This window comes from Lissotriton vulgaris, chromosome 9, assembly GCF_964263255.1.
Source record: "Lissotriton vulgaris chromosome 9, aLisVul1.2, whole genome shotgun sequence".
NCBI classification, from domain to species: Eukaryota; Metazoa; Chordata; class Amphibia; order Caudata; family Salamandridae; genus Lissotriton; species Lissotriton vulgaris.
The window spans coordinates 203,164,186-203,452,543 of record NC_141697.1 but is presented as its reverse complement, the minus strand read 5'-3'; positions in this window follow the sequence as shown (position 1 = coordinate 203,452,543).

Here is a 288,358-nt window from a genome sequence, read left to right as displayed (position 1 = left end):
GGATCGAATTTAGACGATCCTGATGTGTTTAAACACTTAGATGTTGAATTGGCAACATGGCCTAGTCCACTTCTCCTCTGTGGAGATATAAACATTAATATATCAAGCGACTTTGATCTTGCCAGTGCTTATAATTATGTGGGGAGAAAACCAAAAGTGTTTAGAGTCCTTCAGGCTCTTCTTCAGGAGCATGGTCTTGCAGATTTATGGTATCTCCATAAGAATACAGAGGATGGTTTTACGTTCTATTCTATACCTCATAAGAAAAATGTTAGGCTGGATTTCTTTTTCTTGTCCAAACAGGTGGCAGCTGTTAGAACTATTTTTTGTTTACCACGGCCCCTTTCCGACCATAATCCATAAATCGCTGAATGTCCTTGGCCACGAATTAGGAAACCACCCAGAGACTGGACGTTTGAGAGGAAGTTATTATCCGATGAGGGGTACTGCTCATACATAAAAAAATGGGTGGTTATATTTTTGAATATTAATAGGGGCTCTGCCACAGATCAAGTGGCCTGGGACTCGTTTAAAGCTGTATTACGGGGCGATACTAAAAGTTTCTCTTCTTACAGGTGGAATTTAGAACAGGAGCGGATGCGCAATAGGGTTAAAGAGCTTCGGGAGGCTGAAATTGCATTGACTTTAAATATCAAGGAAGGGAATGATATAGACTCTTGTCTACAAAAGGTGGCGATTCTTAAGGCTGGGCTTTTGGAGTTTATTGGACAGGATCATGCGTTAAAGTATTTACAATATCGCACAGAAATGTTTGAGTTCGGGGAGAATTCGGGTAGGGTCCTCGCCAAGAGACTCCGTCAGCGAAGTGTTCAGAGTCAGGTGTTAAAAATTCAAGATGAACGTGGAATAATATATGATATGCAGGAAAAGGTCAATGAAGTTTTCCTGGAATTTTATTCCCGCCTATATCGAGAAGATACGTCATACCTTAATGTAGAAAGCGCAGCAGAAGATTTCTTAGCAGTTCTTGAGACTGCTACTATCTCCCCTGAACAGGCTGAACTCCTGGCCACCCCCATTCAATGGGAGGAGGTCGTGACTGCATTTGTGTTCTCTTCCCCTGACGTCTGCCCGTATTAGTTGCAGGGGGCCCCTCTGATTATTGGCGTGACTGCAGTAAAATCTTTGGCTAATGGCAAGGCCAGTGGTCCTGATGCAGTCCCATTGGAATTTTATAAGGGGTTTTTACCTGAAATCAGCCAGATCTTTCTTGAGATATTAAGAGTTGCCCAGAGGGGTATAGTGCCGGAATCATGGCAAAATACAACCATAGTTTTGTTTAAAAAAAGGGTAAACCTGAGTTGTTACCATCATCATTCAGGCCGATTTCTCTAATTAACAGTGATTCTAAAATCTACTCAAAAATAATGGCAGGCCGACTTGTGCAGGTGATTACCCCTCTGGTTTCTCGGTATCAGTATGGATTCATTCTGGGCCGGGATACAGCAGACCATGTTAGACGTTCTATCGCATTACTAGACTGGGACCATGTTACGAACTCCCCCCTCGGGTTGATGTGGGTGAGGAGTCTATAGTACAAACATGTAGTTCGGAATTTCTCCAAGTTAGTGCATGAATGTTAGACAGAACAAATCGGAAACCAAGAGAGGCAATCCCTGCTCACTGGTTATGACTTGCTCTACTTTAAATTGGAGCTTACTGGAATATTTGAGCCAAGCACAAATGTTTGACTTTGGCTAACTTGTGTGTTTATCTATTTGTATTGTGGAGTTTTCACTTGAAGATGCTCTTCTCCACCTCCTCTCTGTTTGCTAGCAAAGCAAATGCATTATGAAATCTACACACTTAGGGCCTCATTAGGATCGCGGATGGACTTGTGTCCGTCCGCAACCCCAGAACAGGAGGGAACCTTCGCATGGCATGCGGAGTTCCCTCCTGTGCAATTAGGATGTGACCGCCACCCTGGCGGTCACATCCTCTATTTTTTACATTGCGGCGGGTGCAGCTTCAAGCTGCACCCGTGGCAATGTTAAAAATGCAGGTGTTGCATTTGGATGCAGAAAGAGGCAGGTACCCCCCATGTGCACCCCCCACCCCCCCTTCACCTAGGGGGCCCGCAACGGGCCCCCGCAGTGAAGTTACACATGCTTTTCCACGGCGGAAAAGCCGCCGCGGAAAAGCATGTTTCAAATCCCATCCTAATATGGCTGACGGTGTCTGAGAGACACCGTCACCAGATTAGAGCTTTTCCGCCGCGGTTGTAAGCCAACCGCGGCAGAAAAGCTGCGGACGGAAACCAGGACCCACCAGCCATCCTAACGTGGCGGTGGGTCTTTGGTGGGCCCGCTGCGGATTTTCCGCATCCTCTGGGCCGGCGGTGGCTTCCGCCGGCCCAGAGGATGCGGAAAATCCGCAATCCTAATAACCCCCTTAGTGCTGGCCAAAGTCACAAAAGGTGATACAAGCCAGACCAAAGTGTTGATCTGAATTTGCTTCAAGACAAAACTTCATTTGCACAGGGAAGTTGCCAAAAAGTAATACCAATTAGTGTGTAATGTGCTGCTTTGCGTCAATAAAACCTCCATGGGTGATACATGGGTGTTCCCATGCTACCATCCATAGCTTTTGACTTAAAGCCCTAGCTACTGCTAATGTTAGCAAAGCTGTCCTTTGATATTCGCTCAAACTTCTGGGTGCACAGCATAAAATGGCACAGTGAGTATACTCTAGTTAGTTGATCAGACCAAGCAAGACACTGAGGTAGAGAATGCTCTACCACCCCCATATAAAAACACACAATAGATACATTTGGTTTATTAGGAGGAAGTTTAAAGAGTATTTTCCTCCAAAAGCTGCTTATTAGGAAAACTGACAAATCTGCAAACTACTTGAAAAAGCCTTTATTACAAGAAAAGTATTTACAAGATTGTAATGCACCCTTTTCCAAAGGGACTCGCTTCCACATAGTGTACCCACCACAAGTTCATGTACAACTCCCCTTGAGGGAGATAAGGTGGGTGTACCCCTTATCCCCCATGGTGACCGGTCTTCACGACCCCACAGCCTGTGTAGGGAGGCATGGTAGGTTGCTGTTATTCCAGGCTGTCCTTGCCTCTAAAACATCAGGACTTCCTTGAGATCAAACCAGGAAATATACTTATCTATTCAGTTTTGAATGGCATGTTGTTAGTTGTACAAAAACGAACACATTAAAACAGTGCTGTCTAATGTTTAGTTTCTGTAGAAGAAGGAAATATCCTTCACAACATTCAGCATTTTTCAGCTTCTGAAAATAATGCACATTTCAGATGGGATGACTTTTGAGTTTATTGCCTGGACAGTCATATAACATGAGAAAATTAATTTCTCCACACTTCCATGAAACACATTCTGCAAATTCCACCGTTATGTAACATCCATTCATTGTTTTAGTATTTACTAAAGTTTTTATTTGAATGCCTATTGAAACCCACAACATTGATAATAGCAACCTACAGCCTGTGCTATCTTCTCCTACATCACTATCATGATCACATGATTGGGAAATATGTCAGCTGAGGTCCTGTCAAGAACATTTGTACCAGACATTTCCTACATGCTTTATTCTGCTCTCTTCTACCGGAGATGGCCTTGCACCCAAAACAAACTACAAACTGCATTTTTTAATACACATCCATGTGCGTTAGGCAAGAAACCCTATCGTTGGATACACACATTGTTCTTACTTATAATGTCCAACAGTATGCAGTCAAATATGTGTGTACAATTCTTTTTGTACTTTTAAAATATACTAACAATATCTCACTAAAACCACAGTAAGTCAACAGCTACTCACCCATGCCATCTGATATTCAGCACCCTTCTGATGAGATAGAAACCCCAGAAGGGTGGTTGAACATATGATACTTTCTCCTTTTCAGATATAGGCACACAAGAAATGTTTGGCCTCACCTTCTGGACTTGTGGAACATACAATCTAGTTAATCATACCTACATAGTGTATTGCTAGTAAGTAGACTACCTGGAAAATTCACTATAGGTTGAGTTGTGTTTATTCAGCAATCTTACACCACAAATGGTAAAACAAAAATCTCTGCATACAGAAAGTCATTTTGGCTATGCATAGCCATATACAACCTAACTAAAATAGATGTATGTCATTACAAAGACTATCTTTAAAACCAGAATCTTAATGACAGAGATCACTACGGAAATCTATTCTTGCAAGAAAATAGATTCATAGAGACAATCCTACAAAGAGTCTTCAACAAAAATGTATTTAATGAAAATTGGGAATCCCAAATTAAACTGGTGCAATAATTGTGTTCAAAACAAATAGATAACATATCCAAAAAAACTTACCATAAACCTAACCCTATTCTATCAATAACTCTAAATAAACATTTGTACTGATAATGATCAGAGAAGGTGAATCTTGTCCTATATCTTTACTGTTACCCAAATTCTAACTATAACCCTAATATTAACACTGATCACTAAAATTAAAGATTATACGATAAAAAATTATTGTATATTTACCCTCAAGCTATACCTTTGAAAGCCGTTGGACTCCTTTATTTGAGTGCCTATTTTGAACAAATCTGAAAATATCTTTTTAATAGAATTAATTGTTCTTTGTAATATATTTCCTCAATGATAGTTTCTTTATAGCATTGATTTTTTTGATTTGTTTGGGATAGACTTTTCTCTGCAGCGATCAGAGTAAATGAGTTATGATCTTAAAACTCCAGTGCCGATATTTTTAAATAAAGTTAGCTACCTGTGGATTTCCGGGGCAAGGGGCTCAAAGCATGCTGCTTTTGCCATGAGTAAAGACACATGTACAAGTGTAGGCTGAGCCACAAAGATTGTTGTCAAACTTATCATCTCATCTACACACAGAAAGCTTTTTGTCAGAGGACACCCAGCCTAGATTATTTATGGCATTACCAATGATGATGCTAATGTCCTATAATTCATTTAGATTCTCTCCTTTCCTTTTGGATAAAATGTATGATTTGTAATCCTGTCACTATTGTACACTTTATGTTTAAAACTGTATTAAAATAATGTTTGATATGCACATGGTATAAGGGTCAAAGTCCCTGTCTTGTACACATTTTCTGGGTTTAGAATTATGATCCAATATAAAAATTTGAAAAGGGTCAATACAGCACTATCCAGAACATAATAATAGGAATGAAGTATTGGTCTCAAAATTCCTTAAACAGTACAGTCAAATTACATACGTAATATATCAAAACAATCTTCTTAGGACAAGATGATCAAATCTAAGGCTTTGTGCATGGGATTTTATTTTTATTCGTATATTTAAATTCAAAACGTCAAAAGCAGCCAGCCAACAGGTGTCTCTCAAGGCAATAATTGTGTAGCTCGAACAAGCCGCTTGATAATGTGGTATGATAACCTCAAAAGATTTGTCAGTCACTGCAGGATGTGTATATAGTAGCAACCAGGAAAATGTTTATGTCAGACAAGACCCAGTTTGAAATATGATGCTGGAGCAAAGTTCTTAGATGTTGTTTGAGGGATTGGCTCACTTTGAAATGGCCGACTTTTGTCCTCAAGGGATGTCTCTGCTAATTGTGGAAATGAAGGTGTAGTGGGGACCAGGGCACTGGCATCTGTAGTCCCGTGCGATAGCGTCCTGCCCGTCTGAGGACATGGATTACGAATCGCTTGCTACTTGTGGTAAGGAAGTTAGGTCAGTATATGAACACCAACAACCGTAATTCTGAGTGATAGCGTCCTGCATGCCTGAAAACGCGACTATGCGTTATCAGGCGTGCAGGACACTATCACTCAGTCTGTTTGTGGGAAGAAAATCTCAGGGAGGTAATGCAATTACATTTTTGAAAGATTCACCATATCGGATCTGTTAACATGTTAGGCAGGAGTAGTGCAGGCAGAACCATCATTTATGCTTATATAATACTGGGCCTCATGTTTGATAACAATGTACTCTTGATTACACAATCGCATTATTATTGGTAATTCCGCATTAAAGAGAAACTCATTATCGAAGGTACTCCTATTACTCAGGCATAATTACAGTTACTCTGAGAATTAGTTAACTATCTAGCAAGTGGGCCTCCTTCCTGTTCTAATATACTTTCTGTCGATATAGTGTCATTGAAAGATGACGTTGTCATGCAGATGTTTATGTTATCATTATGTCAAAACTTAATAAAAATTATTTAAAAAAGAAATGTCTAGCAAGTGACTTATTATAGCCTTATTGCCCGCCATAGAGGACTTTACCGGCCATTAAGTGCGGGCTCCAGCATTAAAGGCCGGAGGCCAGGGCCTTTTACAAGGGAGCAGATCTTTAATGGTCGGAATAACCCAACTACAAAGGGCTATAAGGCTATTAAAACATTCTGCCACTTGAGGGCAGAATTTTCTAACAAATAAAACAAAGGCCTCACGGAGCCTGAGGGGATTGAAGTGCCCTTGGGGTCCGTAAGACCTTTGTTCACAGCAACCGCTGTGAACTACAACTTTAGAATGTTGGAGCTCCGGGCTTCGATCTGCCATTAGAATCCAGGAGGACTCATTTTTTTCAATGGAGCTCCCAACATTCCATTGTTCTTTTTTTTTTTATATATTTTTTATTTTTTCCCCAGTACACACATTGTATTACATATATTATACATTTACCAAATAACTTTAGATTTATGATTTACCGTATCTGGTTTGATGACACTGCTCACACTTTACATGGCTCCCACAAAACAAAAGAGTAAAGTACTAAATAAAAAAATATGAAGTACATTTCCGCAGCATATACATAAACTTATGGTTACTAGTACCTATAATTCCTATTACATTTCACATAAACATAAATTGCCCTACAGTGCCATAATCTCCTTCCATTTCGCTATTGGCTCCCATATTTTTAAACCTAACCTTCTTCCCCTTTTTCCCTTATGTGCATAAATTGCCTTCTCAAGATTATACATGGCTAATAAATTTGACAGCCAAGTTTGCATTACCGGGGGGGTCTTATCCAACCACGCTCTTGCTATTGTCAGCCTCAATACTGCGGTGGCAATAAACATAAATTCCTTAAAAACAAGATCTCCCCCGTGTCCCTCCCCAACAAGATTAACATAAGTGTCAGCTGTGCTCGTAATCTTAAAGTGCAGAAAATCTTCTACATTTTTAATCAAAGTGTGTAGCTGGGGCAGGCAGCAAACATATGAACGATATCTGGATCTGCTGCATTGCATCGGGGGCAGGTGGTACCGGTGGAATTTGAATTTAAAAACATTTACTAAGCGCACATACACCTGGCGGTTTCTTGGCACTGAGGAACGTTGGGGCCTGGATGGAGACTGTGGGAAAAGTTTAAACTGAGAAGGCTTGCAGAAAAAGATGGGTTTTTAGGGCCTTACGGAAATCGGGTTAGGACAGAATGGATCTGAGGGCAAAGGGGAGAGAATTCCAAAAAATTGGACAGTGGACAGCAAATTTTACCCCCCCCCATCCTCTTCTTTCTAAAACGGGGGACTGAGAGGAGGGACTGGGTGGATGAGCGCAGCTCTCTTACCGGAGTGTAGCTTGAGATTGCCGAATTTATGAACGCTGGGGCGGTTCCAGCTTGGGCCTGAAACGCGGTACAGCCAAGTTTAAAGAGGGTCCGCTCCCTAATGGGCAACCAGTGTAAGTTCTTCAATACAGGGGTGACGTGATGTAATTTAGGGAGACCTTGAATAAGGCGGGCCACTTGGTTCTGAACCAGATGTAGATGTCGGAGGGCATAAGCCGGGGCGCCATTATACAAGATATTACCATAATCCAGCCGTGATAATACCATTGCCATCATGATGAGTTTGAGAGCAGAGGGAGAGAAGAATCTGGAAATTTTCTGGATGGTGCGGAGAGTGAAAAAATAAGAGGTTACCACCATACTGATCTGGGAGTGCAGGGTAAGATTTTGATTTAACGTGATCCCAAGTGTTTTATCTGAGTGGGAAGGTGAGGGAGGGGGACCGAGTGAAGGGGGCCAAAACGTGGGGGTCCAGGGACTGGATGTTCCACCCGTCAAAATCAACTTTTTTTTATCTAGGTTAAGTTTAAGGTGGTTAAAGTTCATCCAGTCCCTGATAAAAATCATAATAGATTGGAAGTTGTGGATGGATTCAGGAGAGTGGGAAAGGTTAAAGATTAACTGGAGGTCATCTGCATAGTTGAAGACAGTGACCTCCAGTTGCTGTAAAGCAAAAATGAGGGGGAGAATGTACAGGTTGAATAAAAGGGGGGAAAGGGAGGAATCTTGAGGGACACCACACTGTACCTTACATGGAGGAGCAGAAAACCCTTCTAGGTGAAAAGCCTGGGTACGGTCCCTCAGGAAGGAAGTCAGCCAAGCCATCGGAGGCCTGCCGATGCCGGCTGCCCTGACACGGCCGAGAAGGATGGAGTGATCGACTGTGTCAAAGGCAGCGGACATATCTAGAAGGACCAAAGCCTGGGGGCGGTCCTTGTCCATCCCCTCCCTGAGGCTGTCTAAGACTGAAACCACGACCTTCTCAGTAGAATGACGAGGGGGGAATCCAGCCTGGCAGGGGCCAGATAGCCGCTGTCCTCCACAAAAGAGCTGAGGACAGAGCAGATATGGCATTCCAAGATTTTACCTAGGTAAGGGATAAGGGAGATTGGGCGATAATTAGTGAGGAAGGAAGGCTCTGCACCAGGTTTTTTCAGTACGGGAATGATTATAGCTGTTTTATGGAGATCAGGGACCGCACCGTCCCTGAGGGAGTCATTAAGGAATACCAAGGGAGGGGTGGGGCAGGCTTGAAAGATTTCTCTCAGAACGGGAGCTGGGCAGACATCAGAGGGGGAGCCTGATTTGACACGGACCGCCAGAGAAGGTAGCGTTTCTCTGGTCAGCAGAGGTATATAACCTAAATGAAACCTGTTAGGGGGGGTTCGGGAGCCGGAGGGAAAGGGGGAGGAGGGGGTATGTTGGCCAAAATAGCTGCAATTTTCTCAATGAAGAAAGTATTTAAGGAGTCACAGAGGGCTTGGGAAGGGGAAGGTTTAAGGGAGGTTCTATCTGACAAGGCCAGCTCGTGGACAGTAGAGAAAATTTCTCTAGGCTGATTTTCAGCTGAGAGTATTTTGTCAGAGTAATAGTTAGTCTTGGCTAAAAGGATTGAGCTTTTATGTTCATTAAGCATGGATGAATAATGAGTTTTCAATATTGGGCAGTAGGTGCGCCTCCGTGCACTTTCTGCCAGACGGGCTGCTAACTTCTTTCCCTTGAGCTCGTCATTGAACCATTTGTTGGCATTACGAACACGTTTCACTGCGACAAGTTTCAAGGGGGCCACTTGACTGCATGACCTACATAGCCAGGCGTTGATAGTGGCTACCTGGGAGGAGGAAGGGAGTGCTTCTAAAGCCGGGTAGGAGTCTTGGAGGGAAAGGCAGAGGGCAGGGATGTCAACCTTATTCCAGTTGCGGGCCCAGACATTGATAGGAAGGGTGGGGCACTTGGACCAATGGAAATCTAAAGAGAACGAAATCAAAAAGTGATCCGACCAGAGGCAGGGGGTGATGGTAGTAGGAGTGATCAGGATGTTCAGAGACCAAATTTGGTCTAAGATGTGACCCTTAATGTGAGTAGGGACAGACACATGTGAGGTGAAATTTAGACTATGTAAAAGGTCTGTGAAGTCTCTAGATGCAGTGTCTTCTGCGGGGTCAAGTGCAGAAATTAAAATCACCCAGAACTAGCACAGAAGAGTGGTTAACTGCTAGTGTGGCAAGTAGTTCCTGGAACTCGGTCACAAAGGAGGGGGTATGGTGAGGTGGGCGGTAGACAAGGACACAGTTGATAGGGGTTTGAAAAGAAGCAGATCGCATCACTAAACACTCAGCTCCCTGGATGATCGGAGAGGAGATAGTTTGAAAGTGGAGGTCCGACCGGACAATCAGAGCGACGCCTCCTCCTGCCTTGCCCAACGGTCGATCAGCCCGCAGGACATAGTAAGAAGAGGGTAGTGATGCGAGGATATTGGGGAGGGAGTTTGGACAGAACCAAGTTTCTGTCAAGAATAAAAGATCAGGTTTGTGGGAGTCCAGAAACACAAAAGTTCAAGGTGGTGTTTCACTGCTGATCTGGTATTCAGGAGAAAAGCTGAGATGGTAGACACTGGCCTCGAGAGCAGACAAGGTTCTAATGAAGGGGAGGGCAGGGGTGAACGGGAAGGCAAGGTGCGTACAGAGGGGAGAACAGGAAGGGGCAGGGCAAGGCCGAAGTTGGAAATAATGGACGCTGAAGTGGGGCTAAGGGTTCCATGGTTTTGATAACAGTAGAGTACCTCTGGGGAGTAAGTTCAAACTTGGGCATAGTGAGGTGCCCCTTGCCGCGGACGGGCGCAGACAATCTTGCCTTTGGCGCGCCCTTGGGGTGGCTTTTGTAGCCTAGGTGCGCGGTGACTAGAGCGCTACCCTAGGGAATGCTCTGCCCCTCCAAAGATGGTGGCTGAAACCCCGTCAGCCCTCCGGATCAAGCGGCACTCAGCCATGCCGGACCGGGGCTAGGGGAGCGGTAGTTGGAGCGAGGGAGCAGCAGCGACCAGGTAGGAGACCAGCAAGAGTGAAGGTTAAAATTAGCAACAAAATAAAATTACAGAGCGAGCCCACAAGCACCGCAGCAGCCGCGAACCAGCTGCCGCCAGGTTCTAACATGTCCACTGCGCGTGCGCATGGGGGGTGGTTTTTGTAGCCTAGGTGCACGGTGACAAGAGCGCTACCCTAGGGAATGCTCTGCCCCTCCAAAGATGGCGGCTGCAACCCCGTCAGCACTCCGGATCAAGCGGCACTCAGCCATGCCGAACCGGGGCTAGGGGAGCCTACCCACTTAGCTATTCCGGCTGGAGTGTGGTACAATGAGAACAAAGTCTTATAATGCTGAGATTGCAGGGGACCCGAGCGTAAGATGGTAAGACCCAAGTCCAGAGATTCCTGGTAGCTTCCAGGCTCCCCCCCAACTTTTCAGCCCACTTGTTACTAACTTTATTCATATCATCGATCTTGCCTTTTGCAAGATTTGCATAGAAGGATCTGATCGTACAATCCCCTCCTAATTTTATCTTCTCCAATATTTCATTACGGTCAAAACCCGCGGCCCCACCACGCTTGTTACTAAGAAAGCTCCTTACCTGCAAGAATTTAAAAATATCCCTTGTTTCGATACCATACTTAAGGGTAAGATCTGCAAACTAAACAATCCCCTCATCATCCATTAGATCCCCAATCTGTATTATCCCTTTTTGTGCCCAACCATCCATTGTTGAATCAGCAAAGACTTCCGCAGGGAAGGATTTATTCTTATATAGCCGGACATACCTATTGTATCTTCCTAAGTTCGCCTTTTTCAAAAGAGCATTCCATATCTTAACTGCTGCCACTACAGTCTTGAATCTTGTCCTTTTGTAGTACCCAAACTCTACTCTATTTAAATAATTATTTTCTGCCTCCGCCCCCAATACTGCAGAATAGACTTCCGTGGACATGGTCGTAACTCTTTGCTCGAGTCCCCCAGCCCCAATTAATCCCTGCATATACTGTAATGCTGCAGCCATTTGATAGAACCTAAAATCAGGGGCCCCCCAGCCCCCTCTCTCTCTCTCGGAAGAGACATATATCGGTAAGCCAGCCGGGTCTTCCCGTGTGCCCAAATAAACCTATTCAGTACATTCTCCAACAAATTAAACCATTTAACTTCAAAAACCAAGGGGATAGATCTAAAAAAATAAAGAAATTTGGGCAGAATCAAAATTTTTATCACATTAGTGCAGCCCATCAGAGAGAGATGGAGATTGTTCATCCTCTCCAAATCACTCTTTACCTTAGAGATTAATGGAGTCAGATAACTCTTAACCACCACATCCAAATCCGCCGATAGTGAGACCCCTAAATATACTGCAGAACTAACCACCCTGTTGTCATCACACCTAGCCTATATGGGGTGACCCACTTGTGGGACACCCCCGCGCCGCACGGCCACCAGCTGCTGCGCGTGCCCCATTGCCTTGCCCTCTGCCTCGCTGCCTGCCTCGCTGCCGGCTGACGCCGCTATCGTCTGTTTTGTTTTTGTTTTGTTTGGTAAATCATTTGTGCTTGTTTAACCAGATTTTTTTTCTCCCGTGTTAGCGTTTTTGTTTTCCATTTGTGCCTGTTATTTTTGGTCAGTTTCTGCCCGTCTTAGCGTTCTCCTTCCTGTCTGCCCGCCTACCTCGCCGCCCTCCGCCTTCCCTCCCCGCTCCCCGCTTCCCGCCACCACCGCTGACCCGCCCCTTTTTCCCTTCTGGTCCCTCCCCGCTCCCGCCTCCCAGCTGCCCCGCGCACTTCGCCTTATATGGCGACCGTGCGAACGCGCAGCGGTCACGCGCAGCGGGCGCGCCGATTGTGCGCCGAAGGCGTGCCAAAGGTAAGCCCGTCTACGCCCGTCCGCGCCTGGACCGCGCCCAGGGCCAGGACCCCTGGCCCTCGAAGACCCCGACCGACCCGCCGGACGTACTCAGCCGCCACCCTCAGCGCACTCAACACCGGCCGACGCCCAGAGTGCCACCAAGCCACACCACGACGCACCCACGGACCCTTCAGCTGCCACGCCTGCAAATTCACCTGCATCCGGACCTGCCTCGCACCAACACCCGCCAAGTCGAACACCAGCAGCACCCACCTAAAGTGCATCCTGCTCAACACCCGCTCCGTCCACAGACACGCCATCGAACTCTGGAACCTCCTAGACACCACTGCCCCTGACGTTGCCTTCCTCACAGAGACCTGGATGAACGCCTCTTCAGCTCCCGACATCGCCATCGCTATCCCAGAGGGCTACAAGATCGTCCAGAGGGACCGCAACGCCAACCAGATGGGAGGAGGCATCGCCATCATCCACAGGAACACCATCCATCTCACGACCAGCACCGACAACACCCTGACCACCGCCGAACACCTGCATTTCCAGATCCACACCGACCCGAAGACCACCCTCAGCCCTCCCCTCCGCTGACTACATCCTCCTGGGGGACCTCAACTTCCACCTGGAGAACAACAACGACCGCAACACCAGCACCCTGCTCGACAACCTCGCCAATCTTGGACTCAAGCAGCTGGTGTCCACCCCCACCCACCTCGCTGGACACACACTCGACGCAGTCTTCTCTTCCAGCACAGACATCGACTTCAGCCACGCCACAGAGCTTCAATGGACGGACCACAGCTGCATCCACTTCACCTTCAAGAGAACGACGACCCACCACCACCAGCAACAGAAGCTGGAGCAAGATCACAGCAGACCAGCTCGCCACCTCCCTGAGCCAGCACCCTCCTGCCAGCTCAGCGAACCCCAGCCAGGCCGCCGACAACCTCACGAAGTGGATCAGCAACTGTGCGGACGAGCTCGCCCCGCTGAGGACCCCGCCCAGCAGACCCAGCAGCAAGAAAGCCCCATGGTTCACCGACGAACTCAAGAGCTCCAAGAAGAACTGCCGAGCCCTCGAGAAAGTCTGGAGAAGGGAACCTACACCGGACAACAGGACCTCCTTCAAGCTTGCCACCCGGAAGCACCACCAGCTGATCCGCGCCGCCAAGAAAACTGCATTCAAGGACCGGCTGGACAACAACGCACACAACTGCAAGGAACTCTTCAACATCGTGAAAGAGCTATCCAACCCCAGCGCAGGAAACAACGACATCACCCCATCGCAAGACCTCTGCAACTCCCTCACTTCATACTTCCACAACAAGATCGCGGACATACACAACAGCTTCAACAACCAACCAACGCACACCAAGACCGAACAACCACCCCCCACCACCACCCTCCACGCCTGGTCCCCGATCAGCACCGAAGACACCATCCGCACGATGAACTCCATCCACTCCGGAACACCGACCGACCCCTGCCCTCACCACGTCTTCAACAAGGCTGACGCTGTCATCACACCCCACCTGAGAGACATCATTAACACATCCTTCAACACCGCCACCTTCCCTGAGAGCTGGAAGCACGCCGAACTCAGCGCTCTACTCAAGAAACCCACAGCGGACCCCACCGAACTCAAGAATTACCGCCCCATCTCGCTCCTCCCGTTTCCAGCCAAAGTCATCGAGAAGACCGTCAACAAGCAGATGGCCGCCTTCCTCGAGACGAATGGATCCCTCGACCCCTCACAGTCCGGCTTCCGAGCCAATCACAGCACCGAGACCGCCCTCATCGCCGCCACCGATGACATCCGAGCCCTGATGGACAACGGAGAAACAGCGGCCCTCATCCTCCTAGACCTCTCCGCGGCATTTGACACTGTCTGCCAACGCACCCTAGTACAGCGCCTCAGCAACGTCGGAATCCAGGAGAGGGCACTGGAATGGATCATCTCCTTCCTCGACGGAAGAACACAGAGAGTCCGCCTACCACCGTACAAGTTAGAGGCCTCCGAAGTCATCTGCGGCGTCCCTCAAGGATCATCTCTGAGCCCCACCCTCTTCAACGTCTACATGAGCCCCCTCGCGGCCATCGCACGCCAGCACAACCTCAACATAATCTCCTACGCCGACGGCACCCAGCTGATCCTCTCCCTGACCAACGACCCTGCCGCCGCCAGAGCCAACCTGCACAAAGGGATGAAAGAGGTAGCCGAGTGGATGACGACCAGCCGCCTGAAACTGAACTCGGACAAGACGGAGGTCCTCATCCTGGGCTCCTCACCCTCCGCCTGGGACGACTCCTGGTGGCCTCCCGCCCTGGGCACCGCACCCAAACCGACAGACCATGCACGCAACCTGGGCTTCATCCTGGACTCCTCCCTCTCCATGACCATGCAAGTCAAAAACGTCTCCTCGGCGTGCTTCAACATCCTACGCATGCTACGGAAGATCTTCTGGTGGATCCCCACCGAGACCAGGAAGACCGTCACCCAGGCCCTCGTCACCAGCCGACTGGACTACGGCAACGCCCTCTACGCCGGTACCACCGCCAAGCTCCAGAAGAGACTCCAGCGGATCCAGAACGCCTCAGCCAGACTCATCCTCGACATCCCACGAACCAGCCACATCTCCGGACATCTGAGAGACCTTCACTGGCTCCCCGTCAACAAAAGAATCACCTTCCGCCTCCTCACCCAAGCACACAAAGCCCTACACGACCAAGGCCCGAGCTACCTCAACAGCCGAGTCAACTTCTACGCTCCCAAACGCCACCTCCGATCAGCCAACCACGCCCTCGCGGCCGTCCCCCGCATCCGAAGAGCGACTACAGGAGGAAGGTCCTTCTCCTACCTGGCCGCCAAGACCCTCCCTCCCGACCTGCGCCTGACCCAAGACCACCTCTCCTTCAGGAAGAAGCTGAAGACCTGGCTGTTCGAGCAGTAGCGGCACCCCCCCCACCCCCAGCGCCTTGAGACCCTACGGGTATGTAGCGCGCTCTATAAATGTCATTGATTGATTGATTGATTCTTTATGATCTGTGTTTTGGATCTATTCAAACTATAGCCGGATATCTGTTCAAACAACAGGGCCTCTGCTTCTACCTCTTTTATAGCTAAAGTAGGGTTCGAGATTAGTATCGCTACATCGTCTGCGTAAGCTAGAGTCTTCACGATATAGTTATTTACCCTCATTGGTGGTATCTTAGGGTTAGTTTCAAATCGCCGCAATAGCGGTTCAAGATATAGTGCAAAAAGAAGGGGCGAGGAGGGACACCCCTCCTAGTCCCCCTACCGATTTTTACTGCAGCTGACAGCCCTCCATTAACTTTAATTCTGGCGGTTGGGGTGCTATAAAGGCCTGTATAGCTTTTGTAAACGTCTCCCCTATCCCACACCACCTCATACCGTACCAGAGATAGCCCCAGGAGACCCTGTCAAACGCTTTCTCAGCATCTAGGAAAAGTGCTGCGACAGGGTCCCCTAGGACACCTGCAGAGTCGAAGATGGTGACTACAGTCCTAACGTGTTGTGTTGTCCCTTTACTGGGTATAAACCCGTGCTGTGTAGGGGTTACCAGTTGCTCAATAATCCCTGACAATCTTTTTGCCAGGATTTTAGAGTAAATTTTGACATCTGAGTTCATCAGTGTAATTGGTCTATAGGATCCTGGTGCTTCTGGTGTTTTCCCTTTTTTTTAAATTATGATAATGTCGGCCCCGCCCCAGGAGTCCGGAGTGGATTCCCCTGATTGCGCTTGCAGCATTATGAAGAACATATCTGCCAGAAGCACATCCCTAAATACTTGTTAGAATTTGAGCTGGATTTGATCCGGCCCTGCTGCTTTCCCTGCTGATACGCTTCCAAGGGCACCCTTTAGTTCATCCAGCTGAAAAGGTCCCTCCAATATCTCCCTATCTTCTTCAGGCTGTGTCGGCGGTGAAATATTCCTAAGGTAGTTTTCAATGTCTACTAGGCTCCCTTCATCCTCTGGGGTGTAGAAGTCTGAATAAAACCTCCTAAAGACTTCCCTTATTAAATTAGGATCCACAACCAAATTTCCCTGTCCATCTCTTATTTCTTTTATTGCAGCTGTTCTCTGCCTATTTCTAATTGCCAGTACTTGCCCTACTCTCTCGCTAAATTCATACGTTCTTTCCTTTTTCGTTAAATAATTATCTGCTGCTTTCCTAGCCAGACTTTCAACGGCTTCGGCTTTCAATGCTATAATTTTAAATAAATATTCTTCTAGGGGTAGATTTTGTGCAATTGCCCTACTCAAATTATCTTCCTCTCTTAATAATTTTTGTGCTATCTGCTCTCTCTTATCCCTTTCCCTCTTCTGCCTTGCTAAGACAAAACTGATTGGGCCTTATTTATGAAGGCCTTGCGCCACCGTTGCGTCACTTTTTCCCATGTTAAAAGTGATGCACCGGTGGCGCAAGGCCTTCAAAAATAAGGCCCATTGTTTCTCCCCTTACTCCGGCCTTAAAGGTGTCCCAGACCACCCCTGGAGATGCTGTCCCTCTATTGATATCCCAGAAATATTGGATCCATGATGTCATATGCTCCCTATATGCAAAATCTTTTAGCAAACCTCTCTCGAAAAACCATTGCGAGGGTGTTCTTTGTGCTTGAGTAATTTTAAACCTAAGAATCAGCGGGCTATGGATCGAAATAACCCGAGGGCGTTTCTCCATATGTGACCCAGGAATCAAGGAGCTAGAGGTTAAAAAATAATCAAGTCTGACCATTACTTTGCTTCGGGCGGAGAAAAAAGTACTCCCATCCAGATGCAGGTGTATCTTTACCCATGGATCAACCAAGGTATTATGAGAGACCATAGCAGCTAATTCCTTGTACACCTTCTTCTTCCTTCCCTGATATATCCCACCTGGCTGTGTAAATGAATTCTCTGGGTCATGTAAATTAAAATCCCTACAACACACTATGGGCTCGGGCCACTGAGCTAACTCAATATCGAGGAATTGGAACACGTCTGGGTCATCTTCTGTGGATCCATAGATTGTAGTGAGAGTTAATTTCTGACCCCTAAAGTTAAGTTCCAATATCACCCACCTGCCCCATTTATCTTCCTTCTTCCTCTCTATAGTCACATCCCTACGCTTACCCAGAACTGCTACCCCTCTAGTTCTGGTCCCCTGTTTAGTACTTACTAAAACAGTGAACCCTAGTTGCTCCAGGAGATACATCCTACTCCCTTCTATATGGGTCTCTTGGAGACATATTAAATCTAAGCGCAGGGTTTTTAGATATGTCGCCACTTTCATCCTCTTATTTATATCTTTGAGACCACATACATTAATTGATGCTATCCTGCACGCCATAGCAGCATCGTTGGTGAGTGTGGCCAATTAGACAAATACTTTTTAAAGTCATCAACCAGTTTATAACCATACCATATGTTCTAGATGAATACCAATGTGTTAAAACATATAGTGACAAAGAAAACATTAGTGCTATTTTTCCCCTCCCACCTCCCCTGAGCCCCTCCCCCCTTCCCCAGATCTACCCTCTCCCTCCCCCCCTCCCCCCTCCCTCTTACAGGCAAATAGGTCAGAAGACCTATGTGTGTCCGCGTTAGGTTGCGCTAGTCGCATCCCTCTCCCGCTTCTACATTAAATGTGTTGTGCTGCCCATTACCCTTTAACCTTATGCCTGGATTCTACAGATAGCGTTTTGTGTAAGCACCCATGCCACTCTCAGTTAGCCATCCTTCTGCTTCTTCATTTCTCCCAAGAATAACTGAGCTTTGATTTCGGAAGAAAAACATCCAGGGATTCCCGCTCACGACTACCTTGAGCCTAGTAGGGAATAGAAGATATGCCGCCATGCCCAGGGCCTGGAAAGGAGCAATCATCTGCCTTAACTTCCATCTCCTCTCTATGGTGACGTAACAGAAGTCAGGCCTGGCGAAGAAGGTAATGCCTTCAAATGACCTCCTATTATCTGGCCTTGCTTTGCTGATGATCTCTTCTCTAAGCAGAAATTTCCCTACATTCACTAATATCGCCCTTGAGTGATTCCCCTGGCCATCACTCCCTGTACGCCCTGTGCCACGGGCTTTCTTCAGTATGAAGGGGAACCTATGTGCTCTCTGTATCTCCTTTTCCCACTGCCAATGAGACTCTGGGAAGGCCCCCTTCAACAGATTAAGCACAAACTGCCTGGCGTCCTGCCTTTCTGACCCTTCTGCCACACCCAGCAGCCTGACATTATTTCTCCTCTGTCTGTTTTCAAAATCCTCCATTTTCCAACGCATATCCTCCGCCAGCTTCTCCTGCTGTGATTTAAATGTTTGCCAGCTCCCGACGTCGTCCTCCAGCCTTCCAGTATGCTCCTCCACCTCTGTTACCCGGTCCGCAATTTCCTCATACAGCTTATTAACTTTCCTCAAAGTGTTCTGGATTTTCTTTGAGGCCTGTCTTGCTCTGCGACTTTCCGCCCTTGCTTCCCCTTGCATCTGTTTGAGATTAGTAAATAAAGTGTCAAAGGGGTCCCGTTCTGAAGGCGGAGCTCCACCTGAGGCGCTCCCAGCAACCCCAGCAGTAGCACTAGCGTTATCATCCTCCTGATATATCTGCGAGGTCGCAGAGTAGTCCCATAGTAATCGCTTCTCAGTATGCGCGGGAGATCGGGATGTCTGTCTCCTTGATTTCCTGCGTCTTTTCTTTGTCGTTGATTCTTTTCCTGAGGTACTGGAGCCTGACCCAGTTACTCCCTCTCCGTCCTCCTCTGAGCTGATATCAGAAGATAGTGCTGGTTCAGAGTCCTCATTTACCGAATAAAACTCCGCTTCTACAGAAGCACAATCTCCTCCACCCAAAGTGTGCCTGCTCATGCCTGCTTCCGGATTATCCTTATCTGCTAGGCTGACCCTACTGCCCCAGATGCCGTCCAACTGCCTTGAGGCATTCATGTCTTCCTCGACTAACAGTAAGGCCCCCAGCATGTCAGAGGTCACATCCCCCGTGCCTGTGCCTATGGTTGGAGGCCTCCCGAGTCCCCCTCTGCTTCCATCTTTAGTCCCGTTCAGTGGCTCACCTCTCTCGTATGCTTCACCTGCTGCTTGTGCCTCTGTGATGGTGCTCTGATCCTGGTTCCGCGCTGGAGCTGGCCGTTGCTTAGCAACCAGGCTCTCTGTGTTTCCAGCGTCTGTTGCGTCCTCAAGGACGTTTCCTGGAGTCGGAGCTGCTGAGACGTTTGTTTCCTGTAGAGGATCGGGCTGCTCAGGGATTTTTGCTGCAAGGACCTCTACCAGGGTAGGTTGCCTCATACCTCAGTCTCGATTCTAGTTGTTGCCATCCCCTTTCCCCGGGTTACCCCTGATTGAGCTGGGATCCTCCGCTGATTGCCCATTGATATTTTTTACAGCCGTGATTGGTTTCCCCCGCGTCTCTCCTCTCTTTCCTTTCTCCAACGGAGGGGGGGGAGTGTTTTCCTTATCGCCCTGGTGCTCTTCCCAGGGGGGGTTCCACTTTTGAATTAGCAGCCGCTCCTGTTTTCACTGCTGGGGATCTGGCGCTTTTTTGCCTTTCTCGCTCCCCTTCTCCTGATTTGCGGCCCGGGAGGGTACCTTCGGTGCCATGGTCCGCCTGTTGAGAAAACTCGCAGCCCTGCCCTTGACCCAGACCCAACATTCCAATGTTCTAATTAAATATTAAAGCAGTAGACCTATATTTTATGGTTATGAAAAGCTTTGTTAAAAGTACTAAGCTTACCTTTTTCATTGCTAAGTACATCAATATGCTTGATTCAATGTTGTTTCTGACTAGTCTAACTGGGATCCTTCTAATCAGGAACCCAGTCTCTCTGCTTTCTTCCCTAAATTCTTATGGTAAGTACTTAAGTACATCTCAGAGTGAATAATGGGATACCCTTATCAGTCCCCAGTATATGACCCTAAGGTACCCAGTGCATAGGTGCCCCAGAACTGTGATATTGGTGTCCAGACTGATTCCAGACATCCCTACCGGGTATGTTTGCCTATATACCTCGCTACCTCACAGTGCCACTGTAAACTCCTCTCACCAAGGAGAATAAAGTTCCTGGCAACAATCAAACATGAAAACCCTGTCCCACCAGGGATCGTGGCAAGAGTACAGTACTTACTTTTTGCTCAGTCACTGGTGCTCACTTTGTCTCGGAAAAATACACAGAATAAAAGGATGGGATGTTTTCAATAAGCATTTTTTTTTACCAGAGTCATTCTAGAGTAAAATAGGTGTGCTGATACAGCTATAAGGCAGAAACAGATATAAATGATTATAATCACCAACAGAGTAAATGTATGGTAGATTTCTACCATAGTGCTAAATCAGTGAGAATACGCAGGTATATAAATACATGACAATAATAAAGAGTACTTCTACAATGCAACTCTAACTAGATGTACCTAAGTGTACCTAGCATGTATGTAGGTGTAGGTCCAAGAATTCCTTTAGGATAGAGCCAACCCCATTACCTGGTGTTTGATAATGAAGGCCCTGTCTTGTTCTCGAGATGGACAACCCGCAAGGGAAGTCAGACCACTGCGTGCTGGAGTGTCTGCTTGCAGGAATCTCAGTGTATCAAGTCAATGTGTCAGCATGGAAGTCTTTCTCCTCTGCCTGCCCCAGCAAACATATAGTGTATATATACCTAAAACGTACCTTCAGGGGTTGTACCTTGCTGTGTCATTTTGGCCGAGGATGGCAGAAGGGATGACTCTTATACATAGTTATTATACAGAAGATGGTATCTTACTCTTTAGTGGACCAAGAGGACCAAACAGGCCCATCTGAAGTGGGTCACAGAGCCACAAAGGGCTGCTCCTCATCAGGGATAGGACGACCAAAGGGATACATTTGGAATATTTCAAGGGCAACTTATGTGTGTCACAAGGGAAAAACATTTCACAGGCTAGAGCCACTATTGCAACAACAGTACCAGGGGGGCAAATGTCATCCAATGTCCTTCATAGCATCGGTGGTAGACTCCGATTGTTCATCAACGATGGTGCTTTGAAGCACTCTCACGGGGGAGCTGCGCGATTGCAACCCTTGTTGAAAAACAAACCCTCCTCTTTCAGGATAGGGCATCCTCCCTCCTGGGCAACTACCCTCAACTATCCCGTCAAGTCTCCAGGGCAGTGCATCAGTGTAGTTCATTCTAGTCTAATACAGAGACCTGAGACACAGCACCTGCGCCCTAAGCTCAAGTCCTTCCCTAACTCCTAGACTGTTCATCTGGTGCACCGCCCTTCTTTCTGGGCAGCAGGTTATACTTTGTTACTCAAAGCACTTTTTCATTAAGAAAAAGAGGCAGAAACTCGGGGTCAGGTGGGCTTCAAGACTCAGATTCTGGTGTATTAGTAACAGTGTTATCCGGGCAGCCCTTACCTTTGGTGGGTTTTTGCCTCAAATAGGGCTGCGTCACTTTCGTTGTGCGTCTGCGCCCACCTCAATCTGGTATCATAGAAGGGAACGAAGCATGGCAACCTCTCTCCTTCCTGATCAGTGATGCCTTCGTTGACCCAGCGGTGATACGGGAGTAGCAGAGGTATTCGTTTAACATGTAAAACCTGGATCCAGTGCTTTCTGCTGTCCACTTTCACAGCTGTGCGGGTGGCAAGAAGAACGAGTAGGGGTCCCTTCTATCTTGGCTCCTAACAATTTCTCTGCTGAAAGTTCTGATATGCATAAAATCACCAGGCTGTATGTGGTGCCCGGGCCCGTCTGGTACTGGCTACAACATGGTGTGCATCTGTTGGTGAAGAGAATGAAGATCTTTAGACAACTCGTACAGATAGTCTGCAAACAAGGGGTACTCTATCTTTGAAAAGCACTTGGGTCTTGGAATGCCCCAGACATTAGGGGGTCACCCGAAGAACACTTTGTATGGGGACAACGTTGTTCTAGAATGTGCTGTGACTCTGGTAGATAACAAGGTTAATGGTAACGCATCTGGTCATCGCAATCCTGTCCTTTCTCGAATCTTTGCTAGCTTCAGCTTGATAGTACCATTGTACTTCCCAACCAGGCCTGCTGACTGGGGTGATTCACTGCATGTAACGTCTGCTTAATATACAAGCTGTTACACAAAAATCCAATGACTTTTGAATTGAAGTGACTTCCGTTGTCACTCCAAATCACAAGTGGCAATCCATAGTTCGGGAACAACTCTTTTAAAAGTGCCTTTGACGTTGCCATAGATGTATTCTCTTTAGTCGGGCAAGCCTCAATCCATTTAATGAATGCACAAATTACTACTGAAGCACATACTTCAAGTTATTTACTCATTCCATTTCGATGAAATCCATCTGGAGAACTTTGAAAGGGAAGGAAGGTGGTGCAAAGTTACCAGCAGGTGTAGGAGTACCTTTCCCAAGGTTATGCTTCAAACAAATGATACAGTGCCTCACTAGGTGTGCGGCTACCTTAGCGATATTATCATTCTGCCATACTGGGACCAGTAGCTTACATATTCCTTTGGCACTAATATGCGTGGGGCCATGGGACATGGTAACAACAGGGAACACATATGAATTAAGCAGAAACTATTGCTGTTTCCCAGACAAGTCAGTCCAACACCCATTCTCATCCAAAAAACCTGTTCTCTACTCCCACATTGCCAATTCCTCTAGAATTGCCTCACCCTGAATTTTCCTGACATTCTTCAATGTGTCCTTGAACATTCCATTGTCTGGAACCCACCTGGTGGGACCCGCCCCATACATCTTTCTCATCTTTGATCAAGCTGTCTCCTTTGCTGACTGGTCTGCGAACGCATTTCCCCTCCCAGCATAATATATAATGGCTTTATGAGTGCTACATTTCACTATTGCTAACTTATCGGGAAGTGTCAATGTGCACAACAATCTATGTATCAATGGGTCATTCTGTATTCACAGTCCTTGCAAAGTTACGAACCCTCTCTCTGGCCAGAGGTGCCCAAAATTAAGGGCAACCCCAAAGGTGTACTGGTTGTCAGTGTAGATATTAACTGCCAGTCATTCACTCAACTCTCAAGCCCTGAAGAGGGCAACCAACTCCGCCGTTTGGGCCGATTGGTGTGGAATATGGGATGACTCAACTACAGGGTGTAACATTGTGATTGCATAGGCTGCAGTGGTGGTGCCATCTGGTAGTTTGAAACAAGAAACATCCACGTATAGTTCCGCTTGGGGGTCAGATAAGGGAACTTTAGTCAGGTTTACCCATTCTTTTGTTTCTTCCTCATTTTGAAATAAACAATCATGGACATAATTGTCCTTTTCTTCCGAAGGGAGGGGAAGGAACGAGGCTGGGTTCACAGTGGCACATCTTTTGATGGTAATGTGGGAGCAAACAAGGTCAGCTCATATCCAGTCAGACATGTACTAGTAAGGTGCTGTGTCTTTGTCTTATTCAAGAGCGTATCCACAGCATGAGGTACCATTACCGTGAGATCAGTATCAAGGATGAACCCTGCTGATTGCCCGATAGAAACGGCCATTGCTGCAGCAGCTTTCAGACAGCTCAGCAGAGCTTTTGTGATGTTGTCGAGCATAGCAGACAGTAAGCGCAAGGTCTCTGCTTACCATCAAAACTGTGTGTTAGAACAGTAAGCGTGCAACAGTCCGCCTCATGCTGCGTAGAGCAAAAAAGGCTTCTGGTAATCAGGAGTACCGAGCACAGGAGCAGAGCAAAGCGCAACCTTTTATTGCTCAAAAGCTTGCTGGTATGCAGGTGTCCAAGGCAGGGGTTCATGCACATCTTTGGTGGTCAGGTGAAGAAGGAGTTTTGTTAGTAGGGAATAGTCAGGGATCCAGTGCTGACAATACAGTTATCCCAATGAACACACATTGGTTCTTAGGAAAAGGCTTATCAGTAGTAGCTGCTATGCGTTCAGGTATTAGTCTGGGACCCTCCTTCGACAGTAGGTGACCTAAATAGGTGACCTCCTGTCGACAATATTGACATTTCTAGAGTGACACGTTGTGTCCATGATGTGCCAAATGCAACAATAATTTAACTGTGGCATCTTTGCAACCATCCTCAGTGTCCAAAGCCACAAGGAGGTAATCAACATACTGCATCAGCACATTGCCAGAGGGAAGTTCCAAAGAATTCAATTGGGCTTTCAAGGCTTGGCTATAAATACTAGGACTTCCTGTATAGCCTTGCAGAGCACTACAGAATCTAAAGCTCTGTCCAGCTATTGCAAATCCAAACAGATATCTGCTATCTGTATGGATTGGTATGCTGAAGAAAGCATTGTTTAAGTCCATTACAGAAATAATTTTGCTGATGGAAGAATCATTGTCTAACAACTGGCACACCTGAGAAAGGCACCGAAACATTAATTTGGCCAGACAAAGCTGCCCCCGGGACCAGTGAATGGCAAACAGAGCTATTAATAGCCCCGGCATCAACTAGAAATGTTTCTGTGGTGCCCTGTAAATCAGCAGTGATGTAGGATCCACGCTGATCTATAGGCACTGGAACTGGTCCCTTGCCCTGTCCCTGGCTTTTCTAGCTGTCATGCAACGCCGTCACCACATCCATGTCATAGTCCTCGTGATAGTACTGGGGTCATCAAAATAGTTTCCGCTCTGCCTATTATACGATGCATCCTCTGACTGCGTCCCTCCTCAGCTTCCTTCTCCTCTTCCATGTTCTCTAAACCCTAGCCCTCTCGGGCCTCTCCTTTCTGAAACAACTTCATTCCACCAATGTCCCTCCTGCTTACAATTTGCACATTGGTTAAGCCCCAGGGGCGCACTTGAAGCACAACCCTGTTAGACCTGGGTAACAGCTGAGGCGAATCCGAATCTCTGCCTCTCCCCCTCGCAACCTGCTGCATTAACACCCTTGTCTTCAGATCCTTTAACTTTTTCTCCATCTTCTCTTTGTCCTCATTCTCTCTATGCTTGTAGTACTCTGCCATACTCAATGGGAAAGAGGTCGTCCAAGTAATTTCCTAAGCATGCAACCTGGTTGAAATCTCGGAAAGCAAATTAGTGATAAATCTGTTAACAAACAACCAAACACCACCCTCCTGTGACAGGTCCTGACCACTAAAATCTAAAAACACCCCTTCAAATCTAGTAAAGAAATCTGTCACATGTGCATCCTTCTTCTGACGAAATGCAGTCAAATTATCCCAATCCACCCTCTTCAGCGGGATAAGGGAGTGCATGTAAGTGATAATATGCCCCAGTAAAGCTAGGAGCTCCACTTTCAGCTTATTGCCGGGCTTATGCTCCTTATCCCATGCCGTGATCTCATCCCATGTGCCACCTATCTCTAATGCATGATCCGGCGTATGTACCTACCTCCATATGTCTGCTGGTTCCAGCAGACCAAATAACAACTCAATGCCAGCTAACGTCATCACTGTGGAGGAGGCCGCCTCCGTCAATTCTTTATAATATGCCGTTGGGTTTTTCCCAGGCTCTGGCGGTTGAATCTTTAGGGATAGGAACTCACTCCTTGTTAAAGGAGTATAGATCCATTGTTCCTGGAACCGAGCATTGACACGTGGTCTAATTACAGTGTCCATGGAGTCATGGAGTTCTGGTATTTCAGGATGATAAATGGGATGGAACTCAAGGGGTGCTGTGTCCCTATCCTGGGAACCTTTTGAAACAATCTGCCTCGGTAACCCACCAGTGTCATTACATTGCTAAAACCCTCATTGGGAGCCACACCCATAGCATATACCCTGCCCCGTATGTAATAGATGATCTCTGGGGCAACACCCTGGAAACACTGTTCCCACAGTCCTATTAGCGTGACAATATGTGCTTAAGAGCATACTGCTGTATGAATGGCTCATACTTTTTCATCACACTCCACACATCCTCCACAGTATAGATCGAATTTCGAGCCCACTGAGCTGCTTGATTCACCTCCAGTTGCTTTTCCTCATCACTCACCGCAGAACGTACCAACACTCTCTCCATGCAGTCTCGTGCTGCTGCCCAATTCGCCTCATGTACCCCACGCGCAGGCATTTCAACATTCAACAGTCCTTGGGGAACCACACTCACAGGGGAAAGAGCAGATGCAGAGACAGGTATCATCATGTAGGGGGACAGGGTTGTAGGGAGTGAAAGGGGGAGTAGCAGTCAATACAGAACCGACATACAGAGCAGAAAAGTTAACAGCACCCACCCCTGTGACTGGCATGGGTAGAGGAGAAGGGAGTGGGTCCGGGGCTGAGGCAGAAGCGCTAGAAACAGAAACACTGGAGAGTGCAGCACTAGGGGCCGAAGACTGGGATGTCAGAACTGTTGGGTCTATCCATTCAGGGGCATAAGGAGGTGGGGGCGAGAATCTAATAGTTCTTCAGCAAAATTGTCCCCTTCTTCTCTAGTAACATATTATTTATCAGTCTGTCTGCACATTCTATGCCTTTCTCTATCTTTTCCCTCTCATAGGCCACTGCCTTCTTTTTTATAGTTTGCGACTGTCTTTTCCTAGCCTCTTTCTCTGCTCTCACACGCCGTTGATTTGCTTCTTTCTGCCACACTCTTAGAGAATCAAACATTGACTGCCTGCTCTTTTTAGAAAACAGTTTATCCTGCAAGAAATTCACTTTTTGTTTATAGAGCGAACCTGTAAGTGGACATTGCAGCACAGCATTGTCCCTCGTGTATTTATGCCACAACGGTGAATCCTCCAGAGGTGCAGGCTGGCTCTCTTCCAATTGAACATTAGTAGAACACCATTGACATCCAAAACATCCAAACTTACTTAAACAAGGCATCTTAATATAAGACACATACACAGTCCCCAATAAACAAATACAACATCAACAAAAATAATAAAAGGAAAATAAACAAGAGAACAATTGTCCAAGAACCAAAACGAAATGGTCCGCAAACCGCCCACTGCAGTTGGTAGACTGTACCAAGTTCAAGAAGAAAGGCTCTAGCTCCAGACCTTTTGCGAGGAAAAAACAAATTACCATTTGGTCTGGCAGATTGTTCACATACACTCTGTATCTTTTAAAAGGGTCCGCAAACCCACAAAGTTCGAACCAAACCAGCCCACAAGACCATACCAAAACACTGCCCGTCAGCTTGTGTGTTTCAAGCAAGGCACTCTAAGAACTGAACCGAGGAAGTCAAGAGACTGTATCAGGACAGAGCCCGCAGGCTCATTCCGTTCAAGAATGGTGCCATTTTCCAAGAATTAAATCACTCACCTAGTGCACTTATGTCGAGTCAAACTATTCTCCACTTTTGACTCTTCGGACTGAACGGTCAACTCCAAGGTTTTGCCTTGTCAGGACCCCAGCTGGTGACCACCAGACAAAGAGTCGCCCAATAATATGGTTGGGGCATCTGTGAGAACCAAGCTCGATCGTGTGGGGTAACCCGATCAGCCTGACTGACCAAATGCACCCCGACCCTGCAAATCACCTTGCGGGGTCCCTGTTTGGACGCCAACTGCAGAGAGTGGCCCTTAAGGGCCACCCGGGTTACTTACAACCACCTGCTATGACTTCCCAAGAATGAAGAGTTTGTCAGACAGTAGAGAATACAAACCTACATATTTATTAGCAATACTCTGCAGAGGAGTCCATCATGACCTGCACCCTAAGATGTCTGCAGAGGGACTGCCCTCCAACAGTCTACAGTGGATAATCAATCCCCCAAGAAGCCTCCAACCACACCCACAATAGAAAACTACTGGCCTGGGCTGAACATGAACAAAGAGGCAAAGTAGGATGAGCTAACACCTGCCAGATGGGTACATGTTATCAGGGTTCCAAGGCCATGGTGCTGGGTCTCAGCTTCACCTAACGTGGGAGCAGAAAAGACACATTCGGATAGGTATGCGAGACAGAAAGGCCTACTCATTAGTAAGTCGAGAAACAGCCTTGAACAGAGGAGAAAATAATAACGAAATATAGTATTCTGCTGAGGCGAACAATACGAGTAATAGGACCTAGTTCAGACAAAGTCCAAACAACCTATTAGGGATTACAAAATGCAAAATGGAGTCACACTCACTAACTGAAGCTTGCACATTACGGGGATAACTCAGTAGGTTGGATAACGTCGTTACAAATAGCATCCATTCAACCACACACTGATAACCTAATATAGCATGAAAAGAGTGCATTGCAGGGATAGGAATTTCAAACCTAACAACAGTAAAATGAATTGTACAATATAAGTATGTGGAATTCCTGATCTGTTTGTATTAGTGCTAGTAATAGTGCTTTTAGTTCTGCCAGCTGTGCCATAAGGTCTATCAGAGACTGCATCTTCGTAATGCTAGGATTGAACTTGCTTTCCTGCATACGTATTTTTACAAATAAACAAGCTACGCTGTATTGTTGTTTAATACCTATGGAAGGCTGAGCAGGACCATTAGTGTAAATAATGTATTCATACTGATCTACAAGCATTATTTAATTTGGGAGAGGATGTTCTTGTTCGTACTGTTGAAATCCTTGAGTTTTTAATGTAGAATTATATTTGTAGTTCAAATCTGCCGTAGTAAGAGATTTAGTCCATTGTACCATAGTGATGTACAGCTTTAGAATTCAGAATCCTTGCCTTTGTAACAGCCTTTAAGTCCGTTATTGGAGTTACAACAATTATTTGTTTCCCCTGTGCCAGTGCTCTTTCTCTCACTACATCAGTCTGTACTGCTGTTAGAATCTTTTCAGTGGATGTGAAGTGCACCTCTGCCTTTGCGTATAAATAGGATTTCTATGCTATGGGTACTGGTTCTCCTTCATTGATGGTCTAGTACATGTACCCAGATTGACCTGTGATTACACGGATCATCAGATTTGTGGAATTTACGAATATGTGTAGGTGTTTGAAAACTATCATGTCAGCTTGTATAGAACGTAGGATATCCATGTGTTCTTGTGTCGAATATCTCACTGAAAAATCAGGTCTGATTAGATCATAGAAAGGTTTTACTTTTTCTGCGTAATCCAAAATATATGTTCTGCCAGAATTTCGGAATCCCAGTATGGATTGTACATTTTTCAGAGTTTTTAGAGGTTGTAGCAGTGTGAATGTTTCCCAAAAATGTAGCTGCTAGGTTTTTCTCTTCACTTGATAATTTGTATCCCAAAATAGGACATTGAGGTGGACTATTTACGATTTCTTAAAGTAGAATTTGTAGCCCTGAGAGGCAATCACCCAAATTATGTTGCTTACCCTGGCCAAATCATCATCCTTCAGATAAATATCGTCCACATAGGACAATGCCTCCTCATCAAAATTTTGAAGTAACTCTGTGACCCTAGCTGAGAACAACTCGGGCTATTCTTATACCATTGGGGCAGTCAACAGAATTCATTCTGAAAGCCTAAGGCTGAGAATGCTGTCAAATATCTACTTTTAGGTGCTATATTTTGGCAGACAAAATCAATTTGAGACATCTAGAATTGTTTTTTATTTTTCCACACAATGTTGTTCATTTTTGTGGCACTGTGTGCATTCTGTACTGCAATTGTCTTCATGCATGTGTTCAGATGTCTCTAGTCTGAAACTAGACTATGAATTGCAGGCTTCATCACAGGAAATAAAGGATTATTCATTGGTATTCAAGTTGATCTAAGTTCTCCGTGACTTATATTTTAGCTTCTTGTTTTATTGGGTACTGTCTCTTTGGAGTTGGAGTTGTTTTTCCTGGGGTTACATGGGCAAGTGACTCAGTGTCCCTCCCTACATGGTTGCGATATAATGCTGGAGCAAGTGCTAAGGCCCACTCCATGCACATATTAATGTTTTAGGGGCACTAGAACAATGTCAGAAAAAGTCAGTTAGATTTCTGTTTCTGCCTTCTGGCACTCCATAACAATCTCAGGCGGTCATTCGTTGCCAGCTAAAAGCATGTCATAGCCATAAGTCAGGTTCTCCCAAAAGATATCTTTAATTTTCCTGGGTTTGTCCTCCTTCATATAAAGGGTGTGGGACACTTAGCCTAGTATCAGGTGTCTCTACCGTAATATGTTCATGCAAGGCAGGTGTCACCAGAAATTCCATCAGGTTCTGATGAGCTATTGTTACTTCTGCTGTGCTGTCTAGCATCGCTAGAGCCCATATTCTGTTCAGAAGTTGAGTCCTCGGTATCCTTGGCATTTCTTACTTTGAGGCCATCTACCTTCTTCTTTTTAAATTGAGGTTCTGATTTTTGCTTATCGTCTTTCTTGATATTATAGTCCAAAGTACATTGTGTAACTCTGGACTGTGTTCTTTCTTCTTGTCTGTGTTCTGACTGACCTTCCCTCTCAGAGTTTTTTGATGAACCCTGAAAGGAACGAGAGGAAAGCGTATCAGTATTCTGATACATGTCAGGTTCTTTTATTTGATCACGATTTCTAGGGTTGCACCTCCTTTCGGAGGGCTCCTGTTGAGACCCACCCCTTGATTATAATATATTCTCTTTTGTTTATTACTGTCCCATTTCTTCTTAGAAGAATCAGGTGCTTGCTTGGTGTTATACTTTTCAGGACCACCCATGAGTTAAAATTTTGTTGCTCTAGCTCCCAAATTATCTCTACCTAATTCGGCATATGTGTCTTCGATACATTTTTGTAATTCAATCTCCTGTTTTATAGGAGTGAAAACCCTCAGGCAGTGGCTTATGCACGGTTTGCTGCCACCACTTTTATGTTTGATAACATAATTGTGGATACCTGGGCAACATTTTATCCCTAAGTTCAGAGCAGGTTCTACTCAATTGTTTGCCCAACCCAACAATGAGACCACCAATATCCTACCCTCCCTGGACCATCACAAAATCAGGACCATCTATGACAACTTCGACGACAACTACCTCCACGGTGAAACCACACCCAGCACTTCTGACAACACACAGCCGCAAATGGACAGCTGGACCACCCTCAGCATCGCAGATACCCTAAAGATTATGAAGAACACCCACTCTGTGGCCCCCACGAACCCCTGCCCCACCACAACTATGACAGAACACAGGCATCATAGCCCTTGAGCTAAAAAGAATCATCAACTGCTCCTTCGAGACCACCTCCTTCCCCGAGGACTGGAAACACGCCGAGACCAACCCTCTCCTGAAAAAACCCTCTGCACAACCCATTGACCTCAATAACTTCAGACCAATCTCCTTAATCCCCTACCCGGTGAAAGTCATCCAAAAAGCTGTCAACAGCCAACTCGCCTCCTTCATCGAAGAGCACAACATTCTCTACTCCTCCCAATCAGGCTTCAGGAAGAACCACAGCAACAAAACCACCCTCATCCCTGCAACAGATGGCATCTACTCCTTTCTGGACCTCTCAGAGGCCTTCGAAACAGTCTCACACTGCACCCTAGCCTGCAGACTCCATGATGAAGGAATCCGGAACAAAGCCCCTGACTGGAACCTCTCATTCCTCTCTGGCAAAACGCAGCGTGTCAGACTCCCTCCTTTCTACTCGGAACCCACTGCGACCACCTACGGAGTCCCCCAAGGAGCCTCCATCAGCCCCACTCTGTTCAACGTCTACAGGGCCCCACTCGAAACCATCGTCAGATCACACAGACTCAACATCGTATCATACGCAGATGACACTCAGCTCATCCTTTCCCTGACCAACGGACCAGACACCTCGAAACACAACTATCAAGATGGAATGGAAGCTGTCGCCGGGTGGATGAAGAACATCTGCCTAAAACTGAACACAGACTAAACTAAAGTACTCATCATAGGCCCACATCCCAAAGCCTGGAATAATACCTGGTGGCACCCCGCCCTGACGAACCCATCCCCACCCAGGGACCACGCACGCAACAGAATCATCCTGGGCTCTGAACACAAAATGGACCACCAGATCAATGCAGTCACCTCTTCCTGTTTTCACGCCCTTCGACTCCTAATAAAAACTTAAAACTGGATTCCCCTTGAACACACGAAACCGTCAACCACGCCCTCATCAGCAGCAGACTGGAATATTGCAATGAACTCTACGCTGGGATCAACAAAAACGTCAACTGCAAACTCAAGAGCATCCAGAATGCCGCTGTCAGACTAGTCCTTAACCTACTGCGCTACTGCAACTTCACCCAACACCTGCGGGCCCATCATTTGCTCCCCGTCTAGAAGAGGATCACTTTCAAGCTTCTCACCCACGCCCACAATGCCCTCTGCAACACCGGGCCCGCCTACATGAACCAGTACCTCTCATTCCACGCACCCAAAGACCCCTCCAGTCAGAGCAGCTTTCTCTCGCGACAGTGCCATGCTTCAAGAAGGCCAGAACAGGAGGCCGCTCCTTCTCCCTCCTCGCGGCCAGGGCATGGAACACCCACCTTCTCCACCTCCACCCAACATCAACTCTCTCCAAGTTCCTGAAAGACCTCAAGACCTGGCTCTTCGCCAGATCACCATGAGCGTCCAGCAATTGCCCAAACCTTGGTGGGCCCTGGAAGACATGGCAGGCCCGGGAAGACCTCAGGACCTACCTGGCCTCTCAACAGTACTCTGTAAGCACGTAGGAGCAGCAAGCACCACCCCAGTGCCTTGAAATCCTCCCAGGTGAGTAGTTTCACTTAACAAACCTTTGATTGATTGATTGATTGATTGATTGATTGATTCTGTATCTGTCTCAAAACATCTGTTATTACTGCTATTGAAGGGATACCATGAGTTCTGGTATAGTTGGCCGCAAAAACCATACCCCAAGAGGTACAATCCTCTATCTAGGGAGCTATCCCATTGGCAAGCATATTGTTAGCATTTTATGTTTTCTTGAGAGCTTGTGTGTCTACACACTGCCTCTCACTCTGTTATTTTCTGAGCTATCCAGAATGGCATTTGCTCGTCTTTAGTTGGCATTTTACCCATAACTGCATTTAGTGTTTGTGGAGTTATTATAGTTGCAGACCCCTATATTTGTCCTTATGGTGTAGCCCTTGTTGGCTGAAGTGTGAGTGTTCTCATAACAAACTGTTTCAAATTTCTGTAAAGTTTTATTTTTTCTTTCTGTAATGGATGCAAGTCTGCTACGGTCATTGTGTCAATGTCTATATGCGGTATGTAAGCCGCTAGGACCGGCCAAGTGGCTCCATCTCTTCCGAGCGGACTGAATGTCACTTTATCTATTATGTGTGGGAGGGCGCCTTTAAACCAGTCATGTGCTTCTGGTAGGTTAGCGGAACTTCAATGTCCTTGTATGGACAATATTCCTCTGGTATTTAATCTTCAATGTAAGAATGAAATGTATTTGTGCGTGCATCTGCTGGTGGGAATTTGCAAAGTAAGGGCAGTTTTGACATTTTCTAAAATGTTTATATTACCTTCTTGTTCTCCTTCCCCATCTCTATTCACGTGTAGCGCCACAGTGTTCTCTTCTTCAGTCATTGTTGAAAAAGTTTCAAGGAAACAGAAATAAGGTTTTATGTACAATAGGAACTATTTGTCCTTCAAGCTTGAATAAAGCTACAGCCAATACATAGGATATGCCTACTCAGCTGTGGCGTATTTTCCTTTTCCCACTCTAGACATCTCTGGGTAAATTTGACCAGGGGTCCCTGCGAAAACCATGAGTGAACTACTCAGATTTAACCGGTAAATGGAACCAAACCAACATTGGTGGTGCAATGCCCTGTGATCCATATAGGATCTGCGCTTTTAGACAACATAAACTGTGCGATTGGTGGCCAGACTGATTCCAGACACCCCTGCCTGGTATGTTTGCCTGTATACCTCGCGAGCTCACAATGCCACTGTAAACTCCTTTTACAAGGAGAGAATAGTTCCTGGCAACTATCAAACATGACAACACTGTCCAATCAGGGATTGTGGAAACAGTTCAGTACTTTTTTGGCAGTGACTCTTGCTCACTTTGTCTCAAAGAGATCAACAGAATAAACGGTGGGGACATTTTCAATAAGCATTTATTGAGCCAGCATCATTCTAGCGTAAAATAGGTGTGCTGAAACAACCATAAGACACAAACAGATATAAATAACTATAAGCAACAACAGAGTAAATGGATGATAGATATCTACCATAGTGCTAAAACAATGAATATAAATACATGACAATAATAATAAGTAATCCTATGATGCAACTCTAGCTAGATGCACCTAAATGTAGCTAGCATTTATATAGGTGTAGAGCCAGGACTTCCCCTAGGATAGAGCCAACCCCACTACCTGGTGTGTGAGAATGAAGGACCCCTATCTTGATTAAGGGTGGGTGACGAAGTTTTGCAAACTCTACACTCTGCTTGTTGCATGTAGTTCTTCAAAGCTCTGCTACCCTCCGGTGGAGCGGATTTCACTGGCTCGCTCGCCAAGTCAGTGACTCACCAGTTGCCACTCACCCCTGCACGTGTGCCGCCAGTACGAGTTGGAGGAGGCCACTCTGCCCTGCGACATGGTGGAGCTGCTGGCCACCGCATGCGCACTTTGTGGCCCTCCTCATCCTGCACAGCTTGAGAGGCTTGAAGCTGAAGCAGCGGGAGAAGCTGTGGCAAGCCCTGGACAAAGATAGAAGGGCGCAGGGAGGTGGGGTGAGGCCTCTTCTGGTTCGGTACTGAATCTAACCAAGGTGTCAGTGACGTGGATCCTCTGTGTGCATCTTTATAGCGGGGGGTCTCAAATAAAAGAGCAGGATTACTGCTCATCAGCAGAGATGTTTATTTGAGGCCTGATGCTTGGAGTGGTCCTCTGCACCTTAATAATGAACGTCTGAGCCAGCGCATGTGAGGGACCAGCACCTGCCTACAAGATGGCTTGAAGGATGGGCCTGCAGCGCAAAGGTGTCTGGCAAAATGTATATATAGCAGTACTTTCTAGTGCTGCAAAGCATTTGTACACTAAACAAATAACAGAAGTGTAAAGTGGAATAGTAGGATTTCTTCTAATCACCAGTGGTAGAATTTATTAAAGGGGAGCTGTTGCACTGGAATGAGATACATTTCTCTGTTGTATGAGGGGTTACATTTGCTTGCCTGCAATCTGCCGCCCTCTCTGCAGCTGCTGGTGGGGAGGGGTGTGTGTTCTGTGCAGCAGGTTGGCCCTTCCTGTCTTGGAGGCGGAAGCATTGCCCAATACTGCTGCTGCCACAGGAAGTGCTTAGCCTCCGCCGCTGCTTGCTCCGTCTGAGACCTTACTGTGACCTAAGCTCCTCTGGCTGAATCCTGCTCTTGCAGAACAGGGCATGAGCATTGCACATTGTGGACCTATTTATTTGTTTATTTATTTATTTATAAACAGTTTTCTATAGCGCGAACTAGACCCTTGGGTATCAGAGAGCTTAACATCACGTGGCATAGGAAAAAACATCAATGTAGTTAGATAATAGAAGAAAAGGTATAGGATTGCTACAAAATTCCTAGACATGAATAGTACTGTTTTGAGGTAGTAGTTGAATGATTTCTCTTCTCTCCTGGATTGTCTCTTGTCTTCCACCCAGTGACCTGCAGCAGTGGGACCTGCATGAGCAAATGGCCTGCATGAGCAAATGGCGGCCTCACTAGTCACTGCATGGGGGGCCACAACCAGTTGGATCACCGGTAAGTAGGGTTCATCTTCATTCATGGATGGGATGGGAGGGTGTTGTGGGTGTGGGTAATGCAGGGGGACACCCTCCAGCCAGCTACTTGCACACCCCCATGTGCAGGCACAATTTTCATGAGTTGGTGCATTAATGCAGGGGTGTGTGCATCTAACGACTGCACAGCACCGCACCCATCAAATCTGCCAGGAACACATGCTCTCAATTTGGTGTGATTGACAACACATAATTTTTTGTGTGTTGACTTAATTTAACAGTGTTAGTGTGCGCTCCGCCAGCTCATCAGAACTACGCGGAAATAAACAAAGTATTTTATGCGACTCCGCTGAATTACGCGTAGTGCAGCTCTGCGAGCTCTGCCGACCCCATGTCTTGTTCTCCAGATTAACACCCCACGAGGTATGTCAGACCACTACGTGCTGGAGTGTCTGCATGTAGGAACCTCAGCGGCTCACGTCAATGTGTCAGCATGGAAGTCTGTCTTCTCCACCTGCCCCAGCAAAGATATGGTGTATATATACCTGAACAGTAAAATCAGGGGTTCAACCTGGCTGTGTCATGTCAGCTGAGGATTGCGGAAGGGATGACCCTTATAATCAGTTTTTATGCAGAAGATAATAATCCGGCTGTGATTCTGAGAATCCTCATGCGTAATAAATTAGGCTAGTTTTCTTGAAAAACAAAACAACAATAATGCAGCACCTTTACTAGGTAAGAGGTCAATACCAAAAACTGTTATGTAGTACAATGGCAGGGAAAAAGTAGGTTAACAGTTAGGCGAATGCCCAGGTCTATATTGGGGTAAAATACAAAACATAACACTCTGCTTCATGCACAAAATGAAAGCAGGTTGTGCCCTGAAATATCTACAATCCCTTGTTTGCCCCTACTCTCCTTCTCGCATTCTCTGCTCCTCCAAATTAGAGAAGTTTGTCATTCCTAAAATCAAGCTTTCGCGGATGGGAGGAAGATCTTTCTCCTATCTAGGCTGCTCCCTGTGGAATTCACTGCCTCTTTTATTAAGAAACGAGATAGATTACATAAAATTTCACAAAGCCTTAAAAACTTGGTTCGTTAACATCTAAACATTTACATCTACTTGTCCCTCTCTCTGCAAGTCTGCAAACTGCACAGGGAGACCCTTTTTGGGTAGCTGCCGCGCATCATAAGTGCAAATAATAATAATAATAACACTATTGAGGGTGACTTTTGAATCTGTTGGGCTCCCCTGATTGCTCAGGGCCTGCTCTGACTCCCCTGTTTGTGGTGAGTCTCCTGGACCTTGATGGTTCCGGCATTGCTCCTTGTTCAACTTCTACGTTGCTTGCAGTTTCCGACTCTTGTTGGTTCTCCTTCCATACACCGACCCCTCTACTCTCGACATTCGACGTAGGACAGCTCATGAATGGCATCTGGTCTTCCACATCATTGCCTGGTACACACAGCTGCAGTTTCAAGGTCACCGTCACCTCTCCTGCAACACCCGACATTGGTAGGCATTTGTTTTTCATGCCTCCTGGACACTTATGAGTGGCATAGACTCTGTCCCTCTACTTGCATGTTCTTCACATCTTGAATCCACCTTTGCCCTCCACCGGACACTTTCACCTTCTCCAGCAGCGGCATCTTTCTGAAGTCCTCCATCCCGGGTACAGGTAACCCTGTTCCTAGGTTATCCACAGGTGAGGTGGCTCTCCAACCTGTTGTCCTCCCCTAGGTTTCTTCAGGGTCAACTGGAAAGGGTCATCTTTCTTTAAAATTGCAACTGCGACGTACACATTGATTTGTACAGAGAACGCGGCTGTGTTCCTACAGTGTACACAACCTCCGTGGGGCTCCTAGATACTCACCTTGGGTGGTTCCTTTGGTCCCTGAAACTTCTACATCTTCTGAGTATTGTCTTGACTTGAGTCGTGTATCGCCTACCACTATTTTAGTAAATGGTTTGGTCTTCCCTGTGTATTCTGTCTTACTTATCTGTTTCTTTTGCAAAGTAGTGTGTGTTTTGTTTATACCTTCAGCTAGGATATATCTAAATGTATTGGTTAGTGTCTCACACTTTGTGGTTCTTTTTCACATAATCTTTATCAATAAGATTATGTTCTGGTAAAACAAGCTGCTTTACACTCCTTCTTGACTAAGCGTGAAGGCTTCTCTCCACAGTTATCACTTAGAGAGCTTTCTAAGGCTGTCTAAAACCACCAAAATCACCATAAAGGTTGTTTGGATGAGTGCAAGGTGTCAACTTATATAAGTGTATATTATATACTGAGCCAGCCACTCACAGTAGCTTTCTGTCTTTTGATAATAGAATGTGCTAAAAGTAATAGGCCTTTAGGAGAAAATAGTTGTTTAAATGTGGTGAGCAAATTGTCACATGTAAGGCTGATAAAAACCCAACTGTAACAGGTTTATTCAGCCTATCTGGCAAGTTTTAGAATTGCTTATTAGCACCTTGGTAATTCATGTGAGTCCAATTGGAAGGGGTTCCAAATTGTTTTACACAATGTAGTTGTGGAGATGTACATAATTTCACTTATAATTTTGCTTATACTGTCTGGTTATGTGCACATTAAAACACTTTTCCTTTCGAAAGTAAAACCACTTGCTGATTTATTATGGTGTACTATTGTGTATTGCTGAGCTTTAGGATTCAAGCACCCTCAAACCTCCCAGAGCTAGCGCTGCACTACTCCAATGCTATTGGAAAGGGGCGACCATTCGGTCCCCCCGAACGTATGGCGGAGTACCACGATCCCCCTGGGAAGCCATCTTGGGCGGGAGGCGAGTCTCGGCTGGTATGCCCGTAGCGGCGTAGCCGGGGCGCGCCTTTTTCCCGCCCTGGAGTGGGCTGGCCTAGACACTGACGCGGCCGGCCACGCCCTTGGGGCAGGCAGGGGCGGGTTTACGCCCGCCCTGAAGACGGATAAAAGGAGCAACAAGCCAAGAAAGCATCCTCTTGTTCCTGTGCTCTGAAGCTGCACCTCCTCGCTGCACGTGAGCTCGAGACGGAACGAAGAGCCAATTTTGAGCGTGGTAATCTTTCTTTTTGTCTTACAGATACGCGGTCTGAGAATGCCCAAGAAAGTCGGGAAGCGAGTCAGTACCGATCAGATGCTCCGCATGCTCATGAAAGAAGTAACCGATCTGAAGAAGCAGATGGCAGCTAAGGACGGGGAAGGGGGACCGAAACGACCTTTGTCGGGAGCAGCCCCTGGAGGGAGAGGCAAGAGGTCCAGAAGGGGGGCATCTGGGGGGGAAACCCCGGTTCCCGAGATCCCGCTTGAAGAGCCAACTCCAGTACCGAAGGAGGGGAATCCGATTCCCGTGGTGGTCACTCCCATGTCCGGGGAGGATATGCCTCCCGAGTTAGCAGCACAATTGGCAGCGTGGTTGGGGAAAGATAGCGAGGGCGCCACGGCTGACGACGCCCGGGTGTTAATGAGACAACTGCGTGAAACTAGGGAGGCGGTGAAGGCACCATCGTCAGTTACCCCGCTGTCTCCGGCGGTAGAAAAAGCAACAGGCCCAGGTCCGGCGGCAGATGCAGCTTCTGGTTCAGGTAAGCGGCCATTGCTGATTGCGAGGGAGGGGTCTGCACCTTCACGAAGGGAGAAGGTGGCTCAGCATGTTCCTCTGGCAATTAAGGAAAAGATTTGGGCGGATGAATATGTAAACATTTTTTCGTTGCTTACCGACCATTATGAGATGGAGCATGTTAAGAGCCAAAAGGAGCTCATGCATCCGAGTGTTTGGCGCGCAAAAATGGCCGCCTTTAAGGTCGACGAAAACATTGGCACTTGGGGCAGGGCATGGGGAATCTTTACCTCCATCATGGGCGAACGTAGGCCCGAGTTGTTGACCGAATTGCCTATTTATCAGTCACGGATCATGGAGTATTACGTATCATATGGGGGCAATCAGTGGTTCTGCTATGATAATATTTTTAGAAAAGCGAAAGAACACGACAAAAACTTGACTTGGGATTGTTACAACTCCGTTTCATGGTCAAAAATGGAGAGTACAGGAATGTTGAAAGTACCATTGGTAGGAAGTAGCGGGGGCGAGTCCTCCCGCCAATACGCTGGGACACCCTTTCGATCGGGTGCAGGTAACGACTACCACTCTAAGCCGAATGGCAACGCAGGTAAAAGGGGGATTTGTTGGAATTTTAACAGGGGTAAATGTACGAGGCCCCAGGGGTCGTGCAAGTTTAGACACGAATGTGGGGGGTGTGGGCAGCCATCCCATCCTGAGTCCATGTGCAGAGCCAAAACGGGTGATAACGGTGGTAGGGGAAGCGCCAAACAGGTCTGAAATAGTCCGAGGGGCGCCTTTACCTACTCCGATTGATACCATGGCGATGATTCCTTGGCTCAATGAATACCCGGATCATGCTTCCGCTGGGGTGTTGCGGAACGGGTTTTCATATGGTTTCCGCATCCCAGTGGGGGATTTTCAGGGTGTAGCAAAATGTAAGAACCAACTGTCGGTCTTGCAACATACGACCGTGGTACAGGAAAAAATTGGGAAGGAGGTTACTCGAGGTCGAGTCGCCGGTCCCTTTGATGTGCCACCGATGGCTAACTTTGTTTGTTCGCCTTTAGGGGTGGTCCCCAAGAAGGACCCGGGTGAGTTTCGACTGATACATAATTTATCAGCCCCACGTGGTCTTTCCGTGAATGATGCGATAGACCCGGAAGTGTGTTCGGTGCGGTACGCATCTTTCGATGAGGCCGTTGCCATGTTGAATCGCCTAGGGCCCGGTGCGCTGATGGCAAAGTCAGATATTGAGTCAGCGTTCCGGTTGCTCCCGGTACACCCAGACGATCAGCGTCTCCTTGGTTTCATGTTTCAGGGTCACTATTACATGGATAGATGTATGCCAATGGGATGCTCTATATCTTGTGCATATTTTGAGAAATTCAGTTGTTTTCTGCAATGGGTCTTCACAAAGAGGACGGGTTTTAAAAATGTTATGCATTATCTCGATGACTTTTTGTTTCTGGGGGCAGCCGGGGATCCAGAATGTGGGCAGGCTTTGAATGAATTTCGTGTCTTAATGAAACATTTTGGTGTGCCATTGGCACCAGGTAAGACTGTGGGTCCCTCGACTTGCCTCGAGTTTCTGGGGATCGAGCTCGACTCAGAGGAAGGTTGTTTTCGATTACCGAGAGAAAAAGTGTTAAGATTCAGGGCATCCCTGGAGACGTGTATTAATGAGTCTAAGGTCAAACTGCTTCAATTACAACAATTGGTGGGCCAGTTGAATTTTGCCCTGAGAGTAATGCCGATGGCCCGCCCCTTTTCCCGCTCGATCGCTCAAGCCATGGTCGGCCTGAAGGAGGGTCATCATCGCACGAGGCTGTCGGCAGAGGTTCGCAAGGACATGCGCATTTGGTTGGCATTTCTGGCGGATTTCAATGGTCGAATTGTCTGGAACAAACCGGCGGTGTCCTCCGAGGAGCTGGGGCTGTGGACAGATTCGGCAGGAAGCATTGGTTTTGGTGCCATATTCGGCACTCAATGGTCGGCTCAAAAATGGCCGACATGGTGGCACGAGTGCGGGCTGACAAGTAACATTGCTTTTCTTGAACTTTTCCCTATTCTGGTGGCCCTGAAGACTTGGCCCGAGGGGTTCAGAGATTACTCTGTGGTGTTCTGGTCTGATAACATGACCGTGGTTGAGTGTATCAATAGTCAGGCAGCACGATGCAAATGGATTCTGAGACTGCTCAAAGAAATTGTGTTATTGTGTATGCAATTGAATGTGCTATTTAAGGCAAGACATGTGCCGGGGGTAATGAACCAAGCGGCTGATGCGCTTTCTCGTTTCCGTATGCAGGCCTTATGGGGTTTTCTGCCCACAGCGGACCCGGTGGCGGCACCCTTTCCCGAAGCTCTCTGGTCTCTCGGTGCCCCGAACTACAAAACCTCGTGGGAGAGAGTTTAGCACCCAGGACGAGGAAGGCATATGAAGGGGCGTTCCGTTCCTATTGGGCCTTTTTGGGGACTGCTAGGGGGGAGCTTTGGGGCCAGGAAGAGTTTGTAGTAAAATTTCTGCTGTCTTTACATCGGGCAGGCAAATCAGTAGCTACGGCCCAGAGGCATCGGGCCGCCATTTCCTTTATGGCAAGGGCTCACGGGATCCAGGACCCAACAGCGTCTTTCGTTGTGCAAAAAGCGCTACGTGGGTGGCAACGCCTTGAGGGTCGCAGAGTAGATGAGAGGCACCCGATAGGTCTGGATAGGTTGGCCCTGTTATTATCCGTACTCCCTGCTACGTGTTCATCCCAGTATGAAACAGTGTTATTCCGAGCCGCTTTTGCACTGGCATTCCATGGGGCTATGCGGGTAAGCGAACTAGTGGCGAAGAACAAGCAGGATACGATGGGGGGACTGTGCCGAGAGCACATTCAGGTCAAGGGGGAGACGATGACTGTCTCGTTTGTCAGGTCCAAAACCGATCAGGGTGCGATTGGGGACTGCATAATCATACAGAGGATTCCCGGGTCTTCCATGTGCCCTGTGGTTTGCGTAGAGGAATATTTAGCGCAAAGGGTGGCATCATGGGGGGGGACCTTGTTGAGACACGCTGACGCCACCCCACTGACGAGGTTTCAGTTCCAGCGGGTGCTTGCGATGTCGATTTCGGCCGCGGGCTTGAACCCCGGCGAGTTTGGGACCCATTCCTTTCGGATAGGGGCTGCTACAGAGGCTACAGCCAGGGGTCTGAGTGTAGAAGAAATAAAACGTGTGGGGCGTTGGTCCTCGAACTGTTATAAAAGGTATGTGCGGTTGCACATGTTGTGAAGCTGTAATGATGTACTCACGCTTCTTGTTTTTGTTTGGTTTTCAGTTGCGCAAGCCTACGAGGCGGGGCGGACTGTGCAGTCGACCCGACACCTGGGGACCAGCGGTCAGACATCACCGGCTGTGAAAAAGGAGGTGTGGGTCGTGGGCCACTCATACGTGAGGCGTGCCGCGGACGTATTCAAAGCAGGTGACATGATTCACGTGGCTGGGGAATACGGGTACAGGGTGTCCTTCTATGGAAAGGGCGGGCTCTGTATTGACCAATTTCAATCATTTTTTGAGGGTTTGTTAGGGCGGACAAGGTCACCGCCGTCTATAATCATAGTCCATCTTGGGGGCAACGATTTGGTGGCCACTGGTAGACGACTTCTTCTTGAGGCAATGCTTTCCACAGTAAGTTGGTTGGCAAGAAGAGTTCCAGGGTGCACAATTGCATGGTCCCATATGATCCCACGAAAAGTGTGGCGGGGGTCTATTTCGGTTTCTGCTCTGAATCATTCAGTAAGAAAAATTATTAACAAAGTGAGTAGATTGTTTCGTTCAAGTACACTGCATTCTGTTTCGCATGGTTGTATTAAAGGGGACAGTATGTATTTGGGGGATGGTGTTCATTTGTCCCGGGTGGGGAACGAGTTACTCATAGGAGACCTCATAGCTTGGTTAAAGAGTTTATAGCATGACCTTTAGGCAGGAGTGTTGTGGGGGGTCCGGATAGCCGGTCAACTATCCGGCCTGTGGCGGTAAGGTCATGATCGGTGAGCAGTAATTGGAAGATCCCTATGGGTGGGCGTCACCCATTACGGATGGGAGCGCTCGAGGGAGGTGGCCATTGGCCCCTCAACGGGGAGGCGGTCCCTTCTAAGGATGGGCCGCCGAAAGGAAAGGAAAGGCGGTCAAGGCCCCTTCCTGGGTAGGAGGGGCTACAGCCCCCTCCTGGGGAATTTCCCGGGGCAAGGACATCTGCGACGGCAGATGTGGTAAGTTGTGTGGGGTTTGGGAGGGGGTTTACGCTACCTTCTAGACACCTCACACGAGTCCTCGGACGACCTTTAAATGGCGTCGAGTTTATTGGGGCCCCCGTCAAGTCAAGGGAAATTGGTAGATGCACGTGAGGTACACCTCTGTGCGGTCGCCCCTCACAAGTGAGGGGGATATTTCTGGTTTAGGGATCTGACACCGGTTACGACCTTGCCGTTGGCCCTTAAACGTTAGGATGTACAATTTCAAGTTAAATGTTTTTGTAGGATGTTAGTTCGGCTAGGTGAACCTTTGTATTAGAGAATATGTTAAGGTTAGCCAAACATCGCAATGTGGAAATGAAATTGTACATAATATGAAACTGTTATTTTAATGTTTTAATTTTGTTTCATATTTTAATAAATACGGCCGGGAGGGTCACTCCCTCCCGTCTTCCAAAAGTTCAGAACCGTTTCCGGTTTCCCATTCCTTGGGGATTGTGTTGAGAGGGGGTGGCGGGTATCTCAGCCATATGGAAAGGGGTGACCATTCGGTCCCCCCGAACGTATGGCGGAGTACCACGATCCCCCCGGGAAGCCATCTTGGGCGGGAGGCGAGTCTCGGCTGGTATGCCCGTAGCGGCGTAGCCGGGGCGCGCCTTTTTCCCGCCCTGGAGTGGGCTGGCCTAGACACTGACGCGGCCGGCCACGCCCTTGGGGCAGGCAGGGGCGGGTTTACGCCCGCCCTGAAGACGGATAAAAGGAGCAACAAGCCAAGAAAGCATCCTCTTGTTCCTGTGCTCTGAAGCTGCACCTCCTCGCTGCACGTGAGCTCGAGACGGAACGAAGAGCCAATTTTGACCCACCCACCAGCCCCTGAGGACAGCAAGTGGTTTTGAATAAAGTTTGATGTGGTGACTCTATTTTCTTACAGGTTGTGATGATTATCGTGATAACTTTGAATATGCAATAAAGAATGGTCAATTTGTAGTATGTGTTGCAAATAAAGTAATTCTGCACTAGTGTTGATCAGTAATCATGCTTTTAATAAGTTGTAATTATTACTGTCATTTAGTAATTTAGTCATTTCGTAATTTAGTTAGAATTGTCGTATTTATTTTGGTCGGGCGGTAAGGTCATGATCGGTGAGCAGTAATTGGAAGATCCCTATGGGTGGGCGTCACCCATTACGGATGGGAGCGCTCGAGGGAGGTGGCCATTGGCCCCTCAACGGGGAGGCGGTCCCTTCTAAGGATGGGCCGCCGAAAGGAAAGGAAAGGCGGTCAAGGCCCCTTCCTGGGTAGGAGGGGCTACAGCCCCCTCCTGGGGAATTTCCCGGGGCCAGGACATCTGCGACGGCAGATGTGGTAAGTTGTGTGGGGTTTGGGAGGGGGTTTACGCTACATTCTAGACACCTCACACGAGTCCTCGGACGACCTTTAAATGGCGTCGAGTTTATTGGGGCCCCCGTCAAGTCAAGGGAAATTGGTAGATGCACGTGAGGTACACCTCTGTGCGGTCGCCCCTCACAAGTGAGGGGGATATTTCTGGTTTAGGGATCTGACACCGGTTACGACCTTGCCGTTGGCCCTTAAACGTTAGGATGTACAATTTCAAGTTAAATGTTTTTGTAGGATGTTAGTTCGGCTAGGTGAACCTTTGTATTAGAGAATATGTTAAGGTTAGCCAAACATCGCAACGTGGAAATGAAATTGTACATAATATGAAACTGTTATTTTAATGTTTTAATTTTGTTTCATATTTTAATAAATACGGCCGGGAGGGTCACTCCCTCCCGTCTTCCAAAAGTTCAGAACCGTTTCCGGTTTCCCATTCCTTGGGGATTGTGTTGAGAGGGGGTGGCGGGTATCTCAGCCATATAGAAATACTTAATAATCAACTTGAGGATCTATGGTTCAAAGGCACCAGACACAAGAGGTGCATTTTAATAACTGATGTATTAAGTGCTCAATAACTGATTGCCCTATGACTTTGGCAATTATGTTTCTTGCTCCTATTTTTTTATCATCTAGGTTGATAAAAGCAGTACATTTAACTCTGTTTGACTGCATATTTATTCAACAAAGAGAAAGAGAAAAACACATCCTCCTTCCTTAGCATGTTAGTTGGTTGTACCTTAAGTTTTGATATGCTTATCACACAAAGGGATTGACCAAGAAAAGGCATTTCAGAAACTTATAATGGAATGTTATTGGCTTACCAATAAAAAGAAAATTCTAATCATGTGGTGGTATATAGTTATCAGTGATATACTTTAATTTGTGTTTGATATTTAAATATATGGAAACAAAGTGTTATTAATAAAATGTGTTTTCTCGCTATTCCTTCTGAAGATTTCAAGAAATTGTAAAAATTCTCTTTTCATTTCATATCTAATGTTGACATATTAAATCTCAAAACCATAAGGGTACTTATTAGCTTTTAAATTGCTTTACAACTGATTATGCATCGTTGCATAAGCTTCATTTACTTTAAATGATTGAATTACAGTTCTTTGCTCTTAGGGGTTCTCAGAATTTCTTCTCTGCTGTAATATGAAATGCTGATGAACGCAATACTAAATTTTCAACTCTTTTTAAAATTATATAAATTTTAAGCATTTGCATTTGTGGTTCGAGGCAAAACTTGAGAAAACAACTCACCACTTTTCTACATGCACCCGGCCTCCAAAGCGGGACCTCAGTGCAAAGTATAGGAGAACAGTAGGGAGGAAAAAGGATGGAAGGAGAAGGTAGAAAATATATAGAGAAGACCTCAGAATGCGCTCAAGCCGAAGTAGACATGAATCATCGCTGGTGCAGCCAAATAGAAAGGGCCATAGGACAGCCAATGTCAACGCCGAAGGTGAATCTCAACCGTCACTTAAAGCTCAATTATAAGCAAAGAAGAGGCCTAGACAGAAGTCCCCAGCCCCCACAGAGGGTGCATTAATCCCCGCGCTAACTCCATTTCAGAAAAATATATTTGCAACATGGCCCAGGATTCTGGAAATTCCTTTTAAATTTACTTTCATGAAAGATTAAGGTGTTGCGCTGTACCCTGCAAGGGAGACGGTATAAGGGGCTGCAACCCTCCTTAACACCCAGTCCTGCCAGCCACAAGAGACACTGCACAGGCCAGTGCGAAAAGGCCCTTAGCATGCAAAGCACCTCACCTGTACTATTTCCCTGCTTAAATTTCAGCATCATTCCTGCAATTCTGTCATTTAAATAGCAAATAGAAAGGCAGCCACAGACACAATTTACAAACTACAAACAAATTGATTCTGCAACATGAGCAGAGGAGCCCCAGTTGACTGACTGGTTCACATTGTTAACAAACTTCTGTAGGCACAACTCTATCAATCCAAAGTCATGGGTATGAAGTGCACACCATGTTTCTCATTCTTAGTTTGCTTACTCGCTTCAAAATGCGTGCATCCTGGAACTACGATCCGCCCTACGGCCGTGTAATTGTGAAAATCCAGTATAGTGAGAACCCAATAGCTTCCTCTCCAGAAGCACTGTTGCTTGGCACAAACCATTTGCCACACTTCTTAATCAGTTACATCATTTTATTCAAGATTGTCCAATATTTACAAAATTGCATCCATTTCATCACAAGTTATATGATGTCAGCAACACGTTTTTAGTATACATCTGAACTCGGGCGCAGGACGTAACATCGTAAGGGAGGGCGGAGCAAACACGCGCGATCATTGCTATGTAAAGAGCGGCAACGGTTACATTGGGAAAAAGGTCTTGGGTTCACTACAATAGAGCATCATGGGGTTTGTAGTACGAGAGGTACGAGGAAAGATGGGAGGGGTGAGTGAGCAAGTATAAATGCAACAGGTGAGAGCAAGCCCAAAGATGGCTTTTTTGGAGAAATTAGGATTATTAACTGGTCACGCACCACAGGTATGTGAGGGGGTCCCACCGGTTGTGTTTCAATGTAAGGCTAGTTGCGAATCCAAATAGCGGGGTTATACAGTTATAAGTAACGGTTTGCGTAGTCCAAGGGAGCAATGGTTGGGACAGCAGAGTTTTAATGTGCTCCTAATATGTTGGACATCTAGCGGGAAAGCGCTGAGGGAAACATGTTTTAAGATTCTGATTGAGTGAGCAGGTCGTAATTAGTAACATGTTGATTGTTGTTTGTTAAAATATTGTTGAAAAAGTTGAAACATTAAGATTAAAGTCATTGTTTATTTTGTAATTTACCCCTGACGAAGAGCGAAGATGACGCTCGAAATGCATTGGGAATTAATTATACTACTGAGGATGAAACATGTATTAGTCCTGCTGTCGGAAAAGGCCTGGATGGGCATACCTGCAGCATCAGACTGTTATACATTGAAAGGATTTCATGTGATGAAATGGATGAAATTTTGAAAATATTGGACAATCTTGAATAAAATGATGTAACTGATAAAGAAGTGTGGCTAATGGTTTAAGCCAAGCAACAGTGCTTTTGGAGAGGGAGCTATTGGGTTCTCACTATACTGGATTTCCACAACTCTATCAATGGCACACCGCAGGATTATCCTTCAACAACACAACAGCACAATTCGCTTGAAGAAGGATATTTTACATCTCAATTGGGAAATTATAAAGTTGTCGGAAAAGGGCACCTGGTATACCAAGAACAGGACACACCACCTAGCCTGTCGCCTATAATGATCCCTAAGTCCCCAGACATAAATGTGTTGGCATCAACTGATGATCTTGAACCCCAGCAGTCCCCTCAAGATCCGATCTCCTACCCCCAGCTACACAGGGGGACATGGTGGCAACTGTTTAATACATTAGATTCCACTTCTAAAGCACAGCAATGTAAATCAAACAAATTCGACATTCAAATATCCATGCTTAAAACCTTAGCTCAGTACATCACAACTATAGATTTGCATTTTGAAAGACTCAGCATAAGAACCCTGCTCCAAAGAAGCTCAAAAGTCACAGACGCATACAGGCTGCCCCTCCTCCTCTTCTAATGAAAATAACAAAGACTGTATGTGCTCCATCCTGATGGCAAACTGACCACACTTCCCTTAATAGTAGGTGATCTACTACAGGAAGTCAAAATGACCAGGAAGGCTCAAGCCCAGAATTAAAAAAATCACCAAATCAAAACAACTAAGGACGTTGCATACCATGGACACTCAAACACCGTCAGGGACAAAAAGTCATTATTATCCAAAAAATCACACCACCTGCACCAATGTAACCTTTTGAAATAATACTGCGGTAGTAAACACACAGGTCCATCCGGCACCTGGGAACATGGAACGTACAAATACAAACAGCAACGATCACACGAGACTAGAAGAAAAGAACATCTTGGATCTGAAAACAGTACTTAAATCCCCTGCCATCCTGGACATCTTGTGTCCACACCCAAAAGTCCAACTATCTAAGCGAAACAAGAAGTGGCTCAAGAAACAGAAAAAAAATCTGGTTAAATTACTGCGAGATACAAGACAGGCAACAACAATAGACACTTACTTTTGCACAAACAAGCAGAAAACCCCTACATACAAAACTTTAATGAAGACCTACCTGTGGCGCCCATAGAGCTCAGTGTCACTACCCAGTCTTTAGGAGTTTAACAAATACATCACCCAATAAACCGGCCAAGGAAAGGTTGATAACTGTGAAAACAGAACTAACAACATGAGTCAGCCCGAACACAGGCGCTCTGACGCCCCAAATAAATTGTCAATCAATCAAGATATTTGTATAGCGCGCTACTCACCCGGAGGGTCTCAAGGCGCTTGGGGGGGGGGTCCGCTACTGTTCGAACAGCCAGGTCTTGAGTTGCTTCCTGAAGGAGAGGTGGTCTTGGGTCAGATGGAGGTGGATGGGGAGGGAGTTCCAAGTCTTGGCTGCAAGGTAGGAGAAGGATCTTCCTCCCATGGTGGCTCATCGGATGCGCGGAACAGCGGTGAGGGCGTGGCTGGTTGATCAAAGCTGGCGGGTGGGAGTGTAGAAGGTCAGGCGGTTGTTGAGGTACCTGGGGCCCAGTTCGTGGAGGGCCTTGTGTGCGTGGGTGAGGAGTCGAAACGTGATTCTCTTGGTGACGGGGAGCCAGTGCAGGTCTCTCTGGTGTCCGGAGATGTGGCTGTGTCGGGGGATGTCCAGAATGAGTCGTGCGGAGGCATTCTGGATGCGGTGGAGCCTTTTTTGTAGTTTTGCTGTGGTTCCGGTGTAGAGGGTGTTTCCGTAGTCCAGTCGGCTGGTGACAAGTGCCTGGGTGACCGTCTTCCTGGTTTCGGTGGGGATCCATCTGAAGATCTTTCGGAGCATGCGTAGGATGTTGAAACATGATGATGAGACGGCGTTGACTTGTCTGATCATCGAAAGGGAGGAGTCCAGGATGAAGCCCAGGTTACGTGCGTGGTCTGTTGGTTTGGGTGCGCTGCCCAGGGAAGGGGGCCACCAGGAGTCGTCCCAGGCAGAGGGTGATGATCCAAGGATGAGGACTTCCGTCTTGTCTGAGTTCAGTTTCAGGGGGCTGTTCCTCATCCGCTCGGCTACGTCTTTCATTCCTTCGTGTAGGTTGGTTCTGGCGGTGGCTGGGTCGTTGGTGAGGGAGAGGATCAGCTGGGTGTCGTCGGCGTAGGAGATGATGTTGAGGTTGTGTTGGCATGCGATGGCTGCGAGGGGGCTCATGTAGACGTTGAAGAGGGTGGGGCTGAGCGATGATCCTTGTGGTACGCCGCAGGTGACTTTGGTGGCCTCGGATCTGAACGGGGAGAGGCGGTCTCTCTGGGTTCTTCCGGTGAGGAAAAAGATGATCCACTCTAGTGCCTTCTCTTGGATTCCGATGTGGCTGAGGCGCTGCACTAGGGTGCGGTGGCAGACAGTATTGAACGCCATGGAGAGGTCTAGGAATATGAGGGCCGCTGTTTCCCCGTTGTCGAGCAGGGCTCGGATGTCGTCAGTGGCTGCGATGAGGGCAGTCTCGGTGCTGTGGTTGGCTCGGAAACCGGACTGCGAGTGGTCGATGGATTCGTTTGTCTCGAGGAAGGCGGCAAGCTGTCTGTTGACGGTCTTCTCGATGACTTTGGCAGGAAAAGGGAGGAGCGAGATGGGGCGGTAGTTCTTGAGGTCGGTGGGGTCTGCTGTTTCTTCAGGAGGGCGCTGAGTTCGGTATGCTTTCAGCTCTCCGGAAAGGTGGCGGTGTTGAATGGAGCAGTTGATGATGTTCCGGAGTTGGGGTGCGATGACGGAGTCGGCCTTGTCGAAGACGTGGTAGGGGAATGGGTCGGTTGGTGATCCGGAGTGGATGGTGTTCATCGTGTGGATGGTGTCTTCGGTGCTGACCGAGGTCCAGGCGCGGAGGGTGGTGGTGGGGAGCATGGGGACAGCTCCCTGCAGCAAGCCCCATGCCTTCCTCTGGGTTGCAGGCAGCAAAGTAGCAGTAAAATATCAAATGTATTAGTACTCCGGAAAGAAAAATTAACAACAGAGAGCCCCAGGCCGCAATGCCTGAACTAGATCAAAAGGAGACTGCTTCAAGCATAACCATAACAACTCTTAACGACAAAATAACCTCTGGGACATCTCAATACACGTTTGAACAAGAAGCTTAGGCCCGGACTACTATATTTCACAAGGAAAGGGAAATATTTTGAATCGTGGCAATATAACAAAACTATTGGCTGCACATTCAAAGCTCTGCCATCTGAGACCAAAGATATTGCATCGAACAAATTCGTCCCCTCCGACATCTTAGTTAATAAAGAAGCAACAGCAGTCACACGGTCCTCCTGTGCAGCACCACATACCATCTGCGAAAAACAAAAGATACTCCAAGAATGGGGAATTTGGATGTCAGGTCCCAAAAACGTTTGCTATCCAGCAGTCTTTTCAAGCAAAGAACATAGCGCCGATTTCTGCACGATGTCAGGCAAACACGAAAATATCCACCAATGGCAAGATAGAGAAATTACCCAGAAATAGACATCAGTTCTAAGAAACACAACAGGCTCACTACGATCAATTTCACTAATGCATCAACAATCATTACACATCTCCAAGCAGAGAAGACAATACACGTTAGACATTCCACCAGCAGAAATACCTCGGGAGAACTGGGACTGGCGGACGTGTACACTGGCCAGCTAAAAAAATCAGTGGCATTCACTGTGCACTCAAAATAAAGCAAACGTAGGAAACAAAAGAAAGAGCTCAACAATATCTGTAATCACTTGGAATGTCGCAGGACTAGAAAACGTAACCGACCCAAAGACAATGACCTTTTTTAACCTCGCATGACATTATTTGCATCCAGGAATCGTGGCGAGAGAAGTAGACAATAATTGAAGGATAATGTAAGTTGCATTCCCCAGCAGCCGAAGCACATACATAGGATTATTCAATGGGAGGGGGGGTGGGGGCTTTCAATTTTTTCCCACGTGTATGGGAATTTTAAAATCAGGGAGCACGTCATAGGCCATAAATATCTACAATGTGTGAAAATCAAAATGTGGCAACATAAGCACATAATTTGCAATGTATTCCTTTATTCCTAATAAATACCTTATATACACCCAGCAGCAGCAGAGAAACAACATTGTGTGATAAAACTAGAACAGCTGATTGAGGATATTAAACATAAACACACACAGGTCCATTTTCTGATAACTGGAGACTTTAAATTAAATTTACTACAGATTCCTGGCCAAAGCATGGTAGGAAATACAGCGGACTTCGAGTGGCGGATTCCTGCACAAGTTCTACATCCGCCAAGAGTAGTCTCTCTGGGGTGTACCTCACTTGCAGCCTTAGAGGCGTTGTCAATGTGAGCACTGAATAGTCGCTTCACAGAACACCAACCCACCCACCCTACTCATTATGATCCAGGGAGGTCAGCAGTGCTGGATTACACCTTCATCTCGTTACCCTCCTCAGCTCCATTCAAACTTACTCCATTCAGTTGCGCTGTGGAAGCGATCACATGCCACAGGTGTGGGGATTATAAACCTCAAGCAATACTAACTCATCAATGATAGTGATTGGGCAAGAGAATCACAACATAACTGGATACGAATTAAATGGAGCATAGAACCGTTAGAAAGTACGATCATTGGAAAGCATCACTAGCTTACCAGAGGGGGCAACTAATTGATACTATCAGTGACTGGGAGAGGCTAGCACAAAAGTAACTCGCCTCTTCGGCCAGCAACCAGCAAGGCTCTGCTTCCTTAAATCTCACCGGCAAAAATGCCCAGGTAGACAAAAATACTGAGGATGTTAAAAAGAACACTGAATAAGAAAGGTTGATCTCTTATAATATAAGTAAGTTCCAACTTGCTCCCTGAGGTCGAATGCCTCTGCAGCCAGTCCAAAAAACTAATTTGGCAAGCCAAACGAGACCATAAGAAACAGCTTCAAACCAAATTATTGATGGCATGTCAGTACAAAAATGTGAGACGTTTCTGGATAATCATAAACAGGCTGAACAGTGGCTCATCTTCCATTGCTACAGAAAAATGGAAAAAGCATGTTACCACGCTATGCAAGCCACTCCTACATAGCCCAATGACGTGTCAGCGTTGAGCAAACCAAACGTTGCACAGCTCCCTTCAATGCCAACTGCTCCCACAAATCATCAATATGCAGTAAACTTTGATGCCAGCAGGATAGCATCACTGATTCAAAAAAGTAGAGGAGACCCGGCCCCAACGGTATCCCAGCATGAATATACAAGCATGAAATCGACTTCTGCTCAGGTATATTTGAAAATGTATTCAAGAAATGCATAGTTCAGCACACAATGTTACAATCCGGGCAAGGTTCGATTCTTCATCCTATTTTTTAAAAAAGGGTCTTTCTCACTTCCAGATAGTTACAGACATATAGCACTACAGGATATTGAGGCAAAATATTTTGCCTCATTACTACTTGTGGATTTACAAGATTGGGCAACAACAAACAACCTACTTGCCCTCAACCAAACTGGGTTTAAACCACAGGCTAGCACTATAGACAATCTGGCGGGCATAAGGATGTGCTTTTAAAATGGTGCAGCTCAGAGCAGCAAGATGGCTTGAGGCGCTGTGTTTCATCATTTCCTCTGAATGAGGCCCAGTATCTCTGCTGGAAAAATGGCTTACTGACAAACAGTGCATGATCTCCTTTTGCTAAGGGGATACGCTATAGAAGACCTGCACCATGAAAGGAAGCCAGGAAGAAGCATTGTATTGACTCATCATTCATCCAATGAATATATCTGAGTTTCTCAATTTTTCAGTACGTATCTCGGGAGGAAAAAATGCCGTAATAAAATCTACTGTTTTTCTCTTCATCTACCAACATTAGGTGAACGCATTTAGAATACTTCTAGCGTCAAATAATATCTGCCAGGGAAATTTCATTGTACATGCATGCACTGACCTCAAACATCTCTGTTCCTGACTCACTTCTGTGACAGGTTTGTCTCTAGCCCTTCTAATTGCCAAAACAAGCGTAATCAATAGTGAAAATCAAATTCCAGCAGAGTGGCCTGCTAACGTCCTAACACCCTTCACTCTTGTTATGTGTCAAATAAGAAAAAAAACAATTGCCTAATTTAGAAACTTCAAAGACATCAACAGGTTCATGCTGGAAAATAAGAGCTCTACAAAAATATTGAATGCCAAAATAGAACCTGGTGTATATAGACACTTAGAATTTAATCATGAAAGACATAGAAGTTAAACATTCCTCACTTAAAGAATAAGGTTGAATACCAACAATTCTTCCCAGTGGTTCTCAGGAGAATGGTATCAAGATCGGATGCCTCCAATAGTAAGTGAGAAAATATAGAAACAAATCCCTTATGCACCAAACCTATCAATTGTAAGAGCAAAGCCGAAATTTACAAATTATACAAATTTAAAGCAAATTAATCTTTTATGCTCTAAGATCTTAATATGGCCACAAATCCCACCAATAAAATCTCAAAACTGTTAAAAAGTTTACAAACCTATATCACTAATGATATCACAGATTACAAGGAGAAATGTGAAGATGTTGTGGTCTTCATCCACTATAAAACAGACTACAGTTCTGGAGGTCTTTGTTATTGCACATAGCAGGCAAGTGGGGCCTATAGGCATCATGTAATGTGTTTATACATTACCACAAAGAGTTATAAAGTCAAAACACAGGACAAGAGAAATCCCAAACCAATAAAGAAAAATAAAACAAATTTGAATAAAGAAACAGACACAAAAATAAGACAAATCTAACAATAGGAGGAACCAGAGATATGAATATTTTAAGTTTTAAATAAACATAGCACCAAAACTCGATAAATGCCAAATGTGGTCAACTGGCTGTGATAGACTGGAACCTAGATGTTATTTAAGGCCGACTATGATAGAGCATGAGTCCGACACAGCAACCCAGTTCCACTGAGTTGTAAGTTTTATATTTAGACATCGTCTCAAAAATTGAGTGTTTGCCCACTCAAGATTTCTTAGCTCACATATAGTCTCAAAAAGTTAAAAAGTTCCAGGTTTTCAGGGGTGGTAGAAGTCCATACAGATACAGTCAAGGGTTCGAGGATCTCAGAAACAGCAATTGGGGTTCAAGACTCATTCCAGCAGAGACCAACTGCAGGATGGGCCCAGTTGGAATTGGTCAGATAGGTCCCTGTAGCTTGTAGAGGAGGTCATCTCTACAACTCCCGGGGTCCACTTCTTTGTCCTGGGTGGAGAAAAAGGAGCAGGTCCAGTCCTTCTAGGCTATTTTAAGGTCATAGACAGCAGGTGTAGTCCTCTTCTGATCTTCCTCAGGTCCAGTAGTGTTCTGAGGCAGATTCTGGTATGCAATATTTATACCTGGCACCAGTTAATTGAGAGCATTCCCTATGTGCCCTCGTTAGACTTGGCCATTTCTGCACAGTCATCTCCCATTGCTTTGCTCTCGCCCTACTGTTTTCTGGACCTGTTTTTGTTGGCTATTAGTACTCTGCTAAAGTGTTTGCGATCTCTTCCTAAAACATGGAAAAATTGGCGTATACCCAGTTGGTATATTTAATTTACTTATATAATTTACTTATAAGTCCCTATTTAAGTGAAACTACATGTGCCCAGGCTCCTGTAAACAAAATGCTACCAGTAGGCCTGCAGCTATAATTGCGCCACCCACTTAAGTAGCACTTTAAACATGCCTTAGACCTGCCATTACAGTCTGTGTGTGCTGTCTTAAACTGTCATTTCAATCTGGCAAAAGAACCCTTTTGCTAGGCCCAAACCTTCCTTTTTAATGTGTATAAGCCAACCCTAGTGTAGACTTGGGGCAGCCCAAAGGGAAGGGTGCAATGTATTTAAAAAGTGAGACATTTAGTTTAAAATTTTACCTGTCCTAGTAGTATTGTTGTGTTGTTCCTATACACCTATATGGGTTCTGCGTGTTTGGATAACATAAACTGTGGGACTGGTGGCCGATGGATTCTGTGCACCCCACCGGGTATGTTAGCCTGTCTGTATCAGGTAGCTCACAGTGCCACTATAATTCCCTCTTACCAAGAAGAGAATAGATTCTGGCAACCTCAGAACATAACAACCCTGATCCCTCAGAATTGTGGAAACAATATACTACCTTTAGTTCAGTCACTCGTGCTCACTTAGTTTGTCTCATAGATATTCAAAATAAATATGCCTGGCGTTTTCAATGAGAATTTATTGAACAATTGTTATTCTAGTGTAGAATCGATGAGCTGCAACAACCATTAGACAGTAGCAGAGATATATGATTAGAAGTACTATACAAGTAAAGGGATGGTAAAGTTCTACCATCTTGTAATAATCATGAAAACATACAAGTATATAAAACACATGATTAAAAGTGTGTACTCCTATGATGCCTCCCTAACTAGATGTAACTATATGTACCTAACATCTGTGTAGGTGTTATACCAAGAATCCCTCTAGAATCTAGTAAACCCCATTACCTAAGAATGAGAGAATTTGGGACCTCATCCTGGTCTCGAGTTGGACACTCCGTGAGGGATGTTAGACCACAGCGAGCTAGAGCATCTGTGTGCAGGAACCTCAGCGTCTCTGGTCAATGTGTCAGTCGGGAAGTCTCGATCTCCTCTCTCCTTCTAAGCAAGATGTGATGTATATATTACTCATAGGTCTCCCCAGGTGTCCTTCCTTGCTGTGTTACTGTGTGGGTCTAAAGGACGACGGCGGGCCGGAACTATATACAGAGACATTATACAGGAGATGTTAGTCCTGCTGTGCTTCCAAGAAGCCTCATGCATAATGCTTGGGATTCAAACTAGGGAAAAACCTGCATTCTGAATGCAGTGTCGTATCTAGGTAAAAGGTCAGTCCCTAAGATCCGTTATGAATGTAATGTAGGGAAGAATATAGATGAAAGATTGCAATGTTACATGTGCCTATGTAGGGTACCTATATGGAATATAACAGTACAAATCTCATCAATTTGTTTTTCAGTACTGCAAGGCCTACCTCTCCCATTGGATAACTTTGGAGTTCCATTATTACACTTAATGACTGTCATTTCCAAATGGGAACATGTGCCAGTTCATGTTTGCTATCTTTGGAATGGTAATGACAAATCCTAACTTATGGTGAAGTGGGATTTTAAATTAGCCTTTTGAAACTGCCACCTTTAGAAATTTGTCATCTTCCTACCTTAACAATTTGGTGCCTGCAGCCTTTTGTGGGTCACATGACTTGGTAAAGTTGAATGTTGGACTTAGGGTTTTCCTCCTAGATAGCCACATACAATATGGAGCTTAGGTGTGCCTGGATGAGCCATCATTGGCAGGATGAGAGGGATGAGCTGGGTCCAGCCCACTTGCACTTGAATAGGCTGATTCCTACCTACAGACAAAGGGCTGGATACCCCTTGTTGGTAGTATGGAGCCAGGGCAGGAAGACAGGGCACCTGTGCACTCGAAAGGCTTGCCTATAGATGCTTCTCCCTACTTCAAAGACACAAATGGCTATAAATACTGGACCTAAGACACTATCTTTTTAGTACACTTCTGGATCTGTGGATACTCTGCCAGGAAGAAGTACTGTTCCTCTGCTGGGAGGACTACCACTCGGCTGGACTGCTCCTTTGAAGAACTGTTGCCCTGCTGTGCTGACCTGCTGTCTGCTGCCCTCTTGCCTGGGTAAGAAAGACTGAACCTGCATGTCTTGAACTCAGATTGATTCCAAGGGCTAATTGGCTGCCCACCTTATCAGATGCCTCAGGGACACAACAGGCTTCCAACAACTTTGCATCTGCACATGGACTCTGCCTTCGGTGACTCTTCTCCGCCAGGTGGTGACACCCTAGTCCTGGATGTGGGCCTAATGGGCTGGGAAAACCTCTGTGGATTCAGCAGAACCAACTCATCATCTCTGCTGCACAACGCAAACCAGAGCAGAGCTGATGCATCCAGAACTGATGCATCATCTCTGCTGTGTGGATTGAACCCATCGCAAAAGACCCGCATAGCATTGCAGATCATCAGAACTGCTGCTTTGCCACCAATCTTCAGCATAGGCCCTCACATCTATCATCAAAGGGATTCTCAATGCTGATGCAGAACCTTGCATCGCAGCCCTGCTGCATCTCGGAACCGATGCAGTGCTTCGGCTGCTCAACGTAACTTCATCGCAGATCTTTGTAACACCTAGCAAACCAGGATTTAGGGTACTTTGTTCAGCAGGCCTAACATGGTCTCTGTAACCAACCAGCGCTCCATTGTGGTTAGCCTGAACTTGTACCTTTATCATAGCCCGGTGGGGCCAGACAGCCACAGTCGGCACATTGTGCTTTTTGGTGCTTCACTGACATTCTTTTAACCTTCAATATCTCTGGTTCTACTGGTCAGATTTGTTTTGTGTTAGTCTTGGTTTTGTATTAAAGAACATTCTATTTTTCTAACTTGGTGTGGGATCCTTTTGTGTGGTATTTTCACATTATTACTGTTTAAAACTTTGCACAAATACTTTACACATTGCTTCTAAGTAAAGCCTTACTGCTCTGTGCCAAGCTACCAGAGGGTTGAGCACAGGTTAATTTATGGTTGGCTTATGCCTCACCCTGAAAAGGATTGTAGTTTCTGCCTGACTAAGTCTCACACCCAAGTCAACCAACAACCTCATTTCTCAAAGTCCTATTTCTAACAGTCTCACAGTGACCCTCTCTGCCGAATAAAATACGGTGAAAGCATTCTCCCTGTGTGCACAGCCTGTGTGCCCACCCCTGAGTTGTGGCCATGGTAATGAGCGACCACTCTGTGGTTACTTCAAACTATTTCTGCAGGTAGTACTCTCCATACTGAGATTGGAGCCAGCCTGACATTGGGGAACAAAGAAGAGGCTTGTACAGATGTCATCTGACATCTGTCCATGACGGGGAGCCCCTTTACATTTAATTAAGTTCCTGAGCACTGCTCATATTATCATCCTGACAGCGGAACATATACAACCCCATAGACCCAGTTCTTTGCTCTACTCTGGGAGATGTTTTTACACCCCATTCCAGCTTCAGCACACAAGAGTGCTGTAGAGGCAGGCAAATGCAAATTAGGCATGACCGACTTTAGCTAGGAAAAATATTACTCTCTGAAAGTAGCCTTTCCCTAATATGTATTAAAATCTGTATTCACCAGTGAATATGGCTTTTGATAAATATTATAAAGGGCCAAGTTTGGAATATCTAGTTGTTTCATAGCTGGGCACTTTATTATTAAATTCAATTGTGCATTTCAGTGTTTCTCTATGAAACAGTCAGCCTTGCTCCACTGAAAATAGCTATTGGGTGCTAGTCTGTAGGACATATTTAATATAAAATTATTACCTGTTCTCCCATTAAACACATTCACCATGGCCTAAGGGCTACAAGGCATACTGGGGGGTGGCCCTTTAGCATTCAAATGAAAAGTTTAAACCTGTTGAATCTGCTTCAGTCAAGCTAGAATGGTAATCCTGAAGCCATGTTTGCATAGTCCCTGTAGAGGATGGCACATTAGAAGCTGCAATCCACTACTGGCATTTAAATACAGGCCGCAGGACATTTTGTACCATGTATGTGTAACTTATAGGTAAGTTCCGTTTTCCAATTAGGGTTATGCCAATTCAATCATGTTTGAAAGAGGGGCACAGGCACTTTACCACTGGTAAGCACCGGTAAAGTGCAGACACTACTACAGCCAGCAAAAACAGATTGGGCAAAAACCTGGGAGGGTACACCATCCAAAGGATAGTCATTTCCCACACTCTGGAAAATGAAGAGAGGGTTCACAAATGAATAGCATGCAGTGTAGTGTAGCAAGCCAGGTTGATGCTCTGTAATGCACTGGAAGGAGAAAAAAGGAAAGCACCATGCCTACTACGATATGGTGCTGCTGCTCTCTTCACCAGTGCTACTGCACTTTCAGGCTTCCCAGTGCCACACGCAGATATTTGCACCAGTGTGCAAACATGTGTGAGTGATGGCTAGCATAGGTTTTGTACTGGAAGGATACCTTCCAATTCAATATCAAAACATTTCTCATTTTTAGCACCTGCCTTTGAGGAGGCATTATTTTTTGTTCAAACCCCTGTCTACCACTGATAGTAGATAGGGCTTTAAAACCAAAATCATGAGTGGTACTCGTGTGTGATCTGGGGGACACCCTTAGAAACAAAGTGATAAAAAGAATCATGTTGGATTGACTTGGTTGATGCACAAAGAGCCATATGGAATCTGGCAGAGCTGAGGTGTAGCAAGTCGAAAGTCAGGTAGGTTTTGGGCGAGAGAAATTCATATTGGCCAGTGGAGTTGGTTGAAATCATTCACATCATAGGTTGTCAGTGGTGGTAAAGAGACATGTCACATAACAGGTAAATTGGTCTGGGTGAATTAGCATGTTATCTCTACTTTGCAGAGTTTTCTTCTAGATTACAAACAGATCTTCGGCTACAGAATTCATAGTCTAAACTTTTTTTAAGCAGTCCTTCTACCTCAGAAACACTTCTAACAAACACTTCTGAAACTAGAACATATTTATTCTGGGTCTTTCAAGGAATAGTTTGCAGCTAACTTCAGGACAAATTCAAAATGCCCCAACTGGATTGGATATGCATTAGACTTAATGCATTGTTCCCTCTTCTTTACAGTCATTCCCAGAGATAAGTAACATCACTTTTTGATGTCCTTTTAAAAAAAAAAACCTGCACACCTAAATATTCTGATCAACATCAGGCCATAACTAATCTCATATTCACCACCATGCAAGTAAAACAGTGAGCATTTGGCAATTGCTTACCTTCTCCATGACTGTCAGTCTGGACTGAGGCTTGCTACTTTTCACTAAATTACCTTCAGTCAACATATTGAAGTGTTTTTCTTCTCACTGGATAAATATACAAATCTACTATGACTTTCAACTGAATACAGCTCTGTCAAACACATAACTCTGTTGATAAAAACTGGGAAGTGCATACCTAACCAGGCAGGCAGTGCATTGCTGTCTGTTTATACCAAAAGTACTTAATCATAGTAGAACCATGAATGCTGATGGTGATATGAGTCAATGCTTTCCAAACTTCTAAATGCAGAGCTACTGCGAAACGACCTAGTTGTATGCCAAATAAGCAAAATAACATTTGGTACAGCAACAAGAATTGGTGACATGAGCAGAACCTACGCACCTTTTTAATATGAAGCATCTTGTCTCCTGTGTAATGTTACAACACATAACCTGAAGTCATAGAATCCACCAGGTCCCTCTGGGCTGAGAAATACCATATTTGACAAGGGATTCATGCCACAACTCTATACCATTATTATAACAGCTTTCAAAAGTTAAACAGTCATCTGATCTAGGCGATTATCAAGGTGTGAGCTAATCAGGGAGTGGATAACACTTTTTTTCAGGCTACCAGCATGCTTGTGTGAGAATAAGGCACAAAGTGGTTGGTAGGTCACCACCAACACGTACATATTTCTATTAGGTCAACTCTACATCACTTGTCAATTGTCATCCCGCTTTTCAAGTTAAATGCATTATTCTAGATCACTTGTATTCACCCTTTCAGTGTAAGAATCTGAGGGAGAGAATGTGGTACCATAAATGCCTTCCTCAATTAGAAGAATCAATGAGTGAGATTCTAATCAGAAACAGAATACCTTTCCTCAATTAAATCCATTTTTTTCAAGAATGCAAATATACATGTAGAGCATGGAACATGATTGAATTCCAGCGGTGTAACTCGCGCCTCAGACCCTGTGGGCTGGTGTTCCTGAGCCCCAGGAAGCCCTCTCAGCACATTACACTGAGTTTAGGACCAAACTGGTTGATGGTGGGTTAGTGGGGGCCTCTTTGTTCTTTGCTGGGGGGACCCTCAAGTTTCATTGCGCCTCTGTCACATCCAGCTATAAAACTACCACCTAGGACCTTAATACATATATGGCACATTTTCTCTGTTTGTGCCACAGCGCACCTTCAAACAGGTGCAAAAACAGCAAAGTGCACCCTTATTTGTTGCGGCCCTGAGAGCATTTCTTTCAAGTGAAATTTGGAGCAACTTTAAAGCAGACAGTGTTTCACTGTGCAGGCAGCAACCCGCCTGCACTTTTAAGAGGGGAAGATATCCCTTAGCAGGCAGTTGTAGTGACTGATTGCACTTGCCTTAAATGGGATGTCTCCAGAGGGGTGCCATCAGGGGGCGCAATTACAGTGCAGCACCTTTTTGTGGCACACTGTCAGTGTGCCTCCTGAGAGCTTCTTTGCCTCTGTGCCTGCTTCTGTAATACACCACAGGTGCAGAGGCAAAGGGATTCCCTCTTTTGCATTGGGCCACATCCCCATGCAATTGAGGAAACACCCTGGTGAAGTAGCGCTGGAGAAACATGTGCACCAGCGATATCTGTATTACAGAAGGGGATGCTCAATCGTCTAATGAACTCGATGTCTGTGTACTTTATGCTGAAATAAATAAACCCCATATTTTGTTTTTATTGAAGTTTAAAACTGGCAGAAATCTATTACCTAAAAATGTGTTTTATGAAGAGCTGTTGGTGTAGAGTGTCCATGTAGGTGAACTCTATATTTTTCATCCATACAAAAAATATTGGGAAATTTGGCACAGGAATAACTTACCAACTGTTTTCCTGTGTTCCCATTTAACCAAGTGTTATTTCAGTGTGTTTGATTTGTGCTACTCTCGCATTAAAAGACATTCTGAAGGATAAAGTACTCCAAAAAACGTTCTTCAAATGGACTTCTCCTCTACAGGTGACCCCTATAAAGGGAGCCACACTCCCACTACTGCAAATAATCACATATTAGAAAGCAGGAAAGCAGAGACTGTCAGTAATAGTGTGAAGATGTTTTTGTGCCAGAGCATGTGTTCTTATTGCTAGATGTTACGCAGCATTTTCTGCTATTAATTCATGAACAGAACCCTGTATGCTAACTGTCAAAATTACTTCTACCACTTACTTGTTACTGAAGAAGTAAACTGACCATAGTTCCTGCCACAAATACTAGGTGCATCTCAGAAATTACTTCTGCCAACAAATGGGTACAGGACACTCCTTTGTGTTCCTGGGTACAAGAAATGCATTTGATCACCACCTCTCATTGATTACCAAGTGCAGGAGAGGATTGAATGCAGCTCTGAATTTAGAGCTGCACATCGCTTAATGTTGTGGATTGAATACCTAGGAAGCGAACCACTTACTGCAAGGCCTGCCTTATGCAGCATCCTCTATCAAACCAGTAGAATGTATCAGAAGCAGGAGGTTGCTAGTTGTACCAGGGTGATTATTTTACTTTAATTTTTATTATCAGACTGTGACATAGTATAGACCTACCAGAATGAGCAAGGCAGCACCTTACATAGACCATTTACGCAGTATCACTATCCCATTTCTAAAGCTCTGACTGAATATAGAACATTATGTGTGTACTGTTAAGATGAAACCTGATCAGAGGCATCAACATTTTATGAAAAAAGATCATGGGTGTGGACATGTAAATGATGAAAAAGGAGACAATAGGTTTTTTTTCTCCATATTTTGATACAATGTTTATTACCTTAGTTGTGAGGATATCCGAACACTCAGGGTGTGCTCCTGTTAGCTTTATGTTATGTTATGTTATGTTATCGGATTCTTCTATAGCGCAACGGCTACTCCAGTAGGAGTGTCCCGGCGCTTTGGCGAAGAAGTCCTTTAGGGCGAGGAGACATAACTGCAGAACATAAAGGAGCAATGAAGTTAACTGGAAAAAAGCCAGGTTTTCAAGGCTTTAGACATATCTATCTAGATTACTAAATCTCAGCCTCGTTCATAACAACTATGAGTTTACATTTGGGGCCAGATGTAGGTAAATATGAAATACTGCTTTCTTTATACCTTAATTTTACCGATTCAGTATTAAGAAATCGGAATTTCCGATGTAGGTAAAAATCGGTAATTTTTACAGATTCGGTAAAATTCATAACAATAAATACTGATTCCTTATTACGATCAGTATTAACGAATCTGTATTACCGAATCGGTAATTCAAAATCCCTGTAATTGAGGAATCAGCCACACCACCTCCCAACCAGGAAGTGGCCACACCCATTCAGCTGCACTGAATCAGAATCTGCTGAAAAGGCAGGGAGCGCAGAAGAGAACACAGGAGCAACTGAAATAACTTTTCCTGACACAAACTGCAAAATGGCCAACAAGGAGAGTGAAAATGAAGGTGCAGAAAGGAAAAGAAAACTCACATTTAGTGAAAGGAAGCTGGAGGTCCTGAATGAGGTGGTGGCAAGAGAACACACAAAGCTGTTTGGGAAACAGTCACTGCAAGTGCCAGAATCCCAGAAAATACAAATATGGACTGGAATACAGGAACATGTAAATGCCATTGGAGTGACCCACCGTGAAATAGACGTGCTCAAGAAAAGGTGGTACGACGTCAGGAGCCTGGCAAAGAAGAAGATGGCTGAAAGGAAAAAATAAGCCAGCCTGACAGGTGGAGGAAGAAATAGAGCACCTGCACTGACTGCATTGGAACTGCTGGTGGAGTCTACCATTGGGCCTGAGAGCGTCAGCATGATCGGGGATGCAGACAGGTCAGCCAGAGTTGGCTACAAACAAGGTAAGATGCATGCACACCAAGCTGCGCCCCCACTCCCTGACCCCATTCCCCAATGAGGCACTCCAGTACATGTTTTAGTAAAATCCAGCAATGCACTATGGGAGATGTAGTCAGTTTAACGCCGGGAAACCTCCGGTAGCGCCGGGAAACCTCCGGGTAGCTGTGCGCTTAATAAATGTAATAATAAATAAATAAATAAAAAATAACACCTATCATAACAGTCATCCTACTGAACACAAAGGCATGGGACACACATGAGTGAAAAGCAAGGAGAGGACAGTCAGATAGATTGGCAGACAAGAACATTTATTTTTTCAAAATGCTGCCAGACAAGTGAGCTAATGCACAATTTGTGTCCACAGGACAGGATAGGCACCCCGGAGGGAGAAAATGAGGAAGCCATTTCAACTGCAGGTCACACCACACCACCACCACCGGCATCACCTCCACCACCTGCAACAACACCACCACCGGCATCAACACCACCACTGGCATCAACACCACCACCTGCATCACCAGCAGCGTCACCACCGGCATTATCAAGACCCAGGAGGCATGCAGTTGCCACACTCCAAGAGATGGAGTTGTTAGTGGAAGACTGCAGAGGTGGAAAACAGTCAACGGTGCCAGTGGATGGCAATAAAGAAGGATCACAGACCCCCACAGAGCGATCACACACAGGTGCCAGACGCTGCAGGGCTAGGGAACCCAGTCCACCTTTGCAGGGTGAGTAGCATGGTGTGAAAGCAATCCAATCAGTTCAGCGGCAGATGAGACCCGTGACAGCAAACATGCAGAATATAGAGAAGGGCATCTGCTCAATGAACACAACACTGGCTGAGGGCATGAGGGACATTTCTGAGGGCATGAGGGACATGTCCCAGTCAGTGAGGCTGCTGTGCAGTAAGCTTGATGAGGACAAGATGGCACGGCACAGGGAGAGGCAGAAAATGGAGAATCATACAAAGGGGGTGAACCCCCTCTCCACTGCCACTTCTCTGCTCTGCAGGCGCTCTGTGGCCATGCAGGAAGGGATGGTACACTGTAGCCATGATGTGTCAAGGGGGCTTGAGAAAGTGACCACTGTACTTGAACTGCTCCTAATTTATCAGGCTGCCAATACTGGTGCAGGTGATGTGGGGGACCGTGAGGAGACAACAAGTTGCAGCAGTGTAACGCCCCCTGCAACTGAGTCCAGGAGGAGCAGCAGACGTCAAGCTGCTGGCACTGGATCAATTGCCAGTGACGAAAGTCTGCAAAGGGAATGCAGCAATGTTCCACGTGGCCGCAGATGGTATTGCAAGCCACACTTGGGGCCAGATGTAGGTCGGCAAATACCGGTCGGTAACGGACGATTTCGGCCGTTACCGACCGGTATTTGCAAATGGAGATATAGGGGCCTTCAAATATACAAAATCTGTAAATTTACCAATTCGGTAAATTTACCGATTCAGTAAATTTACCGATTCTGTAAAATACCGAATCGGTAAATATACCGAATCGGTAAATCCAGATGTAGGTGGCACGTGCGACGGGCCATTACTGATTCGTTATTTACCATGTAATTATATTGCATGGTAAATAACGAATACCTGTGTACATGCACATCTGTGCATGTACACCTGTGCCATGTGGCCCACATACATGCCCTAAGGGCATGTATGTTTGTCACATGGCACACAAGCCAAAATCAGGGGTGCAACAGGGTGTCAACATGACACCCTGTCACCCTTGCAAAATCGGTAATTTTACCGAATCGGTATTTACCAATTCGGTAATTGACATTGATTCCTATGGGCCTGTAGGCCCATAGGAATCAATGGCAATTACCGAATCGGTAAATACTGATTCAGTAATTACCGAACCATACAGATTCGGTAAAAATTACTGATTTTTTACGTACATCTGATTTACCGAATCTAGAATACCGAATCAGTAAAATTCGGTATTCTAGAGTCGGTAAATCAGATTTACCTACATCTGGGCCTTAGTCTTGCTGACTGGGTGACTTAACCCATGGCAGCTTTGTAGGGTGTTTACAAATAGGACTGCCATGTTGAGCCCGTCATGTGGTGGCGTAGTGCCAATATATTAAACTACGTCATTTAAATACAACAACGGACTGTGTCTCCTTGCTTACTCAAAGGTAGTTGCGTGTGATCTCAGCCCGTCTTTGTCTCTCATCTGGTGCTGGCACCACTTCTGCTCAGTTGGGTTCTGGCTGTGCAAATTCATCATCATCGTCCTCAGAGTCAGTTAATTCAACTGCTGTACCTTTCTTAGTAAAGTAAATAATAAAGGTTCTGTCGGACAGAAATACACAATGATATAGAATTCCAATATTATTTGTATACTTCGTCCCTACTCAGGATACAAAGACAGTGGTATATATACCAGTACAATCAACCACACTGACCACAAAGCAAAAATGAAAATGAATTTTTACTCATACACTTTCATATTCTCTGAATTTGAATCAAAGGTATTCAAGATGCTGTCCATAAAGCACACATAAAACATACAAAACACATACATTCTGTGCAAGACTGGTACACAATTAAAACAACAAGTAAAATTGTCAATTCATATGCTTATTGGCAACGACAACTATATATACAATAATCCAGTAGGTACATCAATGAATTCTTGGGTCCTAAAAGATTTTGGATAGTTGGTTCGTGCAAGAAGGGAATGCGTCGACGTATTGACCCTGGGGAGCGATGCGTTGATTTGGCGCATCAAAGACGAGTCTTCATCAGGACTGTACATATGTAGGACAGCCTATTAGATATAATGGACATGTGTCAGGGATTGGTCAGTGGTATACGGTATAGGAAGTGGGGACATAGTCATTGCTCACCTTTTGCACACCTTGCCTCACTCGGAGTCCTGTTTTTTTTCTGAAATGTACTGCTGGTCAGCCAACTCAGACAATATATTGAAGTTCCTTAGACCTACAATTAAGGATGTGATAATTATTCAAACCCCTTAGCCAATCATATCTTTGAGACTAAGTAGATTCCTTGCTATAATACATACCTCTCTAATAATTAATTATACAGGAGGTGGAATGAGGCGTTGTTTCCTTGATCTGAAATGAAGGGAGTGATGTATTCCATTAGTCAAGGGTTATAATGTAGAAGGTGGCTACATTCTACTATACGTGACCCTCACACCCCTAATGTGGATGAACATATTGTGGCCTTTGTATCCTGAGTAGGGACGAAGTATACAAATAATATTATTGAAAAATTATATCATTGTGTATTTCTGTCCGACAGAACCATTATTATTAACTTTATTACGCACCCAGGTTCTGAGGGTTACAGGGTCACCCCATTACATGTAATGGTGCCTTTCTTAGTGGCAAGTTATGCAGCATAGCACAAGTTGCGATGATCTTGAGCAGATGATGGGTGTGTACTGACGTGCGCCTCCGCTTTTGTGGAGGCAGCGGAACCAGCTTTTCAGTCCAAACGTGCGCTCCACAACGTTGAGTGTTGGTGATGGATTAAACCCGGGTCAGTTGACTGGGGGTGAGCATTTGATTTGCTCAAACGCTCCATCCATCATTCCCTTTTGTATCGCTTTGTTCGCTCTTAGTTGGCAGGGTATGCTTAGACGTGAGTCCCTTGCTCACTTGGCCACTGGATTCAAGATAGCCTGGCTGATGAGGATTATGAATCCGAAATCGGTTAAGGAGGATTGCCCTTTCCCCCCTCTCCCTTCCCACCTTGTTGTACTGACGAAGACCCTCGTCGCAAGGGGAACCTTCCCTACATCACATTTTGGGTCGAAACGTAGACATCTACCTCACTCCACCAGCTTCTACCGCTAGCATGATGTACACAGCTGTCTGAGAAAAATTGTGTTTTAAAACGTTTTTTGTATTGATTCATACATCGTGTGTGACCCTGAGATCAGGGGATCATCCATAAATTTTGCTAGGAACATAAAATAAATGCATTTATTGTTCTTTTTTCATTTAAGATTGTTTGTATATCCTCACTATACACTCTTACAGAACCCCCCCCCTCCTACCTCCCCTTTTCTTTACATATGGGCAATTATTTACAACAAATTGAAAAAAGTAATCTGTTTTAATATGTAGCCATTTAACATGGTTTTCAGTACATTGTGAATTAAAACATTGTACATCAGATTTGTCTTGATTCTTGTATGTATGTACAAATTTGTCCTTATTATTCGCTGTAATCTTTTTCCTCTTTCTCCCAGTCTGGGACCACTCTGTCTATAACGTTTAATTACCCAGGTCCCAGTGACATATATGGGTTAACCCTGTCTTTCATAACATACCTTTCTTAGTGGCATGGTTATGCAGCATAGCACAAGTTGTGATGATCTTGAGCAGATGAAGGGTGTGTACTGACGTGTGCCTCCGCTTTTTTGCAGGCAGCGGAACCAGCTTTTCAGTCCAAACGTGCGCTCCACAACGTTGCGTGTTGATTTTTGCGCCACATTGTATCGTCTCTCACTTGGTGTTGATGGGTTGAGGTAGGGAGTGAGGATGAATGACCGCTCAGCATAAGCGCAATCACCTAGGGGGGGAAGACAGTGCCATTAATAACAGTCACCAACACATTCATCTGCAGTATACATCTTGGTGTGTCATAGTGTTTTACCTAGCAGGTATCCTTCTCCAAATTCTCCCGCAGCCAGGCATGTGTAGATCCCACTGTTCTGCAAAATGTATGAGTCGTGGGTGTTCCCTGGAAATTAGGTCACAATGTCGGTGATTGAGTTGGCTGCATCGCAGATTACCTGGCCATTAATGGAGTGGGTGGATTTTCTCTTTCGGTAGATGTACTCAGTGGCTGCAGATTGGGCTGATTGGAATGTGTGTCCCATCAATGCACCCTATAACATGTGGAAACTGTGCCTTTTGGTAAAAGCCTGTCTTAGTTTTCTGCAGTTTTGCCTGTGTGGTTGAGACGCTTATGTAGTGATGCATTCTCTGCATCATGGAATCCAGGAACTTGTTAATGAAACGGGACACAAAACTTTGTGACACACCACCTACCACAACTATCACCCCCTGGTAACTGCCTGATACAAGTAGGTGTAGGCTACAGAGCACCTGCACATGTGGTGGTATAGCGTGCGCCCTTGGTATTGGATGCTCCAGGAGTGGGTACAGGTCCCTTATCAGGTCCAGGATGGTTTGGGGGTGTAGCCTGTACCTTTCATGGATCTCTGACTCAGTCAGTTGGAAGAGTGTGATGTGATGTCTGTAAACCCGCTCCTCCCGTCTCCAGATCCTCACTCCTGCTGCATGTAGCCGTAGCCGCCTTGCAATAACTTAGAGGGCCGCCATAGTGCATTTTGGAGCTGTTTGAATACAGTGCACCTGATAACCACCTGCTTTGAGTCAGTTGTAATTACTGCATCTTAAATACTGAATTTGTGAAAATTCGGCATTACCAAATTTTTCTACATCTCTTTTCTCGTTGTTCTCGTTTCTTATTTACCGATTGGGTATTTTGGTGTTCATAAATTCGGTAAATTGGGAATCGGTAATAAGGAATCGGAATTTACAGATTCCTTATTACCAATTCCTTTTCTACATTGGGGATTGCTAAGTACCGGCCGGTAACGTTAAAATCTACAGATTTTCGGTATTACCGACCGGTATTTAGCTACCTACATCTGGCCATTGGTGTGGAAAACACATCTAGAACTGTATTATATAACAATTCATACAGTAATGCAGATCTCTGCAATAATAAGTTTAAAGTTTAGCTGATGGAGAGGGATGGTCTTAGGGAAGTGGTAGTTTAGGCTAATTCACATGTATACGTACACCCACCCTGCCTGGCATAAACTGCACAGCCGATTTCCGCATTCAAGATTAGGCCTCATTTTCCGTTTGTATGCACATTCTCTGCTGACCTCGGCTCAGAGTCTGCCAAATCTAGAGTTGACCACAGGAATTGCTGAAACTACTGCCACAGACATAGCAAGAATAATTTGAAAACTGACAATTACAGGCCAGTATGTGTTGCCAAGGCAACATGATAGACTGTCCAGCATATTTTTTTTAATCATTCATGGGCAAACTTAAATTTGTTTGGGACAAAGAAACTTTAATGCCACTAAGATGCTAATAGTGTAACCTCAGCAATTACAGAACACTTAAATTTTTTTCCTGCCTGGCAATCCTGTGGTTTCTGCAAAGCAAAAAAAAATCAGGTAACAGAGCACCACAAGTCCCACAGTAAATTGTGTGATTCTTCTGGCACCAATTCATCTAGCTGCTAAGCAGCGCATTAAGGACAAAAACAATGATTATCGTTTTGGAGAAAAAATGAATCATAAGGTGTGAAGGCATGGAAGAAGCATTATTTAAAATCTATAATTTGATATGTCCATGTTTAATCTGTAGGATGTTTGTAAAATCACCTAAACCCAGAAATGTACAAAACCTTGGAAGTAATCTATTCTCTGAAGATCTATGACTCCCAAATTGTTATTTAGGCACAGACCTCAGTATGTATATCAACAATTCATGACCATTCTTTGACCACAGAGGGCTAAATTTTGAACACAATTACAAGTCAACTTTAGTATTAAAATATCCCTTCAAAACTAGATATTTACAAATGGAAAAACATATTTTATATAAGCTACAAACTTTTAGTTATATGTCCATACATTTTAAATGTGAAAATATATTCCAATTATTTTCAGTAAATGGTTCTGTACATTTTGTACATTTAACATACCCATCTTTCTTTATGTCTGCCATATCATTTTCCTTTTAACAAAAAGCTTATTCAGATTTAAAGAAAAAAATGAAATCATATTCGGTATCACTTCACTTAAGCAGACATTTATCTCCCTGAATGGTAGAAGTTGAAAAGTAAAATTATAGTCTATGCATACAAACATGCAATTATTGTAGAGTAGACAGCTGCACACTCCAAAATAATTTGGAAAAGCTCAATATAAATCAAAAACATCCATATTAATTACAAAATGTGAATGCAAATCAAAAAAGAAACAGGGAAAACCATATCTAAATGGAACTGTTTTTGAAGTAAAGTAAATTAGAATGAGCACAACAAAATAGAGTGAATATGGATTTATACTTCTTTTAGGCATTTTATGGATTGCTAATGATAGGGTTATATGAGTAACACTCATTTTCATTTGATATTTTACTGACGATGTTGATATTTTCGTGTACACTTTTCTGTTTTTGACTGTATTGTTTTGAAAATTCACTTAGAAAAAAGTAGAAAATAATTTTTCAGAGACTTCCTAAAGATGAGAAAATTGTTTTTTAGATTTCATCTGGGCTTTTCTGCAGTGGTAAGCGCTGCAATGCATTCTTTTTTTATACCTATTATATACATAGATACATTTTTAAAAAGGTTTTATAAAGTGCATGATTACCATTTGGATTAGCCTGCTGCTATGAAATAGAGACAAACTAACATATACAAAAAGGTGATGAGTGCACTTCTTAAATGAATTCCAGCCACTAGTAATTACTTCAGTTGCGGTTCCTGGAGGGAGTGCTGCGGGTTGGTTGGGGTGGGGAAGGGACAGGGTGGGGGGTAGTAAAGTTTGGATTAAGACTGAACGGAGTTCAGTAACTAAATAAACAAATAAATCGAATTACATTGCACGCGCAGCAACGCCAAACCGGTGATGCAGCGCGCAATATAATTTGTTTTATTGATATATTTAGTTACTTAACTCCGTTCGACCTTCATCCATACTTTTCTACCCCCCCCCACTACCCCTCCCCGCCCCGCAGCACTCCCTCCAGGAGCTGCTACTGAATTACTTGGGCCTTATCCTAATTGATCGTTATTTTGCACACCATGTGATGTCACCACAGTTTAGATTCAGCTATTAGCAAATCATTCTTGATCCTACTCCAATCGGAACAGTCGAGCCTGAACTGTCAAGCTAGGTCCTCCCTGAATCAGCACACAGGCAGCCCAGGACCGGATTTGCCCTAGTTATGGATTAATAAGCCAGGTACACCTTGGCTCCAGTGACACATTGGCATGGGACGCCACTTCCAGGCATACTCGTCTCACTTAGGGCGACCAACTAATGTATGTGAATCAGTCTTGACCCTGCCTCAATCGGAACAGTCCAGCCGAAAGTGCCAAGCTAGGTCCTTCCTGAACCAGAAGACTAGCATCCGGTTTCACCCTAGCTATGGGCTCATCAGTCATTTACAACTTGGTTCTAGTGACAGAATGTGCACAGGATCCACTTCTGGGCATACCCGTTACACTTAGGGCAACAAACTAAAGTATGCAAAAGTTGAGGGATGAAATTATTAAAATATTCCCAGCCACTGGTAAAATAGGTATGCAGTCAAAAGGGCAAATCCGCATTTTTTATATTTTGTCACACACAGTGATTAGTTTACTCCCTCATGAAAAGAGGGAGAACTTTCTAAAGTTTTCCCCCAGATAACAAACATGGGGGAGTATTGACTAATACGTCACACAGTGTAGCATTGCCACCAAAGTTGCTGAGCTGTATTGCCTGAAACTGAGAGAGCAGGACAGTGGCATACCTAAAACTATATGTTAGTTTCTCCCTCTCCCTCCACTTGTGCTCTTTGAGCCTGCCATGCATCACCAGGCACAATTATGCACCATGTTGCAAGGGTGTGTGTATCAAGTCTGGCTTTGGTTTACTGCTGGAAAGATATTCTTCCAGTACAAACTCCAATACTTAGACTAACTTTAAAACTTTCCCACTTTGGATGTGTACTTTACAGTAATATTGAAAAAAAACTTTTATCCTTTTTAACACCTGCTCTGATGTGGAGTTCTTTTTGGATGCAAAGCCCCGGTTACCATTGTTATTAGATTCAGCATAGGATCAATACCGATGGGTAGCTGCATAGGAACACCTATGTACCTCCAATAAAAACCCCCATAGACAAAAAGTAGCGCAGAGTAGTGCAAAGTGCTATTTGCATTACTTCTGACAACTGGAAAGTAAATAGTTTATCAAGTTATCCAGATGGATTGTGTCACTTTTTGTGATTTTCCAATGCTGCAACCCTTGATAAATCTGCCCTGTATGATTCATATAGGTAAGATTTATGGCTTTTATGAAACACCTAACCTCATCAGTGGAGGATCTCTTTGCTAGAGGGAACATAAATTACAAACAGCTACTTCAGCAAATGTCATCCTGAATTTAGTTTGGCCTAATGGCAGATGCGGAGACCTTCAGGAGGACATGCTCAACAAAAGGGGTACAGTGGAGCTTGACAATACTGCCCAAGTCATACCAGAACTGAGGAAGACCACAAAGCAAGTGAGCAACAGAGCTCTGGGGTCAGGCCACTGACTCATTGTTAGTAAAATTGCTCTCCCACCCTCGCAGCTCCACCATTAAGGGAGGGCTGCCCCTGCACTCTCGAGTGTTGGTGATTGAGTACCTCCTCCACCCGCAGGTTTACCTGCGCCTCATCCCTGGTGGTTAAATGGACCTCTGTCTCCTTCCTCTCACTCTGCTTTTTCACTCGTTTTTCTACCCTCTTTTATTTTTCACCTTTCTGCACTTTTCTGCATCTCTGCTCTTTTCTGCTTTATTTCTGCTTATTTTCCCTTTTGCTTTATTCCTTATTTCCTCCCTTTAACTTTCACCTCCGCTGGTGCCCCGAACCCACAGCACCATCAGCGCGAACGGCCCAATCCAGCACCCCTCTCCGCTCCCACCTCCCAGCTGTCCAACCCCCCAATCCCTACCGGTTTGCGGGCGCACGCAGCGGGCACTCCAAAGGCAAGCCCGTCTGCACCAGTCCACGATTCAACTGTCTGCCCATGAGGCAAAGAGCATCTTTTAAAATGCTATGCATTGCCCACAAAACTTTGCATAATACCGGTCCTTACATTCTGAGGAATAGAATCAAATTTTATGCACCAGTTCGGAACTTACGTTCACAGGCCACAGCCAAAGCAGTCACTACACGAGTAAAACGATCTAGGATGGGTGGACGTGCCTTTTCGCACCTCGCCGCCAATTGTTGGAATGATCTGCCTATTGATCTACGGTGTATGGATTATTACCCCACCTTCAGAAAAAAATTAAAAACTGCATTATTCCCTAAAATAGAATAAATATAAGCCTCTGATTATTGCTCATAGTTTGCTGCTCAATCTTAGCGCCGTGATATCCTTTTCGGATGAATGTCACGCTTTAGAAGCATAAATAGCAATAACAATAACAATAACTGCGACCAGTGCCAGGAACCCTGGACCTCCGCACCGCCAATGCTACGACCCAGCAGCACTCCATGCACTCAACTCAGGCAGCAACAACAACTGCAAGCTAGCGTCACTGGCTGACACCCACGGATCCTTCAGCTGTCACCGCTGCAGCACACCTACACCACATCCAGGAACTGGGACCCACCACAACCCAACTGCAAGAACACACCTGAACAGAAGACCCTGCAATGTATCCTCCTCAACGTCCGATCCCTCCACAAACACGCCATCGCAATCTGGGACCTCCTTGACATCACCACCCCGGATGTAGCATTCATCAACGAAACCTAGACCAACACCAACTCACACCAGACATCGTCATCGCCATTGAGCAAGGATACAAGATCTCCAGCACAGATCACCACACCCGCTCAAGAGAAAGAATCGCCATCATCCACAAACTACCCTCTGCCTGAGCACACTACCCTGACGAGCCCACAGACAAGATGGAACACCTACACTTCAAGATACTGACCAGCCCCACCACCACCCTCTGAGGAACCCTCATCTATTGACTCAGCAGACCCCACAGACCGTTCACCGACTCCATCATGGAAATCATCTCCCCGCATGCCATCGCATCCACCAACTACACCCTGCTGGGAGACATCAACTTCCACCACGAAACCCAACTGTACCTCAACACCACATACCTCCTGGACAACCTCCACAACATTGGACTCCACAAAATCGTGACCAAACCCACGCACTTAGCAAAACACACCCTCGACCCCCTCTTCACAACAGGAAACTCCATCACCTTCAGTCACACCACCGAACTCCCATGGACTGACCCCCAATGCATCCATTTCACCTTCAGAACACCTACCATCCACAAACACCAGCACCTGCTCCCACAAAGAAACTGGACCAGAATCACAGGCAACCAGCTCACAAGCAACCACCCAAACCATCGTGGAAAATGACAACCCCAACACCGCAGCCCGAACCCTGCACAGATGAATCTCCGACAGCGCCCCTCAAGAAAACAAAAACAGCCACAACAAGAAATCCAGATGGTTTACCACCAAACTTAGAAAGTCCAGAAGTACCTGCTACTGCCTCGAAAAGGCCTGAAAGAACACCAATCTGCAGAAGCACAACACAACTTCAGAACGGCCACCTACTCCCACCACCAAATCATCAGAATAACGAGGAAAAAAGTGTTTGAAGACAGAATCTCCACACACAACAGCAAAGAACTCTTCAACACCATCAAGGAGTTTGCCCAACTCACCAGCGAGTCTTCTGTCATCCCTCCCTCACAAGACCTCTGCGACACACTCAGCACTGTCTTTCAGCACAAGATCAAGTGCATCTATGACAACTTTGACGGAGACAACAACATATTAAACCCCTACCAACCACCCCTGACAGCCCTCACCACCGTAGACACACTGATGATGATGAAGTCAATCCACTCTGGGGTCCCCACAGACCCCCACCCCATTACATCTTCAACAGAGCCGTCGACCCCATTGTACACTTTCTCCGCCACACCATCAACTGCTCCCTGGCGACCGCCTCATTCCCTGATGACTGGAAACACGCCAAGGTCAACACCTTCCTGAAGAAACCCTTGGCGAACCCCAACAACCTCAAAAACTACAGACCCCTCTCTCTCTAATTTCCCAGCGAAAGTCATCGAGAAAGCCATCAACTGCCAACTCACCACATTCATCGAAGAGCACAACATCCTCAACTCCTCTCAATCCAGCTTCAGAAAAACCACAGCACTGAAACCGCCCTCCTCGCCGCTGCAGACAACATCCGCACCCTACTGGACAAACAGTAGCCCTCATCCTCCTAGACCTCTCAGGGGCGTCGGACACAGTCTCCCACCTCACCCTAATACGCAGACTCCATGACGCAGGGATCCAGGACAAGGCCCTCGACTGGATCTGCTCCTCCCTCTCCAGTAGAACGCAGCGGGTCAGACTTTCCCCTTTCCTCTCGGACCCTACACCAACCACCTGCGGAGTCCCTCAAGACAGAAGTACTTATCATGGGCCCAAACCCGGACGCCTGGAATGACACCTGGTGGCTCAATGGCATCGGAAAACCCACCACCCCCGAGGACCACGCACGCAACCTAGGAATCATCCTAGACTCAGAGATCAAAATGGACCACCAGATCAACTACAACTCGTCCTCATGCTTCCACACCCTCCGCCTCCAACGCAAGACCTTCAAATGGATCTCCCTCAAACACAGAAAGACCGTCACTCACACCCTGGTCATCAGCTGGCTCAACTACGGCAAGGAACTCTATGCCAGTATAAACACAAACCTCACCCGCAAGCTGCAGAGCATCCAGAACGCTGCCTCGAAACTGGTCCTCAACCTGCTAAGACACTGCCACTTCTTCCAGCGCCTACGCGTACTCCACTGGCTCCCCATCAAGGCTAGAGTCACCTTCAAGATACTCACCCACGCATCCCCTCTTAACAAGAAACCTCAAAACCTGGCTCTTTGATAGACCCTCTCCTTGATGGACTGGAACCTGCATCCCCTCCACCCCTAGTGCCTTGAGACCCTCGAGGGTGAGTAGTAGTGCTTAACAAACGCCTGATTAATTGGGTGTCCTGAAGATGATTGATAAGATAAAGAAGAGACATTGATTCAATGCTTAATTTGTAAAGTGTCAGGCTCTCCTCAGAAGGCCACTGAGGCTTGCATCCTCCATTGCCCCTGCCAGTGACAGCACCAACGCAACTACTAACCATTGCACTCCGACAAGAGTGCAAGTCAGACTATTCCAGGCCCACACAGATATGAGAATGGATTGTGCTACAGGTATTAGTCTGTCATTATGTTTATTTAATCAATAAAGAACTGTTGTGCCCTCATCTCTAATTTAGACAAGCAGTGCCACCTTTTGCCAGACTGTCATCAGTACCGGTGTTGGCAATTATTTGCCAGTGCTGATGACTAGAAACCACCAGCTCAAACTAAGCATTGCATGGATTGAAGCAATCTAAGAAAGAGCTCCATGTTGCTCACAGAACTGCAAAATGACAAAATGAAAGTAATACTGCCTAACTTTTACTCTATATTCACAGATATAAGAAACATATGTTTAATACCTTATTGATATGTAAGACCAGTGACAAATTTTAATCAAAAACAAAATCTTAATTTCTAACTGTGAAATCCGGAAAAAGAGATTCTGCCAAGATAATGAGGCCACCCGTTTTCACTCAGGATGGAAGAAGAATAACCCAATATTAAGACTTCATCATTTTTTAGTTCAATTTCAATCTGTTGCAACCTATCTTGAATCCAACAATTTATTGGTTTTAGATATTTTAGAAATTGATAAGGGTATGTTTTGATTTAGTATCAAGTTTCAACATTATTTGAGAATCGTCTGCTTATAGCATGAATGAAATACCATAGGTATAGATGAGCCAGGAGAGGAGCACGAAGATTGAACAGAGTTTGTAGCAGTGATGAACTTTGAGGTAACCTTTGGAAGTGCATCAAACAATGACTGCCATTGGGAAGAGTGACCGCTTGAGGATGCTCATTCAGAAATTAAATTAACCACCATAATCCTTTGAGGAATATGCTACCAACCTATAATCATGATTGTCCATGGTTTTGAAAGCAACCAAGAAATTAAATGGAGTCTGGAAAGCAGTCAAGCTCTGCTCTATGATAGAAATAAACCAATGCCACTGAACAAACACTTGCTTCATTATGGTCCAGTGGATTAATAGTAAAGATATGCAATGACAGCTGGCAATTGATGTTCTATTCTTCAGTATTAGACGCAAGTTAAAAAAAGAGCTGTATTTGAAGTTGCGGATTCATGGGAGGTTTCTTCAATTAAAGAAACAAAAAAGCTTATTTATGTGTCAAAGAAATATTTAAAACATTTGTTGCAAATTTTGCAACTAGCAGGCCTTGGGACTTTGCATGCTAGATGCCTAAGCAAAGCTGGTCATTGTTCATATGGGGATCTTAAATTAGTGGCACAAACATTAGCCAGAGAGGAATGCAAAGACACAGGAGCAAACTTAGTAATGCTGTACGTAAAAGTAGAAACAAATCAAAAACATAAGAAAATGGAAAACTTACAAGTTCTGAAGATGAAAAAGATGCCCGTATATTAATCTATTTTTGCTGTAAAATCTGGTACAGATTTTAATTTACAGAGTGACATCATAGAAGGGAGACAAATGGTGGAGTTTTAAAACCCATTGATGAAATCAAACACTACCTGAGAAGAATGACTTTCAGAACCAATTTTAGTAGCAAGATATTTTGGACCATTCTGCCTCCCCTTGCTTCATATCCGCTTTGAGAGTACTTAAACATATGATTTTAGCTGGCCTACAGTATTCTAAATGCCATTTCGCGTCCAATGCTTTACATGTTTATCCACTGTTGGCACTTCAGCATATCATGGGGTAAATGGATGAGCACCAGCGTTAATGAGGTCTTGATTGGAGCATCTTTAGATGAGATGATCCAGTAGTTTAGGCTAAGGAACTCATTTCAGTACTATGGCATCAATGAGGAAGAATGTAGAAATCGCAAGAGGTCATTGATTTTTAACCAATGATCTGCAGAGAAGGACCGTGTGTCCTTTTGTCTGTTTGTCATGTCTGTTGGTCTCAAAGAATGAAAACAAAATAGCTGTGTGTTATGTCCATACCATTTGCGGCATGGAAATTGCCACAGGGAAAACAATGAGAGACTCAGGCCCAGCACAGAACTTCCACTGTTAGCTGAAGACAGTTTTTAGTGTGAAACAGATTGTAGATATAGAAGAAAGCAAGGGGCATATTACCAAGCAATAGCGATAATTATCGCTATTGCTTGGTTAGAGACAAAAATGTACCGCTGCGCTGCGGCAATTTTTATCGCAGATAAACCTTGGTATTACCAAGGTTTATCGCAAATGCGATAAAAAACGGCTGCAATGCATGAATATCGCTGAAAAGTCAGCGATATTCATGCATTACCGAGCTAATGCTCTTAGCCATGTTATCCACCTCCCATTGGATAGCATGGCTAAGAACTGCTCAGGGCAGGTGTTAGCTTTTGGAGATATTCGCGCTTAACGCGAATATCTCCATAAGTTGGTAATAGGAGATAGCGTTGTTAGCGACTGTTTCCAGTCCCTAACATCTTGGCACGCCCACTTTGCATGTCATTAGTGATAAATATCAATGACATGCAAAGTGGGGCCCAAGATGGTCTCTATCTCCTACCAGCTGTCGCTAACTGGTGTTAGTGACAGCTAGGTAATAGGGAGATAATTTTATCACCGCTTTCTTGGCTTTTAAAGCCAAAAAAAGCGGAGATAAACCCCCTTGATAATATGCCCCCAGGTTTTTAGTGGCCAGGAACTCTAAAATATCCAGTAGATATTACAGTCTCATAGAACTACAAGATTATTGACAAAAAGTGCTAAAAGAGCACAAGAAGATATTTTACAAGTATACCAACATCATTTGCTGGTCATAGATGTAGGTCAAAAAGGTAGAACAGATTAGAGTACCACCAAGTATTTCCACATGGCTGAAATAGTCAAGGGCAAATGCATATACAGAGGTGGTGTAGTAATGGCAATGTGATGGATGTAGGAGCCCTTATATCATACCACAGTCATCAAAAACAATCAATCAATTTATCATTAAATTGTATATTTCCAATTTATGTTTCAGAAGTGACCTAACTTTTTGAAGAGTCAATCACAAATAATCACAGGGCATAGAGAATAACCCTAATAGGCAGATTGCCGGGGTCATGTCCAGGCTCTGACCCAGTGCCATTAATACGTTTCAGGACGGTATTCAAGTAGGGTGTGATGATCCGGCAGTCTCAAACAGGCGGCAGAGAGAAACAAACTATGGGGCATATTACCAAGGCAGGCGAAATGAAATTATAATTTCATTGCCCTATTAGCAAGCTGTCCCTAACATCAGTTAGCAACAGCTTTTAGGCGATATCAAGCGGTTTGGGGCCCACCTTGCATGTCAGCGATATTTATCGCTAATGACATGCAAAGTGTGCGTAGCGATAATGCCTGAATATTGCTGAATTTCCAGCGATATTCACGCATTTTACAGCTATCGCCGGATATTTTATCGCTTTGGAGATAATCGTTGCTAATAGCACGTTATCTCTCTCGCTAGTTGTTGATAATATGCCCCTATGTTCCATTAGTCATCCCACTCCAGCACAAATCTTTCCAGTAGGTTTACAACTTCCACTATGCTGAAAATAGTAGGGCTCCATATCCTGTACCGCTAACCTGCCTTCGTTGGAGGGGAGCCATAACTTAATCAGAACAATACTACTACTATCCCACCAAATGAGATGAACCAACCAGCTATCCATCTCACTAAAGAAGAACTTAGGGAGGAAAAATGGGAGGGAATCAAAAAAGTAAAGAAAATGTCCAGGAAATATCTTCTTTGACAGTGTTACTCTGCCCTTCACAAACAGAGGGAGGGTCAGCTAAGAACACATACATTGGTACAAGGAAGTAAGCTCCACACTGAGTTAACCCTCAACTTGGTTTTAGTGTGGTACACATTAATTCCAAGACAAGATATAAGAATGTGACCCACTCCCCACACAGATCCCAAGCTATTTCAAAGGGAGGTTCACAAACAATTGGTTGGTATAGTGTGAATGCATGAGATTTGTTTCAATTCACACAGATGCCTAAGTTGCATTCAAAGTCCTCCAATGCCTTTGAAGCCCCCTACACACAGAGCAGGAGATTCTTCGCATGCAGGGAAATAGTGAGAAGGGGATCATCAAGAGGACGCCCCTGAAAGTGCTGTCTCGTGTGAGAATGAGGGCAAGCAGCCCCATAGCCATGGCGAGGAGAACCAATGAGGGAGGACAACCCTATTATGTTCTCTACTTTAAAATGGCATTACTGTTCTTTAGATGAACCAGAGGGCCATGTATAGCAGTTGCTTCCAGACAAGGAACCTATTATCAAGTCCCTTGCTGGTCATTGTAATATATCAAGTGTTTAATTTCAAAGAACTGAAGGCCTTCCCAATATCTATGGAGATGGTGAGATCTTTTGGACAATCTACGAGTTACTTGCACCAGTTGTCATATATCGTTTAGGTATGAGGCCCACTTGATCCTCATTAACTAGTTTAACTTTAAGGGGGATTATTCTATCAACTGAGATTTTACTAAGTACCTTGTAATCCACTTTAAGGATATGAAGGGCTCCACAGAAAGTCACTCGAACTGCAGTCTTATCCTTCTTCAAAAGAGCTACAAGTGAGGCCTCTTGTACCATCGAAGTGAAACAACCAAAAGCCCCAGCCACATTGAACAATTGGATTAAGATAGGGGCAAGGGCATCAACATAGCTCAAATAGAATCCAATGGGTAAATGATTTGTACCACTTATCTTACCCCTGGCCAATGCCTTGATGACTTCCAGCACTTCTTGAATCATTATCCCCCCTCCGAAGGAGATTGCCTCTTCAGCAGTCAGCCTATTCGTCCCACCAGCCATGACATGGTTGTGGACATCCTGAGTATCAATGGTCCTCTGCTGTGCATATAGTTGGGTGTAGAAAGCCAACAAAATGCATAAATGCCAGTTTGCGTATACAATACTTGGTCATTAGCGCCCTGACCGTGGGGGATTTTGGAGCTCCGCTTGTCAGGGTTAGCCAGCCAAGACAATAATCTTCCAATTTTGTCATGCTCATCATGAGCCTTGATAATATATGCCTGATAGTCTTGCATTTTGAGCTGCTGTAATAATTCAAAAACTTTCTCCTTTCTGTTCTGAGGTGATCTGGAAGGGCTGAGGCCCCAATGCTAGATGGGTCTAGCTCTGGTAAGAGGTCCTTCAATCATGTTTGCTCATCATGTTAATTGAGTACAGCCCACTGCCCGTTTGGCAATACAATGACCATGCATAACTGATTTGAATGCCTTCCATTCCACCAGGGGGGAGTAAGTAGTGCCCTCATTGAAATATTTATGGATTGCACCCCTTGGGTTGATTTAAAGACTGGTTCCTCCAGGGCAGCAATGTTAAGCTTCCAAGATAGGAGGCAGTGTTTAACAATATCCCAAGTAAAAGTCAACATTAGTGGATTATGGTTGGAATGAGTTTTCATGAGATATTCAGCTCTAGTCACATTCGTGTATTTTTGTGGAGCATAGTAATGTATCAAGACAGAATGACAAATCATGCATGCTGGAGAAATAGGAGTAAGTAGTGCCCGCAGAGTTGTAGGCCCTCAAGGGATCAAAGAAACCCTCCTCTGTAATCCAACTGCAAAGGAAGCAAGCTCCATTGTGTATTGGGGAAGTAGGTGGGGGTGTGGTCTATCCAAACTGAGGCCTTCAATACAGTTAAAGTCACCCCTCATGAGTAGTGGATAGTGTAGCACTGTGGTGATGCGAGGTGCCAGAGCTTTTGGCTGATCAGTTTTGGGGCATGAACATTAAGGAAAGCTATATGTTTAACATGAAATGTGTCCCGTAGTCCTATGTATCAACCACTGGTCAAAGACCTAAATTTGGGACCAAAAAGAAGGCCCAGGAATCACTCACATTAGCACCCCAAAATAATGCCAATTAAGTAGTATGATAATGTTTCCCTCACCAGCACTTCTGTGGTGCAAGGATTTCCATTTTAGAGAGGTGGGTTTCTTGAAGAAAAGCGACCTGGCCCTTATGCCTTTTAATGAACATCTGGATTCTATTCCTATTGCTAAGGCATTCAGGCCTCGTTCATTCCACATAAATATGCTCAGAGGAGTTACAGCACCAGCTGTGATAAAAAAGAGAAAGCCATTGGACCCCAGCCACTCCCTACCAGCATTCTTAAGAATATAAATCGGACATGTAGGAAAGGTACAGCCCAGTGAAATACATAAACAGCATTCCACCTTAGTAGGTTAACAAGAACAGACCCAAACAGAACTCCACATGGACAGTTGCGCCATGGTGCTCTGTCCAGACCATGCTGATTCATAATGTAATCACACCTTTAATAAGGTTACAGCGGACCAGACACTCAGGCGTACAGAGGGGTGGGAAAAACATGTAATGCACAGATTGAGCTCAGAGAGTCTCACATCAAGGGAAATAAACACCTTGGAGGATAGATGGCTGCCTGGACCCTATATATCAAATGTGCAAGCAAACATTTCCAAAAAACGTGTTCCCCTCTATGAGCTCCAGGCGAGAGGCAAAATTGGTAAATAATATCATTAGCAGTTATAGGGGTAATCTCAGGGAGCAAACCACTTAAGTCAAAGCCTGGGACACCCTCAGTACAAGATCAAAATTCATCAGCAGAGGAAGCTCGAATCCCCCTACTTTCAGTGACGCGATGCACCAATGGAGCCACAGCCAAACCTTGATCTCTACCAGCCCAGGCCTGTCGTTTTGTGGGGCGAGTTCCCCTGTGCCTCTTTGAGTGAGTCTCTTGGTTCATCCTTAGTGCAGGCAGGCTCTGTTGGTGCTCTGCTGTCATGGGCTTCACAAGTGTCAAGCCAGTTCCAGGCCTCAGTGGGAGTATCAAAAAACATTGACTTGTCATCAAGCTGCACTCCACTGAATAAAGAGCGCCTAAAGAACAGATAGTTCTCGTATTCTCTTTTTCACATCAAGGAAAGCCGCCCTATGCTGCTGCACAGCTGCAGTGTAGTTGGTTGAAAATGGAGATCTTTACATTCTCTGCTGTGCGCTCTTGCCATAGCAGAAAAATTCGGATTGAAAAGTGCAGGAGGTGTGCCACTACCAGCCGTGATGGGGGACATTGCTCGGGAGAGTTGGCTGATACACTGTGCCTTGTGCCCTGATTCAAGGGCATATAAGTAGGACAGGCCCTTGCAGGTGCCACCTCTTCTAAACAGTTCTCAAGGAAGGCATCCATAGAGACCCTTTAATATTTTTTCACAGCCCTAGAATTTAAAATTTTTGGTTGTAGCTCTGCCTTATTGATCGTCAATCCTTTTTTCGAGGAATCTCATTTGTTCAGATATGGCAAAGAGTATAGATGCATGCGCTTTAAAGACTGGTGCCATATCCAACACAGCAGATTCGTCTTTGTGCACCAAGGAGACAATTTTCCATCCCATTTGTCTCCAGCTGTGGGACTTGGGCCAGCGGTTGTTGAGGAGGTATGTGGGACTGAAGTAGTCCCATCAGCCACCGGGAGCACAGGTTGTCATTTCTCCTGTGCAGGTCTATTGTTGCTCTCCCTATGTTAGCATGAGCACGTTGCAGACTGCCCTCTGCTTTTCACATGTTCCAATACAAACCTATTTTGCTTTGTGCTACACAGAGCCTGCTGGTTTTTTTGCCTCTGTTCTTTCCTGGGGGTTAGTCTGAACACCGTTGACATGGTCAAACAACAATACGCCTTGTAATTCTGTTCTGGTCAGGACCTAACATCTACACAAAACATTCAAATGCAGCTGTTATTTGGGAACACATACTTTTGTCATATAGGTATGCACAGATAGGTAATGGCACACTTGAAAGGAATCCTTCCAGTGAAGAGATACTGACAGCTCCTGAGATGTAGAACTTTAATATATGAATGCTAAGGTACAGGGGCTGCTGCCAATATCCAGAGATCTTCTGATATATGATCATTTTGCTTCTGTAGAAGGGTAAGGGGGTCAGGCTATTCTGTCTTATATAATAACTCTTTTTATGATTTGTGGACTACTATGCTGACCGTATTTTTTTGGGGCATTTTCTTACTTATTGTGGCATATATATTGCATAATAGAGCATGATAGTTAAAAATAAACATTAAAAGATAAAAATGTGTCTCTAACAGATCTTATTGTGGTCCAAGATCACACAAAACATGCATGTACAACTCATATACTGTGTTATCCGTTTTACATGCAGTTGAGTAAACTATAAAACCATAATTCCATCATTGAATGTATGAAAGTTGTAATTTAAACACAGGGAACATGCAAATGAGAACACGCAAAGGAAATGTATAGATGCAAGTAAGTATTAATCTTCAACTTCAGTATGAATCTATATCTACACCCAAATACAAAAATAAATTCCTTCACCCTCCAGAGCCTTCACACCCCACAATGTGACTCCAACACAATACCAGTTTCTGCAAAATTGTTATATCTAAGGTTTTTATACCATGCATCTTTCCTGTTTGTCTGCCTCTGCTGCTCAGCCAGTGTGAATGGTATGGGGAGAATGCAGGTGTGGATGGTGATGTCATTGGAATGTGTGGATTGCTGTGAGGTTGGTTGTCACTTGTCAGTTGGATCCTGGGCTGAGCACCAGGGAGGCTGCTCCTAGTGGGGCCTTACTACAGCTTTAATGGAAAACCTACTTAACATATAAGGACAATAAACGTATTCATCTGTAACCTAACCACGTCTACTGGGACTCCTTACTTCAACACAACATACATTTTTGATGAGATGGATTAAAATTACGCATGAGGATTTATTTCAAGCTTCATAAGGAAGTTTTATTCAAGATCGTACTAAAAAAAGAACCTACCCGAGGATTCTGACGCCCTCACGCCCCACCTGTGTCTGGATTTACCAGACTGCCCATTGACAGGGCATATGTTTCCTGCTGCCAATTACTGAGCGTGTGTTTCCTGCTGTCATTGTCAAGGTGTCTACTTCCAGCTGCCATTGACAAGGCATGTGTTTCCTGCTGCCATTGACATCGCGTATGCTTCATTACATATGTTCCCTTTGACACCTGTTTTTGCTTTTGCTTTGTGCGTTTTATAAAGGGGCAAGGTGTGTTATATCTAAGGTTTTTATACCATGCATCCCCCCTGTTTCTCTGCCTCTGCTTCTCAGCCTGTATGAATGGTATGGGTAGAATGTTCATGTTGATGGTGATGTCATTGGAATGTGTGGATTGCTGTGAGGTTGGTTGTCAGTTGGATGCTGGGCTGAGCAGCAGGGAGGCTGCTCCTGATCAGACCATATTACATCTTTACTGGAAAACCTACTTAACATCTAAGAACAATCTGTAACCTAACCACGTCTACTGGAATTCCCTACTACCACACAAAATACATCTATGCCTAATTTCGTTCCTATCCTTCACAACAGAACTACTGTTAAGGCATTTGTCCTCAACATGCGTTTTCACTCTTTGATGTTCAGACATAGTCTAGAGCACAAAGCGAGCCGAGTTCACATGGCAATGAACAAATTACCTCACTTGGTAGCCTGTGGAGACAGTCAGTGTACAAGGAAGGATGCCAGCTTTTCCATCTTCTGTAATTCTGTTGTTTTCCGAAAACAGCCACAAGCAACATCTCCGGAGGACATAAATCAAGTTTTTATTTATTGGGCTCAGCAGGTGATTTACTAGTGATGCTTATGTCCATGGCTCAATTGAAATGTGCATGTGTTTGGCAGCTGCGCTCAGTTAACCCTGTGACACAGTGAGGGAAATGCGCATTAACGAAGATATGCTAAACCGAGGAGAATACTGGCATAAGTCTGTGACATTTGTTGTTCTGTTTGGGCAGCATTCGATGCCATATAAAACGACGAAATGCAGACCATGAAGAAAGAAACAAGCCCTTGTAGGCCTAGAGTCATCGTATACATTTTGAAGTAGAAATTTTATGTGCACCACATCATATGCCTCGAGTAGCAACATGGACATCTGGACGAAGTGGGAAGAGTGCCAATGGCATGGATTCCAAAGAATTTGGCACATTATTGATCACGGTACTTGTAGTGTAATTAGTAAGGAGGATTTCCTGAGATAATCTTTCCATCACCAGTGATTAAAGCAGCCCTGATTGACGCCCACCAGTCCCCCTTGTATTTTCCAGAGCCTCCAGTTGTTTTTTCTTTTCTCTCCAAGACACTATAAAAACTATTAAGGAAGAGTAATCTGGGAAGGGCCCAGGGCTTGATGTAATTCCTGTTAACCTATTCTGCTCACAGCCCCTACATTATATGGGCTCCTTATATAAATCCACTTTCCAGTGCCGTTGCCCGTGGTGCCTTCAATCTTGACTCCTGTAGGGGCACCAAAAAAAATTCCAAACTTAAGAAAAGGCTGCCATAGTTATCAGCTGATTAGCCTGGTAGATAGATGTGCAAAAAGCTTCAGTAGACAAGTATTAAATAAACGACTAAGCTGGCTTTAAGTCAAATGTGAACGCGATTGATCATGTTTTTCGCTTCGTTCCTCTTTTGTAGAAAGTAGTGGAGCTTAATAGGGGACAAGCCTATGTGTTTTTGTTGATTTAGGAGCTGAATTTCATACACTGCCGTGGACAGTGTTAACGTTTCAAGATGACTTGGGCATACCGGGTAATATTCTTTCCATAATGATGCTTCTATACTCAAAAACCTTTGAAAAGGTACATGGGGGCTTTCCAGGGCTGCATCCTGGCAGCTTCCTTATTTGAAGTATTTATCAGTGGTACAAAATTCACTTATGCAAACGACAAACTGACAGAACCATTATTGTTATTTGCTAATGACGAACTGTTAATATCTAAAATACCAAAGGGCTTAAAGATTCTTATTATCAGGTTCGCCCTATTTTTTTTTTGCACACCATGGACTAGAAATCACTGCGTCAAAAACACAGTCTAACATTTACAGGATATTGGCATAGTGCAGCGCAGCCGTGCAAATTGCTGCACTGCCATGAGCTAAAGTGAAAGGGCAGAAATGCACTGTATTTATACCTTAAGGTGTTCTTTCTCAAATAAGGAGAAATAAAGATATTTTTCCTTATTACACCTCACCACAGAGGGTGTAGGGATTTGGTGTTTCCTCAGGTGTACATCATTTTGTAAAGCAGGGGTAGTGTCAAAATCTGTTGGTGTTGCATGGGAAAATCCCCACAACAAACATGGAATTCCTCCTGGGCACAGTGTAAGGATGCGCAGCAATTTGCGCTGTGTTGCCTTACTCAAGGATTTTCAGACCACTCAAAGATATGCAGGGTGGCTTTGCCTGGCTTCGTGAATCTGATTCAGAGCCCTGCCTCACGCATGTGCCACTTTATGTGGTGCAAAAGTAACGCAGGGGTCTTATAAATAAGCCCCTCAGTTCATAAAATGTAATAGTACAAATCTTTTCATGCCACTATATACGTGGAAAATATGACCGATTGGCAAATCAATCTTCTTGGTCTTTACAAGTCATATAAAGCCAATTCATATTAAATCACAGAGCTGCAGTGATGACTAGTTTTGCAAAGCGATTCAGATCTCATACCATCATCAGTAGCCTGTGCAGGTTAGAGCGGAGTGGGTGGGATTTCAACTGACAATGCCGAGGCAAAACTAATTATTTATTTAATTTTCCCTTGTGGTCAATTTACAAAATCCCCCCAACACGTGACACTGCTCTACCAGACTTACCTGCAGGGGCCGCTGCTGCATACCATAGCACCTAAAATTGTGATATAACCATTCTTTTGATGCTCTTTCAAGCATAGACATTTGGGAAAATAAAAATGTGGGCACACTAGTCACAACTGATAATCGCTTTTATGAAGCTCTACTAAAACTCCCACCAACTGCTTATACAATCCTGGTCCATGCAGACTGGGGTGTAAGATGTATATACCATCATGCCATCAAGAAACCCTTACTGTAGCAAATTCAGATACTGTCTACTTAGTCCCTTGATCCACATGAAGCAAGTCTTTATTGAATGTCAAAAGAATGAACAGAGTGTTGAATATGTAATGTGGCAATATTCCCATGGTTTGGAGAATCATTGGACAGAGCCTGGTTCCATGACCAAAGTAATAGTTTTATGTCACGCTGAGATTTCTAAGAGACAGACCGAGAGGGGACATACTAGAACCTTTTGGATTTTACATTTACAATGAATGTCAAGAGTCTTTAGGTGAAATTGAGCCCCCATTAGCAAAATCATTATGCTTAAAAATTCTGTGTAGGTGTTTTTCCCTTATTTGCATTTTTTTGTACATGTCCAATCCTACGTTTTCCACTAAACCATGTCCTGCATGCTTGGCAGATGATGAAATGGAAGCACAATTTTATTTTTTTGACCAGCTTTTAAAAATCAAGGAATAAATTAATTATCCTTGCACATCCTCTGGGTCAGGAACCTGCTCTCCCACCGCAGCTCCGCTGTTAAGTGCCAACGCTCTGGCACTGTACTCTGTGCGCTGTTTACTCAGGTAGGTGTTTGAGGTGCTCCTCCTCCTGCAGGCTCTTGCCTGTGTCTCATCCCTGTTAGTCCAGCGGGAGTGCCTTGCTCTTCTGCTGACTGCTGTTGTCTGTGTCTGTCTTTGTGCTGTTTTTCTGTCTTTCCGTGCCTGTTTTCTGTCTTCCTCTGCCAGAGATCAACGCTGACCACCACCCATGGCCAATTTTCCTGCTGACACTGCTGACAATCCTTCACCATCGACAGCCCCCCATGATCCCTGACCCCACACCTGGTTCCCGTACCACAGAAGCCCTTAGTAGCATCCTTCTCAACATGCGCTCCCTACACAGATATGCAGTAGAGATCTGGGACCTGCTCGACACCCTCTCGCCAGACATCGTCTTCTTCTCAGAAACATGGACCAATACCACCTCTGCCCCCGAGATTGGCACTGCCATCCCTGATGGACACAAGATCCAGAGAAAGGACTGCCTCCACCGCCCGGGAGGAGGACTTGCCATCGCGCACAAGAGCTCCCTCCGTCTCGCCACCTCCTGCACGAGCCACCACCTCTCCAACAGAGAGCAGCTCCACTTCCAGATCCAAGCCAGCCCCAGAACCACGCTGCGCAGGACCCTCTCCTACTGACCCCCTGGGCCCGGCACCTCTTCCACCACACCATCACAACTGCATTGCACCCCACGCCATCGCCTCCATGGACTACATTCTCATCGGAGAACTGAACTTCCATCTTGACAACTGCAGTGACCTCGACTCCACCACCCTCCTGGATAACCTTGCAAAACTCAGACTAAAGCAGCTTGTCACCACCCCCACACAAAAGGCCAAACCCCATTTTCACAGAAGGGTCAAACATCCACTACAGCCACACCTCGCAACCCATCTGGACAGACCACCACTGTGTACACTTCACCTTCAACACTACCACCGCACCCAAGCCCACCCCACGCCCAACACAAAGGAACTGGAGCCAGGTCACAGAGGAGCACCCCCCTCTGCCATGACCCCCTCCACCACAACAAAATCCACATGATCACCAGCAACGCAAAGGAACACTTCAAAGTCACACAGCAGTTCACCAAACTCCAGCAAAGCCACGGACGTCACGCCATCCCCGGACCTCTGCAACAAACTCAGCTCCTACTTCCACCTGAAAATCAAGGCCCTCTATGACAACTTCAGCCAACAGACTCCAGACACCACCCTACTCGATGCCATCGACAACCAGCCCACCATCACCACCTGGAAACTGGCTATCACAGAGGATACCGCCACAACCATGATGAAAACCCACTCAGGAGCTCCCGTTGACCCCTGCCCGCCACACATCTACCTCAGACCTAGTTGTAGGACACCCCCGCGCCGCACGGCCACCAGCTGCTGCGTGCGCCCCCTTGCCTTGCTTGCCTCGCTGCCGCCGCGTGACCACGCCCCCTCCTTCGAGCGGCGTGGTCCGTGCTCGACTGTTGGTCTAGCCTTGTTTTGTTTTGTTTTGTCTTCCCTTAGTGCCTGTATTGTAGTTTTGGATTGTATTAACGTGTTTTCCTTCCTGTTTGCCCTGTTGTTTGGCCGCCCTTCGTACTCCCTCCCCGCTTCCCGCCACCGCCGCTAACCCCGCCCCTTTTCCCCTTCTGTACCCTCCCCGCTCCCGCCTCCCAGCTGCTCCGCCCCCCCGCGCACTTGGCCATATATGGCGACCGTGCGACGCAGGTGAGTGTGACCTAGTTGTAGTACACCCCCGCGCCGCACGGCCACCAGCTGCTGCGTGCGCCCCCTTGCCTTGCCTGCCTCGCTGCCGCCGCGTGACCACGCCCCCTCCTTCGAGCGGCGTGGTCCGTGCTCGACTGTTGGTCTAGCCTTGTTTTGTTTTGTTTTGTCTTTCCTTAGTGCCTGTATTGTAGTTTTGGATTGTATTAACGTGTTTTCCTTCCTGTTTGCCCTGTTGTTTGGCCGCCCTTCGTACTCCCTCACCGCTTCCCGCCACCGCCGCTAACCCCGCCCCTTTTTCCCTTCTGTACCCTCCCCGCTCCCGCCTCCCAGCTGCTCCGCCCCCGCGCATTTGGCCATATATGGCGACCGTGCGACGCAGGTGAGTGTGACCTAGTTGTAGGACACCCCCGTGCCGCACGGCCACCAGCTGCTGCGTGCGCCCCCTTGCCTTGCCTGCCTAGCTGCCGCCGCGTGACCACGCCCCCTCCTTCGAGCGGCGTGGTCCGTGCTCGACTGTTGGTCTAGCCTTGTTTTGTTTTGTTTTGTCTTTCCTTAGTGCCTGTATTGTAGTTTTGGATTGTATTAACGTGTTTTCCTTCCTGTTTGCCCTGTTGTTTGGCCGCCCTTCGTACTCCCTCCCCGCTTCCCGCCACCGCCGCTAACCCCGCCCCTTTTTCCCTTTTGTACCCTCCCCGCCCCCGCCTCCCAGCTGCTCCGCCCCCCCACGCACTTCGCCATATATGGCGACCGTGCGAACGCGCAGCGGTCACGCGCAGCGGGCGCGCCGATTGTGCGCCGAAGGCGCGCCAAAGGTAAGCCCGTCTATGCCCGTCCACGCCTGGACCGTGCCCAGTGCCAGGAACCCTGGCCCTCAAGGACCCCGGCCGACCCGCCTGACGTACACCGCCGCCACCCTCATCGCTCTCAACGCCGGCCGAATCCCTGGATGCTGCCGAGCCACCCCACGACGCACCCACGGACCCTTCAGCTGCCACACCTGCAAGTTCACCTGCATCCGGACCTGCCCAGCACCTGCACCGGCCAAGCCGAACACCAGCAGCACCCACCTCAAGTGCATCCTGCTCACACCCGCTCTGTCCACAGACACGCCATCGAACTCTGGAACCTCCTAGACACCACAGCCCCGGACGTTGCCTTCCTCACAGAGACCTGGATAAACACCTCTTCAGCGCCCGACATCGCCATCGCCATCCCAGAAGGCTACAAGATCACCCGGAGGGACCGCACCGCCAACCAGATGGGAGGAGGCATCGCCATCATCCACAAGAACACCGTCCGCATCACGACTAACACCGACGACACCCTATCCACCGCCGAACACCTGCATTTCCAGATCCATACCGACCCGAAGACCACCCTCAGAGGCACCCTGATCTACCGACCCCCAGGACCACGCACTCAATTCAGCGAGGACATCGCCGACTTCATCAGCCCGCACGCCCTCCGCTCCGCTGACTACATCCTCCTGGGGGACCTCAACTTCCACCTGGAGAACAACAACGACCGCAACACCAGCACCCTGCTCGACAACCTCGCCAACCTTGGACTCAAGCAGCTGGTGTCCACCCCCACCCACCTCGCCGGACACACACTCAACGCCGTCTTCTCATCCAGCACAGACATCGCCTTCAGCCACGCCACAGGACTCCACCGGACGGACCACAGCTGCGTCCACTTCACCTTCAAAAGAACGACGATCCACCACCACCAGCAACAGGTTGCCCGTAGAAGCTGGAACAAGATCACAGCCGACCAACTCGCCGCCTCCCTGAGCCAGCACCCACCTGCCAGCTCAGCGAACCCCAGCCAGGCCGCCGACAACCTCACGAAGTGGATCAGCAACTGCGCGGACGGACTCGCCCCTCTGAGGACCCCGCCCAGCAGACCCGGCAGCAAGAAAGCACCATGGTTCACCGACGCACTCAAGAGCTCCAAGAAGAACTGCCGAGCCCTCGAGAAAGTCTGGAGAAGGGAACCTACACCGAACAACATGACCACCCTCAAGCTCGCCACCCGGAAGCACCACCAACTGATCCGCACCGCCAAGAAAACTGCATTCAAGGACCGGCTGGACAACAACGCACACAACTGCAAGGAACTCTTTAACATCGTGAAAGAACTCTCCAACCCCAGCGCAGGAAACAACGACATCACCCCATCGCAAGACCTCTGCAACTCCCTCGCCTCCTACTTCCACAACAAGATCGCGGACATACACAACAGCTTCAGCAGCCAACCGACGCACGCCACGACCGCAGCAACGCCACCCACCACCACCCTCCGCGCCTGGACCCCGATCAGCACCGAAGACACGGTCCGCATGATGAACTCCGTCCACTCCGGATCTCCAACCGACCCCTGCCCCCCACCACGTCTTCAACAAAGCCGACGCTATCATCGCACCCCACCTACGGGACATTATCAACACCTCCTTCGACACCGCCAACTTCCCTGAGAGCTGGAAGCACGCCGAACTCAGCGCTCTACTCAAGAAACCCACAGCGGACCCCACCGAACTCAAGAATTACCGCCCCATCTCGCTCCTCCCGTTTCCAGCCAAGGTGATGGAGAAGACCGTCAACAAACAGCTGGCAGCCTTCCTCGAGACGAATGGATCCCTCGACCCCTCACAGTCTGGCTTCCGAGCCAACCACAGCACCGAGACCGCCCTCATCGCTGCCACCGACGACATCCGAGCCCTGATGGACAACGGAGACACAGCGGCCCTCATCCTCCTAGACCTCTCTGCGGCATTCGACACGGTCTGCCACCGCACCCTAGTGCATCGCCTCAGCAACGTCGGAATCCAGGAGAAGGCACTGGACTGGATCATCTCCTTCCTCGACGGAAGAACTCAGAGAGTCCGCCTACCACCGTACAAGTCAGAGGCCACCAAAGTCATCGGCGGCGTCCCCCAAGGATCCTCTCTGAGCCCCACCCTCTTCAACGTCTACATGAGCCCCCTCGCGGCCATCGCACGCCAACACAACCTCAACATAATCTCCTACGCCGACGACACCCAGCTGATCCTGTCCCTGACCAACGACCCCGCCGCCGCCAGAGCCAATCTGCACGAAGGGATGAAAGATGTAGCCGAGTGGATGACGACCAGCCGCCTGAAACTGAACTCAGACAAGACGGAGGTCCTCATCCTGGGCTCCTCGCCCTCCGCCTGGGACGACTCCTGGTGGCCCCCCGCCCTGGGCACCGCACCCAAACCGACAGACCACGCACGCAACCTGGGCTTCATCCTGGACTCCTCCCTCTCCATGACCAGACAAGTCAACCCTGTCTCCTCGTCGGGCTTCAACATCCTGCGCATGCTACGGAAGATCTTCTGGTGGATCCCCACCAAGACCAGGAAGACCGTCACCCAGGCCCTCGTCACCAGCCGACTGGACTACGGCAACGCCCTCTACGCCGGTACCACCGCCAAGCTCCAGAAGAGACTCCAGCGGATCCAGAACGCCTCAGCCAGACTCATCCTCGACATCCCACGCAACAGCCACATCTCAGGACATCTGAGAGACCTGCACTGGCTCCCCGTCAACAAAAGAATCACCTTCCGTCTCCTCACCCACGCACACAAAGCCCTACACGATCAAGGCCCGAGCTACCTCAACAACCGAATCAACTTCTACGCTCCAAGACGCCACCTCCGATCAGCCAGCCACGCCCTCGCCGCCGTCCCCCGCATCCGAAGAGCGACAACAGGAGGAAGGTCCTTCTCCTACCTGGCCGCCAAGACCTGGAACTCCCTCCCTCCCGACCTGCGCCTGACCCAAGACCACCTCTCCTTCAGGAAGAAGCTGAAGACCTGGCTGTTCGAGCAGTAACGGCACCCCCCCCCCCCCCCGTTAGCGCCTTGAGACCCTACGGGTAAGTAGTGCGCTCTATAAATGTCTTTGATTGATTGATTGATTGATTGATCAGAGCTGCTGCCACCATTGCACCTGAGCTAGGCCGGACCATTAACGCCTCCTTTGAATCCGGCATCTTCCCTCACAACTGTTAGCAGGCAGAGGTCAAGACCCTCCTCAAGAAACCCTCTGCAGACCCGACGGACCTGAAAAACCACTGGTCCATCTCTCTCCTTCCCTTCACTGCCAAAGTCACTAAGAGATTCGTCAATGCACAGCTGACCACCTTCATCGAAGAGAATGCCATTCTCGACTCCTCCCAGTCAAGATTCCGCACAACCACAGCACAAGACCACCCTCCTCGCCACCAACGATGACATCCACATACTACAATACTGGGGACACACAGCAGCCCTCACCCTACTATACCTCTCCGCAGCCTTTGACACTGTCTCCAACCACACTCTTGCAGCCAGACACCACAACGCCAGCATAAGGGCACCACACTTGACTGGTTCCGCTTTTTTCTTGCTGGCAGAACCCAAAGCATTAGACTCTCACCCTTACTCTCCAAACTCACAGAGATTAACTGTGCAGGAACCCAAGGATACTCGCTCAGCTCCACGCTCTTCAACATCTACATGGCCCCCCTCGTCGCCATTGTTAGACAGCATGGGCTCAACATAGTATCCTACGCCAATGACATCCAGCTCACCCTCTCTCTCATGAAAAAGCCGAAAGACACCTGACTTAGCTTCCAGGAAGAAATGAAAGACGTTGCGGCCTGGATGAGCAACTGTTGGCTAAAGCTTAACTCAGAGAAGATGGAGGTCCTCGTGAGACTGCGTTTTATTTGAAGACGGGGATGGTCGATCTTAGCAAGCCGATTTACGGTTGTTTTGGACCCTAATCAGAAAAGGGCCATCTGAAAATAATTGCCTCATTGGAAGGAACAACCAAAATGTAGGATGAACATTTCCAGAGCACATGCCATGAATATATGATAAATACATGCTGTCATTTTCAAGTAGACTCTTTTAAAGAGGACTGAAACATCGTCCATACCAGATCGGATATTTCCCACGGAAACCTCTGTCTTTTAAGCAAGATTGGATACACCCCCGAGGCTTCTACATTTTTAATTATAAGTCCGCATACTAAGTCTGGTCTCACAAAGTTTTGGCTGACCGCAATCCCCTTCAATGAACAGACGAAAAAAAGGGTGTTAATGGGGAGTCATTACCCATTTATGCAGGTGATTGCATGGAAACCTTCAACATAAAGAAGAGTGCACAATAATAGAGGTCTTAATAAAGATGGACAAATAAGATAAAAACCATCGAAACGCATCGATGCTACATTTGTATACACTATCCTGTCTTTTAGCACTGGTGAAATAAGGCTAATTGCAGATGTCACATTCCCAGGCTTGTAATATTGTGTTATGACGAAGGTGTAGAATGTTAAGACAAATATTTCTGTCTAGCTGTTAGTGTTTTACTCTTGTTGTTTTCATGCCTAGAGAGATTGATTGTTGATGTGTTTATATCTCTTTTTTTTAAAGAAATGGTATTTGTGCTATGAATTGTATGAATTTATGTTTTTTAATTATAATATTTTGTATAAAAACAAAGAATAAATACATGTGATATATATTTTTTATATATTTTGTTGTTTTCCCTTTTATATATGGTCCAATGGAAGTAGGTGTGGATATGAAATATATATGAGTGTGTGATGTGTGAACATTGAGGTCATCTTGAATAGGATTTACCCCAAGGGATCTTCTTTCTTTCACTGTCCTCGTCCTCGGACCTTCCTCCACCACCTGGGACAACACCTGGTAGCCCTCTGTCCTCGGAAACCCACTCACTTTAACTGACCATGCCCGAAACCTCAGCATCATTCTAGACTCCTCCCTCATATGACCCGTCAGATCAATGCCGTTGCCTTCACCTGCTTCAACTCCATCCACATCCTCCGTAAGACCTACAAGTGGATCCCCCCAAATGCAGAAGGACTGTCACCCATACACTCATAACCAGGAGACTGGATTACAGTAACACCCTCTATTCCAGAATTAACAAGTTCCTGCTACACAAGCTTCAAACCATTCAGACCATATCAGCCAGACTCGTCCTCGGAACCCCACGACATAAGTACATTTCCCAGCACCTACGGGACCTCCACTGGCTCCCCATCGAGAAAAGAATAACCTTCAAGCTACTTACCCCCTCCTGCAAATACCTCCACAACATCAAACCAAAATACCTCAACGAATGAGTCTCCTTCCACATACCCAAAAGGAACCTCTGCTCTGCAAACCTCACCCAGGCAGAGACCCCACGCATCAGCACAACCATAGCTTTCTTCCGCATCACAGCAGAGGCCTGGAACAAGCTCCCAGTCAACATCAGATGCTCCGCCACTCTGCACACCTTCAGGAAGAGCCTCAAGACCTAGCTCTACGACTGATCCAGAGTTGCACCTCTCTCCCCAGCGCCTTGGATCCCTCATGGGTGAGTAGAATGCTTTAAACGAACCGTGATTGATTGATAGATCGATATCAAAACTAAGCAGTCTGAAAATGTACAATAACTCTTGGTATATTTAAAACAAATATTACTGATTTCTTGGTGTTTGATTTATCAAGATCTTTTCTATCAGCATGGTAGTTTAGACTAAATATATATGTGTTTCTTAATATTTAGGAGGCTTTTTGCAAAGTTTTTAAAAAATGGGTTATCTGTATAAAGAGCAGGGCATAATTTAAGATACAATGGGGCATATTTATGACTTTTGTGATTCAGGGCTGTGCAGCGGGTCACCTTGTGCTGTGTTATTGGGAAAGGGCAGGAATTCATCATATCTATCTAATAAAGGACATGCCTGTTCGTTTCCCTTAATGATTGTGCCATTTTGGCAGCCTAGCACCAATACAGGCACCCTTGCACCATGGCCCAAGGATGCCTATGTTGTAGGCAGGCTTGTTTTTGTGCAGGAAGGGGCAAATTCCTGCACAAAAACAATCTTGAAAGGCTTTTTCCTCTTTCTATGTGTGCTGCAGAATTCAGCTCACATACAAAGAAACAAACAATAAGGAATCAAGACATTTCTCCCTGTTATGCCTCGCCTGGGGTGCGGTAAGTCTGAGACTGATTACAAAACTATGAAAGATGTGTAGGAACATGCAATGACAGAGTAAATATTTGAAGCCACTCAAAGCCATGCAAAGTGGCTTTGCGTGTCCTCAAAAGTCTGTTTTATCTGTGATTGTTTTGATAATAGTATATATTCTTTTTTAAGGGATCATTTAAGAAAGAAAACTTGACTAGTTGTAGTAATGGTTACAGAATCTCCAACTGGCTGGAGTTGCAGAAGCATCATAACAGTGAACCTGTCAATACCATCGTGAATTAGATAATAATATTGGAATTAGGTATCAAATGCCATATTTTCCTGCTAATTCCTTATTTTCCCCAGAATTTCAACCAGAGATTTTGGGTGTGATCCAGCGATCCTCTAAAACAAACCTCCAAACCATCACTATGTATCCTAGCAGCTATCACACTTTACTTGTCGGTGGGGCCCATAACACGGCGAGTCACTCATTCACACAAAACACCCTGCTCCCAAGATTAGTGAAAACCAGAGGATAAGCTGCTGGAATAGCGGAGTGTCATACTTCATCTACCTAATCTAAATTCTATACATTATATACTTATTCATTTTTATTAGATCTTACCATGGTTTTAATTCTCGTGCAAACATTTGAGACACCCCACTGTTTGGTCAATGGAGCAGCTAGTAAAAGTTAACTAATGGACAACAAGACAAGCTTAATTCTCCATTTATTACATTTTTATTTAACATTTTTAAATCTTCTAGCATGACCTTATTTTATTATTCCTTGAGTTCGAATTCAATTAAATATTTTATTAATTCACCTAAAGAAAGAGAACATTAAATTTAAACAGTTTACATTAATTAGCAGAATAGTTCAGAAAAATAAATCAAAGACATATTGCCAATCTTGATGTTCACCACCCATCAGGACTCCGTCCCCGTCAAAAGTTAAAGTCAAGAAAAATGTCAAAGTCTTTGTACCAAGGAAAAATCGATCAGTCCGACAGCATGTTGTGGTGCGAAAAGTAATTCAAAAGCAAGCTTTTTTCTCTCTTCTCAACTACCTATTTTATACCCTTTTCCCCTAACTATCTAACTGAGATTGGAAACTTTTAGGGTCCGCATTCATTTCTTATTGGTCCATTCAAGGGGTGGATGAGGATAACCTCATATCCTCATTGTCCATATTTGCACCTAGTCATAGCTTTAAGCACAGTAAAGTTCTGATTGTTTGTTATTGCATTCTTTCACCCCTGTACTTTAACTTGTCACTTCTAGGTACTTTCCCAGGCTCACAACACGGACATCTTAACCCCTTCCATGATGGGCCGATTTTCCTCGTGTGCTAGGCTTTTAAAGAATCAATGGCTTTATGACGGCCCCCAGCCGTCATCAGCACACGAGCACTGTAATGCATGACGGATGGGGGCCGTCATCAGCATGGAAGGGGTTAACTTGGCACCACTCTGCTCTTCAGGCCACGCTGAACTTGACACCAGCCGCACGGGCACAGACTGCATGAACATCTCTCAAGCGCGGTCGCGCATGCGTAGAAAGATATTCCCTTGGAGTCTCGCAATCCCTCCATGTTTTACTAGGCGGCATGGGCCATAACGGGAACTATCATAGAAACAAAATTAAATGTTATATTTCGAGTAAAACCCTTCTGTTTAACTCTCCCCATTCTATATTCACCCTGTTAGTGGTTACCTAGCTTTGAAGCCACATATATGTGTTGTTTTCTTACCATCCTCCGTCATATCTGCCACAATTATATGTTTAAGAAGCATAAATGCATAGCCTTTCATTAGATTATAGAATTTCCACACTATATTAGTAAGTCGGTTTCACATAATTAATGGATTATGGTTTGCAACACAAGCAAATTAGTATTCAACTTGCATTTGTGTGTGTGCTTTCTATTCTACGTTGGTTCATTTTAAAACCACACGATTAATACATATTACAGTTATGGGAAGGTGACTTCATGAGGGGTATACAAAAATGTTTGTTTTCACCCTCACTCCATCAACTCCCCCCTTTCGTTATTTATCACCAAATAACAGCCAAAATGTTCATAACATTTTCAAGAACATGTTTCAAATTCTTTTCAATTAGTATAGGTTACACTTTAGTATCTTCTATTTTCTTTCTGTCTTGATAAAGTTTCTCTTTAAACTCTTCCATTTCAATGTCCCCCTTTTCACGTTCTCTTCCTTGCCTTTCTTCAAATTTCTTTTTTATAGACTTTTTAAAGTTTCTTCTTTTTGTAAGTTTACAACCTAATCTTAAGACTAAGAATACCACTATTATTATGGTTACTGGAATTAATACTTTCCCTATTATTGATCTGCCTATTTCATAAAACCATTTCTTAACAGCTGAAACACCGTCAACCTTCAGTGGTATGATTTCTTTATGAAATTCTGTAAGGTTTGTAATATACCTTTCAATGTTTTGACTTTTGTCAGGAATATAGGTACAACAGTGCTGTACCTTCAAAATTCCACAGCCTCCTCCCTCTTTTGCCAAAATTATATCAAGAGCAAATCGATTTTGCATCACCATAGCTCTCATAGCCACCATTTCCGTGTTTATCATTAAAAATCCCCCTGCAGTGTATGTTGATAAGCGATCTACTATTGTTGGAAACCTCCGAATTCTGTTTGTATTAAAAGATATAGCCACTGCTGGTATCAAGGCTCCAAAAACATCACCTAATATTTCCATCACACTCTCCCATTTTCTACGACTTATTTATTTATTTATTTTATTTATTTATGCGATTTGTTGAGCGCGAACAATTGCCCAGGGGCGTCTTGACGCTATGGATGAGAACAGAATAGGAAAAGGGAAATTGATTACTGATTGAAAAGCCATGTTTTTTATTTTCTTTCTGAAAATGGTCAGAGTGGGAGCGGACCTGACATCAGGTTCAAGAGAATTCCAGAGTTTTGCCATTGAAACGTGGAAACTACGATTACCCCATGCCACAGTTCTAGTACGTGGAACTGTCATGGTGAAATTGTTCATTGACCGGAGTGATCGTTTAGGGACGTGAAATGTGAAAGGGTCGATAAGAAAACGTGGGCCTTGTTTGCGCGAGGCTTTATAGGCGATGCAGAGCGCCTTAAACTTTATCCTGTTTTTAACTTTAAGCCAATGGTATTTTTTTATGGTGATTCCAATAGGTTTGAATTTTGGGGTGCTAGAAAGTAATCTGGCCGCGGCGTTTTGTATAGGCTGTAGTCTTTTGATGACTTTGTTTTGGGCATTAACCAGAAGTCCATTACAATAGTCCACTTAGGACATGACAAATGAGGTGACCAATGTTTTGCCGAAATTGGGAGGGAGGAATGGGAGAATATTTTTTATAGCTTTTAGGTTAAAAAACGATGATGAAACAGTAGATTTAACATGAGATGAAAAAGTGAGTTTTTATCTAGCAGTATTCCTAGGTTTTTAACCTTGGTGGCTGGGAGAGGGGGAGGGCCTAGGTTCGTGGGCCACCATACATCTGACCAAGTAGGAGGAAGCTTGCCGAAGGTCATGACCTCAGTTTTATTTGAGACAGTTTACTGACATCCAGTTGCTGATGGCCAGCATGCCCTGCTGAAAATTAGCTGATATTTTTTCTCCATTCTCCTTGATGGTTAGAACCAACTGGGTGTCATCCACATAGGATGTTAGGCTCATCCCCCAATCTTTAATTACCCTTGCCAAATCGGTGACATAGATATTAAATAGGGTTGGACTGAGGGATGAGCCTTGGGGGACACCACAAGGTAGGGCCAGTTGTTCAGATAAGAAGGTGTCTAGCTGAACTGTCTGGGTGCGGCCAGCTAGAAAACATCTCAAAAGGTCTTTTGCTTTGGCTTGAATGCCAATGGCAATGACACAGTCGATCAGAATGTTATGGTCGACCGTGTCAAATGCCGCTGTGAGGTCAAGAAGAATGAGTACTGCCGCTCCTCCCTGGTCAAGTGCTTTCCTTATCTCATCGGTGGATTTGATGAGTGCGGTCTCAGTACTATGCAATTTGTGAAAGCCGAATTGACTGTCATCCAATAGAGAATGTTGTTCTATGTATTGAGAAATTTGGGAGTTCATCAGTATTTTGACTATTTTTGCTGGAAATGGCAAACTGGCTATAGGTCGATAATTATTAGAGTCATCCACATCAAGGTGGGGCTTTTTGAGTAGGGGTTTGAGAAGAGTATCCTTCCAAGTTGCTTAGTAGATTCCAGTGCTAAACATAATGTTAAAGATATTAGCAAGTTGGGGTGCAATGATGTCAGAGAAGGGAAGGAGAATTGATGCAGGACAAGGAACTTTAGCTGATCCTGATTTGATAGTATTCATGGCTTCAACAACTTGGGCAGAGTTTGTCTTAAGGAATTATGAAAAAATTGTGTGTTTGATGGGAGCAGCATTCAGGCAGGTGTCTGTGTGGGTTTCTTGTGAGAAGTTGGTATAGATGTTGTTTACCTTGTCAAAGAAAAAGGTGGGTAGGTTGTTACAGAATGCTTGGCATGGTTTAGGGGTGGATTGGGGAGGCAAATGGGACAGTTTGGCTACCACTTGGTAAAGTTCTTTATTAGAGTTCTTGGCTTGCTCAATTTGGGAAGAGTAGAATGTGCTTTTAGCGTTTTGGATGAGAGATTTATATTGAATAATTTCTCTATTGTAGTTTTCCTTATCTTCAGTGGAACAGGGTTTTTCTCCAATGTCTTTCTTTATTGCGGCAAAGATGTTTCTGTAATCTTAGAGCCTCAGAGTACCAAGGTGCCGATGGGGTACTACGGTTTTTTGAAATGGTTTTAGTGGGTGCTAATTTATTTAGGGTCAAAGTAAGCCATTCCGAGTATTCTCTGGCTGCGTTATTTGAGTCTTGGGGCAGAATGACTGCGGAGGCAGTTAGCATTTCACGAAGTTGTAGGTGATCAATGTGTTTCCATGATCTAAAGGTTTTAAGTGGTCGGATATTATGTTCCTTAAATGATAGGGGATAGGATGGAATAGTGAATTTGACTGCATGGTGATCTGTTCATCCCAATGGGATGATCTCCATGATAAGTAAGTTTTAAAGGCATTTCTATCTCATGAATTCCGTTAGTTCCTCTATCAACATGGAAATGTTTTAGGAAAGATCAGGCCTATATAGCAGGATCCATACCAGTGATCAGGCAATCTATAGTAAGCTTTGTTCCCACACAGAAAATAGATACCGGGAAAAACTGGATCATTACCTCCTTTAAATCCCCAACCTTCTTTTATAATATATGTATCTTCACATTGACTTACTCCCACAAAATAATTATCATACACAGTGTTGTCTCTTCGAATACATAGCTTCCCTAATAGTGGTGCATCCATACTTATAGCCACATTCACATTATGTCCCTCTATATTATCATCCTCAAATGTCCACATTGTAGATTTAGACTTCTTAGCTTTTGCTTTTCTTTGATATTGGTTTCTCCTTTCCTCTACCATATCCAAAAATGTTTTCTCCTCATTTCTCATTTTACAAGTCAAATTATGTTTGAACGCATAGTCATGGGTAAGTTCTTGTGTTTCCAAAAAATATTCTCCAAAAAAGTTTTGCAGGTTGATTTGGTTCAATTCAGCTACGACTTTCAATTTTGCAAAAGCATCATCAGAATTTGAATAATAGTACTCTAATTTACCTGTTTTATAGAACAAACTAGCTAACACACTACATGTAACTCCATATGTCAATGGAAGGTGGTGATATGTCACACCCTCTGATACAGATGCAGGTAATTTCCACACAGACGTAACAATCACTGGCATCCATAGTTCTCACATATTCCGAAAATAACTTCGAAAATGTATTTCTAGAATTATCACTAATGGAATTATCTTGATGTACTTCTGGTTTATACATGTGCTTTATATCACCTTTTAATTCATAGGCCTTTTCATTTATACACTCATTTGCCTTTGCTTTTTCGAAATCAGGCCTAAAAGGAACCACAATAGCTAATATCAACCATACCAACATTAATAACCCTGTGCATATTAACCACATTCTACACAATTTTCTAGAAATAGTACGTTTTGATCTTATTACATCATTAGTAGCCATTTTGTTTTTTTCTTTTTTACACTGCATTTTTCACAATCTTTTCTGGCCTTATATATTGTCTCTTTCAAATTCTTTTGCACTTAAAAAGTGTCCTTATCATCAATAAAAATCAACAATCTTGTTCCTTCACCTTTCTCTCTTTGGGTTCACAGTGTAGGTACTCCTTTTCTCTCTTTTGAGTTTCAGTTCACTCACTTTCTTTTTCCTCACGTTGATAATTCAAATTTTCTTGACTGCTATGTACTTCCCTTATTGGAGGAAATGCAACGTATGACCATTCAGGTGACATGTATTTTTGATTTGGTCTCCTTACTCTTTTTGGCCTTTGTACAATCTCTATATTTTCTCCCAACAAATCCTTCTGACTGGTTATTTCATTTACTTGATCTTCTGGGAATTTAGCTTTGTTAACCAGTTTGAATTTCAGTCTATAATTTCCTTTGGGCCAATTATCTCCTTTATGTAGTCTTTTGTTTTCAGGTTCAACAGTACTGCTTTCCACTCTCCAAGCTCTCTTTCTTGAGCTTTTCCTTAATTGAGTTTCATCCTCACTATCATCAGACTCAGTTTCAGATTTCTCATCAGTTTCTTTTATGGTGAACTTTATGATGTCTGTTTTCTTCTCTGAATCTGTTTTTTCTTTATTCAGTTTTTTCACTTTGTTAGGAACCTTTCCATAGTTGGTACTTGAAAGCTCATCCTTATCGTGAGTTGTTTCCTTTTCACCAGTTTCAAGATTTGTGTTCCTGCTTCCAGAGCTTTCAGCCTGCCCTTCAGTACTTGTCTGACTACCAGTTTTGTCTTTACTTTGATCGGTGTTTGACCTGATATCAGACCTTGCCAAATCTCGACATTCAGGTCGATCTTCAGAATTTGGTACTTCAATGAGTTCACTTTTTCCTTCAGGTCAGAGCTTGTATCTGATATTTTGAGATGTCGACGAACAGGTCAAGCTTCAGTATCTGGATTTTTGTCTGAGTCAGTTGTGCTTTCTGCTTCGTCCTGTAGATTCTCAGGCTCAGGCACACAGATTGTGTGGCTGGCGTGCACTCATCTCTTATACCAGCACACTTAACTGCAGTGGTGCTAACTAGAATGACTTGTCTTGGTTTCTGCCAATGAGGAACTAGACAGTTTCTTCTCCTGTGTACTTTTATCCGAACCTAATCTCCAGGGACTAGACATTAGCTGGATGTTTCTCTTTTGAGTTTGCCTCAGTTCCCACCTGATGGAACACATACGTTACCACTTCAGAAAGGTTCTTGCAGTAATCCAGTATGATATCATCATTAATAGTCAACAGTTTATCAACCAGCACACATGCATGTCTCATCACTCTTCCCATCAGAATCTCATGAGGACCCAATCCTGTGTTTCTATCAGGTATTCTCCTTGTAAATGTAAATGTATTGCAACTTATATAGCGCACGTATCACCAGAAGGCATCAAGGTGCTTGCCTTGGGAACCCGTCCTGGCTTTTCCCTGTGAGATAACCCCTACTGGGCATCCCCAAGGTGAAAGCCAGGCATCCCGCAGTGGGTGGGCCGCCGTAGTGGAGATTAAGCAAGCTATTGCCCAGAGTTGCAGCGTGGGACCCCCTGATTAGAGTAGGCACTGAGGCGAGAATTATCGAATCCATGGACATTTTTGGGCTCAGGACCCTGCTGTGTCAGGAATTGAACCCTGGTCCCGGGCCATACCTCTGCATCAGGGTCTGCTGCTCTAATCAGTGAGCCACACTCCTCACTTAGGGTCATCACAACAAGTGGAAAAGCATCGGGCCATTTCAGTCAAGTGGCCAAACACATTTTTGCAATTCAGTCCTCTATTGTTCCTTTTACCTGCTCAACTACCCCAGAAGCCTCTGGTCTGTAGGCACAATGTAATTTCTGACGAATGTCCAGGGCCTCACAAATCATTCATTTTGGAAATGAGTTCCTCTGTCCCTCTCGATCGTAATTGGGAATCCAAAACGTGGAATGATCTCTATTAACAATAGTTTTGCAACAGTCGCTCCATCATTTCGTCTGGTAGGGAAGGCCTCCACCCACCGGGAAAATAGACAAATGATCACAAGCACACATCGAAGCCTATTACAGGGTGGTAATTCAATGAAATCCAACTGCATTCTTGTAAATGGACCTCCCTCCCGTCCTATGGTTCCCAAACTCACAACTGTTTTCCTTCTTGGTTTTTATCTGCTGGCATACAAGACATCGCTGACAAAGGCTCTCAGTGATCATCCTGAACTTGGAAATATACCAGGTTTGCCTAAACATTCCTATCATGGCATCCCTCCCAATATGAGCTTGACGATGGTACATTCGGGCCATGTTAGAGATCATGCTATCGGGCATTACTTTCATCTTTGTAAACCCAAATTTCATCCTCTTCATATTGTCTACATTAATCTTTTAACCAAATGTCTTTTTATTCCTCACTTGCTTCTTCCTGCATTTATTTTACCTCCTGCCAAGTCTCAACCACTGTTGTTAGCATTAAAGGACTTGAAACATGTTCCTCTTTTCTTTCCCGATTTATAGATGCACGAGTTTTTGCAGTCCTTAGCAATAGAGTCAACAAAGTGCTTGCCTCTGGTGACATAGTCATCTCCTTTCTTGTGAGCTGCACACTTAACAACAGCAATTTTCTCAGGTAACTGGTTTGCATCAATCAACATTTTCACAAACATATCATTTCTGATGGGGGATCCTGTAGAAGTAAAATAACCTCTTTGGGACCACAGTTGACCATAGTCATGGACAACCCCAAAGGCATACTGACTGTCAGTCACTATGGTGACTGATTTTTTTTCCCAGTTCACATGCTCCATTCAAAGCTTCTTGAGCAGAACAAATTCCTTTCAGACAAAATGCTTCTAGGACATCTGCCACTGTACATACGGCATATGCAGCACTCAAAGCACCCTCATCTGTTCTCAGACATGAACCATCTACAAACATTACATAATCAGATTCAGGCAATGGCTCAACTTCAATGTCAGGTCTTGGTTTGTTACAATACTGAGGAACATCCAGACGCTTATGATTGACTTCATTTCTCACTTCCACATCCATGACATCAGGTAACCATGTAGAATGATTCACATTTACACATTGTGTTATTGTCACATTATCTGCACCCAGAATTACCTTTTCATACTTCGTCATCCTGTTATTTTTAAGGAACTGTGTTTTGGTCCTAGTGAAGAGAATTTCCACTGAATGAGGTACATATACCTTCACTGTGTATCTCATCACTATGCCTTCACTCTGTTCCAAACTCACACGTGTAGCAGCTACTTCTTTCAGACATCCTGGCAATGCCTTAACAACTGGATCTAATACAGCTGATAAATAGGCAATTGGCTTTCTCAACTTCCCATGTCTCTGAATTTGAACTGATAATGCACATCCCTCTCCTTCACTGCAATACAGCTCAAACTCTTTCTCCTAATCAGGCATACCCAATGCTGGTGCTTCACACAGACTGGTTTTTAGTCGTCAAAGGCCTCCATTTCTGCCTTGTTTAGCACTATGGGGTTTCTTACATCTGTTCTTGTCAGTCTCTGCAATGACTTTGCTATCAGAGAAAATCCACTGATCCATTGTCGACAGTAACCCCTTCGACACTCATGACGAGCTGGGCTCGTCATGGTGTAGCCCGCTCGCACACTGATGACGAGCCCAGCTCGTCACGCAAAGTGCGATTTTGAAAAACCCAGCGCGCTAGCGGAATTCCGCTAGCGCGCATGCGGCTAACCTACAATTCCTAGGAACATTCTCACCTGTTTCTGAGTTTTGGGAAGTTTCATTCCCTGTATTATTCTGATTCTTTCTATGGTAACTTGTCTGACTCCTTGGGCAATTTTGTGACCTAGATACTGTACTTCTTTCTGACAGAATTGTAATTTTAATGGTGACACCTTATGTCCTCCTTCTGCCAAATGATTCAGTAATGCAATGGTATCTGAAACATATGCATCCTTGGTTCTTGATGCTACCAACAGCTCATCAATATATTGAACCAATACTGAATTTCCAGGCATGTTCAAACTCTCCAATGACTTCTCTAACAGCTGATTAAAGAGGGAGGGACTCTCATTATACCCCTGAGGAATTAGGCACCATGCCAAAATGGGGTCTCCAAACCGGAATGCAAATATTGGCTGGCTATTGAGGTGTAATGGAACTATAAAGAACGCATTACATAGGTCAATGACTGTGTACCATTCTGCATCATGTGGAATTTTGTACAGGATCACTGCTGGATTTGGCACAACAGGACAACATGCGACAAGAATTTTATTAACTTTTCGTAAATCCTGTACTATCTTAAATATTCCATTAGGCTTTTTCAATCCCATTATAGGTGAATTACATGGACTGCTTATTATTTCTCACATGATTCCCTATTCAATCATTTTGTTTATCACCGGATTTATCCTTTAATTATTTCTGCTGTCAATTTATACTGAAGAATATTTGGGTAGCTCACTCCTTCTATTACAACTTTCACAGGATCCACACCTTTCATTAATCCAATATCTTCTCCTGTGAAATACCACACCTTTTCCTTGACTGTCTCTCTTAATTCACTAGGTATCTTTTCTTTGTCAAATACAGGAAACATGCTATTTTGTTCTGAATCTATCAGTGACATGGTCATTTTATTCAATCTATCTTCATCTGGAGTTTGGAGTCCATTGCCATCTGGTGAACAATAAATGGCACAAATCATCTTGCACAGTATGTCCCTTCCAAGAAGGTTAACAGGACTACTGTCACGCACCACATATTGATGCATATCTTTGAAATTGCCAATTTCAACCTCAACTGCTTCAGTCAGGGATGTTTTAATCTACCTATTCTCTACACCTTCTACTTGGATGAAGTCTCCTGACAGAGGAAGATTTTGAATTTCTACTGATCTAACAGTAGAATGGGTAGCACCTGTGTTCACTAGGAAAGTCACATATACACCATTCACCTTTCCATTCACAAAAGGACCATATTGATCTACCTCTAGATTTGCACCAAGTACGCACTCTTCTCCCTCTCCTAGGCACCGTCAATAGCTTTCATCTGACTCATTCCCATCTTCCTTCAGCCAATACTCTGGACTCATATTCACTCTAGGTGATCTTGTTACCTGTACTCCTCCAAAGAATCCTGTCTCTGCACTGTATTTCTGTAGATTTACACTGTGTGGAAGTGGTGGTTGTGGCACCTGACTCTGTTGGATAACTACCTGTTGCTGTAGTGATGAATGCTGATTTACCTCATTCTGCACCTGTGGATTCAATGATGAATTGTCAGGATTAACTCTTGGTGGCAACTTAGACTCGTTCTTCCAATGCCCTAACCTGCCACAGTTGTGACATTGAAACTTTTTCTTCACCTCTTCTACATTGCCCATTCCTTTTCCTTTATTTCATTTTCACTTGACCTCCATCACAACCTTTGTTCTCTAATTGAGCTACTTGATGTTCAGCCACTTTCACTTGTGCCCACATGGCTTTAACTTCCAGTTCTCTTTGCTTAACTTCAATCTCATCACTACACTGTTTTGCATGCCTCAACACTTCGTCGACAGATCATGACTGCCAACCCATCAAATTATGCCTAATCATATCCCCCATCTTTGGCCTTAATCCAAAGACAAATCGATACACAAAATGACTCATGTATTTTTCGCTGAACTCCTCATATCCAAAGTACTGCTTAAAAACTAGCAACAATCTTTTATAAAAATGAATGTACTGACTCTTGCACTGTCCTGTCAATTTTTACCCAATCTGTTTCTTTTGGAGGAATGTTATTGTTCAAGAATAATATCACCTGTTCATATTTACGCATTACCTCAGGTCCTGGAGCACCTGTTCTAACATCTCTTGGATACTCAGCTTTTGGCCAATCCACAGTAATCTTGCACTCGGACTATAAATCTGCTGGTACTACTATGTCAAACAACCCATTTAAATCTTCCCATAACACTTTTGAGACTTTTACAAATCGATCCAATTTTTGGTACCATTCCACTGGTTTCTCTCGTAACCTAGGGAAATCATTTGTAATTGACAATATATCCTGTCTAGTATATGGAACATGCACATACCCTCCTCCTGGTATTTCTCTCATAGGAAATTCATTAGCTACAGGCTCTTTTTCTATAACTGGAAACGCTAACAATGTTTTATCATTGATTTCTTCCCTTTTCTTTGTCTGTTTACTCTTCACCGTTCCACATCTCCCGACTTCCTCAACAACACAATCAATTATTTTATCTGAGTTATTCTTCCGGCAGTATTCATATTGTCAATATCTTTTCCAGTCAAATCTACTCTATAAGGCTTTTGTAATTATTTAATCTTTGCAAAGTCTTTATTAAGTTCATTTGCCAATCCATCTAGTCGGTCAAGTATATTTTAAGCTCTCCATGTAATGCTTTTACACATGAACATTAATTCATCATCTTGGTAAGCTTTTAACCTATCTGTTCCAATTGCTCCAATTATTAATTCTTCCATGTTAATTTTTAGTCTGACCACATCTAACACTTTAGGTTCTTGATCCTTTAACTTCAATGTGTTAAGTCAATCACTTAATTCCTTTTCTGTTGGTTTGTGATAAATCAATTTTCTCTACACTTCTTTCGGGTGTTGCAGAATTTGACTCCACACCCATTGGAAACATTTATGGGAGACTTGATTAAAGGTCAAATCAGGTGGTGTCATCTGACTAGTATGCCTAACTTCAGATACATCTGGATTAACATTTTCTCTTACTTTTTGTAAACTCTGGTTCAAAGGGATAGTTAACAATGGTTCTTTTATTTTCTGATTTTCCAACATTAGACTCACAGGACCTATTGTTTCTGGGACAGTCACAGCTTCTATATTTTAGTGAGTTCTGTATCTTTTCAGTCAATTCATTAGTAGATCGCACATATTCAGACATACTTGGGTTTCCTTCAAATCTCTTTTCTGCTCTATCCATGCTACCTCCAATTTCACAATATTGTCTTGGAGTACCAGTAAGTCTGGTTTCTATTAATGTGGCATTAGAATCGTATCTCAATTCGGACGAATGTTTCTCTTGACCAAGCCCGGGCAAGATGGCCGCTAAGCTGCTGTAGGAGGTAGTCGCACCTACTCCTTCTCCTGCATCACGTATGAGGCTGGAAAGACATGAAAAGATATGCTGATTTTCCAGGTAGTTCGTAGCAGTAAAGAAAGTTCTGAGGCGATAAGAAAAGCACTGACAGTTCTACGGGGTTATTTTGGAGTGCAACTGACGAAAACGCTTAATCAAGGCTTTTCCACACTGAAAAGAATGGCACAGCGCACAGGAGCAATCCCTAAATCAACAGCGTCGAGCAGAAGAACCGCTGCAGCAAGTGTCATCACTCAAAAGGCACAGCTCAAGAAAGGAGAGAAAGGAGAAAAGACAGAGAAAGCCGCTAAGGAAAGGGCTGAGTCCAAGGCTACACTTCAGGCGGGAGCCTCGGTGTCAAAAGAGCAACAACAGCAACAGAAGCGCCATCAATCGGACAGCGGAGTGGCGAAGCATATGAACAATGTACCTGTCCCGGGTAAAGATCGTCGCCAGCCCACAGTCACGGAGGCTTTTGCAGCCAGAATGCAGCCGACGATTCTAGTCACGGAAGACACCGCGGCCCCGGGCGCTGAAGCAGACACGGAAGCCGAGCGCATCAACCGCGAGGACGCAAGCACGGCGGTTGCCAGGCAACCGGAGTCTCAGGCGTGCACGCTGCAGGAGAGAGCCGCGCTGAGTGAGAAGGCTCCTGTGTCTGCTGTTGGAGGTTCAGACGCTGACGCTGCTACAGATGCGGACGCATTAGAGCTGAAGGAGGTAGGAGAGCTGACAAATGTTAACAATAATGAACAAATGCTTGAAGCTCTGTTGGAAATAGATCTTGCACCCACGCCTGGAGACAGCAGTACCCTAGTTCAATCCAACTGGGGAAGTATGAAAAGCGTAGAAAGTCGCGCTCTAAAAGGGGGTAAAGGAAGGAGAGTACGCTCCCCAGAGGCAGAAAATTTTTACACTGGGACTGAAGGCTCAGATTCCTCGCTGCACTCAGAGGAAGAAGATAGCACTACAGATCTTTCACTAGGATCGGAGTCTGAATCTGAATCTGAAGGGTCCCACATTAGCGAACAGAGAAATAAAGATACACAGCGAAAAAAAAGGCGCACTATGATAAGAAGAGACAGAGACATAGACAGATCCGCATCAAGTACGAACAGGAAATTGCTATGGGACTATGGCAGTACCTCCAAAATGTACCAGGAACACGAGCTAGGCGATACCCTTGATAACCACTCTATAAATATTTCTCAAGACGCAACCGAAGCGTCACCCCAAGCGACTTTGGATGGGATGTTTGCCATGCTAAAACAAATGCATATTGAAGCTCGTCTGGAGAGTAGGAGAGCTAGGCAGGATACTAAAAAAATACAGGCAAGCATCAGGAAAATGAATAAAAAATACGAAGAGGTGGAAGAAAGGGTGGTACAGGTTGAGGAAAGAACCGGCAGGCTGGAGGACGAAGTTACAGACTGGCAGACGTCTAGAGTGGAGCAAGGAAAAGTGATAGAGGATCTACAGTGGAAGCTGGAGGATTTCGAGAATCGTCAGCAAAGGAACAACCTAAGATTCCTGGGTCTGGAAGAAGGACTGGAAGGGAATGACCCAAGAGGGTTTATGATCAAACTGCTGAAAGGTGCATATCCAGAGTCGCACTGGCAATGGGAACTAGAAATCCAAAGAGCGCATAGATTCCCACTGACGCAGAAGAAAACAAGAGACAATAGTCAGAATAGTCAGAAAGCCCTTCCTAGGGCAATGTTAGTTTTCTTTGGGAACTTTTTGGCCAGGCAAGAAGTTATGGAGTCTGCCAGACCAGAGAAAAAAAATCATTTGATGGGATCACATTTTTTATGAGGCCGGACTTTTGTCACACGACTGTTGAAAGAAGATGGAAACTTAGGCAGCTAATCACTCCATTTCAACGTCAGGGTTCTGAAGCATACCTAATGTTTCCCTCAAAGCTGAAAGTTGTCACTGGTGGTCGTGTTAGAATGTTTTTTTCAGAAGTAAACGCAGGCAAATATCTCGCAGAAATTACGGAGAATCAGAAAGGAAAGAGAAGCAGGGAATCTGAACCAGTATAGGCTCTATATTTCAAGTCATATTGAAATATGGGAATACACGGGCAGGCTGAGCAGGAGAGGGAGGCGACGCTGCAGCAGCGTGTAGCCACACATAGGTCATGACCGACCTATTTGCCTGTAACAAGGGGGGGGCCCGCAAGGGGAGGGGGGAGAAGGGGGTGGGAGAGGGTGGGTGGAGGGAAAGGGGTGTTATAGAAGCTAGGTTATGCACAGCACAAGCTAAGAAGTTATGTAGCTATAAACAGGTGACAATAAATAGATTAAGGATGACAATTGCGGGACTAACTTATAAGTCCAGATGGCGTTAAGAGTTGCAACCATTAATATCTGCGGTTTAAATGATGGTGGGAAAAGACAGAAAGTCGCAGCTATGTGTAGACTACTAAAATTGGATGTCATATGCTTCCAGGAGACACACGTGAGAGGAAAGGATAAATACGTTATCGATCAACTAGGGTATGCAGTACTAGCATACCCACAACAAGATGTAAAAACAAAAGGGGTGGCAATTGTTGCAAAGAAAGGGATTATGGTGATTAAGAAAAAGAAGGAGGATGAGGAAGGGAGATGGGTGATGATAGAAGGGGAGACTGCCGGAGGACGATATACAATTGTGTCTGTATATGGCTCTAATGAAGATGAACCTGAGCTATTTGAATCACTTGATGTCGAGCTGGCACTATGGGCAGAGCCAGTAATTTTTTGCGGGGACCTTAATATTAATGGGCTATCAGGGCTGAGTAGGCGGGGAGGGGGGATGAAGGGAGACCGCAAGAAGAAAACTCGAAGAGCTATTACTAATTTAATGGGCAATAATGCTCTGGTTGATGTCTGGTTAGCACACAATCCCATGGGAACAGGTAGTACTTTTTACTCGGCACCCCATAAAGCTATTGCTAGATTAGACTATTTCTTAGCCTCCAGCACTTTAGTATCAAACCTAAAAATAGAAAAGCTGCCCAGGGTTTTCTCAGATCATAATCCACTGGTGCTGACTATTCCTCAGAATTCCAATACTGCATATAAAGAATACAATTGGACCTTTGAAAGAGGGCTGCTTAAAGAAGAAGACTATGTTAATAGAATGAAGATGTGGATCAGACAATTCTGGGAGATAAATAGAGGTACGGCCTCTGTAGGAGTGGTCTGGGACACATTCAAAGCAGGGATAACAGGGGAAACACTGGCCTATACTCTTCATAGGAGCAAAAAAGAAAAGCTTGAATTAACAAATAGGCTACAGGATTTAACAGAGCTAGAACAACAGCTTATCCAGGCGGTTATTAATCAAGGGCCTTTGGAAGAGATTCTATTAGAGATAGAGCTGAAGAGAGCAGAGACTAGCAAAAAATTGGCAAATAAAGCGGCAAGTAATTACTTAGCAAAAAAGGAGAAATGTTATGAATTCAATGAACGGGTAGGACACATGTTAGCAGTCCGTATTAGACAAGATTTGGCAGCAGGAGAAATTAAAGAAATTAAGGATAAAAGGGGAAATGTGGTGACTAAGGTAGAAGATGTGAGGGAGGTGTTTAGGGAGTTCTATTCTGAGCTATATGATCAGGACTTGGGAGATGTGGAGGATGAGATAGAGAACTACCTAATGGATATCCCCACAAGGAACTGAGTGTGGAGGATAAGGAGACACTGGAATCTACTCTAACACTGGGGGAAATCCATATGGCAGTAACCAAACTCCCTTCAGGGAAGGCTGCGGGACCCGATCAAATCCCGGCAGAGTTTTTTGGGATACCCTGGGGGCTGATATGCTGGAAATTTTAAGACACGCACAGAGGGGGGAAAATGTACCAAAATCGTGGGCCGGAGCAAATATTATTGTTATTCTGAAAAAAAACAAATCACACTTAGATCCCGGCTCATATAGGCCAATAACGCTTATGAATGCGGATGCGAAAATTTATTCCAAGGCTCTCTCCCAAAGGCTAAGTAGGGTAATTGAGGGGATGGTAGTCGCAACACAGCACGGATTTATACCTGGCAAAGGGACCACTCAACACACAAGACAGATGGTTACCATATTGGACGCTGCAGGTGCCACAGGAGACCCTGCCTCGGCATCTTCTTGGATGCAGAGAAGGCCTTTGACAGGGTCTCCTGGGGGTATTTATCGAAGGTCTTGGAATGGTTTGGGCTAGGAGCAGGATATATAAAGGCCATAAAGGCGCTATATTTAGAGCCCACAGCCAAAGTAAGAGTAAACAGAGGATATACTGAGGGTATACGTATAAGACGCGGTACAAGGCAGGGCTGTCCGGCCTCGCCATTGTTATTTGCCTTATACCTAGACCCTCTTCTGCGAAGATTGGAAGAGAATACCAACATTCTTCCAATCAAATTACACACACATGAGTACAAAACACTTGCCTACGCAGACGATGTAGCGGTGGTTACCCCAGAACCCGGCTCGGCTATCTTAGAAATCGAACAAGAAGCTGCGCGCTTTGGAACTATTGCAGGATACTCATTGAATAAAGGGAAAACGCAGATTATACAAAATAACTGGGTGATCTTTCAGGATATAAGAGTAGCTAATGAAGTTACGTACCTAGGCGTCAAGATTACAACTGACTTAGACAGGCTAGTCGAAATAAATATGAGCCCGTTACTGTTAAAAATAAAAACTGACACAGAAAGAATGAATAACTTACACCTGACTTTAATGGGCCGAATTAATGTAATTAAAATGGTTACTTTTCCAAAAGTACTGTATTTTTTTAGGTCTATTCCATTATTCTTTGAAAATACACGGTTTAATAAATTAGAAGCGATTCTGAATAAATTTATCTGGGCCAAAGGAAAAACAAGGAGAGCTTATAGACATTTAACGGTAGGCAGAGACAAAGGTGGCTGGGGGGCGCCGGACTTCAGGCTCTACTACTGGGCAGCTGTAATACAGTACTGCTGGGGGCTACTAGGCGGGGGGAGGTACAGAGAACACAAGAGAAATCGAGACTGGATCAAATAATGTCTATAATGTCTATACCACATTGTTGGGTGAGGAGGCGGAGAATGGGTTTTTAAATACAACAGATTTCACTTATTTCAAACATACACGGTTTAAGACCTTGAAGGCAGCCTACAGGGTGTGGCAAGGAGTGTCGAAAAAACTGGGTTTGGGTAGATTTAATAACTATACGCGGCTATATACAAATTGTTCACTACCGAAGGAGATTTTTAGGGATGGCACTATGAGAGACTGGCATAATAAGGGTATAGGGAAAATAGGGAATTTAGTGGACAACCAGGGGAACATGTTACAGTTTGGGACCTTAAAAACGAAATTTGGGCTAGAACACAATAGCTTCTATAAATATCTCCAAGTTAGAAGCTTTTTAATACAAAAACATGGTGGCCCGGTAGGAATGGGACATTGTAAAATGATGGAATATTTAGAAATAACCAATAAGTGTACAATCAGACAACTTTATGCGGAACTTAAAGAAAATAAAACAGATGAAAGGGCAAAATATTCACAAAAATGGTGCGAAAAATTGGGGTCAGGGCTAGAAACTTTCCAGATGTCTTTGGATTTGGGCAGAACAGTGCTATGCTCCGCGACTCTCCAATCACAGCACTTTAAGACGGTATTTTCACTCTACCATACCCCGGCCAGAATAGCACAATGGGGTGGCACGTCAGGTATAACATGCCCCCTCTAATGAAGCAGATATCATACATATGTTCTCGCAATGCCCACAACTGTTTACCCTGAAAAAAGCCATTGAGGATTTTTTTGATAAATCACTCAGCCTTAGGATTAAACTCACTGATAAATTAGTTATACTAGGGGTGGCTTGCACGGCAGAAGCTATGCCAGTTTATTTTTGTTTCACTTGCAGTTTATCGTTTATGCATAGCAAGAAACTGGCTGAATAAAGCTCCCCCCCCATTCCAGGAATGGATTGCAAGTCTTCTGTCAATATACAACTTCGAAAAAGCAATCTATGAAAGAAAAGGAAGGAGGGCTAAAGTATTAGGTAATAGTATATGGCAACCTATTACGGTGTGGAAAAATAGTAGGATAAATCCAGTTCAGTGAAAGAAAGATTCTTTTTTCTTTTCTGCATTTTTATGTTTTTTTTGCCTCCTTCTTTTTCCTTTTTTTTTTTTTTTTTGTTGTTTTGTTTCCGATTGTTGTATAAATATGGGTATCATTTAACATGCATACATCCATATGATGATTTTCTTGCGCCATAAAACGTATGATAATGTACTTAATTACCTGTGCAATAAGTATGTGCTGTAACCAAATGCAGGATACTGTGGGAAACATTTTTGAAAATGCTTAATAAAATTTTAAAAAAAAGTAAATTAATTGTATACATTTACTTTAAATGTAAAAATGCTTCAGTACTGTTAAAATAAATTTAATTAAAATGTAGTTCATGGAAATATGTCAAATTGAATTTAAATTATTCTTCTGAAGTTTAAAGTAAAATAACACATTAACACCTAAAGAAAAGACATATTGTGCATTAATATTTATTGAAATTGATGTATAATTAATTTTTATAAATTAAAATTAAAATTAAAATTAATTTAAATATTTTTCAATAAAATGAATTGTTACATTATTTTTTAATTTAAAATAGATTATTCGAATATGCTATAATTAAACAATAAATATGTATCTGTTATACCTTGTTGGAACATACATTTATATTTCTGTTTATATTATTACAAAATAAAAATAATTGAAATTAAAAAAAAAAAAAAAAAAAGAATGGTATCTCAATTCCCCTCTCTATGTACTGTCTTTACTCTCAAAAAATCTATGTACCAGTAAATCTTGTCTCCGTTGGTAGTGCATTTGGAGTCACTGCTACAGGACTCAGTTGATATGGAGGGGGTCTTCTATTTAATATCTCCTCCAGTACTTCATCCTCTGTTGCACAATCCCCATAACTCTTTCTCTCTGATGCCACATTATTCTTCTTCTCCGTACAGATACATTCCAATACACATATCAGCATTTCTCCATCTCCGCATTCAACTCTGATGAGTCGCAATCTACCTCTAGGTCCCTTGAACTCTTCAAATCTTTCTCGCTCCAATTCATGCATCTCATCTTCCCACCCGATCAGTGCCTCAAATTGAGTTGGTCTAGGTCTCGGTTCAAGCTTAGTCATTTTCCCTCTCAAATTTCGTAATACAACAGTACTAAAAGAACCAACTTCTGGAAAGGCCAATACTCCATCATTCTTAGTGTATCTAGCCCAATTCTCTAACCATATACAGGTATGATAGCCATATTTTGTCATCAGGCGTTTTAAGTGGAGGAAACAATTCTCCCTCTCTTGTCACTATTTCCTTGTCCTTCCTAAACATGTTCTTCAATTTCTTAAACCATGTAGGTTTTTCCTTTTCTTCTCCATAATAGAACTCAATTTTTTGATTGCTTCCTGACTTTCAAATAATTGCGCACTCTTCTACAAACTGCTTTGCTACACCAACCTATCACAGCGCGGTTCAAACTAGCGTACCAATCAGAACCGAATACGTTCCAATCGTTTTCAACCTTATACAGCTTTTGCTAACACACTGTCATGATTTGCTGCTGTCAAACCACTTGAGTGAGGAGGAAGATGAACAATTACCACCTTTCGTGTCCCCTGTTCTTTGCATGCAGTCCCCACGAGAGTCACAACCGCTGGAAGTCGACGGCCCCTTTAACACAGACTGTGTACCCGATAACATCGTAACCCATGTGGGGAGATAACATGCCTTTCAGGGGGAGGAGCCCTCCAGTGCGTGGATACTTGAGCTGAGACCAGAACCTGGCGAAAACGCAGCCTGCGGGAGAAGACGCCTCACAGGAAATAAAGTGGACGAAGGAGTTGGAGAAGAGTCACACGCCTACCTCCTACCTGTGGTGATGAGCCTCAGCAAGGCCTACCAGTGCAAGGGATTCGCCCTTCTCTGCACAGAGTATTCAGACCAATAGGAAGAAGTTGGCACAGAGACTGGAATAGAAAAGACAGAGTTTATTAAACCTCATGAGGTGGAACTACATTCACACAGCACCCTTTGGTAATGCATGAAGTAGCACACTGACTGGAAGGAGCTTGGTCCTTTAATACCCACACAGGGACTCAAATGAAGGCGGTACAAGTACAGAATGCTGCTTTCAAATACATGCAATGTCATACAGAGAGTGTGCTGGCAACAAGTGGGAGGGGCTGACAGTAGCTAATTCTGGTGGACACATCATGACAGTTACAAGTTGGGGACAGCTGTAAGCTCAACTGAGCATGTGCAAAGCAGAAGAGGCTAAGTATATCTCGTCTCTAGGCAGATTTCAAGAGCAGTTGACAGGAAGGTAGGACAAAGCACATGGTGAGCACATGCCAAACAAAATGGCTGCCAGAAATACAAAATGGATTCCACACAAAGGACAAGATAGTTTTTAAATACAAGATGTCTTCTGCTAATGCTTAACTTACAAACTGGCCAATCATACAAACAAAGCCGCAGTAGGTGTTACTAAACTACCTTACCAATCAAAGGCGTCAAACCAACAGCAAGTGCCGCAGAACGGCTCTTACCAATCAAATGGTGTCCAGGTTCTAACTGCCAAGTTCTCACATTGACCAAATGGTCACTGCATGGCTAATCAACAGAAGAGATCTCAGTCGAGGACCGGCGCCACCTGGATGGTCAGATCAGAAAGAAAGGAAAAACACTGTGGGTGCCAATACTCGGGTCTCCTCAGGCAGCGATCACGTCCAAAGCGAGATTCCAATCCTTCATCGCGACCAGTCATTCGGGCATCCGAGTCGCCGATGAGCCCCGCGTTGGAAGCGCCAATTTGTGGTGGTGAGCCTCAGCAAGGCCTACCAGTGCAAAGGATGCACCCTTCTCTGCACAGAGTCCTCAGACCAGTAGGAAGAAGTTGGCACAGAAACTGGAATAGAAAAGACTACATTCACACAGCACCCTTCAGTAATGCATGAAATAGCACACTGACTGGAAGGAGCTTGGTTCTTTTATACCCACACAGGGGCTCAAATGAAGGCGGTACAAGTACAGAACGCTGGTTTCAAATACATACAAGGTCATACAGAGAGTGTGCTGGAAACAAGTGGGAGGGGCTGACAGTTAGCTAATTCTGGTGTACACATCCTGACAGTTACAAGTTGGGGACAGCTGTTAGCTCAACTGAGCATATGCAAAGCAGAAGAGGCTAAATATATCTCATCTCTAGGCAGATTTTAAGAGCAGTTGACAGGAAGTTAGGACTGAGCACATGGTGAGCACATAGCAAACTAGATGGCTGTCAAAAATACAAAATGGATTCCACACAACGGACAAGATAGTTTCTAAATACAAGATGTCTTCTGCTAATGCTTAACTTACTCGCTGCTAAATTACAACATACCGAGTCTGGGTCTCTTCGCTGGAGCGCCTAAGACGGAAGATGTGGATCCTCCCGGAATACAGCGGAACTGGAGGTACAGATGCGAGCGGGTGTTGAGGCCAGAACCGGAGTGTTCACGACCGGAGAGGGAGCTGGACCCCTTCCGGCACTACGAGTGCGACAGCCGCGTACCTGGGGGTGCGTGGCTCCCGGAGGTACGTGCAAGGGTACATGGGTTGTGTTCTAAAATGGATCTCTCCTAAAGACGTCCACTGTGGGGTAGGGAAGGGGCAGGAGCAACGTTAATGGAAAGAGAGTTTCTAAGGTGATTAGAACATTAGAACTCACTGGGTGACAGTACTGGTGTTCTCCCCTCACTCCCTCTCCCCATTAGAACTCCATAAAGAGAGAACAAAATTCTAAAACGTTCTTTTTTTTCTTCATTTTATTTTGGCTTTCTGATCATGAGCGCTGCAAGTACCCTTCCCTGATGCTAAGGAGAAGAGGAACTAATCCTGAGAGACTGACAACCCGTAAAAAGCCCAGAAAAGAAAGGAGCCAAGACTCAGATCATTTTGTTTGAAAAAATGATAGTTCCGATAAAGTCCTCTCTAAACCCTTAAACCTTCTCTGACCTCCATGTGTACAACGATACACACCAATCAGCGCTCACTATGTTTTAGTCACGTGGACCAATCCCAGCACAACACTTCTAACATCAGCCCTACTCCGGCTTCTGCAGCTTCGGCTGACCCCTCCTTTACAAAATGTATCGGTACACTATATTTACACCTTTATACACTAAAATCAATTTGTAACCACATAAAAATTTCCATTTGTCTGTTTTGCTAAAACCAAAGTGATTGTTTCATTAATTTTACAAGAATTCTGTATTTTCCAGTAGACAGCCCTTACCTCTTCTCTACCACAGAATTTTAGGTTCGCCGATAAAGTAGCACTTCCCTCTACCTTACCCTTCCCTCAAGCTTCGGTAACAACTCTGCTACTCTCTTAGGGCTACGTTTCAATCAGAGTACATTTGACTCCTGTGCTTAGAGGCAAGATTTTACAGGTGTCCTTCGCTATTCATTCACCACTTTTACACATAAAATGTCCCTAACTTGTAACACACAACAATGTAACCACTTTTAAACAGACTATGTAATGTGTGACTTACTTGCCACACTTTCCTCTTCCTAGGTAGAGTAACTAGCTTCCTACTTCCCAGAAGCCTCACAATTTCGACTACACATAACGTAATACAGACTCAACATATAATGTTAGTCATAATTTCTGTACATTAACCTCTTCGCCGCTAATGACAAGGGTAACTCGTCATGGACTTTCCATTGATTTCAATGGAAATTGCAGCAGAGGAGCAATTGTACCTTAGCAGCCAAGTGGTTAATACTCTATATACATCACCCTGCTAAATCTATACATCACCTATCCAAGTTAACCTATAGCAACAAGACTCCACCAAGAAAAACTAATCCAACGCTGCTCTAAAACAAACCTCCAAGCCATCACTATATATCCTAGGAGCTATCACACTTTACACGTCAGTGGGACCCATAGCACTGGGAGTGACTCATTCACACAAATAACCCTGCTCCCAAGATCAGTGAAAACCAGAGGATGAGCAGTTGGAATAGTGGAATGTCCTATTTCTTCTATTTAATCTAAATTCCATACATTATATACTTATGCATTTTTATTAGATCTTACCATGGTTTTAATTCTCAAGAAAACATTTAAGACACCCCACTGTTTGGTCAATGGATCAGCTAGTAAAAGTTATCTAATGGACAACAAGACCAGCTTAATTCTCCATTTATTTACTTTGTATTTGAAATGTTTAAATCTCTCTCCTAGCATGACCTTATTTTATTAAACCTTGAGTTTGACTTCAATTAAACCTTTTATTAATTCACCTAAAGAAAGAGAAAATTAAATTTAAACAGTTAACATTTATTAGCAGAATAGTTCAGAAAAATAAGTCAAAGACATATTACCAGAAATCAGGATGAGAACAGCAGAGTTCCCAAAAACAGCCTCTCTATTCTTTCTCGATGTTCACCACGCTTCAGGACTCTGTCCCCGGCAACATTTAAAGTCAGGAAAAATTTAAAAGTCTTTGCACCAAGGAAAAATCCATCAGTCCGACAGCATGTTGTGGTGCGAAAAGTAATTCAAAAGCAAGCTTTTTTCTCTCTACCTAACGACCTCTTTTATACCCCTTTTCCCTAACTATCCAACCAAAATTTGAAACTTTTTGGGTCCGCATTCAATTCTCATTGGTCCATTCAAGGGGTGGAAGCGGATAACCTCATCTCCTCATTGTCCATATTTCCGCCCAGTCAAAGTTTTAAGCACAATAAGGTTGCGATTGTTAGTTATTGCATTCTTTCACCCATGTCCTTTAACTTGTCACTTCTATGTACTTTCCCAGGCTCACAACACAGACATCTTAAATTGGCACCATTCTGCTCTTCACTTCAAGCTGACCTTAACACCAGCCGCACGGGCACAGACTGCTTGCACATCTCTCAAGCACAGTCGCGCATGCATAGAAAGATATTCGCTTGGAGTCTCGCAAACCCTCCATATTTTACTAGGCCGCATGGGCCATAACGGGAACTATCATAGAAACAAATACAATTGAATGTTAGCTTTTGAAGTAATACCCTTCTGTTTACCTCCCTCCATTCTATGTTCACCCTGTTAGTGGTTACCCAGCTTTGAAGCCACACATATATCCGGTGTTTTTTTACCATCTTTCATCATTTCTGCCACAATTATACGTTTAGAAAGCATACATGCATAGCCTTTCATTAGATTATAGCATTTCCGCACTACATTAGTAAGACAGTTTCACATAATTAATGATTACGGTTTGCAATACAAGCAAATTAGTATCCCACGTGTATTTGCGTGCATGCTTTCTATTCTACGTTGGTTCATATTAAAACCACATGATTAATACATATTACAGTTATGGGAAGGTGATTTCATGAGGGGTATACAAAATATTTAGTTTTCACCCTCGCTCCATCAGGTGCTCTTAGCCACTGAAGTCTCCAGATGAACACAGCTCTGCAGATTTACAAAAGACCTTGAAATTATTCTGGGGCTCATAACTCTTGTTACAAGGTCCATCAGAAAAAATAGGAAAATTGTAATAGAGCTCTCAGAGCGATATTCAACAAATGGTACCGCCTATATGGTGCTAGTGCTTTCCCATCGAGGAGTTCTTAATAATTATACTATGTTCATTTTTTTTGAAAGCCCTGAATTTCTTTTAATTAATATTGGTTTTAAAGCAGAAAATATTATGAAAAAAGGCAGAGCAAATTTACGCTCATCAGAGAAGCTATATATATTTCAGCATAAAAGAGATTCGATTAGAGTCGCTGCTTCATTCTTTATGGACTAGAATCTTATAAGGGCGTTTGGATTGCACACCCAACTCTATAATATTATAATTTAGATAACTAAATTATTGGGCTCAGTAATAATCACTGTGGCATTAGAAGCAGAACATCTTATGATAAGGTCTCATGGGTCTTTGCCTAATTGGTTAGCACCAATTTGAGTTTGTGCAAAACTTCTCTAGAATGGCGCTAGCACCCTATGCAAACCTCACTGCTATAGTAAGGATTAACGTATTGACATCAAAATCTTTCAACCTACACCAGGTACCAGAAAAGACTCTTCTCTACTGCCCTACAATTCCTCTTTTGCATTAAACTTGTTTTGTTCCTGATTAGAGATGCCGATGATGTCCTAATATTTTCACAAAATAGAGAAAAAGTTCAACCCGCTATACTAGATTCCCTTAGAACTTACAGCGAGGTTTCTGGCTATGCACTGATCAAAAGCAAGACAGAAGTACTCCCTCTCAAGTTGTAAATGCACCTATGTTGTTTAATAATACTGCTCTGAAATGGCAATAAGCAAGAATTAAATACCTTGTATTGTAAATGTCCCCTTTTTGCAGAGTCATCCTGAGTATTTATCAAATCTAGTATTTTCCGAAACCTGTTTTTGATGGGTATGGAACTCTATGGTCTTTATCAATGCTAACCAGGGGCACAATTCTTCTGCTCCTTCTTTCTACACAACTAAATGTGTATACTCCTACTTACTTATAGGTCCTTAGCATATAAAACTAAGAAGTACCCAGGGCCAGTAAGTTAAGTGTCACTAATGGGGGGCGTGGCTAGCCGGTTTTCATTAAATCTTTATTTCGGTTAAAATCAAACCATAAAAGATACAGTGCAATATTTGACTTTTAACATACGTTAAAGGACCAGATAAAATAAGATAGAACTTTATACAACCATACATAAATCATCTGGAAGGGTTGACAGTTAGGGGCACAGGGTATATCTAAAAACCAGGGAATTTTACAAGTAAGATACAAATTGATTGGGTGAGGAAGTTCCTGATAATATAGAATAATACAATAATTTAGTTAATAATTTTAAAAATACCAAAAACGATATTATTAAAAGAAAAATATTCAGGTCAATAACTAACCATCTCATGGCAATCTATCAGCATTATCAAAAAACAATTAAGACAAAAAATACAGTAAAATTATTGTGGTTCACAACCATCATACTTCGAGTCAGTGAGTTAATTTTTCAAGAAGAGTACATATAAAAATAGTGCGGACCTGGGGATACAATTACATTTACATTTTTAGGCCATGTCTTTTTCTGATTATTGCCACAGCAAAGAGGAAACGGCTCAAATTGAAAACTATGGTCTGCGATGTTTCTCCCTTAAAGATTCTTTCCCCATCATTTATTTTCCTAAATCCTAGAGGAAGACAAATGGGTTTGATCCATTTTTTTCCTAGCCTGTAAATATGCAGGGCAAAGGAACAGGATGTGAGCCTCATCTTTCCTAGTGCCCATGTCACACAATTCACACTCTTCATGTTTGGCATTCTCTATGGGCTCCTTGTTGCAACTCAACTTGGATGTTCTAGATTTAATTTGCAGAATGCCATAGCGATACTTCAAATATAATGATTTTGCCAGTGTAGGCAAAATTTCGTCCATGAAACATTCAAATTTACTGTCAATTTTGACATCAAAGAATCTAAGGGTCAATTTCCCAACTTTAGGGTTTTGGAAAAGACAGCTATTGATATATTCCCAATACCTTACTTCCAGCAGTTTTTTTGAAAGGCAAGTAAGGGAATCCGGGTCTGTCCAGAAACTGTATAAGCCCAATTTTTCCAGCCAGTTTTCGATATGAATTAACCATGCTAGTCTTGTAGTATTCTTTATTCGCATGATTTCCCTTAGTCCATTTCTGTAGTCCACTAACTCGTCAGTGGTCCACAAGCAGACCCAGTATAACAATGGGCGTAGGGAGGCATAATCGTCAGAACGACGTATGTCTAAATCCAGAAATAAAGGAATTAAGGGGGTACAACCAGGGACAGATAAAAGTTGTAAAACAAAACTGTTTTCTTGTACAGAGAAAGCATCTCCTCCTGCATGGCCCCATAGTTCTGCCCCATATAGGGTAGCCGATTGAGCTTTACATTTAAATAGCTCAATTGCAGGCAAAACTGCTCTTACAAAGCTACTCCTCTGTTTCCTGATTATAGGGGCCTGGTTCTGTAGTAATAATAACTTCGATTTTTCTATTTGTGACTTCCAATTCATTTTGGTGTCTAGGGTGATACCCAGGTATTTAACATTGTTAACATGTTCAATCTTGTCACTATTTACATTAAAAGCTTTCTTAAAACCTTTGTGGGGGTTAATCGCCTTAACCTTGGTTTTATAGGAATTTATTTCTAAACTTTTATCCAAGCAGTAGGACCAAAATTTATTCAGCAAGTTCTGTAGGCCTTTGGGAGTCTGAGAGATTAAAATTGTGTCATCCGCAAAAAGTAATGCCAGAACAGCTTGACCACATAACTTGGGAGAGTCATGCTCGCAGCCCAAGAGAGGTTTTGGGATGTCATTTACATAAAGAGAGAAAAGTGTTGGCGCCATGACACAACCTTGCCTGACGCCTCTCTTTATGTCTATTCTCTCGGTTAGCTCCCCGTTTGGGCCCCACCTGACTCTTGCATAATTCCCCTCATGGAGCCTTATTAGTTGAAGAAGAATGTCCCCGGGGATACCCATGTCCTTTAGTGATTTCCATAGTTTTCCCCTCAGGACCAAATCAAAGGCCGCTCTGAGGTCCACAAAGGCTACATATAAATGTGACTTCCTTATATTTATTTATTTCCAGATTAAACATATGAATCTAAAAACCTGGTCTACAGTACTTATTCTAACTCTAGAACCTGCCTGAAATTTAGTAAAAATTTAATTTTCCTTGATCCAAGTATTCAACTTACTTAAAAGCTGGCGCGCAAATATTTTTTGGAGCACGTCAATTAGACTAATTGGTCTATAATGTGATGGATTAAATCTATCTCCCTTCTTAAAGATAGTCACGATTTCTGCGCCCCGGTAGGTCTCCGGGATTGGGGCTCCTTTTAGAATTTCATTGCGAAGTAAATGAATATGCGGTGCCCACAAAAAATTCTCGTGTTTCCAGAGCTCGCCAGGTATTCTATCTGGACCCAGAGCTTAACCCTGTTTAACTGCTTTAATAGCTTTAATAGCTGATATCGTATCAGCCAAACTAAATTCTAGGGATATAACACAAGTGCCTAGGTCTATATTTTCGTGTATCCACCCGTCATTACACTCGCCACCCGAATAGAGTGTTGAGAAGTGTTTTACCCAGACAGTTTCCTCGAGGAACCTATCCCTCGATCGGATTCCATCTTTAGTGCCTTCAGCAACAAGTTTCCAAAACAAAGATTGGTATTTCAATTTACATGCTACAATTAGTTCTGACCAAACTTTTTCGTCCCATCCCCAAATTATTTTTTTATACTCCATTCTTTTATCCCTGATAATATTTATTTGGTTCCCTTTTACTGCTTTTATGAGCTCTGCTTTAGCCTGACAGCACACTCTATTGTACCATAATCCTTGGTTAGAGCAACTGTTTCCGCCAGATTTCACTCTTTGGATGTCTTTTGAGAAGATCTCAGTGAGCTGTGGCATCAGATTCCCATGTACCTCTATTGAGAAGTGGCCCTCGATGTTAGTATCAACTAACGGTGACATTATTGATACGTATAGATCATAAATGTTCTTAATGATGCTCACATTGGCAATAACAGCAGGCCATTTTAAGGCCCTGCGGTTGTTGGATTCTAGGGGATCATCGGATAAGTTACTATCACAGAGAACCCCCTCCATAGGAAGTGCAAATAATGAACTATGGACAGTTAAATTGAGTGGGAAATGATCGCTTTCACTGCGATTGTCCACCTTCAGGTCAGAGAGCATTGGCCATAAGGGCACAGAGACCAATATGTAATCTAAGTGACTGGTACAACGGTCTCTTTTAAAGGTGGGTTTACTTGGGCAATCTGATGGTAAGCGCCTATTACAGGCACGTAGGCCATATTGCAATGACATTTTTAGCAACTACAGGGTACTTTTTGTGCAGGCCATACTCTGGCCTGCATCAATCGAGGGAATGTTATTGGCATATCTTCCTCCCCATAAATATTTTCTAGACCCATTACAGGTTCAAACTTCCTATTGAAGTCTCCTCCTATAATCAAGCAAATTTTATGGCCTAAACTAGAAATGATACCATCTAACTGGCCTATTGTCTCTGATTCTTTATTTGCCGGATGCGGTCTGTTATAGACGTTGATAATACAGACTACCCGTCCTAATTTCTTGGGATTTTATGACCAGGATGTCAAGACTGTTAGCCTCTATTTGTTTAAAGACAATGCCCGTTGTAATTCTTGCCCAAATTAATAACCCGCCCGATGGTCTACCTTTATTAATATTTGATGCCGGTATATAGAATGACCTATACCCAACTTTAAAATGGTTATCTAATCCCCATGTTTCCTGGAACATGATAAGATCTCCATTATTTATATATGGCGGTTTTGTCCTGGTAAAGCTCCGGACCCACCGAGGGGAAAATCCTGCTCTATCGCCTAAAATGACACTGAGGTAGCGGGCTGTACTTACCGGCTCACCTAGGAAGACCTGAGGTATCGTAGAGCTGAGTTTGGGCCGGAATCCTGCAGTGCTGTGGCCACTGTTGAGCTCATCTGAGGCCGTGGGTGGAGGGGTCAATCACTCCCCTTCCCCTTCTTCCCGCTACTTCCAGCAGTTCCCAGTCAAGTGTTGGAGGTAGTAGTGGGACCCTTTTTCACTACCTGAGGCCCCACACGCACTCCGGCGATCTTACCAGGTTTTTTGTCAGTTCTATGTCTCAGCCAGACTATTCAGCCACTTCCTGCCACCATCGCGAATATGCTGCCACGATGTCAGCGTCTGCCCCGTAACGCAAGCAGCCTCCCAGCAGCTGGTCTGATTCGGGGCTTCTCAGCGTCACTCCCGGGTGTTCTAGATGGCTTCCGCGTCTCGCCCTCTCACTCTTCAGAGAGGGAGGGAACTTAGCCCGGGCCCGGCCTCCTCCGATCCCACCCCCATCTTCCGGACACTTTCTTCCTCATCGCTCGCACAGGCTTCCGCGACGACGCCTCTACTCCGCCTTTGCCTCTTTACAACGCCACCACTCCGCTTGCCAACACCGGGCCCCCCTCACCCCTGGATCTCCTCAGTGGGGGCCCGCAGTTGCTATCGGCCCCAAGCCTGAGGCAGCAACCCAGCGGCAGGAATTTCGGCGGGCCAGCAGCAATAAGGTGAGGTTTGCGACGAGTGGGCCAATGAACCTAGGGCAGTGGCGGGGATTTATCCTGCTCTACGTTCTGAGGAGATGGTTCAGGTGGTAATTTGGCGGGACAGCTAGAAAGTCTTGGCTCACTCAGAATCTGGGCGGCAGCAAGGTTAAGGAGGGCCAGGACAGTGGTCAGGAGCCCTTGTCATCATCAGTAGCTCACATCCCTCAACTCCCTGGTCAGCTGTCCTCCGCTCTACAGGATAAAAGCCAGAGTTTCGCTAAGGGGGAGATCTAGGGCTATAGGGGCCCCCAAGGAAGTGGGTATTGTCAGGGCTTGATCAACCAGCAGGGGCTAGCATCAGCACAGAGGGATAGCAAGTCTAGAGACAGACAGACCGCCCCTTTGTGCACCATCCTCCCCATAGGCAGCCTTATCTCCTGACCAGTCTCACTCCCCTCATTCTGACAAAATGGCCGCCCAACATTCCAGCTTTTATAGCCTGAGGCCAGTGACTCCAGAGTGGACCAGAAAGTTCTGGAACACCTCAATGCCTCCCTATGGCCCCAGGTCCTGAGGTGATTTGGACAGGCCACCATTTTGTGTTTCCCCTACTCTCCCTCCATTTTAGAGGAGCCCTTACGCCACATTGTTAATGAGTAACCATGGGCATCCAGAGACCTAGGGTCAACACCAAAAATTTGTAGTGGACACACAAAAAAAAATCAGAAGGCAAAAAGAGGATACAAATATTAGGAGGGACCAGCCAAAGGACTGACAGGTCTAACACGCACTACATATCTGTGAGGGTTTCAAGGCGCTGGGGGGGGCGCTACTGATCGAACAGCCAGGTCTTTAGTGTCCTACTGAAGGTAAGCTGGTCTTGGGTCTGTCGTAGGCTCAGTGGGAGGGTGTTTCATGTCTTCACGACAAGGTGGGAGAAGGATCTCCCGCCGGTGGTTGTTCTTCAGATGCGTGGGACGGTGGCGAGTGAGAGGTCGGCGGAGCATAGCTGGCAGTTGGGGGTGTAGAATGGGAGCCGTCTGTTGAGGTAGGCTGGACCGGTCTTGTGGAGTGCCTTGTGTGCGTGGATGAGGAGCTTGCAGGATATCCTCTTGTTGACGGGGAGCCAGCACAGGTTTCTAAGGTGGGTTGGTCATTGAGAGCATTGAGTCGAGGATGATTCCCAGGTTTCGTGCGTGGCCGATGGGGGTCGGGGCTGCCCGCTGTGCTGTTGGCCACCAGGAGTCGTCCCAGGCTGACGGGTTGGAGCCGAGGATGATGACCTCCGTATTTTCAGAGCTCAGCTGATCTTCATCCAGTCGGCGACGGCCTTCATTCCTTCATGGAGGTTGGCTTTGGCGGTTATGGGGTCCTTGGTGAGGGAGAGCATCAGTTGAGTGTTGTCGGCATAGGAGATTATGTTGAGGTTGTGCTGTCGGGCGACGTGTGCAAGCAGGGCTATGTAAATATTGACTCAGAGGACAGCACTATTAACTCGGACTCGGACCATAGTATCAATCTGATCCCTTCGGTGACGCCTCAGACTGTTGACAATTTGGTAGATAACTTAAATGGATAGTCATGCCGCTAGACTATAGCTTACCTAATACTTCACCTGAGCCTTATCGCTGACCAGCCTGACACACCAGTATCCTTTTCAAATGTCTTTTCATTATATAAGATGTCATGTACCCCATAGCATGTCAAATATATATACTGATATAGCACTGCTTGTATTGTACAAACTGGCAGGGCCCCTTTGATCTGCAACTAAGCCCAGGTTGCCGCGCCGCAGCCACTCTGCCCCCTGCTACGTTTTAATGCCCACACCTGAGGCGAATTTCTTTTGGACATATCATAATGTCATAGATACAAATCCCCCCTGGGTTCCGTTGAGCCTACAGAACTCTGTAACTAAGTGATCGATTATTTGGGCGGCGCCACCGACCCCCCACAAAGCAAACGCACTGTTTCATGGTATTTGAAGGTTCGAGTTACATGTTTAGCCAAGCGCAGTTTAGGAGCTGAGCCAAGTGTTGTTAGTTTTAGGGCAATGGGGAACTCCTGGTCTGCAATAGTTCACTGGCTCCACAGCATGGGGAGCTTCATTCACCACAGAGTCTTATGCCTAGTGGTTGCACCACCGTAGGTTCCTACAATCTACAAACCTGGAATGTGCAGGTTCTAGGAGCAGTGCACAAAAGGCACCGAGTCCACGCATATCTCCTTAGATGCAAAGCCCATATAGTCTTCCTCCAAGAATCACACCTTACTGACACCGAGGCTCAGAAGACCCGCAAGAAATGGAGGGACAATATTTATTCCACTAACTATACTTAATTTGCTAGGGCAGCAACCATTTGGGTCCAACATGGGGTCCCGTTCACGGAATAGGATTGTCGCATAGATTACCAGGGGAGGTACATCCTATTGAAGGACACCCTGGATGGTATCACTGTGGTCCTGTGGAGTATAAATGCCCCAAACTTCGACCAGGACAAATTTTTTCAATGGCTGAGCACAGAATTAACCGGGTGGGATACAATTCCATGGATACTAGAAGGGGACTTTAATGCAATGCTAGATGTGGATTTGGATAGGTTCTCCCCTTTACACAGCACTAGTTCCTACAAGCTAGCAGAGACACTGAAAACTTGGCTAGAGGGTTGGGTTCTGTCAGATGTGTGGCACCGTCTGCGCCCTACACATAAGGCATATTCCTTTTACTCATCAGTTAACCAGCTTCACACTAGAATAGATAGATTCCTCTGCTCCACTAACATAGCCATGCGGATCTGTCCATCCACTTATTTAGCTAAAACACTCTCCGATCACAGCCCCCTCGAGCTTACCCTCGCCTGGGGTAGGGTACCGACCCCAGTGCCCAACTGGAGATTGGGACCACAGTTACTGGAGGACACCCGTTCCATAATATTATATCTCATACCATTGATAATGTTTTCTCTGAAAACTGGAACACAGCTTTCTCCAACCTAATTGAGTGGGATGCGCTTAAGGTGGTGGTGAGAGGATCCGCTTTCGGATGGATGGTGTGGGCCAGACAGGAAATACACCAGGCTTTGATTAGAATAGGGAATTCAATGACCGCCTTAGAGCATGAATTAGTGACAGTTCCAGACTAACGGGATGCGTTACAAAGTGCTCGTATTAACCATGCTGAAACACTCGAAACGTTGTGGGTTATGGACCACAGGGCCTTTCTGCAACTGAAACATTCAGAAGCAGATAGAGCTGGGACATTATTAGCTCGGATAGTACAGGACAGACCTGAACCTCCCATTATTACACATATTCATACTACTTCCGGTGGATCGGCCCATAAGAAACAAGAGATAAATGACGCCTTTTGCACTTACCGCAGTACTCTTTATGCAGCCCCAACACACAACACTGACGACTCTATAGACATCTTTTTATGAGACCCAACGATTTCCTCCCTTTTGGCAAACATACGGGAAGACATAGAAGGGCCTATAACCCACCATGAAATACGTATTGCAATTAAAGGATTACATCGCAATGAGGCACCTGGCCTAGAGGGTCTGCCCATAGAATTTTATCAAACATATTCAGATGCCCTGGTTCCCATGTCAAATACATGTACTGATATAGCACTGCTTGTATTGTACAAACTGGCAGGGCCCCTTTGGTCTACAACTGAGCCCAGGTTGCCACGCCGCAGCCACACTGCCCCCCCTGCTACGTTTTTAATTAGAAGAAGTTTATAAGGCAGCTCTGGAAGCCGGCCACTTACCTCAATCCACTATGCAGGCCTTGGTCACCTCCATACTCAAGCCAGGTTGTGATAGCACAGATATCACTAATTATAGGCTCTATCCCTACTGGCAACCGAAAATAAGATTATAAGCAAAGCAGAACAGCTAAGAATACCCATTAGGGGCTCACCCTACCTCACCTCCATATATGCAGACAATATTCTGCTGTATCTTTGTGACTTATCTGCTGACGCCACACCCCTCCCCACTATTCTTTCCAATTTTGGAAATATCTCAGGCCTCGTTATTAACTCAAGGAAATCACATGCCTTTTATTTTCAGGAGGGGCCTCGCCCAGAGGAGGTTCAGTTTGTTACCTATACCATCCCCGTAGCCCACTCCATGTTCAAATCCACGTATACAGATCACAGACGGATCTACTGGAGGGTAACCTTTTGAAAGCCACAACAGCACTTCAATCAATTGTACCCTTTTGGATATCATTGCCCCTTTCGGTGATGGGACGAATTGACGTCTCTAAGATGGTAGTACTTCCTCGGTTATTATATTTTTTCGTGAACCTGCCCGTAGTGGTACCTCAGTCCATTTTCGGTACCCTGAGTACTATTCTGGTGGAGCTAATATGGGGTGCGGGTCACCAAAGAGTGAGTCTTCAGAAGCTACAACTGGAATCTCGCAAGGGAGGTTTAGGGGTTCCCGACTTTAGGGGATTCTATTATGCTTGTCAAATCCAGTGGCTGTCCTATTAGACAGCAGGGAGAAATCTACAAGAAATCAGGTTTACATCAAGGGATATTGACCGGGGTATGTTACATTCCCTGATCCTACCCAAAGATAGGTTTCCTCTGGAGGGACCCCAATTGCTGAGAACTGCGCTACAACGCTGGAAAAAAGCTCTACAGTATACATCACATATAACCCCTTATTCTACTGATGTCCCATTACTGGGTATTCCCACCCCCGGGGGTTGGCTCACAAAGGATGGAATATGCACCTGGACAGAAGCAGGGGTAGAGGAGGTTGGTGCTTTTTTGGCGATGGTAACCTATTGGATCATGACACATTTGTAGAGAATATGGGGCACCGAACAGTCAGTATCTTCACATGCGATCGTATCACATTATATTAGGAATACTTGGGCACCGCAACGCAGAGAGCCCCCGCAAAATTACCTAGTTCACTTACTATATTATATGGGAGCTGGGAGCTGGGAGACATCTTATCAAATGGCTGTACACCCGTATCAGGGCATTTGCTGGCATTACACTCACGAATCTCAGGACAAAATGGACAGCGGCTTAGTACTCACTGATGAAGCCTGGACGATCATGCTAGCACATCCCAGTAGGGTATCCCACAATGTTAAACTAAAATGTATCCAAACAATGGTCCTACAAGGATCATACTCACCCCAGAGAGAATATATTGGATGTTCCCAGAGGCCCAAAACAGCTGCCCCCCGCAAAGGCGATGAGGCAGACTTTATCCATATGCTATGAACCTGCCCGTGTATATTAGATTATTGGACTGAAGTTTGTCACTCCCTGAGAGAAGTAACACATATGACAGTTCAAGACAATGCCCTGGAGTGTCTTAAGGGGCTCTGTAGGAGCACCAAAGCGCAGCAAGTTCAAAGACATTTTCTAGCTCTTGCTCTTGTACTAGCCATCAGAGCCCTCACCATGAGATGGAAATTCCCTAAATGCCCATCACTGTTTAGTTGGCAGGTTAATATGATACAATGGGGTGGGGCTGAGAGTGTGGCGCTTAGAAGAGAGGAGGCAAGAGGGTTACGGGAATGATCCCTCTCTATGAAAAGGGACATCATGTTAGAGGATTTTAAAAACTTAGTTCTAATCCCTGCACAACACGATCCCACTCAATAATCTAAGTTCACTCTTTATGGAAACATAGCCAGACCCACACTGACCACAGTCCACATACCATAGGACACAGATGGAATAGGACACACAATATCACTTGAATAACCTTATCAGGTGACCATCTGCATCAGACACAGCAGACCGGGGGGGACCGGGAGGTGGGCGGGGACTTGTTAGTAACCCTGGGCAAAGCACTACGCTATGCTCGCGTAGTTTACGGAGTTTGCGCACTACGTAGCCGAGCGTAGTGCAGCAGTCATTTTTTGCTTGCTCGCGGTCCTCAACGTCAAGTTGGCGACGCGAGCAAGCAAAATGACATCCTCGCAAGGCTTTTTCCTTGTTTGCGATCAGCAACATCAAGTTGCCGATCATTAGCATGGAAAATGAACCTCCCGGCGAGATTCTCAATGCGGGGAGGTCAGGTTTCTCATTGCGAGTGGTCGTACATGCTCGCGACCGCTCGCGATGAGAAACTACCAGTCCCTGTTGAGAAAGCTGCAGCTCGACTAAAAATCTATTCGAGCAGCAGAAAAGTACAGCTCGCACTGTGCAAGATGCCGTTTTTAATTATTGCACAGTGCCGATGCTTGTCTGCACTGTGCAATCATTGAAAACAACATCTTGCACAGTGCGAACATGCTACTACGCAGTTTTTTCTTTAGTGCTATGCATAGCTTGCGTAGTGTGAAGTGCACTTCGCATAGCTACGCGTAGCGCTTCTTCGTGAACTACGCCCACCCCAACTTGTTAGATAGTTAAAATTTGTTTAAACATAAATACGCTTGATATTGCTGAACTCAATGTCATATTATTGACTGCTTATGTGACCATCACTCATGCCGTATAGGCGGACGACTGATGAAATATATTTGTAACCATGAGTTATATCAAAGAAACATGTGTATTATTTATATGATGGAAACAACAAAAACAATATACCTCATGTATCGAATGATCTTACTTTTACTCTGATGAGGTGTTTAAAAAAAGTGTCACTAGTGGAATGTAGCACTCATTGTGCTGTCCATGATGGAAGCATGACTGCAGGCCTATCACCAACACCCTGGCTGTGCAGGTTTTGCCTGCAACTTCCACCTTGCAAAGATCGCCTTTTGACAGGGCTAAACCACCATTTTAAATCTTTATAAGTCAATCGTAAGTTGGCCTCATTGCCCATTTGGAAAGTTCCATGGTATTTGAAAGAAATACATGTAAATATAAATGTTAAATATGTCCTTACAGTGAAAAAGCCCTAAAAGCTATTTTCACTGTAGTAGGCATATCTGTTCTAGGGGAAGCATTGGGATACAATAAAACATGTAATAAATTGTATGCATGGCTAGGAAGTAATACACATTTAATTTCTGGTATTTTACAAGCCCATTCCTCTTGTGAAGTAGGTTTGTAATGAATATTTTGAAAAGATGAAGTTTAAAAAGATTTCTTTTCCCTACATGATGTCCCTGGAAGTTAAATTGGCATTTTGTTTCCTACTTCCGCCAGCCAGTACCTAGCATTTCAATAAGTGTGACTGAGGTCTGAACGTGCTCCCAGGACTGGTACAAAAGGTCTTCGGGTGTGGGTAGGTCTTGTCAGGATGGCCTGTGGCCTGGGCCAAAGGGTTTGATTAACTTCAAAGAGGCCTACCCTGCCACAAGCAGATGCAGGTGACATTCAGGCCTGTACCATTTGTTTGTCTTCTCAGCCAGACTGGCCTTCATCACAGAGGGACTCTTGTTGGAATCACAGTGTCAGATCCAGCTGGAGTGTTAGACAGTTGTGCTGGGGTTTTTCATTGGACGTGTGGAGCACACTTCAAAGTAGAAAAACAAAATGTTAAAACACTTTGGGCTGATTCACAAACAGATCTTTGAAGTATGTTTTTTAGTACTACAGAAGTACTACAAAACTTGCTACAAAGAGCTATTCACAACTTTTGTAGTAACATGCACTCTTGAGTGCATTTACTACTTTTTTGTATTCACAAATTAGCCCTTTGTAGTAACTTACACTTGCATAGCAAGTCCCAACCTCCAATATTTTATATTAGAGGTTGTTGCAGTGCCAGTGGATGGCCATTTGTAGTCCTGGATTTACTACAAAAGTGTAAGCTACCAAAAAAGTATGAGTTACTATAAAAGTGCAGTTTGTTGATATTGAAGAGTAGTACATGCACATAAAAGTGTAAAATTACTCAGAAGTGCAAGCTACCTTTGTAACTCAGGCCCTCTATGTATAACCACTGTCTGGCCACTAAAAGCTTAGCTTTGTCTTATCTGTTTTTGCTTCTCAGTTTATTGGGGGTATAAGGGCTTTCTAAACTTGTTTTAGTTTTAGATGCGGGAGGACACTAGGATTTCTACAGTACATTCCACACGCACACCCCAGCCCTCAGAGCCTAAATATATTGCGACTGAAAAGTTTGTCCTTCTTGAAAATGCCCCAGGAACCTTTACCCCTATTGTACAGGCATCTACAGGGGCCGTTTCCACCAACTGGCTCATTCCAGGCTTAAAAATGGCATCTCCAGTCCTCCACTACAGAACACTCTTGGACCTGTGGAAGATCAGAAGACGCCGGACCTGCTGTCTGCAAACTGAGAAGAGTCCTGGAGGACTGGACCTGCTTTCTCTCCTGTACTTGGGACATAGAAGTAGATTCCAAGGGTCATAAGGATGAAGCCCCTTTCAAGTTACATTGATAATAATGGCCCCATGATGCCATTCCTACAACTGCTCAGCTGGCAAGTGGCATCTGGACCAAGAAAGGCCTGTACCTGTTACCCTTTGAATCTCTAATTGACTCATCTGAGGGCCGTTGGATTTAGAAGTGTACTCCTGTGGTGGATTGGGACATAAAGGACTAAAGTCAGAAAGTAAGTATTATAATCAAAGTATCAAATTCCCACAGTATTATAAAAAGCACATCTGGGAGCCCTTCACCAGCTAGGAAGCACACTTAAGCATATAATTCAACCTTCTGCATCATCATCTCCATGAAATAACAAAAGTATCAAAATTAAAGGCAAACAATTTTTATGAGGATCAGAGGAATTAATATGGTTGGGCACCAACTCTGTTTCTCAATCTTATATGCCTGATAGATTTCAACTTCAGAATGTTGAATTCTAGAACTTCTGAAACCGAATTTTGACAAACTCTATTCCCTTTCACTTTCTTCATTCTTAGATAAAATCTACTACTAATGTTTATAACCTGCTTATAAAATGGGAAGGCTAGCGGGGATCAGTAACAGTTGGGAGTTGACCTGTGTGTGGTTACTCTTTTCAACTATGCCGTGGTTCCGGGTGCGGACCTGGAACCACGGCAGGAGCACCCGTCCTGCTTTCACTCTCCGACGCACCGGTCAAGAATCTAATTGAAGAACCTCTACTTACCCTGCCTACCTAAACAGTGGATGCTCACACCTCACCCAGTCATTTCGCTACAGAAGTAGACTGGTATTACTACAGAACGTACTCTCAAGTTTGTCTTTGATACCGAATATCGATTTTGACAGGACCACGCGTCCCTACGTCTTCTCTTACTGCACCTGGTCTCGAGCGGGGCCGGGTTGGAATTATCACCGGCCTAGCGACCTGTGGCCAGATACTCTTTAACTACAGCCCTGAGGAGTCGCTCAAGCTTTGTAACTGCTTGGCGACGAAACATGTGTCGGCTGGCTATCCACAACCATTAAAGAGGAACTATACTACAATTCGTCCTCTTTTTTTCTGCCAAAGTGAACATTTGAACTTTTTATTGTCCATCGAGACAACATTCCTGTACTTTCCATTGGTGTGCAATAGGTCTAACTTTATGTACTTAGTGTGTGTCTCGGCACACATGTTTGGAGGGGTTTAGGGCCTTCATCCCCTCACCTACTTGCACCCTCACCTATCCATACCCAGGATACACCTGTGAGCAGTGCGCCCAGCATTTCCCTCAACGAAAATCCCTGGTCTCTTTTGTCTATACACTCATAGGAAAGGCAATGTGGTTTACTGTTTTGCTTGCAGTAACACTTTACTATACATATTGGGGAACTTCCTTAGATTGCTGTTTTGCTTCCCTTTGGCATACAAAGACCAGTAAGATATCAAAATGGGGTGAAACATATGCACCGCAAAATAAATGTTTTAAATAACAGTGCTTCCTTCAGCTCCCGAGCAGGAAAGGGAAGATGAACATCTACATCCACTAACTACCTGACCTGGGTATCGCCCAGGCCCACTGAACAAAGACAACTGGAGCTAACAAAAGCGTGAGCTTACCTTTGAAGTTATGGTGGGAAAGGCCCTGGCAGTGATGTCAGTGAGGAGAGGAGCTCAAGAGCAGATGTGACTAGTGACTCATGGATGATGCCATCTTGAACTTTCCCAGAATGCTGTGTAGAAAGGTTTGGACAGGGGTGGAGAGGTGATGTGGCACCCTAGGATTGGCCAGGGGTGCCTGGCTTCTATAACTATACACCCCCTTTTAAAAACTCTTGCATATGAGAGAGAAAGACCGGTGGGTGCATTTTGTGCTTCCCTGCTGGAGACTTATACTATGACAGCCATGGCCAACTGGAAGGAGAAACCCCCTGATGCTCAAAATGACTAAGGGTTCTGCCTCAAGGTAACCCCTAAACCAGTGAGTCTTTCCAAGTGAAGCTGTTCCGCTTTCACCCCCATCAGGTCCAGTGGTGGAGAGCCATGGACTCTGCGACCAGAGGCAAAGACCAGGAGGAGAACTGGTGCAGAGTGCCGGTAGAACAAGCCCCCTCCAAAATAGACCACCTTGGAGGTGAGGAGGTACGCTAAAACTGCTCCTGATGGTTAGAGCTCACCACCAGGAGCATTGAAATTGGGACAAAGTTGTCTGAGTTATGGTGTTTTTAAAGTTGGCAAGCATTAACCTTTTTCAAGTGATGGAGAGTGTGAGGCTCTGCTACATTTCCTAAAAAAACCTGCGCCGGGGCCAGGTCTGTGAGTCAGTGCATGCTCCTTCATTAATGTATTTGAGGTTAGAGGGTGTGCATGGACCCCATAATCCTTAAATTGATTGTCTGCAGGGGCCCACATCTCCCAAGGTACCAATGCAATCAAGGCAATCCGTCTCTGAGCCCCAGTATACCAACAAACAATGGGAAAGGGCTACTGTGCCCCCCCCACCAATAGTGGTGGCTTCACCACCTCTTCCCATGCCCATGTCTGGGGGGAGCCGGCAGCCACCACAAAGCAAACTCCATGCCTACACTGTGCATGTGGGGGTAAACACAGCTGCTGGTACCTACGCCGGCATCAAGGAGCTGGCAGGGGCAGCCAGAGGTGGACTCCCTGAGCTACCTCCAAAAAATGAAGGCATGTTTGGTGCCAGACACCACCAAAACAAAATTAAACAAAAGGGAAAAAGGCACGGAGGCTCCCAGCAGCATCAGACTCGCTGTTAAGATAGTCACTGCTCCTAACTTGAGTGTCCTATAATGCCCTGTGGGACCTTCTCATTCATAAATTTGTCTTGCTTTTTGGTGGCCACCGAAGGACAGGGACATGACCAACCATTTCAGAAAGTGTTGTGGGGGGCTGTCAGAGTTACAGCAGATGTTTGTCAACTGACCCTAGGTATATAGGGGTAAGGACTCCAGGGCATTGCTGGGATTTTCTCAGCTTTTTATGTGGTCTGAAAATGCTATTGCCAAGGTGTTGCTTTTATTATTGTTTTTATCTTGTTTGAAAGTATATAGGAATCACACAAACACATGTTTTGTTCAAAATAAAATGCTGCATTGAAAATAAGGCTGAACAGTAATTACTGATTAAGATTGTTAAGTTTTATTGACATTAATATTTGTATTTACCCATTGTTAATATTGCATTTAAGTACAAAATAATAGTGTGTTAAACATGCGGTTTGTAGAGTTTGTAATAGATGATGAACCCTTGATAAAACAGATGGGCCTGTTTAATCTCAAGTTTTACCCCCTTATATTGTGATGTGTTGTCTGGTATAAGTGTTGTGGCACTGAGGTTTTGGGAGTCATGCCCCTTTAGATGTCAAATGGGATTTTGCAATGTCATGTATCATATTTTAAAGCTGCCTTATGTATATATTTGTAAATTAATATGTAGTATTTAGTGTGTGTGTAATACATTTATATTTTCTTTTACTAAATAAAAAACACCAACAGGACAACCATTTATTGAGTACTATTATTGTGCGCCAACTAATGGGGATTACTGGTCGGCACCTCCTCACATTACTATTCCTTGGACTGTTTTGCTTTGCTATCTGGAGAGAGGAGTGCTACAATTGGTTGATTGGCTCGAGGAAATTATGGACATAATACTCTTCAGGCCTCACATACTGTACAACTATTAACACGATTTTCTACAATTCCTCAAACAGTTCCAGTGTACAATGTAATATAAATATATAACCTGAATGTGCTTACAAAGCAGGAAAATCTGCAACCCCACCAATACTGTAGGGAAAATGATACAGTGGACGGCCATCATAAGATACCTGCTCCTCTCAAAGTACACAAAATTCACAACTTCCTTCAACCACTGATTAGAAATTCCTATGCCCTCCTAATCCTGTTAGATAGACCTGTCAAGAAAGTGGAATACGTAAATCGTATTCCTATTCAGGACCAACCAAAGGAAATCTCAGACACCATCTTCAATTTGGATTAAATTGTGTCTTTTTACATCTAGTAGAAATCCTACATACCATCAAAATATATTTTCTTTGTACTTAAAAAATAAAAAAGCCTCCACTTAGTACAGTGATAAGGACAAACCGTTTGGTTTATCTAGTGAGCTTGTTTTCAGCTCTCAAAATCAAATGTTTAGGTTCTCTGTTTGCTTCAAATCTCGCGTGCATGCTCTTTGAACATTTCATTCAACAGCATGCTAGATTATTAAAATGGGAACAATAAGTCATATTCCAACAAATTATTATGGAAGTTGGTCTCTGTCTTGGGGGAACATCACTTACAACGCATTTTTTACAACGCACTACCATTACATCGCAACCATTACAACGCAAACCATTACAACACATTGCGCTGGGGGGCGCTCTAGGATACGAAATATATTTAATTTACTATCCAACACCTTCCCTGCTATCCACGGGGACTGGAGTTGGAATAGTAAATTAAATAATTCACTATCCAGCGCCTAAAAGCATTATGCGTTGTAATGGACTGCGTGGTAAAAACCGCGTTGTAAAGGCATGCGATGTAAAAGCATGCGTTGTAGTGACACCAATCCCTGTTTTGCCCCTAAAATAAGAAAATGCATTTATGACCATCAGCCATCAAGTAGATAAGACTTGGGAGAAAATGATTTGGCTTCCAATGTCCCTGAGCTCTGTACACCCAAAACTGCAAAATATTTTAGATTTCCCACATTTCAAGACAGTCTTTGAATGAGCATTTTCATGAACCTTTCCAGTGCGTACCCTGTGGTTTTGCTCCTATTGTGCCTTCTAAGTTCCTTTCTTTGTCTCACTATTCCCTACATGAATCTCTGGTTATCATGATGCAATTATTTTAAAGAAAGATTTTCAATATGCTTTGGCATGCAAATGGCATACAAATTAAAGCATACATATTACAATAAATCATTGTTAAGGTTCTTATTCTGGACAAATGTTTCTTTGGCATATCCATGAGGAGGGGTGTTAATGGCTCATTCTGATGAAATGCTTGTGCTTTGTTGGAAGAAAGAAGTAGTGGTAAGACAACTTAGGCATGGTGTGACGCTCCATCTGCAGTACCTATGTGGATGCGCTGTTTATAGGTAATCTTACATTCATCCACAATGCATGCAGGCCCGGATGTACAAAGTCTTTGTGTCAAATTAACATTAATCTATTAACACACAACTTGCTGTGTATGTTACTACTTTGGCATAACTCTACAAGGCTTTCCCTCCCACAAGTGACACAGGTGAACCTGGTTCACTGCATCACCCATGAAAGTTCAAGGCGAGTTATTGTAGCCCCACAAAACACTTTTCAATGTATGATTGACCTGTAAGTATTGCTTTTGGTTTCTAACAATCCCATAGGGGATATGGTGCACTGCAGAAAGAGAACAAACCCTATTTTGTTGTTCACAGTTTGAAACACACTGTACAAGACATTTGAAGAGAAAAGTATGTATTACTACAGGAACAATCTGTTTCTCAGTACAGGTAAAACAACTGCACACAATATTATAAAACAGAAACAGGACACAATATAAATAACACCAACAGAATTAACATTTCCAGCATTGCTAAAATGTCAATAACAATGTTATGCCTACTTCAATGTGCTTTACTATGACAGCGTGAAAGGCAGAGCAACTTGCAGTCTTGAGTTTCTGTCAATTCAATTCAATTTAATTTCTCCTTCCATTTCCGACTTTGTAAATGTGCTGCACTTTACAGCACTCACACAAAGAGGAAAAAGGCTTAAAGTTAGTCTAAGCATGGTATTTTGTACAGGAAGGCCATCCTTCTAGTACAAAACCTATGCTAGACTTACGGAGACACCCTTTCCATATGGCACAAAGGTGTCTTTGTGGCACACGGAAAATGATTTCAGCGGGAAACATCCTTTACAACGCAACTTTTACAACGCACTACCATTACACTGCAACTTTTACAACGCAAGTTCTTTTACAACGCATGACTTTACAACGCATGCCATTACAACGCAGATGCCATTACAACGCAAGTTTTACAACGTAAGTATGTTTTATGTTAAGTTTTTAATTAAATTTAGTTCTTTAAAATATTTATTTGAAATTAATACTCAAGTAATAATTAAATTATGAGTAATGAGTAAATTTAAAAATCTTTATTTGAAAATAATACTAATATCATAATATTTATATTTTTTAATAATATTATTTATTTAAAATTAATACTCAAGTTAGAATTAAATTATGAGTAATGAGTACATTAAAAAATATGTATTTGAAATTAATACTAATATTATAATATTTTTAATTTTTAATAATTATATTTATTTAAAATTAATACTCAAGCAATAATTGCATTATGAGTAATGAGTAAATGTAAATATATATATTTAAAACTAATACTCAAGTTATAATTAAATTATGAGTAATGAGTAAATTTAAAAATATTTATTGGAAATTAATACTCAAGTAATAATTACATTATGAGTAATGAGTAAATTTAAAAATATGTATTTAAAATTAATACTCAAGTAATAATTAAATTAGGTCTGAGTACATTTTTTAAAATTTATTTATTGTATGTAAGTATTAAAGTAAAAATACTGACGTTATTTAAAATTTTAAAGGGATTTTTTAAAATAGTACTCTAGTATTATTTTTATATGATGAAATTAAATTAATCATGTGTTAAATTTTTAAAATTTATATTTAAATTGGTCAAGATTATTACTTTGAATGAAGCATTAAAAAATCTTTTTATAGCTACTTTATCTTCACCTTTCCAACTTTGGAATGTTTAATGAGTTTGAGTATTTATTTTGCTCTTTCACACTATCTCTCACTTACCCGACTACTCCATGTTTCTTATGTTACTTTATAAAATGTTTTCCCAAAATTTTTTCAAACAATATTTACCTTTTAAAATGTTGTCCTTTGATTATTCAAACAAGAAAGTCCTCGTTTTTTTGCTTTCTTTATGGAGGTCTGTAAAAATGGTTACAAATGAGTTTTATTAAAAGCTTTTCTTTGTCTTTCATAACTTTAGGAATATAATCAAATAATTTAAATAACTACCTTGTAAATATAGTTGAAAGGGAGATTGGATCTTTTTTCAAAACTCTTTTGGAATGTTTTTATTCCGTTTCGGAAATGCTAATATTTTGCTGTATGAAAAATACATTTGACATTTGATTAATTATTACATTTTTAAATTCGAATGGCTCTTATCACACGCTTTTTACATACATTTATATTTCTAAATTAAATGAGTAACGCTGTGTTCCTTGACTTGTTACAAACTCTTTTTATTCATCAAATATATTCTTTATTGTGGCTTTTTATCTTTATTTTTTATGTCCCAACTTTTAAACTACTTGCGTAAAGCTACTAATTTAAAAAAATTGGTAAATTATTTTCGAACATTTCTAGGTACTTACATATGTGTCAAGAATTGGTTGTCACAGTCAAAACTGCTTTCCCAAAACTGACAATTCTGCTGTATCTGTAATTTATTTTAAAATGTGTTTAAGTACTAATTCATAGTTTGAAAGCTAAACACTAACTAGTTATGCTATTTGTTTTAAAACTTATTTGGTAGTGAGAAAATATCGGCGCCCACCATATACATTTAAAAGGTAAAAGAACCGTGCCAGCAAAGTAGTCCCTTGTGGGCATGTCTGAATTGTGCTGTGGGCGTGTGCTGGTGGCGTGTGGTACGTTCCGCCCTACATGCAATGTCTCATATTGTGTGCTGTGGGAGTGTGCTGGGCGGGCGTGGGCGTGTGCGGGGCGTGGGATTACGGAAAAAAAGCCAGCGTTGTGCCCAATATTTCATTGTTTTTTCTTCCCAGGTTCTGTACATTCCAGCTCTGAGTGTCCACCCTACTCCCTTTAAATACCACTGCACTCCATAATCATAACCCACCCTTACTCCTTAAAATACCCCAACACCCTTAAACACTAACCCATCTTAACACAATAAATGTACCCTGTACCCCAAAACCAAACCTATCCCTAAACCCTAAGCATTTCCCTGTACCCCAAAACCCAAACCTAGCCCTGAACACTTTAAATACCCCTGTACCTCAAAACCCAAACCTAACCCTGAACCCTAAAAATACCCCTGTACCCTAAAAGCCAAACCTAGCCTTGAACCTTAAAAATACCCCTGTACCCCAAAACCCAAACCTACCCCTGAACCCTAAAATACCCCTGTACCCCAAAACCCAAATCAAGCCATGAACCCTTAAAATACCCCTAGACCCCAAAACGCAAACCTACCCCTGAACCCTAAAAATACCCCTGTACCTCAAAACCCAAACCCAGCCCTGAACCATAAAAATAACCCTGTACCCCAAAACCCACACCTACCCCTGAACCCTAAAATACCCCTGTACCCCAAAACACAAACCTACCCTTGAACCCTAAAAATAGCCCTATACCCCAAAACCCAAACCTAGCCCTGAACCCTAAAAATACCCCTGTACCCCAAAACCCATACCTATCCCTAAACCCTAAAACTACCCTTGTACCCCATAACCAAAAACTATATTTGAACCCTTAAAATACCCAAACACCCCAAAACATATGCCTCAGTACCCCAAAACATATACCCCTATACCCATACTTACCTTATCCAAACATTAAAAAACATGCTTTTACCATTCATGCATTTACAACAAATTTTGTTGTAAATGTATGCATGGTAAAAGCATATAAAATGTAATGCCATGCGTTATAATGGCATTGTGAAGTAATGAAAGTATGCGGTGTGATGGTATGCGGATTGAATGTTGCGGAATAATGGGTATTTACCCTCCCCCGGTAAGTACATTGGTGGCACGGCGGCCCACATCTCCAGCAACATACTCATATTTTTTCACCTCCAATTTGAAAAATGCACAGGTCTCTCTCATTGAGGGCCAGCACCGACATACACTTTTTGACACACCTCCAGCCACAACTTCTAGAATTGCGAACTTTAGAGCTGGGGAGCTACGTTTGAAACTCGTCATCAGCTCAACATCCTGTGATTCCAGGCAAATCGCTTTGTCTTACCACAAATGAATGTGTTCTTCTTTAATGTAAATTGTGCTCATGCCATGTTTTTGATTTCGTGCTATATAATATTGCAAGGAAAAATAAATTAGGGAAACTCGAGTTCACACACTACTGAACGCGCATTCTTAAGTGCATCAGCAGTGCACTGTGAATCGGAGCATTTCACAGGCCTGTCAAAGATAAGAAATCCTATCAAAACGTAATCCGACAAAACAATATACTATTGGCTGGCAGCAATTCATACCCGGACAACGTCGGGACGGGGTGCTAGTATTGAGATATATTTGTTTTTAAATCTGTTTAAATATTCTAATTCTGATCTATGGTTCAGAAAAAAATTATGTACTATGTTTTAGAAAAAATGAACATCTTGAATATGAAAATATAGAAGTATCATAGTAGATTAATACAGTGTTTTGAAATGTAATATTAAGGTGCCGTGTCCAATGTTTTTATACTTTTTGCTATGTGTCATCTGTTGGTCATATAAAAGTATTCAGAAAAGGGGGTGGTGATGAACAGAGTGTCTGAATTAAGCAGACCACTCTTACCCAGTCCAAAGATCAGGGCTTGATCCATCACCGTTATTTAGCTCACTGCACCATCCCAGCTCAGAACCTGGCTATATACAAATTAGTCTGTCCCTGGCCCAGTGCATCATGGGAACAGGGCAGACCAAACTACCAAGCCAATTCTTCACCAGAAAGGAGACAAGCTTCCGGGGACCAGTTTCTGGCATTTCAGCCGTCGTCGGCCCGGCTTGCTTGAATCCTGATGGTGCAGTGAGCAAGGGACTCATGTCTGAGTATACCCTGCCACACCTTTAGTGACCAAAAACGTTTCAGAAAAGGGGGTGGTGATGAACAGAGTGTCTGAATTAAGCTGACCACTCTTACCCAGTCCAAAGATCAGGGCTTGATCCATCACCGTTATTTAGCGAAGACGGCTGAAATGCCAGAAACCGGCCCCCGGAAGTTTGTTTCCTTCCCAGTATAAAAATTGGCTTGGTAGTTTGGTCTGCCCGGTTCCCATGATGCACTGGGTCAGGGTCAGACTAATTTGCATATAGCCAAGTTCTGAGCTGGGATGGTGCAGTGAGCTAAAAAACGGTGATGGATCAAGCCCTGATCTTTGGACTGGGTAAGAGTGGTCTGCTTAATTCAGACACTCTGTTCATCACCACCCCCTTTTCTGAATCATGTTTGTCCACCATAAGCGTGGAAGGGCATACTCAGATGTGAGTCCTTTGCTCATTGCACCATCAGGATTCAAGCAAGCCGGGCCGAAGACGGCTGAAATGCCAGAAACCGGTCCCCGGAAGCTTGTTTCCTTCCCAGTATAAGAATTGGCTTGGTAGTTTGGTCTGCCCTGTTCCCATGATGTACTGGGCCAGGGTCAGACTAATTTGCATATAGTCAAGTTCTGAGCTGGGATGGTGCAGTGAGCTAAAAAACGGTTGTTGAAGCCATCTTTTCCTTTTGATACCAAATAGAATAGCTTCAGGCCTATTAACTTAGCCTACATCTAAAAACCTCCATCTTGGGGTGTTTTGCACTTTCACCGTCTGAGAAATGCTGTCCTTGCAATTCTCCACGCCCAGACGAGGTACGTGACACACGGCTTGCGCAATACTTTATATTAACAAATAACAAGATTTCGCAATATTACTCATCGCCTGCTTATGTCGCAGTTTGTATGGAAATATATCAGGCCATGGCAGCTCGCATTTTGATTGACTGTCCCCAAACTGCCCATTCTGATCACATGGTTAGCTACAGTATGTATGCATCAAATCTATCACACCTTACAAGGAGATATCTTGTTACAGATCCTGTCTATTGGCTGTGGGTTTCATGGTGCACTGTAGACTACGTATAATACTTCTTGCTACGTGTCATATGGGTGGTCTTGTGGTTTAAATCTATAAAGCATACCAAACTCAATAAATCTTTGGACATTCTAGCTTCTATGCTGACTGTCACCGTGTTGCACGTTAAATTGTATTTGTGGTGGCTAATAAATATACCCTATTCTGAGCTGACAAATTCTGTGGTTGTGTCTGTCTTTCCTATCATTAATTATCCCTTGTATTTCAGACTTGCTTCTACATTTTGGTGGAGAATTGCAGCCCCGGACTTCGTGGTGACATCGCGGGCCTCGGGCGGCTGAGCCGCGGGTTTCCTTTGGAGCCTGGAGTTTGAGGTTCGATGATTTTGTATTTTTCCTATCCGTCTCTCTACTTCACTCCATTGGTTACCGGTGGCTGGCCTGTTCGTGGGCTGCCTTGTTTCCCGTGATTTCTGGTTCCTGCTCTGTTCCTCTGATTTTTTCTCAGCTCAGTTTATGTGGTATTTTCTCTTGGCTCTGCCCTGTTTGTCTGGCTGCTCCCTGTGGTATGGCTTGGGTAGGGACGATGTTGGTGTGTGTCTTTATCTGCCTTTTTCTGGTGGCTGTTATCGTTTATTTTTTATTTTTTCACCATTCTGTTGATGACTGTGTCCCTGGTGCTCTGGTTTGAGTTGTGGTTCTTTCTCTGATTCCCTTCTCATCCGGTTCTGGACATAGGGATTTCGTGGCTCTGGGCTGCTTTGTGATTTGCTGTTTTTCTCCTTGCATCCTGGTATTTGGCTCCGGTCGCTGTCCGGCCCCAGTGTGACGGTGTACCTCACAGAGTTCCATGCACGCAGTGACTCCCAGGTGCCCACTCGTGTTGGCTTGCGGTCCGTGGGAAGGCGTACTACTGCAGTTTCCTGTCATACCGGTGAGAGTCCAGTCTGGGGTTGGACAGCTGCCGTTGATTGTTTGGAGCAGAGGTCAGTGGGTTTGACGGACTTCGTGTACTAGAGGTGAGTGTTTCTTTGAGGTTTTTGTCCTCTGATCTTGGTTGAGCGGGGGTTGGCCCTTCTTCTCGTGGGTTTCCTGTAAGTGCTCCCTTGATGGTGGTAGCCGTTTGCTCCCCGGTTTTGTGGTGTGGCCTGGCGTTGTTCCACGGCCTTGTGGGCTGGGACCGGGTGCGCTGAAGTTGAGTCTGTGCCTTGGGGTAGTCCCTTCGGCACATACGGGGGATGTCCTTGATTGATTTTTGATTATCGTGATATCCTTGGTTATCGTTGCTCTATGCCTTTGTAATTCATTGCATTTTTTGTATGTATTGATATGTGCTTTAGTTAGGGTTCTGATGCACTATGTTTAGTGACTGACATGACTGTGGCTAGTTTCTGACACTCCGACTTAACCACATGTGCTGGCTGACTGCCTCAGTGTAAAAATAAATTGCATGGCAATGTATTAACCGCTTGCCTGCCCAGTTATTATCAGGTGGCACAAAGATTAACTATCCGGTGCCCATCCACCTTCAGGGCTCTAAGGGTGTTCCACGCACTCAACACACATGCACATTTTGCAGCGCTGCGGGGAAGGAGGATCCTAGGTTGTGTATCTGTTTTCCTATTTATCTGTTTATCTGTTCCTTGTGGATATTAGAACGACGGAAGGGGGTCCACCAGCTCTATCTTCTTTGATTGGTTGACATATGCATGAAAATTTGCATATGTTCTGAGTGCTCTCAAATACTCTCTGTCTAGCCGCCCCCTCCTCCCAGTTTATTGGGATCCAGGAGGATTGCAAGGAGGTGGAGAGTAGCTATTCTTTTTTTCATCACTCTCTCTGTCTTCTCTCTCTTCAGTCAATGGGACGCCAGATACCATAGCACCCAAGACTTGATATACTCCTTTCTTTCAATACTCAGTGTGGTTGTGGTGGACTGGCATTGGCTGATTTGTCTGTGTACATGGCGAAGGGCTTCCTGTGGCTTCCTCTGTGAAATTGTATAGCTGACAAAGTGGCCGAAATGACGTGCAACTGTTTGTAGACATTTGTGTGTGTTAACTGTACAGCGCGCAACCTTTCTCCGTCATCTGTCTGGTATGATTGCATTGTTTTCATTGTGGTTATAAAATTGTTCACGGGCCAGACCTTGCGCTGCGTCCACGATACATACCACACACTCCATATACACTTCCTGCTCATTATTTATCATGGGTAACCCTTTGACTAAATATAGTTTGGATAGCTGCCAGCCAGCCCCACCGAAAGATTCGCCTGCACATGTGGTAGCTTTACGCCTAGGACTGAGTTCAATTTTGTTTATTAGAAAATGGCATGACTTGACTGCTAATAAGCCAGACTTAAAGTTTCCATGTCGAGGTACATATGATGTGAATAAACTGGCATATTTGATGCAAATGTTGAGGTTAAAGGGTAGGAGAATCCGACCTGCTGAATGGGAAACGTATTATATTTGGCAGGAGTTTGTAAGAGATTTACGTGCTACTAATGATGTAAAATCCAAGGTGCATAGGGAACTTATACAGGTTAGAAATAAAGTATTGCATGATATAGCCGCAAAACAAATTAATGAGGATTGGAGGCAGACACAATTAGAGGTAGTGGGAGTGTACCCAAGCCTTGCAGTAGAGTTAGAGCAAAATGCGGGATTGGAAGACCAACTTTTAGAAGACATTTTAATGGGTAGAATGGGCATCTCAGCAGCACCTGCATTACCCACTGCGCTGCCTAGCGAAGAACAGAAGAGGGATGCTGTTGATCTAACGCGTCGCTTGCTGGATGAGACCTCTAAACGGGTAGATTTGGAAGAGGTTCAAGACATGGCTGTGTTACAGCAAGTGAGGCAGGAAGCAGCTGCAATCGCTGAGACACAGTCGAAAAGGAAGGATCTATTATTAGCCTGTTGCTTACAGCAGAATATTTCCGCCCCAAATTTGCTTAACTGTCCCTGGATGCAGTGTTTTTGTGATAGATCCCTAGATGACAGTTATAACACGTCTAAATGGCATATCTTAATATGGAACATATGCACATATGTATTAAAGACTAACCACGACATCGCGATTCTGGCAAGGGCAGTTAGTGAGGCTGACAAGCAGGTAAATGTTCAGAGACGGATGAGCTTGCCTCTAGACTCTACTCTGCCCCGCCCTGACTCTGCTGGGTCTCGGCAGAGTTCCCCAGCCATGAAAAAAACAATGCTTCTTAGAACTGATACGGAAAAATGTGAGGAAGGGCTGCGCCAGATGATTGATGAGAAATTAACAGTAGCGAAGTTTGCGACTGAGAAAGGGAGAGCATATCTGGAAAAAACATTATCTATAGCACGTGCCAAGCTCCTAGAAGACGGTGCAGAAGCACATAGTAGATACATACAACAGGCGAAAGAAAATGGGTTAAATACCACGGAAGCAACCCCATCTCTGCCTCTGCAATATGAATGGGACGTTTCTAAGTTTGGCTTTATAGATACAGATCTGCAAGCATGGCAAGAAACAGACCTAAAGGACAGGCTACAGTATGCAGTTGATAAATTACGACAGTGGAAGCAGTTAGTGCACACGTTTGCGGTGCTAGACGTGGTGAAATCATTACGCCCACAGGCACCGCCAACATTAATCATGCCTCTAAGGGAGATACCCCCACCACCAGGTAGCCGGGATAATGCATACGTATTTGTGCCATGGTCCAGGCAAGATCTGATGATCTTCACGCGCGAATTCCCTAAATTAAGGGAGGAGCCTAGAAAGTGGTACACAGAAATAGATAAAATGTCTAAATTAGGGGGTCTTTTGTGGCGTGACTTTGATACCGTATTTAACATCATAGTGCCAAAGGATTTATGGGAAGAGTGCAAGGGAAAGGTGGACTGGCCGAAAGCAGAGCCACAGAGAGAAAAAGGCGGAGCCCCAGGTGATGAAGTGCAGGACAAATATGATGAAGTAATTAAATATTTAAAAGAGAAGGTACCGGAAAATAAAGTAGATTGGAATAAAATTACCAATACTAAACAAGAGAAGGATGAGAGTGTAAATACATTCTTTGACCGCCTGTTACAGGTATATCAGCAGAATAGTGGGTTGAAGAACCCCCTAGGCGATGCAATGCCGGCGTTTGTAACAACATTTGTTCAGGGGTTGAGCCCACCAATAAAAACTCATTTACAGCAATCATTTGTTTGCTGGCAGCAAGAGCCCATTGAAAATTTTTTGTCTGCGGCTAGATATTGTTCTGATTACCAGGCGAATGCACAGTTGATAGAAGCTGAAAAATTGAAAAAGGAGAAGGTTAGATTGATGGTAGCACAGGAAAGGTTCTACACAGGACAACAAGGCAGGGGGAGAGATAGAATAAGAGGGAGAGGGGGTGGACGTAACTTTAATAAAAGTTCAAAACCCGTACCCCCACCAGGCACATCATGTTTCAACTGTAAAGACCCTAGTCATTGGAGGTCTGATTGCCCACTGCTTAAAAAGAAATACGGGGATGACACAGCCTCACAGAACAGGGGGCAAAGTCAGAAAGGTTTTCAGCAAAACCCCCAGCGTCAAGATTATAGGCACAATGACCAGTACAGACCGGTGCCATCAGATCCCCAAGGTCACCAAGACTGGACAGGGGCAGATGGGTGGGTGCAGAGAGACATTGATTTCCCACCACCACCACGACCAAGGAGTTCATACTAGGGGTGCCTGAAAGTGGAAGACTGCCTAATAGCTCCAGCAATTGCAGTGGACCAATCAGGCCCATATGTAGAGGGATCAATAATGGGACAAATCATACCATTTTTGATTGACACAGGAGCTCAAAGATCAATGCTTAAGGCATCTGAGATGTCTATGGCACCACTTTCTGGGACATTAATCACTGTAGTCGGAATGACAGGACAGCCAATAGATGAGTATTTGACTCAACCACTAAAATTAGTGCTGGGCAGCATAGCTGTTACCCATCAATTCATCTTCAGCAGATTCTGTCCGGTTAATTTACTAGGTAGAGACTTGCTCTGCAAACTCCAATGCACCATACACTGTTCACCAACAGGGGTTTTTCTGGAGAGTCGCCCAAATGGTCTGATGTTACAGGCTTACATGACATGCCCCAATCCTGCTGTACCCCCTAGGTTACGTGACACAGTGCCACCCACGGTGTGGGCCACAAGTGCTAATGATGTAGGACAAGTCTTAGATTACCCACCAGTACGAATAAAATTAAAACCCGGAGCCCGTCTCCCAAGAGTACCACAGTATAAAATTTCCAAAGAAGGAGAGGAAGGAATAGCACCTGTCATAAAAGATCTCCTAAAGCAGGGAATAATCAAAGAAATATGCTTCAGTCCATGCAACACCCCGATACTCCCCATTAAAAAGGCATCCAAGGGCCCAGATGGGGCCCCTGTGTACCGTTTTACTCAGGATCTGAGAGAATTGAACAAAATAGTGGAGCCCTCATTCCCTGTGGTTCCAAATCCTGCAACAATATTATCAAATATCCCTGTATCAGCCACACACTTTACCGTGATGGATCTTAGCTCCGCCTTCTTTACAATACCACTGCATCAAGACAGTCAGTACCTATTCAGCTTTGTATTTCGTTCAAGGAAATTCACTTGGTGTAGATTGGTCCAGGGGTATACAGAGTCCCCCTCCATTTTCACAAATGCACTAAAAACAGATTTAGACTCCCTGGTACTTAAGGGAGGATCCACTCTCATCCAATATATTGATGATTTGCTTTTGGCCTCCCCATCACAAGAGGCCTGCGAGGAGGACACTATTGCTGTCCTCTGCCATCTGGCGCTGAAAGGATACAAGGTATCACCAAAGAAACTACAGTTCTGCCTCACTGCAGTGAAGTACCTTGGGCATGAATTGTCAGAAGGAGCGAGAAAACTGTTGCCTGATAGAATTTCCACCATCACTGGTTTTCCCCGTCCACGCACGCAGAAAGAAGTCAGGGCTTTTCTGGGGGTGGCGGGGTATTGTAGGCACTGGATCCCAAACTTTTCCCTGATTGCTAAACCACTGCAAGCATTGACACACAAAGAGATTCCCGATGAGGTGCCATGGTCCCCAGACTGTGAATTAGCATTCACAACACTGAAAAGTGAATTGGGTGGGGCCCCAGCACTTGGCTTACCAGATTACAGCAAGGAATTTCATTTGTTCTGCCATGAGAAGGGAGGGTGTTCATTAGGGGTGTTAAGCCAAAAACATGGTTCCTACTACCGTCCTGTAGCTTACTACTCAGCCACGCTAGATCCAGTAGCTTCTGGGTTACCACCGTGTCTCAGAGCGGTGGCTGCTGCAGCACTGGCGGTGGAACAGTCAGAAAACATTGTATTGGCCCATACCCTTGTTTTACACGTTCCCCATGCTGTGGATGTTCTGCTTACCTCCACCAGGACCCAGCACCTGACAAATGCACGCCTCACCAGATATGAGCTAGTACTGTTGGCACCACACATTGCCATCAAGAGATGCACCACCTTGAACCCTGCATGTCTCTTACCAACAGAGCATGCTTTGGAGGACTTTTGCTCGGATGATGCCTTTCATGACTGCACCCTGGCTATAGACAGGCATACTAAGGTACGCCCAGACCTACTGGACACCCCATTATCAGATGCTCAGGGGGACCTGTTTGTAGATGGGTCATGTTTAAGAGATGAAAGAGGGGATCTACAGACATCTTACGCGGTGGGTACCGCCAACAAACTACTGGAGGGAGGGAGGCTGGCAGTTGCCAGAAGTGCACAAGCGGCTGAACTCGTGGCATTGACAAGGGCATGCATCCTGGCTGAGGGTAGAAAGGTAAATATATATACCGACAGCCAATATGCATTCGGTGTGGTGCACGACTTCGGCCAATTGTGGTCCATGAGGGGGTTCCTCACATCAGCAGGGCAACAGATACAGCATGCGCAGTTGATCTGCGACCTCCTCCAGGCGATGCTGCTCCCATCCAAGGTAGCCATCATAAAATGTGCTGCACACACATCATCTAGAGACTATGTGTCAAGGGGCAATGCATTCATTGATGGAGAAGCAAAGAGGATAGCACTGACAGGCTGCCAGCTAGCAATGGTACAGATAGAGAGCAGCAATGAAAGGGTGGACGCTAAACAAGACTCATTGCATTTTGACCCAATCCACATCCAGAAACAAGTTGACATTGAGGAGATGACCGGGTGGGCAAAAGGAGGGTGTGTGAAAACAGAGGAAGGATTATGGACTGGGCCCAACGGGAAGATATGCCTGCCTTCATCAATGCTTCCTTCAATGGCACGTCTCTTCCATGGCCCCTCACATGTTGGGAGAGATGGAATGATTAGGCTGTTTTCACAATGCTGGTATCATAGCAAATTTCGTCAAGCAGCTGAGAGACTTTGCAGACAGTGCACTATCTGTGCGCAGTATAACACTGGTAAGAGTACCCATACTGCACCTGGTCACTTCCCTCCACCTCATGGACCGTTTGAAAGCCTACAAATGGATTTCATTGACATGCCCCCCACCCAGAAGTACAGGCATGTTTTGGTCATCGTCTGTATGTTTTGTAAGTGGACAGAGGCATACCCCACAAAGAACTGTGATGCATTAACAGTTGCTAAGTGTCTCCTGAAAGACTTGATCCCCAGATTTGGGATCCCAATACTTCTGGCCTCAGACAATGGGCCTGCATTCATTTCTCAGGTGATAAGGGGTCTATGCAAAGGCCTTGGGGTCACCCAGAAGTTGCATTGTGCTTACCACCCACCAGCGGCAGGTGCAGTCGAAAGAAAAAATGGGGTCTTGAAAAATAAAATAGGGAAAATCTGCGCATCCACAGAACTATCATGGGTGGATGCACTGCCAATAGCTCTGCTAGCAATGAGAAGTACACCTGACAGGATAACTAAACTAAGTGCACATGAAGTGTTGTTCGGCCGCCCGATGAATATTGCAGGTCATATGTCCACTGCGCCTCTGCCAATAGTAGATGATTTGCTTTCGTGTTACTGTAAAAAACTAACTGAGACTTTACGTTATCTTCACCGCCAGGTCCTGCAGGCTCTTCCAGAAGCAGCAACTCCACCACCACATGACCTGCAGCCTGGCGACCGGATTTGGATCAAGTCCCACACCCGACGGCACTGCCTCCAGCCTAGGTGGAAGGGCCCCTACACCGTCCTACTGACCACAGCGACCGCCGTGAAGTGCGAGGGATTGACTTCGTGGATCCACAGTTCCCACACCAAGCGGACGGCGGACCAGGACGACGGACGGCAAGCTCCGGCAACATCACCAGCAGCACCTGAAAGCGGACCATAGGTACAACCTCCGATCCACCAGGAAGGACCAGCCTGACCAGCACGACAGGGGATAAGGAAGAAGAGATCTCCTACTGGCTGCGGGCCAACCCTCCAACAGACCGACCAATGCAACTATCTGCTGTGCCTGGCAGACACGTCCTCCAGATGGCATCATAGAGACACCTGTCTCCTTCAAGTGCCTATCGTCTGTTATGTACTGGTAACCTCTGTCAGACCCAGCAAAGGCACCAACGTGTTTGATTTCAAATGGTGCTAGTGTCTGTATCAAATATAGGGATACAAGACCCTGTTAGTTAGACATAAAGAACTATAAGCACAACACGGAATAGTGAAGCACCAGAGGAACATTGAACTGTGGAAATAGACTATATTCACCTACATGACTACCACCGCATCTGGACCACCTTTGATCACAACAAGGAGTGGTAGACTGATGCAAATGACAATAGAAGTACAAGAATCGGAATTGGTGATAGTTATACGATTATTGTGGCCAGGAGTGGAAAAGAAGGGACAAATCCAGCTGATTGTACCAAAACCACCACTGATGAGCAAGTTGACGGACTTGATATTGCAACAGCTTACATTTCCCACCTTTGGCAGCCAAGCACCAACACAGGAACTGGCAAACACATGCCTTGGCATCTTGGATAGTGTCATATCTGGCATACATCACATTGGCTGGGGGGCAATAATGGATGTTGTAACCACATTTTATTGATTGCTAATAAAATTGAGATATGCAGGTTGCACCACCTGCAGTACACAGGTGGATTACGATACGGGTGGTGGAAGAAAGGGTGTTATATATAACAATAAGGTCAGCAGTGGCAACGTTATCACCAGGAGTAGAGGTAACAACTGTTCAGAGAGTAGCAGTGCCAAATCCCCCAATATTGAGCGGGCTGCAGACCCTTATTCTGAATGACCTTTCCTTCCCAATAGTTGGCTTCCTACCATCAGCCCAGGAGCTAGCAACAGCACGTACTGAAGTTTTGCAAAGTATTATAATTGCCATAGAAAACAGTGGGTTACATATTGTTACAGACGTCAATTGGGGCGAAAATAACGGCTTATTATTAGTCCCATAAACGCTTTTAAAATGCCTAGGCCAAGTACAAATGAGCGTAAATGGCCATATATTCTGGCAGCTGTATTATCACCAGTACCTGGGATAGTTCTGACAACAATGTTTATAATGTTTGCAGAGGAGTTTGACATCCCATTTCTTCATGACAAAGTGGGTGATGAAAATAATACAGTTATACAACATGGAGAGCGAAACATAGTTGTGCCAGACCAGATTGTGTTAGGGAAGAAGGAGGTTACAGAAGAGAATGACAGAGAATTGTGGGAAGAATATGATAACAATAAATATGTTGAAATGCTGAAATTATATGTACAGATCATGAACATTTCAGGTTGTTATGTATGCACCCAACTACCTACAGATACACAGCACAGCATGAGCTACATTGTACTACCAGTTTCCAAGTATATGGGTTGTATTCTGATGCATGAGTTACTCTCCACTGAACACAATATGTCAGTATTAGTTGCACCTCCCAACACTGGCCTCGCGGCAGCCCCAACACTGAATGTTTCCAATATAGAGAGTATCAGACAGGGTGCCAGAGAAACTAAAAAGAAATGGGCACCATGCAGGAATATGCACCCTACAAGGTCAGACACTGAGATGCTTAGCACATTTGACAGGAGATCCAGAAACAGGGCTGAGGGGAGTGGCAATGACCAGAGTGGAAACAAGGAGGTTAATATACCAAGGTTTAGGGAAGATGAGCTGTCCCTAGCCCCATCCTGCATCCTATATGATGAAGGGATGCAACGGGACAGAGCACCTAAATTACCTTCAGACATAACTATAGCACATAACTGCTCAACACAAAAGTCATGCATACCATACCCTTGTGTGTTACAGGGTCTGCTGCAGGGACAACAAGGATTGTTGGCATGTAAGGACAGGATAAACAAGATGAGGAGAATAATGGAACCTAGGAAGGTGAACCAGATTTTTGTGGGCAAAAGCAACTGCACACACATCACAAGACTGTCACGTATCAAGGATAGCAACACTGGGTCCTCACCTGGACTGGTGGGTTACAAGGGACTATTTTTTGTCTGCGGACCATGGGCTTACTTTTACCTACCTCCAGGTTGGTATGGCCGTTGCTACCTTGCATCAATAATACCACGTATGGTCCACTTCTCAGACATAACACAGGCTAGAAGGCCAGGTGTGAGGCCTACAAGGATGAGAAGGACAGCTGGATGGGTTGATCATTTTATGACCGCTGTTGGAGTAATGATCCCAGGTATTGGAGTAGTGTACACCACCCAGAGGATACATGAGTTAGCTAGAATGATTGAGGATCTGGCTGACTCCACTGCAGCAGGACTGGGAAACATAACAGCAGAGCTGTCCGCCATGCGAGCGGTAGTAATTCAAAATAGGGTTGCTTTAGACATCATCCTAGCCAAAGAGGGTGGGGTTTGTCGGGTGATCCACCAGAGGTGCTGTTCATATATACCTGACAACAGCCAAAACATAGATAGGGCAATCCATAACATAAAGGATATTAGGGATGAGGCAGAGGGCATACACACTGGTGAGTTCTGGGATAAACTGATGCAGTGGCTATCAGGTTGGGGCTCATGGATCATAAAGGCTGTTATCATAATAGCAGCTGTGTTGTTGACACTCTGCATTATGATACAGGTCTGCCCAGTCTGCTGTGCATCCCTTGTCTCCCACTGCTCACGCTCTATGCGCTGTGGCAATAAGCGCGGCCATGAGCCGGAGCAACAGGAGCTGCAGGCAGTGGCAGAAATGCCAGCCATGGGCATGAATCGGTTGTCACGCAGGGTATATTGATTTGGTATCAGATTTGGGAGATGTTGAAGCCATCTTTTCCTTTTGATACCAAATAGAATAGATTCAGGCCTATTAACTTAGCCTACATCTAAAAACCTCCATCTTGGGGTGTTTTGCACTTTCACCGTCTGAGAAATGCTGTCCTTGCAATTCTCCACGCCCAGACGAGGTACGTGACACACGGCTTGCGCAATACTTTATATTAACAAATAACAAGATTTCGCAATATTACTCATCGCCTGCTTATGTCGCAGTTTGTATGGAAATATATCAGGCCATGGCAGCTCGCATTTTGATTGACTGTCCCCAAACTGCCCATTCTGATCACATGGTTAGCTACAGTATGTATGCATCAAATCTATCACACCTTACAAGGAGATATCTTGTTACAGATCCTGTCTATTGGCTGTGGGTTTCATGGTGCACTGTAGACTACGTATAATACTTCTTGCTACGTGTCATATGGGTGGTCTTGTGGTTTAAATCTATAAAGCATACCAAACTCAATAAATCTTTGGACATTCTAGCTTCTATGCTGACTGTCACCGTGTTGCACGTTAAATTGTATTTGTGGTGGCTAATAAATATACCCTATTCTGAGCTGACAAATTCTGTGGTTGTGTCTGTCTTTCCTATCATTAATTATCCCTTGTATTTTAGACTTGCTTCTACACGGTGATGGATCAAGCCCTGATCTTTGGACTGGGTAAGAGTTGTTTGCTTAATTCAGACACTCTGTTCATCACCACCCCCTTTTCTGAATCATTTTTGTCCACCATAAGCGTGGAAGGGTATACTCAGATGTGAGTCCCTTGCTCATTGCACCATCAGGATTCAAGCAAGCCGGGCCGAAGACAGTTGAAATGCCAGAAACCGGTCCCCGGAAGCTTGTTTCCTTCCCAGTATAAGAATTGGCTTGGTAGTTTGGTCTGCCCTGTTCCCATGGTGCACTGGGCCAGGGTTAGACTAATTTGCATATTGGCCAAGTTCTGAGCTGGGATGGTGCAGTGAGCTAAAAAACGGTGATGGATCAAGCCCTGATCTTTGGACTGGGTAAGAGTGGTCTGCTTAATTCAGACACTCTGTTCATCACCACCCCCTTTTCTGAATCATTTTTGTCCACCATAAGTGTGGAAGGGTATACTCAGATGTGAGTCCCTTGCTCATTGCACCATCAGCATTCAAGCAAGCCGGGCCGAAGACTGCTAAAATGCCAGAAACCGGTCCCTGGAAGCTTGTTTCCATCCCAGTATAAGAATTGGCTTGGTAGTTTGGTCTGCCCTGTTCCCATGATGCACTGGGCCAGGGTCAGACTAATTTGCATATAGCCACGTTCTGAGCTGGAATGGTGCAGTGAGCTAAAAAACGGTGATGGATCAAGCCCTGGTCAATGGACTGGGTAAGAGTGGTCTGCTTAATTCAGACACTCTGTTCATCACCACCCCCTTTTCTGAATCATTTTTCTCCACCATAAGCGTGGAAGGGTATACTCAGATGTGAGTCCCTTGCTCATTGCACCATCAGGATTCAAGCAAGCCGGGCCGAAGACGGCTGAAATGCCAGAAACCGGTCCCCGGAAGCTTGTTTCCTTCCCAGTATAAGAATTGGCTTGGTAGTTTGGGCTGCCCTGTTCCCATGATGCACTGGGCCAGGGTCAGACTAATTTGCATATAGCCAAGTTCTGAGCTGGGATGCTGCAGTGAGCTAAAAAACGGTGATGGATCAAGCCCTGATCTTTGGAATGGGTAAGAGTGGTCTGCTTAATTCAGACACTCTGTTCATCACCACCCCCTTTTCTGAATCATTTTTGTCCACCATAAGCATGGAAGGGTATACTCAGATGTGAGTCCCTTGCTCATTGCACCATCAGGATTCAAGCAAGCCGGGCGGAAGACGGCTGAAATGCCAGAAAACGGTCCCCGGAAGCGTGTTTCCTTCCCAGTATAAGAATTGGCTTGGCAGTTTGGTCTGCCCTGTTCCCATGATGCACTGGGCCAGGGTCAGACTAATTTGCATATAGCCACGTTCTGAGCTGGAATGGTGCAGTGAGCTAAAAAACGGTGATGGATCAAGCCCTGGTCAATGGACTGGGTAAGAGTGGTCTGCTTAATTCAGACACTCTGTTCATCACCACCCCCTTTTCTGAATCATTTTTCTCCACCATAAGCGTGGAAGGGTATACTCAGATGTGAGTCCCTTGCTCATTGCACCATCAGGATTCAAGCAAGCCGGGCCGAAGACGGCTGAAATGCCAGAAACCGGTCCCCGGAAGCTTGTTTCCTTCCCAGTATAAGAATTGGCTTGGTAGTTTGGGCTGCCCACTTCCCATGATGCACTGGGCCAGGGTCAGACTAATTTGCATATAGCCAAGTTCTGAGCTGGGATGCTGCAGTGAGCTAAAAAACGGTGATGGATCAAGCCCTGATCTTTGGAATGGGTAAGAGTGGTCTGCTTAATTCAGACACTCTGTTCATCACCACCCCCTTTTCTGAATCATTTTTGTCCACCATAAGCATGGAAGGGTATACTCAGATGTGAGTCCCTTGCTCATTGCACCATCAGGATTCAAGCAAGCCGGGCGGAAGACGGCTGAAATGCCAGAAAACGGTCCCCGGAAGCGTGTTTCCTTCCCAGTATAAGAATTGGCTTGGCAGTTTGGTCTGCCCTGTTCCCATGATGCACTGGGCCAGGGTCAGACTAATTTGCATATAGCCAAGTTCTGAGCTGGGATGGTGCAGTGAGCTAAAAAACGGTGATGGATCAAGCCCTGATCTTTGGACTGGGTATGAGTGGTCTGCTCAATTCAGACACTCTGTTCATCACCACCCCCTTTTCTGAATCATTTTTGTCCACCATAAGCGTGGAAGGGTATACTCAGATGTGAGTCCCTTGCTCATTGCACCATCAGCATTCAAGCAAGCCGGGCCGAAGACGGCTAAAATGCCAGAAACCAGTCCCCGGAAGCTTGTTTCCTTCCCAGTATAAGAATTGGCTTGGTAGTTTGGTCTGCCCTGTTCCCATGATGCACTGGGCCAGGTTCAGACTAATTTGCATATAGCCAAGTTCTGAGCTGGGATGGTGCAGTGAGCTAAAAAACGGTGATGGATCAAGCCCTGATCTTTGGACTGAAAAGAGTGGTCTGCTTAATTCAGACAATCTGTTCATCACCACCCCCTTTTCTGAATCACGGTCATATAAAAGTAGATATGCCTTCAAATATTTATAAAATAATGTTCTACCTAGACCAAGATACACATTTTTACTCTTAATAGTTGAAGGCGCAGTTAATGTTAATAGCATTGGCTCTAAAGTGTAATTGAATCAAAATGTATGGAGATTTTGTTATCTGTATTTGCTAACAATATTCTGCTCTATTGTAGGAGAAAGAGCCAGAGCGGAGGAACAATAATCCATCAGGATCAACTTACTGAAAACACATGGTCAGAAACCTTCAGTGTTAGAAGCCATTCTGCTGGCATGGAACAAAAGGAGCAGCAGCCAGGCCCATCAAGTTTATATGACCAGGTCATAAGGCCCAATCTCCCTCAGATATTGCCTACAACTCCTGAAACCACCAGAGGCATGCCCCCATTAGCCACATTTGTTGAGTCTGTAGATCCCTGTGCATCTCCCACCACCACCAAATTTGTGGGGAACATGTCCTGGCTCATGTATCAACTACAGCCACGACAACAGCTATAGAGCCAGGAGCCACTATTTCAATGCCCCCACAGTCAAGAACACTTTGGCAAGGTTGCACCTGAAATGCCTGTGTTGAGTGAAAGCCCAGATAGACAACCTTTCAGGCCCAATATGTCCTAACAATTTTGAGGTTCACTCAAAATTGGACTGTATTGAACGTCGGGTTTTGTCCTAGATAAAATTGGTCCAAAAAGATGTAACTTTTTAACTGAGTTTGTGTCGAGCCTTTTTGCCTCCAAAACCTCAAGTATATCTACTGTAGCTAAAAACCCACTAATCAAGCCAAAGGAGGGTGGCAGTTGTAGAATCACTTCTGAAATGAAACAAGGAAAGGATTCTACCAAGCCTGTATTAAGGGATAGTATCCCAACTATACAAAGCTGAAGGCCAGGTAGAGACAAAATACACCATGTAGTGTAACGATAGAAACTAACAAAATAAAGAAACCAAATAGGTCTACGAATTCTGGCAATCAGCCTGATTAGTGGGTTACCATAATACAAAGTAGAAATTTTATATTAGCTGAACCTATAAAATCACTGCCCATTACGTGGGTGGAAATTATCACCAGCCACCGAAAGAGCGCCTGCGGGAAAGCCGCAGGACCTGAAAGGGTACCCATCGATGTTTTTAAAAGTGATATGGATTTCTGGACCTCAATTTATTAAAGGTTCTTAATGCAGCAATAGGAGGAGTTCTACCTGCATCGTGGTCACAAAGTATTATCATACCCATTTTTAAAAAGGGTAACAGAGGGAAAGCGAACTGCTACCGTCCCATGTCTCTTCTGGACTCAATCTCAAATTAATGGGAAGAGTACTCCTGGGGAGGTTAGAAGAATGGGTTAATGAGAAAAATATTCTCCCAGAAGCCCAGTTTGGGTTCAGATGAGGTATCGGAATGGTAGAACAGTGCTTAAATTTGGAACTCCTAATAGGAAAATATACACTGGCTAAGGAGGGGGCTCTACATCTATGCTTCATAGACCTCACCAGTGCATTTGATTTTGTCAATCATGCCAAATTGTGGCAAACCCTAAAAGAGTTAGGAGCACCAAATGACATTGTTATATATTGATCTCAAATATACCCCTTTTTAACTTCAAGAGTACGTTTTGGAATGAGGGGCGAATGTACACAGGATTTTATGGTTACAAGAAGTGTATGCCAAAGATGTGTATTGGCACCACTGTTGTTCTCACTATATATTAATAAAGTGGATTTCTTTTAGCAAAAGCAAAATGCAGATTGCCCCAAAATAGGCAGACGCACAGCCCCGGCATTACTATACGCGGACGACGCTGTCCTTTTATCAAGGACAGCGAATTGACTACAATGTCTAATTGAGAATTTTGCCCAGTAATTGTCAGAAAAGGATTTAAAGTTAAATCTTAGCAAAACCTTTGTTATGACATGTGGAAAGACAAAACTGAAGTATAGACAACATAATGTGGGAGATGTAGTCCTAGGTAGAGTGACAACTTTTGTTTACCTGGGCCTGCTTTTTAATAGAAAGGGCAACTGGAAACCTCACATTGATTCATGTGACCTGGAATTCTTAAGAATCGCTGAGGGAATCTTCAGATTTTCAGCCAAAATGGGAAATAAGCCTGTGAGTGAGATACTTACTCTATAGAGAGCCAAGTGTTTGACTTGTGCTTGTTACGGGCTGCCATATGGGAGAAAGCAAACACTACATCTCTACAAAAAATGTTTTTAAAGAGTACTGGCAGTACCAAATTCTTCAGCCAATTATATTGAACACAAAGAATTGGCTGTATCATACATACGTGATACCATCAGAATAGCGGGTCTTACATTCTGGATAGGGTTGTGGGCAAACGAAGAGACATAACTCACTACAGACATAATAAAGGATTTCCAGGCCCTTGATCACTGGAAAAAAATCCCATGTCTTGAGTATATCCAAAGTCTACTGATAAACTGTATGTTAGACTTTGATAAAGGGGATCCAACATCTATACAAGACATCATTAAAAATGAGTTGAAGTTAAGATATATCTCGGCCATGGACTGCGTTAGAACTGATGAGGTTAAACAAAAACATAGTGTTACCTCCTATTGTCAAATCCCTTCTGCGCTGGGTATACAGACATACCTTACAATGATAGGAAATACCCAACACAGATTTTGTTAAAAAAGGTTAAGATTTGGCACAATACACTACATAACTGCATTTCGTGAGACGGAAAAGGAACCAAATAATCTACTAAATTGCCCATGTAATGGAAAAAAACCCAGTCCACTCTACATTTATATTGTTCTGCACCTTGTAAAGCGATGTTCGGAAATCTGTTTTAAAAACTCTCTCCCTAACAAATAGGCTGTTTAACTATAAAAATGCTTTTAACTTTCTATGTAGCTTGGATAACATGAAGACTGTGCAGTGGTGTTCTCTTCATATTAAGGGCAGTAAGGAAAATAAAGGAATTAGCACATTTAGATATACTACTATACGAGAAAAGCGATTATATTAATTAGCTGTGTTACAAAATATGTGCAGATACTAAATTTTTAAACCTCTTTTAGTCATCTTTTTGTACTGGTTTTATATGCGCATTATGCATGTCTGTTGTATAAAGATTATTTTATTCTGGTTTTATTGTATTCCTGTGTAAATGAAGATGTACAACTAGATTGAATGTATTTGTAAAATATACCCTTTTTATATTCTCCCCTGTTAATGCATTGTGCATTGATTTGCCCATAGAATACAATGTATCTATTGCTGCACTTAGTAATGTTTTGTAGAATGTGTTTTGTAGTATGAATATTGGTATGAAATTATTGTAAGCTATAAGTCCCCTCTCTGACTCTTAATATATTTTGATTACTGATCCCCTGGAATTTCTATAAAACTTAACTGTAAACTTTGTATAAACATTGTCAAAATTAATGTTTTGTCACAGCACACAAAAGATATTTGGACATCAGCAAGTAAAGTAAACACTTCAAAAAATTAGACCCACGCAGAAAATAAACATAATTGATCATTCAAACATCTGTTAACAAAACACATGAGAAAACCATATATAGCTTTCTTGCAAATATGGAGGCTTTTGTCCAGTAAACACATTTTAGGTCAGTGTTGAACCTTTTGAAGAGCCTCTGTCACCCTCTACCTTTTCTGTGTGACAGCAAAATGAAATACGTTTAAACTAGCTCTACATGTATTTCAGAATATAAGAGCAATTATGAAAGCAAAAATGAATCACATTTTATTCTAATTCTGAAGATTCAATAAATTCAAAACAATTAAATGTGCTTTTACTTGGTGTAATATATAAATAATCACTGAAACTTGATTTTCACACTTTATCATTTCTGTGCTATGTAGTTTTATCTGTAGAAATCTGTGTATGTGCACATTTAGTGGTCAATGACTGTAAATAACAGTGTGCTACCACACAATAATTTAGTGATATATGTGGGTTAGTGTGCTCCAAAATTCACCGTCACCTAAATACCACTCGCTTACCAATTTCCTGCTAAAACTCTTTGTTTGAAGCTAGGATTTTCGACACTATGTCTTCAGTCATGTAACATTGATGCTAGCACTCCCAATCTGAAATGGTGTTCAGCACCACTGGTACAATGTACTGAACTATGGGGAATCTTTACAAGGAGCTTGCACCATTTTTTGTAGCATAGTGGCGCCTCTTTCATTGATCCATATTTACAAGGTGATACATCTAGGCTGATATATCACTTTTCGTCAAACTGCTTTTGTTTTTTTATTGGTCGGAATTGGCTGTGTCACGTTAGTTTTAATATATGCAAGGTATGTTTCCATATAAAATCCCACCTAAAACTGACACAGTAGGATTTATGACTTTTTCCCGAAGTGGAGGTTGGCTGCTGAACTTGAGATGCATCACAATTCTTAAGCCTCTAAAACCCAGGCATACGAATGACACATTGGTTATTTCAGAGGAATGTGAACAGCTGATGTCACTTCAAACAGTACAATCTGTAATCAAGTCACATCCTATCAACAGGTAAGTGCATACATAAGGTAATTAACACAGTTACTTACACACCAATATTGACTTATGTCACACATACATAGGTATAGTGGTACACAAGTGTGCACTGTGCCCACTAGTATGTGTGATATCTAGGCCCAATGCAATAGAGTGCAAGGTGAGTTTTTCACCTTTTGACAGTCCATTACTTTGGTCCACATACAGTAGGCTACTTGCATCTGTCAAAACTGACGCATCACCTCTGTTTGGTTATGCATTGCTGTGGTTTAGTTTCTTTTATGACCCACTACAGCAATGCTCCACTTTATGGCCGGATGTTTTTCTGCATCCTTCCTAAAGATATGTCAGAATATCTAAAGCATCCTTGGGACTTTGCACCACGAAGCCCCATATTGTAAATACGATGCACACATTTCAAGTACAAAATGCAATACTGGACCTTGTTTTAGCACAGAAATTGCTATTGGTCCTCATCCAATAACCTGATGCAGAAGGTTTTCTTCAGATTTGGTAAAATCATTATCAAGACCAGGATTTTCAGAAGCCTCGTTATTTTAGTGAACAGATTCTGCTGGCCAGCACCACACTCTGAAAAGTGTTTGAGCTCCAGTGCAGTTCACCATCTGCCACTTTTATGGGCAGATCAATATCTTGGCTTCAGTCCAAGGAAGACATATTGAAGGACTAGGTCAAGGTCATGACATGTACAAACAATTGGTTCCAGAGAGGGACAAAAAAATAAATTGTAAAGAGCATTATATTTTGGTAATTCACAACATTTTGAAAGCATGTCTGCTATTCCATCAAAAAGTCGTCTCCACCTCATGTCTGTTAAAGGTAGGTGGGTCACAAAAGGTTCTTGTCCTAAAAATTGGGCTGTGGTTCTAAACACTTTGGGAAACACTGCTTTACAGATTGCCCTACGTTAAGCCTTTATGCTTTGTACTACAGATACCAGGGTATTGAGCTGCAGTTAATTTAGTTACTTCAAGGGCTCACATTGACAGAAAGTACTATTATTACCTGAGGTGGGCAGTCTTCCACATCAAAGTTAAACTGAGATAGATAGTGTTTAGCAGTGCATTGACATGGCAAAAACCATCTACATTATTTCTTCATTAATTCCTGGAAAGAAGTGATTGGGAAACATTGATTGTGTTTCCCCAGTTTTTTATTCTGTGTTGCAGCATCACTGAAAGATGTTTTTTTTTTATTTTCTGAAGGTATAATTTTAAAATTGATGTGCAGCATGTGGGTATATTTCTGTGTTTGGGTTTGATAGGTATTTCAAACAAAAGAAGTGGCTTTAGGAAGGTTGATGATTAGGTAATGCACAGTTTCCAGATTGCAGCACACATAGAATGAGGAAGTAACATGGAGAAATAAAGATATTTCTACTTGTTACGCCTCACTTGTGGAGGTGGATCTTTTGGTGCATACCCAGGTTTGCCAGTTATGATAAAGTTGGGAATTCGTCGAAACCCATGGGAGTTACGAGAAAACACCCACAGAGAGCCAACGAAAAGCCTCCCTGGTGCAGAGTAAGGCAATGCAAAGATTTGAGCTGCATTACTTAAATCGAGATATATGAACCCACTCTGCACCTCACAAGGTAGCCTTTTGTGGCTTCAGTAATCTCTTTTTTGAGTTGCATCGCTCTTGCCTGGTTTTCTGGTTCAAAAGAAATTAAAAGGTCTAGTAAATATGCCCCTTAATACATAAAATGAATTTACATTAATATATAACTTGTAATATTCATTCATGAGTTAAAAGTTTTTGGCATTTTGGTTTTAGGTAAAGAGGGGCACTGTGGGGTAGTTTACAGTATAACACTAAGAAAGTGACCTTTTACTCCATTGGTTAGGGTGTGGCCAGGAGGCTCCCGCTCCCACAGATTGGGAGTAGGCATGAATGTGGTATTCTCAGTATGCTTTTTAGGATACCTCTGGGCCTGTGGAAGACAAGGTAGGACTGCACCTGCTGTTGAGACCTGTGAAAAGAGACCCCAAATGGCTGTACCTCCTCCCAGTTGTACCCAGGACTAAGAAGTGGATTAGAATGGTCAATTGGCTGTCCCCTGGTTTAGTACATGGACCCAAAAACTACAAGTTTTCACTCACCTTCCTGGACTGTCAAGTTTTGTAATTCTACTATAGTGAGCCCTGAACCTCTAAGTGGTGTCCCTAACATCCTGGGGCCATTAGATAAGTTTCAGATTGTAACCCTAAAAGCTTGAACTAAGAAACTTTTCGAGGGATTTTTGCCTGGAGAGTCAGCAGAAGACTCAGACCAAGCTGCCAAATCAATTCTACAAATGTGCACTGGACCAAAGAGTCAGGTTGCTCATGCTCTAAGCTTTTCTACGTATGCAAAAGAAACAATTGATGAATGGAATGCTGGACGATGCAAACATTCACCCCCAGACACAAGGATCTAGGTTTACTCCATCATTCTTTTGCTCACCACACCACCCCAGTTTGGACCTAGCCATATGCAAATCAGTCTTGACCCTTTTCCTTGTGGGAACAATCCAGCCCGAACTGTCAAGCCAGGTCCTCCCTGGACCAGAAACAAGCATCCTGGGACCAGTTTCAGGGCATCACCCTTCATCAGCCAGACTAGCTTGAATCCAGTGTTGTAGTGAGTATGGGACTAATGTCTGGGTCCTGCGCTCTCCATGCCACTGGACATTTTGTCCATCAATTGTTCTTTTTGCATTTGTCACCCCGAGTGTGACAGGTATGCCCAGACGTGGGTCCCGTGCTCCCCATGCCACTGGAGTCAAGCTATCCTGGCTGATGAGGGCTGAAAGCCTGAAACCAGTCCAAGGATGCTTGTTTCCAATCCAGGGAGGACCTTGCCTGGTAGTTCGGGCTGGACTGTTCCCATTGGGTAGTGGTCAAGACTGATTTTCATATGGCTGGGGCCAAACTGGATGGCATGGTGAGCAAAAAAACTATGGATTCAGGCTCAGATCTCTGTACTGGGGTGAATGTATGACATTGTTCTGCATTCTGTGTATCAATTGTTCTTTTTGCATTTGTTACCCCGAGTGGGAGAGTATACCCATACGTGGGTCTCGTGCTCTCCATGCCAATGGAGTCAAGATATCCTGGCTGATGAGGGCTGAAAGCCCGAAACCAGCCCTAGGATAATTGTTTCCAGTTCAGAGAGGACCTGGCCAGGCAGTTCGGAGTGGACTTTTCCCATTGGGTGCAGGGTTCAGACTGATTTGCATATGGCTGGGTCCAAACTGGAATAGCATGGTGAGCAAAAAAACTATGGATTTAGGCCTAGATCTCTTTACTGGACTGACTGTATGACATTGTTTTGCATTCTGTACATCAATTGTTCTTTTTGCATTTGTCACCCTGAGTGAGACAGTTATGCCCAGACGTGGGTCCCGTGCTCTCCATGTCACTGGAGTAAAGCTATTCAGGCTGATGAGGGCTGAATGTCCGAAACCGGTCCTAGGATATTTGCTTCCAGTCCAGGGAGGACCTGAACTGGCAGTTTACGCTGGACAGTTCCCATTAGGGTGCAGGGTCAAGACTGATTTGCTTATGGCTGGGTCCAAACTGGAATGGCATTGTGAGCAAAACAATGATGGATTTAGGCTGAGATCTCTGTACTGGGATGAATGTATGACATTGTTCTGCATTCGGTCCAATAATTGTTCTTTTTGCACTAAGATTTTCTACAGCAGCAAGTCCAAAGAGTAAAATCTTAACCGGGCAAAGTGGCAAAAATATTTGACAGGTGAAGTACATTGATATTCACCTGCTTGGAGCTTTCCAGCAAAACATCAAAAACTTCACTGAGGCTTGGTCTGATGACTCTCCGGCCTCATGAAATGATTTTCCACCACAGACCACTGCCTTGCTCTGCTGAAGATGTTTTACTTCCATGCCAGAGACTAAGAAGGAAGGTAAAACTTCTGATTGGGACAAACCTGGTCTCTTTATTCAACTTACGCCTCATTGCAGTCGGCCTTAAACCTTACCCTTGTTCCAATCTAGCGCTCCTAGTTGCCCTCGGTCGGAACTTTGCACATTTAGTGCTATTTGTATCTAAAACCTTTTCAAAAATCACATTTCTGGCTCCCCTTATTAGATATTTGATGTTTTGGTGTGTTTTGAGTAGGCTTTCTATTGCATTGTGTTTTTGATTTTTAACTTCTTTGGTACTTCCGAATGTTTTACACATTTTCTTAAGTTAAGCATGTCTGCTCTGTGGGAGGGGAAACGTCCTTTAGAACAAAGCTTAAATCCCGCTGTGCCTTCACAGTGCTGGCAATAGAACAAACGCTTCTTTAGTTTGCATTTCTTCAGCATGGAAGTTGTTATAACCACTAGCTTTAGGGAGGCACATTGGTCGAATGGTGTTGGATTTAAAGTCCAACACATTCCCTACTGTTGATCAGACTGGAGTTAGAATAGCAAATTAATCTATTCCAAAATCCAGTGCAGCCCTAAGGCAAGTCGTTATAATAATGACTTGCACACTCAATGGATGCAAACTAAAGATGCGTTTGTTGTAATGACATTGCTGTGAAAGCACAGCGTGATTCCGGCTTGCGGAGTACCGTCATACATTCCTCTGACATAGTTACCAGGGGTTGGACTCGGGATTGGACTCAGGTTTAAATGACTAAAATCATTACTGGACCAAACAAGAATAGTTCCATTGTTACTTGTGGTGGACTACCATCCATCACCCCTAATATCTCAATTCCTCACAGTTCCACTATTGATTTATTTGTCATATTCAGGAACTTAGATGTCATTGGTACAGCGAGTGCAGAGTGTGGGGCACAGTGATCTAAGAGTCCATTTTACCTCTATTATTTCTGTCCTTTACTACACACACACATCCCATTTTCCTTGCTTGCATTATTAGTCATAGCACCAATGCTTTGTTAGTGTTTATATACTACTGTACTCACAGTTAGTTATATCATCACAGTCATTTCACCGCTTCAAAAGCCTCATACATCCCTTATTTATTTCAATTTCCCTATAATATAAATATCCTTTTGAGTCTTTTCAATTAACCATTCCCTCTTTTCATGTTCCTTTTGTTTCTTGTATGCATAGCTTCCTGCAAGAGCTGTCTTTAGAAGTCTCACACACTTGAGTTTTGAACATCAGGGGCCAGATAAACAACCATTTAATTTTGAGAGTCTCTATTTGCTATTTATTGCAACTCGCAATCACAGAGTCGCAATATGAAATGTACTAATGTGTCCCAGACACATTAGCAATTGATGATGGGGTCACAATTAACCTGCCTCATAAATATGCATGAGGTCAATCGCAATTTGTGGCCCAAAGGGAATGGCCAATTACACAGGGATGGGGGCTGCTGGGGATAGCAGATAACCATATCTATGTTTGCTTGTAAATGAAGAAACTTTCCTCAAAGGAAAATGTGATTCATTTCAGAAATAAAACTGTCTGTTTCATTTCTTAAGGGTAGGCAGTGGCCCGTGGGACCACTGCCTCCTTTTAAAAAACATGTTCACTACCATTAGCAGTGGGTAAGGGGCCTCCATAGGACCCCTTTCTGTTTTCAACTGGCTTACCACCTACTTGAAGTAGGTGGTAAACTGCAATTGTTTTGCAACAGCATTCCCCTGCTCGCACACCCTATTTTGCGGGTCGGTAATAGGTTACTGACTCGCAAAATAGAGTTTGCATATAGAAAAATTCATTTCACCGTTTACAAATGGCCTGCTGGCCCATTTGCAACTGGTAATATGCATCGTACATCTGGCCCCGGGGTTCATACAATAGATTTCACTTACAGAAGAAGCAGTGTAAAAGAAACATTCAATTATATATGTTTTTCAGAGTGCAAATGACAATAGAACACTGCTTCATCATCTCTGCATAAAACAGAAATCTTTCAGTTAAGAATGACAGGTAAATCAAACCATGTATTACTGTAGAATGTATACTCTCTAAGTATTTAAACTGTTATGAATTCTAACATGCTTTTCAGGCAAACACTTAATGGAACTTATAGCACTCAAGTCATTAGTGGGCTAACTAATACTATCATCAGTCATACTAAAGAGAATATACGCCTACAGAAAACTTATCTCAGAATGTTTTTCATGAAGAACTTGTTTAATATGCTTCTAAAAGTTTCAATTCTAGGGAACCTTTGATTACATTTGTGAAGTTCTAGAATTCCATTCATTCATATTGCTGGCTCAGTGAAACAATCGTAACTTTGAGTTTCCCAGCACAAGAAGATGGTGAACTTGGAACTAGCTTCCGCAGAAGTGTACTTTACATAAGCCAATCTATGTATTGAGGGTGCAGCTGAGCATCAGGTAGGAAGTCACATTTTTTAAAAACAATTCCTCTAGATTACTTGTTTCTGTTGTTAAAGACCAGTTTCAAGCCAATTAAAAATGTCTACACAATCCTATACATTTACACAGAGTAGGATTGAGAAGGCAGGCCTTTGACCAGAGCCCGAGGTCCAACACCGGTTCAAAAATGGACAGGTTTGGGGCGTGGCTAGCTCCCAAAGAAGATGGCGGTCAGTCCGTAGCGCTTCCGGGCTGAACAGAAGGAGAGGCGGCCTGACGCGGTGTTTACTGCACACAAGGACGCGGAAATGGGAGCCTAGGTGTCATAAACCCTAAGGCGTTGTGGGAACTGATTTAAACACCGGTTGGTGACCTTGAGGCGACTCTTGGACATTACGATGCAGTTCTGCTAAGCTAGCGACCGCCATCATGTCTGACCTTCGCTGACAGAGTTTCCTTGGCGCCCCGGCTGTATTGTTAAACGCTTCAGACCACTGGAAAGCCCAAAAAGCTGTCGAGTCTCTCTCACTATTCAACGTAAGAACGGCAGAGAGCATCAATATTCGTTTATTCATTAGCTGTGGTGTGGCTTTTTCATTCTTGTTTTTGCGGCTGCCATTTTATGACTCTCTACCGGCACCTTCATTTCAAGCTCAAATATGCATGTATGCTTTGAGCTCTCTCACAACATATGACTGCCAAGCATTGCTGACCCTTTCCCTTCACTGTACCAGCTGTATTTTGCTTGGTATTACCCAGAATGACTTTTTTTTTCTTTCTGCATGTGGTGTCCTGTGTTAATTGAACGCTACTCGTGTGTCTCCATAGGATAACATCGATTTTATATATTTTATGTTAGCATTCCTCAACTGCTTTCATGAATCTTACATCATATGCTTCTTGCCTTCAATGGTTTTTGAGACATCATTTGAGCTATATGTACAGTAACATAAACACTGTTTCTTGACACATTTAATTGCATCTCACTGCATATATATTTACACTGTGCTGAGCAGCCAAATAACCTGTTATTTTAAAGTTAACACTTTATTATTACTGATTTCCTCATTACACTTCTGTTTTATTATTTATGGGAAAATTAACGAAGGACTTCTCTCAACCAAAGTCTTCAACACATACTTTTTTATTACGCACCAGCTATCGCTATAGTTGTCTTTCCATGGATGACTTAACAAACGCATCGCTTAAAGGCGTAAAGGCATCTGTCAGTACTCTATCTTATGGTGCAACCAAAGCACCGAGCAAACGGTTGAAGAAAGATCCTCCTTTCCTCCCTAAACAACCTACTTCAGTCACAATGGAGATACTGTTAGTAGGAATTCGGGCCTTTCATCCGTTTGTCGAAGAAACTAACTCTAAACTACAACTACTCACTGACAGATGGTCAAATGACGAGGAACGAGTTATCACACTGGAGCAGAACATGATTTCTCTGAACTCTTCTACTTCCAAAGTGGATTCCTTATGTTCTCAGGTGGCATTTGTAGGAAGGTGGATATCTGACTACAGTTGCCCCCAACTTTTTGCCTGGTGTTTTGCTGGTTTTTCGACTTAGTTGACCTGGGACCCTGCTATTCAGGGCCCCAGGCCTACGGCTCTCTCTGTAAAATGGATCCCATGTACTCTAGGTACATATCTAATTGGATACTGAGTCACCTTATCAGTCCCTGTACAGTGTACCTTAGGTATCCAGGGCATAGGTGTGCCCAGGGCCTACCAGGGGATGCAGCATGTATTATGCCACCCCTGACTGGCCATCCAAATCTGACACAACTGGCTGCACGACAGCTGGGGCAAGGTGGTGTAATCACCCCTTGCTTTAGATATAGTATTCCTATATCTAACCCTAAAATGGACACATGTATTACTATCAGTCACTCCTATGGCAGGCCTTAACAATCCTGAAGGCAGAGTGCTTGGAATTCTGTGAGATGGTGCTCTTGCATGAGCTGAGCCCGTCTGCAGCTTGCGGAACCAAGTCCTAATAGCTGTTCCATGATAACGCATACCATATACACTTAAGTGCATTATAATCCTCGCGGTTATTCGCCAACTTTGGTATCGCTTTATCAAAACATGTCGAGTAAGGTGTCATACGAATTGGAATACTAACCCCTCGCCTATTCTGGCGACGGGGTTAGCATTCCACCCTTCTAGAGGGACACGACATCTATGTAACTGTGAACCCCGGTTAAAGTTAACTCGAGCCTCAGCGTCACAAAATGGATGCTGCCACCACAGACACAAGTCTGACCTCCTGCTGCTGGGAGTCCTTCCAGCGAGGAGAGCTTGGACAAAGGGTTTCCTGTTAGGGGCGGTGCTAGCACCATCCCAGACAGGGTTTTGTGTATCCCAGGTAGGCAGGGCTGAGAGGAAGGTGACTGCAAGTGGCACCCCGGTGCTCACTGTGCATATGCCGGCTCAAACCAGTTCCAGGGGCACACCAGCCCCTGAGCTGGGGATAGTCCGGACAAGGGAGGGGGTGTAACCACCCCCCCCTGGTCCCACCCATGGGCAGGACCTACTCGCGTGTCAGCCCCTTTTTTTTAGAATAAAGGTAGGAGAGGGCCCCCTTCCCAAATTAGATCATCCTGAATCTTGAACGACTTTCTACGAAAGGAACTCTTGACTTTCTTTGAGGACTCTCCCTTGTGGCTAAGGAGTAGCCACCCTGCACCCGCAGGCACCATCTAAGCATCGCGGTTTGCTGCACGTCCATCCGCCGGATCAAGACTGCCCAGCTCGACGAGACCCGGATTCCCCGGCATCTCTGACCTCTACCTGCATCATCTGCCCAGCTGAGATTCGTGGGTGTGACGAGACCTGAGGGACCGGCTATCTTCAGAAACTGCACAACGCTTAACCAGCACGACCACCGAGGGATCCTCGAGTGACTGCTCTGGGGTTTGTGAAGCCCCAACCCTGAGCAGCTCCAGCACCGAAGTCCAGCCCCCCAGGATCCACAAGATCTGCGTGGGGCCCTTCTGCTCTTTGCTGCTCACCGCGTTGTCCGGTCACTTGCCTGCTGGCTCGTGGCTCTCCTGACGATGCACCACGACGATTACACCGCTGGTCTGGTTGCTCCAGACTGGCCCTTGCTCCCTTCCAAAAGAGGTGCACCCCGGACCCTCCTGGTCCACTCCAGACGCCATCTTGACTCCACAGAGTGGGCTTGCCTTTGCCAAGGTTTGTTGCCCCAATCCTGGGACCAGCATCGCCGACAGCAGATGCCTTTAAGGGACAGCTCGCATCCCCAGCCTGGTTGCCGACAACCCCTCCTGGTCCGTGTGACTGCAGAGTCCAGCGTCGCCCAGTCACCTGGTCGAGGTGACTTTATCCGGGGCCATCCTGGTGCCCACACAATCACTGGCTAGTGATTAAGAACTGAGTCCCCTCTGCTTTCAGGTCGTCTCCATCACCGATCCAGGCTTGGATCACACCGAACATCTTCACTGGTCGCCTGCCAGCAACTTCTTCTTTCAGGCTCCATAGACTACAACGAGGAATCCCGATGTCTTTTGAACCCTATGCAGCCGCAGCCCCTGGGCTAGGTAACCCGAGCATTTCAGTGCTCCAACGTACGTTCACTATCCAAGTGTCCAGATACTTTTTCGTTTTTAGTCTACCTAGTCGGATTCGTCCGGAAACAGTAACTTTAGAAATACTAGCCTCCATAGACTTTGTCCCGCATCCCGCGTGAGAGTGCACACTCTGCACCCGATCTCCCTAGGCCTCCTGCTCCTAACTTTAGTGTTTAGTAGTGTTTTCCTAGCGATCCTGAAGCCTCTGGATCTGGTTACTTACCTGCTAGTATTTCGCATTCCACTTTTAGAGTATATGGTTTTTCGTGCCCCTCGGGCATTTGTGTAAATTGTGCAACTTGAAGTATTTTCTTAAGAGTTTTGTATTGTGCTTAGCTCCCTGACTCATAAAGAGTTCAGGGTAGACTTGTTATAAATAAATATCCTTTATTTTTCATACCAACTTGTGTGGTGTCCTTTCACTTGGTGTTCAAGGGGTATATGTGACGGTAAAACAGCTGGCTTAACACGCCCTCTAGAGTTTAGCCTAAAGACTGCTTTTGTCCACGCTACTAGGATAGCTGGTCTATAAGGTTGACTTACAACCAATCATCAATAAGGGTCGTTTGGTATGATACAAAGTGATCACTAGAATAGTGAGCACTATATATCAGGCCAACTTCTCACATTGGTGTTCAGCGGTTGGGATTTGAGCTTGCTGTTGTTTTACCTCGCACGTATCCTAAGAATATCATTTGAAAGATCACATAAGTACCCAGGTACATATAACTTAGCTTAGAATACTCTAAGTTCTACTGAACCAGCTGTTGTAGAGTAACAGGGCTTAGCACACCCTGACTACAACTCTTAGCACGGGATCAGTAGGCAAACCCATAGTGTAGGTAAGTGCACCACTTACACCTCACTAGAAAACATGTCTGACCAAGGAGAATCTTCACAGACTCCCCTAGTGGTCATTGACCCTCCACAGGTCATGTCCAGATATGCAGCTCTTAGCTTCCAGGAGATGAGACAATTGTGTACCTCCAGGAAACTAAAACAGGGTTCTAACCCTACCACTCCTTTTCTGATAGGTCTCTTAGAGACTTATGATGCCATAAGGGCTTCTAACACAGGCCCCCCTAATCCAGATGGGAGTTTGCTGCCCTTAGAGGGAACCCTTGGGGACCCTGACCTCAACCTCAATGGAACAGAAAGTGAAGAAGAAGAGGAAGAAGAGGAACAGGAGTCGTCAGGGGATGAGGCAGACAAAGATCAGGTAGTAGTCAGTAGGCTCACCAGGACCAACTTAAGCAGGCATGAAAATGGACTTGGGGGACCCCCAGGCCCACTCTCAGGCAGGCTTAACATTGGGAATGGACGAGTTAGGTCTCTCTCCAGAGGCTCTAACAGATCCATTCATACCAATGGCTCTCAGGCATCTTCTCACAGAGGGATGACATCCCATCAGAGAAGAGAGCATGAAGCTAAGATGAGGGAAGTCAATCTGAGGATTGAGAGGGAAGAACTTGCCCTTGCTAAAGAGAGACTTGCCTTTGCTAGAGAGCAGCTATTGAGTGGGGCAGACCCCACTGGTGGCAGCATTATCCCTAGAGATAAAGACAGGAGTTTTGATACTTGACACCTGAGTAAAATAGTGTCCCCCTTTAAACAAGGGGATGACATCCACAAATGGATGACTGCTTTGGAAAGGGCCTGCACTGTCCAGTGCATCCCCCAGAGTCAGTGGGCAGCTATTCTGTGGCTCTCCTTTGAAGGCAAAGGTAGAGATAAGCTCCTCACTACTAGAGCTGAGGATGCTAACAATTACCAAGTCCTGAAGAATACACTGGTTGATGGGTTTGGCTTAACAACTGAGCAGTACAGGTTGCTGTTCAGAGACATCCAGAAAACTCAGTCTCAGGATTGGGCTGACTTTGTTGATTGTGCCACTAAGGCTCTAGAAGGCTGGCTATTGGGTAGTAAAGTTACCGACTTCACAGGATTGTATAATCTTATTATGATAGAGAAAGTCTTAAATAATTGTCAGAACCAGTTATTACACCAGCACCTGGTAGACTCTGATCTGACCTCTCCACAAGAATTGGGTAAGAGGGCAGACAAATGGGTCAGAACCAGGATTAGGCCTAAGAACCAGGGTGGTGACCAAAAGAAAGAATCAACCAAGCCTCAAGAGAAGGGTGGGAATAAATCTTCTGATCAAACCCCAGGGCCCCAAAAATCCTCTGAAAAGGGTGGGTCCCAGACTCCTTCCAATACCCAAAAGAAACCTTATTGTCATACCTGCAAACAGGTAGGCCATTACAAAACTGACAGCAGTTGCCCAAGGGCCAACAACAATAAGGAGAACATACCCCTAAGTAAAACTTCCCAGCCTCCTGTTACTACTAGTAGTAATCCCCCAGGTGGTGGGAGGGCACCCAAGAATCTGGGTGCATTTACTTTGGGAGTTCCTGGGGACTCTGGCCTAACCAGGTCCCCTGACTTAGATACTCTTGTCTATGAGACTGGCATGGGGTTTGCCAACTTCACAGCTTGTCCCAACACTTTGAACAAGTACAGACAGGAGACCCTCATCAATGGTTCAAAAGTTGAGGCCTATAGAGATACAGGGGCTAGCATCACCATGGTGACTGAGAGCCTAGTCCCCTCAAGGCAACTTATACCTGGAGCCACATACCAGGTGACCAACATTAATGGAGTGCAGAGAGATCATCCCATAGCAGTGGTAAATCTCAGCTGGGGAGGTGTCACTGGCCCCAAGAGAGTGGCAGTGTCATCGAACTTGCCTGTTGATTGCCTACTGGGGAATGATTTAGAGATCTCAGCCTGGGCTGAGGTAGAGCAAGAAACCCATTTTAAAATGGTAAACCTCCATGGTAAGGTTAGTGGGGCAGTGATAGCCCCAGTCCAAGATTCCTTTCCTGAACAGGTTGGCAAGGCTGTGATGGTCACAGCCCATACCCAAACTGAGCCCCTTCCTGAAAAGGTTGGTGGAGTTGTGATGGCCACAGCTCAAACTCAGACAGATAATAGTGTTGTGAAGCCTGAAACTATGGATCACTCCACTCAGACAGAGAGCATTGAGGAGGAAGAGAAATCTCCCTCCCATCACACTCTAGGGAAGGATCAGCCTCCTCAGGGAACTGATCTGACCCCTTGTGAAGGAACTGCCCCAGAGGTAGTCAGGCCTAGCCTGGTAGAGCCCCTGATGTCAGTGGACCCTTCCAAGGTAGGACCCAGTCTGGAGCAGGTAACCTGCCCCTCTCTACCCTGCCTCAGTCAGCCCAGGGCTGTAGAGGTCAGTGAGGTCAGTGGTGGACCCCAAAAGGCCCCCTGTCCAAAAGAACTCCCCAATCAGCATATTAAGGGCCTGAAGCTAGTAGTCCTAGCCAAGTGAAAATAAAACAAACTCCTGAGGGATCCCCCTTAAAATTAGCTAGGGACCTCCCACAGATGGACACTGTTGGGCACAGCCAAACCTGGGACCTGAGGGCCCCAAACATGACCTGACCCTCCAGTAAGCCAAACAGAGGGACCCAGCCTCCAGCTTTAGGTAGCCAGAGGTTGACCCTGAGAGCTCACAGAAACTCAGTCATGGAAAGAAAGGCATATATGGTGGATAGTGATTGGAGGAAGTTGAGCCCAACATTAGTGGAGTCTCACTTCAGTACTCCATCCCAGCACCAGCCTTTTACTTTGCCAAAACACACCGCAGGTAGAGATACCCTTAGGGTGAGGGATTGCTTAGTGGACCATGATATAGGGGGTAACCATGCCAGTGCATATACCACCTCATATGGCCACTCAGGCAGTATAGGCTTACCTGGCCAAGGATAGCCTTATCTCCTTTCGTTTGGGGGGGGTTATGTAGGAAGGTGTGTTAAAATCTAGTCTGCAGTGTCAACATTATCGGCGCCATCTTGTCCCCCTTTTTGAGTCCATTCGTGTGTGTAAGCGGCAGCCATTTTAAATACCATGGCCTCTCTGCCCATCGCCAACAGCCAGCGCATCTCTCTCTCTCTCTCCTGACCTCGTAGGCATCCCCCGCGCACTGACAGCCCCCGCTCTCACATGCTTGGGCCATAAACCCCTCTTCAGCGCAACCCTGCCTCGGAACCCCATCCTGTTCCCAGCTCAACACCTCCCTCCATTCCTTTCATGATCCCGGGTCCTTTGATAAAACCCCCTTTCCTCTGTGCCCGATTGTCCTGCTCGTTCCCAGGCCGCCACCTTGAGGTTCCGTGACAATTGTAAGTGGTGTTTTCGACTCGCACGAATATGGTCGAGTCTGGTATCTATGAACCGCAAATGACGAGTTTAGTAAGTGTGCGCAGTTTCGCTGTGCTAACTTAAACCGTTCGTTTGTTACGTGGGTTTTTCATCTGCACCCACGGGTTCCATCTTAGATACGGCATCCATTTTGTCTCTTGCCCTCAAGTAGCCAGCGAACGGACGTTGTCCGCTTCGCGACCCTGGGGCTCCCAAGATATTTGCGGAAGACACATGTTCTTTGTGAGTGTCTTTATGATGAGGGGGATGATACTGTAAGGCAGATGGCCCCGCTCGAGGCCCATCCCGCCGTGCCGGTTTATTGTCTCAGCCGTGCATCTCATTAGGCACGTCCCTTTGATGCCTGTAGCTCGTGTTTCCCGATACCTCCCCTTTTACACCCTTTCCAATCTCCCCACTGTTTTCATCTTCCTCCACACCTGTTCTTTTTCCTTTTTCGATCTGTTTTACTGCTGATTGGAATGTACTAATGGTGGGAAGATGGGTTTTTACAGTTGAGAACCGCCAAATGTTTCCGCACTTATGTTCCGGACCTTGTGAGTATCAAAGTGACCAAAGCGACCCCTCTGGGGGATGATTATGGGAACCGGGTCGTAAACCTTTGTGTGCTATGCAAACCTATGGGAGAATTCTGTATAAAAGGAGCGATCCACAGAACCAATTTGAAGCAGTCTCCCCGAACTACACTCGTTGTACTTCCTGTGACTTCTGTGTTTCCCTGCAGTAAATAAACCTTGAATCTTTGACGCCGAAGGAAGTGTCCCGTGTCTCTGTCATTCGTACGCCGGAGCAGGTTACCCACGAAGGTTTCAGGTGTTGTCCCCTGGCACCGCTGGGTCTTAAAGAACCCAGTCCTTCAGTTGGCGCCCAATGTGGGGCTGCTTCAGTGGTACCGTTCCAAGCCCGACGATCGTGAGGAACTTCGTGTGAAATCTCCGAGGGAAGGTGCACTCCGCTTCATCGATCCCGTTGTCGAAACAAGTGGCCCGAAGACTTTTCCCGCGAAGATTCCCGCCTCCTGACGGCTGCGACGGACTGCTGCCCTGACTGTAGACCTGTTTTGGCGCCTGGGGTAGACCTTGGTAGAGCGAGACGACTGACGGGCCTTCCTGGTGACGCCATCGATCTTTGAGTTAAGTATTAGTGGGTCGCTCCCAGAGTTCTTGGTTGTGGTTGCTTAGTGGTTGCATGGTTCCATTGCATTTGTAGTTCTTGGTACTTTGTTGTGTTGTTTGACGACTGCAGCCGCCAAAAACCGAGGGTTTTCGCTCTTTGCGGGGACTTGGTAAATCCCGTAACCCTTGACGTTTGTGAAACTCGGCTAGTGTGCAAGATGCCTGGTCGCAGTACTTTGTTTAGTTGTTTCAGACGTTGTGGTGCGGATTCCCGACTGGAGGACTCGTGTCCGATACCTCCGGTTGGAACTCCGACTTATGAACTGTACAGCAAACACGGGCTCGGCCCGATTACTTTTAGTGATTATTGGATTCGCTATACTAAGAAGGACGGTGTCCTTAGTTGGCCACCTCATGGTAGCTTTGAGACCCCAATCTTAGATAACCTAGAGGCTAAATTGTTCGAGAAAAAGTCAAGGCCGGCCATGTTTGATGCCTTTCGGTTGTGGCGTAAAGAAGCCCGACAGAAAGAAATCAGACAGACTAAACGAAATCAAAGAGATGGTGTTGCTACCATTGTGAAGAAAGCAGAGCAGTTTCAGCGTGACAAGGAGGTTAAGGAAAAGGAAGTGTTCGATAGGCTACAGCGTATGACTATAGATAAATGCTATCCTGCTTTGCCTACGGAGTCGGAAAAGAAGGAAGAAATAGTTGAGGATCCTTTAATGTCCTATCTTATGAAGTCGCCACCTCCGTACGTGCAGGGTGCCACGGCTCCTGTGGCTCCCCCTGTACCTGTTCTTCCACCTATTCTTCCACCTGTTCCTCTGCTTGTTCCTCAACCTGTACCCGTTCTTCCGACTGTTCCTGCTCCTCTGCCTGTTGCTATCCCTACTGCTCCTCCGCTTCCACATACTCCTGCTCCCGCTACTGCTCCTGCTCTGTTAACTCCTGTTGTTGCTTCTGTCTCTACTCCTTCGCTTGTTAGTCCTGTGTCCTATACTACTCCCTCTACTCGTAGTCATACTTTTTCTCTTGCGGCTAGTTTCTTTCATTCTCTCGGACCTGTCCTTGGGTCCGCTGGTTCAGATGGTCCTCAGAGACGTAGTCAGCTTCCTGGTAACAGGGAACGTGCCTCGCTATACAATATGGCGATGGGTTGGATGACACATCCTCTTAGAAATCCACCACGTGTCGTACTCGATACGTTTTGTCAATTCAATATACCAACCCAAAGATTCGTGTTCGAAGAAATGTGTAAGGTCCTGCGTGATCAGATATCAGCCGATGCACCTGATGATGTGTTGACCGCTTTGTCTGATCTACAGCTTCAGTTCTCGACTGGACTGATAGTGGATATCAACGTTCGACGTGCTGTTGAGCGGTTGCTATCTTTCCGTCCCACTCCTATACCTCAAGCCTTGTTTGTTGAGGATGTTGAAAGACAGTCAGATGAGTCTGGCCAATTTCCCATGCGTGAAGTTCCACCAGTGTGGATGCCAGGGAATCCTGCGGCAAACCCCCCGATCTTGCCGTTCTTTCAGAGAGTGTGGATACATCTCCCATGGAAACGATCAGAAGTTTTACAGGTGAAGCAATCTTTGCCTGACCCTCGCAAAAATCCTGCAGGGTATTATAAAGAATTATCGCAGCTCGTAGACGCTACGGTAATGAATCTTGCTGATATTGACATGCTCTTTGGTAATGTTGTACCGCAACCGGTGTGGGCTAAGATTCGTCAGGAAAATCACGCAAATGAGTTAGGTGGTGATTGGGCTGCCATTATAGCGGCGGATGGTCGACAAACTGGTGGTGCTAAACCCGAGCAGTTGATTGCTGCTCTTCCTCAAAGAATAATCACGCTAATGAAAACTCTTATGCCAGCTATGAGGGTGAATTGGGACAAATTGTCGGCTTGTAGATAGAAGAAGGACGAGAGTGTCTCCGACTTCTTTACAAGATTCGAGGAGGCATTCATTGATCATAGTGGCCAGGATATGAGCACTGAGGGTGGTCAGCGGTTGTTCGTGGACAAGTTTGTCTCTAACTTATTGCCCGATTTGAGCAATAAATTGAAGAATTCAGAAAGTGCGTGGGCCGTTTCTACTTCAGCTCAGATATTGGCCACGGCACAGTATTATGAGAACAGAGAGAAAGAAGAGAATGACCGTGCTGATAAAAAGACGAAAGAGCTTAAAACTAAGGTGTTGTTACAGCAAGCGTATCCCCCGCGTTCGAATCAGAATGCTTCGCAACAAAATAGATCGCAGTCGCAATCGAACCGATCACAATCTCGAAATGACTCCTCTTCCCAAAGATCTTTTTTTAGGGTACAATCAATGTGCCTATTGTAGACAGGAGGGTCATTTAAAATTCAATTGTCCTGTTCTAAACAATCGTAATAGCGGTAATTCATCTAGAGGAGGTCGTGGTGGTTCACAGCAGACATCACGTGGTAGAGGTCGTGGTGCTCAAAATGACCGTTCAGATAACTCATCAAATTCCGATAATTGTTTCGATCAACGTGGATCATCGCAAGGACGATCTGCGCAGTATAATGTAGACGATTATTACGTCGATCAGGGAACTGACAACAGCAATTACTAGGACAGCCATAGACAAGGAGAGGGAGTGGTATCAGTTCCGATTGATCAGAGAGGGCCTTACGTCGCAGTTGCTACATCGGGCGTCGTTGAGCCTTTTCTGTTGGACACTGGTGCAGCGAAAAGTTCTATTATGCATTCGAAACTCCCTGGCGCACCTTTTCTGGCTTAACAAATGTTTCCGTTGGATTCTCTGGCGCCCCCGTAAGCAATCCAGTTTCGCGCCCTTTGCCCCTTACAATTGGGCCTCGTGAACTAGAAGCTCCGTTGATTCTGACCACGGGTTGTGGTGAAAATCTTTTGGGCCTGGATTTGCTAAAACGCTTGTATGCAACTCTGTATTGTTCTCCTGCGGGTGTAAAGCTTACGTTAGGAGAGAGGGTTGTCTCTCCTATGTACTTGTCTCTCGATAAGCTTCCACCGGAATTGAGTTCTCTTCCTGCATCTTTGTGGGCAACAGGTCCCAATGACGTGGGCCTGCTTGACATCTCCCCTTATGTTGTTCAGTTGAAATCTAATGTGCGGTTGCCACGTATTCCCCAGTATCGTATCTCTCTTGATGGTGAACGAGCATTGTTAGCGATCATCTATGATTTGATCGAGAAAGACGTAATTGAAGAAACACGGGGAAACGTGTGCATCAGCCCTGTACTGCCCATTCTAAAACGAACTGATCCTTCGAAACCACCTGTTTATCGTTTTGTTATCGATTTACGGGAGTTAAATAAAATTGTGATTCCTCAGTTCCCCGTTGTGCCTGACATCACGGCGCTACTGACTCTGATTCCAGCTTCTGCATCTTGGTTTTCGGTGATTGATTTGAAGAATGCGTTCTTCAGCATCCCGATCGCAGAAGAGAGCAGAGACCTTTTCGGTTTCTATCTTGGTGGACGCAGCTTCCGGTTCAAACGCGCTCCTCAGGGCTACTGTGAAAGTCCATTGATTTACAGTCAAGCCTTGAAGGGTCAACTGGATGCGTTTACGTTGCCGGCTGGTGCGGCCTTAATCCAATATGTTGACGACTTATTGGTAGCTGCAGATACTCAGGACATTTGCAAAATCGCCACGGTGTCGCTGCTGAAACATCTCTGCGAGTTAAATCACAAGGTGTCACTTTCTAAACTCCAATATTGTTGTCAAGAAGTAACCTATCTAGGTCACTTATTGTCAAAGGAGGGAAGGCGGTTGACCCCAGAGAGAATTGCAGCAATTGCGCGAATGGCTGTGCCAACAACCCAAAGAGATGTGCGTGCCTTTCTAGGTATCACGTCGTACTGCAGGCAATGGATTCCAAATTTTTCATTGCTAGCGAAACCATTGGTGGCTCTTACGTGCAAGGATGTTCCAACTCCTTTACCATGGACGGAAGAATGTCAGAAAAGTTTTTCTGAATTACGTGATTCATTGTGTTCGGCTCCTGTGTTAGGTACTCCTGACTACAGTAAGCCGTTTACATTATATGTTCACGAGAGGGAAGGTTGTGCTTTGAGTGTCTTAACGCAACCTTTTGGTGGTAACAACGTCCATGTGCATATTTTTCCTCGACCTTGGACCCGGTAGCTAGAGCATTGCCGAGTTGTTTGAGAGCAACAGCGGCAGCTGCGGTGTCCATCCGACAATCAGCAGGACTGGTCATGGATAATATGCTTACGGTGATGGTTCCGCATGCAGTCGACACTCTTTTAAATCGTACGAAAACTCAGCACTTGACGAGTGCGAGATTGTCTGGGTACGAGCTGACGCTGCTGGCAAGCCACATTCAGATAAAACGTTGCAATGTTCTGAATCCGGCGACTTTGTTACCAATTAGTTCAGAGTCAGATGAAATAACAGAACACAACTGTTATTTGAGAACAGAAGAGGAAACAAAAGGTCGAGTGGACCTTAAAAACACTCCTTTGGAAGACCCAGATGGAACGCTGTATGTGGATGGTTCATGTTTTAAACTGCCGAATGGCGATGTGACTACTGCGTATGCTGTTGTAACGTTGAATACTGTTGTTGAGGCTGCAAGATTAAATCAGAATTCTGCCCAAGCTGCAGAACTGATCGCTCTCACTAGAGCGTGTGTGTTAGCGAAAGGGAAACGTGTGAATGTTTTTACCGACAGCCAATATGCTTTTGGCGTCGCTCATAGCTTTGGACGGCTGTGGAGAGAGAGAGGTTTTCTGACATCGCATGGTACGAAGATTCAGCATGGCCAGCTTGTGAATGATCTTTTGGATGCACTTACGTTGCCTATGCAGGTAGAGATTGTTAAATGTAGTGCACATCGTAAGGTGACGGATGATGTTGGTCGTGGTAATGCATTTGCGGATGAAACTGCTAAGGAGACTGCCCGAAACCTTAGCACTCGAATGTATGTGACGAGTTCGGTTAGGTGGCCTACAGAATCGAGTATGTGTGAGGACACTATCGAGAGTGTGAAAGCGATTCAGAATGAGGCCACCGAAACTGAAAAGATGAAGTGGAAAGAAAGTACGGGAAAGTTGGATGCGAATGGTTGTTGGATTGATTTGTCGGAACAGAAAAGATGGATGTTACCGGATGCGTATGTGCTGGCCGTTGTGACAATGGCACATGGGTTAGCACATATTAGCGTAAAAGGTATTTGTAAGTTGTTGTCTCCTGTGTGGAAAAATGATGGTATCACGAAATGTGCTGAACGATTGGTTAAGAATTGTATGGTATGTATGTTGTACAATCCTGGTAAGGGAACCCCAACTCCTTCTGGTAGTTTTGCTCCCCCTTCATGTCCCTTTGAGGTGATCCAACTAGACTTCATCCATATGGAGAGATGCAATAACTTGAAGTACGTTTTAGTTGTGGTTTGCGCATTCTCCCGATGGATTGAAGCCTATCCCCTCAAGGACAACACTGCATTGTCCACTGCGAAAATCCTACTGAAGGAATATTTTCCTCGGTATGGAATGCCTCGGATTGTATGGTCGGATAACGGAAGTGAGTTTGTGGGGAGTGTGATGAAGAGTGTGTGTAAGGGCCTTGGAATTAATCAAAAATTCCACAGCGCCAATCATCCCCAGTCAGCTGGTTTGGTTGAAGGGTACCATGGCACCCTTAAACTGAAGCTAGCAAAGATTCAGGCTACGACTGGTCTCTCGTGGCCTGACGCTTTACCCTTAGCATTACTGTCAACAAGGGCAACCGTACACTCCCGAGTAGGGCTCAGTCCCTATGAAATAGTGTTCGGTCGTCCTGCAAATGTTTGGGGGGTCCCTAGACCGGGTGTGTTCTGTGATATTGAGTACCCAATGTTGATTGATTATCTTCATGACTTGACTGCTAAACTGAGGCTAATTCACCAACAGGTTTACGAAGCATTGCCGACGCAGACGGAGGGTCCAGGCCACCAGCTCCAGCCCGGAGACTGGGTGGTGACGCGCAATTTTACGCGCAAGAACAATTTGGAGCCCCGATTCACTGGACCCTTCCAGGTCCTCCTTGCCACGAGAACTGCTGTTCGTCTAGAGGGTCGGAAAAACTGGGTGCACGCCACTCATACAAAAAAGGTCCCTATTCCGTTGCCGGCAGACTCGTGGGTGAGGAGAGGCATTGCATCAACTGAAACCGAAGGATTGCCGACGTTTGTACCTTTCAGCGACGCACAACCTGTCGGAGAATCCTCAGTGCAGCAGAAAGACACTGTTGAACATTTGTCATCAAAAGACTCAAGACCAGAACCTTCAACTGATCAGCGGGACGCTGTCTCTGCAACGGATCCTTTGTTTGACGAACAGACACGTCCTGGGAAAACCCGATACTTTTTGCGATCCAGCACTAAAGACTAATAAAAAAATCCTGTTCTGTCCCTTGACAACTGCATTATCCCGTTTTCCACGATCAGTTTGAACACTCGTATCATTGTAATTACTTTTGTATATATACATTGAGTTTCGTTCCTCATATTTTTGCTTCCACAGCTGAGAGACACTTTGCATACACATAATTGTGAAATAAAGGCCGTAGGGCCGTGCGTGTACTTCCTTCTGGTTAGTAGGTCTTGACACTAGGTTAAAGACCGTCGGTTCCTGGGAACTCCTGGGGATTGACTACTGCTACACAGAATGAAGTGCGTCAAGAAACGTTGCGGACGGTCGTAGGGGATGGCATTTTCAAAGCTGATGGACTTGGAAGAAGCTCAGGCGCAAAGGTTCAAGTTGCAACAACTTAGTCGTACCAAATGTTTTATGTTCCAAATATTCGTATTGCTTTTGACTGTTTCTGCATTATTGGCGGGTGGGGTGTATTACATGATGTCTTGTTTCTTATCTCCTGCCATACCTACTCCTACCTCTGATCCTAAACCTACCTCTGTTGCATCTCCCCATTCTTTTCATGTCTTACCCGAACACGAGCAGGCTAGACGTGCAGAATTCCGCAACAATTCCTTTATTCAGCTCCTTCACCAGCACCAGTTAGTGGTTAATACTACTAATTGTTGGGTGTGTGGGTTGATGCCGCATACTACGGATAAGGGAATTCCATATCTGGTGTTACCGTATAGTTCCCAAGGGTCCGCTCGAGCATTTCAAACAATGTTTCGAAGCGCATTAGATTCTCACCCCAATCGAGAGCCACGTTCTCCCTACCTTGGTCCTGGCTCGTACTATAAGCCTTTGTCTATAGCGATAGAAGACTTAGATAGAGATATCTATGAGCCGTCGCTCATTCCAGTGGAAGAGGTACAAGCCTATAGGGTCCTGAGTAAGGTCGAGTACAGTGCGCTCACGAGTGATAAACAGCTTAAAAGCTCGCCTCCGATATGGGTCGTACCCCACATTGGTAATTTTTGTCTAATGGGTCGTGGCCGAAGATCAAAAGCCCGACTTGGAGAGAGTGCTTGCACCGAAAATTACATGCTGCCGATGATCTCGTCCCCTGTGTTTCTGGCTGCCAAGGGTACCTACTTTGTCTGTCATGATTGTGCGTATGCATGGTTGCCCTCTGACTTCATGGGCTCATGTTTTATCGCAAACTTGTTGCCTCCGACGTTCACTGTAGATGCAGATTATCACAAGACTAGAGTTGTGAGAGGCGTAATTAGCGAAGAGGATACTGCCGGTCAAGAGGCAGGAGACTTTTTCAAGGGTTTCCTCCCGTTTTGGGGACCTATGGTTAATAGTAGGAACCTGAGACAGTTGACTCGAGTGGTAGAATCAACAGCTAATATTACTGCCAGTGCCCTTGGTAATATCACCACAGAACTTCAGGCGGATAGACTCATGACGTTACAAAACCGTATGGTTTTAGACGTGATCTTAGCAGATCGAGGTAGGGTTTGTAAGGTGATCCATTCGAGCTGCTGTATTTTCATTCCTGATAACGCTCCGACTGTCTATCAAGCCATCTCAAAGTTGCATAAGATCTCTGAATCCATACACGTGGATGTAGGGGATTGGACGCTACTTGGGTGGTTTTGGGGCCTGATGTCGACTTGGGGTTGGAAGATTCTGATGATCATCGGAGTCGTTGTGGCGTTCCTGTTCACGTGTTGCCTTTGTGTGCAGTGTGGTCCTGCCTTATGTGGCCTTTGTGCTACAACGTGTATGAGACAGCCGCCTGTTACCAATGGAACTCGGTTGGACAGAGCTATGCTACAGCAACATCTAGATGGTCTGATGAATATCGAGTATGATTCTGACTAGTGCTTGCCTACATGAGGGCAAAAGGAGCGTCTGAGGTTCCGTGACAATTGTAAGTGGTGTTTTCGACTCGCACGAATATGGTCGAGTCTGGTATCTATGAACCGCAAATGACGAGTTTAGTAAGTGTGCGCAGTTTCGCTGTGCTAACTTAAACCGTTCGTTTGTTACGTGGGTTTTTCATCTGCACCCACGGGTTCCATCTTAGATACGGCATCCATTTTGTCTCTTGCCCTCAAGTAGCCAGCGAACGGACGTTGTCCGCTTCGCGACCCTGGGGCTCCCAAGATATTTGCGGAAGACACATGTTCTTTGTGAGTGTCTTTATGATGAGGGGGATGATACTGTAAGGCAGATGGCCCCGCTCGAGGCCCATCCCGCCGTGCCGGTTTATTGTCTCAGCCGTGCATCTCATTAGGCACGTCCCTTTGATGCCTGTAGCTCGTGTTTCCCGATACCTCCCCTTTTACACCCTTTCCAATCTCCCCACTGTTTCCATCTTCCTCCACACCTGTTCTTTTTCCTTTTTCGATCTGTTTTACTGCTGATTGGAATGTACTAATGGTGGGAAGATGGGTTTTTACAGTTGAGAACCGCCAAATGTTTCCGCACTTATGTTCCGGACCTTGTGAGTATCAAAGTGACCAAAGCGACCCCTCTGGGGGATGATTATGGGAACCGGGTCGTAAACCTTTGTGTGCTATGCAAACCTATGGGAGAATTCTGTATAAAAGGAGCGATCCACAGAACCAATTTGAAGCAGTCTCCCCGAACTACACTCGTTGTACTTCCTGTGACTTCTGTGTTTCCCTGCAGTAAATAAACCTTGAATCTTTGACGCCGAAGGAAGTGTCCCGTGTCTCTGTCATTCGTACGCCGGAGCAGGTTACCTACGAAGGTTTCAGGTGTTGTCCCCTGGCACCGCTGGGTCTTAAAGAACCCAGTCCTTCAACCTGGCCCTGCGGATGCTGTTTATTGCCCCCCCATACAGTAGGAAGCTTCTCCCATCAAAGGATCCACGAGTTGATCAAAGCCCCCACCCCATGATATCCGATCGACCACATACATTCCGTGAATTGGCGGAATGTCCAGCTGCGTGGCAATCGTCACCTGTTGTGACCGGGGTGGCGACTCCTACTGTAAATGTTTGTGGGAACGGGCTTGAAGCGGGGATTCCGAGGATGCCTTTCCGTACTTCAAAGTATTTACAACAATGTGCCGCATGCAATAAACCGTAATAAAGATTATAAACCTCCAGCGCCTGCCTCTTTGTTTGGTAACTTGAGTGGTATTAGAGGCGGTTAACACCGGGCAACTCTGAAAAAGGTCATCGGCCCGTACCTTTTTCCACAGGTGGATATCTGACTACGGTTGCCCCCAACTTTTTTCCTGGTGTTTTGCTGGTTTTTCGACTTAGTTGACCTGGGACCCTGCTATTCAGGGCCCCAGGCCTACTGCTCTCTCTGTAAAATGGATCTCATGTACTCTAGGTACATATCTAATTGGATACTGAGTCACCTTATCAGTCCCTGTACAGCGTACCTAAGGTATCCAGGGCATAGGTGTACCCAGGGCCTACCAGGGGCTGCAGCATGTATTATGCTACCTCTGACTGGCCATCCAAATCTGACACAACTGGCTGCACGACAGCTGGGGCAAGGTGGTGTAATCACCCTTTGCTTTAGATATAGTATTCCTATATCTAACCCTAAAATGGACACATGTATTCCTATTAGTCACTCCTATGGCAGGCCTTAACAATCCTGAAGGCAGAGTGCTTGGAATTATGTGAGATGGTGCTCTGGCATGAGCTGAGCCCGTCTGCAGCTTGCGGAACCAAGTCCTAATAGCTGTTCCATGATAACGCGTACCATCTACTCTTAAGTGCATTATAATCCTCGCGGTTATTTGCCAACTTTGGTATTGCTTTATCAAAACATGTCGAGCAAGGTGTCATACGAATTGGAATACTAACCCCTCGCCAATTCGGGGTTAGCATTCCACCCTTCTAGAGGGACACGACATGTATGTAACTGTGAACCCCGGTTAAAGTTAACTCGAGCTTCAGCATCACAAAATGGATGCTGCCACCACAGACACAAGTCTGACCTCCTGCTGCTGGGAGTCCTTCCAGCGAGGAGAGCTTGGACAAAGGGTTTCCTGTCAGGGGCGGTGCTAGCACCATCCCAGACAGGGTTTTGTGTATCCCAGGTAGGCAGGGCTGAGAGGAAGGTGACTGCAAGTGGCACCCCGGTGCTCACTGTGCATATGCCGGCTCAAACCAGTTCCAGGGGCACACCAGCCTCTGAGCTGGGGAAAGTCCGGACAAGGGAGAGGGGTGTAACCACCCCCCTCCTGGTCCCACCCATGGGCAGGACCTAGTCGCGTGCCAGCCCCTTTTCTTAGAACAAAGGTAGGAGCGGGCCCGCTTCCCAAATTAGATCATCCTGAATCTTGAATGACTTTCTACGAAAGGAACTCTTGACTTTCTTTGAGGACTCTCCATTGTGGCTAAGGAGTAGCCACCCTGCACCCACAGGCACCATCTAAGCATCGCGGTTTGCTGCACGTCCATCCTCTGGATCAAGACTGCCCAGCTCAACGAGACCCGGATTCCCTGGCATCTCTGACCTCTACCTGCATCATCAGCCCAGCTGAGATTCGTGGGTGTGACGAGACCTGAGGGACCGGCTATTTTCAGAAACTGCACGACGCTTAACCAGCACGACCGCCGAGGGATCCTCGAGTGAGTGCTCTGGGGTTTGAGAAGCCCCAACCCTGAGCAGCTCCAGCACCGAAGTCCAGCCCCCCAGCATCCACAAGATCTGCGCGGGGCCCTTCTGCTCTTTGCTGCTCACCTCGTTGTCCGGTCACTTGCCTGCTGGCTAATGGCCCTCCTGACGACGCACCACGACAATTACACCGCTGGTTTGGTTGCTCCAGACTGGCCCTTGCTCCCTTCCAAAAGAGGAGCACCCCTCCTGGTCCACTCCAGATGCCATCTTGACTCCACTGCATGGGCTTGCTTTTGCCAAGGTTTGTTGCCCCAATCCTGGGACCAGCATCGCCGCCAGCAGACGCCTTCGTGGGACAGCTCGCACCCCCAGCCTGGTCACCGACAACACCTCCTGGTCCGTGTAACTGCAGAGTCCAGCGTCGCCCACTCACCTGGTCGAGGTGACTTTATCCGGTGCCATCCTGGTGCCCACACAATCACTGGCTAGTGACTAAGAACTGAGTCCCCTCTGCTTTCAGGTCGTCTCCATCACCGATCCAGGCTTGGATCACACCGAACATCTTCACTGGTCGCCTGCCAGCAACTTCTTCTTTCAGGCTCCATAGACTACAACGAGGATTCCCGACGTCTTTTGAATCCTATGCAGCCGCAGCCCCTGGGCTAGGTAACCCGAGCATTTCAGTGCTCCAACGTAGGTTCACTATCCCAGTGTCCAGATCCTTTTTCGTTTTTAGTCTACCTAGTCGGATTCGTCCGGAAACAGTAACTTTAGAAATACTAGCCTCCATAGACTTTGTCCCGCATCCCGCGTGAGAGTGCACACTCTGCACCCGATCTCCCTAGGCCTCCTGCTCCTAACTTTAGTGTTTAGTAGTGTAGTCCTAGCGATCCTGAAGCCTCTGGATCTGGTTATTTACCTGCTAGTATTTCGCATTCCACTTTTAGAGTATATGGTTTTTCGTGCCCCTCGGGCATTTGTGTAAATTGTGCAACTTGAAGTATTTTCTTAAGAGTTTTGTATTGTGCTTAGCTCCCTGACTCATAAAGAGTTCAGGGTAGACTTGTTATAAATAAATATCCTTTATTTTTCATAACAACTTGTGTGGTGTCCTTTCACTTGGTGTTCAAGGGGTATATGTGACGGTAAAATAGCTGGCTTAACACGCCCTCTAGGGTGTAGCCTAAAGACTGCTTTTGTCCACGCTACTAGGATAGCTGGTCTATAAGGTTGACTTACAACCAATCATCAATAAGGGTCGTTTGGTATGATACAAAGTGATCACTAGAATAGTGAGCAGTATATATCAGGCCAACTTCTCACAGCATCACAACACAAACAAATTGAAAACTTGGAAAATAGGAATAGACGTAACAACCTTTGACATTATGGACTGGATTCTCTGTTCTTACCAGACTGTTGCTGCTGTCGCCGTTAGGCTTTCCAGACTTTCTATCCTCGCCTTTTGCTGACACCCGGCCTCCCTGTGTCCCAGGAGTGATTGACCGCCCTCCCGCAACGCTACAACTTGCAGCACCCGCTTCGCGGGCGCTGCTGCGCGGTGAGTGGCGTGGGGTCGAGGCTGGGAGAGCACTCGCGCTGTTGGGTCTGTCCCAGGAGGAGGAGCACCGAGATAACATCGAGGGAGCGCGCCGCAGGGACTCAAAAGACCAGGAGTCCCTGCGCTGCACAGGTGTGCACGGGCGCGCCCCCAGGAAGACACGCCCCCTGCTTGTCCAGCCTATTTAAGCGGGAAACTGTGTAGCCTCCAGCGGGATTCTCTGTTCTTACCAGACTGTTGCTGCTGTCGCCGTTAGGCTTTCCAGACTTTCTATCCTCGCCTTTTGCTGACACCCGGCCTCCCTGTGTCCCAGGAGGGATTGACCGCCCTCCCGCAACGCTACAACTTGCAGCACCCGCTTCGCGGGCGCTGCTGCGCGGTGAGTGGCGTGGGGTCGAGGCTGGGAGAGCACTTGCGCTGTTGGGTCTGTCCCAGGAGGAGGAGCACCGAGATAACATCGAGGGAGCGCACCGCAGGGACTCAAAAGACCAGGAGTCCCTGCGCTGCACAGGTGTGCACGGGCGCGCCCCCAGGAAGACACGCCCCCTGCCTGCAAAACCTCCTTATAATCAGCAGTTTACCGCTTAGCGGGACGCGAGCGGGACGCCGAGCGAAGCCCGGGCAAAGGGCGGGCCCTCTGTGGCCCTCAGAGGCCAGAAGAGGCTGGGCTGGGCCACCCCCCTGAAAAATCGTTCTTTACAACTCTTGAACCAGGCTTCTAGTCGGTTATATCTGCTCTAGTAAAATCTACCATCTGTACATAGCACTACAGATTATGAGGAAGACCATCAAGAAGCCCAAGATGCCCACTTTAAGATCGAGCGCAAAAAATAAAACGGATCCTCCACCGCCATTACCAACACTGACTGCGATTGACAAAATGCTCAAACAAACAATAGGGGCAGTGTCAAATGCCATCGCAGATACTGAAAGAAGAATGTCACTACCACCCGTGACAATTATTCAGGAAACCCAGGAATCCCTCATCAACCTGACCGAGGCTTCTCGAGATTTGGTAGAGGAATTCGACACCAGCTTGCCCCTTTCTCCCTCTTCTTTCGCTGACCTACCTTGTGCGCAGGTCTCTGCAGATATTCGCAGCGAGAGATCTGTTGTACAAACACACAACCATATTAACGCTCCCTGCAGCATTGAGAAAAATCTGCACAAGGAAGGCCCTAAACGTGGGGGGAAAAAGGGATCCTCAAAAGGATCCTCTAAAACTAGAAATCACAACCTGGTTACACCAATAAACCCACCTGCCTCGGGAATACCGTGTTGGATCACCAACATGGTGGCTGACCTTAAAACGGACCTCGAACACTCCATTACTGTGCTGCTAAAACCCCTCATAGCAAAAATAGACAGACTAACCTCAATTGTAAACAACAGAGGGAATGGCACAAAAACCCAACCAGGGCAAGAAGGCGGTTTAAGAAAACAGACCGACGTTACATCCCATAGCCAAACTAAGGACAAGGTCCCTACGATCCCTGAAGCGCCCACAAAAAACCCAAACAGAGCCAGTCAAAAAAGTATTAAAGATAACCAAAAGGTTTCCTCCACACCAGACAGAGGGAAAAGCAGTAAAAAAACAACTACTGAAAACAACAAATCAAACCCAGGACCTCCCCAAACGTTGGAAGTAAACAACGTCCAAACCCCCAACGTGAACCCAAAGCCTCCGCCCACTGCACCAACAAAAGAAAACAAAACATCTACTCGCTTTAGGTCAATTAACCTCCCGCCTGAAGCACTGCCCTATGTAGTGGTGTTAACAGGAGTTCCACCTCTAAGGGAAGGCCAACGGGAAACCCAAATAGAACTGAAAAATAAATGCGCACAGTGGCTACAAATACACAGACCCTTGCCCCCCAATGTTTTTGGGGAAATCTTGTCTGTAAGAAGAGGGGAGTGGATCGGCAAAGGCACCAAGACCATAGCAGGGGATATAATTACGATAAACTTTAGAGATATGGACGCAGTTAATTTTATCTGTAGTGCCCCACCTAGCTATACCCGATCACAGATCCACCCGGTACACTTGTCTTATTTCTATCCCTTTGCACCCCAAAGAATCAGGCAGAACAACAGAACCTTCCCTAAAAACTTACCATATCCTGGTACCCACTATGGTCCACCACAATGGCAAAGACCAAACTTTGCCGTGCCAAACTACGACTCCTCCCTAATGCAATATGCACACTGGAACAGATTCGGTGCGCTGGAAGAGGTCGATTGACAGGGATGGGACAATCAGTCCCCCAAGACTGAGAGGTTGAAGGTGGAAAATCTACCACTAACAGGAATGGAAAAGGGGATGGACAATGAAATAGCTGACGTGCCCGACAGAGGAGGATACACCAAAATTCCGAATACCAGCCTTGGAAGAGAAAAAGGGACAAACCCACCAAATATTCTTAGCGACACTCATTCCAACAATGCCACCCTAACAGAAACAAGCAAACAGGTTATGCCCCTACCAGATGAACCAAAAAGAACCACTAAAGAAATGACGCCAGCAAATCTACTAATAGCATCCTGGAACATTGCAGGACTAGCGGCCAAGTTCGAATCACAGGAATGGCTGAGCTACATCAAAAAATTCCAAATCATTTGCCTGCAGGAAACTTGGGCTCTTGAATTAAATGACTACAGCCTGGAAGGATACAAAAGCTTTTGTCTCCCAGCCAAAAAAGTAACTTCTGGGAGAGCAAGTGGGGGTCTGGCCATATATGTCAACCTAGACATTAAGGGCACCTGGAGTAACATCAAATGGGCATCACACAACCTACAAGTTCTAAGGTTCACCTCAGCAAGAATAACCCTCTTCCTAGTTAATTGGTACAACTCCCCAGCACTGATGGAAAGGGGAAAAGCCATTTTTGAATTAGAGGAATGCTTAAGAAACTTAAACCTTTTACACAAGACACCAAATGAACTGAGCGTAATACTAACGGGAGATTTTAACTGTCATTTATGCGACAAACTAAAACCTTTTAATAAAGACTGGTCAAGATGCACTTTAATGAAAGGCCCGCATTTTGCACATACAAAAGAGGGATGGGATTTGGAGAGATTAACGAAAAGGAACAACTTAACCCAAACGCTAGACCTTGTGGCATTGGGCGAACTAGGAGAACTGACACCAACGTACAAAGGAAGAGGGTGCCACTCCTACATTGATTTTATTCTAGTCTCGCCCATCCTAAAAAGAAACATTACCAACACTAAAATAGAGGCCAGCAGTTTTAGTGATCATAACCCGGTCTTTATTGCAATCGAAGGTTTTGATTTTAACACATGCCCAAAGAAACCTGACACCGTGGAAAAAGCTGTGGATCAGGGAAGAAGAATGAAATGGGCAAAAATAGATGGGGTCAGTTTTTATAAAAAAGTACTAATAGATGCTAAAGATGCAATTGACAAATGCTTAGACCCAAGTGTATGCGGAGACCGGGTGGTCAAGGCTTTCGAAGAAATCGTACAACACGTAAATAATTCACTAACGACCACGGGATCTAATAAAATGAACTCAAATCCCCGCTGGTTCGATGCGAACTGCACCAAGGCGCTTAAAAAACTGAAGGATAGCCTCCACTGTAAACCAAGGGATAAGATCAGGGTGACAAAGAGCAGAGCGGAGTATAAAAAGGCCCTGAAAATCCGCAAGCAAAACCTACAAAACCAGGCCTGGGAGGACTTAAGGGACGCCGCCGAAAGAAAAGACATTGTTAGCTTCTGGAAAGTGATTAATTCCCCTTGCTTCCAGGACCAAGGGGCTCCAAAAATCACAAACATCATCTTACCGGAGCAATGGCAGACCCACTTCCAGAGCCTATATAACCACTCAAATCACCTAGCTCTGGAGGACACATCGAGGAAACACCAGCCGGCAAAGCTAGACTTCTCTTTGAAAGAAGTCAAAAAGGGGAATAATTGGACTAAGTAAAAATAAGGCCCCGGGCCCGGACGGAATTCCACCAGACCTGTACCTGAGTCAACCTGACTTGTGGGCACCGTTACTCACCAGGGTTTTAAATGAGGCGGTGGTGGCAGGTCTACCCCAGTCCTGGTCAACGGCGACCATAGTCCCAATTTATAAGAAAGGGAACCGCGATGACCCCCAATGCTACCGACCCATATCGCTTATAGACGTGACCGCAAAAGTGCTAGGGCGAGTCATCCTACAGCGATTGCAAGATTGGGCCGAGGAACATCAAATCCTTTCAGAAATGCAATACGGCTTCAGGAAAGGCAGATCCACCACTGACCAATGTTTAAATCTTTACCTTCTGATAGCCAAATATACCATCGCTGGAAAGGGGTCCATTCACATGGGGTTTATGGACCTTTCAGCGGCTTTCGACCGTGTAAATAGGAGAAAGCTCTGGAGCATGTTAGTAGAACTAGGAGTGGACCAACCGCTAGTGGACACCTTGCAAAATCTCCACCGGAACACCACTGCAAGTGTAAGGTACAGCCAAGAGGGTAAGAAGACCGACCCCTTCACTTGCACAAGTGGAGTAAGGCAAGGTTGTATCCTTGCGCCCTTTTTGTTCTCCATTTACATTAATTCGCTGGAAAAAGACCTGCTTAATCTCAAGGTGGACTCACCCCAAATTGGTCATCGTGCGGTCCCTGTGTTATTATACGCCGATGACGCGGTTCTGCTTGCTAGAACCCCCCTAGGCCTGCAAAAACTGATTGATGGGTTTGTCAGATTTATGGACAAACTAGACCTGGCAACTAATCTGGAAAAATCCTACATCATGTCCGTCGGAAAACCTACAAAAGGATCTTTTTCCTTTCACATTGGGTCGCGCAAAATCGACAAAGTCCAGACCTTTTCGTATTTGGGGGTACTATTTGATCATCACCTCACTTTTAAACCCTTGGTCGAAAAACATTCTACGAAACTTGCAGCTTCAGTAGGAGCTATCATGGGATACGGGCAAAGACTGGGAAAATGGTCCCCGGAACAAATCTTGAACCTTTACAGGGCAATTTGTTGCGCGAAAGTCTCCTATGGCGCAGAAGTGTGGGGCTTCTTGGACAGTAAAGCCCAGCAGATACAGACTGAAGAAAACAAATTCATGAGGAGAATTTTGAAGGTCCCTCAGAGTGTACCGGCCCACATAATCCATGAAGAACTAGGAGAACTCTTCATAGAAGATAAAATCAAAATTAAACCCCTCCTGGCATGGGTCAAAATATGGACTAACCCAGAGGCCGCCCTCACAAGACAAATCATCGAGGACTGCCTCAAAAAAGATAAAGGTGACATCATCCCTTGGCTGAACTATGTAAAGAAATCCCTAGCCGAAATCGATTGCATAAACTTTTTCACATCCCCAGACTCCATAACACCTGAGAGTAAATCATTGGTAAAGAACCTCTTCTTGGCACATCTCAAGCTATTAAGAGCAGAAAAAGAAAATTGTAAACCCACAAATTCCACCTATAACGAACTCACAGTAAAGCATGGAATGGAACCGTATTTAAGAGTCATGTTTAACGCCCAGGACCGCTTTGTCATGACACGGTTCAGACTAAACATGCTACATCATATTCTTGCGGTCCCGGCAGGGTTTACTCACACACTGGCGGAGAAGGGTACCTGCGGCTGCGACCACAGGTCTCCGCAGGATACCCTTCATTTCGTCCTATTGTGCCCATTTTATACTATGCCTAGACGTAAGTTCCTGGTGGGGATCTTGAAAGACATAAAACCTAAACATGCAAGAACGGCTCTGAGATTCCTACAGGAAGCAGAGGACGCATATACCCTCTTTTGCACCATAAATTTTATTCGTGTAGCGATAAGACTAAGAAATACTAGAGAAAATTGACCATTGACATTTGCCTGTTCCCATGATGAGTCAAATTGCACGAACATTTTAATCAAGGACTCCCGTATTTAGTGATTTATTTATGTGTTACACTAAAAGCTTTTTATGTGTGTATTTTATGTGTGTATTTTGTATCTGTGCTTTTATGGTGTCTTTTTAAGAACCGAATAAAGATTATAAATTGAAATTGAATTGACTGCCTGAAGGATTGGAAAGTTCAGATCCAATTGCCTCTTTAAGTCCTTCCTGCCAAAAGTCCTTAAATTACCCGAAGACACTCTCCTTAACATTCAGAGGGCTCATCGGTTAGGTCCAGCATCAGCTTCATCGTCTTCTTCTACAGTAAAAAAGCCAAGGGGAGTGATCCTATATTTTCTGGAATACAGTGATTTGCTCAAGATTTTATCTGCGGCTAGGGCAATGAATCGTATTACTTGGTCAGGCAACTTCTTATTCTTCTCTCAAGTTTATCCCAAAACAACTGCAGATCAACACAATGAGTTCCTGTCTCTAAGACCGCAGCTTTGTTCAATAGGTGCACGATATGGCCTCTTTCATTCCTGCCTTTTTAAAGTGACCATTAATAATAAAACTAACACGTATGAAGACCCAATAAAATTAAAGAGTTTTCTCTATTCTTACCACACTGAATCGATGGATACTGCTTCACCAGGCACTAAGTAGATTATCTGGATCCTAAACTGCTTCTATTTTGTTTAAATGTTTTGAATCTGTTATTGGTTTGTTCGTATGTTGATACTTGGCAACAATATTAATTTTCATAAATCATTTTTAGTTATATAGCTTATCATACTTATCACTATGTTTCATTATACGTCGGTTCTGTTCTCCTTCCTGCCTTCCCGATTGGAGTCCGGACACATCATTGTTCTGTGTGGCCTCACCCCCCTCTACCCTTCGTATGTCTTTGATTATTTGTAAGTCTTTAGTTTCACTCATTTTCTTTCTTTTTGCTACTTCTGCTCTTCCAATGTTACCTAACCGTTGCACTTTCTTTTATTTCTTCTTCTCTTTTCCATCTCAGTTACATCACTTTATATGCAGTTGGTTTGTTGTTGGATATGGGTCTGCTTGTTTAAAGTTTTGCTTCATTTTGTATGTATCATATTGTTACAGTTTTATTCTATGCCTTTAAAAATTGTATTGTGGAACTTCAGAGGTTTACACTCACCTAATAAGCGACAGAGAGTTTTGACTGATTTAGCTAAATTGGGAACAGATATTGCATGTATACATGAGTCTCATTTGTCAACTGAAGAATCTGCAAAATTGAAAAGAGGTTGGGTAGGTGAGGTCCTCTTCTCCCCAGGCGATGGTAAACGCAATGGTGTCCTTATTCATTTTCGTGAATCGCTTCCGACTAAGGTGATATTACATTGTGCAGATCAAGTAGGTAGATGGAAATTTGTTAAATTTTTGTTAGATAATGTTCCACTCTCTTTATTGAATATTTACCTACCCACTGTAGGCGATCCCTCTTTTTGGAAATCCCTGGCCCTACAAATCACACAGTGCTACGACTATCACTTTATCCTTGCAGGAGATTGCAACAATGTTTTCGATGTTTTCATTGATCGAAATTCATCAACCCCCATCGTCTGTCATAAGTCCCACAAATTATAGTCACAAACAATTAAGCAACATAAGCTTACAGATGCCTGGAGACTTTGTAATCCCACATTGAGGGAAGACTCCTTTTTCTCACTGGCACATCACACCCAATCACGATTAGATCATTATTTTATTTCTCACAATCTTTCACAGTCACTAGTGATGGCAGATATTGGCTCCATTTTCATATCAGATCATGCTCCCGTCACTATCCACCTTGATGTTTTGCGCAAACCCAAACTATCCCATAAATGGTGCTTTAATAACACTTTACTTTTACACCCAACTTTCACATCATCCTTTATCTCTTTCTTTAATGAATATTTTCATTTCAATCAAGTAGGTACCACACCTTTTCATGTGGTCTGGGACGTCTTTAAGGCCTCAGCCAGAGATTGTATTATTAGATTTGTCTCCAAAAAACGTCAAAAGGCACAACAAGCCACTAACACCTTGTTAACCAAAATTAAGACATTGGAACAATTCTATTACTCTTTCAAATCAAAGGATTGCTTATCTGACCTTATAAAGGCCAAGTTTCAATTTTCATTCACAGAAAAGGGGAGAGGGTAAAAAAAAAAAACCCTGCCACCCAAACCCCCTAATATATCACATGTAAACACATAAAGGGGTGGAGGGAGCCAGACCACGAGTGAAAAGATAAAACAAGCAGTGGCACAATTGTGTGTTTTGAAAAACTGCCCTCACTCACACACAAATGTGTGTGACATGCTTCATCATCAGGTCTGCTTACAAAACGCACTGGCGTAGCAACGCACAGGGCGGAGCATGGGGGGAACACTAAACACAAAGACAAAAACAAACACGAAAGGTGACAAACAGTGATTATACACGCGTTAGCCCAAGACTGGGTTAAGTGATAGAAAAAAGTGCAGTAGATAGTGTTGTTAAAACTGGCTCATGGATACCTGTCAAGACTTTATTCATAGGTTCCAAGGTCAGGATTAAAATAAGTGAAGGATGGGAAGTGTTTGTGAAGGAAATCAAGTTCCTAAAACAACCCTCCTGAAACTGCGATAGCCAACATGTTTCAACCGTCTTAAAGTGCCCACATTCAACAGGTCACGTCGGTCTTCTTCAGGACATCTATCGGTCCCCGTTTTGTCTCCCCCTTACCTTAATCCTGGCAATAAGGAGGTAAGAATGATCAAGTAGATCAAAACCATTATACACTACATTTCGTTCATATTTTCTTGCCTTCATAAGGGCATGCAGAAATGTTGTCTGCTAATATGCATATGTCATTTTTCACAATATCTTCTATATATATAGCTAATGTAATAAAATGAACATGACAGTTAGAATATATAGTGCCTAGTTGTATTACTGATGCATCTTAGTTATTTAAGGAGGTAAGAATGATCAAGTAGATCAAAACCATTATACACTAAATTGTGTTAATATTTTCTTGCCTTCATAAGGGCATGCAGAAATATTGTCTGCTAATATGCATATGTCATTTTTCACAATATCTTCTATATATATAGCTAATGTAATAAAATGAATTTGACAGTTAGAATATGTAGTGCCTAGTTGTATTACTGATGCATCTTAGTTATTCAAGATAATATATTAAATCATGTCCAAGATTATTAGACTTGTCAGGCTTAAGGTAGTCTATCCCCAAACCTTTTGCCTTCCACCTTCTATTACTCTGAATGTGTTTTTGTTGGCTTTAGGGCTTGGCTTTAGAGCTCTGTGCTATTTACCAGTGCTAACATGCCTGTACTCACTCCCTAAAACATTGTAAAATTGGCTTACGTCTAATTGTCATATTTGTTTTACTTGTAAGTCCCTAGTAAAGTGGCATTTCATGAACCCAGGACCTGTAAATGAAATGCTACTAGTGGGCCTGCAGCACTTATTATGCAACCCACTTAAGCAGACCCTTAAAAGATGTACCATGTCTTTAACTGTAGCCTTACTGCACTTCCATACTGCCAATTTAAGTTGACAAAGTAACTACTTTACTAAGTTTAAAACTCCCCTTTTAATACATATAAATCACATCTCAACCGAGGACTGGTAGTGAAATACTCCTACATTCGTCTCTACTGTGAGGACTACCTGTCCAATAGGATGACATTGAGTTGCCTTACTAAATTCAATAATTGCTAACTTTTGATTGGGAACAGTTAAGTATTTTGTATTTAGTGCCTCTGAAATTGTAATTAAAAGTCTTATTTAACCCGTTAACCGCGGCGGTAATTCCGCCGTGGTGTGGGCATTTTTGTGCGCAGGTGGGGAGCCGTCGGCCAATGGCCGACGGCAGCACTGGGGAGGTAGTGCTGCCGTCGGCCATTGGCCGACGGCAGCAGGAAAGGGGTTAATGGTAAATTCTGATTTTAAATTTATATTTTGATTATGCTGCTTTTAGAAAGTTGACTCTTACCTGCCCTTGCTATTTGGGGCATGCACCCTGTCCTAGGTCACATGACAGTGCGTAGTTGACAGCTGTACTTTTTTTATTCCACCTAAAAGGTACACAATAGAGCATTTAGGTGTGTCTTAATAGACCATATACTGACAGGATGGGGGGCAGATTTGGGCACATACTCCAATTGCAACTGTATAGGCCGTACTCTGCGTTCACACAAATAACTTGTCAACCCTGCATGTTTCATGCCACCAGTTTGTACCCAAGACAGGGGAGTCAGAAAACGTCTACTTCAAAGAAGTCACCATGTATAAAAAAGTGATCCTCAGACCTACTCTTCAGTTCAGTTCTGAACCTGAGAAGGGACTCTCATAGGACGGTCTGCTGTGTACTCCACAGGAATGCTTTGCCACGATGGTAGGGACTGTTTTGCTGCCTGGTGCATGCCTTGAACCCTCTGAGGCCTACCTTGCGGTTTAAGTACTGCTTCATCTCTTGAACCCAGGACTACCAGAGTGACTCCAATGACTATTTTTCTGGCTTCTTCTATAGAGCCACTGGATCATAAAAGATTCCAACCATCTTCAACCCACACCTGGACCCAGCCTGAGTGAGGCCTAACCCCCAAGCGGTGCCCCTCCAGTCCTAGGTAATTTGTTGTGGTACTAAGGGTGCTCAGATAGACAAAATCCAAAATTTGGCACTTCAAATATTTTTGGCTAAAACTGCTTTGAGTAATAACGGAGACTGGGACCAATCTACTTGTCTATCTGCCCAAGGTGCATCAATGGTAGGACTGATGTCATAGTAGCTGTTGCAATGTTTTTCTTTCCAGAAGTAAATCATGTTCAGTGGTCCCTCTGCAAATGAACATCTGGCCTCCTGGAACTCTTGTTTGCTACAGCATCCAGTTTGATCACAATGTAGATTTTTTACTTCCAAAAAAAAACAAATGTAGAGATCTTCACTGTGACTTCATCCAGAGGGTCCAATATGACAATGCCTCTTTGGACGCAGCCTGCAGCCTACCCCACTAAACATTTTATTCTCAGAAAGTTTTCTTTAAATTTTCTTCGAAGTCTGTAGGTAAGCGATGATTGGGCCCAATCTACTTCTTGTATTCAACCTGATCTCCATTGTGGTTGGCCATATTTTTCAACTCTACGATTTCCATTTTGATCTTTTAGGTGCTCATTTTTACTAAACTCATAACTCCTGTTCTATCACTCGACGTATAAGTAAGTTAAGTATTCTAAGAAGGTGAAGGCCAATTTTACCATGTTTATGGGAGAGAGCACAAGCACTTAAGCACTGGTTTGCAGTGTTAAATTGCACTAAGTGCTAAGGCAAACAGAAACAATTTCAGCAAAAATAGAAGTGAAGGCAAAAGTGGGTTGACCCTGCAGAAAGGGCCAGGCCCAACATATGTTATAAAAAGGGAACATTTCTATATACTTATAACTTTTGTTTGCATTAATTTATATCATGAAATACATGTATTAATTAAACAGCACCTCAAAAATAGGGTTAATGTCATGAGGTCTTACAATTAAAAAATGTTCCAAGTGCCTAGTCACATTATTAGAGTTTTCTACTTTAAGACATTCCAAAGTAATTTTAAAATACATAAGAAAAACGGAAATTATTTAACTTACCTTTTGGAACTCATGTGTATTCCTTGAATTCTGCTGAAGTCAACCAACCATGCAAATTCGAGCTCAATATTTCTGACTTATAACAGGATATATCGGCTCTTCATATATTTCCAAGTGTTTTTTCTAGTGAGGGCCGCTGTTTAATCCGATGCATCCATGTAGTATTCCTGTCAATGTACTTATGCATACTCAGTGTATTAACCGAAAAAAAGTGTGAATGCTCAAAAATTTTCCCAGAATGGTACTGCCCACAGCAAACATCCGAGCTACCTCCATCTGCCTTTTATTGGCTATGCTTGCACATAAATATGCAAGTGGTCTACTCCAGGAATTGGGGAAAAGCATGTGAAGGGGTGAAATGGTTCCACACTCATAATATGAATGTGCAATGCAAATATCCGGGAAACAACATCACTCTCTCTCTCTTTTTTCCAACAACGATCCGTGTGTAGCTCGATTTGTTCAAAATCCCTGCAAATTGCCTGACATGTATCTTGCAGTACAAAAAGCAATATCACATCAATTTTTTTACTGAAATGTACTAAGTAGTGGCTAGGGTGGGGGTGGAGCTTGCCTGCCCAAATTTGGCCACTTGTTAAGTGAGCTCTGATCACCGCCACATTTATCCGACAGTTGCTAGCAGTTAATATCCTGATATCTCACCTGGAATGCCATGTGAGCTGAGCACTAGTGATGGTGCCTCGGAGGCTGCAGGAACGGTTTGGAAAGGCCCGGCCAACCTATCATGCTCAGTGTGGCTATGTGAACTGTAAAAAAGAAACCAAACCCCCCACCCACACCATGCCATCCCCAACTAAGCATTGGCGGCATACTTCCCCCCTTCCTTTCAGTTGCTAGTACATATACCACGAAAACAACACATGTGTAACAATAAGCACAATTTAACCTGTGACGGTCGAGCGTGAGATGCATTGGGGCAGATGTTACTGGCCATCTCTTCAGTGTAGTCTCAGTGCCACACCACCACTTACCAAGAAATAAGAGATTCCCACTGGAGATACTAGGTCGCGCAGATAGCCTTGTAAGAACCTAATGATGAATAGCATCTCTCACCCTAGAAGGCGCCAATGTATCATGCTAATAAGCCTAATCACTGTAAATGAAGGTTGTCATACACATACATCTTGACATTGACTTAGAGTCACCGTGAAGAAGACGCACCCAGACGGCAAAGCACCCAAGCCCCCCAGGCCCGTTCGGGAAATCTAATCACTGGAAGCATCGACACCTAAATATAGCATGCAGTGTCACTTATCAGTCATTTTCATCAAGACCACCATCTACTCCGGTAGCTTGATCATCCACCATCTTGTCTTTCCTGCGCTTTCTGGACAAGTCCCAGTCTTTGAAGGCCTTTTGCAGGGACTGAGGGTCAAAGAAAATCTTTGCCTTACCATCAAACATCACTCTCAGCTGTGCCGGATAGTGCATCGCGTATTCCACTTTCTGTACCCACAACTTATGTTTCAGTGGTGCAAATTGCTTCCTGGACTCCTGGACTCTGATAGTAAAATCCGGGAACCAGGAGAGAGAAGAGCCTGTATAATGCCAGTCTCCCAGTTCTCTTGTCCTTCGCAGAGCTGCGTCCCGGTGTCTGTAGTTAAGTAGCTTTGTTATTACAGGTCGAGGAAGAGCCCCCGGGGTGTGGCCTAGGTCCTGGTGACTGGTGTGCCCTCTCCACGATGAACGTAGAAGAAAAGTTAGCAGCACCAAGCAGTGAGGTCAGCAATTGTTCTACAAAAGTCTCCATTTTACCTGTCGCAGTATACTCTGGTAGACCTGTAATGCACAGATTACTGCGTCGCAACCTGGCTTCCAAGTCCTCAGCTCTGTCTTGCAAAACAGTCAGAGCTCACTCCATCTGTTTAGTGTATTGCCCTCATAGCTCAAAATGCCGACTACGTAGAAGAGTATACGATATTAAACAATATTAAACATATAGTGAAAACAAGGGAATGACATTTTTTTAAAAACATTATTTGTTGTATTAAAAAATGAACAGTTTATTACAAATCAATAAAATCCATGTTAGGTAACATCAGTGCAGTGCCATACATTAAAATGAAATCTTGCCTTTGTTTAAAAAATGCCGATACACATATAAAACAGTAAAAAATCACAAAATTCACAGTTATCAAAGTTGTCGACGCAGCGTTTTGGTGTATTGCGATATCACCTTCATCAGGACAAACAATTCTATACAGAGAAAACATACAATTAGATACATTCATAGATCTTATTAAAGAAACATTGTTTTTTCATTTTCCAAGGCACAGTCGTGTTTTCACTAATTAGTATATTGTATTTTCTACACAAAAATGCATTCCTATTGACAAGTAATTTGGCATTTGAGTTATACTGGGCTTTAAATGTGGGTTCTTGACTTTAGTGACTGGAAGTCACTATAAGGTAGCTGTAAGAGAATAAATCATTGTGCATACCCGCGAAAATGAATTATCCCTTTCGTATTAATTGGAGGTAATTTGATCGTTGAATCTAAAAGGATAGAGGCTCTGGTCTAACACATCAAGTGCGAATTTCCTTTCTGTAAAGGACATAAAATTACAGAAAATTACTGTACATTGAGTGGTCGATTTAAATTTTTAAATTTTGTAATCAGGGGCCTACATTTTATGAGTGACATATGGTATTACCTGTAAATTTCAGGAACTCGACAGTTAGGATATTGCCGGAGGGGGGCCACCGTATTTTAAAGAGTATGTCACTACAAAGAAACAGATGATTATATTAGGGTATAACTGAGGGTTGTTCTCACTATACATAATGTAATTGCAGGCGGACTACCCCGTGGCAACTAGTGATTCAGGTGTTATTAGAACTGTCGCCGGCACGTAAAAAATAGGGGTATCTTTATATCCAGAATCTAATATGGTCTACTTGTAGTTGATTATTTAAAACATAGTACTCACCCTAATAGGGTAAAATAAAGGGTTGTTTAAGCTATACATAATGGAATTACATGCAACCTTCCAAGTGGCAGCTAGTGCTTCAGATGTTATCAGAATTGTAGCCTGCACTTAAACATAGAGGAATCTTTATGTCCAGAACCCAAAGTTGTCTACTGTTAGTAAATTATTTTGAACATCGTACTCACCCTTAACGCAGGGTTATGCGGCCCTCACAGCAGCGTGACTGGATTCTTTTAACTTTATACCAGTGCTGAATTTCCATTAGCAGGGTCATTTTCAATTTGACCAGAGAAGGATTACATTATTCATGTTTTATTACTTTATGTTATCAACCTAGCTCGTTGTTAATGTTCAATATGCATTGTTACACCACCGTCATGCGTTTATTACACCCCCTCTCTACTTGATTTGATTATTAAGGCTACTGTCGGGAGTGATAGTTTTTTTATGGCTACATTCCTATTATTCATTAAAAAGACTAGCCATCGAATGATTATATTGATTCATATCTCCACAAGAAAAGAGAGAACATCATCGTACCGCTTCCTCATATTAAGTACTGGTAGAGCTATATAATGATTGTGTTGATTAATCTCTTTAGTAAAGGAGAATATTTTCATAACGTTACTACCCGGGAAAGTAGGGGCAATGATATCCTCGTTTTTTGTTGCGATCTCGATGGAACATGCCCTTTAAGTAAGACATAGTCTCTGCCATTCTTAGCTGTAAATCTTTATTTAAATGTAGATTTCATGGCTTCATTATCTTTAAATATCTAAGCCTTTGTGTAAAAAACATATACAAGATTTACTCTCACTGGCATCACGAATACTATTGAAGGTTTTCAATTAACCCAAGACTAGGCTAGGGGGATACTTGTCGCATCATTGACCGCACAGGGGAAGCGGCTCTTACCTTGTTACTTAGAATCGGCCTCCCTGCACCCCTCATGGCTCCTCGCGTTCTTGGTCCAAAGGCTGTTTTCAGCTCATGTTAAATCGCTTGTTATTGAAACGAATTCTCACGGTATTTTTAGAAATGTACTCCCGCGAGACACGAACAGCAGCATTTCGTCAGTAGTATGCTGCCGCGCATCTTTAGAACTACAATTGTAGTTTAATATCGTATCTTGCGCCCTCACATTTTGTCACTCATGTGAGACGCGCGTCTTTGGGACTACAATTGTAGTTTGTTACAGTTTGTTGCACCCTCACATTAGTTATGGGACCTACAATTAAGTAAAACATTGCGCTTACTAGTATGGGCCTTTAGGTAGATAAAAGCCCTTTATCTATGTGGAAAAAATCACTTTTATTAGTACTTGTTTGGTATGTATTAGTATGATAAACTGATTCAGTTTTCTAATTAAAAATCTATTGATGGTGTCTTTACATCATCTTTCCTTGTTAGGTGTAACCGGAAATTGTGTGTTAATGCCGAAAGGCTGTTAATTCAAAAAAGGTTTTGTCTTTCCTTGCCAGGGCTCTTGTGTTCGTCCTATATCTGACTCTTCATTATCAACTTCAGGTGTCACCTCAGTTTACTTATAGGATCCTTTCCCAGTCCTTTCTGGTATTTATTCCTTCTTTCACTGAATTGAATCTGGACATGAAAAATTGTTCACGTTTTTCACGTTTGATGTCGATGTTACCTCCTCTGCTGTTTTGAATTGTTAATTCTAAACCACACCAATGTAAATTGTCAATGCTATGTCCTGCTGTTTTCCAGTGATCCGTTAGAGGAGCACCTGTTTTCTTACAGCGAATGGCCGATTTGTGCTCATTTATTCTTAACCTAATTTCGCGAGATGTTTCGCCAATGTATATGTAATCATATGGGCATTTAATTAAATACACCATGTTTTTGGATCTACAGTTTATGAATGATTTTATTCTATGTTTTGTTTTTTTTAAGTTCCACGCAGTCACCTTTGAATATATTTACGCAGTTTGAGCAGTTGCTGCATGGAAACGTCCCTAAGGGGAGTGGGTTATTATCAAAAGACAGTTGAGTTTTCTTGTTGTCTTCCCTATAGGTTTGGACTAAACTGTTTCTAATAGTCCGGTTACGTCTAAAAGCAAACATCGGTTTCGGAACTTTATCTTTATTCTTTTTTGTCACAAGATTCCAATTACGATTGATTATATTTTTTATTTTGTTACTAACTCCACTGTAGTTGCTCACAAATACTAACCTTTTGTCCGTTTGCGTATCTTTGACTTTCTCTTGAAAAAGATTATCTCTGTTAAAGTACCTAGCTCTTTTAAAAGCTTGTTTAACCAACCGTTTTGGATATCCCCTATTTATTAGATTTGTCGATAGTGCCTCTGCATGTTTTAAAAAATCACTGTTCTGTGAACAATTTCGTTTAAGTCTTAAAAACCGTCCGAAAGGAATATTATTTTTCTGACCGGGTGGGTGGTGGCTTTGGTAATGGAGCATAGTATTTCTGTCTGTTTCTAAGTAAACAATTCTATTTGTAGGTTACCAGACTCATGTTTAATTATTATGTCTAAGAATTCACATTTTTGTTGATCGTAGTGGCTTGTGAATTTGAGATTCTTGTCACCTAAATTTAACCAAGAAATAAAATCTTCCAAAATGTCTACAGGTCCGGTCCAAATAAAAAAAATGTCATCTATATATTGGGACCACACTGTGATATTTTCAAAAAAAGGGGCAACAGGATTGAATATGTGTGTTTCTTCAAATTGTGCCACGTAGAGACATGCCAGGCTGGGAGCACAGGTGGCCCCCATGCTGGTACCTTTGGTTTGTTTGAAAAACTCTTTATCAAATAAAAAAATATTATTTTTCAGAACAGTGGTTACGCAGTCAATGAGAAATGATTCATGAGGCGTTGGGTCCCTATTTCTTTGACAGAGTGGGTTTTTGATCATATCAATGGTACTGTCTTGAGGTATGTTCGTGTATAACGCCTCTATATCTAATGCACTGACAGAGGAGCAATCCACTCATTCGGTGCTTTGAGTATACATGTGATGGGCCACTTGTTTGTGGAGGGAGAATGCGCACGTGGGAGGAAGTAGGGAAGGGCATACCCGACCATACCCCCTCACACAATTTCACTTTTTCAGAGCGAGTCATGCATTTAGGTCTTTGCTGGGTGATGAGCTGCAGGAACCACCGAAGCTGCCCACTCTGTTGCTAGTAATCCGTTCAGAATCCCCTAATAAGTTACAGTTGAATGTCTATCCCAGCTCACAAGCATTTGAGTTTACCCAATACACCAAGGCTAGGCGCAATTTAGGGGGTGACCTCACTGATGAGACCTGGCGTTATTGTTGTGCAGTCTCACAAAAGATTTTGCTTAATGGGCTGCACAGGCTGGCCCATTTTAAGTACCTTAATAGGGTACACTACACTCCGCTGATGTTATATCGATATGGGCTCTGGGATAAAGATTGCTGTAAGTGCTGTGGGGAGCTTTGGTGGGTTTTCTGCATGTAGCATGGCCATGCCAACCAGTAGCAGATTATAGTTGTCTCTTATTAAATGAGATTACAGGTCTATTCCTCTCACCTGACCCTTTGCAAGCGCTATTGGAGTAAACTATGCCTCTGAATAAGAAAGTTAGGAAACTGATCTCCATGGGCCTATTATTAGCTAAGCACAGGATAGCGGTGAGATGGAAGTGCGGGGCTATACCAGCTGTGAAGGGGTGGGAACAAGACATAGACATGCTCTACTGCAATACCCAGTGATCTATAATGAACTGCTGCACCCAAAAATTGCCCTAAACGCTTTTGGGGTCTTTACACGCGTTTTCTGTTGTGAAACAGTCCTCTAGTGGGAACAATGATTGATGAGGATCATAGTGTATCACACTAGCAGATTATGACAGCTTCTTACCCTATTTGTCCTTTCTTGCATGCAGAATTGTGACCCCCTACTGATCATTATTGTACGGTTCTAGAGTGCATTATCCGTCTGTGATCACCTTGATTGTAATACCATAATGCTACGATATCACTGTGATGGGTACAGTTATTATTGCCAGCTAGTTGAAGGCATGCTTGTGATGTCTGCTTTGATTTGTGTACCATTGTGAACTAGATTATCTAAAAGCAATAGAAATCTTATTTTTTTTTAAAAATCAGTAGCTGATGCACTAATAAACAAATGCCATGCTCATCTTACTGCCAACTTAAATAAATGTGAAGTAACAATATTTTAAATGACACTTACTGCATAAGGCAAAATATTAAAAAGTATAAACAAACGTGAGAGTGAAAATCAGTTTATAGTTAGAGAAGTACACTTCCTTAAAAAGGCTTTACACAAACTCTTAAATGTATATGTACAAAAATATTTTTAATTTTGCAACTCTACTTTCTAATAAATTTTGAACATCAATTAGCTTTTAATATTAAAAAAAATTGTACAACTGTACAACAAAAGCAACTAAAAACAATTAAATTAAATTAAAAACAAATACATGTTAACAAATAAACATGTTTATAATAAAAATCTTCAATATCTCAATATACATATAAACTATAATAAAATACATAATAAACTAACAAGAAATTACTATTCCTAGCTCTAAAACCATTTAAACTCTGAGAAAGTGCTGGAATATAAACCCCAAAAAAATACTATTCCAACTCCAAAACCATTAAACTCAGAGAAAGTGCAGGATAATAAACCCAACATATTTACACTCCAACTCCAAATCAAACTATACTCAGGGAAAGTCCTCAGGGAACGTCCTGGATAAAATTACTATTCAAACTCCAAAACCAACTAAACTCAGGGAAAGTGCAGTATTTATAAACTCAAGTAAATTATTACAACATCTTAAAATCCAACTAAACTCAGGGGAAGTGCTTGATAGTAACAAGCACAATAAAAATTCTGCTTAAAATAACATTTAAAAACATCGTAAAATATTTTTTTTACAGATTTACATTTCATAAACAAGTTTAATCAATCTTCAAATTTTTATAAATAATAAAATATAAAATAATATATCTTAAAAATTAAAATAACTGACCATTTTTCAAACACATTTTAAATAAAAATGTTAAATACAAAATTACAAATAAATGTATATTTAAATTTAAATTCTAAATAATCCCCAAAAATATTTACAATAAAAAAGTTTGGACAAAATATTTTTATATAAAATGTCAAACTAATAAAATGACCATATATATTTTTATAAAAAATGTCTCTAATGAAATATTTTTTTAAAAATATTGTAATAATGCTGCATACCAACATATATAATTCAAATAAAACCATTTTCTTATTTCCGAAAATATACATTTTTATAAAAAATTTCAATATTTCATTTTTTTTAAATACAAGTTTATTGTTAAACAACATTCTAAAATCACTTCCCACCCATATCCCCTTTAAAACCAACTTCCTGCCACTAATTGTTTTAATAAAAGTGTTTAAAAAAAGTACAATGCATATTTTTTGATTACTCCCCACCCTTATCCCCTATAAATCCATCATCCCGCTCCTAAAATTTAACAAAAACGTGTAAAATATTTAAATTGTAATCAATTATTTTTAAATTACTCCCCACCCTTATCTCCTATGAACCCAACATCCCACTCCTAAAACGTAATTAAAAAACAATAAATAAAAACATTTTAACATCAAAAAATAAAAAAATATATAACTACCACAACATAAACAAAAAAAGAAAACCAACATCAAACCACAATAATTTTTTTTATATAATCAAAGACTATATCTTTGCCATCGATATTTACCTAATCAATATTTCTACATTATATAAAAAATGGATATTTTTAACTACGAAAAAACGTACCTTGATATTTTGAACCATTGATATTTTTGACTTGACATTCATGTAATTCGATATCTTCATGATGATATTCTGTCTTTACGCCTGATGACTCTCTAGCCAGGACTGAGGAGAGACGGCACTGAAAATTATGATATCCCAAATGTGACTGTGGTACGTTCCGCTGTATCCGCCACGGGCGCAAACAGTGATGAATGGGAGAGCCGACAGAAGGCTTGTAGCACTGACATTGCTGCAGACGCTCTGTGAAAAAAAAACGGTTGACAAAAAGAGTACAAGGAGCCCACCAAGTACAAACAGCAAACTCGACTGGCCCACCAAAACACCTAACACATCCCAAAGACACACCCCCATGGCAAATTCAACAAGTACCATTTCCAGGACAAGCCACACAACACACCTGACAGCAATACCCCATCTTGACACACTCGCATAGCTGAGCATAAAACCAGCCCCTTCCCTGACCAGCATCCTTTGCAATACTCCACAACTGAAGGACTCAACACCACAGACAAAGGAGAGGAAAACCTGCATACAGCTCACCAGCACAACACACACACCATCTACACCACCCCCACCACCCTCACAACTGCACCCCAAAACATTAGCACAGCACACACCATGGCACCACAGAAAATGACCAAATTCCCAGAGAGTGAGTTGTCAGTCATGGTAGATGAGATAATCAGATTAGAACCCCACGTATTGGCAGCCTGTTTCAACAGACACCATTAGCCACAAGAGCACAAATTGGTGCAAGAATAGTCAACAAGGTCAATGCAGTAGGGACCACCCCGCGTTCCAGAAATGAAATTATGAAGCGGTGACAAGACCTGAAGAGGGTTGTCAAAGAAAAAAGGAACAATAACCGTGAGCTGGCTCAGATGACTGGCGGTGGCCCTTCCATCCCACCAAAAACATTCACCGAATGGGAGGTGAAGGTGCTTGCCATATTGCATCCAGAGAGTCTCCCAGGATACCAGTAGGAGTGCAGGCTGATAAGAACAAACACATGTAAACCATTACACTGCCATGTACTGTCTTGCACAACTACAAAGCTACACCTCCTCGGCCCAAGTACATCCATATGCACCACAATATCCAAAACAAGTCCCACAGATGGAACATAGACTCCATCTAAATCATCCCAAAGGTAGCCTGCAACATTCACAGGGTAGCATGTGTACAGGCACCCTGTACTACAACTCCCACCATGCCCCCTGTCCCACCCTTCAGCAAGATAGAGTACTGCATCCCACACAGAAGCTTGTGTCATCCATTGCAGTGTTCACCTTCATCTAACAGGTAGGTAGCCATCTTCCCAGGGAAGGTAGTTTGGGGGTGAGAGGCCTACCCCACTAAACCCACCATGGCCCTTTTCCCACCCCTGAGCAGGATAGAGCACCCACTCCCACCCAGAGGCATGAGTCAAAGATTGCCATGTTCAGCTTCATCTAACAGGTAGGTAGCCATCTTCCGATGTCATGCTTTTTGGGGGTGAGAGGCCTGCCTCACTACACCCACCATACCCCCTCCCTCTGAGTAGGATAGAGCACTCCCTCCCACCCTGAAGTATGTGTCAGGCATTGCAGTTTTCAGCTTAATCCAACTGGTAGGTCAACATCTTTCCTTGGAGGGCTGTTTGGTGGTGGAAGGCCTGCACTACAACTTCCACCAGGCACCCCTGTCCCACTCCTCAGCAGGATGGAACATTCCCTCACACCCAGAAGCATGTGTCAGCCATTGCAGTGCTCACCTTCACCTAGCAGGTACGTAGCCATCTTCCAATGGAGGGCTGTTTGCGGGTGGGAAGCATGCACTACAACTCCCACCATGCCCCCTCTCCCACCCCTCAGCAGGATGGAGCACTCCCTCCCACCCAGAAGCATGTGTCCACCATTGCAGTGTTCAGCTTCATCTAACAGGTAGGTAGCCATCTTCCCAGGTCATGCTGTTTGGGGGTTGGAGACCTGCCCCACTACACCCAGAAGCATGTGTCAGCCATTGCAGTGTTCATCTTCATGTGTCAACCATTGCAGTGTTCAGCTTCATCTAACAGGTAGGTAGCCATCTTCTCCGGTCATGCTGTTTGGGGGTTGGAGACCTGCCCCACTACACCCACCATGCCCCCCCTGTCCCATCCCTCAGCAGGATGGAGCACTCCCTCACACCCAGAAGCATGTGTCAGCTATGCAGTGTTCACCTTCCCCTACTGGGTAGGTAGCCATCCTGCCATGGAGGGCTGTTTGGGGGAGGGAGGCCTGCACTACAACTCCCACCATGTCCCCTGTCCCACCCCACATCAGGAAGGAGCACTCCCTCACACCCAGAAGCATGTGACAGCCATTGCAGTGTTCACCTTCATCTAACGGGTAGGTAGCCATCTTCCAGGGTCGTGCTGTTTGGGGGTGGGAGGCCTGCCCCACTATACCCACCATGCCCCTTGTCCCACCTCTGAACAAGATGGAGCACTCCCTCCCACCCAGAAGCATGTGGCAGCCATTGCAGTGTTCACCCTCACCTAGCAGGTAGGTAGCCATCTTACCATGGAGTGCTGTTTGGTGGTGGGAGGCCTGTACTAGAATTCCGACCAGGCACCCCTGTCCCACCCCTCAGCAGGATGGAGAACTCCCTCACACCCAGAAGCATGTGACAGCCATTGCAGTGTTCACCTTCACCTAACAGGTAAGTAGCCATATTGCCATGGAGAGCTGTTTGGGGGTGGGAGGCCTGCACTACAACTCCCACCAGGCACCCCTGTCTCACCCCTCAGCAGGATGGAGCACTCCTTCCCAGATGCATGTGGCATCCATTGCATTGTGCACTTCAAAGTAACAGGTAGGTAGCCACCATCTGATTTCTTGTCCCACCCCATAGCAGGGTGAAGCCTTCCACCAAACAAAGATGTGTCGCAAATTAAACCTACATCTGTCAACAGAACAGGTAAGTAGACAGTGCTTGCACCCAGCCATTCCTATAAAAAACATGCTGCCATATGCCAAAACCAGCCCGCTCATCCCACACAAATTCACACATATCCAGTTGCCAGTTACAGCGTGCAGACAGCTGAGCAAATGTAACTTCCACAGCATCCATAGTGTGAATCACTAATTCACATGTAGAAGAAAGTGTGTGCACAATCATGCAACGCACTGAATGCCATGTGTAAGTGCCATTATTAGCCTGACACACCACTCCTGAGGCGGAAGCCGGGAGCCACGAACGCCGTTTATTTTTTAAAGAGCACTGAATTAATAGCTGTTTTTTTAAAAATAATCACCTTCTGTTTCACTCTATCCTTGAGCACTCGCCCCTCCTGAGAGCTGCTCCCTTACCACGCTGCCGATCTAAACGCTGCCACGGAACTGTCATCTAATTGCCGCCATATTGCAGGGAAGTGAGGCCACGCCCACCGCCCTTAGGCCACACCACCCCTGGAAACTACATAAGTTGCGCTGAGTAAACAAGCTGCATTAGCCTGACACACCACTCCTGAGGCGGAAGCCGGGAGCCACGAACGCTGTTTATTTTTTAAAGAGCACTGAATTAATAGCTGTTTTTTAAAAATAATCACCTTCTGTTTCACTCTATCCTTGAGCACTCGCCCCTCCTGAGAGCTGCTCCCTTACCGCGCTGCGGATCTAAACGCTGCCGCGGACCTGTCATCTAATTGCCGCCATATTGCAGGGAAGTAAGGCCACGCCCACCGCCCTTAGGCCATGCCCCCCTGGAGACTACATAAGTCGCGCTGAGTAAACAAGCCGCATTATCCTGACACACTACTCCTGAGGCGGAAGCCGGGAGCCACGAACGCCGTTTATTTTTTAAAGAGCACTGAATTAATAGCTGTTTTTTAAAAATAATCACCTTCTGTGTCACTCTATCCTTGAGCACTCGCCCCTCCTGAGAGCTGCTCCCTTACCGCGCTGCCGATCTAAACGCTGCCACGGACCTGTCATCTAAATGCCGCCATATTGCAGGGAAGTGAGGCCACGCCCACCACCCTTAGGCCACGCTCCCTGGATACTACATAAGTTGCGCTGAGTAAACAAGCCGCATTAGCTTGACACACCACTTCTGCGGTGGAACCCGGGAGCCACGAACGCCGTTTTTTTTTTAAAGAGCACTGAATTAATAGCTTTTTTTTAAAAAATAATCACCTTCTGTTTCACTCTATCCTTGAGCACTCGCCCCTCCTAAGAGCTGCTCCCTTACCGCGCTGCCGATCTAAACGCTGCCGCGGACCTGTCATCTAATTGCCGCCATATTGCAGGGAAGTGAGGCCACGCCCACCCCCCTTGGCCACGCCCTCTTTACAGTCCTCATAAGGATGTGCCTCCGCCGAAGGCGCGCCAAAGGTAAGCCCGTCTGCGCCCATCCGCGCCAGTACGAGCCCAGGGCCCAGTCACCCTGTTCCTCTTGCGTAAGCCCCCATTACCTACTTGGCAGACATTCTTCGAAAATTGGCAACAAACACCCCGGATTTCTGTCTTCACTCAATCTCTTCTGAAGAGCCCCATAGCAAATATAATCACTGCCCATACAAACACACGAAGCAGCCTAACCCCAACGTACGGACAGTCAAGATGGCTCTGCTCAACTGCAGGTCACTTCCTAAACACAGCACCGAAATAAACTCACTAATTCAGAATTATGACATTGAAGTGCTGTTTTTCACGGAGACGTGGATCAATTCCGCATCTGACCCAGACATAATCCAAGCCCTCACCCCCAGGGTATAAAATCAAACATCTGGATAGACCTCAAGGATCAGGTGGCGGACTTGAAATGATCACGAAAGTCGACCTCTCCTGCCATTTCAAGGACAGTCCAATCCTCAATTGTGAAAATTTTCATTTTTCCCTACATCTCTCACCAAAAAAACTCTGTCAGGTATACTTATATACAGACCGCCGGGACCTCTTGAACAGTTCCCTAACTCTCTGGTAGAGACTGCCACTTCCCTAGCCTGTTTGTCGCCCAACTTTACAGTGCTAGGAGATTTAAACATCCACTTTGACAATCCAGAGAACAAAACTGCGGATGACCTCAAGGAAGATCTCTCTGCAATCAGCCTATCACTGAAAAACCTCCTGCCCACTCACAAAAAGGGCCACCTTTTGGACCCCATCTTCTCAAATATCCAAGAACTCTCCACTTCCTCTCCCCTACCTATCCCCTGGTCTGATCACCACCTTATCCTCCTCAGTATCCCTATCTCCTGTCAAACCAGGCCCAGCCTTCCACCCCAAGCACCTTCGCGCCCGTGGTATAAACTCAACACTGATGCCTGGACCCACCAGCTCATAGCTTCCTCTCCTACCTTGAACCAAGATCCTTCTCTAGCAGACATCCAATTCCGAGATTGGATAGAATCGTCACTGGACGCAGTTCTCCCCGCTAAACAGCTCCCTAGTAAGAGAAACTCATTCAAATCCCGCTGGTTCACCTCGGAACTACGAGACCTCCGCAAAAAATGTAAAAAACTGGAACGTATCTGGATAAAAGACTGGACCGCTAACAACAAAGAAACCTATAAATCGGCTATGAAACAATACACAACTCTGATCAAAAAGACACAAGCCTCCTACTATGAACAGAAAATATTGGCTGCATCCAACTCCTCCAGGGAAACCTACAGCGTGGTAAAAAGTATCTTGAAAATCCCTGAACAGCAGCCAGCCGCTGATCCCACCGGCGCCAGGTGCACCCAACTCGCGGAGTTCTTCTCAGCTAAAATTTTTAAAAATCACAATGACCTTCCCCAACACCTCTCCCTCAACTGTCCCCCCAGCTGGGCCCTTCGATCCCGACACACCAACACTGAGAGCCTTCCTCCCCGTCTCTACTGAGAAGCTGATGGACACTCTCAACCTGGTGAAGAGTGGATCCCCAGATGACCCAGCACCCATGAGCCAACCTAAATTAGTAGCCCCTACTATAGCTTCCCATCTCACAAGGCTAATAAATGCCTCCCTCTCCTGCGGCACAGTTCCCGCCAGTTGGAAAAATGCAGTAGTGCGCGCACTCATAAAAAAACCTCACCTAGACCCATTGGACCCTTCTAATTTCAGACCCATCTCCCTCCTCCCAGGCATCTGTAAAGTGGCTGAGAGAATTGTAAATGAACAACTCTCAACATTTCTAGAGTCTAACAATCTCCTTCGACACTCTCAGACAGGTTTCAGACCTGGACAAGGGACTGATACCACCCTTCTGGCAGTGACTGAGGAAACAAGGACCATTCTAGACGCAGGAGGATCAGTGGCAGTGATCCTTCTGGACTTGAGCACAACCTTCGACACGGTGGACCACACCATCCTTCTCCGCCGCCTCTGAAAAATGGGCATTTCGGAGACCGCTCTGGCATGGTTAAAATCCTACTTGGAACACAGGACCTTCCAAGTGGCCGATAGCCACGACCATTCTAAATCTCTTCCCTTGAACTGTGGAGTCCCTCAATGCTCCTCCCTGAGCCCCACTCTTTTTAATGTTTGCATGGCCCCTCTGGATGACATCGCCTCTCCATTCGGCATAAAAGTGGTCATGTATGCTGACGACACTCAATTCGTTGTCTCCATCAACCAGGCCGATCAATCAATGCATAATCTAGTCTCCTGCCTGCACAACATATCTGTATGGATGGGCAACTCCAGGCTCAAACTCAAAGGTGAAAAGTCTGAAATCATGCTGCTGGGTAACCCAAACAAACTCCCCAAAACCCTTGCCTGGCCAGCTAGCATGGGCACCCCTCCGATACCAAAACAAGAAATGAAAAGCCTGGGCTTCTGGCTAGACCAGGACCTCAGCTTCAGAGCCCAAGCGAGGAAAACAGCGGCACCTGCTTTGGGCTCATGCGAGCAGCCCATAAGATCCTATTCAGGGCCTCATCTTGTCTAGATTAGACAATGGAAACGCCCTATACCTAGGGGCACATGTAGCAGTTATAAAAAAAAAAACTGCCACATACCCAGAACGCTGCAGCAAGACTTCTGATTGGAACAAAATCTGGATGCTCTACCAGACCCTCCCTCAAAGCTCTTCATTGGCTTCCTGTCCAAGAACGCATTTCCTTCAAAGCCTTGTGCATCTCTCATAAAATCCTACAAGGCAAGGGTCCACCAATACTGAGACCCCTCATCAAACCCACAAATCATCCCAACAGCTCAGGTCGGACTCCCTGTTTCTAGCAAGCGTTCCCAGAATAAGGAAAGTCCGTGCTGGCGGTCGCCACTTTTCTTATAACGCATCCAAGCTTTGGAACAGTTTACCCCTTAACATCCACAAAGAAAACAATCTTCTTTCGTTTCGCAGATTATTGAAAACCTGGTTGTTCCCCCAATAAACCATCTCCAGGAGTACTGTCAAACTTTCATGATAGTGCTGAGACGCCCGAGGGTAGCTACGCGCTCTAGAAATCCTAAATCAAATCAAATCAAATCAAATCATGTGGGCAGAGCATCAATGACCATATGAAAAGCAAAGCAAAGCAAGCATGGTCTGTAGTACAAATTGAGATTTACACATTACATGACAACGGTATGCATGAGACAACAATGGCTAGAGCATGCTCAGATGAAATGTTTGTCAGGCACTAGTGTGCAGACCAACAAAGTGATAACTAGTAAACTGTGTGGTATATAACATGTGAATAAGATGCATCTAACACCAAGCGTTTGGGGTGCTTTTCAATTACCATTACCCGTCTGTCCCAGAGTTGACCAAGCACTGACTGCAGAGGAAAACAGCAACGTGCAGAGCCAGTCCCCCCCCCTGGAACATGGACTCTAGGATGAGAACTCCCTTGAACTTTTAGACGCAGAGCTCACAGTCAGCCCATCTGGTGTGCCAGGGAGCAACAGGTCCCAGGAACCCATTGTCCCCCTACCACATCTGCAGCAACACCAACATCTACGCAGACAACTGCTGTAATGGCCTATGCAGCCTCCAACACCATCGCCACCACCAGTGCTGCCTGCAACACTCTCCCTGCAACAGTAGTGAGGCAACAGGTCTGTGGCAGCAGGGCAGGTGGGAGGGCAAGGGTCAGTCACAGACAACCAGACACTGGGACCAAAGCCCTGGACAACATCAAAAGAGCCCTTGGGGCCTATGAACGGGACCAGTGATAAACAGGCCGCGCCGAGGAAGATTTATGCGAGCTCCTTCTGCTGATGAGTTCCATGGATACCCACATGGGCCAAATTGTGGACATTTTGGGCCAGCTAGTGGCGATCCTGAGGGACAGGCCTGCACTACAACCAACACCTCCACCTCCCTCTGGTGACCTGTAGGATGACAGTTTGTCATCCTCCCCTGTGGCTACAGAGAGGGAGGAGTCCTCAGACCCCACTAGCCCCACAGCAGAGGTCCCCACTGCCAAATGATCAAGGGGTTGTCAGAAGAAAAACCAGGGAGGATCCTGTGCCAAAGCACCTGCCAAATGCCAGTCACGGAGCCAGTCATGGAGGCAACCCTCTTCAATACTTGCATTGACTTCTTTAACTGTCCTTCCCCACACTGCTTTGTGAATGGCATAAGTCTGCTGGATTGGATTACCACCTTGATTGTCTCATGTACCATCACTGACAACTCACTGCCTCACCAGTCAGCTTATTGTAAATATATACCCCGTCACATGTCCCCATTGCAAATTAACACTCCTTACATACACATGTCGTTGTGTCTGCTCCATGTTTATTCCAGGATGTGCAGTCTTCACCATGATTACAATGTACCTGGAGAATGGAATGTATGTAGGCGAGGAGAGGCTGAATGTACCTAGCAAAACACAACAGAACATTGTTCACTAGTCAGTTTTGGCATAACAGCCATCACACAACACTTGTCATCAAGGTACTCCAAAATGCACACATTACAATGCTTCCTATTCCTGTAGATGTACTCACGTGCCGGTGGTGCAACCAGGCCATCATGTGTGCAGTCAATAGCATCAACAACATTGAGGACGTGGCCTAGTGCGCCGAGACGGCCATGGGCCTTTGTTCGCGCTTTATAAATATCATTAATAAATAAATAAATAAATAGAAATCTCCCTTCACAGTCGTCAATTCATGCCTCCTGGGGACATGGATACATCTGCGCTTGTGGATCATCAAAGCGGACAGGAAATCACGTAGCACCATACTGAACATAGGTTTTGACATCCCACCTGCTCTGGACACCATGTAGTGGAAAGATCCAGAGGCAAAAAATGCAGGGTCGCCATCAGCTTAGACTTTGGTGTAATAGCACCTGGATATGTCCTGCAAGGCTGCAGGTGGGGCTCCAAAATAGCACATAGGTCTTGGAGGGTATCTCGATCCAGACAAAATTTTGTATGACCTCCTCATCCTCCATATCTGCCAGCACTGTGAAGGGAAGATGCACATTTGGTCACCTCCTAGGTGAGATGAAAGTGGACACATGTCAAAGCAGTCCACCAAGAGATATGTTCAACAACTTACATTCTGACAGAAACAACCCTAACAATGACTAGAACCACAGTTAAGCTTAGGGAAACTTACAAGAGGAACACACTTAGCTACACCATCCTTACACCTGTCCACATTTCACACAGCTAACACCTCACAAACAGCATCCAAATATGCGAATGCACAAAAGTACATGGCCACATCTTGCATGGGCAGCCCTGAGAGTAGTAAGAAAAGCATATGTTGGAAACTGCCACACTACTGTCTCCTACCCAGCTACTGTACCTCCCACACCTTCTTGCATAAGTCACACAGGACATACATCACCACACAATGCCCCAAAACTCTGCATAGATTGACAAGTATATGCATGATCCAAGAAAAGTAGATAGTCATATCTGCACATTGTGAAGTCAGACATTCATCACTGTGAGTTGCTCAGGACTCTCACACATTGACATGTGTATCCATTGGGGAGTCCATCACTACACTGTTCTGTGTACATGCCCAGCAAAATCACAGGTGACATGAGGGATTAAATGCCAATGTTACTAATCATATTCAACAACATGGCATGTGTACTCAGCAGTGGGGTTAAGGTTACATAGTCATTGTGTGCACAATCTTGTGCCATGAATCATGTGTCCAATGTGCACTGTTGAGACTTGGCCATTGGCCATACACACTGCATAATGTGTCCATAGGTGCTGTCAAGGTGATCTTTCACCCAAATCTCGGTCACTGGCTCAAATGTATGGCACACAAATTGAGGTAGAAACTGCCTGGCCACTGCAATGTGTCCTATCCAATGCCCAATACACAATCGCGGTAGTGATAGTGATGTAAGTATGGTCAAATGGCGGTTGACATGCACCACCACCCAAATCCCGGTCATCTATAGCAATGTATGGCACACAAATCCCGGTAGCGACTGCCTAGCCACTGCGGTGTGTCACAGCCAATGCCCAATACTATTTTGCAGTAGTGATAGTGATGTGTGTATGGTCAAATGGATGTTGGCATGCACCGTCACCCAAATCCCGGTCATGCATAGCAAGGTATGGTACACAAATTCTGGTAGCGACCGCCCAGCCACTGCGGTGTGTCACAGCCAATTCCCAATTCACAATATCGGTAGTGATAGTGATGTGAGTATGATCAAATGGTGGTTGGCATGCATCACCACCCAAATCCCGGTCATCTATAGCAATATATGGCACACACATCGCGGTAGTGACCGCCTGGCCTCTGCGGTGTGTCCCAGCCAATGCCCAATACACAATTGCGGTAGTGATAGTGATGTGAGTATGGTCAAATGGCGGTTGGCATGCACTGCTACCCAAATCCTGGTCATCCAGAGTAATGAATGGCACAAAAGTCGTGGTTGCAACCGACTGGCCACTGTGGTGTGTCATCACCATGGCCCATGCCCTTACAGCCAATGGGAACCGCAATTGCGGTGGACTAATGCAATTTTGAAAATCGCGGTAGGTGTGCTCCACCACCGCATATCCAGTCATTGGAAGCAATTGAAAAATGCACAACCGCGATAGCAATGCCTGGCCCCTGCGATGTCACACCGCTATAGACCATGCCCTTACAGACAAAAACCGCAATCGCGGAAGACTAAAGCAAATTTGAAAATCTCAGTAGGCATGCTCCGCTACCGCGCAGCTGGTCATTAAATGCATTTGAAAAAGGCTGAACAGAAAACCAATTGTAGCAGCTTAGAACCACTGTAACTTCCCCAGGATGCTACGTATGTGTGGGAGAGAGCTTCACATTTCCACAGCTTCCAGAGCCTTCTCCCTGTCACCCCTTACCACCAATTGCTGCTGCTGCTGCTCCAGTCTCCAGTGCCTGCTGTCTGCCACCCCTCACCACCAACTGCTGCTGCTGCGCCTGTCTCCAGAGCCTGCTGTCTGCCACCCCTTACCACCAACTGCTCCTGCTGCTGCATCCAGAGCCTGCTGCCTGCTACCTGCCACCCCTCACCACCGTCTGCTGCTCCTGTCTCCAGAGCCTGCTGCCTGCCACCCCTCACCACCAACTGCTGCTGCTCCCGTCTCCAGAGCCTGCTGCCTGCCACCCTCATCACCAATTGCTGCTGCTGCTGCTCCTGTCTCCTGGACACAGTGATGGCGAGGACTGAGAAGATCCGGGCCAGTACCTTCACCACTGAGGAGCTGAAAGTCCTGGTGGACGAGGTGCTCACACAGTATCGGAGGCTATATGGTGCTCCAAATGTCGTGGTAAGTGCTTCAGACTGTAAGTGATGTAATGTTCATCTGCTGTAGTATGTGCCTGAGGGTGTGGGGTTGTGTCATAGTCTACTTCACACATTTTCCTGCCTGCACATCAAGATTGGAGGGACATGTATTGTCTAGTCAGCCACACAGTGATGCAGCAAGTTAGTAATCCTGGAGTCAGGACAGTAATTGCTGGTGTGTATGGATGTAGGGATCCCTGATGTCATTCAGAGTAGGAGTGGGCAGAATTTGCGTAATCGCGTTATGCAAATCTCTGCGAAACGGTAAAAAATCTCTGCGAACACGCAGAAATTCTGCAAACACGCAGAATAGCTTGTTAGAGATGCTTTTTTACTGTTCGCAATCGCTGTTTGCATGCTCTGGGGGAAATATTGTGCGAACACGCATTTGAGAACGCGAACAAGCACAACATTTGCAAAGTCGCGGAACAAAGGATTTTGGGCAACTTCGCATTCTCCACAGAATGCTAAATTACTCAAATTCCACAAATTCCGCAAACGGAAAGGAATTTACCACCCAGGCCTAATTCAGAGGCTCATCTGTGGCCTTAGCAGGGGTTCATGTCCAAAGGGTAGCGGTGGAATTGTGTCTGACTCAAAATTTGCATCACCAATGGCTCAGCAGTATGCTCAGGACTTTAATACCAGAGGATGACACTCCTGGGGGTCATTTACCTATGACGCAGCAGATTGTCGTACTTTTGTGCACAGCCCCTTCCATTTTCACCAGAATGCGTACTGAGTGGCAGGTGTAGGCAATGTGTTGGCTCTCATATTGTCCCTTCATGTGACATTTCTGATGCCCCACATTGGACCTCAGTGTGATCCCACATGGCATGCTCAGTCACTGCACAATCTGACTAGGACACATCACTGAATGTACAGAGTGTAACATGTGTGTGATTTGCTGGACCCTCCATCAAAGAGCCATCTCAGCCCTGTAGAGTGCACATGACAGGCCTTGTGAGTAGGCTGTAGGATTGTAAGATCACGCCTGAAACTGAACTCGGACAAGACGGAGGTCCTCATCCTGGGCTCCTCTCCCTCCGCCTGGGACGACTCCTGGTGGCCTCCCGCCCTGGGCACCGCACCCAAACCGACAGACCATGCACGCAACCTGGGCTTCATCCTGGACTCCTCCCTCTCCATGACCAGGCAAGTCAACAACGTCTCCTCGGCATGCTTCAACATCCTACGCATGCTACGGAAGATCTTCTGGTGGATCCCCACCGAGACCAGGAAGACCGTCACCCAGGCCCTCGTCACCAGCCGACTGGACTACGGCAACGCCCTCTACGCCGGGACCACCGCCAAGCTCCAGAAGAGACTCCAGCGGATCCAGAACGCCTCAGCCAGACTCATCCTCGACATCCCACGAACCAGCCACATCTCCGGACATCTGCGAGACCTTCACTGGCTCCCCGTCAACAAAAGAATCACCTTCCGCCTCCTCACCCACGCACACAAAGCCCTACACGACCAAGGCCCGAGCTACCTCAACAGCCGAGTCAACTTCTACGCTCCCAAACGCCACCTCCGATCAGCCAACCACGCCCTCGCCGCCGTCCCCCGCATCCGAAGAGCGACTACAGGAGGAAGGTCCTTCTCCCACCTGGCCGCCAAGACCTGGAACTCCCTCCCGACCGACCTGCGCCTGACCCAAGACCACCTCTCCTTCAGGAAGAAGCTGAAGACCTGGCTGTTCGAGCAGTAGCGGCTCCCCCCCCCCCCCCCAGCGCCTTGAGACCCCACGGGTATGTAGCGCGCTTTATAAGTGTCACTGATTGATTGATTGATTGATGTCGCAAAAGCCTTGGTGGGACCAGGTTCTCTTTCCTGGGTCCCAAGATCTGGAACTCCTTTCCTGCTCATCTCAGGTGTGAAGAAGACTACCTGTGTTTCAGGAAGCTGTTGAAAACTTGGCTCTTTACCATGGCCTATAATTAGCTGTCTCTGGCATAGCACTGTAGTCTCCACTCACTTCTTAGCGCCAAGGAACCTGTTGGTGTATGTCGCGCTCTATAAATCCCCATGTAATGTAATGTCCCTCAATCTGACCTCCATGACACAGTGAGCCATTCACAGGTATAGGACATTGCTGGCTGCACTGTGTTGGACTCAGGGATTGGGCCCCTAAACATATATTGAAATGTGATGTATTTCTTGCTCACCCTCAGACTGGATAGTAGATGTAGGCAGCCTACACCTGACTTTCTGTGCTGGCATACTGCATGTGTCAGAGAGGGCCAGATACTGATTCCACACTCATGCCTGCATGCATTTTCCTATGATTCTTCCATGCAAATGTGCCATATGAGATGCAGTATTGTCTCAGCTTGACATGTCTGTGAAGTTGAGCTGAGTTAGTATCATGCACCTGTACTGAGAAATAGTGGTACAGAACACTGTCACAGATTTTTCCCCCTCTTGTCTCCCATGCCTGCAGCTCATAGTCCACCAGCGTAAGGTCATGTGGAGGGCCAGTGCAAGCAAGGTGCGGGCTCTGGGTGTCTCTAACCAATGACGCACACATAGTCACAAGAGGTAGGATGACATCTGCCGACTGAGCATGAACGTGGCCAAGATGAAGCTGGGGCTGCTCCCTCGGACTGGCAGGTTTGCGCGCCAGAGCATGTTACCACTAATGGCCTGCATCTTAGCTGTGACACAGCCTCAGCTGGATGCACATTTGAAGGAGCATCAGCACCACGATGGGGTGAATATTCTGGGAAGGGTGACTTTGGTTGTGAGAGGCTGCATGTGTTCCAGGCCTGGGCCAGTGCTTCTCTTTGTGATGTTGGTTGTGTGCTGCAGTGGCTTGTAAGTGGGTGGCCTCTGTGTTGTGTGCAGCTGTCATGCATTTGTCCTATGTGTACTTTCTCATGTCATTGGAGTAATGGCTCTTGACATTGCATTCTGAGTCCTGGCCATCTGGCATTGTCTGCATTGGGTTAGTCAGGGACATCCCATGGAAGAGAACGGCAGTGTGCATCATCTGAGTGTGTGTTTCTCAATGTGTGGATTGCCTTACAGCAGATTTGTGAGGACTAGACATCTGACACCAATGTGCAACTGTAGTTGAGCCCCAAAGTAGACCGGGAGGAGGTATAATCTCATGGCCATTGTTAACTGTTATGTAGGAGTCTGTGTCTTTGTTGTCCACTTGAGCTCCATCCAGATGTGAGAATGGCAGCATATTTGGGGTGAATTGTTGCCCCCCTCAGTACTCTAGGTGTGCTCAGAGGTATTTGTGCATCTGGTTTAATGGAGCCAATGTCAGGCTATTTGGCTGTGTGGTCATCACATGGCTCACGTGTGCCACGTTTGAATGATGACACGCAAAATCGAATTTTTTATTCACTTTGCACATTGTTACTGCACAGCGTGGTGTGCAACATAGGGACATCATCATCTTGTTTAGAGCATTGCTTGCACATGATCTTTGTGTTGATGCCACTGAACTGACCCTATGTATCTATCTCTTGCAACATCTCCCGTGGGCACAGAAGGACAGGGGATGGACACCAGTGGTGAGGCATCAAACATGACTGCTACACATGAGCAGAGTGACCCAGTTATGACCAGCGCCTCAGAGGAGGACAGTAATCTGCTTGAGGAATCACAGCCAGAGACACCAACCTCAACGTTATCTGATGCCAGTGGTGATGCATCTATGTTGGTGGTCACTGGGAGCGGGGACTCTGCCTCCTCTTCCACAACACAGTGTCCAGTGACCACCCTCCCACCTACTTCCACTATTGCTGCCGTGTTCGCACCAGTAAGAAGGGAAGAGTGTCCTTCACCCCAAGCACTGCTACCCCTGCCACTGTTCCTCCTGCTGCCATCTGTGCTTAGTCTGTGGAACTTTTGCGCCAGCTGTGTAACTGCCACAGCATCCATAGTGTGAATCACTAATTCACATATAGAAGAAAGTGTGTGAACATTCATCCCCCGCACTGAATGCCATGTGTAAGTGCCATTATTAGCCTGACACACCACTCCTGAGGCCATATTGCAGGAAAGTGAGGCCACGCCCACTGCCCTTAGGCCACGCACGCCCTGCAGACTACATAAGTCACGCTGAGTAAACAAGCCGCGTTATCCTGACACACCACTCCTGAGGCGGAAGCCGGGAGCCACGAACGCCGTTTATTTTTTAAAGAGCACTGAATTAATAGCTGTTTTTAAAAATAATCACCTTCTGTTTCACTCTATCCTTGAGCACTCGCCCCTCCTGAGAGCTGCTCCCTTACCGCGCTGCCGCTCTAAACGCTGACGCGGACCTGTCATCTAATTGCCGCCATATTGCAGGGAAGTGAGGCCACGCCCACCGCCCTTAGGCCACGCCCCCCCTGGAGACTACATAAGTCGCGCTGAGTAAACAAGCCGCATTAGCCTGACACACCACTCCTGAGGCGGAAGCCGGGAGCCACGAACGCCATCTATTTTTTAAAGAGCACTGAATAATAGCTGTTTTTTAAAAAATAATCCCCTTCTGTTTCACTCTATCCTTGAGCACTCACCCCTCCTGAGAGCTGCTCCCTTACCACGCAGCCGATCTAAACGCTGCCGTGGACCTGTCATCATATTGCAGGGAAGTGAGGCCACGCCCACCGCCCTTAGGCCACGCCCCCTTTGCAGTCCTCATAAAGATGTGCCTCCGCCGAAGGCGCGCCAAAGTTAAGCCAATCTGCGCCCATCCGCGCCAGTACGAGCCCAGGGCCCAGTCCCCCTGTTCCTCTTGCGTAAGCCCCCATTACCTACTCGGCAGACATTCTTCGAAAATTGGCAACAAACACCCAGGATTTCTGTCTTCACTCAATCTCTCCTGAAGAGCCCCATAGCAAATGTAATCACTGCCCATAAAAACACACGCCGCAACCTAACCCCAACGTACGGACAGTCAAGATGGCTCTGCTCAACTGCAGGTCACTTCCTAAACACAGCACCAAAATAAACTCACTAATTCAGAATTATGACATTGAAGTGCTGTTTCTCACGGAGACGTGGATCGATTCCGCATGTGACCCAGACATAATCCAAGCCCTCCCCCCAGGGTATACAATCAAACATCTGGATAGACCTCAAGGATCAGGTGGCGGACTTGCAATAATCACGAAAGTCGACCTCACCTGCCATTTCAAGGACAGTCCAATCCTCAATTGTGAAAATATTCATTTTTCCCTACATCTCTCACTGAAAAAAAGTCTGTCAGGTATACTTATATACAGACCCCCGGGACCTCTTGAACAGTTCCCTAACTCTCTGGTAGAGACTGCCACTTCCCTAGCCTGTTTGTCGCCCAACTTTACAGTGCTAGGAGATTTAAACATCCACTTTGACGATCCAGAGAACAAAACTGCGGATGACCTCAAGGAAGATCTCTCTGCAATCAGCCTATCACTGGAAAACCTCCTGCCCACTCACAAAAAGGGCCACCTTTTGGACCCCATCTTCTCAAATATCCAAGAACTCTCCACTTCCTCTACCCTACCTATCCCCTGGTCTGATCACCACCTTATCCTCCTCAGTATCCCTATCTCCTGTCAAACCAGGCCCAGCCTTCCACCCCAAGCGCCTTCGCGCCCGTGGAATAAACTCAACACTGATGCCTGGGCCCACCAGCTCATAGCTTCCTCTCCTACCTTGATCCAAGATCCTTCTCTAGCAGACATCCAATTCCGAGATTGGATAGAATCGTCGCTGGATGCAGTTCTCCCCGCTAAACAGCTCCCTAGTAAGAGAAACTCATTCAAATCCCCCTGGTTCACCTCGGAACTACGAGACCTCCGCAAAAAAATGTAAAAAACTGGAACGTATCTGGAGAAAAGACTGGACCGCTAACAACAAAGAAACCTATAATTCGGCTATGAAACAATACAAAACTCTGATCAAAAAGACACAAGCCTCCTACTATGAACAGAAAATCTTGGCTGCATCCAACTCCTCCAGGGAAACCTACCGCGTGGTAAAAAGTCTCTTGAAAATCCCTGAACAGCAGCCAGCCGCTGATCCCACCGGCGCCAGGTGCACCCAACTCGCGGAGTTCTTCTCAGCTAAAATTTTTAAAAATCACAATGACCTTCCCCAACACCTCTCCCTCAACTGTCCCCCCAGCTGGGCCCTTCGACCCCGACGCACCAACACTGAGAGCCTTCCTCCCCGTCTTTACTGAGAAGCTGATGGACACTCTCAACAGGGTGAAGAGTGGATCCCCAGATGACCCAGCATCCATGAGCCAACCTAAATTAATAGCACCTACTATAGCTTCCCATCTCACGAGGCTGATAAATGCCTCCCTCTCCTGCGGCACAGTTCCCGCCAGTTGGAAAAATGCAGTAGTGTGCGCACTCATAAAAAAACCTCACCTACACCATTGGACCCTTCTAATTTCAGACCCACCTCCTTCCTCCCAGGCATCTGTAAAGTGGCTGAGAGAATTGTAAATGAACAACTCTCAACATTTCTAGAGTCTAACCATCTCCTTCGACACTCTCAGACAGGTTTCAGACCTGGACAGGGGACTGATACCGCCCTTCAGCAGTGACTGAGGAAACAAGGACCATTCTAGATGCAGGAGGATCAGTGGCAGTGATCCTCCTGGACTTGAGCGTAGCCTTCGACACGGTGGACCACACCATCCTTCTCCACCGCCTCTGAAAAACGGGCATTTCGGAGACCGCTCTGGCATGGTTAAAATCCTACTTGGAACACAGGACCTTCCAAGTGGCCGATAGCCACGGCCATTCTAAATCTCTTCCCTTGAACTGTGGAGTCCCTCAATGCTCCTCCCTGAGCCCCACTCTTTTTAATGTGTACATGGCCCCTCTGGATGACATCGCCTCTCCATTCGGCATAAAAGTGGTCATGTATACTGACGGCACTCAATTAGTTGTCTCCATCAACCAGGCCGATCAATTAATTGATAATCTAGTCTCCTGCCTGCACAACATATCTGTATAGATGGGCGACTCCAGGCTCAAACTCAACGGTGAAAAGTCTGAAATCATGCTGCTGGGCAACCCAAACAAACTCCCCAAAACCCTTGCCTGGCCAGCTAGCATGGGCACCCCTCTGATACCAAAACAAGAAATGAAAGCCTGGGCTTCTGGCTAGACCAGGACCTCAGCTTCAGAGCCCAAGCGAGGAAAACAGCCGGCATCTGCTTTGGGCTCATGCGAGCAGCCCGTAAGATCCTATTCAGGGCCTCATCTTGTCTAGATTAGACTATGGACACGACCTATACCTAGGGGCACCTGTAGCAGTCATAAAATAACTGCAACATACCCAGAACGCTGCCACAAGACTTCTGACTGGAACAAAATCTGGATGCTCAGCCAGACCCTCCCTTAAAGCTCTTGATTGGCTTCCTGTCCAAAAACGCATTTCCTTCAAAGCCTTGTGTATCTATCATAAAATCCTACAAGGCAAGGGTCCACCAATACTGAGAACCCTCATCAAACCTCACAAATCATCCCGACAGCTCAGGTCGGACTCCCTGTTTCTAGCAAGCGTTCCCAGAATAAGGAAAGTCTGTGCTGGCGGTCGCCGCTTTTCTTATAACGCGTCCAAGCTTTGGAACAGTTTACCCCTTAACATCCGCAAAGAAAACAATCTTCTTTCATTTCGCAGATTATTGAAAACCTGGTTGTTCCCCCAATAAACCATCTCCAGGAGTACTGTCAAGCTTTCATGATAGCGCTGGGACGCCCGAGGGTAGCTACGCGCTCTAGAAATCCTAAATCAAATCAAATCAAATCAAATCATGTGGGCAGAGCATCAATGACCATATGAAAAGCAAAGCAAAGCAAGCATGGTCTGTAGTACAAATTGAGATTTGCACATTACATGACAACGGTATGCATGAGACAACAATGGCTAGTGCATGCTCAGATGAAATGTTTGTCAGGCACTAGTGTGCAGACCAACAAAGTGATAACTAGTAAACTGTGTGCTATATAACCTGTGAATAAGATGCATCTAACACCAAGCGTTTGGGGTGCTTTTCAATTACCATTACCCGTCTGTCCCACAGTTGACCAAGCACTGACTGCAGAGGAAAACAGCAACGTGCAGAGCCCCCCCTGGAACATGGACTCTAGGATGAGAACTCCCTTGAACTTTTAGACGCGGAGCTCACAGCCGGCCCATCTGGTGTGCCAGGGAGCAACAGGTCCCAGGAACCCATTGTCTCCCTACCACATCTGCAGCAACACCAACATCTACGCAGACAACTGCTGTAATGGCCTGTGCAGCCTCCAACACCATCGCCACCACCAGTGCTGCCTGCAACACTCTCCCTGCAACAGTAGGGAGGCAACAGGTCTGTGGCAGCAGGGCAGGTGGGAGGGCAAGGGTCAGTCACAGACAACCAGACACTGGGACCAAAGCCCTGGACAACATCAAAAGAGCCCTTGGGGCTTATGAACGGGACCAGTGATAAACAGGCCGTGCCGAGGAAGATTTATGCGAGCTCCTTCTGCTGTTGAGGTCCATGGGTACCCACATGGGCCAAATTGTGGACCTTTTGGGCCAGCTAGTGGCGGTCCTGAGGGACAGGCCTGCACTACAACCAACACCTCCACCTCCCTCTGGTGACCTGTAGGATGACAGTTTGTCATCCTCCCCTGTGGCTACAGAGAGGGGGGAGTCCTCAGACCCCACTAGCCCCACAGCAGAGGTCCCTACTGCCAAATGATCAAGGGGTTGTCAGAAGAAAAACCAGGGAGGATCCTGTGGCAAAGCACCTGCCAAATGCCAGTCACGGAGCCAGCCATGAAGGCAACCCTCTTCACTACTTGCAATGACTTCTTTAACTGTTCTTCCACACACTGCTTTGTGAATGGCATTTCTGCTGGATTGGTTTACCACCTCGATTGTCTCATGTACCATCACTGACAACTGACTGCCTCACCAGTCACCTTATTGTAAATATATACCCCGTCGCATGTCCCCATTGCAAATTAACACTCCTTACATACACATGTCGTTGTGTCTGCTCCATGTTTATTCCAGGATGTGCAGTCTTCACCATGATTACAATGTACCTGGAGAATGGAATGTATGTAGGCGAGGAGAGGCTGAATGTACCTAGCAAAACACAACATTGTTCACTAGTCAGGTTTGGCATAACAGCCATCACACACCACTTGTCATCAAGGTACTCCAATATGCACACATTACAATGCTTCCTATTCCTGTAGATGTACTCACGTGCCGGTGGTGCAACCAGGCCATCATGTGTGCAGTCAATAGCACCAACAACATTGGGGATGTGGCCAAGTGCGCGGAGACGCCGATGGGCCTTTGTTCACGCTTTATAAATATCATTAATAAATAAATAAATAAATAGAAATCTCCCTTCACAGCCGCCAATTCATGCCTCCTGGGGACATGGATACATCTGCCCTTGTGGATCATCAAAGTGGACAGGACATCACGTAGCACCATACTGAACATAGGTGTTTGACATCCCACCTGCGCTGGACACCGTGTACTGGAAAGATCCAGAAGCAAAAAATGCAGGGCCGCCATCAGCTTAGACTTTGGTGTAATAGCACCTGGATATGCCTGCAAGACTGCAGGTGGGGCTCCAAAATAGCACATAGGTCTTGGAGAGTATCTCGATCCAGACAGAATTTCGTATGACCTCCTCATCCTCCATATCTGCCAGCACTGTGAAGGGAAGATGCACATTTGGTCACCTCCTAGGTGAGATGAAAGTGGACACATGTCAAAGCAATCCACCAAGAGATATGTTCAACAACTTACAATCTGACAGAAACAACCCTAACAATGACTAGAACCACAGTTAAGCTTAGGGAAACTTATAAGAGGGACACACTTAGCTACACCATCCTTACACCTGTCCACATTTCACACAGCTAACACCTCACAAACAGCATCCAAATATGCGAATGCACAAAAGTACATGGCCACATCTTGCATGGGCAGCCCTGAGAGTAGTAAGAAAAGCATATGCTGGAAACTGCCACACTACTGTCTCCTACCCAGCTACTGTACCTCCCACACCTTCTTGCATAAGTCACACAGGACATACATCACCACACAATGCCCCAAAACTGTGCATAGATTGACAAGTATATGCATGATCCAAGAAAAGTAGACAGTCATATCTGCACATTGTGAAGTCAGACATTCATCACTTGGAGTTGCTCAGGACTCTCACACATTGACATGTGTAGCCACTGGGGAGTCCATCACTACACTGTTCTGTGTACATGCCCAGCAAAATCACAGGTGACATGAGGGACTAAATGCCAATGTTACTAATCATATTCAACAACATGGCATGTGTACTCAGCAGTAGGGTTAAGGTTACATAGTCATTGAGTGCACAATCTTGTGCCATGAATCATGTGTCCAATGTGCACTGTTGAGACTTGGCCATTGGCCATACACACTGCCTAATGTGTCCATAGGTGCTGTCAAGGTGATCTTTCACCCAAATCTCGGTCACTGGCTCAAATGTATGGCACACAAATTGAGGTAGAAACCGCCTGGCCACTGTGATGTGTCCCATCCAATGCCCAATACACAATCGGGGTAGTGATAGTGATGTAAGTATGGTCAAATGGCGGTTGACATGCACCACCACCAGAATCCCGGTCATCTATAGCAATGTATGGCACACAAATCCCGGTAGTGACTGCCTGGCCACTGCGGTGTGTCACAGCCAATGCCCAATACTATTTTGCAGTAGTGATAGTGATGTGTGTATGGTCAAATGGATGTTGGCATGCACCGTCACCCGAATCCCGGTCATGCATAGCAAGGTATGGTACACAAATTCTGGTAGCGACCGCCCAGCCACTGCGGTGTGTCACAGCCAATTCCCAATTCACAATCTCGGTAGTGATAGTGATGTGCGTATGATCAAATGGTGGTTGGCATGCATCACCACCCAAATCCCAGTCATCTATAGCAATATATGGCACACAAATCGTGGTAGTGACCGCCTTGCCTCTGCGGTGTGTCCCAGCCAATGCCCAATACACAACTGCGGTAGTGATAGTGATGTGAGTATGATCAAATGGTGGTTGGCATATACGGCCACCCAAATCCTGGTCATCCATAGCAATGTGTGGCACACAAATCGTGGTAGCAACCACCTGGCCACTGCGGTGTGTCACAGCCAATGCCCAATACACAATTGCGGGAGTGATAGTGATGTGAGTATGGTCAAATGGCGGTTGGCATGCACTGCTACCCAAATCCTGTTCATCCAGAGTAATGAATGGCACAAAAGTCGTGGTTGCAACCGCCTGGCCACTGTGGTGTGTCATCACCATGGCCCATGCCCTTACAGCCAATGGGAACCGCAATTGCGGTGGACTAATGCAATTTTGAAAATCGCGGTAGGTGTGCTCCACCACCGCATATCCGGTCATTGGAAGCAATTAAAAAATGCACAACCGCGATAGCGATGCCTGGCCAGTGCGATGTGTCACCGCCATAGACCATGCCCTTACAGCCAAAAACCGCTATCGCAGAAGACTAAAGCAAATTTGAAAATCTCGGTAGGCGTGCTCCATCACCGCGCAGCTGGTCATTGGATGCATTTGAAAAAGGCTGAACTGAAAACCAATTGTAGCAGCTTAGAACCACTGTAGCTGCCCCAGGATGCTATATATGTGTGGGAGAGAGCTTCACATTTACACAGCTTCCAGAGCCTTCTGCCTGTCACCCCTCACCACCAATTGCTGCTGCTGCTGCTCCAGTCTCCAGTGCCTGCTGCCTGCCACCCCTCACCACCAACTGCTGCTGCTGCGCCTGTCTCCATAGCCTGCTGTCTGCCACCCCTCACCACCAACTGTTCCTGCTGCTGCATCCAGAGCCTGCTGCCTGCTGCCTGCTGCCTGCTACCTGCCACCCCTCACCACCAACTGCTGCTGCTGCGCCTGTCTCCATAGCCTGCTGTCTGCCACCCCTCACCACCAACTGCTGCTGCTCCCGTCTCCAGAGCCTGCTTTCTGCCACCCTCATCACCAATTGCTGCTGCTGCTGCTCCTGTCTCCTGGACACGGTGATGGCGAGGACTGAGAAGATCCGGGCCAGTACCTTAACCACTGAGGAGCTGAAAGTCCTTGTGGACGAGGTGCTCACACAGTATCGGAGGCTATATGGTGCTCCAAATGTCGTGGTAAGTGCTTCAGAGTGTAAATGAGAGTACAGGGGGCACACATGATGTTCATCTGCTGTAGTATGTGCCTGAGGGTGTGGGGTTGTGTCATGCACAGCCTAGCATGCTATCCCCAGGGGAAAGGGGTGTATAGTCTACTTCACACATTTTCCTGCCTGCACATCAAGATTGGAGGGACATGTATTGTCTAGTCAGCCACACAGTGATGCAGCAAGTTAGTAATCCTGGAGTCAGGATAGTAATTGCTGGTGTGTATGGATGTAGGGATCCCTGATGTCATTCAGAGTAGGAGTGGGCAGAATTTGCCAATCGCCTTATGCAAATCTCCGCGAAACGGTAAAAAATCTCTGCGAACACGCAGAAATTCTGCGAACACGCAGAATTGCTTGATAGAGATGTTTTTTACTGTTCGCAATCGCTGTTTGCATGCTCGGGGGGAAATATTGCGCGAACACGCATTTGAGAACGCGAACAAGCACAAAATTTGCTAAGTCACGGAACAAAGGATTTTGGGCAACTTCGCATTCTCCACAGAACGCAAAATTACCCAAATTCCACAAATTCCGCGAACGGAACAGAATTTACCACACAGGCCTAATTCAGAGGCTCATCTGTGGCCTTAGCAGGGGTTTATGTCCAGAGGGTAGTGGTGGAATTGTGTCTGACTAAAAATTTGCATCAGCCATGGCTCAGCAGTATGCTCAGGACTTTAATACCAGAGGGTGACACTCCTGGGGGTCATTTACCTATGACGCAGCAGATTGTCGTACTTTTGTGCACAGCCCCTTCCATTTTCACCAGAATGCGTACTGAGTGGCATGTGTAGGCAATGTGTTGGCTCTCATATTGTCCCTTCATGTGACATTTCTGATGCCCCACGTTAGACCTCAGTGTGATCCCACAGGGCATGCTCAGTCACTGCACAATCTGACTAGGACACATCACTGAATGTACAGAGTGTAACATGTGTGTGATTTGCTGGACCCTCCATCAAAGAGCCATCTCAGCCCTGTAGAGTGCACACGACAGGCCTTGTGAGTAGGCTGTAGGATTGTAAGATCATGTCGCGAAAGCCTTGGTGGGACCAGGTTCTCTTTCCTGGGTCCCAAGATCTGGAACTCCTTTCCTGCTCATCTCAGGTGTGAAGAAGACTACCTGTGTTTCAGGAAGGTGTTGAAAACTTGGCTCTTTACCATGGCCTATAATTAGCTGTCTCTGGCATAGCACTGTACTCTTCACTCACTTCTTAGCGCCAAGGAACCTGTTGGTGTATGTCGCGCTCTATAAATCCCCATGTAATGTAATGTCCCTCAATGTGACCTCCATGACACAGTGAGCCATTCACAGGTATAGGACATTGTTGGCTGCACAGTGTTGGACTCAGGGAGTCGGCCCCTAAACATATATTGAAATGTGATGTATTTCTTGCTCCCCCTCAGACTGGATAGTAGATGTAGGCAGCCTACACCTGACTTTCTGTGCTGGCATCCTGCATGTGCCAGAGAGGGCCAGGTACTGATTCCACACTCATGCCTGCATGCATTTTCCTATAATTCTTCCATGCAAATGTGCCATATGAGATGCAGTATTGTCTCAGCTTGACATGTCTGTGAAGTTGAGCTGAGTTAGTATCATGCACCTGTACTGAGAAATAGTGGTACAGAACACTGTCACAGATTTTTCCCCCTCTTGTCTCCCATGCCTGCAGCTCATAGTCCACCAGCGTAAGGTCATGTGGAGGGCCAGTGCAAGCAAGGTGCGGGCTCTGGGTGTCTCTAACCAATGACGCACACATAGTCACAAGAGGTAGGATGACATCTGCCTACTGAGCATGAACGTGGCCAAGATGAAGCTGGGGCTGCTCCCTCGGACTGGCAGGTTTGCGCGCCAGAGCATGTTACCACTAATGGCCTGCATCTTAGCTGTGACACAGCCTCAGCTGGATGCACATTTGAAGGAGCATCAGCACCACGATGGGGTGAATATTCTGGGAAGGGTGACTTTGGTTGTGAGAGGCTGCATGTGTTCCAAGCCTGGGCCAGTGCTTCTCTTTGTGATGTTGGTTGTGTGCTGCAGTGGCTTGTAAGTGGGTGGCCTCTGTGTTGTGTGCAGCTGTCATGCATTTGTCCTATGTGTACTTTCTCATGTCATTGGAGTAATGGCTCTTGACATTGCATTCTGAGTCCTGGCCTTCTGGCATTGTCTGCATTGGGTTAGTCAGGGACATCCCATGGAAGAGAACGGCAGTGTGCATCATCTGAGTGTGTGTTTCTCAATGTGTGGATTGCCTTACAGCAGATTTGTGAGGACTAGACATCTGACACCAATGTGCAACTGTAGTTGAGCCCCAAAGTAGACCGGGAGGAGGTATAATCTCATGGCCATTGTTAACTGTTATGTAGGAGTCTGTGTCTTTGTTGTCCACTTGAGCTCCATCCAGATGTGAGAATGGCAGCATATTTGGGGTGAATTGTTGCCCCGCTCAGTACTCTAGGTGTGCTCAGAGGTATTTGTGCATCTGGTTTAATGGAGCCAATGTCAGGCTATCTGGCTGTGTGGTCATCACATGGCTCACGTGTGCCACGTTTGAATGATGACACGCAAAATCGAATTTTTTATTCACTTTGCACATTGTTACTGCACAGCGTGGTGTGCAACATAGGGACATCATCATCTTGTTTAGAGCATTGCTTGCACATGATGTTTGTGTTGATGCCACTGAACTGACCCTATGTATCTATCTCTTGCAACATCTCCCGTGGGCACAGAAGGACAGGGGATGGACACCAGTGGTGAGGCATCAAACATGACTGCTACACATGAGCAGAGTGACCCAGTTATGACCAGCGCCTCAGAGGAGGACAGTAATCTGCTTGAGGAATCACAGCCAGAGACACCAACCTCAACGTTATCTGATGCCAGTGGTGATGCATCTATGTTGGTGGTCACTGGGAGCGGGGACTCTGCCTCCTCTTCCACAACACAGTGTCCAGTGACCACCCTCCCACCTACTTCCACTATTGCTGCCGTGTTCGCACCAGTAAGAAGGGAAGAGTGTCCTTCACCCCAAGCACTGCTACCCCTGCCCCTGTCCCTCCTGCTGCCATCTGTGCTTAGTCTGTGGAACTTTTGCGCCAGCTGTGTGTGGGCAAGACAACTCTAATCAATGCCTTCCTAGACCGCGACAAAAAATTGGCACAGGTTGTTGCTTTCATAGAGGGCATTCATTGAGACGTGGGTGGGCTACACTGGACTGTCCAGTCTTTGTCGTCTTCAGTGATGGCAGCCATTCAACTGCCACAATCGCGGAGTCCAGCTCCTGGCCCTATGGCTACCCCCGGCCAGTAGCTACACCTGACGACAATGACCAGACATCACAGACTTCAAAGGCAAGATACAGCACATGCAGCACACAACAGCAGCAGCCCAAGCGGTTCAGGGCGCAGACACCATCCCCAAGAAAAATCTAAAGCCACCCCAGAGTGCAAAGGCAAAGGCCCTTCAGGCGACACCCAGGGCCATAAAGCCAAGAAACAGGTCTCAGGGTCACATGCCTCAGAGGCATCCCCAGCCAAGGACTCCCCTGTCCATGAAGCATCTTGCAAAGACAAGCAGATACTTGCAGTGTCCGATGAGAAGCTGGTACCTGCTAAGAGTATACATGAAAAGAGCTCCATGGGAGATTCATCCTCAACATCAACTCCCATCCAGAGCCCTGTAAAGTAGCCCGTGAAGGAGGGCACTTTAGGGGGTACACCTGGTAAGCAAGGGATGGAGGGCAGAGGCAAGGCCAGGCCAAGCGCACCGCTGGATCCAGCATGTCCCCAGAGGGAGGGCCACTGGCTGCACCTGTTGCCCCCATCCAGAGCCCTGTGAAGCAGCCCTGTGAAGGAGGGCACTTTAGGGGGTACACCTGGAAAACAGGAGATGGAGGGGCAGAGGCAAGGACAGGCCAAACGCACACCTGGATCCAGCATGTCCCCAGAGGGAAGGCCACTGGCTGCACCTGTTGCAGCTTTGGTGGAGAGTGTGCCTGTTGCCTATGCACCACTCACCACTGAGAAACAACCTTTACAACGCAACTTTTGCAACGCACTACCATTACAACAAAACTTTTACAACGCAACATCCATTACAACGCATGCATGTACAACCCAACCATTACAACGCATGACACTACAACGCACACCACTACAACGCATGCCATTACAACGCAGTCATTACAACGCATACCATTCCAACGCATAGCATCACAACACATAGTACCCTTACACTATCCAACACTTACCCTACTGTTGCACCCCCTGGAGTTAGAATAGTAATTTTCACCCCTGCACTATCCAACACTTACCCTACTGTTGCACCCCATGGAGTTAGAATAGTAATTGTAAACCCTACACTATCCAACACTTACTCTACTGTTGCACCCCCTGAAGTTAGAATAGTAATTTTTACCCCTACACTATCCAATACTTACCTTACATGCAATGTAATGTTATGCGTTATAATGGTATGCGTTGTAAATGTAGTATGTGTTGTAGTGGAATGCGTTGTAAAAGTAGTTTCAAAGAATTTGTTGTAATGGTATGGGTTGTAATGGATGTTGCAGTGTAAAAAATGCGTTGTAAAGGTAGGCGTTGTAAAAGTATGCATTGTAACGTCATACATCCCTCACCACTCCTAGCAAAACTGGGTAGCCATTTCATCCCCAAGAAGTAGAAGGTAACCCGTCCACAATCTACCACCCACACTGTAACTTAGAGCAGCATGACTCCACCTCCACCTGCCACCACACCACCCTGTCCAAGAAGCCCTCCTGCTTCCATTGCCACTGATACCTCTACCTCAGCTAGGCCTTTCTCTCCCCGGTCCAGTCCTCCAACTGGCCCCAACACTCAGCCACATCCCAGTTCAACTAACAGCCAAGTCTGAGTGGAAGTCCCCCTCACACCCCTGCCTCTCCCACAGCGGTGCCTGGACTGCCCATTGTAACCCCCCTGACTGTGTTGCTGACCATGGCAGGATACAGTATCATCCCTTCCCTGTCCAGGATCTCATGTACTTACTCTGCACACTGGACTGGCTACTGGCCTTGTGTTCACTGATGTGTGCCCCTTCCCTGTGCAGGATCACATGCACTTACTCTGCACTCTGGACTGGCTACTGGCCTTGTGGCCTTGTGTTCACGGATGTGTGCCCCTTCCCTGTGCAGGATCTCTGTACCTAATCTGCCACTTGGATTGGCTACTGTCTTTGTGTTCACTGCTGTTTACCCCTTCCCTTTGCTGGATCTCATGTATCTGCTCTGCACTTTTTACTGGTCACTGGCCTTGATGTTCACTGCTGTTTACCCCTTCCTTGTACAGGATCTCATGTAACTGCTTTGCACCTTGGACTAGCTACTGGCCTTTGTTCACTGATGTGTGCCCCTTCCCTGTGCAGGATATCATGTACTTACTCCGCATCCTGGATTGGCTACTGGCCTTGTGTTCACTGATGTGTGCCCATTCCCTGTGCAGGATCTCATGTACTTACTCTGCACCCTGGACTGGCAACTGGCCTTGTGTTCACTGATGTGTGCCCCTTCCCTTTGCAGGATCTCATGTACTTACTCTGCACCCTGGACTGTCTACTGGCCTTGTGTTCACTGAAGTGTGCCCCTTCCCTGTGTAGGATCTCTTGTAACTACTCTGCACTTTGTACTGGCCACTGGCCTTGATGTTCACTGTTGTTTACCCCTACTCTGTGCAGGATCTCAAGTAACCGCTCTGCACCTTGGATTGGCTACTTGCCTTGTGTTTGCTGATGTTTGACCCTTCCCTGTGCAGCTTCTCATGTACTTACACTGCACCTTGGACTGGCTACTGGCCTTGTGTTCACTGCTGTTTACCCCTTCCCTAAGCAGGACCTCATGTAACTACTCTTCACTTTGTACTGGCCACTGGCCTTGCTCGTGTCTACTTTTTATGCCTATTTTTGTGATATGTGAATAATGGCAGTTACTCTTGGTGTCTGCCTTGTCAGTGTCCTTGCTAAATAAAGGGTGTTCTGTGTTGTCATGGTTTACTGTGACACATGCTGTATATGCCATTTCAACATTGCCACTGGCCTGTTTCATTTTGCAGGGTTTTGCAGCGGTGACGGGCACTTCAGTTCTTCTTGACTCTGGGGCTTGGGGCTGCAATGCTGTTGGTTTGTGATGAACTACTGTTATCATATTCACTATTTGGTCATGTTCGCTATATTGTACACATGTCACGTTTGTATGAACTGCCAGCATGAAGTGGAATTCTATCCACAGGATTGCAGGGTGGCTGGCCAGTGTCATCATGTATGTGTGATATTTCTTGATATGTGACCACCATTATTGCTGTATGCTCATCTTATGGTGGCCAGTCATCCTAGTCACATGGGTGAAATTCTGTGTGCACTTAGGTGGTCAAGAAGTGTGCAGTCTGAATGGGGTGGCTTTGTCAGTGATGTTGATGCGTGTATGCCCCTGAAATGTAACTGCACACATGTGTAGTCCAGGAGTTGGGTGCCTGTTATTTGAATTGGTCAGCCCTGTGTTTGTGTGCACATGTGGGATTTGTAGGTTGTGCACTGTGCAGTGTGTTGGTATATTCTTGCACTTCTGGGGGATACCTACTTGTTTTTGGTGGCAATTGTGAGTAAGCAGAGTGTATGACTGGCAAGTCCGTGTTCTGTTTTGTTATTCAGCCACGTGTCTTGATACTGTTTGTACTCACTGTGCAGCCATGCTCAGCAACACTGACATTGTGGGTGTGCTTTTTCATGCATTGCTGTCACTTGGGGCTTTTTTGGCTCCATTATTGCACGTGGGGTGTGGAGTGATACCATTCCCTATCTATGCCTCTGATGACTACCCATTGTGAGTGTGCACTCCATCTATTTTTGTGTGGTGCACTCCTGACCTGTCCACTACTGACTTACACACTACTGCAGTCTCACATCAGCAGTGCCCTTGGGTTGCCAGTGTGTGTGCATACCCATTCCTTCATTTGTTACACTATACTTTGTGGTGCTGTTCTGTGCACAGGACCAATGTGTCACTCAGGACAGTTTCCCAATTGGTTGTATGCGATTTTCATATCTTGTTTTGCAGCCATGGCTGCTCCTATGCAGTTCAACTGTTAGTGCTGCACAGTCCTCTGGTCATGTTGCTTTCACCTGGGTGTCCCAGACTTGTGCATCTGTGGGTGTTGGATTAGCTGTGTGTGTTTGCTGAGTTAATGCTTCCCTTCCTGAGTGTGATGTTGTCTGTGTGCTGTGCTGCTTAGTGCTGTGGGGGTTCATGGTGTTTGACTCATGTCTCTGTGGAACTGGTATGTTTGGTGTGCGCACACTGCTTGTCGTGCATGCAGTCCTGTGAGTATATGTTGCCTTGTCCATGCCTGGTATGCCGCCCTGATGTTCTGCTGTGTTTGCAATGTAAAGTATTAGCATGTGCATCTGTTGTGTGTTTGATGTGGATGTGTGCAATGTTTTTGGCTGTGTTGTCACTTGCAGCTAACATATGCTCTGTCTGTGATGTTCTCTTTTCATGTCAGTGTGTATGTTTTGTTAGTGGGTTGTGATTCATTCAGATGTGTGTTGCCAGTGCGGTGTCCATTACTTGTGTGTCTGTCACATGCACATAGGGCTAATCTTGTTCATGGCGTGTCTTGGGTGCATCCTTATGCGTTTCTCATCTCATATGTGACCTGTCAATTGTCAGGATTGTGCATGTGCATGCTTGTGGTACACTATGACACCATGTTGACTTGATGGGTGGTGTGGTGTCAGTCTGTGTTTCATTGTAGGCCATTGGTCCCAGTTTGTGTCAATGATTGTTTTGAGATGATGAACTTCTTGTCTGTGTTGGGGCATGTTGTCTGTGCATTGTTCCTGGGTGATGATGTTGTGTACACCTGGTCTGTCTGCGCTCCCATTGCCTTTCAACTGTTTTACTGCACAGGGCTGGCCTTGTTGTCCTTCTGTGTATGTTGTTTGTGTGGTTTGTGTTTGGCTTTTGTTTTTGTGGCAGCATTGGTTCAGGCATCCCTGATTGTGTGTGTGATGTTTGTGTATGCCCCACAGGGAGTGTGATTGTTTGACAGTGTAATGACTGGACATAATTGGCACCATTCTGTGTGTGTGACACAGGTGTTGTGTGCTGCAGGTTTGAGGTTGGGGGTATGTTTGAAGGATCCTACTTATGTTTGACAGTCATGGAATGTGTCCATGGGCCCTGTGTGTTGAGCTGCTGACATACACCTGTCAAGTAGTTAGATGCAAATGTGTGGCTGCTCACTGTTTGACTTCAGTGACTTCCTTTCATCCCTGTGCCTATACATGGTTTGCCTTGCTGTCTGCCTGAGTTATTGCACAGAGGCAACTGTGGTTTGATTTCGCTCTCTGTGCCAGCCAAGTGTGATTTGATGTGCTCAGGGTGTTGTTGTATTTTCCTTCTCTTGCATATGATGTACACATGCTTAGTAGTTGTTCCCTTGGCCTTCTATTTGTGTGCACCTTGCTTTAGCTAGCCTATTTGTTGTCCTCCATTGCTGTTGACATCTGGTCTGATTGTGTGGCTGTGCACCAGTGTGGGGTATGTGTGTGTGACTTGCCAGACTGTGTGTCCAGTTGGATGGTTGCTCATATTCTGTTTTCTGGCCATGTGTGTAGTGTGGGTGTGGTGTGTGGGTTGCCCTGGCCCTGAGGCTCTGTGCTGTGTGTTAATCTGCACCCCCACCTGCTGAGACTGTGTCCCTGGTTGTTTGGTGTGTGTTGCAGGCTGTGGGATCATCTGGCTGGTAATTGTGCATGGAGGTGCATGGGGGCACACTGCATGTCCCTTTATGTTTGGGTGGGGGCCTGGTGTGTGAAAGGTTGAGGTGTGACCATTTGTTCTTTGTGCACTGCCATGCCTGGTGCTGGCTCTGCTTTCTGCATTGTGCACATGTTTTCCCGCGTCTTCACCTCTGCGGTGACGTGACCGGGACATTGCATCAATATCGTGGTGGGTGGTTGACCTGGATGCGGAGGGGTGATTTGTAGGCAGGTAGGCAATGTGAGGGTGCACTTGTGGATATATTACTGCCCCCACCAGGGTGTCTTGTGTGTCAGGAACATGGGTTTCTGCCCAGGTATTTTGTGTTGTTGTTGTGTGCGGAGTTGTCTTATTGCATACCTGCGGCGGCATCCGTGATGGTGCATGAGTTGCTAGTAGTGTATCAAGTACAGCACAGGCAAGACGTGTAGAGCTGGATCTTTTGCGGTCCGGACCGGGTAGTGTAGATCGGGACTCTGGTTTTGCGCTCAGCATTCATGCTTTCACCGTCTCTGGTTGGGTGGTTTCTTGGCTGCGGTGCAACTGGCTGTTTGGGGGATCCTGATTTGTACAACGGATGGGACGTCATTCCGCGCGGCAGTGGGTCTCCATTGGCTCATACTGTTGTGGTGCCGACTGCTTTTTGATGGCGGTTCGCGTCGCACTGCTGTGGACGTGCAATGGGCTATGTTTAGCTATATAAATATGGTTGGCGTGAGGACTGCTGCTCACGTGCTTAAAATAAAAAAACAACACCACTGGGTTTAGGCTCGCAACACTAAGGCAAAGCCTGAACAAACTAAATAACAAAATAATTGCCAGTACTGTGAATTCTATTTTGTCTTAATGGACATCCAGTAAATGACACAAAACAAAAAGTGAGGTAGACTACTGTTTCCGTCTGAGATAATCGAATTGAGATTCTTATTAATTCAAAATCACATTTTTCATTCAGTTTTTGTTCCTTTTTCATTTTTTTTCAAAATTGCAACAATAAAAATAAACATATAATATACAATTTACATCAATGTACTATACATTCACAGGCACTCCAACTCTAGATCTGTTTCACTCCCAGTCACTCCCACTCCATACATTCACCACAAAAAACACACCATATATTTACAAAGATCAGAAAAATTTTACATCATTCTTTTTACAAAGCCATAGAAAATAGAATCAAATAATACATTTTTAAATTTGAATCTTTTAAACTTGAGGTCAGACTATCTTATGGCTGGAAGATTGGTCTACGCGTTTCGAACTCTAACTGATTTTTGGAGTTCTAATCAGGACCATAAAGACAAGCTGTGGGGAAAGGAAATAACAACCTAATTAGTCTCAATCCTCTTGACAGCCTACCTCCCCTGTCTATATGTCAGGAGTCTCTCTTACCTGTCTGTACTTGTGAAACAACCCGGTCGCAGGATTCTACAACAAAAAACATAACCTGGGTTTTAACACTCCATGCATCATAGTCCTAATCCGAGAAAAACTCACATTCACCCATTTATACCGGTTGTATTAAGCTTACTTGTCGCTTGGGAGTTCAAAGGTGTTGTGAATATATTTGTGAAAAGCTGATCGAGGTCTTGGATTCCTGTAATTGGATAAAAACAAGACTAGGAACTTGGGTTCTAGGAATGTGCTTTGCTGGCTTAGTTGAAAAAGGGAATTGAGGACTTACTCAAGACTTGTCGTAGCTAACTTCTGAGTAATTCAGCTGCTTCTCAGTTCGACGTTCTGTTGGGATTAAAGCAAGGAGTCAGACGGTTTTGGTTTTAATGCGGGAATGGAAGTCTGCAGGGACGTGTTTGGTCTGCAGTGGATAGCGTGCAAACGTACCTTCTCATTAGTCAAGTCGCCGTTTTTCTATCTTTTCCTCGGGCGCATTCGTCTCCGTGTCTGTACCGTTTGCCGATTACTTGCGGTTTTTCATTGTGGAAAAAAGCCGGCGTGATGGAGAGTCACGGGATTTGTAGTTTTAACACACAGGACCATGGGACAAGTAGTTTCCAATTCTGTTAAGAACGTTTTGGTGTGCATTTTCGGGGTCTGACTCCGTACTCCCTTTAAAATCGGTTGATTGCATGTTTTTTTATTTTTATTTATAACTTTTAATTTTATTGCAAACAAGTCAGATAAACAGCATGAAAAAAATATAAGAATTTAACATTTTTTGCTATGAGATGTTCGTTATAACCAACATTAAAGATCAGATTCAATTTATAGAGTAAAGAAAAAAAAAGAAAAAAAAGAAAGAAAAGGAAACGTTTTGAAACCATTTTACATTATAGGAAATAATAATTGCATTAAATGGATAAGTAGTGTTTTAAATTTGTCCATTTATTTCTCCTTGAATCCATTGATGCATTGGCGCCCAAATTTTTCTTCCCATTTGTTTCTTTTTCCATCCTTTTGTTGCATAGATAGCAGATTCGAGATTGAATTTGGCCAACAATCAAGATCTCCATATAGAAAAGGTAGTTGGATCTGCACTGATCCAATCTTGTGTAATACATGCTCGATATACAGCCATCATAATAAAGATCAAAGACTGGTGTTCTTTTCCTACAGTGTCAGTTGAAAGTCCAAATAATAACAGTTCCAGATTTAAAGTTAATGTGTATCCTAATATAATCTGAGTAAATTTCTGCATTTCCGAAAGTAATATTGTGAGTTTGGTGCAAGAAGAAAACATATGAATAGTGTCTGCTCCAATCAAGGAACACCGATTGCAAGAAATGCCAGCTGTGGCACCCCATTTCATTACCTTAGCTGGAGTATAGAACAAATCAAACAATATCATATAATGTTGTGTACGTGATCTACCAGTAAATAAAATAGAATTAGCTAACTCAATTGATTCTTCTAACAATACACTTTTCCCCAGTTTCACTTCCCATTGTTGTTGAATCATTGGTAAATCATCCGGAAGAAAAGTCATAAGTATATCATAAAAATAACCAATTTTCCTTTTTGAGAAGAGACTCTCAATCAGTGAGATCTTTTGTAGGTATTGTCGATCTCGATATAATGTTGATTTAAAAAAACTATATATCTGCAGATATTTAAAGTAGTCAAATCTCGTAAGGTTAAATTTAGTTTGAAGTTCAGCAAATGAAGATATGCGATTCTCTGTCCATAAATCACCCAAATAAATAATACCATAATTTGCGATTTATTCATAGTAGCATCCCTAAATATGGGAGGAAAACATTGGATGAATTTAATGGAGTGTACCTCAATAACTTTGGAATCCCAACGAGTTTTCTGATAATTTTCTATGTTTTATATGCTGCCGTTACAATCTTAAATTTAATTTTTTTGTAATAACTAGGTTCTAATATTCTTAGAAAGTGCCCTCTAGCTTTGGTACCTAAAGCAAATTCATAAATCGATGGAGTGTGTGCAAATGATATTGGGGCTTTATTGCCAATAATTAAAGGGGATATGTATTGTAGTACCGCCGCCAAATAATAAAACAAAAGATGTGGTGTAGCCCATCCTCCTCTTGTCTTTGGTAGGATCATTTTATTGTAGGCTCTACGATTACCCTTAGAGCCCCATAAAAATCTCTCTATAATTTTTTCCGTTGGTTTAAAGAAGTCTATCGGAAATTCGAGTGGCACTGTTCTAAATAGATATATACATTTTGGCAAGATTAGCATTTTTAAGATATTATTCCTCCTGTATAATGATAAGTGTAAATGGTCAATACGTTCTAATGTCGAGTTGGCTTTTTTTAGTACTGGGTTATAATTTATTTTAGGAATATTAATAATTGGAGTGGTTAACTTGATACCTAAATATGTCGCTTCAGTAACTATATTGATTCAGGGTGGAGGATTTTGACCAACGAAGAGTATTTGTGTTTTTGAGAGATTTAGTTTATATCCTGAGAAGGACCCAAATTCTACTGCCAATTCCTCAATCCTAGTAAAAGCCTTCGCTATGTCCTTAGTGACAACTACCACGTCGTCTGCATATGCCAATGCTCTGCAACTAACTCCTGCTACCTCTACTGGATTTATCTCGTCATCCTGGTTTAGTTTATTAAGAAAAGTGTCAATATAGATGGCAAAAAGAAGTGGAGAGGATGGGCAGCCCTGGCGTGTTCCACGCTGAATGGAGAAAAAAGGAGATTTATTAGTGCCCAGTTTAACGCGAGAAGTCGGATTTTGATAAAGAGCCTTCAAAGCTACAATTATACCTGGGCCAAATCCCTTCATATAAAGTAGGTCCCAAAGATAGGGCCAGGCCACCCTATCGAATGCTTTTTCAGCATCCAATAGGGCGATTCCGATTGGTGTATTGGTACCTTCTGCCCAATACATCAGCTCGATGATTCTCCGAATATGGTCTGATGTATCTCTATTCGGGATAAAACCATGCTGCAGCGTGACACAATTGTAGGTATAATTTGTGAGATTCTGTAAGCTAAAATTTTTGAGTATACTTTGCTATCAGCATTTATTAAGGAAATTGGCCTATATGATGCCGGATTTTGGGGATCTTTATCGTTATTGGGAAATGTAATAATTATGGATTCGCTCCAAGAGATTGGTGGATTCCCTCTCTGTGCCTCGAGGAAAGTAATCAGAATATCTTGTTTTATGACATTCCTAAATATTTTATAGAATTCCAGCGGAATGCCATCAGGACCCACTGCTGTCCCTAACGCCAATGATAGATGGAATCTGACATGAAATGTCAGATTCCAAAGCCAATTTTTGAGCATCAGAAAGACAAGCAGAATGAAGTGTTCTCCCAAAATTCATGAGGAGATCTGTCGAATAGGATAGAGATACCTATTATCAACAAAAGAGCGCCAATATGACACAAGTGAAACTCTATATCACAGTGAAAAAAGGTGAAACCTACCTAAATGTGAATAGGATAGAGAGTCATATTGATATAGTTTAGCATAAAATCGACAGAAAATTTCCAGGACTGATTCAGATTTATTATGTAGCTGTCCTGTCTCATCGCATAAAGAATTTATGGAATTATAAACCTCTCTTTGTCTAATTTTTCTGGCCAGTATCCAACCTGAGTTCTCACCTAATTCATATATCTGAGTGCGAAAGATTGCCATCTGTTCCGCTAGTTTAGTTGCAAACATTTCATATAATCGTGACATGAATAGCTAGAATATTTTCAATATCCCTTATATCCTGTGACAGAGCTATTGCTGGTATCAGTTTCTTCTCCCAATCCATAACGTTCTTATAATTTACTTCAATTTTTTGCCGATTGATCTTTTGTTTCTTAATAACTTAAGACAATGATTCACCACGTATCCCTGCCTTAAAAGCATCCCAGACATTCTTGACTTGTGCTGTTCCTCTATTAATTTCGAAAAATTATTTTATCCATTTTGACATAAGTTCCAAGTATTCAGAGTCTACTAATAATTTCAATTCGAATGTCCAGGTTCTAAGTTGAGAAGTGGAGAGCATATCTGTTTTAATTTCAATCATTATTGGATTATGATCCGAAATACTACGTGGATATAATTCAAATGAAACATCTTTAATTAATGCAGGTTTGATAAAGAAATAATCCAAGCGTACACATTTTTTATGAGGAAATGAAAAAAATGTGAACCCTGGGCTTGTAGGATTTTTTTCATAAGCTACATCAGATAAGCCATGATCTAGTAGCAGAGAACGAATTGCATTATATGGTTTTTTATTGCCACCTTGATAAGTAGATATGCCACATATATTCATATTATCATCAATATGGAGATTTAAATCTCCACAAATAATTAGAGAGGATGACCAGGAGGCAAGTTCAAAATTTAGGAAATTTAGCACCTCTGGATCGTCTACATTTGGAGCGTATATTGAGCAAATTGTCCATAATCTATTATTAATACTTAACTCCACTATTGCCCACCTGCCATATTGATCAGCCTTACAATGTTTAGAATATCCTAGACCTCACCTTATCAAGATTGCCACTCCTTTTGTAGTTGTTCCCTGCCGTGTACAGGTTATTAAATTCATTCCTAGTTCATTGTACAGCTGTGTATCACTCCACATAATATATGATTCTTGGATACAAAGGATATCGATCTTCATAGTTTGAATAATATGCGCAGCAATCCCTCTTTTTTTATTATTATTTAAACCACATATATTCCAAGAGCATATTCGTAATTTCTCCATCTTATTTGAAGGTTAAATCGAGTATTTTCATAATATTCATATTTCTCTGACCATTTATCTATATTTCCCTCACCATCGACCTCCATCTCCTTATTACAATCTCAGAAATTAAACAGATTCAGTTTATGCAACAAGAAGTTTAGTTTAATAAGGAATCGAAAGCAAAAAATAAGAAAGTTGAACAAATCAAGCAACTTATTAGATTTTCTGACTTTGTTTGCACCCTCCCGACCCCCCCAAGATCACCCCAGGCTCTGACCTAGCCGACCCTCCCCCACCCTTACCACCACCCAAACGGGGCATAGGGACTCTCTAGTCCCTGAAAGTGATGACATGAGTTGTGCTGATTGACTCGAGTCTCTCGGATCACCTCTATCCTTATTATTCATTATACACCAACCATTCCACAAAAAAAGGTTATGATTCTAATTCATCAAAGAAGACAAAAGAGCACTGGTCTGTCTAAAAGGCAAAGAGCAAAGAAGAAGAGACAAAGTGGTAAAAAATAAAAAATAAAAAAGAAAGTAGCCTTGATCACAACATGAAAAGGATTAAACCAATTGAAGCCCCTTAGATCAATTCAATATCTTTTCAAATATAATCTACTCAGAAAGAGGCCAAGAGCTCTTTTGCTGCCTTTTCAGAGGTTAAAAAATAAGAATGTTCTTTGTATATTATTTTGAGTTTAGCAGGATTCAAAAGAAAAGCTTGAGCACCTTTAGCTTGGTAAAGAGGTATAAGCTGATGGAGTTGCCAGCGCAATTGAACAGTGGTATGGCAATAATCAGGTCGTACAAAAAATTCCACACCCTTCCCCTTACGCTTCCTGTTAGGTCTTGCCAAATCATAAAGGGCCTCTCTTGACAAGAAATTATTTAAAGAGATTAGAAGCGCTTGTGGGGTACGCTTTGCACCTTGTCGAACATTCCTTAGAAATGGGAATCTGTGGGCTCTCTGAAGCTCCGTTTCCCATTTCCACTGATTTAACTCAGGAAAGGCCTCTGTAAATAACTCCGTCACATATTGACGAACATTTGACCTCTCATTCCCCTCTGGTATATCTAAAATTCGGAGATTATTTCAACGTGATCTGTTTTCTAAGTCCACGAGCTTCCAATTGATCTCTTCCTTTAATCCTTCTATTGCCGTTATCTGAGTTTTTTGCTCAACCACAGAGGCTTCAATTACTGATATCCTGTTTTCTGTTTCTGTTACTCTAGCAATAGTTTCATTGGATGCCTTGATTACTTTCCTTAGATTGTTTTGCACTTTTCTCACTGCTCCTTGCAGCCGAAGATTCTCCGTTCTAGTTTCTTCCCTATGCTGGAGCATAACTTGGTATAGAACTTCTAAAGAAATCTTCTAAAGTAATCTCTGGTGTCTATGATCCTCCTAAGGCTTGATTTGATCTACCTGATGATGTAAACATTGATGTTGACAAGGAGGGGTGGCCGTTACTAGCTTAATACAACACAAGTCAAGGATTAAAAATAACGTACAGTCTGCACCACTTGTCAACCGTTGGCGCTTACAAGATCATAAAGAAAAAGACCTATCTTGGACAGTCATTTCAAAAGTTGAGAGAGACCAACGAGGAGGTGACCTAGACCAAAAGATATCAAGGAGATAAGCCATGCTAATTGTCAAATACAACATGGCAATTGTAGGCCTCAATGAGTTATCCGAATTGTATAACCTTACTTGAAACAGAGTTTCACTGAACCTGAATGTTAACCAGAATTAAGATGCACTGTTAGGCGGATGCCTCATTTTTTTAACGCAAAATTGGCCCATCTCATCCCAACTCCCATAGTACACAAAAGGGATTTTATTGGGCCTTCTTTGTAAATAAGTGCAAACTCAATTGAGCTCCCAAAAGAGATCGGAAACTATCAGGCTTCATTTTTTCACCTGAAAAAAAGAAAACAAGATTGCAAAGTTATTTCCGACCATTAGAAATTAAAAAATGACTGGTTTCTGCTACAGATAAATGTCTTTTTGACAAGTGTCAATAAAGATATTCATATGTATTTCCTTAAAAAACTACGTAGTGATGAATCAGCTTCTTTACAGCCGTAATCGCAAAATTCTTTTAAAGCCAAGCCCGGAAAGTAAAAAACATCATAACGGTCCATATCTAAATACATTGGACAAACATGCAATCAACCGATTTTAAAGGGAGTACGAAGTCAGACCCCCGAAAATACACACCAAACCATTCTTAACAGTATTGGACACTACTTGTCCCATGGTCCTGTGCGTTAAAATTACAAATCCTGTGAGCCTCCGTCATGCCGGCTTTTTTCCACAATGAAAAAACGCAAGAAATCGGCAAACGGTACAGACACGGAGACGAATGCGCCCGAGGAAAAGAAAGAAAAACAGCGACTTGACTAATGAGAAGGTACGTTTGCACGCTATTCACTGCAGACCAAACCCGTCCCTGCAGACTGCCACTCCCACATTAAAATCAAAACCGTCTGACTCCTTGCTTTATTCCCAACTGAACGTCGAACTGAGAAGCAGCTGAATTACTCAGAAATTAGCTACAACAAGTCTTGAGTAAGTCCTCAATTCCCTTTTTCAACTAAGCCAGCAAAGCCCATTCCTAGAACCCAAGATCCTAGTCTTGTTTTTGTCCAATTACAGGAATCCAAGACCTTGATCAGCTTTTCACAAATATATACACGGCACCTTTGAACTCCCATGCGACAAGTAAGCATAACACAACCGGTTTAAATGGGTGAATGTGAGTTTTTCTTGGATTTGTATTATGATGCATGGAGTGTTAAAACCCAGGTTATGTTTTTTGTTTTAGCATCCTGCGACCGGGTTGTTTCACAAGTACAGACAGGTAAGAGAGACTCCTGACATATAGAGAGGAGAGGTAGGCTGTCAAGAGGATTGAGACTAATTAGGTTGTTATTTCCTTTCCCCACAGCTTGTCTTTATGGTCCTGATGAGAACTCCAAAAATCAGTTAGAGTTCGAAACGCGTAGACCAATCTTCCAGCCATAAGATAGTCTGACCTCAGGATTAAAAGATTCAAAATAATTTTTTTTATTTGAATCTATTTTCTATGGCTTTGTAAATAGAATGATGTAAAAAGTTTTCTGATCTTTGTAAATAAATGGTGTGTTTTTTGTGGTGAATGTATGGAGTGGGAGTGACTGGGAGTGAGACTGATCTAGAGTTGGAGTGCCTGTGAATGCATAGTACATTGATGTAAATTGTATATTATATGTTTATTTTTATTGTTGCAATTTTGAAAAAAATGAAAAAGGAACAAAAACTGAATGAAAAATGTGATTTTGAATAAATAGGAATCTCAATTTGATTAACTCAGACGGAAACAGTAGTCTACCTCACTTTTTGTTTTGTGTCAATTAGTGGATGTCCATTAAGACAAAATACTGGCAATTATTTTGTTATTTAGCACGTGCTTAAAATTGCATTTTTCGCCAGCACCGCGTTGGTGCCTCCGCCCGCCATCATAATGGGCCGCTATATCCTTCTTTGTGTTTCAGTGTTATTTGTGCACAGCGTTTCACATTGTGTGCCTGAATGTGTTTCATAATAGATGCTTGTTAATCATGGAGTTTCTATGGATGCTCCTGTGTATGTTTCCTTTTGCACATGTGCCTTTAATTTTTTGTGCACCTGTGCTTTTATAGCGGTGAGTAGGCGGCTGCCTGTCCCCCCAACACCCTCTCTGATTACCATTGTGCACTGCATACTTCTAACATTGGTGGCATTATTTCAGTGTGGAAAACCTGCAGAAACGCTAGAAAATGTTTTAGAATGATTTAAATTGATTGACGAATTTTAACTTCATTTCAAACCGATTTTAAACTTGTAATTTGCACATATACATTTGTACCGCTTGGCTCCCGCCTCGTTCCCCGCAGCTGTCTGCTGTTTGAGTGGAGGGCGTGGAGACCTGTACCTGAACGCGCAGGGCGGTTCCGGCACCACATGGGGCGGAGCTGATTGCAAGCTCCGCTCAGTATTTTAGCTTGGTAACTTCACTGCTCTTCGAGGATAGCGGTGAGTAGGTGGCTGCCTGTCCCCCCAACACCCTCTCTGATTACCATTGTGCACTGCATACTTCTAACATTGGTGGCATTATTTCAGTGTGGAAAACCTGCAGAAACGCTAGAAAATGTTTTAGAATGATTTAAATTGATTGACGATTTTTAACTTCATTTCAAACCGATTTTAAACTTGTAATTTGCACATATACATTTGTACCGCTTGGCTCCCGCCTCGTTCCCCGCAGCTGTCTGCTGTTTGAGTGGAGGGCGTGGAGACCTGCACCTGAACGCGCAGGGCGGTTCTGGCACCACATGGGGCGGAGCTGATTGCAAACTCCGCTTCCTATATAATCAATGTGTCTGAGAACGCGCAGCGGGCGTGCGCAGCGGGCGCGCCTAAGGCAAGCCCGTCTGCGCCCGTCCGCGCCCGGCCCGCGCCCAGCGCCAGTCACTTTGCCCAAAATGATTCAACGATACGCCGAAGTTGGTCTAGAGAAAGTCTCCTAGATCTCAGACCCGTATCAGTTGACAACCACTATGGCCTATAATTAGCTGTCTCTGGCATAGCACTGTAGTCTCCACTCACTTCTTAGCGCCAAGGAACCTGTTGGTGTATGTCGCGCTCTATAAATCCCCATGTAATGTAATGTCCCTCAATCTGACCTCCATGACACAGTGAGCCATTCACAGGTATAGGACATTGCTGGCTGCACTGTGTTGGACTCAGGGATTGGGCCCCTAAACATATATTGAAATGTGATGTATTTCTTGCTCACCCTCAGACTGGATAGTAGATGTAGGCAGCCTACACCTGACTTTCTGTGCTGGCATACTGCATGTGTCAGAGAGGGCCAGATACTGATTCCACACTCATGCCTGCATGCATTTTCCTATGATTCTTCCATGCAAATGTGCCATATGAGATGCAGTATTGTCTCAGCTTGACATGTCTGTGAAGTTGAGCTGAGTTAGTATCATGCACCTGTACTGAGAAATAGTGGTACAGAACACTGTCACAGATTTTTCCCCCTCTTGTCTCCCATGCCTGCAGCTCATAGTCCACCAGCGTAAGGTCATGTGGAGGGCCAGTGCAAGCAAGGTGCGGGCTCTGGGTGTCTCTAACCAATGACGCACACATAGTCACAAGAGGTAGGATGACATCTGCCGACTGAGCATGAACGTGGCCAAGATGAAGCTGGGGCTGCTCCCTCGGACTGGCAGGTTTGCGCGCCAGAGCATGTTACCACTAATGGCCTGCATCTTAGCTGTGACACAGCCTCAGCTGGATGCACATTTGAAGGAGCATCAGCACCACGATGGGGTGAATATTCTGGGAAGGGTGACTTTGGTTGTGAGAGGCTGCATGTGTTCCAAGCCTGGGCCAGTGCTTCTCTTTGTGATGTTGGTTGTGTGCTGCAGTGGCTTGTAAGTGGGTGGCCTCTGTGTTGTGTGCAGCTGTCATGCATTTGTCCTATGTGTACTTTCTCATGTCATTGGAGTAATGGCTCTTGACATTGCATTCTGAGTCCTGGCCTTCTGGCATTGTCCGCATTGGGTTAGTCAGGGACATCCCATGGAAGAGAACGGCAGTGTGCATCATCTGAGTGTGTGTTTCTCAATGTGTGGATTGCCTTACAGCAGATTTGTGAGGACTAGACATCTGACACCAATGTGCAACTGTAGTTGAGCCCCAAAGTAGACCGGGAGGAGGTATAATCTCATGGCCATTGTTAACTGTTATGTAGGAGTCTGTGTCTTTGTTGTCCACTTGAGCTCCATCCAGATGTGAGAATGGCAGCATATTTGGGGTGAATTGTTGCCCCCCTCAGTACTCTAGGTGTGCTCAGAGGTATTTGTGCATCTGGTTTAATGGAGCCAATGTCAGGCTATTTGGCTGTGTGGTCATCACATGGCTCACGTGTGCCACGTTTGAATGATGACACGCAAAATCGAATTTTTTATTCACTTTGCACATTGTTACTGCACAGCGTGGTGTGCAACATAGGGACATCATCATCTTGTTTAGAGCATTGCTTGCACATGATCTTTGTGTTGATGCCACTGAACTGACCCTATGTATCTATCTCTTGCAACATCTCCCGTGGGCACAGAAGGACAGGGGATGGACACCAGTGGTGAGGCATCAAACATGACTGCTACACATGAGCAGAGTGACCCAGTTATGACCAGCGCCTCAGAGGAGGACAGTAATCTGCTTGAGGAATCACAGCCAGAGACACCAACCTCAACGTTATCTGATGCCAGTGGTGATGCATCTATGTTGGTGGTCACTGGGAGCGGGGACTCTGCCTCCTCTTCCACAACACAGTGTCCAGTGACCACCCTCCCACCTACTTCCACTATTGCTGCCGTGTTCGCACCAGTAAGAAGGGAAGAGTGTCCTTCACCCCAAGCACTGCTACCCCTGCCCCTGTTCCTCCTGCTGCCATCTGTGCTTAGTCTGTGGAACTTTTGCGCCAGCTGTGTAACTGCCACAGCATCCATAGTGTGAATCACTAATTCACATATAGAAGAAAGTGTGTGAACATTCATCCCCCGCACTGAATGCCATGTGTAAGTGCCATTATTAGCCTGACACACCACTCCTGAGGCCATATTGCAGGAAAGTGAGGCCACGCCCACTGCCCTTAGGCCACGCACGCCCTGCAGACTACATAAGTCACGCTGAGTAAACAAGCCGCATTATCCTGACACACCACTCCTGAGGCGGAAGCCGGGAGCCACGAACGCCGTTTATTTTTTAAAGAGCACTGAATTAATAGCTGTTTTTAAAAATAATCACCTTCTGTTTCACTCTATCCTTGAGCACTCGCCCCTCCTGAGAGCTGCTCCCTTACCGCGCTGCCGCTCTAAACGCTGACGCGGACCTGTCATCTAATTGCCGCCATATTGCAGGGATGTGAGGCCACGCCCACCGCCCTTAGGCCACGCCCCCCCTGGAGACTACATAAGTCGCGCCGAGTAAACAAGCCGCATTAGCCTGACACACCACTCCTGAGGCGGAAGCCGGGAGCCACGAACGCCATCTATTTTTTAAAGAGCACTGAATAATAGCTGTTTTTTAAAAAATAATCCCCTTCTGTTTCACTCTATCCTTGAGCACTCACCCCTCCTGAGAGCTGCTCCCTTACCACGCAGCCGATCTAAACGCTGCCGTGGACCTGTCATCATATTGCAGGGAAGTGAGGCCACGCCCACCGCCCTTAGGCCACGCCCCCTTTGCAGTCCTCATAAAGATGTGCCTCCGCCGAAGGCGCGCCAAAGTTAAGCCCATCTGCGCCCATCCGCGCCAGTACGAGCCCAGGGCCCAGTCCCCCTGTTCCTCTTGCGTAAGCCCCCATTACCTACTCGGCAGACATTCTTCGAAAATTGGCAACAAACACCCAGGATTTCTGTCTTCACTCAATCTCTCCTGAAGAGCCCCATAGCAAATGTAATCACTGCCCATAAAAACACACGCCGCAACCTAACCCCAACGTACGGACAGTCAAGATGGCTATGCTCAACTGCAGGTCACTTCCTAAACACAGCACCAAAATAAACTCACTAATTCAGAATTATGACATTGAAGTGCTGTTTCTCACGGAGACGTGGATCGATTCCGCATGTGACCCAGACATAATCCAAGCCCTCCCCCCAGGGTATACAATCAAACATCTGGATAGACCTCAAGGATCAGGTGGCGGACTTGCAATAATCACGAAAGTCGACCTCACCTGCCATTTCAAGGACAGTCCAATCCTCAATTGTGAAAATATTCATTTTTCCCTACATCTCTCACTGAAAAGAAGTCTGTCAGGTATACTTATATACAGACCCCCGGGACCTCTTGAACAGTTCCCTAACTCTCTGGTAGAGACTGCCACTTCCCTAGCCTGTTTGTCGCCCAACTTTACAGTGCTAGGAGATTTAAACATCCACTTTGACGATCCAGAGAACAAAACTGCGGATGACCTCAAGGAAGATCTCTCTGCAATCAGCCTATCACTGGAAAACCTCCTGCCCACTCACAAAAAGGGCCACCTTTTGGACCCCATCTTCTCAAATATCCAAGAACTCTCCACTTCCTCTACCCTACCTATCCCCTGGTCTGATCACCACCTTATCCTCCTCAGTATCCCTATCTCCTGTCAAACCAGGCCCAGCCTTCCACCCCAAGCGCCTTCGCGCCCGTGGAATAAACTCAACACTGATGCCTGGGCCCACCAGCTCATAGCTTCCTCTCCTACCTTGATCCAAGATCCTTCTCTAGCAGACATCCAATTCCGAGATTGGATAGAATCGTCGCTGGACGCAGTTCTCCCCGCTAAACAGCTCCCTAGTAAGAGAAACTCATTCAAATCCCCCTGGTTCACCTCGGAACTACGAGACCTCCGCAAAAAAATGTAAAAAACTGGAACGTATCTGGAGAAAAGACTGGACCGCTAACAACAAAGAAACCTATAATTCGGCTATGAAACAATACAAAACTCTGATCAAAAAGACACAAGCCTCCTACTATGAACAGAAAATCTTGGCTGCATCCAACTCCTCCAGGGAAACCTACCGCGTGGTAAAAAGTCTCTTGAAAATCCCTGAACAGCAGCCAGCCGCTGATCCCACCGGCGCCAGGTGCACCCAACTCGCGGAGTTCTTCTCAGCTAAAATTTTTAAAAATCACAATGACCTTCCCCAACACCTCTCCCTCAACTGTCCCCCCAGCTGGGCCCTTCGACCCCGACGCACCAACACTGAGAGCCTTCCTCCCCGTCTTTACTGAGAAGCTGATGGACACTCTCAACAGGGTGAAGAGTGGATCCCCAGATGACCCAGCATCCATGAGCCAACCTAAATTAATAGCACCTACTATAGCTTCCCATCTCACGAGGCTGATAAATGCCTCCCTCTCCTGCGGCACAGTTCCCGCCAGTTGGAAAAATGCAGTAGTGTGCGCACTCATAAAAAAACCTCACCTACACCCATTGGACCCTTCTAATTTCAGACCCACCTCCTTCCTCCCAGGCATCTGTAAAGTGGCTGAGAGAATTGTAAATGAACAACTCTCAACATTTCTAGAGTCTAACCATCTCCTTCGACACTCTCAGACAGGTTTCAGACCTGGACAGGGGACTGATACCGCCCTTCAGCAGTGACTGAGGAAACAAGGACCATTCTAGATGCAGGAGGATCAGTGGCAGTGATCCTCCTGGACTTGAGCGTAGCCTTCGACACGGTGGACCACACCATCCTTCTCCACCGCCTCTGAAAAACGGGCATTTCGGAGACCGCTCTGGCATGGTTAAAATCCTACTTGGAACACAGGACCTTCCAAGTGGCCGATAGCCACGGCCATTCTAAATCTCTTCCCTTGAACTGTGGAGTCCCTCAATGCTCCTCCCTGAGCCCCACTCTTTTTAATGTGTACATGGCCCCTCTGGATGACATCGCCTCTCCATTCGGCATAAAAGTGGTCATGTATACTGACAGCACTCAATTAGTTGTCTCCATCAACCAGGCCGATCAATTAATTGATAATCTAGTCTCCTGCCTGCACAACATATCTGTATAGATGGGCGACTCCAGGCTCAAACTCAACGGTGAAAAGTCTGAAATTATGCTGCTGGGCAACCCAAACAAACTCCCCAAAACCCTTGCCTGGCCAGCTAGCATGGGCACCCCTCTGATACCAAAACAAGAAATGAAAAGCCTGGGCTTCTGGCTAGACCAGGACCTCAGCTTCAGAGCCCAAGCGAGGAAAACAGCCGGCACCTGCTTTGGGCTCATGCGAGCAGCCCGTAAGATCCTATTCAGGGCCTCATCTTGTCTAGATTAGACTATGGACACGACCTATACCTAGGGGCACCTGTAGCAGTCATAAAATAACTGCAACATACCCAGAACGCTGCCACAAGACTTCTGACTGGAACAAAATCTGGATGCTCAGCCAGACCCTCCCTTAAAGCTCTTGATTGGCTTCCTGTCCAAAAACGCATTTCCTTCAAAGCCTTGTGTATCTATCATAAAATCCTACAAGGCAAGGGTCCACCAATACTGAGAACCCTCATCAAACCTCACAAATCATCCCGACAGCTCAGGTCGGACTCCCTGTTTCTAGCAAGCGTTCCCAGAATAAGGAAAGTCTGTGCTGGCGGTCGCCGCTTTTCTTATAACGCGTCCAAGCTTTGGAACAGTTTACCCCTTAACATCCGCAAAGAAAACAATCTTCTTTCATTTCGCAGATTATTGAAAACCTGGTTGTTCCCCCAATAAACCATCTCCAGGAGTACTGTCAAGCTTTCATGATAGCGCTGGGACGCCCGAGGGTAGCTACGCGCTCTAGAAATCCTAAATCAAATCAAATCAAATCAAATCATGTGGGCAGAGCATCAATGACCATATGAAAAGCAAAGCAAAGCAAGCATGGTCTGTAGTACAAATTGAGATTTGCACATTACATGACAACGGTATGCATGAGACAACAATGGCTAGTGCATGCTCAGATGAAATGTTTGTCAGGCACTAGTGTGCAGACCAACAAAGTGATAACTAGTAAACTGTGTGCTATATAACCTGTGAATAAGATGCATCTAACACCAAGCGTTTGGGGTGCTTTTCAATTACCATTACCCGTCTGTCCCACAGTTGACCAAGCACTGACTGCAGAGGAAAACAGCAACGTGCAGAGCCCCCCCTGGAACATGGACTCTAGGATGAGAACTCCCTTGAACTTTTAGACGCGGAGCTCACAGCCGGCCCATCTGGTGTGCCAGGGAGCAACAGGTCCCAGGAACCCATTGTCTCCCTACCACATCTGCAGCAACACCAACATCTACGCAGACAACTGCTGTAATGGCCTGTGCAGCCTCCAACACCATCGCCACCACCAGTGCTGCCTGCAACACTCTCCCTGCAACAGTAGGGAGGCAACAGGTCTGTGGCAGCAGGGCAGGTGGGAGGGCAAGGGTCAGTCACAGACAACCAGACACTGGGACCAAAGCCCTGGACAACATCAAAAGAGCCCTTGGGGCTTATGAACGGGACCAGTGATAAACAGGCCGTGCCGAGGAAGATTTATGCGAGCTCCTTCTGCTGTTGAGGTCCATGGGTACCCACATGGGCCAAATTGTGGACCTTTTGGGCCAGCTAGTGGCGGTCCTGAGGGACAGGCCTGCACTACAACCAACACCTCCACCTCCCTCTGGTGACCTGTAGGATGACAGTTTGTCATCCTCCCCTGTGGCTACAGAGAGGGGGGAGTCCTCAGACCCCACTAGCCCCACAGCAGAGGTCCCTACTGCCAAATGATCAAGGGGTTGTCAGAAGAAAAACCAGGGAGGATCCTGTGGCAAAGCACCTGCCAAATGCCAGTCACGGAGCCAGCCATGAAGGCAACCCTCTTCACTACTTGCAATGACTTCTTTAACTGTTCTTCCACACACTGCTTTGTGAATGGCATTTCTGCTGGATTGGTTTACCACCTCGATTGTCTCATGTACCATCACTGACAACTGACTGCCTCACCAGTCACCTTATTGTAAATATATACCCCGTGGCATGTCCCCATTGCAAATTAACACTCCTTACATACACATGTCGTTGTGTCTGCTCCATGTTTATTCCAGGATGTGCAGTCTTCACCATGATTACAATGTACCTGGAGAATGGAATGTATGTAGGCGAGGAGAGGCTGAATGTACCTAGCAAAACACAACATTGGTCACTAGTCAGGTTTGGCATAACAGCTATCACACACCACTTGTCATCAAGGTACTCCAATATGCACACATTACAATGCTTCCTATTCCTGTAGATGTACTCACGTGCCGGTGGTGCAACCAGGCCATCATGTGTGCAGTCAATAGCACCAACAACATTGGGGATGTGGCCAAGTGCGCGGAGACGCCGATGGGCCTTTGTTCACGCTTTATAAATATCATTAATAAATAAATAAATAAATAGAAATCTCCCTTCACAGCCGCCAATTCATGCCTCCTGGGGACATGGATACATCTGCCCTTGTGGATCATCAAAGTGGACAGGACATCACGTAGCACCATACTGAACATAGGTGTTTGACATCCCACCTGCGCTGGACACCGTGTACTGGAAAGATCCAGAAGCAAAAAATGCAGGGCCGCCATCAGCTTAGACTTTGGTGTAATAGCACCTGGATATGTCCTGCAAGACTGCAGGTGGGGCTCCAAAATAGCACATAGGTCTTGGAGAGTATCTCGATCCAGACAGAATTTCGTATGACCTCCTCATCCTCCATATCTGCCAGCACTGTGAAGGGAAGATGCACATTTGGTCACCTCCTAGGTGAGATGAAAGTGGACACATGTCAAAGCAATCCACCAAGAGATATGTTCAACAACTTACAATCTGACAGAAACAACCCTAACAATGACTAGAACCACAGTTAAGCTTAGGGAAACTTATAAGAGGGACACACTTAGCTACACCATCCTTACACCTGTCCACATTTCACACAGCTAACACCTCACAAACAGCATCCAAATATGCGAATGCACAAAAGTACATGGCCACATCTTGCATGGGCAGCCCTGAGAGTAGTAAGAAAAGCATATGCTGGAAACTGCCACACTACTGTCTCCTACCCAGCTACTGTACCTCCCACACCTTCTTGCATAAGTCACACAGGACATACATCACCACACAATGCCCCAAAACTGTGCATAGATTGACAAGTATATGCATGATCCAAGAAAAGTAGACAGTCATATCTGCACATTGTGAAGTCAGACATTCATCACTTGGAGTTGCTCAGGACTCTCACACATTGACATGTGTAGCCACTGGGGAGTCCATCACTACACTGTTCTGTGTACATGCCCAGCAAAATCACAGGTGACATGAGGGACTAAATGCCAATGTTACTAATCATATTCAACAACATGGCATGTGTACTCAGCAGTAGGGTTAAGGTTACATAGTCATTGAGTGCACAATCTTGTGCCATGAATCATGTGTCCAATGTGCACTGTTGAGACTTGGCCATTGGCCATACACACTGCCTAATGTGTCCATAGGTGCTGTCAAGGTGATCTTTCACCCAAATCTCGGTCACTGGCTCAAATGTATGGCACACAAATTGAGGTAGAAACCGCCTGGCCACTGTGATGTGTCCCATCCAATGCCCAATACACAATCGGGGTAGTGATAGTGATGTAAGTATGGTCAAATGGCGGTTGACATGCACCACCACCAGAATCCCGGTCATCTATAGCAATGTATGGCACACAAATCCCGGTAGTGACTGCCTGGCCACTGCGGTGTGTCACAGCCAATGCCCAATACTATTTTGCAGTAGTGATAGTGATGTGTGTATGGTCAAATGGATGTTGGCATGCACCGTCACCCGAATCCCGGTCATGCATAGCAAGGTATGGTACACAAATTCTGGTAGCGACCGCCCAGCCACTGCGGTGTGCCACAGCCAATTCCCAATTCACAATCTCGGTAGTGATAGTGATGTGCGTATGATCAAATGGTGGTTGGCATGCATCACCACCCAAATCCCAGTCATCTATAGCAATATATGGCACACAAATCGTGGTAGTGACCGCCTTGCCTCTGCGGTGTGTCCCAGCCAATGCCCAATACACAACTGCGGTAGTGATAGTGATGTGAGTATGATCAAATGGTGGTTGGCATATACGGCCACCCAAATCCTGGTCATCCATAGCAATGTGTGGCACACAAATCGTGGTAGCAACCACCTGGCCACTGCGGTGTGTCACAGCCAATGCCCAATACACAATTGCGGGAGTGATAGTGATGTGAGTATGGTCAAATGGCGGTTGGCATGCACTGCTACCCAAATCCTGTTCATCCAGAGTAATGAATGGCACAAAAGTCGTGGTTGCAACAGCCTGGCCACTGTGGTGTGTCATCACCATGGCCCATGCCCTTACAGCCAATGGGAACCGCAATTGCGGTGGACTAATGCAATTTTGAAAATCGCGGTAGGTGTGCTCCACCACCGCATATCCGGTCATTGGAAGCAATTAAAAAATGCACAACCGCGATAGCGATGCCTGGCCAGTGCGATGTGTCACCGCCATAGACCATGCCCTTACAGCCAAAAACCGCTATCGCAGAAGACTAAAGCAAATTTGAAAATCTCGGTAGGCGTGCTCCATCACCGCGCAGCTGGTCATTGGATGCATTTGAAAAAGGCTGAACTGAAAACCAATTGTAGCAGCTTAGAACCACTGTAGCTGCCCCAGGATGCTATATATGTGTGGGAGAGAGCTTCACATTTACACAGCTTCCAGAGCCTTCTGCCTGTCACCCCTCACCACCAATTGCTGCTGCTGCTGCTCCAGTCTCCAGTGCCTGCTGCCTGCCACCCCTCACCACCAACTGCTGCTGCTGCGCCTGTCTCCATAGCCTGCTGTCTGCCACCCCTCACCACCAACTGTTCCTGCTGCTGCATCCAGAGCCTGCTGCCTGCTGCCTGCTGCCTGCTACCTGCCACCCCTCACCACCAACTGCTGCTGCTGCGCCTGTCTCCATAGCCTGCTGTCTGCCACCCCTCACCACCAACTGCTGCTGCTCCCGTCTCCAGAGCCTGCTTTCTGCCACCCTCATCACCAATTGCTGCTGCTGCTGCTCCTGTCTCCTGGACACGGTGATGGCGAGGACTGAGAAGATCCGGGCCAGTACCTTAACCACTGAGGAGCTGAAAGTCCTTGTGGACGAGGTGCTCACACAGTATCGGAGGCTATATGGTGCTCCAAATGTCGTGGTAAGTGCTTCAGAGTGTAAATGAGAGTACAGGGGGCACACATGATGTTCATCTGCTGTAGTATGTGCCTGAGGGTGTGGGGTTGTGTCATGCACAGCCTAGCATGCTATCCCCAGGGGAAAGGGGTGTATAGTCTACTTCACACATTTTCCTGCCTGCACATCAAGATTGGAGGGACATGTATTGTCTAGTCAGCCACACAGTGATGCAGCAAGTTAGTAATCCTGGAGTCAGGATAGTAATTGCTGGTGTGTATGGATGTAGGGATCCCTGATGTCATTCAGAGTAGGAGTGGGCAGAATTTGCCAATCGCCTTATGCAAATCTCCGCGAAACGGTAAAAAATCTCTGCGAACACGCAGAAATTCTGCGAACACGCAGAATTGCTTGATAGAGATGTTTTTTACTGTTCGCAATCGCTGTTTGCATGCTCGGGGGAAAATATTGCGCGAACACGCATTTGAGAACGCGAACAAGCACAAAATTTGCTAAGTCACGGAACAAAGGATTTTGGGCAACTTCGCATTCTCCACAGAACGCAAAATTACCCAAATTCCACAAATTCCGCGAACGGAACAGAATTTACCACACAGGCCTAATTCAGAGGCTCATCTGTGGCCTTAGCAGGGGTTTATGTCCAGAGGGTAGTGGTGGAATTGTGTCTGACTAAAAATTTGCATCAGCCATGGCTCAGCAGTATGCTCAGGACTTTAATACCAGAGGGTGACACTCCTGGGGGTCATTTACCTATGACGCAGCAGATTGTCGTACTTTTGTGCACAGCCCCTTCCATTTTCACCAGAATGCGTACTGAGTGGCATGTGTAGGCAATGTGTTGGCTCTCATATTGTCCCTTCATGTGACATTTCTGATGCCCCACGTTAGACCTCAGTGTGATCCCACAGGGCATGCTCAGTCACTGCACAATCTGACTAGGACACATCACTGAATGTACAGAGTGTAACATGTGTGTGATTTGCTGGACCCTCCATCAAAGAGCCATCTCAGCCCTGTAGAGTGCACACGACAGGCCTTGTGAGTAGGCTGTAGGATTGTAAGATCATGTCGCGAAAGCCTTGGTGGGACCAGGTTCTCTTTCCTGGGTCCCAAGATCTGGAACTCCTTTCCTGCTCATCTCAGGTGTGAAGAAGACTACCTGTGTTTCAGGAAGGTGTTGAAAACTTGGCTCTTTACCATGGCCTATAATTAGCTGTCTCTGGCATAGCACTGTACTCTTCACTCACTTCTTAGCGCCAAGGAACCTGTTGGTGTATGTCGCGCTCTATAAATCCCCATGTAATGTAATGTCCCTCAATGTGACCTCCATGACACAGTGAGCCATTCACAGGTATAGGACATTGTTGGCTGCACAGTGTTGGACTCAGGGAGTCGGCCCCTAAACATATATTGAAATGTGATGTATTTCTTGCTCCCCCTCAGACTGGATAGTAGATGTAGGCAGCCTACACCTGACTTTCTGTGCTGGCATCCTGCATGTGCCAGAGAGGGCCAGGTACTGATTCCACACTCATGCCTGCATGCATTTTCCTATAATTCTTCCATGCAAATGTGCCATATGAGATGCAGTATTGTCTCAGCTTGACATGTCTGTGAAGTTGAGCTGAGTTAGTATCATGCACCTGTACTGAGAAATAGTGGTACAGAACACTGTCACAGATTTTTCCCCCTCTTGTCTCCCATGCCTGCAGCTCATAGTCCACCAGCGTAAGGTCATGTGGAGGGCCAGTGCAAGCAAGGTGCGGGCTCTGGGTGTCTCTAACCAATGACGCACACATAGTCACAAGAGGTAGGATGACATCTGCCGACTGAGCATGAACGTGGCCAAGATGAAGCTGGGGCTGCTCCCTCGGACTGGCAGGTTTGCGCGCCAGAGCATGTTACCACTAATGGCCTGCATCTTAGCTGTGACACAGCCTCAGCTGGATGCACATTTGAAGGAGCATCAGCACCACGATGGGGTGAATATTCTGGGAAGGGTGACTTTGGTTGTGAGAGGCTGCATGTGTTCCAAGCCTGGGCCAGTGCTTCTCTTTGTGATGTTGGTTGTGTGCTGCAGTGGCTTGTAAGTGGGTGGCCTCTGTGTTGTGTGCAGCTGTCATGCATTTGTCCTATGTGTACTTTCTCATGTCATTGGAGTAATGGCTCTTGACATTGCATTCTGAGTCCTGGCCTTCTGGCATTGTCTGCATTGGGTTAGTCAGGGACATCCCATGGAAGAGAACGGCAGTGTGCATCATCTGAGTGTGTGTTTCTCAATGTGTGGATTGCCTTACAGCAGATTTGTGAGGACTAGACATCTGACACCAATGTGCAACTGTAGTTGAGCCCCAAAGTAGACCGGGAGGAGGTATAATCTCATGGCCATTGTTAACTGTTATGTAGGAGTCTGTGTCTTTGTTGTCCACTTGAGCTCCATCCAGATGTGAGAATGGCAGCATATTTGGGGTGAATTGTTGCCCCCCTCAGTACTCTAGGTGTGCTCAGAGGTATTTGTGCATCTGGTTTAATGGAGCCAATGTCAGGCTATTTGGCTGTGTGGTCATCACATGGCTCACGTGTGCCACGTTTGAATGATGACACGCAAAATCGAATTTTTTATTCACTTTGCACATTGTTACTGCACAGCGTGGTGTGCAACATAGGGACATCATCATCTTGTTTAGAGCATTGCTTGCACATGATGTTTGTGTTGATGCCACTGAACTGACCCTATGTATCTATCTCTTGCAACATCTCCCGTGGGCACAGAAGGACAGGGGATGGACACCAGTGGTGAGGCATCAAACATGACTGCTACACATGAGCAGAGTGACCCAGTTATGACCAGCGCCTCAGAGGAGGACAGTAATCTGCTTGAGGAATCACAGCCAGAGACACCAACCTCAACGTTATCTGATGCCAGTGGTGATGCATCTATGTTGGTGGTCACTGGGAGCGGGGACTCTGCCTCCTCTTCCACAACACAGTGTCCAGTGACCACCCTCCCACCTACTTCCACTATTGCTGCCGTGTTCGCACCAGTAAGAAGGGAAGAGTGTCCTTCACCCCAAGCACTGCTACCCCTGCCCCTGTCCCTCCTGCTGCCATCTGTGCTTAGTCTGTGGAACTTTTGCGCCAGCTGTGTGTGGGCAAGACAACTCTAATCAATGCCTTCCTAGACCGCGACAAAAAATTGGCACAGGTTGTTGCTTTCATAGAGGGCATTCATTGAGACGTGGGTGGGCTACACTGGACTGTCCAGTCTTTGTCGTCTTCAGTGATGGCAGCCATTCAACTGCCACAATCGCGGAGTCCAGCTCCTGGCCCTATGGCTACCCCCGGCCAGTAGCTACACCTGACGACAATGACCAGACATCACAGACTTCAAAGGCAAGATACAGCACATGCAGCACACAACAGCAGCAGCCCAAGCGGTTCAGGGCGCAGACACCATCCCCAAGAAAAATCTAAAGCCACCCCAGAGTGCAAAGGCAAAGGCCCTTCAGGCGACACCCAGGGCCATAAAGCCAAGAAACAGGTCTCAGGGTCACATGCCTCAGAGGCATCCCCAGCCAAGGACTCCCCTGTCCATGAAGCATCTTGCAAAGACAAGCAGATACTTGCAGTGTCCGATGAGAAGCTGGTACCTGCTAAGAGTATACATGAAAAGAGCTCCATGGGAGATTCATCCTCAACATCAACTCCCATCCAGAGCCCTGTAAAGTAGCCCGTGAAGGAGGGCACTTTAGGGGGTACACCTGGTAAGCAAGGGATGGAGGGCAGAGGCAAGGCCAGGCCAAGCGCACCGCTGGATCCAGCATGTCCCCAGAGGGAGGGCCACTGGCTGCACCTGTTGCCCCCATCCAGAGCCCTGTGAAGCAGCCCTGTGAAGGAGGGCACTTTAGGGGGTACACCTGGAAAACAGGAGATGGAGGGGCAGAGGCAAGGACAGGCCAAACGCACACCTGGATCCAGCATGTCCCCAGAGGGAAGGCCACTGGCTGCACCTGTTGCAGCTTTGGTGGAGAGTGTGCCTGTTGCCTATGCACCACTCACCACTGAGAAACAACCTTTACAACGCAACTTTTGCAACGCACTACCATTACAACAAAACTTTTACAACGCAACATCCATTACAACGCATGCATGTACAACCCAACCATTACAACGCATGACACTACAACGCACACCACTACAACGCATGCCATTACAACGCAGTCATTACAACGCATACCATTCCAACGCATAGCATCACAACACATAGTACCCTTACACTATCCAACACTTACCCTACTGTTGCACCCCCTGGAGTTAGAATAGTAATTTTCACCCCTGCACTATCCAACACTTACCCTACTGTTGCACCCCATGGAGTTAGAATAGTAATTGTAAACCCTACACTATCCAACACTTACTCTACTGTTGCACCCCCTGAAGTTAGAATAGTAATTTTTACCCCTACACTATCCAATACTTACCTTACATGCAATGTAATGTTATGCGTTATAATGGTATGCGTTGTAAATGTAGTATGTGTTGTAGTGGAATGCGTTGTAAAAGTAGTTTCAAAGAATTTGTTGTAATGGTATGGGTTGTAATGGATGTTGCAGTGTAAAAAATGCGTTGTAAAGGTAGGCGTTGTAAAAGTATGCATTGTAACGTCATACATCCCTCACCACTCCTAGCAAAACTGGGTAGCCATTTCATCCCCAAGAAGTAGAAGGTAACCCGTCCACAATCTACCACCCACACTGTAACTTAGAGCAGCATGACTCCACCTCCACCTGCCACCACACCACCCTGTCCAAGAAGCCCTCCTGCTTCCATTGCCACTGATACCTCTACCTCAGCTAGGCCTTTCTCTCCCCGGTCCAGTCCTCCAACTGGCCCCAACACTCAGCCACATCCCAGTTCAACTAACAGCCAAGTCTGAGTGGAAGTCCCCCTCACACCCCTGCCTCTCCCACAGCGGTGCCTGGACTGCCCATTGTAACCCCCCTGACTGTGTTGCTGACCATGGCAGGATACAGTATCATCCCTTCCCTGTCCAGGATCTCATGTACTTACTCTGCACACTGGACTGGCTACTGGCCTTGTGTTCACTGATGTGTGCCCCTTCCCTGTGCAGGATCACATGCACTTACTCTGCACTCTGGACTGGCTACTGGCCTTGTGGCCTTGTGTTCACGGATGTGTGCCCCTTCCCTGTGCAGGATCTCTGTACCTAATCTGCCACTTGGATTGGCTACTGTCTTTGTGTTCACTGCTGTTTACCCCTTCCCTTTGCTGGATCTCATGTATCTGCTCTGCACTTTTTACTGGTCACTGGCCTTGATGTTCACTGCTGTTTACCCCTTCCTTGTACAGGATCTCATGTAACTGCTTTGCACCTTGGACTAGCTACTGGCCTTTGTTCACTGATGTGTGCCCCTTCCCTGTGCAGGATATCATGTACTTACTCCGCATCCTGGATTGGCTACTGGCCTTGTGTTCACTGATGTGTGCCCATTCCCTGTGCAGGATCTCATGTACTTACTCTGCACCCTGGACTGGCAACTGGCCTTGTGTTCACTGATGTGTGCCCCTTCCCTTTGCAGGATCTCATGTACTTACTCTGCACCCTGGACTGTCTACTGGCCTTGTGTTCACTGAAGTGTGCCCCTTCCCTGTGTAGGATCTCTTGTAACTACTCTGCACTTTGTACTGGCCACTGGCCTTGATGTTCACTGTTGTTTACCCCTACTCTGTGCAGGATCTCAAGTAACCGCTCTGCACCTTGGATTGGCTACTTGCCTTGTGTTTGCTGATGTTTGACCCTTCCCTGTGCAGCTTCTCATGTACTTACACTGCACCTTGGACTGGCTACTGGCCTTGTGTTCACTGCTGTTTACCCCTTCCCTAAGCAGGACCTCATGTAACTACTCTTCACTTTGTACTGGCCACTGGCCTTGCTCGTGTCTACTTTTTATGCCTATTTTTGTGATATGTGAATAATGGCAGTTACTCTTGGTGTCTGCCTTGTCAGTGTCCTTGCTAAATAAAGGGTGTTCTGTGTTGTCATGGTTTACTGTGACACATGCTGTATATGCCATTTCAACATTGCCACTGGCCTGTTTCATTTTGCAGGGTTTTGCAGCGGTGACGGGCACTTCAGTTCTTCTTAACTCTGGGGCTTGGGGCTGCAATGCTGTTGGTTTGTGATGAACTACTGTTATCATATTCACTATTTGGTCATGTTCGCTATATTGTACACATGTCACGTTTGTATGAACTGCCAGCATGAAGTGGAATTCTATCCACAGGATTGCAGGGTGGCTGGCCAGTGTCATCATGTATGTGTGATATTTCTTGATATGTGACCACCATTATTGCTGTATGCTCATCTTATGGTGGCCAGTCATCCTAGTCACATGGGTGAAATTCTGTGTGCACTTAGGTGGTCAAGAAGTGTGCAGTCTGAATGGGGTGGCTTTGTCAGTGATGTTGATGCGTGTATGCCCCTGAAATGTAACTGCACACATGTGTAGTCCAGGAGTTGGGTGCCTGTTATTTGAATTGGTCAGCCCTGTGTTTGTGTGCACATGTGGGATTTGTAGGTTGTGCACTGTGCAGTGTGTTGGTATATTCTTGCACTTCTGGGGGATACCTACTTGTTTTTGGTGGCAATTGTGAGTAAGCAGAGTGTATGACTGGCAAGTCCGTGTTCTGTTTTGTTATTCAGCCACGTGTCTTGATACTGTTTGTACTCACTGTGCAGCCATGCTCAGCAACACTGACATTGTGGGTGTGCTTTTTCATGCATTGCTGTCACTTGGGGCTTTTTTGGCTCCATTATTGCACGTGGGGTGTGGAGTGATACCATTCCCTATCTATGCCTCTGATGACTACCCATTGTGAGTGTGCACTCCATCTATTTTTGTGTGGTGCACTCCTGACCTGTCCACTACTGACTTACACACTACTGCAGTCTCACATCAGCAGTGCCCTTGGGTTGCCAGTGTGTGTGCATACCCATTCCTTCATTTGTTACACTATACTTTGTGGTGCTGTTCTGTGCACAGGACCAATGTGTCACTCAGGACAGTTTCCCAATTGGTTGTATGCGATTTTCATATCTTGTTTTGCAGCCATGGCTGCTCCTATGCAGTTCAACTGTTAGTGCTGCACAGTCCTCTGGTCATGTTGCTTTCACCTGGGTGTCCCAGACTTGTGCATCTGTGGGTGTTGGATTAGCTGTGTGTGTTTGCTGAGTTAATGCTTCCCTTCCTGAGTGTGATGTTGTCTGTGTGCTGTGCTGCTTAGTGCTGTGGGGGTTCATGGTGTTTGACTCATGTCTCTGTGGAACTGGTATGTTTGGTGTGCGCACACTGCTTGTCGTGCATGCAGTCCTGTGAGTATATGTTGCCTTGTCCATGCCTGGTATGCCGCCCTGATGTTCTGCTGTGTTTGCAATGTAAAGTATTAGCATGTGCATCTGTTGTGTGTTTGATGTGGATGTGTGCAATGTTTTTGGCTGTGTTGTCACTTGCAGCTAACATATGCTCTGTCTGTGATGTTCTCTTTTCATGTCAGTGTGTATGTTTTGTTAGTGGGTTGTGATTCATTCAGATGTGTGTTGCCAGTGCGGTGTCCATTACTTGTGTGTCTGTCACATGCACATAGGGCTAATCTTGTTCATGGCGTGTCTTGGGTGCATCCTTATGCGTTTCTCATCTCATATGTGACCTGTCAATTGTCAGGATTGTGCATGTGCATGCTTGTGGTACACTATGACACCATGTTGACTTGATGGGTGGTGTGGTGTCAGTCTGTGTTTCATTGTAGGCCATTGGTCCCAGTTTGTGTCAATGATTGTTTTGAGATGATGAACTTCTTGTCTGTGTTGGGGCATGTTGTCTGTGCATTGTTCCTGGGTGATGATGTTGTGTACACCTGGTCTGTCTGCGCTCCCATTGCCTTTCAACTGTTTTGCTGCACAGGGCTGGCCTTGTTGTCCTTCTGTGTATGTTGTTTGTGTGGTTTGTGTTTGGCTTTTGTTTTTGTGGCAGCATTGGTTCAGGCATCCCTGATTGTGTGTGTGATGTTTGTGTATGCCCCACAGGGAGTGTGATTGTTTGACAGTGTAATGACTGGACATAATTGGCACCATTCTGTGTGTGTGACACAGGTGTTGTGTGCTGCAGGTTTGAGGTTGGGGGTATGTTTGAAGGATCCTACTTATGTTTGACAGTCATGGAATGTGTCCATGGGCCCTGTGTGTTGAGCTGCTGACATACACCTGTCAAGTAGTTAGATGCAAATGTGTGGCTGCTCACTGTTTGACTTCAGTGACTTCCTTTCATCCCTGTGCCTATACATGGTTTGCCTTGCTGTCTGCCTGAGTTATTGCACAGAGGCAACTGTGGTTTGATTTCGCTCTCTGTGCCAGCCAAGTGTGATTTGATGTGCTCAGGGTGTTGTTGTATTTTCCTTCTCTTGCATATGATGTACACATGCTTAGTAGTTGTTCCCTTGGCCTTCTATTTGTGTGCACCTTGCTTTAGCTAGCCTATTTGTTGTCCTCCATTGCTGTTGACATCTGGTCTGATTGTGTGGCTGTGTACCAGTGTGGGGTATGTGTGTGTGACTTGCCAGACTGTGTGTCCAGTTGGATGGTTGCTCATATTCTGTTTTCTGGCCATGTGTGTAGTGTGGGTGTGGTGTGTGGGTTGCCCTGGCCCTGAGGCTCTGTGCTGTGTGTTAATCTGCACCCCCACCTGCTGAGACTGTGTCCCTGGTTGTTTGGTGTGTGTTGCAGGCTGTGGGATCATCTGGCTGGTAATTGTGCATGGAGGTGCATGGGGGCACACTGCATGTCCCTTTATGTTTGGGTGGGGGCCTGGTGTGTGAAAGGTTGAGGTGTGACCATTTGTTCTTTGTGCACTGCCATGCCTGGTGCTGGCTCTGCTTTCTGCATTGTGCACATGTTTTCCCGCGTCTTCACCTCTGCGGTGACGTGACCGGGACATTGCATCAATATCGTGGTGGGTGGTTGACCTGGATGCGGAGGGGTGATTTGTAGGCAGGTAGGCAATGTGAGGGTGCACTTGTGGATATATTACTGCCCCCACCAGGGTGTCTTGTGTGTCAGGAACATGGGTTTCTGCCCAGGTATTTTGTGTTGTTGTTGTGTGTGGAGTTGTCTTATTGCATACCTGCGGCGGCATCCGTGATGGTGCATGAGTTGCTAGTAGTGTATCAAGTACAGCACAGGCAAGACGTGTAGAGCTGGATCTTTTGCGGTCCGGACCGGGTAGTGTAGATCGGGACTCTGGTTTTGCGCTCAGCATTCATGCTTTCACCGTCTCTGGTTGGGTGGTTTCTTGGCTGCGGTGCAACTGGCTGTTTGGGGGATCCTGATTTGTACAACGGATGGGACGTCATTCCGCGCGGCAGTGGGTCTCCATTGGCTCATACTGTTGTGGTGCCGACTGCTTTTTGATGGCGGTTCGCGTCGCACTGCTGTGGACGTGAAATGGGCTATGTTTAGCTATATAAATATGGTTGGCGTGAGGACTGCTGCTCACGTGCTTAAAATAAAAAAACAACACCACTGGGTTTAGGCTCGCAACACTAAGGCAAAGCCTGAACAAACTAAATAACAAAATAATTGCCAGTACTGTGAATTCTATTTTGTCTTAATGGACATCCAGTAAATGACACAAAACAAAAAGTGAGGTAGACTACTGTTTCCGTCTGAGATAATCGAATTGAGATTCTTATTAATTCAAAATCACATTTTTCATTCAGTTTTTGTTCCTTTTTCATTTTTTTTCAAAATTGCAACAATAAAAATAAACATATAATATACAATTTACATCAATGTACTATACATTCACAGGCACTCCAACTCTAGATCTGTTTCACTCCCAGTCACTCCCACTCCATACATTCACCACAAAAAACACACCATATATTTACAAAGATCAGAAAAATTTTACATCATTCTTTTTACAAAGCCATAGAAAATAGAATCAAATAATACATTTTTAAATTTGAATCTTTTAAACTTGAGGTCAGACTATCTTATGGCTGGAAGATTGGTCTACGCGTTTCGAACTCTAACTGATTTTTGGAGTTCTAATCAGGACCATAAAGACAAGCTGTGGGGAAAGGAAATAACAACCTAATTAGTCTCAATCCTCTTGACAGCCTACCTCCCCTGTCTATATGTCAGGAGTCTCTCTTACCTGTCTGTACTTGTGAAACAACCCGGTCGCAGGATTCTACAACAAAAAACATAACCTGGGTTTTAACACTCCATGCATCATAGTCCTAATCCGAGAAAAACTCACATTCACCCATTTATACCGGTTGTATTAAGCTTACTTGTCGCTTGGGAGTTCAAAGGTGTTGTGAATATATTTGTGAAAAGCTGATCGAGGTCTTGGATTCCTGTAATTGGATAAAAACAAGACTAGGAACTTGGGTTCTAGGAATGTGCTTTGCTGGCTTAGTTGAAAAAGGGAATTGAGGACTTACTCAAGACTTGTCGTAGCTAACTTCTGAGTAATTCAGCTGCTTCTCAGTTCGACGTTCTGTTGGGATTAAAGCAAGGAGTCAGACGGTTTTGGTTTTAATGCGGGAATGGAAGTCTGCAGGGACGTGTTTGGTCTGCAGTGGATAGCGTGCAAACGTACCTTCTCATTAGTCAAGTCGCCGTTTTTCTATCTTTTCCTCGGGCGCATTCGTCTCCGTGTCTGTACCGTTTGCCGATTACTTGCGGTTTTTCATTGTGGAAAAAAGCCGGCGTGATGGAGAGTCACGGGATTTGTAGTTTTAACACACAGGACCATGGGACAAGTAGTTTCCAATTCTGTTAAGAACGTTTTGGTGTGCATTTTCGGGGTCTGACTCCGTACTCCCTTTAAAATCGGTTGATTGCATGTTTTTTTATTTTTATTTATAACTTTTAATTTTATTGCAAACAAGTCAGATAAACAGCATGAAAAAAATATAAGAATTTAACATTTTTTGCTATGAGATGTTCGTTATAACCAACATTAAAGATCAGATTCAATTTATAGAGTAAAGAAAAAAAAAGAAAAAAAAGAAAGAAAAGGAAACGTTTTGAAACCATTTTACATTATAGGAAATAATAATTGCATTAAATGGATAAGTAGTGTTTTAAATTTGTCCATTTATTTCTCCTTGAATCCATTGATGCATTGGCGCCCAAATTTTTCTTCCCATTTGTTTCTTTTTCCATCCTTTTGTTGCATAGATAGCAGATTCGAGATTGAATTTGGCCAACAATCAAGATCTCCACATAGAAAAGGTAGTTGGATCTGCACTGATCCAATCTTGTGTAATACATGCTCGATATACAGCCATCATAATAAAGATCAAAGACTGGTGTTCTTTTCCTACAGTGTCAGTTGAAAGTCCAAATAATAACAGTTCCAGATTTAAAGTTAATGTGTATCCTAATATAATCTGAGTAAATTTCTGCATTTCTGAAAGTAATATTGTGAGTTTGGTGCAAGAAGAAAACATATGAATAGTGTCTGCTCCAATCAAGGAACACCGATTGCAAGAAATGCCAGCTGTGGCACCCCATTTCATTACCTTAGCTGGAGTATAGAACAAATCAAACAATATCATATAATGTTGTGTACGTGATCTACCAGTAAATAAAATAGAATTAGCTAACTCAATTGATTCTTCTAACAATACACTTTTCCCCAGTTTCACTTCCCATTGTTGTTGAATCATTGGTAAATCATCCGGAAGAAAAGTCATAAGTATATCATAAAAATAACCAATTTTCCTTTTTGAGAAGAGACTCTCAATCAGTGAGATCTTTTGTAGGTATTGTCGATCTCGATATAATGTTGATTTAAAAAAACTATATATCTGCAGATATTTAAAGTAGTCAAATCTCGTAAGGTTAAATTTAGTTTGAAGTTCAGCAAATGAAGATATGCGATTCTCTGTCCATAAATCACCCAAATAAATAATACCATAATTTGCGATTTATTCATAGTAGCATCCCTAAATATGGGAGGAAAACATTGGATGAATTTAATGGAGTGTACCTCAATAACTTTGGAATCCCAACGAGTTTTCTGATAATTTTCTATGTTTTATATGCTGCCGTTACAATCTTAAATTTAATTTTTTTGTAATAACTAGGTTCTAATATTCTTAGAAAGTGCCCTCTAGCTTTGGTACCTAAAGCAAATTCATAAATCGATGGAGTGTGTGCAAATGATATTGGGGCTTTATTGCCAATAATTAAAGGGGATATGTATTGTAGTACCGCCGCCAAATAATAAAACAAAAGATGTGGTGTAGCCCATCCTCCTCTTGTCTTTGGTAGGATCATTTTATTGTAGGCTCTACGATTACCCTTAGAGCCCCATAAAAATCTCTCTATAATTTTTTCCGTTGGTTTAAAGAAGTCTATCGGAAATTCGAGTGGCACTGTTCTAAATAGATATATACATTTTGGCAAGATTAGCATTTTTAAGATATTATTCCTCCTGTATAATGATAAGTGTAAATGGTCAATACGTTCTAATGTCGAGTTGGCTTTTTTTAGTACTGGGTTATAATTTATTTTAGGAATATTAATAATTGGAGTGGTTAACTTGATACCTAAATATGTCGCTTCAGTAACTATATTGATTCAGGGTGGAGGATTTTGACCAACGAAGAGTATTTGTGTTTTTGAGAGATTTAGTTTATATCCTGAGAAGGACCCAAATTCTACTGCCAATTCCTCAATCCTAGTAAAAGCCTTCGCTATGTCCTTAGTGACAACTACCACGTCGTCTGCATATGCCAATGCTCTGCAACTAACTCCTGCTACCTCTACTGGATTTATCTCGTCATCCTGGTTTAGTTTATTAAGAAAAGTGTCAATATAGATGGCAAAAAGAAGTGGAGAGGATGGGCAGCCCTGGCGTGTTCCACGCTGAATGGAGAAAAAAGGAGATTTATTAGTGCCCAGTTTAACGCGAGAAGTCGGATTTTGATAAAGAGCCTTCAAAGCTACAATTATACCTGGGCCAAATCCCTTCATATAAAGTAGGTCCCAAAGATAGGGCCAGGCCACCCTATCGAATGCTTTTTCAGCATCCAATAGGGCGATTCCGATTGGTGTATTGGTACCTTCTGCCCAATACATCAGCTCGATGATTCTCCGAATATGGTCTGATGTATCTCTATTCGGGATAAAACCATGCTGCAGCGTGACACAATTGTAGGTATAATTTGTGAGATTCTGTAAGCTAAAATTTTTGAGTATACTTTGCTATCAGCATTTATTAAGGAAATTGGCCTATATGATGCCGGATTTTGGGGATCTTTATCGTTATTGGGAAATGTAATAATTATGGATTCGCTCCAAGAGATTGGTGGATTCCCTCTCTGTGCCTCGAGGAAAGTAATCAGAATATCTTGTTTTATGACATTCCTAAATATTTTATAGAATTCCAGCGGAATGCCATCAGGACCCACTGCTGTCCCTAACGCCAATGATAGATGGAATCTGACATGAAATGTCAGATTCCAAAGCCAATTTTTGAGCATCAGAAAGACAAGCAGAATGAAGTGTTCTCCCAAAATTCATGAGGAGATCTGTCGAATAGGATAGAGATACCTATTATCAACAAAAGAGCGCCAATATGACACAAGTGAAACTCTATATCACAGTGAAAAAAGGTGAAACCTACCTAAATGTGAATAGGATAGAGAGTCATATTGATATAGTTTAGCATAAAATTGACAGACAATTTCCAGGACTGATTCAGATTTATTATGTAGCTGTCCTGTCTCATCGCATAAAGAATTTATGGAATTATAAACCTCTCTTTGTCTAATTTTTCTGGCCAGTATCCTACCTGAGTTCTCACCTAATTCATATATCTGAGTGCGAAAGATTGCCATCTGTTCTGCTAGTTTAGTTGCAAACATTTCATATAATCGTGACATGAATAGCTAGAATATTTTCAATATCCCTTATATCCTGTGACAGAGCTATTGCTGGTATCAGTTTCTTCTCCCAATCCATAACGTTCTTATAATTTACTTCAATTTTTTGCCGATTGATCTTTTGTTTCTTAATAACTTAAGACAATGATTCACCACGTATCCCTGCCTTAAAAGCATCCCAGACATTCTTGACTTGTGCTGTTCCTCTATTAATTTCGAAAAATTATTTTATCCATTTTGACATAAGTTCCAAGTATTCAGAGTCTACTAATAATTTCAATTCGAATGTCCAGGTTCTAAGTTGAGAAGTGGAGAGCATATCTGTTTTAATTTCAATCATTATTGGATTATGATCCGAAATACTACGTGGATATAATTCAAATGAAACATCTTTAATTAATGCAGGTTTGATAAAGAAATAATCCAAGCGTACACATTTTTTATGAGGAAATGAAAAAAATGTGAACCCTGGGCTTGTAGGATTTTTTTCATAAGCTACATCAGATAAGCCATGATCTAGTAGCAGAGAACGAATTGCTTTATATGGTTTTTTATTGCCACCTTGATAAGTAGATATGCCACATATATTCATATTATCATCAATATGGAGATTTAAATCTCCACAAATAATTAGAGAGGATGACCAGGAGGCAAGTTCAAAATTTAGGAAATTTAGCACCTCTGGATCGTCTACATTTGGAGCGTATATTGAGCAAATTGTCCATAATCTATTATTAATACTTAACTCCACTATTGCCCACCTGCCATATTGATCAGCCTTACAATGTTTAGAATATCCTAGACCTCACCTTATCAAGATTGCCACTCCTTTTGTAGTTGTTCCCTGCCGTGTACAGGTTATTAAATTCATTCCTAGTTCATTGTACAGCTGTGTATCACTCCACATAATATGTGATTCTTGGATACAAAGGATATCGATCTTCATAGTTTGAATAATATGCGCAGCAATCCCTCTTTTTTTATTATTATTTAAACCACATATATTCCAAGAGCATATTCGTAATTTCTCCATCTTATTTGAAGGTTAAATCGAGTATTTTCATAATATTCATATTTCTCTGACCATTTATCTATATTTCCCTCACCATCGACCTCCATCTCCTTATTACAATCTCAGAAATTAAACAGATTCAGTTTATGCAACAAGAAGTTTAGTTTAATAAGGAATCGAAAGCAAAAAATAAGAAAGTTGAACAAATCAAGCAACTTATTAGATTTTCTGACTTTGTTTGCACCCTCCCGACCCCCCCAAGATCACCCCAGGCTCTGACCTAGCCGACCCTCCCCCACCCTTACCACCACCCAAACGGGGCATAGGGACTCTCTAGTCCCTGAAAGTGATGACATGAGTTGTGCTGATTGACTCGAGTCTCTCGGATCACCTCTATCCTTATTATTCATTATACACCAACCATTCCACAAAAAAAGGTTATGATTCTAATTCATCAAAGAAGACAAAAGAGCACTGGTCTGTCTAAAAGGCAAAGAGCAAAGAAGAAGAGACAAAGTGGTAAAAAATAAAAAATAAAAAAGAAAGTAGCCTTGATCACAACATGAAAAGGATTAAACCAATTGAAGCCCCTTAGATCAATTCAATATCTTTTCAAATATAATCTACTCAGAAAGAGGCCAAGAGCTCTTTTGCTGCCTTTTCAGAGGTTAAAAAATAAGAATGTTCTTTGTATATTATTTTGAGTTTAGCAGGATTCAAAAGAAAAGCTTGAGCACCTTTAGCTTGGTAAAGAGGTATAAGCTGATGGAGTTGCCAGCGCAATTGAACAGTGGTATGGCAATAATCAGGTCGTACAAAAAATTCCACACCCTTCCCCTTACGCTTCCTGTTAGGTCTTGCCAAATCATAAAGGGCCTCTCTTGACAAGAAATTATTTAAAGAGATTAGAAGCGCTTGTGGGGTACGCTTTGCACCTTGTCGAACATTCCTTAGAAATGGGAATCTGTGGGCTCTCTGAAGCTCCGTTTCCCATTTCCACTGATTTAACTCAGGAAAGGCCTCTGTAAATAACTCCGTCACATATTGACGAACATTTGACCTCTCATTCCCCTCTGGTATATCTAAAATTCGGAGATTATTTCAACGTGATCTGTTTTCTAAGTCCACGAGCTTCCAATTGATCTCTTCCTTTAATCCTTCTATTGCCGTTATCTGAGTTTTTTGCTCAACCACAGAGGCTTCAATTACTGATATCCTGTTTTCTGTTTCTGTTACTCTAGCAATAGTTTCATTGGATGCCTTGATTACTTTCCTTAGATTGTTTTGCACTTTTCTCACTGCTCCTTGCAGCCGAAGATTCTCCGTTCTAGTTTCTTCCCTATGCTGGAGCATAACTTGGTATAGAACTTCTAAAGAAATCTTCTAAAGTAATCTCTGGTGTCTATGATCCTCCTAAGGCTTGATTTGATCTACCTGATGATGTAAACATTGATGTTGACAAGGAGGGGTGGCCGTTACTAGCTTAATACAACACAAGTCAAGGATTAAAAATAACGTACAGTCTGCACCACTTGTCAACCGTTGGCGCTTACAAGATCATAAAGAAAAAGACCTATCTTGGACAGTCATTTCAAAAGTTGAGAGAGACCAACGAGGAGGTGACCTAGACCAAAAGATATCAAGGAGATAAGCCATGCTAATTGTCAAATACAACATGGCAATTGTAGGCCTCAATGAGTTATCCGAATTGTATAACCTTACTTGAAACAGAGTTTCACTGAACCTGAATGTTAACCAGAATTAAGATGCACTGTTAGGCGGATGCCTCATTTTTTTAACGCAAAATTGGCCCATCTCATCCCAACTCCCATAGTACACAAAAGGGATTTTATTGGGCCTTCTTTGTAAATAAGTGCAAACTCAATTGAGCTCCCAAAAGAGATCGGAAACTATCAGGCTTCATTTTTTCACCTGAAAAAAAGAAAACAAGATTGCAAAGTTATTTCCGACCATTAGAAATTAAAAAATGACTGGTTTCTGCTACAGATAAATGTCTTTTTGACAAGTGTCAATAAAGATATTCATATGTATTTCCTTAAAAAACTACGTAGTGATGAATCAGCTTCTTTACAGCCGTAATCGCAAAATTCTTTTAAAGCCAAGCCCGGAAAGTAAAAAACATCATAACGGTCCATATCTAAATACATTGGACAAACATGCAATCAACCGATTTTAAAGGGAGTACGAAGTCAGACCCCCGAAAATACACACCAAACCATTCTTAACAGTATTGGACACTACTTGTCCCATGATCCTGTGCGTTAAAATTACAAATCCTGTGAGCCTCCGTCATGCCGGCTTTTTTCCACAATGAAAAAACGCAAGAAATCGGCAAACGGTACAGACACGGAGACGAATGCGCCCGAGGAAAAGAAAGAAAAACAGCGACTTGACTAATGAGAAGGTACGTTTGCACGCTATTCACTGCAGACCAAACCCGTCCCTGCAGACTTCCACTCCCACATTAAAATCAAAACCGTCTGACTCCTTGCTTTATTCCCAACTGAACGTCGAACTGAGAAGCAGCTGAATTACTCAGAAATTAGCTACGACAAGTCTTGAGTAAGTCCTCAATTCCCTTTTTCAACTAAGCCAGCAAAGCCCATTCCTAGAACCCAAGATCCTAGTCTTGTTTTTGTCCAATTACAGGAATCCAAGACCTTGATCAGCTTTTCACAAATATATACACGGCACCTTTGAACTCCCATGCGACAAGTAAGCATAACACAACCGGTTTAAATGGGTGAATGTGAGTTTTTCTTGGATTTGTATTATGATGCATGGAGTGTTAAAACCCAGGTTATGTTTTTTGTTTTAGCATCCTGCGACCGGGTTGTTTCACAAGTACAGACAGGTAAGAGAGACTCCTGACATATAGAGAGGGGAGGTAGGCTGTCAAGAGGATTGAGACTAATTAGGTTGTTATTTCCTTTCCCCACAGCTTGTCTTTATGGTC